The 288,358-nt window shown below is 37.1% G+C and overlaps 4 protein-coding genes and 2 long non-coding RNA genes across 10 annotated transcripts; 3 read left to right on the top strand and 3 right to left on the bottom strand.

Moving 5' to 3' along the window:
* Positions 1 to 25,525: 25,525 nt before the first annotated feature.
* Positions 25,526 to 118,731, bottom strand: KCTD8 (potassium channel tetramerization domain containing 8). The gene is made up of 2 exons (XM_021555583.3): positions 117,873 to 118,731; positions 25,526 to 26,842 (listed from the first exon to the last, which is right to left on the bottom strand). Exons 1-2 carry the CDS (start codon positions 118,714 to 118,716, stop codon positions 26,382 to 26,384), a joined length of 1,305 nt encoding a protein of 434 aa, XP_021411258.1. The 5' UTR covers positions 118,717 to 118,731; the 3' UTR covers positions 25,526 to 26,381.
* Positions 117,894 to 136,164, top strand: LOC110484937 (uncharacterized). The gene is made up of 2 exons (XR_002467851.2): positions 117,894 to 118,008; positions 134,134 to 136,164. It is a non-coding gene; the product is annotated as an uncharacterized LOC110484937 (long non-coding RNA).
* On the bottom strand, positions 120,614 to 173,336 carry YIPF7 (Yip1 domain family member 7). Of its 3 annotated transcripts, none has more exons than XR_013339882.1 (10): positions 173,247 to 173,336; positions 171,936 to 172,052; positions 171,163 to 171,329; positions 168,671 to 168,816; positions 164,032 to 164,213; positions 136,406 to 136,515; positions 134,173 to 134,265; positions 132,180 to 132,276; positions 130,516 to 130,631; positions 120,614 to 122,672 (listed from the first exon to the last, which is right to left on the bottom strand). XR_013339882.1 is itself a non-coding variant. In XM_021555711.3 (6 exons), exons 2-6 carry the CDS (start codon positions 172,049 to 172,051, stop codon positions 159,885 to 159,887), a joined length of 774 nt encoding a protein of 257 aa, XP_021411386.2. In that variant the 5' UTR covers position 172,052; positions 173,247 to 173,336; the 3' UTR covers positions 154,543 to 159,884. The 3 variants fall into 3 exon arrangements, 1 of the variants encoding a protein (XP_021411386.2); XR_013339881.1 differs by having other exon boundaries at positions 127,873 to 130,631; XM_021555711.3 differs by lacking the exons at positions 120,614 to 122,672; positions 130,516 to 130,631; positions 132,180 to 132,276; positions 134,173 to 134,265; positions 136,406 to 136,515 and adding an exon at positions 154,543 to 160,047.
* Positions 172,439 to 188,464, top strand: LOC110484886 (uncharacterized). 2 transcript variants are annotated; one of them, XR_002467846.3, is made up of 5 exons: positions 172,439 to 172,544; positions 180,381 to 180,494; positions 180,634 to 180,959; positions 187,516 to 187,624; positions 188,351 to 188,464. It is a non-coding gene; the product is annotated as an uncharacterized LOC110484886 (long non-coding RNA). The 2 variants fall into 2 exon arrangements; XR_013339883.1 differs by lacking the exon at positions 188,351 to 188,464 and having other exon boundaries at positions 187,516 to 187,765.
* Positions 188,465 to 191,997: 3,533 nt separating this feature from the next.
* Positions 191,998 to 209,713, top strand: GUF1 (GTP binding elongation factor GUF1). Of its 2 annotated transcripts, XM_077782828.1 has the most exons (17): positions 191,998 to 192,177; positions 193,571 to 193,682; positions 194,602 to 194,750; positions 194,946 to 195,026; positions 195,356 to 195,433; positions 196,262 to 196,345; positions 196,774 to 196,838; positions 198,596 to 198,799; positions 200,258 to 200,397; positions 201,568 to 201,691; positions 202,048 to 202,180; positions 202,536 to 202,679; positions 203,523 to 203,656; positions 205,532 to 205,633; positions 207,638 to 207,757; positions 208,635 to 208,671; positions 209,359 to 209,713. In XM_077782828.1, the coding sequence occupies exons 1-17, from the start codon at positions 192,046 to 192,048 to the stop codon at positions 209,494 to 209,496; spliced, it is 1,977 nt and encodes a 658-aa protein (XP_077638954.1). In that variant the 5' UTR covers positions 191,998 to 192,045; the 3' UTR covers positions 209,497 to 209,713. The 2 variants fall into 2 exon arrangements, with proteins under 2 accessions (XP_077638954.1, XP_077638955.1); XM_077782829.1 differs by lacking the exons at positions 191,998 to 192,177; positions 193,571 to 193,682; positions 194,602 to 194,750; ... (3 more) ...; positions 196,774 to 196,838; positions 198,596 to 198,799 and adding an exon at positions 198,810 to 199,290.
* Positions 209,714 to 212,716: 3,003 nt separating this feature from the next.
* GNPDA2 (glucosamine-6-phosphate deaminase 2) lies at positions 212,717 to 220,321 on the bottom strand. Its single transcript, XM_021556058.3, has 7 exons — positions 220,130 to 220,321; positions 218,647 to 218,810; positions 218,252 to 218,353; positions 217,616 to 217,798; positions 217,119 to 217,303; positions 216,851 to 217,025; positions 212,717 to 213,703 (listed from the first exon to the last, which is right to left on the bottom strand). The coding sequence occupies exons 2-7, from the start codon at positions 218,768 to 218,770 to the stop codon at positions 213,645 to 213,647; spliced, it is 828 nt and encodes a 275-aa protein (XP_021411733.1). The 5' UTR covers positions 218,771 to 218,810; positions 220,130 to 220,321; the 3' UTR covers positions 212,717 to 213,644.
* Between the last annotated feature and the right edge of the window lie 68,037 nt (positions 220,322 to 288,358).

Genomic DNA, 288,358 nt, shown 5'->3' on the forward strand with positions numbered 1-288,358 from the left:
ACACATTATCCACTTAAAACATTCAGTAGAAAATATTTTTTTAGAAATAGTCTGGGTTCCAATGGTAACTTTTATCATTGCTCTCTTCCTTCTTATGTAAAATAACTGCAGTATTTGAAAAACTCATATTCCTGGTCTATTTTTTGGATAGATAATTTGCAGCTCCTCACCTCTCTGGATTTTTCTCCTGGTCTTCCCAAAAGTTTTACCCTCTTACTGACCCAATTTGGTATTTTCATTTAGTGAGTACAATTTGTTTTTCTCAACTTGCAAATCTGCAAGCATAATTACTTCTTTGCAAAAATCTCCTCATTTTCCCATGAAAGCGCAAATGAAAGCACAGCTAGCTAGGCAGCTGGTGACCTGTGGCCACTGTGCAGGTCACACTGGGCCTCACTGCTTTCTCCTGGCTGCCTATCTCACTTTCACTTTGTCCTGTATCTCCTCCGTCATGGTGCTGTGCAATCAAGTCCTGGCCCCTACCCCCATCACTGCTGCACCACGGACTAAAGTGGCAGCAGCATAAGACCAAAAGGAAGAAGATCCTAAGATCCTACAGGAATGGACTGAGGCAGCCACAGAGCATGGCTTGGTGGTTTCACTGCTCCTGGCAGCCACGAGAGAGTGAGGAAAGCTTGCTGCTAGAAGCTAGAGAGCCTCTGATGGCTCTCCAAACATCCTCTCAGTTGGATTGTTCCTTCTGCCACTGTTCCTTGGCAGAATAGTGTGTGTGGCAGAAAAAAACAATTGGATCATAGTCCACAGCTACTCTGAGGCATGATGGCAATAATACCAGCAATAAAAAATAAGAAACAGCAATAACTTTGCATCATCTGACAACACAAATGCATACTTAAAGCAAAAATAAATAAATAATTGTTGTGAAGAGACCCTTACAGGCCCTTCTATACTACTATATTCTGCTTCATTTAGTGTAAAGTACAAAACCCAGCCTGACAGCCCTGACAGCAGAACTGTCAGAAGATTTAATGGAATCGTATGATTTTCTTTTTTCTGATCAAACTGAGAACTGATTTGTTTTGGCAAAATTGTAACGAGGTTTTGAATGTTGACAGAAGAAGGGCATGTTGGGGAGAAGCACACAGGTCATGAAAACTGTCTAATCTAATAAATACTATAATTCTTAATGGGTTTTATCTTGGTGATTTTTATTTTTTCCTTACACTGTTGTTTCTCGGCAGTTTCCTACTCTCAGTTTATGTTTTCTATATGAATACATTAATTGCATCTTAGCTTTCAGAGATCTGAGGGTTGGTGCTGGTAGCAGAACTCGCTGCTCCTATTTATACCAAGTGTTTGATCAATAATGTATTTGTTGCAGATGCACAGCCCCCAGTAGGATGTTGCAAACATGCAGATGGAATGCTTTTCTCCTACACACGATCCACAGCAGCTCAGCTCTGCAGTGCCCAGCACTATTCCACTCAGAGGCCAATTAAAACCTCGCTGCTTAATTTCAAGTCCATTATAACCCTGCCAAAGGTTAAGTTATTGCACTTACTGACATTTAAGTTGTAAATAAACAAAGCCTGAAGAGAAGAAAGGAAGTGGGATGCTATTTTTATTGCATGAAAGGAATCATTTTGCTGGAGTTATAAAGAAAATTCTGTTGGTTTCTTCAGAGCTTCTGAAGAAAATTCTCCTTGGCTGTAGCTGAATATAACAAAAGTGTGTTGGAAAAAGTATTTTAAAGGCTGAAGTGAAAGACCTTAATTTCATTTTACTTACCCTGCCTCATCAAGACTTAATTCTCTGAAGGAAAAATGTAGGTGAACTGATCCTGGTGGATGTGAAAGCAAACTGAACAGAATGAACTTCTGTCCATATTACCTTATCAAGTTCACTGGGCACAAATGAGAATAATTTCCAGAGTAATGCGACATAATATAGAATGCAGGCATATTTAGACTTGATGTTATAAGAGAAAATGAAAATTACTACATTGTGTTCAACAAATTCAACAATAATGATCATCTCTCATCTTTAAATGTCTCAGCTTATAAGAATGACTTAACTAGAGCTGCATACATATGAATAAGAATTTTTTCTCTTTCATTAAAAAAAAAAGAAAGAAAAATGCCTTTTCCTACCCTAACTAATAAAATTTTTCAAGGAATAACTTGGCTTTATCATTACTTTGAGTTCTTAAAACAGTATTAAGTCTTTCTGTAGATAATAATATGCAACTTCTTGAGCTGTATGCAAGAACTGCTTTATAAAATTCTATGGTACAGGTTGCAAAAAAAGATGTGCCCATCTCTTCCAGATTTAATATCTAATAATATTACTTTTTATGACATTACATTAATAAACTGCAGAGTCAACACACAATGTCAAGATAAATAATATGAAAATAAAAGAGACATGATTTTAATTATTTCAGAATTTAGGCAGGAAACAACATACTAAAGTGAACTTTTGATGTTATATTTAATTTCTTAAGTGTTGTTTCCATTCAGTATTTTTTTAAAATGTTTATTATTATACACTATCTTATATTATTTTCATTTTCAGCTATTTCTTCAGAACTTCACATAATCTGTATTACTGACAGATGGTAACTGAATGGCCAATGACTATTCTGGTTGCTGAGAATTATTCAGAAAATAATTGCTTTCCAATGATTTTCAGATATTTTAAAGATGGTTCTTGATTGTTAGCTATGTCTTATGAATTCAGAAAATTAGCTAGCCAAGGCTATTTGCCCTTCTCAAGAAAGTCAATATATTAAGAGGCATTATTATATTCCCTTTAGCATGTCTCCTTTAGAACCTTGAGTCACTCAATTTCTCTTCCTAAAAACCCAAATTATGCAATAAGGTAAATAGAGTTCTTTCTATTTTATGCAAGCAAAATTTTAAAACTAACATCAGTCTATAGACAGAAGAGATAAATTAAAATTTAATGCTTGCCTGTTAATCATAAGTGTATCATGCTAAACTTTTTTCCTGTAAGGCTGGTTTCATACATCTTCCTATACAAATATGTAAAGCTTTCCTTTGTTGTTTAGTCTTGCTGTTTTCCTTAAAGGTCATTTTATATGCCTGAGTTTAACAGTAGAAATGATAACTACATAGTGTTTTATAACTCTGCAACATTTTAGTTTATAAAGTGAAAAAACCTGACAATCCAACAATTCATCTGGCTCTTCTTGCCTTTTGAGCACATCACTGATGCATGTAGTATTGTCTGTGGGATAACACCAAGTGATTGATGACACTTTTTTCCTACCTAAATGCTGTGTTATAAATGTTTAGAATAAAATTGGGTCTACTAATGGAGTTTACTGGAGTATGAACATCATTGGGGGGTGTACTAACACAGTTTTTCAGTGGTCCAGTCTTGATCCTATGGAAGTAATTTGAAAACATACATTAATTTTCAGAGGCAAGTTTTGGCCACAAGAAATTCAGAAAGTCATGCAACATAAAGATAAATAGTTCAGAATCCAGTATCTTTTATGAAAACTTTTTCAAGTTGTCACTGTCAACATCATTGGAGCCGGCCACGATTACATTGATATATAAAAACAGATATGGCCTGCCAAGATTAGATTAATACTAAGATGTAAAACACTCAGATGGAGCACGATCTGATTCAGAAATTCTCATTCATCAAAATGAACATTCTAATTTCTGCAGAATTACTTAGATAGACTAATGGACACAAAACTCAATCCAAACCAGTCAGAATCTATCTACAAGGGTTTTTTTTTCTGCATCATTGATTTAATTGTAGTGGAAGATCACATTATGGTTTTATGCATCCATATGTACATGTGACATGTCTCTGAGAAGCTGGATGTTCATTACTTTGACCTTAAATAAAATAGAAATTATGCCTCCTTTTCTTTTAGGAACTTGGTCCTCTGTAGCATTGGGCACATTATAGAAATGTCAAGGGCTTTGAATTGCCATTAAAGCCAGAAGTTTGAAAGGTTGAGTCATATAGACATTTATTTTATAGCAATTAATAACCTGAGAAATTAAGTCACTCTACATCTTAATTAGAAGGCACATCTTCAATTTAATTACTTTTCTTAAACCTATCTTAAATTCAATTACTTTCCTTTGCAGCTTGCTTAACAAAGGTGCAGATTCTGTATAAGATTTACCACGGATTCAATTTCTTGTTTGTTTATGTGAACTTGCTGAGAAGAAAGATGAACACTAAGTGATCTATTTTTACTGTCTAGTTGAGATGCGGAATTGTCACTGATACTTGGAAGACTCATTACAGTGAATATACCCCAGTGCTTTTAGGGAAGTATTGAAGCTACCCTTATCTTCTGTGTATTTTGGATGGCTAGCCTGTTTTAGTTTATCCCTTCACACCTTTTGTAATAATTTCTGTTTTATTGCATGTTCAATTAAAATTATAGACTAAAAAAAAACCAAAGAAAACCAAAATAAACCAAAAAAGCTCCAAAACTGGATGGAAGAGACTTGCTATAAATACAAATTTCAAAGTAAGTAATGAACTGAAATAGATGTCTCAACATTTGAAAAAAAGATTTAAAAAAGCAACCAAACCCCTATTACTGAAGCACCCCTTCCCCCATGGTTGTCTAATGAATTTACAAAATCAATTTACCTTTCTATGCCTTGCATAGATTTGTTTCCTTTTTCTACTAACTCAATGCTGCACATCTAACACTCTTAGTTTAGTACACTTTCATTCATACCTTATATCACCTACCTAACTGTGCCTCTATCTCCTGGGCAGATTACATAAACTAGTTTGCACACAGACATTTTGAGTACGATACTGCATCACCTGTGCAAGTGGTCCACCAGAATATATGGTCATAGTCCTCATTATTCCAATTTGAATTTATTAGAAATTAGACACTGAATCAATCTTTCCCAGATTTTAGACAGAAAAAGATCTGTGCACAGACCTCAGTTCTGCTGTCAAAAAATTCCAGCCCCTCTAGTGCATGTGAATTTTGCCCCAGATTCTGTATGCCTCTTTCCCGCCCTCCTTGCTTGCCTACATAAATTCCTTCATCCACTTACTGCTGATAATGTCTTCCAATGGTTAAATCTCTTCTTCACATAGAATCATAAAATGGTTTGGCCTGGAAGGACTTTAAATATCCAACCAACCTGTGGTAAGCAGGGACACCTTTCACTAGACCAGGTAGCTCAGAGCTCCTTCCAGCCTGGCCTTGAACATTTCCAGGAATGGGGCATCCACAACTTCTGTGGGCAACCTGTTCTGTGCCTTACTGCACTCACAGTAAAGAATTTTTTCCTAACACCTAATCAAAATCCATTGTCTTTCATGAACCCATGCCACCCTGTCCTGTCACTACCTGCTCTTGTAAATAGTTCCTGTCCATCTTTCTTGTAGACAAGGCTACATCAGAGTCATCCTGGATGCTTCTCTTCTCTAGGCAGAACCATCCCAATTCTCTCAACCTTTCCTGACAGGAGAGGAACTTCATCTAATCATCTTGGTAGCCCTTCTCTGGACTTGCTTCACAGCTTGGGTCTTTCCACACAGCATGATCTTTCTAGGTTTTTTTATGGTCACAGCATGCTCGTTTTCTTTACAGGCAACTTCTTCATCCCTCTCCTCATTCCATATGCTAGTGATTTGGTATTAGGCCCTCAGAGACTCTTGTCTATTGGAACAAAACTTCTAGAGACCTCTCATAATCTCATAAACCTGAGAGGACCTTGGCTACCTCATGACCTAAGTTTCTTAGATGCCTCTCCCTTCCTGTTATCTCAAGTCTTCAGGGCTGGGGAGAAAAATTGCAACCTTCCCACTTGATGGAAGGCAAAGACATGCATAAAAATCCTGAATGCAAAAGAGGGCTTATAAATTTTTTTTTTTTTTTTTTTTTTTTTTTTGCATTTTCAAAAGGGAGCCAAGGTACTTAGGCCAGGGATTCCCACAGCTGCCAAGACTCAGTTGTGGGAGGAGCTGTGAGGATGAGGATGCTCTGTTTCCTGCACTATTTCCTGAGGTACCTATTTCTAACCACTTTCCAGCACAGGGCATCAGACTGGATGGGTTTAGTTGTGATCCTGTTCATCTATTCATACATACATACATACATCTTAATTTAAGATGCTCAAGATGCCAGAATATATTAAAATGAAGTTATAATAACATATTTCTAAAAGAATAGTCAGCACTGAGGATATTTATTGTCATAAATACCTATCCTGAAGGAAAAGTGAACAATTAAGAGCAATGATTTTTTTGATAACAACATTTCCTCAGTACTTAATATAAGCTTTTCCATCTCAGTGAACTGTACATTAAAAAGCTTAGATTATTGTATCAGAAATATACAATAATGGTCACTAAAGTTAACATATGTGTGTTCAACATATACATGTGTGTGTGTGTATTTTGGCACATTTTAACTAAAAATATTAAGCCATGTACTGTGGATAGTAAGGATTTACAAAGTATACTAAAAATACTCTTTAAAGGATGTCTCTAAACTTTTTGATAATATTAGGAATTCTGCAAATACTCTGAGACATGTTTGTCCCATGAATCTTCCTAGAGCTGCTGGACTTTTGTTTCCTCTGATCTGTTGTGTGGAAAACTGATAAAATAAATCTTCTCTCACAGCCCTCCAAAGACAGTTCATTCCTTGACATTTTAATGGCTCTGGTTCACACCAGATTACTGTTGTTACAATGTCAGAGCCATTCCAAAAATAAGGGCATTCCCAGTAGCCATGTATCTCATTACTCACAAATGTTAGGCTGCTGTTTTTTAAATAAATATGTTGTAGCAATAGTGATCAGGGAGTGTTCTTTTGTTTGTTCACCTCCTCAGTCCCAGATTGCTAGATTTGTTCCAGCTAGTAACAGAAATGAGGAAAAAAGTCCCCATATTCACAAAAATATATGTTTCACCATTCAAAACTCTATGTAGTGGTGAGTCTTGCCCAGGAGGAAATTTTCAAAATTTAGAAACTCTTGGTATAATGAATATTTACTAAAGAATACAGAATTAAAAATTGTATTTAATGACCTGGATGTGACACCAATCATAAGAAAAAAAAAACAAACCTATACAGATAAGACTAGCAAAAGTGTTTATATATATTTTTTTTTAATGCCAAGGTGTAACTGAAAATTGCTAGCTTTGCACTGACTCATGTTAAATTTTCAATAACTTTCTTCCAATATAGCCACTTTGATAGATAATGTAATAGGTGAGTTCTGTGGCATGTTCTTAACAGGCTTCTGGAACAGAAATTTAAGCTTACATTTTTATAACATTTTGGGTTTATTATTTTTCAATTTATTTTATTTTGTTATTTTTTATTTACCTTATACTTTTCTACACCAAGAAGTGTTCAAATGAACTGATTGCATAAGAAAGACAAGTTTTTTCCACAAACCACAATCTCTATTTTCTTCCAATATTATTGTGGCATTTCTCAGTTTCTTTCCTCTTCCTTGGATAAGAGTTAGGTGCTTAGTAGATAGACCAAAGAATTAAAATCAGCAAAATATGCAAATGATACTTCACAAAAGGTATTTCACAAATAATTCTTTTTATGCTAAGACAAAATGTCCATATTAGAAAAATTATACTTGAAAAAAACTTATATTCTAGAATTCAATGGCTGTTCAAACTGAGAGCTCTCTACAGGAAAATTAAAGAATAATAATAAAATAATACAATAGTGTATTATAGACAAGATAATCTAGAATAAGATCAGCCTTTAAGCAAAGAAGTTGCATCTTGTTTTACATACTTTAATTTTATTGTCTTCATGCTATTTTTCTTTACCTTAGCATTACCTAAAATATGCTATTTTGAATTATTTTCTTTGCCTTTAAACTTGAATAGGTGAAGTTTTTCTTCCATTGACAGATCATGAAACTGAAATATTTTGCTGTTGGGTTATGATCACTGTGGCATTTTTGTCACATGTCTGTGCTGAAACCATTATAGGTTGGCTTCATAAAACCAGGAATATAGGCAGTTTCTAGTTTTGGCTCAAAACCATGCAAGTTTACATCAGAAAAAGTTCAAAGCATTGAGAATGACACATCTAATGTGTTTATTTCTTTTTCCTCTTTTCTTTTCTTTTTGTAATGCTATCTTAAGTCTCAGATTAAGAAAAGAGAGGTTTTTACCTGCAGTACTTCTTAAGATGAATTTTCGTATTTTCCAAATGCACTGTAGCTCCAGATAAGTAAGTATTTTATTGTTTTATTGTAGTCTTATGTAAAATGGCTCCCTAGGAAAAAAAAAAAAACAACTAAAAAAAAAATAGGAAGAACACATGGGGTTTTCAAGCCTTGCAGAAATACTTGAGTTTTAATTGTTCAGGAATGCAATCTAAGCAACTTCCTGACATCCCAGGCAAAAGGTTTATGGAAGGTTGGGGAAGGAATTCTTGTGGCAAAACACACAACACCCAGGTCGGTAATTTTTTTTCTACAGAATTCCTCCTTGTTTCAGCTGCATTGTTTAGTCAGTAGATTTTATTTCACTGCATCTTAAAATCATTATACTTTTTACTTTCAGTTTAATTAATTTCCAATATTAAAAAAAAAAAAAACAAACAAACCACTTCATAGCTTTTGCCAGTATTTAGCACCAAAAAAATTTGCTGTTTTGAATTTAAATGTATTTGAGTATCTGATGTAGGAGATAGCTGATGACAGATCAGATAGATGTTTATCATGTGCAGTAGGATGCTTGAAGTCAAATTTTTCTTATATCATGGCAGGTGAACAATCTTAGATAAAATTCACTAGAGCCACCTGAGGTGATATGTATCTATTCTTGTGCATCTCTCAGAAACAGCAGCTTACAATAGGATGCTTCTTATGAAATAACATTGGTCCTAGGACAGGAAAAGAAGGCTTGGGCAGAAGAGAAAGTGTTTCAAAGACTTGAGAACAAAGAGACCTGCGTTCTTGAAGGTGCCCAGTTTCAGTAACTGACTTTTCAAATCTGTAGAGCTATCAGGGCCCTGTTTGCAGTCTTAGCTGTGAAGACCCAGCTAATTTTCCAGCTAATTATAGCTACCAACACCAAGCAGATCCACTGATTCCTAATCATTGGAATCTAATCATTAGATTATTTTGATTCATTTTGATTTCAGAGTATTCTGAGTCCTACAGAAAAGTGAGAGCTCAAATGCTGTCATATCAAATCAAGATGCCAGTTTCTATCAGCTTTAGTGCAAAGGGATGTAATAGAGAAACTCAGCTTTGTGTTACAAGTTTTCAAAGAAGATAGGTCATTCCCATCTAAAGGTATTGTTGTTTCACCAGTACTTTTTATCTAAGTTGTCAAAGTCTTATTTGAAGGCAAAGATCTGATATAAAATATACTAAGGTTACTGTGCTTGTCCCCACTAATTTCAACCAGCTGCAAAAAAAAATTAACTTAGAAAGTATTTGGCTAAATTTGTAATCTGAAAGGGACACTTCATTAATCTTGGGATCTCTGAGTTACATGATATCTTAAGGTCAGATTTCATTCCTAAAGGTCTTAGTTTGAAATTGTATTCCACAGCTTTTTTTTGGTAAATTGTCTTTACAAAGAGTTTTTATGTCTCCTGTTCATTTGTTCTATTAGAAGTGACATAGAGTTTGCCTAGGCTCATTACTGAAGCTTCTGCTGTCTTAATAACCTTTCTCACAGTTCTTCCTCAGTCTTTTCCTTAAAGGACAGAAAACAAATTTGCAAAGACAATGCCTCATTAATCAGATTGATTCTATGTTATTAATGACGGTTAACCACAAAGCAAGAAAAGAGAAATATATTCCCTCAACCATTTTGCTTCCTTCCAGAGACCTTTTGAAAGCTATTTCTAACATAATTGTGCTCAAGCTCATAACAAATATAATCTAATTCTAATTTAATATCATTTTAGATCAAAATTCCTACAAGATAATAGCATGATTTTACTACAGTAAATGGCTTGTGTTTCTGCTACATTCATGTTCCATTTATTTTCTTCTGATTTTAATATGGCACAAGCTAGCTGATTGTTCATTGAAACACAAAATGCTATTCCAGTCAGTGTTCACTTGCCCTATGTATAAAAAAATTAAAACCTTTTAAATACTTTGTGAAAATGGCATCTTCCTTTCCTCACCACTTCCTGAATGCAATAACAAAAAATCTTTACTTCATAGCCATGTTTTATATCACATTATTAGAAACCTGCCAAAGAAATTAGGACATTGAATTCTGATAATGTTAAAGCTGGCAAGTAAGAGCATCACCAAATTAAGATATTATTGCTAAAGAAGGGGAGCACAATAACTTCCACGCAAATATATTAAATATCTGTCTGTCTGCTAGAGTCCCCATGGTAATTGAAACTCAAGAAGACTCACTCTTAAAGTACTTGATAACTTCAGTGTGTCAGGATGCACTCATAGGAAACACTTAAACCTCCTTTAAGAAATGAAGAACACAATTTGCATTAGTAGGCTCTTTATACTCCTTCATTCATATGTCCACAGTCTGACTTTTAGTCAGAGATTAGAGCTTTATCTTATGGGTATTATTGGGAATGGCCCCAAATCCTTATCAGCACTTTTTGGTAGCATACTGTTCAATCTTTCCTCATATAGGAATAAGCAAGAAAAAGCAGAGAACTTCTGCCCGCAGATTACTGGAAAAAATACTAGAAAATATTAATGGAAAAAAATATTACCTAATACTACGAAGTATGCAAGGTTTTAATATGATGGATGGCAAAGTAGTGGATTTTTAATGCGAGAGAAGAAGTTTTCTGAAAAGTAAAATAAAAAAATGCTATAGAGCTTTGCATCAACAAATATGAAAAATCATGCATGGATTTAAAAAAGAAGTCTGCCTCTTCATTTAAAATCATAGGGGAGAAAGCTGATAGGACGTATGATGTGGGTGTAAAAGCGTTATTGACTGTGAGATGCAGATCACAGAGGGAGAGGGCTAAAAGACAAAATAAATGGAAGTTTTCATCTGATAGATTAGCTAATTGCCTATATTCTATATATGAATAAATAAATAGTGTGAAAAGAAATGTTAGTCTGAATTGCATATCCATGTTAGAGCGATATGTTATCTTTCGGTTTTAAAATATGGCTTACCCTTCAGGATATATGTTTAGGATTATTTAATCAAACTTTAGTTAAAGCATGATGGCAACTGCAATTGGAGAAAAAAAGGAACAGAGAATTATAATTAAAACACTTTAAAAAAAAAAGGCAAAGTTCCAAGTAAATAATGATAACCTTAGAGGAGCTGGTTGGGAAATGGAGTGTGTGTGGTGTTTATTTAGCAGAGCATAACTGTTGTGAGGACTGGACAGGAGGGAACTCCAATATTTTGTTGTCGGACAGAGAAGACACTGCAGGCAAGAGAAACTGAATTTAATTGCATACAGGTAACTGAGATCACACTGATCAATGCCATGTTTCAGGAGAGTGGTAAACAGCTCCATAAAGGATGATACCTGCATATCACCTCTAAAGGGTAAGTCCTACATTTTTCCATGTATTCACATCCCAGTGTAAACTAAAGAGAAGTCAATGTGAAAGTAGAGACCACAAGTGGCATCAACAAAGGTTTATAGAGAAAATTATATATATTTGTGTTAAAACAATCCCCAAGATATATCCTTTCTGGGCAGCATGAAAGAAAACATCTGTTGCAGAGAGCACAAAAGCTCTGCACTCAGATGGTGTTCAATCTTTTATGTGCAATTTGGTCTTTTATGCATATTATGGGACATTTTTAGTGGTACCTCACATAAACTGTGTCTCCCTTGTGGAATCTCACATTGGGGTAGGTTATTGGAAGCCAACAGCCATTACAGTGGTAATTTCAGCTGGGACAGAGTAATGGTACAACATTATGAACCAATAACGGGATGCTAATGTTTATAGTATGTTCTTGCAGTGCATAACAATGTAGGGGAAGTACAAGTTTAGAATCAATCCTTAATTAGGCAGATGACTTTCTGTTTCTGACAAACACTGCAACTTGCCCAGAACTTCAGCACAGACTCACAGTGTTGCAGCATTTCTGCCCTAGGATGCCCAGGTCCCTACCAGTATTGCAGGATCTGTTTGCTTTAGCTTCTACCACCTGAGCCTCTAAGCCACCTGAGCCTCTAAGCAGCTTTTCCAATCCCTTAGATTTTCATACAGTTTTATTCCTGTAGTGCCAGTGATCTTATGCCATTTGGCAGCACTTACTGCTGTGGTGAACACATGGCATAATTTCAGCAGAGTGAGAATGACAATGAAAAATAAAAATGCTTGCATTTGGGGAGCAGTCAGCTTACTTTCGATCAGTATGAGGAAAGAGACATTTATGATGTTTCAGCCACTAATGAAAATTATTTCATCATATCCTCTAAATTTTCAGATATCCTTTAAAGTTTAACACAGAAAAGGCTGAGAACCTTCTCAGAATACTTAATGACAGGACACCTTGTGTTTGTGCAGGGGAGGGGGAGGTTTGGTGGGGGGCAGTGTTTAAATCAACCTCGTGCATTATATCAAGCGTCAATGTCAACCACAAGGATGCCATGAATGCAGCTCTTTTTACCTCCTGTAAAGCCTGAATATTGGGCTTTAGACATATGTGGGTGAGGAAATGATAAAATAAACAAACATATGGAATGATTAAGCCTGCCACAGTACTTACAGACTGGCCCAAATTCCCTTCTGCTGCCCTGTGGCTTCCATCAGCATTTATAGCAGTAAATGGGGAATGAAGATGGGCTCCTCAAAGCTGAGCTTAAGTACTTTTTTTCTTTTTTAATTTTATTTCTGTTAGTGGTTCTGTTTTAAGAAGTTATTTTTGATTTGGAAATTTTTTATTATAAGTACCTTGCTTAAGACTTCTGTATGTGCTCTCAGGTTCAGCTATACCAGCTTCACAGTCCATTAAACTAAATGTCCCTGCTTTTAGAGATATGGTGTTAGGTTAGGAAACACTAAAAAACTATCTAGAAAACATATTAAAATCTGAAGATCAGAAATGCTCTACATATGGGGCATGTTCATCAGTCCATGTCTTCAAGCACCTGTGGCAGCTGACTGACTGCGTGCCAGGCCAGCATGCACAGCACAAAGGAAATAGAAGTGAGGCAGAAAAACAGAGCAGCCAAAAGAAAGCTGCCCATTTGGCATTTCCTGATTATAAGCTGATAGTGGGAACTCCTTCATTTACAATGTTATTTGAAGCTCCTCTACTGAAGCTCCTGGGTCCTCCTATAAATGAATGGAAACACATTTAAAATGGTAATCTTCATTGGCTAGGAGTTATTAAATAAATTATTTGTATTTTCTATAGATAGGCATATTCTTTCAGAACACACATCAATTATCAAGCCTTCCAATTTGTTATTTGCTGCCTGCTCACAGGTCAGGTCAACAAATACAATTCTTTAATGTACAATCATGATTTTAGGTCATTTAATTTAGGGCAATTAGGAAGCTGCCAGAAATTTCAGCACATTCCAGGTCAATTCATTAAGTTTTATAATTCTTCTGAAGTTTAAGTTAACACTTTTCTGCTGAATTACAACTCTAATTAATTATCTTCTATGCTACTCATCAAAAGGACTCCTCTTCTCCGATCTTAACCTGCTAATAAATGTCAGTGTTTATGAAGAGAAAGGTGACAGATTCTCATTTGCATGAGGGCTCTTCACAAGGAATGACAGTAAAAGAGGCCAAATAGGAGTGTAAGATGCTTTGTCTCCAGTTTTAAAAACCTCTCTCTATTGATAGAATGGCCAGCTGTTCTGACAGTGTCCAAATGTTCAAAGATATAAGATTTTATGAGTAGAAAAGCAAACAGGCAGTGAATGACAAATGCTGGTTGTAGGATTTAGAACTCATTACATGTACATATACTATATTTTGTTTGATAAACAGTTCAGTTATTACAATAGGAATGTTTTTTGTCAATAACCCTGGGCATGCCTATGGCTCTCCCTGTTGATAAGATTTTTTAAGGCCTGTATTTTTTCTTCTTCCTGCTCCCCTGCTCTTAAAAGTCAGCCTCAGCAGTTACATAAATTGAAGGGGAAAGGGGAAGAGAAATGGTTTTGGTTTTTTTTGTTTCTCTGACGAACAGGTATTTCCAGAAGCATGCTGACATTTTATCATCCTCTGGACTATTGTATCCTGGAAGAAGGGCTATACTTTGTGGGTGATTGCTTCCAATACACAGTTTGAGCTTCATTGCTGTCCTGTATTAGTTGAAGCACATAACCTATTTGTCCCAAACAAAATTATTATGGGCTGTTTCAAATGCAAGGAAATAGAAATGAGCAGTAAGCAGAACTGTCCAAGGCAGATATTTACACAGCTTCTGTTCCTCGACCTGAAAAATATAGAAAACTTACAGGAAAGAGATTACTTTTTATCAACCACAACTGTAATTACAGAGACATTGTTGTTGCTCCTGCATTTTTGTGAATATTACTTTATATTTTTTACTGCTTTAGTATTCCAATCTTATTTCTCTTCCTAAGAACATATCTAGTTGAACATCTACTATATGCAAATCCACTGTTAGGAACCATGGTGGCTTCCTGGGAAAGAGCAGTGGGAATGGGCAGCAAGGACTTGTCCCCCATCCCAGCAGAACAACTAAGGCACAGGGACAGCCCCAGCCCCATCCAGTGTGCACCTTCCTGGGGATGGGGATGGACAGAGGCCAGAGCATCAGTCCACAGAGGGGGATCTATAAAGAGGCAGACTGGCAGCTTTGCTTACAATCCGCACATCTTAAACGCCTATCAAACTCTAACTCACCTGCTGCCCAAACCTTCATATATTTATCCATCCATCATCACCTACCTACCCAAATGCTGCAACCTGAGTACACACCAAACAGTCAGACCCCAGGTCTTGTAGATAGGAACCATACCCAGTTCATCCAGAAGAACATCTGAACAGCCACATCTGTCACATCCTGGAACTGCTTTGCTGCTCTGGATTTCCCTGAAAACCTACATTTTTTTATTTTTCTTTTTAATGAGGTGAATGACACAGCTATTATTCTGCTGGGGGTGGCTCAGTTATTGATGCTAGAGCTAAGCAGCCCTTTTCCATCATGAATCTGTGTCCAATTGCAATGCAGTTGGTCAAAAGGTAGTGGGTGAAGAAACTACTATGAGCCTCTTGGAAAGGAGGGGAAAGACAAGGTCTGTGCTGGAAAGCAGTAATTAGTGCTGTGAAAGGGTGCATTAATAAGAGAGAAAGTTTTCTGGACCAGACAAGCCTGGCAGAACTCAGAAATGCCTCTCTTCCTTTCCCTGCTATTCAACTTTATTTCCTTAGAAGGCATATTTCTATCCTCCACATCTTGTAAGGGAAGAAATCACTGTTTCCCATTCCACCCTCATCATTGCCTTACTGAGCAGCCATTGCTTTTTTTCATGGCCTTGACTCCAGTCTAAGCTCCTTTTTGCAGCCCCTCACAAATGACACAGAGGTGATCCTGGTCTCCCTACAGTGAATATGATGATCCCCACCTGAGACTAGGAAAATCACGATCTCTGAGCACACTGTGCCTGCTTCTGCTCCCTGCAGGATCCTCCTCAGCCTGTCTCACACAGGCATTGTGGCAGGAGGGAAGAGCCCAGACCCAGCTGCTGCAGGGGCTGTAAGCTCTCTCATCCTGTAGCTCTGTTCCTGTAAGTTCAGGAAAAGCAGAGATCAGTTTATTGCCATCATCACCTGGCCTCTGCTTGGCAAGGGGCTGCACATCTGCAGGCTCCTGTGTCTGCTTGGATGTTGTTTAAGGCTCCTCCTCTGAGGCAGCATTGTAACTTGGGGTTCATTGCATGGTTGACATAAGTTGCTGTATGATCTTCTGCTGTCCTCGCCACACTTCCCACTAGCTCTGTCTTATTTTTATTCAAGGAGAGACAAAGTTGGCTTCCAGCCCAGATTTGCAGCTGGTGTCTCTAGAAGAAAGCTTACAGAGGGGAAAAAACCACAAACCAGTAAACAAATAACCCAAATTCCATGCTGAATCTGCAGACTATGCAGTTGGATTCATTTAGCCTTATAGGACACAAGAGGTAAAGAGAGAGACTGAGAGGAGGTAAAGGCTATAAGTGCTTTCTCCTATGATGGGAAGAGCAGCAGTAGTTGCTCTCTCTCCTCCAGTGGTGTCCAATAAAATGAGGATCCCAGGTGGGAGCTATGATTTTAGCAATGCTGTGCAGTACAGGAGATACAGCCTGTCAAAGGAGAAAGAAAATTGGAATTTGCTGTGATGGCTTAGAGAAAATATGCTCTGCCACTGACACAAAATATCCCTACTGCCAGAAATGGTTCTCTCTTTCAAAAAACTTCCAAAAAAAATTAGCTCATTTTCCCACGTGACTTGCATACAGAACAGCACAGCACAGAAGGTACAGGCAGGGTTATTCTCCAAAGAGGAGAATGCACCTTTTCTACCATGCAGCACTGCACTAGGGTAAAATAAATGGACTTGCAATGTTAAATGTTGAAACAAAGGAAGTGATGGGTCAGCAAATTGTTTCAGACAAGTGCCTTCTACAGGGTCTGGGCAGCATCTTTTCAGGTTTTCCTTAGAGAAACTTTAGGTGTAACATCTGTTACAAAGAGCAGAAAATTGCACCTCCAGATACTTACCCCAGTACTTCTGCCTGATGAATGGATTTGGAGATTTCAGCTGTGTGGCACTAAGATGGAGAGACTTTGCCTTGAAGCTCTGGGAATGTCTGGGTCTCCATTCTTACAGGTAGATGAGCTTTTATGTTCCTTTTTAGAATTGTTTAACAAGTAATTCTGAGGAACACGGTGCTCTTCCATCTACCCTTCTTCCATGAGGAAAGGTTCCCTGGCTACCAGCTGCGTCAGAATATTGCTCTGCACTGCTGACACTTGAACAGATGGCAAACTTAAGGTTTCAGTTTTAAGGCATTAATCTTGCAATTGTTTAGCCATGGAAAAGAACCCAATTGATATGAACAGACCTCTGACAAAATACAGGATCTTACTCAAACATTAGGCTGCAGGGCCAAGGCCTGTGAGGAAACACCCTTGGCCATTCAGGAGCTTTCCTGCCTAGTGGCACAAGATAAAACTTCTCAGCTACCACACACCAACAGAATCTTCTGCAGGGGAATTGGTTATACATGAGAACTATTTTTTTTTCTATTTTGCATGCTCATTATATGATTTCTAAGTTAGTTGATCACACAGTTGATGAACAAACAATAGAGCAAAGTAATTTGATAAATCATACAAATATGGAGGTGTCAAAAAGGAAGATGGGTAATCAGGGAGATTTGGTGCAGAAAAAGCATGCTCCAGGCATGTCTTTATTTCATTCACAGGGGGTTTCATTGTCATTAAAACAAAAGAATATGAAGAGATTGTGACATACTGTAATAAAATTTAAACAGAAGTATTCTAAGGAATACCAGTAGGAATTACAATCTCTTTGCATTTATGTTACATTCATTGCAATGGTCCCAGTTCTTGTTTTGCCATTTTCAATTGTCTTGGGACATGAGACAAGTCTTTATGCTTAACTGTACAGCATTAAACATGCAGCTCATGCAAAATAAATATAAAAGTAAATCATTATAGGCATTATTAAGTAAATTAGAACACACCTTCTGCATAGTCATTCTTATTGAATATCTGTGGATGACTGAGGAGCCTGAAGAAAATGACACATCTTCAGACCTGTGAGAAAGCATCAACTGGATAATCCTGGAAGCATAGGACAGCTTAAGATCTTGGTATCTTACCAGCTGAAAAGAATCCTTTGATCATTTAATGGTTACAGTAAATACAAGATATAATTCCGGACACGGGCCCTGCATAATATTGCAGTTTTCCTGAAATTTTCTGCCATCAAGATCATGATGGGATATAGCACACATACAAAAAAATATATTTGTGGGAGTAATATGATCCATGAATTTACAGCTATGCTTCCTAAGGTGGGGCATTGATGCAGTTCTGGAGATGAGGCCCTTGGTGGCTGCTACGCATTCAGGCAGGACCTCAGCTCCTGAGCACCAGCTGGGAGCAGCTCATTGATCCGGGAGCCTCAGTTCCCGGAACGGCCATCAGCAGATCGTCAAGGTAATCATGTGGGGATGATGAATTTAAAGCACATAAACATCACATTGATCCCCAGGTACTTGAAGATGGGAGGAAACCACTCAAATCACTTTCAAAGCCATGGAGAAGTTTTGTTTTTTAAATTCTATTCTTGACTTAATTTTCCTCTCTTTCCTCCATGACAGTTTTACTCTGTGTGAAGACATTCAGAGGGGCACAGAAGACTTTGGGAAACTTTTGTAGCTTTTTAGAAACACTGATGTACAGCTAATTTATTGAAAGCTTGTATGTGTAAGGGTTCTTCTTGCTTCTGTAGCTGACACAGCAGCATCATTACTTGCCACCTGCTGAGATGCCTATCACAGATTGGCTCAGACAATTGCTGTTTAACACTGTCTGGGATTAGGATGGGTTCACAACGAGTATTATAACAGAGCTCTTGTCAGACAAACTTGATTCATTACTCCTTTCAAATGCACTAAAGAATTAGTGGAAGAAAGGAATGGGACAGCATAATAATTTCTGATTTCAATGTCAAGAAAGCTTACTTGTAAAATTAATTCAAATTGATTTGGAGTAGAAGTAGAAAGCTGTGGTAAAGATGATAATCAGTCTTATTGAGATGAGGGGAAGGGCATAAGGATCACTGCAGAGATAACATGAGTTTTTCAGAAATAAAAGAAAAAAAAGAGTTACATGCTCAAGTCTCAGTAAATGCCACAGGGAATTCAAGATCTCTTTGTGCCTTTGAAGATCTCTTTCATATATTTTGCTTGCCACGTTCTCAAAGTTAAAGTACATTAAATGTTCATGAAATTTCATTTTAAAAAAGACTCAAAAGTAATTAGAAACATAGAGAAAAGTAAAATATGACTGAACATTTGAATAAAGCAGCTGGTTAGAAATGATTGAGAATCTGGGCTGCATACTTCCAGGAAAAGGTGATTGGGGGGGGGGGGGGTGAGAAATGAAAGAAAAAGGTGACATAATTTGCAATATAAAAGCAATTAATAATTCTCTATATGGAAACACTTCACCACATTGCAGGAAAGGAATAATCTTTTTTTCCTACCTCCGTCCTTCCATTAATGACCAAAACTAGAATATGTGCATCCTCTTTCTTTCCCAAAATACTATTGAACAGTTGAAAGAAGCTCAAGAAGAGTCATGAGACATATTTGAAAAAAATAGTCCTTAAATTGCCACGGAAGCTTCAGGTAACTGTTCACATAAATTTAGTGACTTCAGTGACAAAAATAGAAGTCAAGCCTACCTTTCCATCAGAGAGCAAGAAGGTGCTCTTTAATTTTTCCACAAGGACATTCAGGACTGGCATCATAAAACCTGTGAAAGAGCAACTTTTTTCCTGAAAACTGGACTTAGTTCTGCAAGATGGTGAAAGCAAGCTTGGCCTTGGCAAAGGATGCACAAGGGCCCCTCATCCCTCCCGTACAGAAGCATCATGTGACATGTCCTGAAGGGGCTGGGGCTTTTAATCCTTTGGGATGCCTCCAAATCCACAGTGGCATGGAGGACTACTCTTACCCCTATTTTCTTTAAGTTCATTTCTCAACTGTGTGGCAGCTGTTCAATCACTCAGCAGTCACCTAAACTGCTCGTGTCAGAAGCTTACTAATGTAATTTAAATCAGGAGTACGTATAAATCAGAACAATTCAGGGCCACACTGTCAGTGGCTATTTTGTGCTGCATTGAATCAAATGCTACCTTCAACAGAAAAATGACACCATATGAAACACACAATTCACCTAAATAGGAAGAGAAACAGGGAATAAAGCTTTTAAGGGTCATTGATTGATAGTTTTCAGAATTCCTTCTAGGACAAACTAGCAATCCAGTAGGGATGAAAAATATTCTATCAGGTGTTGCCTGCTCTCAAAACTTTACATTTACTATGTACAGTATATATTTATGAAGAAAACAATCTTTCAGCAATATATCAGGAGGAATCTAGGTTTGGAGCACATTATCAATTGGTTGGTGTTAAAATAATGAATTACATGCATGCTAAGCAGATAAGAGATAAGCGATAGTATTTCAGAATTAAATGTTGCTTTGGAATCTGGAAAGATTATTTATTGCATATTTATAATTTCCATTCTTTTTATGTAAATTTAATTTACTTCTTGTTACTGGTGCTCATCTATTCTGGGGTGACTGCTTGCTAAAAATTACACTGCACTGTAATTGAAACACCTAACATGCTCACTGCTAGGACTTCAACTAATATGTCTATGAAGGATTATATGAACTAAGGTCTTAGAACAAATTTCATCAAGCTATTTCTATATTTCCCTTTTATGTATGTAAAAGAATATAAAGTAACATACATGGTAAGGAAACAGAAATTTTAATAGGCAATGCAACATAGAGACATGAATATTCCCACTATATCCATCTGGTCAATTATTGTTTTTCATAATTCATTTTCCTTATTATCTGAGGTGAAGAGACGGCCCAGTAAGAACAGCAAGAGTCCCTAGGGGAGGAGAAAATTCTCAAATACTTTTTTTGTTATATTCATCACTAACTGTATTGAGTCCATTTGTGCTTTTCCCCAATGTGCCTTACACAACCTAATGCCTGCAGCTGAGGTTTGCCAGAGTGCCAGGCTCCAAACAGATGGGAACACAGTCGGTGCTGTTTCTCTTCTGGGCATCATTTGTACTCTCTCTTCTCAGCACCCCACTTCATGCTGTCACAAGTCCAATTTCAAAGAAGGAAGAGTTTGCTAAAGCAGAAGAGATTGCCATCTTCTGCTATGGTTTTACACATAAGAATACTGGGATTTGGTCCTACTGAATGGCTGTTTTTGGTGTGAACAGTAATGATCCACCAGAATAAAACAAGAATGCCACTTCAGATAGTGATGCAAGGTGTTCTGGTATGAGGGCAAGTACCTGCTACAGCAGCCTGCAACAAGCTATATATCCCCATGAATGGGTGTATGGTGTGAGGAAAAGCTCTCACAGCTTTTACCTGCACCCACCTTGTGCAGCCCAGCACCACCATCTCTGAACTGGGATGTCCAATTTAGCTGCAGTACCAACACACAGCAGGTGTAGGTGGCCAAAGAACACTAACAGCAGCAGTGGCTCATTAATCAGTGAAAAATGGCTTTGTGGCTTGTTTCAATGGAGGACTGGTCTTTGCTAAAGGAACATGCCACATGAAGTCTGAAGCAGAGAACAAGCTGCAGGGCAATGTGACTTTGCCTTCCAGCTGGTGCTTTATGGCATCTTATTGCTAGCAGTGCTGAAGCAATTCGAACCAGTAACACAGCCAGTGTGTCCAGCTTCCTCCACCAGTTTCCAGTGTAGTCTAGTCTCTTCTGAATTTGAATACGTGTCTTCAGGCAAGGAACAGATAAGCTCTTAAATAAAAGTGACTGTGAAGTCCATGGTAGCAATGAAAAAGAGAGGGGCAGAGTGGAAAATATCAAGCAGGCTGAAAACCTCTTCTAGATAACAGATCCTGGAAAATGAGAAACTACTTGCTGGCCTCTAATATATAAGCTGAAGTAATGTGTGAATGCTATTTCTATGATGAGCCACATGAGTGGTGCAATCCTGCAGAAACCTGAAGATTTATTGTTATTTTCTGAGCATCCCAAAGAGCCTGGTTCAGGACATGAGTCACTTGTAAAAGGAACTCAGCATTGCCCTCTTGTTACTAATTTGGGTTTTCCACCTCCAGTAGGAAGTATATTTTTAAATATCATTACTTGAACAAAGAAAACATTAGCAAGTCAAACTATATTGCGTAAGAACTATTTTTTTTACAGGAGGCCATAAAATTATGCATTTTATGCACTTTATCATATTGTATTAATTCAAAGGCGATCAAAATTAATTCTAAAATTCTATTTTAGAATTAATTTCAATTATTCTAATACTTAAGCATTTTTGTTAATGCAATAATCCTTCAGTAATAGACTAGTCAAGCATGTCATTCTGAGCTTTGTTCACACATTTTCAAGGGTAATCATCACTGTATGGCAAAACAATCTCTAGTCCCCATCATTCAGTTAGAACAATGAAAACTGGTGTATGTAACATCTATGATGAGGGCTTAAAACTCACTTATCTAGTGAATAAATATAAGCAATAATAACATTACTTTACCATCAGATTCTAATTCATTACTCCCATGAAATATTAGCTTAACTGGGAGATCATGTATAAAGGAAGATTTTCTTTTTATCAGTTTCAAATCTTTAATCTAGACTATACCTTTCCATATTTCTGAACATGTCAAATATAAAGAATTAAACTCATTGGAAAAACATAATGGGATATATATTCCATGTTGACTTCTCAGTAAGACCATAATGTAAGGAATCGTGTTGTTTTAGAAAGAAGATCTGCAGAAGCAAGAACGCTATTGCTTGCCTTCCAGAAACATGCTTGCTTAATTTACATGTCAAATTACTTCTTTGAATTTTTTCTTATTTAAATGTAAAAATAAAATTTATCAAAGTAACTATCACTTAAACCTACCATAAATTGTTCACTAAAATCTAGCTAGTCTTTAATTACACTGAATGAAATTCATACCCATCTTTGAAAAGAATGGAAAAGAGGACCCTAGGAACTACTGACCTGTCAGCCTCACCTGTGTATCTGGGAAGATCATGGAACAAATCCTCTTAAAAGTTGTGTTAAGGCAGACAGCCAGCACAGCTTTACCAAGGGAAAGTCCTGCCTGAACAATCCAGTGGTCTTCTATGATGGAGTGACTGCATCAGTGGACAGGGAAGAACTACAGATCTTTCTGTACTGATGTAGGGCCTTTGACACAGTCCCCACAACATCCTCCCCTCTGACTTGGAGAGACACAGATATGATAATAAGAAAATACAAGATTATAAGAAATATGCAGACAAACATTTAGTAGGGCCTGTTGTGAAAGGAAAAGGGTTAATGGTTTTAAACTAAGAAGATAGATTTAGACTAGTTATGAGTAAGATATTTTTTATGATGAGAGTGGTGAGACTCCAGAAGAGGTTTCGCAGCAACCTGATTTAGTTGAAGATGTCATTGCAGGAGGGTTGGACTAGATGACCTTTGAAAGGTCCCTTCCAACCCAAACTATGATTATAATTGAGTATTGACCAATATCAGTATTTGGATTTGTTCCGAGTCTTTTTTTTTTTTTTTTCCCAGAAAATTATTATCTTCATAAGCTTCAAATGGAGTGGATATTTAGTGTATTGACTGCCTCTGTTAAAACCTAATAAAAGATACAGATTCCCATGGTAGACTATTCCAGTGTGTAATAAAGTGAATAGCTGAAAAGAAGAGAATAAGAAGACTAAAATAAAAGAATGAAGAAAATCTTCTTTCTAAAATGAAAGAAGAAAAAGTAGCTATCATGGGAAAATAAGAAGAATGTAAGACACTGCAAAACAATCAACCCTCCAAGTGCTTCTAATTTACAATTCTCTTTTAACACCTGGGAGCTTCCAACCAATCCTAGCCATCTCAACACCTACAAGATCCCCTGTTCCACTGAACGTCTCAGTCTGTGTTCTCCCTAGTTGAAAACTGTACAATAATGACTATATAGATAGGGTTGGAGCTCTAACTGGGTGAAGTGGATGAAAAGTGTGACAGGAATTAGAGAATACAACTGTGGGATTCTCATGACCTGTGGTTCTTCCCCTCTCTCTGACCACAACACATTGGAATTTTTCACTCTGAATGAAGGACAGTGTACACTGTCTAATTCCAAATCCAAATCACTTTGTCTTAAGATACCCCTGTGGTTACCAAGTAGCAGTAATGTCATTCATCTGTCACATCACTCACATGTCTCATGAACACATGGAAAGTGATTTAAGATTATCAAAAATCTCACAGTACTCATATTAAAAATACATATCAACCTAGTACTCTGTTCTCCTCAAGAATGAATCAATATATTTTGAGAAATTTTAGGCATTATAATAAAAGAACAAAACAGCTCCTAAAAATATTTATATACTGACAAAACCAATAGACAGATCAAAAAATCACCTAAGCATTCCTCAGGCAGTTACTTCCTGGAATACTGAGAATAACTGGTAAGGCAAAACAAACGTCCAAATTCATCAAGGTTTACTAGGAATGCTCAAGATGGTGTCTGCATCTAAAATGTATAATCCCAGATGGAAACAAAGTTCTCAGTATTAGTCTAACTTTGGAGTAAATAAAACTAGATCTGTAGTTTTTCAGGAAAACCCTAGTTTTCCTTCACTGGAGGATAAGTGATGATAAAACAGTTGGAAGTTTCATCAGCTAAAGAATAGGAAGCCAAAGATTAGAAAATATAGAAAGTAAATGCTTCTTATCTAAGAAGCATTAAACTTTCAAAAGAAAGAATGAGTCTTTTGGACCAGAAAGAAGCAAGAAAGGAACATAAAGGCAAATCTGAGATGCCAAATGGTCTCATACTGGTCTGCATCAGTTCAGACTAGACTTATCCCAGGTATGGTCCTTCAAGTTATTGAAATGTAGTCAAATATGTTGAAGCTAACTAATTATCTGAATAGGAGAAAAACTAGTTCTAGACAGGTTAAGAAAAGAATTGGTGAATGAAGTTGCTTCTAAAGAACTCTTAGAAGATTTTTAAAGTGGCCTTTTAGAGGACTAAAAAGTAATACAGGTGTCAGAATTAACCCTGGAAATTATAACACAAGAAGTCCACTTTAGCTAAAACCATATAAAAACCATAAACCATTTTAGCTAAACCATTTAAAATTACCATAAGGTGTAAAATATCTCTTCTGACACAACTATGCAGTTAGTGCCATAGAACTATAGTTAGTGCTATGTATGGAGGCTAACCCTTCTAAACGTTAATGGGATGTGTACATTTGTGTGCTCACAGTAATAATTTGAAATCTGTAAGAACTCAGCAGCTCTTCTGCGAATTTCAGCAGTCCTTACCAATTTCAGCTGTGGCAGTCTGAACCACAGTTGTCTTCTTGGTGTTCCTGTAATGAGAAAGGAATTTCTTTTCCCATATCTGAGATAACAGGTTTGCCATACAGACCTGACTATTCACAGAAACCTTTCATTTGTAAATGTAGAACACTCTTCTGTGGTATTTTAAATTTTCTATTTCTAAGCTGATTTTTGTGAACTTGTCAAATTGGAACCGCTTTCCGCTCTGCTAGTAAAAGCACTCAATTTTTTAGTTCATCCTCTGCTGCTTCTTAGCATAACTCTCTTTCTCTAAGAGCCTGTATGGCAGTTCCAATTAAACTGCACTACCCTAAATATTTTCTCCCCACTCTTGAAATATGTTTTTGTTTTGTTTTGTTTTGTTTTTTTATTTCCAGCAGAGTATTTAAGAAAATATTGAACAAAAAGTAAAAACTTGCTTGATTCTATTTAAAAAGGAGAGGCAATAACGACAGCCAAGAAAATCTACTAGATGGTTCTTTTAATAAATACATTAAAGTCTCTTTTATTTTTCTCCATTTTTAGCAACTAACATAACAAAAACTTTCAGACCATCAAACCAGTTTTCACAATCTGCCATAAATTTGCATTTCACAGAAATAATCCTGACAAGCACTAATAGATGAACGTTGTTGGTGCAATAATAAAACAATATAAGGCATATTTACACCATCTTTACATACAGAACACTGTACACACAAAAAAATCACAGATCCAGAACAAAGTAAATTCAATCCCTTAGACATTTTACGTTTATAGGCTTGGTATCAAACAAGTAATTCTCCAAGCAACAGACAACCTCTTGTTCTCGTGTGATTTATTTGTAATATTGTGCTCATGCAAAATAGGTATTTGATTTATTGCATTAACATTAAGAGATTGTTGGGAATTAGTTCCAAAACCAGTTCAATTGAATTTTAAACCCTGTTTGTCTTCATCCTTAGCAAGTCTGAGTCATTTTTAATGGTGACATAAAATGAGGTGTTAACTGATGATTGAGATTTTTATTGGTTACGTTCCAAAATAATAATGAAGCTCAACTCACTGTGGTTCGAAAACCATCTTTCTTGACCATGCAATTTTTTTCTTTGTTATTATGAAGTGGTTTAGATGAGACACCTTTTGCATTTTTAAAGTTTCTATCTTTTTATATATATATTTTGAAAGAAAAACATGTACTATCCAACACTGACTGTTCACAGAAAGAAATAAGCAGCAGGAATAGCTCTGGTGGCAGAGTCGGCCAGGAGGAGGACATCAGTAAGAGGCAATGTAACAAACATCAAATGCCTCAGAGATATGTCAGGAAAGAGTTGATTACTATAACCCATATTTCTGTAAGAGTTCAGACTGCCAGGGACGTTTGCGCTCTGGAAAGTAATCTGGAATGTGGATTTTTTTAAAATCTTGAATACATTTTCTCATTTCTTCCTCAACACTCAGCTTCTCACACACCTTCTTTTTGGAAAGATTTGTTTCTCTGGACTTGCTGATGAGCGTCTGAAAGAGTTCACTGTTCCTGCGTTTGTCTGGCGCTGGCATCCACTGCACCGGGGCCTTCTTAGATGGACGATCCAACGTCAGCGTGTTTGGCTGGTGGGCTGTGGATGGCTGAGTGCTGCTGGCATTTTCTTGAGGGGTGCTCGCTTCTGAGTGGCTGTCACAGCTTGAGGTGGACAACTCGTTACAGGAAGTCCCACTTTCACTGCCCTTGTCCAAAACTTTGTCGTGCTTCCTTTCTTCATGGTCTTGTTTGGGGGAAACAGTTCGCTGGGGAGGCCCTAATATAAAGCAGGAGAAAAAAAGCGTTAAGCAAGCACTGCTTTACACATAAAACTGATCAGATACATATAGAAAAACACAATTTAGAGTCTCAGCTGGCAAAAGTTGGTCTCATTTCCTTGTAGACAACAAAACCATACCTGACTAGTACACAAATTGAAGGTCAGGTCCTCAAAATTTTCAATCCTAAAAATGTTTACAGCAAGAATAACTTCACTGCCTGCCTCAGAATCCAAGTAATGAAGGATGCACGATACTCACAAACTTGCTGCACTGGAAATCCTTGCACACAAGTTTAAATGAACTAGTTTCCTATTACACTGCAAGAAGTTTGTGATAAATTAGATTTGGTTGCATAAGAGAAATACTACTGTACAATTTGCAAGCTCTTAACTTGAATAAAAATATTCCAAGGACTTCAGTTTTAATTTTTTTTTGGAAGCTCTTAATTCACCTTCTCTCAACAGTCTACTGATACTGTGCTTTGCAAATGTCAAGTCTGCAGAAGCCCTAGACAGAAAAAGGAGTATTAAACCTAAGATAACAGAGAGATCGCTCACTGCTGACAGAGTCTTTAGGGTTTTGGGTTTTTTATCCTATAATGATTTCACTACACTTCTTACTGTCAGTTGTTACCCAGACTTGGTACAGAATTCAGCTGTACACTTTCTGCTGCACAGGCTGGCAGGGAAAAGGAGGTTATGAAATTATGGGTAAAGAGGCACTCTGCCATGGCAGGGGGAGTGGCCCACCAGCCTCTTGGCAGGCACTGCTCAGCAATTCACATGCCTGAAAATCAGATCTAGGCTCTTATTCCCTCCATATATCATTTTTGCTTTGAAGTCTTATGCAGAATATGAATGTGAAAATTAAGTGGCAGCCACTAAATCTGTACAAGCATTTCCAGTTTTGAAGACTTATTTCAAAATTCCAGCTGTGAAGTGAAATGATGGTATGCTGACATCATACAAACATCACAATCTTAATTTAGGACACTATCTAAAGATGACAGAAATATCTATGGAGTTTAAGGAATGTTGGACTGAACCAAAGAGAAAAATTTCAAAGATGTTTAAGGACTTAATGAAAACATAGAGTGGGTATTTAGTGGCAGTTGTGTGTTTGCTACAAATCCTAAAAGTGTCCAAACAGGTTGGGTATCTAAATATCTTATGAAAACTAGATTATCCCTACAGTTTATCCAGACACCACCAGCATCAGTTAACTGCCATTGTCACATTGCCAAACTCACAGTATGACAATTCTACCTTGGGTCACTGGGGCAGAGTTGCAAGATTTTTGATTCACTTAGCATTTTGTTGTTCAGAATAACAAATTTGAAATACAGTTACAATTACAAAAAGTGCAGAAGCAATATGAACACCCCAGTGGTCTTTTTGACAATGCAGTTTTGTGACTCAAAAGAACCTAAGAAGATTGCAGTATTTTATGTGAGATGGGGAAAACAAAACCAAGCCATACACAAAGGAAAAGAAAGATTAGTCTAACAATAGTAGCATTCAACAACCTGCTTTTCTTTTCATCCCAGGATGCTGTGTCCCATTTCTGTAATCCATCTACAGAAACCCATGAACAATCAAGAGCCAAAGAGAGCCAAAGAGAGACAACAATACTACAGGGCTTGTACTTACATTATGCAGAGTGAAAAACAGAAGTAATTTTCTACTTCATTATATTCAACCCAAATATTTAACACATGGCTGCAGCGATTTCCCTCCTCTTTCTCTTTCAGAAGTTTGATCACCTTCTTAAATAGATTTACATGCCTTCCTTCTATTGTTGTATCTAGCATTTCATTTCATACCTCAAACGATTATATGAATATGCTAAATTGAGAGTCAGCTGGCATTATGGAACTACTCTGGCTTTGCAGCATGCAATTATAAAAGAGTCATTAATCAGACAGTGATTTCAGTATTGTTACTCTGATTTTCAGTAACATGATTAACATCAATATCTAATCTAGTTTACAATCTTGGCTTCTTCAAATATAACAACACACTCTGCGACTAAGAAATTAAAGCTTTTTGTTTGCAGTATTCAGTAGTCCTTAAATCTCTTTCCTGCCCATTTCTTTTGCTGCAACTTCATCTATCAAGATGTTATTTCTTGTTGGTTGCTCTCTACTTAGTTCTTTGGTACTCCTTGCTTCTCATGAACTCAAACTCACAACGTACTAAGGATCTATTTCAGAAAAGCACATTGAAATATACCTTCAAGAATATAAAAAGATTCATTTCCTGCTATAAGATTATTCAGGAGCATGACAATGGACAGGTTTTTAAATGTTTTTTTGGATCACAGCCCTGAGTTTCAATATCTTACAGCACTGAGCTCCATATGCTCCACTGAATCGCCGAAATTCACAATGACTTGAATCAAAACACAAGTTTCTCCCACACCTCTCCTTTTAAAAATTAACAAATCCTCCCTCACAAAGAATTCTTTATATGCCTATGCACTGCTTCCTTAGTAGTGTGTTATTAACAGAAGTAACAGTTCTGCTAGAGGGGAGGTTTTCCTCACAGTATTTTCTGCCAGCTAAAATCCAATGGAATTTTAAAATATATACAGAAGGATCTACAAAAGAATTGTTGAATTTTCAACATCAGGGACTATTGGATAAATTTAGCTACCTTTCTAATTCAAAAAACATATTGTCATTGCCCTTTCTGCTGCCATACTTTTCACTGTACCTCCTCAGCTATTCCAGGATAACACCAAAGACATTCAAGTAGTTCAGTCTACCTGAAACTACTGATTTTCCCAGAGTGCAGAATAGTTATTAAAAACTCAGAGAAGGTATATTTGCTCCACGGTGCACACAGGATCATTTAGGCTGGAAAAGCCCTTTAAGATCACCAAGTCTAACTCCTAACCTGACACTGCCAAGTCCACATGTAAGACTAAAAAGTCCACATGTAAGACTAAAAAAAAAATCACTAACTTGCAACCTGTCTCTCCTGCTCCTGCTTGTTCTAGGACCTCCACCAGCTGCTGGTTCCCCAACATGGAGAGGCTGAAGTGAGTTGAGTCACTACATCTCAGTCCTCTCGAACCCATTCTCCTCTGCAAAGTTCTCCAAACAGCTCCCAGGTAGCACTTCTCCTCCAGGCAGTTCCAGTCAACATTTTTCCTTTAATGCTCTTATATGGTTGCATCTCTCATAGAAAGTTAGAAAGTGAGCTAGCCCTTTACCTGGGCTTACTCATCACCTCTACTATGGTGATGTCATGGTTTAACCCCAGCCAGCAACCAAGTACCACACAGCCACTTGGTCACTCCCCCACGAGCAGGATCCAGGAAAGAATCAGAAAGGTAAAAGCCAGTAAACTCATGGGTTGAGATACAGACAGTTCCACAGGGAAAGGAAAAGCCGTGCACACGGGTGAAGCAAAACAGGCATTAATTCCCTGCTTCCCATTGGCAAGCAGATGTTCAGCCACCTCCAGGAAAGCAGGGCTCCATCACACGTAATGGTGACTTGGGAAGACAAATACCATCATTTCCAATGCCCTCCCGCTTCCTTTCTTCCCCCCACTTTATACAGTGAGCATGATGCCACATGGTCTGGGACATCCCTTTGGTCAGTTTGGGTCACCTGTCCTGGCTGTGTCTCCTCCCAGCCTCCCACACACCCCCAGGCCCCTCACCAGTGTGGCAATGGGAAAACCAGGAAAGGCCTTGGCTCTGTGTAAGCCCTGCTCAGCAGTAACAAACCCATTTCTGTGTCGTCAACCCTGTGTTCAGCACAAATCCGGAACACAGTTCAAGCCACTGAGAGGAAAATTAACTGCCCCAGCCTAAACCAGAACAGGTAGCTACTAGACTCCAAAGTCTAATAAACTTGAAAGAATATCTCAAAGACATGTTCTATATAGAAACTTATAATAAACTTAATTCTCTGAAGTGAAAACCTGCTTCTATCAGTTATGACAACTGAAACAGAAACCAGAAGAAATTCTCTCAGACTTCCTGGTCAAACAGTAACTGAGAAACAGAGCTCCAGTCAGAGAAAGAACAGGCCAAAAATCACAGCAAATCATCCAGTGGCCAAAAATTCTTGGTTGAAAATTGTAACCATGTATTGACATAAATTGCTGCAGATGTTCATAAAGTGCAGTCTGAATAACTCCTCAAAGATTTTTTTTTATCTCTATCTCCTTCATCAGAGAAAAATACCACATTGGAAACATTAAAAGTATAAAATAATGATATTCTGCTTATCTATATTTCATTTTTTGCATATACTTATTTTCTTAAATATTTGTATAACAGTCTTAAAATAAATCATATTCAAGCACTGGCTCCAGGCCTGATGAAGGAAGATCTGGTTAGCACATCCTGGGCAATGCATCCAGGCAAGAATTCCTGCTGGGGTAAACTGCATAAAGAAGCAACTTATCATAGGCATATCACATCTGCATATCAAAGAACAACCCAAGTAATGGGACAGGTGGTACCTCTGACCGTCAATAACCACTGAACCCCCATGCCAAATACGTCTCTGGATACCTGGAGCTTGGACAATAAGATAAGCCACCCTGGTGGGAACTTGAGATAAGATAAAGGTGGTCCAGGTGTTACCTCAGACTGAGGGGCAGGATAACAAGGCTTGGGGAGAAGGATGCATCACTAACAATGGACAAAGAGAATGCAGAATTTGCAGGCCATAGGGCAAGCCAACTCAGCAATTATGTTGAAGTCATCTCCAACAGGGTAAAAGTTCTGGCAGGGAGAAGATTGTGACTGCCAACTCATGGCCCACCAATCCAAAAGAAGAGAAAGACTGAGTATGGGACAAATTAGCATTAGAAGTGAGGAAATAATTTAACCAATAAAATAAGAGACCTGTGCAGACAGTAAAAAGTTTTTAAGCATCTTGCGACCCTCACCACCAAGAAGTCCAGGGTGAAGAAGGATGATGCTGGATTTATGGCTGCCAACTACCTTCTGCTTGATCTCTCTCTCTATCCCCCTCACCCCCTTTTCTATTTATTTCTATTCCCTACCTCGCATTTAAATAAAATCTGTACTATTGACTTTGGTACATGGACTCATGTGCATGTTGATTCGGGCAGATCTTAACATGCTCAGAAAGTCAGCTACATCCTGGGCTGCATTCAAAGCAGCATGGGCTGCTTTGGGGAATTGTGTCCCTCTGCTCTGCTGAGACCCACCTGGAGTGCTATGCCCAGCTCCGGGGCCCCCAGCACAGGAAAAGCTTGGACCTACGGGAGCAAGCTCAGAGGAGGTCTCAAGGATGATCAGAGGGATGAAGCACCTCTGCTAGGAAGTCAGGCTGGGAGAGTTAGGGTTGTTCAGCAAAAAGAATTGAAGGTTCTGGAGAGATCTTTTGCAGCCTTCCAGTCCTACAGGGTCTACAAGATAAATGAGGAGACGCTTTTTAGTAGGGCCTGTTGCAATTTGACAAGGAATAATGATTTTAAACTAAAGAGGGTAAATTTAGACTAGAAATAACAAAGGAAGTTTTTACAGTGAGGGTGATGAGGCACTGGAATAGGCTGCCCAGAGAGATGATGGATGCCTCATCCCTGGAAACATTTAAGGTCAGGCTGGATGGGACTCTGAGCAATTCAATGTAGCTGAAGATGTCCAAACTTCATTGCAGGTGGGGTTGGACTAGATGGCCTTTAAAGGTCCCTTTCAACCCAAATAATTGTTTAGGATTCTACTTTCTTCAGTCAAATACCTGGCTTCCTGTATGCACAGTGTCAGATGCATTAATTAATTTCCTCACTCATCTACTTTATTCCTACAGTGTCTGAAAGATTTTTTTTTTGTTTGTTTATAATTCAGTTTATTTTTACTGCAAAATGTAAAAAGTTGTGAACATATGCATAGACTGCTGCAGTCAGCTATTTTAGTAACTACTGTGCTGAAATGAATAATGGAAAATCATAGTCTGGAGTACAATGGTTATGACTGGATGCAAGATACATAGATGAGTTGAAGCTGATATAAAAGTGGTCATTTGGGAAAAAAAACATAACCAACACTCTATATGTATTCAATATGCACCACCTCGATCAAGAAGGATGAAATCTGCTGGAAACATCCTTTACTGTTGTTTCAGAAAATATGCAAAAAAGAAGTGAGCTGATTTAAGTCTTATGAATTCCCTTGCTAGCATCATAAAATAAAGCTTTTTTGTTGATTTAAGTAAAAACCTAAACCAATTTTAAAAAATCAAACTAACAAACCCAAAATCTTGAGTCTTTCTGTGATATAATTTTAGTAAGAAAAATTTCTTGAGGGTATTTTATCTTCATACTTTCCTGTTTCTTCAAATGTACTTAAAGACTCAAACTCAGCCCTACTTGATACAGTCTATTGAATTAATGAAATAATCCAGTTAATTAAAAATTTTGAAATTATATAGACATAAACAAAACTAACTCCTGCATAAGCAATAAATGTTTTGTAAATACTTTATATTTATTGAGAAATTCAACAAACATCTTTAAGAATATTTTTTCTTTCAAGAATATCTTCAAAAAATTTCAGCAAAATTGTTATCAAAATTATGATGTAAAGTACTAAAATAGGAAATAAACTTTACTTTTCTCGTAGATTTTAAGAAAATGAAAATAGGAGGGCAACGGTTTTTAACTGACATTGTATGGGATGGTTCAGGTACATAATAGCAATGAGAACAGAAGCTATTTTTATTTTTACCAGCAGAAGAAATTATATCTAATTCAACAATATTATTTGTAGTTTGATTCATAATCTTTGCATTATGTGACTTGTACATGACTTTGCTCAAAATGCAATATATTCTACATTGTTTCACATCATTAAAAGTCCTTATTTTTAGAAGCTACACAGAACCTTTAGTCTGGAACACAGATATATTAAACCCCTGAATTAATTTCTCTTCCACCTCCTCTCTCAAAATTATGTTTTACACAGAGGGAATGTAAGATGAAACCTATTGTGTTTTATGATTTAATCTTTAGAATCTAAATAAAATTAACTGTAATTAATATACAATTACAGAAAAGAATCCTCATCTAATCTCACACTGATGACTTACTCATCTAATATATCTGGGTTTTTTATTACCTTTCACCAAGACTGGAAGTATTACAGTACACTGAAAGCTTTGAGAGAAGTCACCTGTGAAATCTGATGACAGATTATGGCTACTGTGGGAACATTTTCATTACCATAAGTTTGAGTACTTAATATCACACTTCAATGGTAAATTATTACCTTTTATGTCTAATTTCACTTTATTTATAAAAAAGATTACTTTTAAGAGCTCTGAAAGGATAGCTCTAAACCCCTGACATTTTCAGTGGCATATTAATAGTATTTCCAGTTTTAGAAGAAAAACCTGTTCTTAAGAGCTCAGCTCAACACATGAATTCACTTCAAGACCTGCACAGGACTCAGCTGGCCTCTTACCACTAGACCTGCAGGTTCAAACTGCACATTTATGGCCAGCAAATTTACAAGGTGCTTCCTGACTACTGCACTCTGTCCTATATATCAAAAATCAAAGCTCAATCCACTCCTTGGACCTAGTAGTAAGAGTTTATGTAGGTTTAACTCTATACAGTTTGTCAAGAAAACTTCATTACTAAATTTAGTTATCACAATTTACATTTCACTTAGTCCTGGGGGATGAGGGTTGAGGGGAGAAGGAAGGCCATGTCCCATTGAGTGTCTATTTTAAGGCTAATATGCAGGCCTACACATGAACTAAGGTGTGTGCCGTCCTTGGCTGTCCCTCTGACCATGGATGAACTTCATCCATTATGAGCATATTAAGAAAATAATACTAATAACTGAATATATAGTGTGAAAAATATCTAAGTGCTCTTGACAAGCTCTGCTCTAGACAGCTTGCACTTATGGGAAAAAATTGAAGAGCTCAGCATAGAAATATTCATGGAATAAAATTCTGTGTAGGAGTCCTTATGCTGTGTGACATCAAATTGCTTCAAGTAAAAAAGCATTCAGTTTCCAAATTGGGTTTCATCTGGTACAAAATTCCAAACCACTTCTTGAATTACAGGCTTGATCCAAAGAATGCTAAGTATAAAATAGTGAAGCATTTTTGAGAAAGGAGGATTGAAATTCAGCCTTTCCTATTTTCTTCCTCCTTTGAGATGAGTGAACTCATTGCTACAGATCACCAAATGATCACACTTTCATGTTTTTTGACCCAACTGGGTCTTGGCAATAGTCAATGCAAAGTAGAATAGCTTCAAAAAGCCTGAAAATCATGTCCCTTTCATTTTCAATTACTTCAGAGTAAAATATTCATTTGGAAGAAGTAAGTTAACTTCCCTCAGGCATAAGGGATATTAGTATCTGTAAGGCTTTGACTTATTACTCTGCTAAGTTCTTGGGTAAAAGGCCAGCACTGTTGACACACCAACTTCAGTACTTTGAGCAGAACCTGAAATTTATGTGATTTAGAAAAGACAAGCATGTTGGCCTTCAAACAAGACTGCCACAGAGAGGCTTGTGAATCTCAGCAGGGCTTCTCTGTAAGGAAGAATAGTGCTTAGGTTACTCATACTTTATCAAAACAGTTTTCTAAACATGCCCTATATTCTGGCAAAAGATCAAATCCCTATCTACAGGGCATGTAAATTGGTTTGGTTCACTGATAAGATGATTCTGAGCTGTGAGTCCAAAACTGCAAACATTTTAAAGAAAGTTTTAGACATAACTGTTGATCCCATTTAAATCAAAGACAACATACTCTGTGGCCTTAAGTTAAACAAAATTATTAAAAAAAAAAAAGCCTGTTCATTCTAGTGTGAATGAAAAAAAGACCTTATTAGGAAAACTATTTAAAGGAGAAAATAAGGTGAAAAAGTACTGTCTCTTCTTAAAGAAAAAAAAAAAGAATTATTTGTATAACTTTTCTGTACCTTACTTAGCATATTTTATTGGCCTCCCTAGACAATTCATCTTTAGATGAAATGAGGCAAAATTACTGCAGATAGAACTTTAGTCCAAATGTTTGAGCAAAAGCATATTAATATTATGTCCTAAAGAAAAATTCACCACAGACTTAATTATCAATTCTGATAGAATATAGAACCCATAATAATAAACTAAAGAATTTATGAGCAAATTAAAAAGGAATCATAATGATTATAAGAGATGGAGGCAAAATATACTCCTTTGTTACTTGGAACTACTTTACTACATTCAGAATTTAATAGGACATGCAAATTATCCCATAATATTTCCTGTCATCTATAAGCCCATGATGCATCTCACATGCTTTGACTTCAGCACAAAATTTCGGTGTGAACTGCACACCAAAGTCTTCCTGGTAATGTTTTGTTTAAGAATGTTAGGAGTGTTTATTTTCTATTTCATGGATATTTCAATAGGAAGAATATGTCTGTGATTGCACTCTTGATGAAGCTTCTTATTTAAATCTCCTTACCTGCCATGGAAAGATAAAAAGACACTGTGTAGTGACAGCATCTGTACTGGGCATAGCTCCCACAGGGGAAATTACCCTTTAATAGTGTTAAGCTTGATGGTGTGTGAATGGTTATGTGGTACTTGAAGTGAATGAACCAATTCATCTTTCAGATTAGGGCCACATGCCTGTAAGTGATAAGTGCTTTGTCTCAAAAGGAAAAAAAAAACCAAAAAAAAACCACAACAAACAACATAAAAATATTTTACTGTCACATTTACTACCACCTGATGTTTTACTAACTTCTAGAAAGGGTGCAGTAGAATGACTGAAATAAATCAATGAGGAAAATTTCTTTGCTTCTTTCCAGTCAAGCTGTATTTTAAATATTATCATTATTCATGACATAGAAAGACTAATTAATATATAGAGAGGGAACTATTTTTGTTGTATGGAATGACAGAATAATGAATAATAAAGCCTCTGTGCCCAGCTTGAATTCATTAGATATTTCACCTGAATCTTGTTTTGAACAAATAAGCAACCCACATTCTTCCATTTGTTACTTTTCCAGCTTGGTTTTGTGCTAGGCCAAACAGTACTTAAATAGGAGAGAGACAGGGAAATTCTGACATAGGCAATTTGTTGCATTCCAGTAAAACCAATGAAGAGACCACAGTTTTTTATTAAATACATTAATCTGAAAATTCTTAAATCATTCTGCAAAGTGTCTTTTCTAGGCAGATAAGCTAAAGATAACATGAAAGACCACTGGTTTCCATATCCAACTGCAAACAGAGTCCAACATTGAAGATGGTATTTTTATTTGGGAAGTTAGAGATGGCTATGACATTAACGCATTGCTGGACATACAAGAAGAAAATGAAAAGTTTGGAATAGGAAAGTTTGGAATAGATATGACAAGCTGAATCTATAGCAAAAGATCCAAAGTCAGGAAACCACCAATACTGTCAATATCTACCCACCAAGTATTATGCATGACAGATGTAGCCATTTCTGGATTATATCACTAGGTCAATATTTTTCAGCCAAAGATGTCAAACCTCCTGTTTACCCTTGAAGAAAGAACTGTTTAGCAAACAGATTGCACAATCTTCTACAAAATCCTAGCAGCAAAATTAAAAAGTCTATCCCAGCTAAATGAATATTCTAAAGTCACCTGCCAATTTCCTAGCAGGCAACACAGACTTCCAGAGTCAACCAGATGGTTCACAATTTCTATGTTACGTTCTGGGTAAATCATCACACTCTTCACTGGTGGTCATGTGCTATATCACTCTCCATTAACAGCAGAGTAATAGCAATAAAATACAAATATTATACTAGCAGCAGTATGACTGAGTGATTTGGCTATTTTAGAATGAAAGTAATTTGATGTAAAAGTATTTGATATGTAGAATAGTTGATTTTTTTTCTTTCTCCATATAAAAATATTTTTCTCTTGCCCAAAATCTGAAAAGAGAGGTACTAAATAATTTTGATGCTTGAAGGAGAATGTCAGAAATTAATGCATTGGTATAGATGACAAATGAGTACAGCTGTTATAAAAAAGTATGCTTCTTTCATAGCTTTACTTGTTACAGTGAATAGTCCCAATTTCTTTATTTCAGTAATATCTTGGTAACATCTGGCAGATGTGCTTGTCTTTCATTTACAAACAAGTCGGTTAATGTTCAACTCTGATCTTGTATTTTTTTGACTCATTATTTTTGACTGGTTTTCAGTTAAGAACTAAAATATTTTGTTCTGACCATGAGCAATGCTTATTAGTTACCTTTTATATGCAGTACTTTCCCTAAAAGAAATAGCTATCTGATATTAAATGCCACCAAACTATAAATTTGGCCTTTGAAAGTCAGTGAGACTTGTCTAGTGATATTCTCAATACACCACAAAAAGGAGTTAGGGGAATGATCAAAGGCAGGATATTTGATCGTGTTGCTCTTTCCTTAACTAGTGCTGGGAGAAAGTTTAATTTGTTAATGCTGATCACTGGAAGAGTTCCATGACACAGACCCATCTTCCAGCTTCTACTTTAGCCCTTGTAGCTAAAAACAGAGGTACCTTCTTTTTCTTTCAACTCCTAGGATACTGGACAGTACCAGAGAATCTCAGTGTCAAGAATGTTCAGTGTTTTTCAGCTGGTCTTTCTTAACCATTTTCTTCACCTCAGATGCAGGCTTGAATTACCGAAAAAAAAAAAATAATAAAAAAAAAATTAAAAGCTGACAGCATACTTGCAAAAGCTCTAAAATGGCAAAAGTGACAAAAAGACACTCACTCCACAGTACAGAAACACATCCCAAATGCATCTCCCTCCCATGACTCACAGGACAAACTATAAATGACTGCTTAACCTGTAGGTTTAGGTTCTCAGTTCTATTTCCTATTCTATTTGGTATCCTCAGATAACATTCAGAGAAAGTAGCTATTGACCTGGGGAGGCATACTGACTTCTATATCCCTGTTTATCCCTGATATAGGCCCCCATTCCCTGGGGGTCCTTCTGAGGTTGTCCACTATTATCATTCCCCTTCCTCACCTTCTCCTTTCTTCTAAGAATGTATTTATCTGTTGGTCAATCAGGCATTTCAGTGTGTAGTCAACCACATTACTGGCTGCTGCATTCTGCTTTGTAAATATTAATATTGGTTGGGCATCTGCTCAAGTGTGAAATAGTCTTTTAGCCACCAGGTCTGTGTTTGGCAAAGCCTTTATCAGACTTCTAAGCAATGTGAAGCTGAATCTCTTTCCACTCAGATAAGCAACACTCTTCTTTGAGCCACTCACATTTCTTTTTTCCTAAATGCATTTTAAATTCTCAGCTGTCAGATGTGGCACCCTATGTGGCCATATAAATGTTTGTGCCAAAACAACAGGCAGTGGAGGGAAGATGGGAAAGCATACTGATGGGAAAGGACTGCACCTCTCAGTGATGGCTTATGGCAATTTGAAACATGCATGAAGCAGTTACTTGCCTTCTTCAGACATACACATACATGTTAAATATATTGACTTTATTATGCCCCCAACAAATACAGTTTACTCTCAATAAAAGTATACATGGAATGCAAAAAATGCCATCTCAAAAAAGGTCTACCAGCCAGAAACATATTTCAGTGGAACTTCAGGGATTGATCACATCCAAAATCACTGCTTCTCTTAGAAGTTACAGCATAAGTTAAAGCAGAGGAAGAGTGACAAATACAAAGTTTCAGTAATATTTGCTTTGACAGTTTCTTTGAAGGAAAGTTTATTCATAACTTATTGGTACAAACTCTCCTCTTTGGGGATTGTCAATGGCCTCAGATACTTTGTTCTAATGGTATGAGTAAGAGAAAAAAAAAAAACAATAAAAAAGATAAGATCAATCATCTTGTTTATGGCTTGTTTCCCCATTCAATTTCAGATACTACACTAGTATCACAGTACTAGTAGTACTGTTTTTCTGAGTATCATCTCACACAACTTTTCTGTGTCAATTACTCCATCAGTTGCTTTAAAAAATAGGAAATCTTAATTTCTTCCTTCCAGCTCTCTCAATTTTCTTTTTTGTCTTCCCTTCTGGCATGCAAAATAAATTAATGTGATTTCCGAAGATGTGTATAAGACATGGCAGTAGGAAGTTGTCAAAATACCATGCACTGGCTTTGGCCTTAGAAAAAGTCATATGTTAAAGAAATATTTCAGACATCAGCCACCTCAGAGGCTGATACAGAATGGTAACAGGCAATAAGCTAGTGCAAAGCAATGGAAATGCAGACTCAGTAACATTTGGTTACCAAGAACTAGCAGTGAATATATAAACTGTGCAAAAATCCACAGTGAATTACTCTATGGGTTGAAGCATTAAGCCCAAAGCAATTCAGAATATACTCAAGATCATATTTGTATAGTTTATTCCCTTTCTTGCTGGTCCCTGCGATAATAGAAAGTTCTCAACCTGCAAGAATTCTGTGAAAATACCAGAAATGTTTGCTGAAAGCTTTCCTTAAGTAACAGTGCTGGTCATCAGTGAGGTCCTTCTCACTTCAGTGTATGCAGTATGAAGCATATTTGAGATTTACATTTCAGCTATAGCAGTGCCATTCACCTATTTTATCATTCAGGTTCAGTACATGAAATGCAAAGTAACACAAAATTTTATGTGTAGGGCATTTCATCCTAAACCATGTAAACACATGCCAGTGATAACAACTCATTTTTTTTAGATCCAAATTCCTAGATCACCCTAATGGAATAATTCAAAGCATTCATTCAAAGCTACATAGAATATGAATATACATGCAGAAAGCAACAAAAATTATTTATATGGTATATATTATATATTTAAGTAAAAAAAAATTACTCAATATGTAAGGGATAATGAATTCACTTTGCACAGAACACCTCATTTTTCCTCTGCAAAAAGCAAAATAGTTTGTAAATCATTTGTATGTTGTTAAAGTATTATATATGCATATGAACAAAGTATTATGACTATATAACATAAGCCCACAAACAGATAAAATACCCTAGAGGCTGAATTCATTAAATGAATTTTTCTTGGGAAACAGTGAAACCACACAGCCAACCCAACTGAAATCTGTTTGTGATGACAGTTGAGGTGCTACTTCTTTTTTGTCATCATCCCGAGGTGACAAAAAAGACCAGCGATGTGCCTTAGGACTGGCAGGGGAGAACAATTGTAACTTCAGTGAATCAGATTTCCAAGTGCAATCTGTACAGTGGTAAATCAGGGAAAGGCATATCTGAGCCCTGCTCATTTTTAGTGTTCCTCAGAAAGGAATCCAAGATCAAAATACTCCCCTCTTGCTATATTCACTGGCCTCAGTCTTCCTGTAGTGTAATATTTTGCTTCCTACGTTTTTGTTTTTCTTCTATTTTGATTCCCTTGTAAGCTAAAATAATTTAACCAAGCTTTACCAATGATAGGGTATCTTTCCTATTCAGCTGTACATTGAGCTTTCAAATTCAAGGCAGTTACCCTGAACAAATTGGTTTTCTTGCCTGAAAATGCAATTTTCTTTTGCTTTTCAATGTCAATATTGAAGTCAGGATTCTTCTGTCTCACTTCCCGAGTTTCTCCACCTGTAAAATGTAAGTCATCCCTTGTGTAAAAAGCTTCAAGACTTGCTGCTGGAAATACTAAATGACAACTGGATACTAATAATTTATTAGATTGAATTGTGCTGGTTTCTTTCAAAATAAATTCCAAACTTATTTTAGAGTTATAGATTAAAGTACAGCTGGACCAAGAGAAATTAAATCCAAACAATAAACAAGGTAAAAGTTTTACCTCATGTGACTGTAGATGTCCCCTTTATATTTTTACTACTATTTCTGGTCTGCTAATGTGTGTAGATGTCACAGTATTACTGTGGATCGTCAAATTTAAGAGAGCAAAGGAAATCAAAATCCTTAGTAGAAAAGATGAATGAAAGCCCAGGGATTACAAGTTTGGTTCTCCAGGATGTTTCTGATTGACTGTCCGATTTTCACTCTATACTCAAAAGTTTATTAAATTCTCCTTTCCTTTTTTTTTTTTTAATTTAGACTTAAAAGGAGTAAACAAATGTTGATAAAAGGAAGAAAAATATGCTGATATAGAGTCCTACATTCTTCTCACAAGATACTATAACTTGCACATTTCAGATCTAGCTTTTGTGCCATGCTTAGTGTGCACAAAGGGCAGAGCCTTAGAGCTGCGTGTATTCCAGGCAAGGTCACAGATGGGAGATTGGCACTGGCAGGGATTTTTAGTGATGGAAGAAAATCTTTGATATATCCTTTTATTTCCCCACACCCACGCTTCAGGGATCCACAAGTGGGAATGGTGCCTGCACTATGGTGCTATTCCATTGCACTAGCTGGTTTTGCTAATTATACTAACATGAATTAAGAGGTACAATCTTGGCTATAAGTTCTGCTTTTTAGTGAAAGACTTTAAACTGGATTTTATGAACCAGTCACGAAGTACTTTCTGACACAAACACCACCAACTGTTTCTTGTATTAGAACAAAGACCATTCTTCACAGAACACTTAATATATTTTTGATTGTACTTTTCAACCTACTGTGAATGATATAGTTTACATTTTACACTCCTCAGTAGAAGTTCATAATAAGAAAACAGAAAACACAGGGTTTTTTTTTTTATTATCTAATCACAGTCGAGATACTGCATTTTTAAAAATATATTAGGGTCTAGAGGACAACTGTTTCTTCTCTTGCTCAGGATAGGTTTTGACTTTTGTCTTTTGTTTTAAAGATATGTTTTTTCATTCCAGCAAGTGAAATGCTTGTGTTTTTTATAAAGAATGTAAAATAAATGGGGAAATCCATGTAAATTAAAAGAAAAAAAATAGAAGTTAATTAATAACTTTCAACACTTTTGGAAAACATCTCTTTTTCTACTTAGACTACCTTTCTTTTTCTAAGAAAGAAATTCGTTTAAATCTATGTATATAAAATACTTTAACTTTTGATGAAAGATATTTTCACTGAAAAAATATTACAGCTTTGTCAGAATCTGTGGTATTGATGATTCCGAGATTGTAAAGTCTCTGTCTTTCTGCCCCATTGCCAAAGAAGAAATCATAATTCGTCTGTGCTGTTTTCAAGGTTGTTTATTCTGTTTATCTCTCACATGTTCTGCTGCCCTGCCCAGCTCTGTCCTGCAGGGCAGCGTGTGGGGCTCTGCCCTCAGTGGGATGTTACAAACATTAAATACCAGAAACTCCCTGTGCTGTATTTACAATAATGTGCCAATATCTGTCACCTACGTTGAACAGTGTATCCCCAGCCTGAACCAACAGAAAAATGCCAACACTACAGTGAGACATGGAGGGCATGCAGAAGGAGAAAAAGGACAAGACACACCCAATTTCCTCAATCTTGTCCCCTTTGAACCCCTGATCTAGAATCCTAAAATTTTACTTTTGCACCCATGCCACACTTATTATTCATATCAAACACTCAGAGCTTGTAATTGATCCTGTAAGACTGAAAACTCTTTTCCATGGACAGACAGTGTCTCTCGGGGCTCTGTACAGGGTGGTTCCTGACCTCCTGCCAGGGTCCCAGGCCTTCCAGGGCAGCCAGAGGGAAGCTCTGGATTCCCACACAGCTTTTTTTTTTGTGAACACAACTAGTACTTTACATATATTTTTCACATCTTACATTACTTTACAGTAGTCTGTAACAATAATTCCACAGATCCCTTTTACAATATTTGTCTGAATCTCTTTCAATGTCTTTATATGAAAGAATAGAAGGCAGAAAGGGCCAAAAAATTGCAGTGATTTTAATGTGTATGATAAGGTTGGTAGAATAAGGGTATCTCTCAATTATGCAGTATCTATGGTTAATACAGATGCAGTACTAGAAGTATAGGTACAGAAATGCATTTCTACTAATGGCAAAATATTATATAATATATCCATACTTATTTCCTCAGCAGTAGAGGCAGCCAATATTTCAAAATCATCACCTTCTTTGCTTCCTACTGCTATTGTTGCACTCAATAATGAGATTTTCAGTTCTGCTATTCATACGGTCACCTTTCTTATAGCATGGCTTGGATTCTGAACACAGTTACACTGCTGTGAATCCAGCTTCATGCCAGCAGTGTTGATAAAGGTGCTCTGATCTCCACCATGCTCACACATAATAAGACAAGTCAGGTTCTGTTGTCTTTTTTATTCCTCTACATTAACCTGAATATGTGCAAGACAGACATGCTCCTATATTCTTCACTGTTAAAGCTGGACCTGGAGGTTCTCAGCTCCTTTTTAGCATCTGCTAAAACCGCTTGGTTTCTAAAAACTTGGAAATATTTTCATGGTCATCATAAAAAAAAACTTTGTTAGGATTATATTCTGTACTGGAACTATTGTGTTGCCCTTACAGTTTATTTTTATATAATTTTTTATATATTTTGCAGTTTATTTAGATATGTTTTCAAAACATAGTTTTTAGAAAAGGACTCATCATTTTTAGATGATGAAATATTTTCTGCTTTGTGGAACAACCTCAGTAGGCAGTCCAGGCACAGACATATAGACAGCTAAAAGCCTGGAAACAGGGAAACTCTTCTAGAGATTGCAAGTGTTTCCAGAGTGAAGTGATAGCTGAGTTGAGTTTCTTAGGATGACATGCTGTACTTAGCTATCTAAGTTCAACCATAAACGCCTAAATCTTCTCTTTTTGATGTGGATTTCAGTTTTACCTTAGCTGGAATGCAGCTTAGAGATATTTGCCACTCTCCTGTCATGTAAGCAATGAAAAATTTCAAGGTTTATCCTCCTCATGTTTCTTCGATAAAGACTTTACTAAGCACATCAAACATTTCAGTTTAATGATAAAGTACAAGCAAAAGCTTACAGCTGGGAAGTGAATGGTTGGAAATGGTATATGGAGTAGCTGAGACAAAGCTAACAAAAATAGCACTGGATGAAATCCACAAAAAATCCTTCTTTAACCAGTACATAAATGTCCACAAGATTGTGCCATGCTCCTTTTCTGCCGTGCCTGCCACTGCAGGTTCCTAATGTCACTGGGGGTGCCTGTCCAACCCTGCTTTGATGAACATCCATGTAGGAGAATGGCAAAGAGGTCCACTGCAGTGCTGGCCACGAGGGTGGTGGGGGCAGACATCCTGCTTGTGTTTGACACATGGCTCAATGTGTCAGGACAGTGTCACCCACGGCAAGAGCCCTCAGGGAAGGGATGGGAAGTGACACTCTCTAAGGAGAAGCATCCATGCTGACCTTCAAGACATGCCCACTCCCTTCTGCTCAGGGACACAAGCTAGACAATCATGTCAGTTTTTGTTTTGACTTGAGTGCTTTTACTGAAATAAATGAAACTCTTGCTTGTATCAAGGGACACGCAGAGAATGGGCTCAATTTATAGAGAAACAAGTATTGTCTGATGTGCATAACTTCAAATGAAAGAAACAGTGATAGTCACTGAATGGCAGTCTGCAGCATTAAACTTGCCCCCTGTGTGAGCAGCATGTCTTTTCAGGATTAACAATTTATGAAGTTAATGCACATGTAAGTATGCAGCTGTCCTTTTCTATTTTTAATAACCAAAAAGAAAATGTCACCAAGTAAAGGAGAAAAAAGCTGTTTCTCAGTTTGAACAGTACAGAAAACAGTGGCAGAGTTATTCTCTGTGCTGTAAAATGGTACTAACCAATTTTGTCACGGAGCTTAAAAATACCAGATAGACCAAAAAAAATTAAACTCTCTTCATATTGCTTTTATGTTATTGAAGTTATTTTATTGAAGTGCTCTTTTAAATAACATAACTTAGATTGTAAAATGATTCCTACTCCATCTGTAGCTTTGCATTAAAAAAAGCATTAAACAAAACTATTTGAGATACTTCACTATTTAATTGCATTTTATTTCTGTTTTATATAAGACTTAATACAAATAATGCCTTACTTTTCTGGGCATTTATGTATTTAGAATCCATAAGTGCTTCGCAAAACTACATACACGGAGGAAAAACTTTCAATGTTTAAATGCAGTAGTCCTCTGAGGAGTAAATGTGTATTTTTCTACTTGCCATCAGTTTCTTGGACTTTGTTAATGGATGTGCTAAAAATACTTTGATAGGAATGGAATCTGCAGCTGCATGAAAAGATGAATTTTGAGCAATAAATATTTTGCTAGGATATCAGTACAATTTCTCACTCATTTGAAAAGCATTGTGAAATTTGTGCAGTAATGATCTGCAAATAGCCAGACCAGAAGGGGACTTATACAGGAATACAAAGGTGGCCACAGACTTGACTACATGGGAGGTGAAGATGAAAATTGAATTGCTGAACTAGAGAAAAGTGGGGTTTTTTTGTTCAAAATCATATTTGTGATGAGTGAGTCTCATTTAATATCTGTAGTAATGACCTTTGCAAAGAAGCATGCTGCAGAAATGTGGTGACACAAAGTTGTAAGATATTACAAAGAAAAAATCATGCTGAAAATGAGGTGATGCATCTTGGAAATTATAAATGAGAATTTCTTCTTTAAGCATCTCAGTGGAAAGAAAAGGAGAGCAAAGAATTGGTTGTGCTAATTGATCATAGTTCCCCTGAACAAAGTAATACAGTCATTAAAGAAGAAGTTGTATGCAGTTCCAGAACATAACAAGTGAGGAATACCCAGAAGGAAAAACTGTATCACTCTGCAAGATACAGGTAAGATCTGACCCACAATACTGTGTTTAATTATGGCTTCTCACACTTATAAAAGACCATTCAAATTAAAGAAAGTGTTTCTAGCTTTTTTTCCTCTTTTTTTTTAATACTTTTTTTTTAATGCCCAAAGGAAGAAAAAGCAATGCAAACAGAAATGACAGTGTTTGCACAAAAATAAGTTGATTTTAGCCAATTGTGAATTCAGAAGCTTTCTAACAAGCCAGAACAACAAGGTTTTGCAATTTGATAAGTTTGTACACATGTGGTTGCTTGAGATAGTACAAATTCTTTAAATTGGGAATTGCCTTCCAACCACATCTATGATGAGATCCCCAAATTAGCTACAGCTTTGGGCTGGATCTGCATAGATAATTTTCTTATAGGTACTTCTCAAAATCTTTTGATAAATTAAGGCGAAAGAGAAGAACAAAATCAAAACCAGGTTTTCCTTGTATTGCTTGTGCTTCCTGGGAGTTGCACACTTAGCAGCCTTGCAGCTCACGTCCACCAATACACCCAGTGAGGGCACCAGGCAGAAGCAATCTTTCCTCCCTTTGCCCAGCCTACATTGCCTACAGTGCAATGCACCAACTTACAGGAAAATGAGTGCAACCTGCTTTCTGTCATGACTCACAATGAAGCTGGTCAGTTATACAAAACCCAGAATTTTATAAATCCTACATTCTGCCCAGCAGATGCAATGACAATACAGACAGTGTGCCATTCTGACCAGATAGGGCTGCAAAATATTTTGGTTGCAAATGAGAACAAAAATCCAAACCAAAAAAATATTGCACAAACTTTATACTGGTAGGAGACAGATGAGACTGTGTTAGATCTGCTAGATTCAAACAGCTTTTATCATCTATTTAAAACTATATATGCTGCTCTTGATCCTTTGGAAACTGTCTTAACAACTTTGTTTATGTGTAATGATAGCAGGTCCACCTTTTGGTGAAACCCTGTCATTATAATTGGAGAGTATGTACCCAACATGCTGTTGATTTCATAAAACTTCATCACTTCCTTGGCTGTCAGTCTCAGCAATTGCAATGTTATGTTCCTTCCTCCCACACTGTAATTTCTTTAGCACAGGGCAGGCAGTGGAGCATGATGTTTATGCTGCTACCTCCACTGCTGTTGCTACTTCATCGAATGCATCTGTGATAAAAGTTGCTCAACCATTATGAGAATAATAATGTATTATGAAGCAGCCTACTTATTATGCTAGAATTATTCAGTAAAGGTATTTTTAATGAATATTTAATTTCCATCATCACTACAATTTGCATAAAGCTGCCTATAAGTCTCAAACAAAAACAAATAATTGTAATCCAGAGTCATTAGTGCTACAGTTATGAAGTCAATTCATACACATATGAAAACCTTTATTGTTTCAGAAAGATAAGTCTTTTGGGGTTATGTTAATAATCTGTTTCCTGAGCTTATCTGCATTAAGGATCAGTTACTGTGTTTAGAAGAAATAGTATATTGTGTTTACTTTTGTGACATGTAACATATTTTTCTCCTTTGAAGATCTCAGCAGCAACTGAATAGAATATTCACTGTCACCAGACCCTACATATCTGCCCACTGAAGAAGAACCTTTAAGGTTTCTTCCATATTCCTCTTGAAAAACATACATTTGTATTTATACACTTGTGCTATGATTCCAGGAGGGCAATTTAAGACTTAAAATCCCTCTGGAAACCAAAGTAATATACCTTTTTGGTAATATATTTATAAGGCATACACCAACACAAGTGGTATCAACAGGAGCAGAATTCAAGGGACACAGATAAGCAGCAAGGGCAGACACTGTCTGATAGATCTTGCTAAAGGGAGACAAATGATCTAAAGTTTAAACTCTCTGCTGTTCTCTTTGTACCTCTGGAAGAGGTTATTGCTCTCTGAAACTGTAAAGAAAATGATGAGTTGGCACCTCTGGTGCTTCAATTCACAGCCTGACAACCAATCTATTAATAAAACAACATTTCAGTGTTGCATTAATAGATATCACTTTTGTTTGGTTCTAACATTGTAGATCATTGTAGCTCTTTTATCACTGAAATACCATATATTTCTAATGTAAACAACAGTGCAGCCCTTAGAAGCTGTTTTGCTCAATAATCCTGTAGTTCATAGATAATATTCTTGGTGAACAGGTTTCCTGATATGTAGTAAATACTCATAACAGAATATATTTAATATGAAGAATATATTCTCAATTATTTCATCATTAACACTTACTGAAAATTAAGAGAAAATGTACATAGGTATCACACCTAATTAATTAGCATCACAGTGTGTGTAGAAAACATGACATAAATACAAAATATCATATACTATGGAAAGCTATTGCGCAGAAACTCTATTATGACTTCTATTGGGACACTAGATACAGTATACGAGACAGTGCCCACGTAAAGTAGTTTTCATTGATTTCACTCATATCAGTGCTGTTATAACTGTTGAAAATATCCATTTGGACTTGTTTTTAGTTTTAAAAATTTTATGCAGCCCAGTCCCACATTCTTTACTCTGCACAGAGTCAATTTTCTTCAGCCTACAACCTAAATTAGTGAAATCTTTGAATTGTAGCATAAGGCTGAACTGTGCAAAGAAAACCTCTACAGAAAAATGCATATAAATAAATACATGAAAACTCATGGAAAACTCTACTGGTCAAGGATTGGGCAGATGCTGTACCTTTTGGAACACTGAACAATGATATACAGTGCCAGCAAGTGCTTTTTCAGACAGTGTTTGGGCACAGCTTTAAAGAGTATGGGTCAGGGTCTGTTTTCACAAGGTCAGCTGCACATGGCCACAGTGGTTTTGGGTGAAGAGATCTTTCGTGTATAAATGGAGACCTTTTGTTTCAGAAACAGCTTGGGTTTTTTTAAGTTGGTAAAAAGAACACAGTACAGATGGCTAAAATTGACTTAGCACTCACTTCTGCTTAGCTTTCTTCTATTCCTTTGCTGAGAAACCCAAGCAATAGTTCATGAGGGATCAAAACCGTTCAATCTAACTAGTGTTGGACAAGCACTTCTGACTCCATCTGCTTTGCTGCTGTTTTTCACTAATGACCAGCTGCAGAGACAGAGACACAGAGCTAACAGGCATTACATAACCCTACGGTAGCTCTGACACCGAGTTAAGCTTTCCACAAGAGCCCCCCATCCCCTCGGGGCTGCAGTGTGCTGCAGAGTCACTCCTCTGAAGTCTAAAGATACTTACTAGTTCAAGACACTGGGGACAAGAAGTGAGGGGACAGTCATTTCTCCAGCAATATCTCCAATGCAACATATGTGCATTACAGTTGAAATCATTAGGAGTTTCTTGTTGCAAAATGGTTTGGAACAAAGAAAGCAATTCTAGCTTGAAAGCAGATTTGCATCTAGGAGCTTAATTTATCAAACTGTGAGATGTATTTTGGAAGAAGAGAGAATACAAATGAAGAAAAAGAGACGCAAATTTAAGATGATTATGCCTTCCAATTACATACATCTTTATGCCCTGTTCTTATCTTCTGACATGTAGAACTTCTGCTTTCCAAATAAGACACCTCAATACCTTAATTGAAAACAAATATGTTGAAAAAAAAGAGGAAGAAGCATTTCCTAATCCTGTAAAGTGATATAAAGCCAGCTAAGAGCACAATAAGAAAAGGAATATGGACTAATTGGTGATAAAATATCAATATTCCAGTAGATGTATACCCGCAGTCCATTAGATTTAATTAGGCTTTCTCAGCAAGCAATAAATAATGTAAAAGATGAATTGAGAAAGAAGTCAACTGACTGCTGAGAAACACTCATAAGTTGGCTAATCTTTAGAGTAAATTAAGAACTATCCCAGACACGTTAAACAGAGAATTTGAAAAAAAAAGAGCAATGTCTAATATTAGTACAGGATTAAGAGATTACAAAGGCATTGTTGATCTACTCAGGTTTTAATTATGATATCACTTATTGATATCATCAAAAAGTATTAAGAAGTACTCCAATGAAAGAAAGCACTAGACCCCATTCTGAAATCTGGTAACAGTTTTGTGCAACACGTGGACACTGCAGCTTCACCCTGTGTTCAGCAGAGCTCCATGGAGCTGCCCCTCTACACTCCATCAAGTGGATTAAAACCTGCAGTTGACAGGGTTTGCATGGAAAATGAAATGCAAATGAACTGGTCACATTTGCAGGATCAGGCCAGAAGAACAGCAAGTGCAACACATGCTGGCTGAGCACACAAAACCAAAGAGAAAAAGGGAAGATGACAATGAGAAAATATAAACTGTAGTTCCTGCAGCACTGAAGAGTGAAAATACAACATAATCTGTCGGAATAAAAACTATCCTTTTTTTGCTGACATCAATGATGGGATTTTATTTTTTCCATGGCTCTTTTCAGTTCTTTGTTAAAAAGATGTCTGAAAAAGCATGAGACATTTTAAAAAACTTTAAAAGCATCTGAAATACAGAGTACATGAAGCAGAAGAAGGGGAGTGTTTGGGTTAATTTTTGGTGGAGGCCAAGGCAAAATAAAAATAAGGTGACACAAGGAAACATATTTTCAGATTTACTCAGAAAGTAACAACTAAGTTTTAAAATTGTTTTGTTTTAGTTTTGGAACCTAATCACAATAGTTGTCAATTCTACTTACTTAAAATTGATCAGATGAAACTTGGATAGAAGTGGCACAAACTGCCATTTCCCACAGGATAGACCTTCTCTTGTCATGTGTAAAAGCAACAAATGGTCTTTTATTCAAAAGTGATGCTATGACAGTTTGCATTATGCCTTGAGACAGGCATTTAGTTTGCATATTTCAAATAGAATGGGACTCATGAGAGCAGAAGGTTGAAGACCAAGTTTCTATGATTTTTGGCCTTCAGGAAAAAATTCTTTATTTTTTTAAACTTCTGCTTCTAATCTGCCCTTGTAAGATTTTATAGTGGAAAGGAAGAGAGAGGAAAAGTTCTCTAAATATCTGTAAATTTAACCATTATTTTGTGTCTGCCATTTTAAACTGTATATTAATGCTCTATGAAATTAGCTCAGTGCTAGGTAGGTAGGTAGCCAGATTTATTTTCTTAACTTAGGTACAAAGTCCTTGCTTGTTCCATGCTGCTCTTCAGTTTGAGACCATCCAAGTTACTGACAGCTAACACATTACATCAAGGATTATCCATGGCATATTTATAGAGCTGCACCTGAGCACCAGGGCAGTACTAACACACATCCACTGCATCACTTCTGCCATCAGACAAGCTTCATCAGCACTTGCTGGAGATGTGCTCCACTGCCTTGTGTAGCTTGTCCTGTGGGAGGTGTACAGTGTCCAAGATCCACTATGCCTTCAGCACCTCATTCTTCTTAATTTTATTTTTTTTATTAATTTGGAGATGTCCTTTTTATTTTTAATTTTTAGAAATGGTAGCATATCCATGCAAACTCTGCATGTTTGCTGTGTTTAAATGCACTGTTACTGTGACAACATCTAATGAGTCCACACAGCAAGGGGAAATTTGTTCAATGATTTCTTTGGTATTGTGCAGGTTTTGGAAGACTAGAGCCTTTCTCTGGCATTTTATGACAAATGACAGCTTCCAAACATCTATTTTCCAATATATTTCCTGGTAAAAAATGGCAGGGTTTCCATTACTAGATAAATATTTGAGAAATGTTTAAATCTCCATGTAAATTTATTTGTTGGAATTTTTTTATTATTACCTTTTAGAAGATAATTTAGATGTTAGATCATAGCCTTCTGGGAGTACTGAAGCACTTACTGTACAAATTCTTTAGTGAAAGGACTCTCAAAATAATTTAGTTAGTATCTGCAACCCAGACATGCAGCCACATCCTTAGACTCGTGTAAAATGTATATAGAGATAGGATATTTTTGGTAACAACTTGAAGAGTTGTTTGATTAGCTAACTCCAGTTCAGAAGAGTTGACCTTGCTGTGACAGAGTGCTTGATATTTGCTCAGTTTAAAATTATGTATAGTTCCCTAGCTTTGCTGATCTGTTTTTGTGTTTTATTAAACCTATTAATACTGTCACATTTTGTAAAATAAATAATTTGCTTTATAAATTTTGAGAAAAGGACATCAAACTCTCACCCAAATTGGTCTTTCCTGCAAAAACCTTGCTCTGAAATTTTCTTGATGAACCTACAGAACAAGAATGAAGTATAATTTGATTCTTGCAAACGATCCTGTACATTAATTTAAAAATTAATCATTTCAAATCATATGTCCAGTGGAAATTGGTTATTTAAGGGAATATTTGGCATTTAATTTATGTTTCAAGCTGTTTTTGTAGAGGAAAAAAATGAAAACAAACAGCACCAGACTTGATCAATACAGAATAAAATAACCCAGCTGAGGAAGCACTTTGGTGATGGTTACCCAAAACTGCTCATACCCATCTGTTGATGCATACATGGAATCTTGTAATAATCACAGAAAGATAAAGTTTATTTGGTGTTTTCTGACACTGAGTCTGTATTTGGACAATAAACAGCATCTACTTCCCACATCACCTGTGTTAGTACCTTTAAAGCATTTGCTGGTAATGGAAGAAAAGCTGTTTATGCTACAGAAAGCTGCACACTGAATGAAAAGTGTGCCTGTTTGACCCAGAGCTGTTTGGCTAAACCTTAGATTTTACCTTCATAATCCCTGGCAAGGCTAAAGTAAACATACAGGATTGCTGAGGTTATAAGGGATCACTGGGGATCAGCCAATCCAAACTCCCACTGAAACCAAGATCAGCTACAGCAGGTTGCCTGGGACCATGCCCAGACAAGTTCTGAGTATCTCCCAGGATTGAGCCCCCACAACCTCTCAAGGCAACTTATTTCAGTATTCCATTACCACAATAACAGAGGGTTTTGTATATTTAAACATAATTCCTTTTATTCCCAATTGTGTTCATTGCCCATATCCTGTCACTGGGCACAACTTGGAAGGACCTCGTTCCATCTTCTTTACTTTTTCTCAAAGATATTTACTCACATTGATCAGTCCCCTCCTGAGTTTGGTTGTTTTTTTTTTTTTTTTTTAATTTTCCAGACTAAACAGTCCCAGCTCTCTCGGAGTCTTCCTATGTGACACATGCTTTAAGCCTTTAATAATTTTTGTGTCTCCAGTATGTTTGTATCTTTCTAGTCTCACAGAAATATGTGGATGAGCAGTGCTCAGTATGTATCCTGGGCATTCATGCATGGCAGAAGCCTGCTACTTTTTTTTTCAAAAGAACACCTTTGAATCTCTTAATATTACAAGGAGACAATAGGTGGTTGAGGACTGTGAAACAATACTTAACGAAGAAGGAAGTGTGAAGATGCAGATATTAATAGATTTTATTCTAATTCCTGCTCTTTCATTAGTTTTGATTTAATTTATTTCAAACTAAATGACTGTAAGCATATTGTACTTCTTTTACGCATGTTGTCAAACTTCAATATCACTGTGGCAAGAAATTTTAGATTCTCTGAACTAAGCAGTAAAGGTACAGTGGGGACACTAATTTTCTTACGTAGAATGGGAATCATCTAAAGGTATCTTACAAACAACTTCCCAAAATTGATATTAACTTGGTTTTATATTTTCTCCATCAAGAGTTTTGCACAGGATCCTTGTAGAGAGAACCATGTGAAAACCCAGAAATTACACAAGGAAGAGCTGTAGAAGCTGCCCAGGTAACACCTGAATCTCACAATCACAACTGATGCTTCCCAATCGCTTTCTGGGTTAGAATGTGACTTACTGAAATTCTTTCCAGTACGAGCTTTGCTGTGAGAGGAGGGTGGGTGTCCCTGTGTCTAGCCTGGTCCTCTGACTCACACAGTGAGGATTACTGCCTTGCTACAGCCTTGCAGTGAAACCCAGCAGCATGCAGCGGCTTCCAGTCAGCACCAGGAGCACACACACACAGGCAGGCAGCAGGAGCACACACACACAGGCAGGCAGCAGGAGCACACACACACACAGGCAGGCAGCAGGAGCACACACACACACACACAGGCAGGCAGCAGGAGCACACACACACACAGGCAGGCAGCAGGAGCACACACACACACAGGCAGGCAGCAGGAGCACAAACACACAGGCAGGCAGCAGGAGCACACACACACACAGGCAGGCAGCAGGAGCACACACACACACAGGCAGGCAGCAGGAGCACAAACACACAGGCAGGCAGCAGGAGCACACACACACAGGGGCAGGCAGCAGGAGCACACACACACAGGCAGGCAGCAGGAGCACACACACACAGGGGCAGGCAGCAGGAGCACACACACACACAGGGGCAGGCAGGAGGAGCACACACACACACAGGGGCAGGCAGCAGGAGCACACACACACAGGCAGGCAGCAGGAGCACACACACACACAGGGGCAGGCAGCAGGAGCACACACACACAGGCAGGCAGCAGGAGCACACACACACACAGGCAGGCAGCAGGAGCACAAACACACAGGCAGGCAGCAGGAGCACACACACACACAGGCAGGCAGCAGGAGCACACACACAGGCAGGCAGCAGGAGCACACACACACAGGCAGGCAGCAGGAGCACACACACACACAGGCAGGCAGCAGGAGCACACACACACACAGGCAGGCAGCAGGAGCACAAACACACAGGCAGGCAGCAGGAGCACACACACACACAGGCAGGCAGCAGGAGCACACACACACACAGGCAGGCAGCAGGAGCACAAACACACAGGCAGGCAGCAGGAGCACACACACACAGGGGCAGGCAGCAGGAGCACACACACACAGGCAGGCAGCAGGAGCACACACACACACACACAGGCAGGCAGCAGGAGCACACACACACAGGCAGGCAGCAGGAGCACACACACACACAGGCAGGCAGCAGGAGCACACACACACAGGCAGGCAGCAGGAGCACACACACACACAGGGGCAGGCAGCAGGAGCACACACACACAGGCAGGCAGCAGGAGCACACACACACACACAGGCAGGCAGCAGGAGCACAAACACACAGGCAGGCAGCAGGAGCACACACACACACAGGCAGGCAGCAGGAGCACACACACAGGCAGGCAGCAGGAGCACACACACACACAGGTAGGCAGGAGGAGCACACACACACACAGGGGCAGGCAGCAGGAGCACACACACACACAGGCAGGCAGCAGGAGCACTCACACACAGGCAGGCAGGAGGAGCACACACACACAGGTAGGCAGGAGGAGCACACACACACAGCCTTTGCATTTCCAGCACAGAAGATGCACCCAGAGCTGGCGTTAGTGTAAGAGCTTGGACAGGGCAGAGTAATGAGAGCTCCACTGTCTCCTTTCTCATGGATATTCACAACACAGTTGGCCACCAAAACAGCAGCTTCTTACCATTTTTTGGGCTGCTGGAAAAAGTCATCAAACTTTACAATTAATGTATGTTACTTTTGGGGAGACCAGGATGAAGCAGGTTATTTTAGTCTCCATTTCCAGTATACATGGGAAAGGGTAGAAGATATAGGAGTGTTGTAATAGTTTATTGCATTTTTGTACCTCAAGAACGTTACAACTTCATACATAGGGTCAGAGTTACTGTGTCTGCTTCAAAGATTTCTGTGCTTCTGTTAGTATACTCCCCTTCATCTGTGCTTTCCTTATACTTTCCTTCAGATAAAGAAATGAAATGCATTGATACTTCTAGTAACTTATAAAAAGGAAAAACTTATTTCAAAGTGTCATTTCTATCAAAATATTAAACCATTTGTAACAGTCATGCCCGATAAATACAAAGATGATGAAGATTATGTATTTTCCTGCCCCTACCCCTGTATTTAATCAGAAATTTGTTGTTCAGAAAAGAATTCAAAGTATCTCTGATTTAAGTATCTTTTTTTGCTATCTATCATATCATGTGTCACTGCATCATGGCCTATATGGCATAACTACTGTACTGTGAAGAAAAGTGATTTATTTACTAACAGAGGAACATGGGCAATAAACATCTACTTAGAAAATGGAAAATAAGTGACTCTGAATTCAGTGCCTATTGGAAATATTTTGAATCTTACACATAGTGGTTCATTTCTTTTATTCATTGACTGTTTTCCAGATAATGTAAGTATGCTCTAATAAAGCTAAATTTAACACCTGTAAGTGTTTAGAAGGAAAGTGCTTTTCCTTTGGGATGCACATTCATTCATTTTTTCTACCTGACTAGTATCAGCATCCAGACGAATTCCATGATGAGAAATTGATACTAACCATGTGTGGCATAAAGTTGGTGATTTGTGACTGAATACTGATTTGAGTTTCCCAGATATGAGACATCAATTTCCCAATAGTGGTCCTTCTATAAGAAGCTACAGAATTTAGCTGTAGGTTAGTACTTTCTGAAGCTCAGAAAGTTTTAAAGCTTAAAGACTTTATTGGTTTTTTTTTAATTGTAGGCCACAGGAAACTTGAAGGAGTTTTTTTAGGCTGGGTGACACAAATCAGGCTGTGGACCATGACTTCAAAGTTCTATATACAAGCTTATAAGTACTTAAAGATCAGAGTTGCCTGTCTTAAAACACTGCCAAGGCCACAAGAGGAACTTGTCATAAGATAAGCCCTGACAGCAGGAACTTGAGATAAGCACAGATAGGAGAAATTTTCAACAGGAAAGCATCAATTCCAGGTCTAGTGGATGTAAGGTCTGCTTAGCATATCCTGGTTAATGCATCGAGGCATAAAGTTCCCACTGTGGCAAAGAGTGGAAAGAAAGCAACAGTCTTTGCTTAAAAAACTGCTCAGTTGAAGAAGAAAGAAATCTGTTCCTCACAGCACAAACCAAGAAAAAATAATATTTAATAACAGCAACAACTGAATGTCCTCAAAGGGGCTGATAAACTGTCTGAGAATAGAAACTGATAGAATGAATCCTAGTGAGCTTAAATTACTGAATTTTACAATGAATACTATCTATGAAAAAAAAAATCCTGTGTCCAGTAATAATAATTGATTCTCCTCCTCAGGAATTTTAGTTACTATGGTTATATTCTGGATGCTGAAAACAGCAAAATAATAAAACTTAATTGGACTGAAAGGCAAAAAAAGTCCTTTATTATAACAGCTGAACTTAGTAACGTGAAAAGCACTAGCATATTCTAAAGGCATATTCTGGAAATACGTATTTCACTTCTATATAAAACAAAGCAATTAAAAATTATTTTTAAATTATCTCACTTATATACACGTATCTATTTCATTCCTGCCACTACATTGTGCCAGTACTCAACTTTAACAATCATATGTTTTCTATTTCCATTTAGATGCAGAAGTATTTTCAGCCTATTTGATGCGACTGTGTGAAATGCAACCTTTTCCTCACCTGAAAACTCTGTCATCCCAACAGAAAAGCTTTATCACCCTTTCAAGAAAAAGAAATATTCTTGTCCATATGATTGTCCTTGATAGCACTTAGTCACAATAGGATTTATTAATGAAGAGTCAGAGAACATCAGTCACCTTCTAGACCATAGCAGTGATGGGGAAATTAAGCTCAATAAGCACAAGATTTGAAGTCACCAAAATGCTTAATTCCATTTCTCCCCGCTATTCTAAGGGACTTCACTTCAAGCAAGAAAGCTGTCAGGAAATAAGAACATGAATGGGGAAGCAAGTACTGAATCTCTTCCTGAAGGGTGGCTACAAGTGAAAGTAAAATGTACTTTGCCTTCTTCAAAATCAGGTTATTAATGCAGTACCTAAAACAGAGTTTGAATTTTCTGCACATAGCTTGAAATTCTAAATTCCCTGTTCTTTGAGTCCTATGAGCTCCAGTCATAGAACAGTCTCTCCAGAACAGGAGAACACGTTTCTTCACCTATATTTGCAAATATACATCCATGTGAACAAAAAACTAACCAAGCAAAAATAACCCCACCTTTTCTACCTGATGTAACCTAATAGCAAACATGACCTACAGACTGAGCTGTCAGGCTGACTCCAGCAACTCAGCCTAACATACAGGTGATGCTCAACACTGCCAGATGTGTTTTGTGTTTTATTAAACCTAGTTTGTGTTTTATTAAACCTTTATTATTTATGGGGAAGCCATCATTAGAGATCAATATCAAAGTCAGTGGTGACTGCACTGATGTGTAGAAGCACAGTTTAGCTTAGTTAACTTAGTTAACCAAGATCCTCTTCCACAAGACATTTAATTACATGTAGAGCTGAGCCCAGTCTCACAACAAAGTGTTCTTTGAACAATGCTGTGACCCTCACAGCTACAAACCCTGTCTTGCAGCCAGGGCAAGCAACAACAAAGACTGCAAAAGAAATAAATCCTACTCCTGGGAGAAGGTACTGAAGGTGTTAAGTTTGCTAGAGCAATGAAGAGAGATAAAAGTCTTGTAGCATCATCCCAACATCTTCAATTTGAGAGGCAGGGAAAAAAATTAATTTATCCTGAATTTCCTCTTGCTCTTCTTTCTGGCGGGGAAGAGAAAACTGTTGACTTCAGAGTGCTGATAAATGAAGGAGTAGTTAGGTTGAAGTTTCTGAAATTACAATTTCTGAAGTAAACTCCAACTTGTATTGCAGACAGATGCAAAACAGCTGTCAGAGAGATTTACCTCTCAAGAAGCAGTGTTTGGTAGAATGGTAGATCAAGTTTTATGTTCTTATCAAAACACATGAATTCAAAACTGATTTACACTTTAGGATGAAAATTTATAGACAAAGAATGTTTAAATTATCACAAGTAAATAAAAAACATAAAAGATGAATAATTCACTTTCATTAATGCTTTAGGCTGTCTTTCTCTTGAGAATTCATTCAGGAAGAATAGCTATTTATCCACTCCAACCCAGTAGTACTGAAATTGGTTCTTACTATTCAAGCAGTAAGGAAGCATCTTAGCAGATCAGGCAGTACAATCAACTGTCTTTTGAAAAAAAAAAAATAAAATCATTAGTTTCAGTTTGAATGGGCAGGTTTTAAACAGCAAATGACAAATTTTTTTTAATTTTTTTTTTTTAAATAAGGAAATTGTTATGTATAATTTATAGCCAAAATGATCAAGTATTTGGTAGACAGCTCTGAAACAGTGTTTCCAGGGTCTCTCTCTCAACTTCATTTTCCTGATACCCACTGCACCTCAACCCCAAGCACAGAACAGTCTTTCATGTCACCAATACATTTACTCTTCCAAGTCAGGCTCTTCATGAATGCCTGCTGCTGCTACCTCCCATTAAGAAATACAGTCAATACATATTCAAATTATATTAAAAAATCTAATTCTAAGCCAATATTCACATAATCAAGAAGTTATGTCATTTTACCAGCTCAAGAAATGTATTTTACTTATTTCTATAAACTATTATTATTATTATTATTATCTTTAAATAAGGCATAGAAAAAGTAATTAAGCAGCAAAAATAATTCAGAGAGTCTCACCATTTTTTTATAGTTAAAGGCCCTGATGGCTATAGGTACTGTAATCACAGAGTCCAATTAATAAAACTCTTTTTATCTCTTACCAAATAATATTATGGCAATTTTTTAGCAACTTCATTCTAAGGAGGAAGATTAACAGAGTGCATGATTTTGTTGGAACTGGTGGGTCTGTGAATTCTTTCTAAAAATAATTTTTATTGCAAGTGGAATGAGAAATATTTCACATCCTCTGCTGTAGCATGAGAGAAAAAACATTTTAAAGGCAAAACATATACAGCCAAGGAAATAATTTCCTGAAGAGAAAGAACAAAAAATTAAACAAAAGTCTCAAACCATTAAAATAAAACAGGCATTAAGTGCAACTAAGACAGGATTATATTCGTAATTCTTGAATGGATGATTCTGGAGTTCATTGCCTGTAAAGAAGGCAAAAAAAAACCCCCAACTATTGGTATCTGCAGGCCTCCAGCAAAGCCAAAGTACTATGAATTTGTTAATATAGAAATACACCATTAGATATTGAATTTCAATACACTATGTGACTTGCCAGTTTTCTCATGTGAAGCCTCCCTGTAAGAGATCAAGAACCACAAATGACAGACTGGGAATTTGCTACTGATGCACAGTTGTTCACACACACACACACACACACACACACACACACACACACACACACACACACACACAGAGCCTGTGTCACCTGTGTTTGGAGACAAAACCAGGCAGGAAACTGTGGCATGAGAGGAGCACATGGCAAGGAGAAAAGAGGTACCTCTCTTCCCAGTTAAAGAGCTTTGCTGAAAGAGAGTGCATTCCTTTAAAACCAGGCTCAGCACATGTTGCAATGCCCAACTCTGAGTGATGTTTGGATCAGAGCTTGCTCAAAACTTGGGCTGGCTTCACCTGCATCAGCCTGAAATGCACCACCCCTGGCTCAGAGGGGAAATGACTCTGGTACAGAGAGCACCTGCACAGGGGTGTGCAGACAGAGGCTCTTTAATGCATCTTGCAGGGGCCTCAAGCTTCTCAAGTACCCAAGTCACCACCAGCTGCCTTTGAACAGCTTCTGAAAATCAGCACCTCTACCTGTACAGCTTTCAACACCAAAATACACAGTGTTAAAGATTTTTCTGTCAGAACAGTTTAGTATTTCTTCACAGAAGATTAAGAAGTCCCAACTGAACAGCCGAAAAAACTACAAATGGAGACCAAGATGTTAACCCTAAAATCTTCATATGCTTTATTTCACTAAAGTCTTAGTATTTTTATTTTATAAGAAGATTTATGTGCACCCCTGAAAAAATAGTATCATTTTCAGAAAAATTCTATCTTTATCTATTGGAACCAGAAGACAAATAAATTTTAAAATCCTAATTACAGAAAGAGAGATACCAGTCTAGATGTCAAGTCAAACCCAAAAAAGCAATGGGGGCAGATGGCTTGAAATAAGAATTCTTTCATGCAATGAAAAATCACTTTAATCCTTAAAATGGAAAACCCCCCAGGGTTTCTAGAAATTTTTGGTCTAAAGAGCTATATTTTTAATGTGTTAACTACTTCTGAAGTTTTTCTTTATACAGTGTTCAGTGTAGGTTGTAATGCACTTCCAAATAACTGTATGCTAAAGTGAAAGAATACTTAAAACATTTTCTCTGCAATAAGAGGTTTAACACTACTTCATTGTATTAAAAAAGCTCAATCACTGATAGCCTTTGTTAAAACTGTATTTCCGTTTTGGTAAAATCTCCTATATAACTTCTTTTTAACCTCTTCCATGTGGTGACATCATATTAAAAATGCAAAATATTTCATGAAGACAAGGCAAGATGCATTCTTGAAAATTCAGGATTCTCCCTAAGAAATGTACACAGTGGATGGAGGCAAAACATAAAAGAGGACCCCTATTTTCTTTGTCCAGCTTGGAACAAGCTTGGGAGAGGTAACTGATCCTTAATACAATGGAATAGAACTGTGCAATATATTCTTCAAAAAGCTATACATGATTTGAAAACCATGGCCTAAAGGTTTTCAAGCTTTTCAATCCATACCATATGGCTCTGGATTCCAAAAAAACTTCCAAGGAAGTTTTAGGTGAATTCAGGTTCTTATCAGGGTCTGAAGTTTATGACAGCAAAATCCTCATTAATAACCCCCAATTTACAAGTCCTGTTATAATAACTAAATCAAGTGAATAGTAATTAAAACTGTTTGCCTAGCTAGGAAGTGTTATCTTAAGTGCTTGCATCCCTTGAAACAAATGGCTGTGGTGTGCTAAATATGAATCAAATAGGTACATGACTGTTTCAGATAATGAGTGGGTTTAAATGCTTAAAAAACCCCCACTGATCCTATGACCTCAGGTATGTGTCTTTTCAGGACTGAACCCAGCATGTCTAGAAAAGCTGATTCACCTCCAACCACCATCAGCTGGCAGGATTAGGTGAAAATGAATGCCTGGCAGAGATGTTTAATTTATTTTATATTCTTTCTTTAAACATATATACATAAACAAATCACCACAACTCTTTAGAAAATAGGAGGTTTCAATACTGGACTCAGAAACTGACTTCTTTGACCTTATTTTGTAAGGAACAATCCAGACAGTGTAACCTTGCTGTTGGCAGCATTAGAGATGAAGCTGATCATAATTCCAGTTAAAGTCTTGCTTGCACTTTGATCACATGAAACAAGGTCAAACTTATTTTACCTGAAGGTGTACCCTGTAAAACTCAGAAAAGTGCTACAAAGAAGCAATAGAATCATTCATAATTTAAATGACAGCATGTTTTATACAAAGGACTGTCAAGGAATATGATAAGACTATGAAGTAAATTGAATAGAATTCAAGGAATCAGTTGCAGGTGGTAGAGCTAAATGAGAAGGATTAAAATCATAGTTAAAAGAAAGGGCACTGGAAATGAAAGTAGGTAGAGACATATAAAATCACTTTACTGACTGCCTAGCATATTTCTAGTATTTTGCAAATAAAAATAATTGCCTATTAGAAGAAAATAGTTATTAACACATAATAAAAAAGAGAATAAAGAGAAACTTGAAGAACAAAAACACTCAATAAAGAAGATGGGACAGCCTGCAAACATACTTCAATTATAAGTTGAGGTGCTTTCAGTGATTGAAGTTTTCTTATTAATGAAAACATTTAGAGCTTCTTACACAGATCGCATCATCTTGTGTAAGTGTCAGCAAAAAGATGCTGTGTAAAGATGTCATGCAAGTTAAAATGGAGTAGCTAAAATTCTGATTTGCCCACTAATTTCTTCAGGATTTTTTGTGCAATACTGAGGAATATCGTCTCAGGTGTTTTATTTGACTTTTTAATGGTAAATAAACCAAATTCTTTTTCCTGTCTCCAATGCATGCACATACACACAGCAGTCTTATAAAACTTTAAAACAGCAGAAAAAATAATGTAATGTTGTCCAATTGCTTATCTAAATAAAAACTTTATGCTCTAATTACCAGCAAGCTTCACAAGAGATGAAACTAAAGTAGGGAAAATGAGAAGAGCCACTGAAATGAAGCTATGAAACATCCCAGGTTTTTATCAGCATCCACATCCTTGAAAGGTTCTTATTGCCTGGCAGTATCTCATTAAGGTGAATGGGTCACTTCACAAGTCTTTGGAGACTTTCTGAAAGGGCATAGAGACATGAAAGGGAGAAATAATAGCATTTACTTTCTGCATCATTTAATAGATATTTACTGGCATGGCAATCAGGTGCTTTACATTTTAAAAAATGAAACAGAGAACCACTCAAGTTTTCTGAAATTTTTCACTTTTCTTGCAGAAGCTTTCACACTTGAAAAACACACACATTTTCTTTTTTTTTAATTTTTTCTTTTTTTTTTTTTTTTTTCTGTTTCTTCTAATTAACTAGCTTAAAGTTTCGAATTCTTGGCAGTTAAAAGCTTCTATTCATATTGGTACCTCTCAATATAGCTTCATGACAGGTAAGTGCTAACATCCCTTCAGTGTGTATAGGTTTCTTTGAAAGCCTGTTAATGCAGCCTTCTTCCTTTTTAGTACAGGTGTACCTAATGTACCTCTCCAGCTGCTCTGAAAGTTGTTAGTTTGTCTTCAGAGTTCACACTGACTGAAATAAAAGTAACCCTTAAAGCAGCAGGATAAGCCTGCTATTAGACTAGCTTAACAGAAATTTCAGCCTCCTGATCAAAGAAATGGGAGTAGATAGAAAGACATGGTGGTAACTAAAGATCTGGTATATATCTAATTAGGCCATTATGATTTCCCAGGGAGCTGAGTAAAGGCTTAGACAATTTCATGTCAATCTCCTGTTCAAAATTTGCTGAGATGGTACCCTTCACCACATGGTGGGGGCTGAGATGGTACCCTTCACCACATGGTGGGGATCTAGCCAAGTTCTTTCCTCCTTGAACCAAACTGCCTCTTGATAAGGTAAAAATTTCCTTGGTGCCCAAGAGAAGTGAAGCTTTCCTCATTAAAAAAAAAAAAAAAAAAAAAAAAAAAAAAGACATTAGACAAAACAGTCACTACTGCATCTGCTCCTCATCCTGCATGGATTCTTACTCTGCCTTCCTTCAAGGAATTATAACAGTCAGTCACAGTGGTATGCCTTCACTGCTAGTTAGTGGAGATAAAGGATTTTTGTAACACCTGCCATTTTGTCCAAGACCTATAAATGAGAAGAGATTGGTTAACCCCACAGCTGGTTGTTGGGTCCCATCCATGTGATGGAACAAAACCCTTCCCGACAGAGACAGACCATCTACTAACACGATGTAATCTCGTAGCAACACGTTGGGCGATGCAGGCTCAACACTGGGGGAAACTTTCACACAGCACACGCCACTCAGAGAAGCCGTGGAACCCTTTCCTTTGACGTTTCCAGGACTGAGCTAAGCAAAGCTGGCTGACCTGTGAGGTGGAGACTGTCCTGCTTCAGGCGGCAGGTTGGACTCGATGAGCTTGGGAGGTTCCTGCCGACCAATGCTCGCAGCATCCAGGGAGTGCTGTACACTGGCACAGCTGCCTGGCCACGCTGGACGCCTTGGGGCAACAAAAGGAACTGAATCTGTAGAAGTGCCAGATGGTACAGAGGTATTTGAACCTGCTCATCTGGGATTATGAATTTATCTCTAACTAGGTCCTTTAAGCATATCCTGATATTCTTCAAAGAGTCAAAATGATCTATTAACCTTGTCAGCTTTAAGGAATCTATAGCTTCCTTAGTGGCTTTGAGAACATGGGATCTATATTCGTTTCTCACATCATTAAAATCATTACCAATGCCAAAGTGTGTTACAATGCTAAAAAGTACCAGAGATGGTTCATTATCCTGAACTGGAATTTCTCATATCCATATTTTAACAATTATTTGACATAGCACAGCAGCCAAAGCCTCAGCTGATAACACAACCATTTCATGGCATATTTATCACTATATTAAATTTTCATAAAGGCAATTATTTAAACAGCTATACAAATAATAAGTTATTTGAAAAGGCTAGCTGAAATTTATCTATATTACTGGACATAAAAGCTTTTCAGCATTTTCAGACTTGCTCTGGAGGATCAAGTCTTCAACACCATAAGACTTTGTGACATACATCGCAAAAAAATAAAGGAAAATGCAGAAAACTTATTCTATATTTTACAATTATTTTATTAAGCATTTAAAAGATTCAGATTTTTCTTAAAGCATTTTCAGTTAATTGTTAGTATTTTTAAAATAATCTGAAATATGTTGTGAAGTTAGACACTTCATAAAATTTCATTTCATCAAGAAAAATAATCCGCAAGATCACTTCTCTTATGCTAGTATTTTTTTTTTCACTAATTTATATTTTTGTTTGGAAATTTACAGTTACTTTTTTTTCTTAAAATAAAGGGAATTTCAACAATATTGTTTAGTTTATTCTTTTGAGTAAATAATTTTTAAACTGAGCTTCAGTGAAAAGCTGTTCATGCCTACAATTTTCCAACTAAATTTATTGAAAATATCACTTCTGGTTATGAAAAAATGTTCCAAGGCCTACATTCCAACAATTTTATAAATACAAATTCACCTTACACAGACATAAATTCAAAAAAAGTATTTTAAGAAATACTTTTAAATTATGTTTTACATAGAACTTTTTTATCAAATGGGATTTTTTTCTCATCTCCCAAATCTGATACAATATTTCTAATACCCAAATATCATTTTTCTATTAAAATACAGATTACATGAAGATTTCTCATCAAACCTGTTCATTTTTTAATCACCACTTCCAATGCATCAGTCTTTTCTGTTAAAGAACCGAAATAAAAAATAAAAATATGCACATTAAACCAGTTGGGTTTAAGGCACCTTTGCCTGATTAACTGTCAGACTAGAGAAATTACCATGTCTTAAGCAACTGAAAAAGCCTTCAATTTTAAGGACACAAAGCCATTATCTATGGGCACTAATTCTGTAATTAAAAAAGTGACAATAACATTGTAGAGCCAAGGACACTGTTTACTAAAAGGGTGGTTTTAGTAACTCTCAGATAAAGGAAGCAAAGTTGGCATTATCTTTTCTTCCTGTCTTTCAAAAATTTTAGTGAAAAGAACAGCTCATATGGAGCCATTTAACTTTTATTTTCCTATGTTGATGTCAGCTTTGCAGTTATACTTGGCATAACAGCTTTGATTAAACATTTTATATAATTGTAAGCTTCCTGAGGGGACTCAGAATGGAACTATCAGGTGCTTGGGTTACATTCCAGATGGCAAGAGATTTGCTCAGCTTCACACTCCTCTTCCCACTGATGATACTAAACCACAGTGGAATTCATTTGCAAGTAATTCCAGGAACCATCAGGCTGAATTTCAAAGAATTTTAAAAAATCAGCAACTCTGCTCTTAAAACAAAGCAGATGATTTGCAGTGTCTGTTTTATAAACAATTCCAAGGCTTTCCCTTGAGTAATTTTTAAACCTGTGTCTGCAAGGGTTAGATTCTGAAAGTGCTGCTGTTGCACTAAGGTTACACATGATCTGAAATGGCTTTCCAGAGTTAATGCTTTCCCACTCCTGATCTGATGTGTAGCTAAATGGACACTAGAGTCAAGAACTCTAGAAACAGACACGTTTGGTAAGGACATGTTGAGAAGTCAGCCTACAATCAGATTCATTTGGGCTACCATCACAAATGGCCACTACCTAGACAAACTTCATTTGCCATAGCAAGTTAGTTTCTGCAAGCAGTTAGGAGGGGTCCAATCTCACCTGCAGAAATAGCAATACCAAGGCACACCTTCAGGATGTTCAGGAACAAACCTGAGGACACTGCTGCCCTATATTCTAGAAAGCATCAGAAGTGGAGGGTTTGGGGGACAATCACAATGACCATTCTCAGAAATCCATAATATGCCTGGGCCTGATGTTTCCCATTTTCCTGTTTCCAGTGAGCTGTCAGTTCATACTTGTTTCTCACCTGCAGATAGAATGTTTTAAAGAGTGCTTATACATGCATAATGATCAAGCTGGACTGGTTTCAGGTTTTTCTCTCCCATTAAAGTGGACATCTAGAATGGACTTGAGCACAGTGGAAGTATTTCCAACCAAAGCTTCATCCCAGAAATTCTCTCTGGCTGCTGAATACTTGTATGGTCACTATTCTGAGTTCAGACCCAAGACTAAAGCAAGACTGCTTCTTGTCATGCACAAAACTGAATCAAATACCTGTCATATCAAATACCTTAACTAAATACCTGTCACAATAACTAAATACTGAACTGGACTTTGTTTCATTTTAGCATCCTAGAAGACTTTATCTGCTGGGTTTTAGCTCAACATCCAGCAGCAGACTGGCTTTCCACTTCCCATTCTCAGTAGCACATAGCTGTGACAGCCTGAGGATACCTGAGGAAGAACAAGCAGCCATAGGAAAATGAGTACTGGTTCTGTTTTTCATCAAAAGACAATAACAATAACGATGTGATTGTCCTGCTAGAATACACTGCAAGAGTGGTTACAGACACAAAGTCAGAGGAGAGGAGTTTGAAAAGCTACTTTTCTTCTAACCTGGAACCAAGTTTTATTCTGTAATGCAGAATGAGAACTGAACAACTACAAGGAGTTACTGGCTAAAAATAAAGACACATCAGAGAGTATGTTCAGATTCACTCAAAGTTAGTGCAACAAACAGCAGAAGTGGTAACTGCAGCGAAATTAATGCCTGATTTGTTGATCCCAGTTACTTTTACTCACTCTGTATTATCCACTTTTTAGCTGCTAACAAAGAAAGGTAGAAGAGCAAATACACATATAACTTGATTCTCGTCAAAAGCTACAGAGGAAATGGAACACCTTGGAATGGGCTTCCCTGTTATGCAGTAAATCAGTTTTCAAATGAAGATTCATCAAAATGCTGTCAGAATTCATCATCCTCTAAAAAACAATCAAGGAATTTAATTTGAAAAATTAACATCAATAATCTAATTTTTGACTGTCTTAGGAATGTAAGGTATGATTAAGTAACTCTTGGATGTCAGGTTATTTCAGGACACAGTTATTTCAAACCCTACTTCATTCTGAATAAGCAGGATATAGAAACATTGCACTGGAGCATCTTAACATAATAACAATATGAACATGAACAAATTAATTCTGTCAAATTACCTCTGCTTTCTTATCAATATAGTTTGCAGATATTCCTTTGACTGATGGGATGTAAAAGTTAAAGCAGTATTTCACTATAAGGGATTCTTTGAATCAAAGAATTAAAAGTGATGTGAAAGAGAATAATGGTCAGATATATCTGACCTTAAAAGATAAGAATGAACTGCAACTCTTTAAAGCTTCTGAAATTTCAAAAATAGATTTAAAAGGAAGGTCATAAAGGATTTAGTCAATTTGCTTATGCGTAACACTTTAATGAAAAGTAAATCTTCTGTTTTATCACATGAGTAAAATGTCATGCCTGAACTCTATTACAGATCCAGCAACATAAATGAGAATTAAAAAGAACATTCTTTTATTTCATATATATAGGAAAACTATTAAAATATGTAAACAGGAATATATAGGTTTAAACATTTTTTTATGAAAATAATGCTTAGGAAATAACATTGTAATAGCAGGAAAAGTCATATAAAGTTCAATTAAAAATTAATATATATCCTAAAAAAACCCTTCACTTACATTTTAAGTTTGAACTCTGTTTTGAAATTACCATGACAGGCATTTAGAAGTATTTGTTTACAGTACTGGTATTTTTGATGTAGTTATATTTAAACCTTAGTTCTGCAATTTTGATCAATCAGTTTGTTGGAGGGGTTTTTAAAATATTAAAATACCAGTTCTGAGTTTGAATAGAGTGAAACCTTCAGGACATAAGCATCAATTATAAACCACTGTTCTGACTGTCCTATTGATTTAAAAATAAAAGTGGAAAAAACATTAAAGCCATAGCATAGTCTTATGGGACAGGAAGCAACCCAACAGCAGACCTACAAAAATTACTATTTTATGCCACTTCAGAGACTAGAGCTTGTATAAGTTCAGAATCCATTCAAGGAATAACTACTTGAATTAAAATAAGAAAGGATTATATTTCTGTAGCTCTTACAGAAATCTTTGTACAAGAGAAGAGTCAAAAATGGATTGTACAACATTAGTCAGGAAGGAAATCTTCAGAAACACAATCCCACATCACCTCTGCAAGGGATGATTTTGCTTACAGTTCACTTGATTGAAATCTACTCATTTCCTTTTCTGTCCTCTACTTAGAAAATTCTTTATAAGATAAGTACTTTCAAAAGAATCTCTGGAATCATTCTCTTTCCAAAAATAAAACTGCCAATAAATATCTCATACCTGCTAGAAATTGATGTGCAATTATGTAACATCCTAAATTTTGGAAAGTTGCATTTCAATGTCATGATACCTAAGATTACTTGGATGTTCATGGACTTCTAGTCTTTCAGTCATATAATAGAAAAAAGTAGCTATTATTACTCTGTTTTTGCAAAATATTATTCTCAATTCCTAATAGGGTAGAAGTACTCATAATGTAGGGACAAAAAACTAACTTTAAGCTATAGTAATTCTTCACATAAAGCTATTTTTGGAACCTGTTAGCTACATAGCTATTTATAGTCACATTTTGTCCCTGCTAATACTTGTCACAAAAGTATTCTCGGAAAGCTCACCTCAGAGCAGTCTTCACAATTTTTATTAATTTATGCTTCTTCAGTCCTTCTAAAACACTGTAAAATAACAAAGTTTCTCTATTCTTCTTGAATGGATTAACAAATAGGTATTTGGAGAGGTTTGAGTGCATGTGGAATGCCAGGAAGTTAGGATGACAGGATAAAATTATGTGCAGCTATAGTGATGTTACCATACTGATGTCTACTTAAGAAATAGCTTTGTCATGCTGTTTACAGTACTTATTTAAACAATAAATACCTGAAACCCCAACAATTTTTAAAATCTTGGCCATCTATTGTGTGTTTTCTACATTTTTAATTCAACAAGGTCTCCTCTGTTGAGTTGTACAACCTTCTCTCTACTCCTGAAGCAGAAAACATAACCATTATCTATGGAGAGAAAACATGGAAAGTTCCATCAAGAAATCATTTATCATGTGAATAATTATATACATAGGTAAAAAAGACTCCTTCTTTTTTAAGAACTGTGAACAATCTGAGGCCAAGGCTGCCTGACTGACATACTAGTTGTTACAAGTAACCAGAAAATGTGTGGGGAAAGATGCACTGATGATGACAGAATTTGAATGCTTCTAGATTTTTCTTTTATTTTAATGCAGACTTGTAGTGCCTGTTGCTTTTAGATGTTTCAGGAGACGCACGTGAATATTTCAAATAAAACTGTGGCAGCTTAGAAATTTGCATTACATATATGTTTCAAAAAGCAGTTATGGGTCAGATGGTGCCCAGCTGCATAGAGCTGCAGAAGGGAATAAATCCTCCTAGCTCCTCTTGTGCACCCCTCTGGGAAGAACAGGAGCTCCGACTGAATAACACATCTGTTCTTTCTGCATTTTTGCCCCGAGAGAAGTTTCTGGACTGCTTGAAACATACTTGGGAAGGCAGAAGGAAGTGAATTTTCTGGTCTCTTTTAGCACATGTTCCTTAAGGTGCATATTATCTGCACACTGTGCCTTTCTGAGGTCACTGAAAGGACATGGATTTTTCCAAAGGAATATAAAGGAAGAAGAGAACTAAACTAGCATGCTTGGTTTGTTAAAATACTGTTCCTTGTAACAGTCAAGTGTAAATACACCTGACCTTCCACTTTAGCTTGTTCCTCTGTAAAGGAATCAGAAAGAAAAGTAAATTTCCAGGTACACTAAAACAGGGAAATTTGGAAAATAAAGAAAGAGGCAATTTCTTGGTTTCTGACTAAATGAAATAAGGGGGAACTCATAACTTCTAAATATTAGCATAGTACTTACCCTCAAGGCAAATGAGACAGCTCAGATCAACAAAAAACCCTCCCATGGCAACCAGTAAAAACAGGTTTGGCATTTTTAGGACAGAGGTTCTGGGACTGCCTACACAAAAGATTCATCAAAAATTTACTGAAGCTGGTAATAGAGCAGCTTTTTTCCTCATATGGGACTGGAGTGAAAAACCACAAATATTCAAATCTATCTAAGAGTAACAACATAGGCTTGTTTCTGAATGGACTCTTGCATCTGTATCATCTTCATATGTCAACAATAATTTGATTATATGAATTTAATTACATGAATTTTTACAATGAATAGAAAGACTTAAAAAACAAGGAGAAAATACAGCAAAGTGTAATACAGCCAGGAAAGGAAGAGCAAGGCACTTTGGGATTCTATTTTAGGGCAATGTTTTAATTAATTAATCTCACAATCACGTAGCATCTGTCAGCTATAGTAAAACATTAAGGAAGAATGAATGAAAATTGTACTAGAGAGAAAAAAATAATGCATAATAAGCTGATTACAAAATTATCTCCTGTAGATCATCTGAAGAATAGTAAGTTGAATTGAACAAGGAACAAACTAAATGTGTTCATACAGCCTGTGCTGGGAATTAACAGAGCCACATCTGGCCGAGACAAGGGGAAAATGCTACCTCGTGCTTTTATTCTCATGGGCAGAGCAGATTGACGCTTTGGGTGGCTGAAACCACAGAGCTAAATATTCATTAGAAAAGACATACATTGCAAATGCAGGTAAGCCTCTTTTGACACAATGAACCATTTGCAGGTGTATGTTTCCCAAACGTGTCCATTTTTTTCATGATTCAGACAATTTAGCTGGCTATACTTTTATTGGAAAAAAATAAAGAACAGACTGCCCAGACTATTTTTGCATATATAAATCAATAAAATGAAATAAAGGATCAGAAAACAGAGAATACTTTTCAAGAGGTACCTACCAAAATACATCCTAAAATTAAGGTTTAAGATGTGCATATTCCCCTGTATAAACCTCCCCTGTATAGTGATTTTGATATGACTTTTAAGCAACAAACATTCTAAAAAATATTCTCAAGTCCCAAGAATTTTCACATGCAAATAGAAATCTTCTGTGTAATCATATATAATGAATATTTTGACAAAAAAATCACAACAGTAAAAATTTAATTTATGGACGTGTTTTAAATTTTATTTTTATGGCTAACCACATAACTATTCCCTGTGCATCCCAGAGGTCTCTACAAATTACCTTTTAATTACTCCTCATTTATTAAGAATTACAAAGAAGGTTAATGTTGCCCTTTCATATTCTGTGCCCTTCTTCTTCAAGAATAGACAGTGATTTTAGTGATTTAGCTGGGTCCATGGTCATATTGTTGTGTCTGTATTCACAGCGCAGTGCCAGAAAGATTCCCACAGCCAGTTATATCACAGGTTGATTCTATACCACTCAAAATATATACCACCATTGTCAACCGAAGAAGATAATGAACTGAAAAGCTCCAATGCATTCTTAAAGGAGCATTCTAGTAAAAGACCTCTGAATCTCAGTAACTGCTATATGGCTATGACCAGGAAAACTACTTCCATGGACTAAATCCATGGTGACATGGTGGTGAATGAGACTGCCCAACTGGCTTCCCTTTTCCTTTCTGTCTGCTAAGAACAGCTGCTTTATTTTTGTATTTCTATTCTCTTTATTCTCTAGTACATTGGAGATCAAAACATGGGGGAAAACGTTTCCTTAACAATACCAAATCAATTATTAAAACGGAAGTTGTTTTATTTGTCTTGGCCTCAAATACAAAGCAGATGAATTTCTCTTAATTGCACCTGAGGAATTAGAACTGTGCTGTTAATGTGCAATTCTGCTTTTAACATACGTTATCTAATGATATTTAAATGAAATATTTGGTGTGCACTTTGTCCCTAAAAGTCAGGCTTAATTTTTATTTTCCAAGATAAAGAAATACTAATTTTACATTCTATTAAAAGCAATCATTGTAGCAGACAGTTTCCAGTTGAATACTTCCCTCTCTCCCTAGGTGTTTACATGTCCCTTGGTGTATGTCTCCTTTCTTTTAGCAGCTCAACATTTCTCCAATCTATGGTATATGCCACAGCAAATTATCAAATACTGTGACTTGGAGCTATGAAGGTAAAAAAGTAAAAGATAAGGAGGTTCTCATCTGTATTTATATTTCTTTTTATTGCATTCTTTCTGTATTTCCTCTTTCCCATCTCACAAAATCATAATAAACTCATCATCCACCCAGGGTCCACAGATGCTGGGAAGCAGATACAAGCAAACCAAGGAGTCTCAGGAGAGGCTATCCCCAGACACACCATCAGTGTGTCTGTCCAACAGACACTGCTCTGTAAAAAAATGCTGTACAAAATGCTTCAGAGCCACTTCTGCCATAGGAGAACTCGATATTCAAAAAGCTTCCCATGAGCTCTCATGCAGAATTCACTGCCACGTGGAACAAAATAGAAAGGAGTCTGACTTAAAAATTACACATGTAAGCAACTTTTGACTGTGTACAATATTCTCCCACCCAATCAAACTTTCTCTACAAATCTTTTTTCCATATAGATGAAACATCTTCCATTCCTAGCATGATTTGTTTTGAACACCTTATTATATATGATTAAAAGTTTAACGATGTTTTGATACAAAAGAGCTTTTGCATAATTACAAGAGAATGACATGAAGTTAATACTAAATATAGAATTTTGTCTCTCATTCTATACATGAAACTTAGTTAAGCTTTTACAGAGCATCTGCAAAGGCTTCCATGAATTCTCCCAGTGTTTGCTTTGGTGTGAATGGGATTCATCCCTCTAAATTATGATAGCTGCCAGCAACTTTGAATTATTCACAGCTAATGAGGTAGAGGAAAGCTCTCAAGCACTCCTGAGGTTAGAAGGACAGATGTGGTGTTAAACTGGTATTCTGTCAGCTGTGAAGGCATGATGCCTATACAGCCACTAAAACAGCCTTAAACTGCTGATATTCCACTACAGCAGTGAAAAGTAATGGCTCTGAAGCCCAGAGTTTAGGCCATAATGTTCTGAGAATCCTGTAAACAGTGAAGTGGATATAGTTCCTGCTACAAAGCCAACACTCTGCTACTCTAATAAACTAAAAGGTTATTATATGCAATCTTTTAAAAAATGGCCACTTTCTGGCCTCAGTTATACTGCTACCAAGCACCTATAACGTCCCTGTAATTAATTTATCAGTAGTTTGGGGGTTTTTTACAAGGTTCCAGAGTAGGTATGAAATACATATTTTAAAGTGTGTCATATAGCAAGCAAATATGATCAATTTCCCATTAATTCCCATTAATTTCAAACATAACTTTTTGGTTCTCTATCAAAATTGGTTTAGAAAGCATAATCCTTCATATATTTTGACTGACCTATCCACTTTCATATTAGTCAGTTCAATCTTCTGGATTTCAGGATGCTGATATCTAGACATCCATAGCAGAAAAGGAAGTGCTCATTGCTAGACATGAGTTCATGATAGACATGAGTGTTCTGGTAACAAACACCTCATGTGTCACATCACCTACTGGTGACAGTGTCCAGTCATAGCTCTGGGCTGCAGATTTAGTGATCCCAATTCAAGTACAAGCTTTGTATTGGAACACAAGACCATGAAAATACTATGGTAATTATCTGTTCCCTGTGTCCAATCTTCAGTGTCTTAGTCATCTACTGTCTCCCAGCATCTGAGCATCCTTGCAGGACTTTTCCCACCTTTCCCCTTCTTTCCTTCCCAGGAATGAGTATTTTCTACAATAGTTCTTCTCCCCTGAAATTGTGAAATTGTACAGTAAAGGATAAGTGTTCTGAACAGAAGACATTGAAAATGCACTACAACTTTAAAAAGAAAGGTGAATTCACTATGTGAAGAAAGATAAAATGATCATGGGCAATATTGAGAAGGAAACTGCAAAATCAGCTTTTTCTTGGTTCATCATTGTCTCCACATCCATGTGGAAACACCTGCTGAAATAAATAGCCATAAAAGTACGTGCACACAGGATTGTTTGCAGTTTCTTGTAAAAAAACATTTGCAGTGCATTCTAAAAAAAAGTGATGACCACGGAATGAAGTACATGATTTTACAGGTGACTCTTTTTTTACAGTAATAGAGATTTAATTTTTTGATTTAATTTTTACCTGTATTGCAACTTGCAGTAAGATTGAGAATTTAGCTAACCATGTAGGACACCTTAACTATCTAAAATGGCCATAACAATCACTCTTTTCCAATTAGGGTTGTTACAAGTTCTTTGCAATATTTCCATACATCTTGAAATTACAATTATGCATTAAAGACAGATTGTTAAAAAGAGCTTACATTTTCCTATACATGAAACATTAGATTGAAACAGATTTTTTGTTCTATTCGTAGATGCAAAGTTTAGTATCAATCAGCAGGCTGAAAACTTATACATTAAGAAGAAATTGAAAAAAAAAAATTAATAGTAATGCCTATTAAATCATATCCTAAGGACAGCAATCTTACTGCAGAGTTCCTCAACACAAGCCAAACATTTCATTAATAAAAATGACAAATCTCATGTCCCATTAAATCTTACTATTATTTACACTGTTTTGTAATAAAGCCATTTCCTTTTGCTAGAGTTTTTCTAAAGAAGGGAATGATGGTTCTTTATGATACATTAGATACATGCACTGTATTTTTGTCATCCATTATGTTAGTATTTTATTCTGAAGTAAGTCCCAAAGGCCTGCTATCAGGGGACAGCAGATGGAACTTTATTCTTTTTAGTGGCTGCAAAAATTTCCAAAATAATATATGTCTTGTTCATGTATTCATCACTCAGCTCTCATGTATGCTAACTAGTTTTCAAGTTAGAAACATACCTACACAGAAATGGAATTGAATATACATTCTATTTCTAGTAAAGATTTACTCTTCTGAGAGGTTCAAGGGAAGCTCTGAGACCATTCCTTCAGCACTGCTGAACACTGCCTGTGAGGATGTGAACTCAGTGTCTATGAAGATGCTCTAGACTTTGAAGCTAAAATAGACCTATATAATTAGTCAGAAGAAGAAAAAAAGAGCAATGAATAACCTAATATTAATTGCCAGCAAATGAAACCAGCTTTTTCTTTTAATGCCTTAGTCTCTTACATGTTCACCATAAAAAGCTGAATTTGTGGTACTTGCAGGCAACTGAAGGTCAAAGAAACTAATTAAGAGAAGAAGAACCAAATGGATGCATTTTGACTCAGGCAAGGACAGTGAAACAGTAAATGCTTTGATGGGAACCTCAGCTGGATTAAGAGGATATACATTATGACATGTCACTACAAAGCACTGAATATGGCATTAAGGTTGCCAAAAGAAGGAGACTGGGTTCCATTCACCTTGGAAAAATGGGAGGATCAGCATTGTGTGTCAGAGATTTTGGTTTATTTTCACATTTGTCTCTAGAATGAAATGAGCTGATTCTGTGACATTATCAGAACATTCAAATAAATTTTAATTAATTTGGAAAAGTCCTGCTTTGACTTCAGAACCTGCTTGTTTTTTCTACATTTTTCACTCATCACAGGAGTTTGTGACAACTTGAGCTCCTCTGTGCTCTTTAATAGGATTATGTGTAATGGCCTTGATTTTGAGCAGAGTTTCTGGAATGTGAGAACTTTTCTTAACAACATTCTCTTCTCTCTATATATCCACTTCTGTTTCCATGTGCATGTACACCTTCCTGAAACCCTTGAACCTCAGAAGCCATATGAATATGGTTGCTTTTCAAGTAACTTTCAGTTTAGTAAGCATTAAAAAATTTCACAGCAAGAGTTTACTGTTTCAGCTTGGGGCAGGCTGCTTGAACTTTCCAACACTGACCTCCTGGATAAATACTAAACTACAAGTAGGTTCTCTATCCCCTTAGTGAGGAAAGCCAAAAGCAAAAAGAGAAGGAAGAGACATAAAAAAATAAAGATGCCTGCAGCTAAATTTTACCTCTTAATGCTTTCAAGCAACCTAGCATAATTTCACCAAGGTTTTCAGTGGGTGACAGGTAGCTGGTATCACTCACAGCTCATTACACTGCCAAAAAAGCAGGGGGAAAGCTGAAAGCCACAAAACTGTAGCACTACGAAAGGTTAATAACATGACAATTTTCAGAAAAAATAACCCCAGCTCTAAATTTTTACTATCTTTGTTGCAACTTAAGACAGAGTTTGCCAATTCTACAGATTGAGAGACATCACTGAACACACACCTCCTCATCTGTTCTAGTAAACTTGAAGAATTTCTCATTAAAGGTGCATCTACTCCCTAGTAACTACTGTTTTTCCAAGGTGGTTTGCTCATTGTGGATTATGAAAACATTATGGAATATTTCAGCTTTCCATACAGTGTCCAGAAATGATTTAGCTATTCTAATATATTTTAACAGATGGACTTAGTCAATAGCTGAACTTTCAGGTTCTATCCCCTTTATGAAACAGAAGGGGACATAAGCTCACAAAGGTGAACAGTACTTAATGGCTAGTCTAGGGAGACAAAGAATTTTTATACAAATAATACTAATTCCAAGCATTAAAATTCAGAAGATAAGACCACAATCATAACATTAGCTTTAAAGCCTTGAAAAGAAGAAGGGAAAAGGATTCGTTTCGTCAATCATTTCTTTCTGACTTATAAAAGCCAGTAACCACTTTAAAAATACAATAAAAATAGTAATAATAACAACAACAACCAAAGCTTCAGTTCTGAATTATAAAGTGAACCCAGGAGTTCACCTTATATCAAGGAAAAAAGTCATAGAATTTAGAGCAGGTAAAATGTTACTTGAATTTTTTAAGAAGATATATTCATGTATGTTATAACATACTAACTGTATGTGGCTTTTAAAGACATCATCTCATAAATAGATATCAAAATACTTTTTGACAATAATCGGAATCAGTACAGCTACTTCACAGATGGAAAAACTGGGACAGATGGAAAAACTGGGACACAAAGGACCCTAAATTACCAGACAAAGGGAGCAGCCAGCAAAACCCTTGCACTGACCTTACAGCTCAAAAATCCAACAGAAGTATTCCTTACCCAACAATATCCCAAAAGAGGCATTTCTACATTTACACATTTCACTTGTAGACAATAAAATGTCCAAGATGAACAAAATGCAGTGTTGTGCAATTTTTTCATCCATTTTTTTCCAAAAATCCTATTTTAATGCTTGGCATAACCGTTGGATAAGAGCCATTTCCTGTGAGCTTCAGATCTGCTCTAAATATCAATACCTGTTCATTTTGTCTTTCTGAATATGTAAAGCTTTCCAGTAGTGAAAAAATAACAAATAAATACAAATTGCTTTGACTGTCTGTCTGACACCCAAAAAATTAAGTAAATGCAAAATGTAAAAAGAGAAAAGAAGAAAAGTTGATTTCAAGGTAATATCAATGTCTTTTCCTAAGTGTGGAGAAAAATCAAGGGCTGGCATATGATTAAATATAGTTTACCAAGTACAACAGTTTTGTCATTCTTTAGTGCAAATATTTGGCTATCAGCACCTAAATTTTATGAGTTAAAACTGGGAAGACTTATGTTCAAAGTTAAATGCACTCCAATGCTTAAAGTTTATTGTGCGCATAAATCTTCAGGATCACATCTGAGTCATCCATTTAATCCTTGTGATATAAAACAGTGTGTCACCATATAAAGTAATCTACCACTCATTATTTTTGGAATAGGAACTTTGTCTGGAAAGATCACTCTGACTACATGGGATAACAAGGTATCACCTCCAAAACTGCACAAGAACACTTCACATGGGAAAAGCTGGACATGAAAATAATCAGATTTTCAGAATTACAGCTCATGTTTACAAATATCAGAGACTTCAAAATACAGTATCATTTGGCTGATTATTCACAGATTACAACTCTTGCCTCGTTTTGACCTGTCACATATGACAAGCTATTATATTCGGAAAATGAAAAAAAATTTGAAACAAAGCATGACCCTATAAAATAAAGCATAAAAATCAACTTATATTTGCAAATGCTCTGAACTGGAAAAAGGCTGTATTCATAAACAGCTTCCGTTCATTATGGAGCATGTTTCTAATTTCCTACTGCTGACTCACAGCAATTAAGCCAGAAAACAGTCAAGATAGAAAGACAGGCAATTCACTATTGGCAGATTAGCTTATTCACAGTGTGAATTTGGCTCTCAGGACAAGAAATAAGGTGTCACAAAATCCTAGAAAAGCAAAGTTTCAGTGAATTTTAATTTAAAAATTGCAGAGAATGGAAAGAGGTATATGCAATAATTAGACTGACAACATTATGGTTTTAGTTACAGCAGGCATAGCAAAACCAGGCAGCTGAAAACAGAAGGAATATAAAGTGCTGAATATTATTTTAGTGATGGAATAATCTGTCACCTACATCAAAGAAAACATTTGAGTAAAAAATGCATTGCTCTGACAATATTAAGTACCACATGGAAACAAAGACATAAATAAACCAAATGTAAAGTTACAGTGGTCCAAAGAACAAAGGAATCAAAGTCATAAATGAGGCTTCTGCATGCAATCTCATGAGCTAAGTATTCAGAGACAACAAATTTTCAATAGCAGGGCAAACGTGCATGCACAGAGGCTTGGTTAATACTCTACTATAGCAATATCAGGCATATTTCAAGCATGTAAACTTCATTCATGAGTTTTTATTTCTTTTATTCATTTAACCAGCTGTGAAACTAACTGTGCTCAGTACCAAATGAGAGCTCAGAGAAGTTTCTGATAGTCAGTTGCAGCCACCCATACCAGTGTTTGCATGATGCCACTTCACACCTGGCTGTAGCATAACAGAGAACACCCAGATCCCAAAGTAACTGCTGGTAACCAGAGAGCTGGGACAAAACAATGGTACCATCTTCATCACACTCTCAAAAGGACAATCATGGCAAGAATAAATAGTGGAAAGAGCTACTTCAACTTTTTCAGCTATCTGTCCAAAAGTAACTTGTTAACTTCCTTACCTATATCTGCAACGGGAGGAGGAGAGTGGATGATTTTTAAGGTTCATTCCAACCACTCAACATTCTGTGATTCTGCATTTTAGTATCTTCTCATCTGAGTCCAGTTGCTGAGGTAGGCACTTGTCGTAGGAAAATGTCTTTTAAACTGTAAGAGGGGATACCTTGCTTAATTTGCTTCATATAGCTAATTCTTCAAAAGTCACTTTGTTTTCTACTTCCAGAGCTGGCTTTTTCAAAATAGGCTTAGTTTTCAATGAAGGGCATTTCACAAAGGAGAAAATGCCCTGTATGTTACTGCTATTTCAGCAGTACAGTGTATTTGAAGTTTTAAGATCAACATGTTGAAGAACATTAGGGTTAGATTATATTACAATGGTCCTTGCAAGAGCTGCTGCTGCATTCATCAAAGCATAAAGTGCAAACTACTGGTCTGGGCAAGCCCTCCAGCACAGATGGGCTACCCCAGAAGGCAGGGATTTTCAGCTAGCTGAAACATTATAAAATTATTTTCCACTTTGCTCCTGAACATTTAGAACCAAACACTTAAAAATCATTCTTTGATTGGTAGTTAAGTGAAGAAAGAAATACTCGTTGCTAGTGGAAACACAGGACAGGAGCAAACACTGTGCCTAGTTTTCTAAGTAGGTGTCTGAAAAAAATACATAAAATTTACATAACTACATATATATGACTACAGTTTAAAAATATTTTTACAATCAAATGCAGAGAGTATTATACATTTTTTTCTTATGCAGATTATGTTAATGCCCTTCACCATTTAAAACTTGAAGTACATACATACATAAACAAAAACTTGAAGTTTTTGTTTAGAACTTGGCAACTATTTCTCATTCTCAAGGTCAGATGCTTATCTGCAACCACAAGACTTCAATCAGCACCATTTCTCTTTAAGAATAAATGTCTCAGACATTATCAGGGTTATCATTTAATAAGATGGAAAAAAATCTGAGGATAAGAAATTCCATCTGTTCTTCATTCTATAAAACACTTGTATCTTTAGCCTTTGAGCATTATTTTTTCTCTTCTACTTTTCATGTTGTCATTGACCAATAAACAAACTTATTCTAAGTTTATAAACACGTACATTTAACACTTCTTTTCATAGTCATAAGCCTTATAGTATTTCATTTTTAGTGGAATTTATAATATATTCTATTTACCTGAGTATTCTCCAATGAAAGAATTTCAGTATCAAGGGTTCTCAGAACTCCAGGCAGGAAATTACAGAGACAACTGAAGACTGAGATCCTAATGTTCACAAAAATAAATTGTTATTTATCCTTATTTCTTCTAGAAGAGGGGTGTACAGAGTCACAACTAAGGGTCAGAAATATCCTATCAGTCTAAACATGTCAAGCATTTGTAAATTTAATAATGGTTAACAAAAAAAAAAAAGCCTACCAGCTCAAAATCATGAACGTAAACCTAACTCAAATATCAATATCTGAATTTTGAAACTGGGAAAGTGTTCTATGTGAAGTATTCATGAAGGAGAGAAAAAAAATCGTGCAGATAAATTATGAATTATTTTCTCAGTTCTTTTTCAGGACACCAAGTGACGTTCTTTGGTGTCTCCAAGTTTCCTCTGCTTTAAACATAAAACATTACCATATTTTAAAATTTAATGATCAAGTCATAAAGATATTACAAAGGATCTGTGAATAATAGTTACTTCAAAAGTATTTTAGATAGGTAAAGTTTAATGTTGACTTTAAAATGAATAGTTTTATCATTTGCCAATGAAATTGTCTACCTTTTCCTGGTTAAGTTTCTTTTGGGCAAGATATTAAATTCTGGGGAAAATACATAGTTTGCAAAATTATTTCCCAAAGTATATCCAGATATCTATTTTCAGGCCTCATGCTTTGGTGTACCAGCATCTATATTTCAAATATTAACAGCCAGATATTTTTGCACAAGGATATACAAGCAGAAGAAATACCATTATAGGATCATCAGAATTCATAAACCTTTATGAGCATTTATTTAGCATTGGTCTTACCTATTCTTCATTACTCTCTCTTTTGTAGCATTAGCTTTAAGGCCATGTCCATTGTAGCCAGCAGATCTTAATTTTGATACTTTCAAACTCTGTTTCTTATAAATCGTTAAACAGCTCATTTTGTATTGCAACATTATAATTAGCTTCATATCACCTCTTAAAAACATTTTAGACCTATTAAAAATAGCATTTTTATTCAGATGAAGTTTTAATTTTAAGAGCAAGAACTTATCCCCAGCTGAAATCAAAGTAACACTAAAGTAGGTCATGCCACTATCTTAAAATATAGATTGAGCTGGTTTGGGCTGGGGTAGAGCTAATTTTCTTATCAGTGTCTGGTGTGGACCTGTGTTCCGGATTTGTGCTGAACACAGGGTTGACGACATAGAAATGGGTTTGTTACTGCTGAGCAGGGCTTACACAGAGCCAAGGCCTTTCCTGGTTTTCACATTGCCACACTGGTGAGGGGCCTGGGGGTGTGTGGGAGGCTGGGAGGAGACACAGCCAGGATAAGTGACCCAAACCGACCAAAGGGATGTCCCAGACCATGTGGCATCATGCTCACTGTATAAAGTGGGGGGAAGGAGGAGGAAGGGAGAATGTTTGAAGTGACAGCATTTGTCTTCCCCAGTCATCCTTATGTGTGAGGATGCCCTTCTCTCCTGGAGATGGCTTGAAATTACAAGTGAAAAAGGTCCTATGTGAAATGTGATCTAAATGCAACAATGTCATAGCTCCAGAGACATCAATTTTCACCTGTAAATCTTTATTTCAATTATTTAAAATGGTATCTGTAGACCTAAAAAATAAATTACTGGGGTGTAGTTGAAAAATTGCTTCTGGACAAATAGTTTAGATATTAATAATATATTATGACTTTTGTTTAGATTTTGTATATTGTGTTATGCATTATTATTTCTTAATTATGTTTTTTCACCAGCAAGTAATTAATTTTCCTCATATTTTTTACTTGAAAGACTTCAAGAACCTTAAGGCATTCTGTGAAAGCTTTGAACTTTAGATTTCCTTTGTACTTTCCATTTCTTTCCCTATTCTGCTGGTTCATACTTAAATTCTAAGAAACATTGCAAAAAAGGTTACAAGTGAAAAAGAGAGCTGTAGCAGTACTGAAACAATACAGCATTTGAGTAAATAGAATGAAAAGTAAATCTTTAGAAACATAGTTTATGAAGGCAACAGAAACTCTTGCTGAAACAATTTAGTAAATTGGTTTTTAGTCACACTGTTATCACTAGAACTTGCATCTCAAATCTGAAACTACTATAGAATTGAATAGCTTTGGTATTCAAGTTTTCTAAACCATGAGTTAAATTAATTTTGAGTCATCTGAGCCCTGATTTTTATTAAATTTTATTTATTATAGACCTCTTGGAAACAGAAACCTTTAGTTATTTCCAACTAGGACTGTCATTTCATATATAAACAAGTAAAATCAACCAAATACTGTGAGTTTAGTCTTCTAAAAGGAAAAGGCCACTGAGTATTTCAGAGCATTTCCAAACAGTCCTAAGCACATGATTCCCAGGTGGAATAATCAGCTTTCTGTAGCAACAATTCAACAAAGCATGTGTAGTATCTTCCTAAAGTATTGTTATTTAGGAACAGGGTGCAGTTTTGAAACACCAATGGCAAGACTTGACATCTGCCTAATTTATTTTAAGGATCACTGTTTGTGATACACTTAAGGTGACATTGTATACTACCTTAGTTGTATTTTGTATCTTGTTTCCTTCTGTAGTGTTACTTTTCATGCACAGCAGGTGCCCAGCTATAGCAATATACTGGTTAGCTAGCATCTAAAAAAAAAATCGTGTCATTAATATCAGTATTAAATTGTTTTTATTAATTTATAAAAAATACTATAAAGTTTCAAGAATTACAAAAGGCAATTGGTAACCAGCAAATTTATCTATTGCAAACAATCTCTCTCCTCAGTGCCAGAAATGCCATAAGTGCAAGGAAATGACATATGGTCATAAAACCAGACAGGCTGATAGCTGGCAACCGGGTAAGTGAACAGTAAAAAGAACGAAGTATAACAACCTAAGTCAGCACTTGCCAGGACAGGCTGTTGGTTTGGTTTCTAAAGAAAGAAAGCTTAAGAAAAATCTCAGTATTGACAAATGCAAAGAAAGCGGTAATATCCATAGTGGTCATGTTGGACTGGTTGATTTTCTCTCTGAAAAAGACACCAGATTCCTACACAATCATGGACATGAAAGCAGAAGGCAAAAAATGTTATGTATGCATAAAAGGTCACTTAAATTATAAGGGGTATAAATATCCAAGTAAGATGTCATTACTGCATATGCAAAATACTGTTTCTGGCCCATGAAGAAATTCTATCACACACAGCTCCTCCCTGTGAAAGTGGTTTTGTTCATACTACTAACCACCAGAAATCACACTTGTTTGCTGCTGGCTCCCCCAGTAAGACATGTCCCACTCCACAAATACAGCTGTGGTGCTCTGGCAGGAAGGATGCAATCCTGCAGAAGAATCAGCAGGGATGTGCTAGCTCAAGAAGGAAGCAGGAGTCCTAAGGACATGCAGCAAGCACTCATAGCATGAAGAGCTGCTCCAGTCACAGAAAAAGAGCGCTTGGAAATTGGATCAGCGTACATGAGATGCATTGAGCAACTCAATATAAGTGCTTCTGCATTTCAAATTTGACTGAGAATTCTCTGAATTTAAGAATAATTTTGAAACAAGAGATTCTTCCCAAAACAAAACATGCTGTTCTTTCAACCGGTCATGTTTACCATTATAGGCACTTATTGCACCTAATGTATGGAAGAACAAGATATAAAATGAAATCACAGCCAATTTTCTGTCTAGACATTTCATTCTATATCCTCTGTCATTGGCTATTTCAGTTCCACAAATTCAGGAAACTGATAAGGATATTGCTGGTTCCACTGCTGAGCTCTGATCAACATTGGCCATTCCTTCAACCACATGTTGTGAGTCTGCATTTCCTCTGTGCAGTACTTCAATCACCATCCTTGTGATGTGCCACTGCAAAATGCTGCTGGACTGTGCCATTCCTGCAGCAAATCTGGATATTTATTTCCCTCCTTGGCCAATCCACCACATAACCACTACCAGAACATGTTCTTCCTGAATATTAAGAGAAAAAAAACTGTTGTAAAAATTATTCAGAAGAAAAAATCATGTCACTATATTCTTGAAGAGATGGTTGTTGAGTAACATTAGCCATGTTCCATTATATCCCAAAAATTCTGTGTTTCAAAGCGTATCCAGGAGGAAGTGTTAAATGAGTGAATCACTTGACTGATTACTCTGTGTGAGATGTGAGATGCTATCCAAGAAGCTGTTGTCTCAAATTTGTATTGATGCCTCTGTGTTTTTCAAAAAAGAACACCCAGACTATGGCAGATTCTTACTTGAAATTAGTCAAGATCACAAACAACTACTGCAGCAGCTTCTGCTCTTTGTCTGGTGTGACTAATGAGTTACCAGGTCCTGTCAAATCCAGCAACAAACCATCATTTCTAACGAATTTGAGGACTTTGCTAGAAATCTCACTCATTTAAGCTAACACCATCAAACAATCAGGCTGAATAAATGATGTAGACAGTTAAAAGTGCCTTACAAAGAACTGCCAAGGGAGACCAGCCAACAAGACTTGTCAGATCCCTCATCTGCAGCAGGTTACAACCACAGCTCAGCAAAGACAACCTCTGAGCAGCAGTTCTACAACACAGACTGCACCTATGTGTCTGTTGAATGTGTGGGATTTTATTCCACCACCAAACAGCCCCCACTGACAGCCCAAACCTCCTTACCTTTGTCACTCAAGAAAGACACAGTGCTGCTATGATTGCAGTACAGGGGGACTTGCAGTGTGCCAGAAAACTTGCCCAGCTGAGGGAGGTAGATATATTGCAGCTATGTGTTACATGTGCATGTTGTAGAGATGGGTATTTCCTATAAGAAGAAGGAATGTGTATGTACAAGAGAGATTATAATTTTGATGAATAGAACAAAGTTTACACAGCTTGTAGGGAGATAATACTAACAGAGAAGAAAAAGTAAAATCTAGATTTTTAAAGACTGTCCCAGAAACCTCATAGACAGACCAGGCAGCAGAGGCAGGAAATGGGAAGTTATACATACCTGGTATGTATATTTTTTCATGCTGTGAGTAATTGTACAATTGCTGATCATCTCAGTGGTGGTGTAGAGCATGGAATTACCCTGTATTTGAGCCTCATTGCATGTGGGTCAATCATCAAGCTTCTCTAGTAAAACAGCTCTGTGGATCTGCTGCAGAGACACTCTGTCATCAATGGACAAGGTCCTGGCTAAGAGGGACAGGTGAGAGATGGGAAGGTTTTATTCCCATTACTGCAGGAAACCTGTCGGCATGTGCACTGCAAGTTTCAAAGAATCTGGGAGTGCAAGGGAAGAACTTTAGGAAACTTAATTTCTTCACATAATTTGGTTTAGAGGAATTAAATACTGTCCAGATTATTTGTGTCCTTCTGTACGTGTGTTGTGTGTCGGTATACTCGGAGCTAGGACGGAAAGAATGTTGTCTCTTCCTAGTCCTACATGTGTTTCTCTCAGTACGAGGGGCCTCTGATAAACATGCACTGGTGACAGATACAGTTTTCACCCTACTTTTAGAGCCAGGAGGGATGAGCAGAGTTGAATGCATCACTCTTTACCAGCTGTTGGCAGGCAGAGGATTATTGCACGCTCAAGCAGACAGAAACAAAAAATAATCGCAAATCAAGTCATCTATGCAGAACCCTGTAACAGGCTTGAGAAGTTGCAACTAAAGGTGAAGATATGAGTACAGAGAGCAAGTGCAAGAAATAAGGAACAAAAGTTGTTGTTTGAAAAGCTTGCTATTGATGGTAGCCTTTGATAAAATTTATTTCTTCATTAATTTTATCTGGCCTGCTTCTAAAAACTGGGAAAATGGTTCAGGGTCCTTAGAGCTCTTATTCCAACCCTGCCTTGTCCCTCCTATTTCTGTCCTGTTTCTCCTATTCCTATCAGCTTGGCCATGTTCTGTACGCTTCTTCAAGGTGTGGAGCTCACCAGTCTGCTAGGGCAGTGTCCAGAAGGTGAAGATGATCAATAAGAACACAGTCCAACCCCCCACATACCTGTTGAGACAGAGTGCTGCACCTTTGCTTTCTATGTGTTTTGTGCAAACTTTACAGGCTTGTAGCTGCTTTTGCATTTCGGTGCTCCTAAAGGATGAGGTATTACTCAATATGGATGCTTAGGTCTCTCAAGTACATCTTGTGTTCCATAAAATTAACCTGTCTGGTCTTGTCTGAAGCAGCTGCATAAGGATCAAATGTAGCACTTGGATTGTGTGGATTTTAATTGCATCTCAGACATCTAATTTCCCATCTTACAACATAGAGACATATACAGGCAATAAGAAGTTGCAAATACTCATGCTGGATGGGTACTAATGAGGATAGTGCTTGGAAATTGACCTTAATGGGAGGGAAGGGCAGAGGAAGGTGCATAACATTACCAACAAGGCATGAGAATGGAAAGGCTGAAGCTAGAAGAGCAGTTACAAATGCTGACAGACTGTAAAGAGGGATGGAAGAGAAACGGCAGACTAAACAAATGGGCATAGATGAAATGCAACTGGTTGTGTCTGGGAAGGATGATGATTCAACAGCTCAGTGCTACTCAGCGAGAGACAGAGAGACAATCTTTGTGAACACAAAGCTAAAGTGAACTTATTATTTATACTAAAGCTGCTTGAAACAAGTGTGAAAATAGGTCACAACTGCAACAGCCTAAAGTACCATGGGAAAAATGAGCAGAGCATGTTCTGCTGTGAAGCAAAGAGTCAGAAGCCTGAAATCTGAGTAGTTGGATGAGTGAGAATTACCAGGGAAGTGCTCTTAGAACTGAAGTATCTGTATCTTCACTCAATTCTCCTTTTTATATATAGTAATTTGCTAAAGATCATGATGGAAGCATCTAGGAAATCGAAGACAGATCATTATAATGACAGAAACTTTACTTGTGATTGTCTACTGTTAATGAGAAATCCTGAAAACTGAAGATTTAAATATGAAACACCTACTTGTCTTTATTGCCATATATTCTATGAACAAATTCAACCTATGGTGCTATTAGCAACATCAAAGCTTTTGAAATTTTTCTGGAAGAATTACATTTTTCATTTGGCTCAAAGACACAGAGGAAGACTTTTCAAAGCCTTTGGGAATATATCACAAGAACAGTTACATATATTAATAAGAAAATGCCCTGGCCTTGTAACAAAAAGACCAGCTTGCACATTATAGCCAAGTCCAGAGGGACATATGCAGGTGGGTTAAAGTACAGGTGAACTAATAAGCAAAAATACTGATACCAGCTCATTTCCATTTCAACAGGAGCTTGATATTACATATTAATGAAAAAGTTGGAAATCTTTCAAAGAAAAATGTGCTTGGTATTTTAAAAGTACCTACCGTTTTAGCATATTGTGTGGAACTAAAGGCCAGAGGAAAAGATTACTTTTCAAAATGCTCGCTCTTCTTTTTTTTTTTTTTTCTTACTTCTCCCCAGCAGAAATAGTGGAAATGTAGATTTTAACCTTTCAGATACGTACTTCACATGATTTCACTGATTGTAATATTACACTTTCATATTTCTTTGTGAGGCAGTTGATGATACTGATGAAACAAACGGCATCGTATGATTACAGACATCACGCCTTTGATTGACCAAGAATTCAATTATAGACATTTCACAGAAAGAGTATGAAAGATTGCAAAGCTTTAACCTGGTAGGTGAAGTCATGCTGTGCAGTGTTTTGCCACATTTCCCATCGTGAAAGTAATCAAAAAAATGTAAAGCTTTTCACATGGACTTGGTTAGATCTTAGATGCTGAACTGTAACTCAAACATAAATGGCTATGCTAAGCATTTGAAATGCTGGCCTTAGAAAATAGATAGTTAAAAACCTATGTATTATTAGTAAAATATATCATTTCATTTAATAGCAATGTAAGTACTTCTCATAAGTAGATTTCCATCAGATTACTCCCAAATGACTCTGTCTATTATAGTCTATAAATAAAACTCCAACTCACAAGACACAAACTGGATTTTGTTCTTGAGAATCAATTGGCCCAACAGTGCCAATGATGCCTTCTGCTAGCATTAAATATAGTTCACAGCCAAAAATTACATATGTGAACATATGTGTACAATTGGCACTCCAAAATGCACCACATGTTACAGTGAAGCATTGAAAACAACTGATGTGGAAATATCACAAAATGGGACTTGTGAAAAAGAGGTGAATAAAGCCCCACAAAATTTAAATCTTGCACTACTTCCTATTTATTGCAGAGTGCATCTACTCCATGCAAAATTATGGACAGTCATGATTTTTGTGCAGAAGAACTACATTGCAGGAATCCTTTAAAGTCACCATTTACCAAAAGCCCAAGGCAAACAAAACGTCTAAGTAAATAGTAGTGGGAATGTCTTTTTGACTCTAGAAGAGATAATGAATCCTATCTCTAAAACACAACGTAAGCCTAATTTTAAAGTCACATGTAAGCTATAACTTTGAAATTAGCATTTTTTATTTCATTCCTAGTTCTAATATAGTTTCCTAGAAATTGGTACATAAAAAATGTCAAGAGAAAACAACTGGCAACCATCAGGTCTTCCTTATACTCTCAGACTCTAAAGGGGTTGGATAGCCTGGGCAAATCAAACTCAAGTATGATGCGAGACAAATGTAAAACTTGGTCATAAGAACACACTGCAATGGTGCAGTGGGAGAAGGGCAGTGCTGCTGATGAGTGTGGAATGGGGAAATCCCCCAGCCAGCACCAGGCAAACAGTCAAGAACATACTGTGCACTCAGCCTGGGCATGCCTGCCCTCCTCCTGGAATCAAACCAGCCCATGCAGAGCCAGCTCCAGTGTCTCTGCATCAACGGCACACTGAACCCTGACTCTGAAAGATTTATCCTTGAATAATCAAGAGCTGACTGCATCTGGATGAGCTCAGCCCATTTATTAAACACGTAACCTCCAACAGTGGCTACAAGCAAAGGGAAGCTTTTCCTTGCCATATGCTGTTTACTGAATGAGCGCTCGAAATCTCCAGAGCCTTAGCTGCTTGTTCACTAAGATAACACTTCTCATAATGACTTTCCCCAATTTGCACTGAAAAGACTAAAAGTATTTTTCTTCTTCCTTTTTTTTCTATTTCAAGCACCTACGTTTATTCATGTAATTCCTCACCTGTGATTTGATTCTGCAAAGCACTACAATCTCCAGTTTCTCATATGCATAGTGTAGCACTTAAAAATGCTTTGCAGATTTGTATTTTATTCTCTGATTGCATTACTCTTTATTTAAAGGAAATGGTAATCTCACACATTCTGGAGATGATATGAGCACTAAATCATGTATTGAAAGAGCATTAAAATCTCAACTGTGATGGACTAAACAAGTCTGAAAATAATATTACTAATACTCACCAAGAGAAATAAGACTAATTGCTGGTGTTTACCTTCTCATACGATTGCACTTTTATTGTCCCTGATGACAGACATGGCTGTCAGCCTATCTGTTTAGCTTCAACCATAGGATCTAGAAATATTTTTACTACAAACTTTGGGAACCACTATGAACGACATGATATGACTGAAGACTGCTGCAGAAAGACTAAATGGTCTTTTCATGTTTTTATTTACTCCTGGGAAATGTAGAATTCTGACAGACTACAACCCAGTGTGCCCATTTCACTCTTACACATGCTAAATTTATAATTTCCCCTTCAAATTATTAGTGTTTAAAAAAATAATATAATCAGTAACATTCTTTAACCCACCAAAAAAAGCATATTTTGCTTTTAAAACATTCAAATGTTCAAGAATTACAAGAATTCTATGAAGCTAATTTTCTTGAATCACTAAAATAAAGTTCAGTAACAACAATATCCAAATCCAAGGCAACAGGCTACTATGTAAAAAATTAAAAGTATATTCGAATCCAGGACAATTTAGAGCTAAATATATAATATAAAATCATTTTAACCCCAATGTATGTAGTCGTATGTCTACCCTAGTTAAAAACCATAATTAGACCAATCATTTTCTACAAAGAAATATACTGCTGTTATCTCAGTGGGAGATAACCCTGGCCTTTAACTTTAAATAACCCTGCAAGTTACCTTCCTGATAAACAATGCAATATTAATACCACAGCTGGGAGCAGTTTTCTGAACACTCACAGCAGGTATCAAATTTGTTGCTTAATTTTTGTCAGAATTGTAGCATCCCTTTCTAATGGATATCTTTAGTATCAGGTAAGAGGAAAATGTAGAGCTCGAGATATAATTAAAGCAATTTCACATTAAACTAAGGGACAAAATTATCTACAGAGCAGCAAATATTAAATCATGAAAAGCGTGAAAGTAACAAATTATTCAACCCACATTTTAATGGTATGATTAAAGATTCTTAGTTATTAGTAATAGAAAAATAAGTGTATAAAAATTGAAAAAAATCAAATACCCGGGGAACACCCTTGTGTCTGTGTTCAGCTTATACTGAGATCCCAAGTCAAACTGCAAGATTTATTATGGTGTCATAGATAAATTTTAGAAGGGCCTGCTGTGATAGGACAAGGGTCAAATTAGGGTTTTTTTACCATAAGGGTGGTGAAACACTGAAACAGGTTGCCCAGAGAGGTAGTGGATGCCCAGTCCCATGAAACATTCCAGGTCAGGATGGACAGGCTTTGAGCACACTAATTTGGTTGAAGATATCCCTGCTCATTGCATGTGGGTTGGAGTAGATGTCTTTTAAAAGATCCTCTCCAACCCAAATTATTCTATGATTCCATTAAAAAAGAGATAGCTATTAAAAAAAAAAAAGGCATCAGTAACAATATTAAGCACTTTCTAGATTCTTAGAACACAAGAAACACTGTTTTGACCAGAAAAAGGCAAAAGTCTGACAGCTATTTCCTCCACTTTGAACACTACTATCCCAACTGTGATGGACTAAACAAGTCTGAAAATAATATTACTAATACTCACCAAGAGACGCACCAAGTATGCACCAAGGTGAGAGGCTGTCTTTTTGACCAAAAGCACATTATTTGGTAACAGACTAAAAATCAAATGTAACACAGATGCATAGTAGACCGCTGTGCTCAGTGCTGGAGATTATTCCAGATTGCATAACCAAGGAATTATCTTGGGAAAAAAAAAAAAAACAAAAACCAAAAAAACTGTATTTATTGTAAGAATTTCCGTAACTAACATAATTGTCAATTAGGAAGTTGTGATAAATGAAAGTGAGTGTTCTGCTGTTCTTTGTTTTCAGCTTAATCTTACCCACAGCTCATTCTGGCATTCCTCATGGCTTCTCTTACCTTCTGTTAACACTTGAGATACAAGGTCAGGGGTTTGGTCTAATGAAAAAAAAGATCAAACTAAAAAAATATGTTTCCCAAGGAAAAACAAAACTGCACTGATGATCTGAAAAATATTTGTTTTCTGTTTGATGTTTATGACAATCACATTGTAAGGAATTTTCTTTTACAGTCTTTAGCTGTTTGAAGGTCTTTTTGTTTTGCCTTTTTTTTTTTTTTTTTTTTTTTTAAGTGTCTTTTCCATTGTTTCTATAGTAGCTCTGGAAATTTCAAAAAGCAAGGAGATTTTATAGCTACAGAGTGCTCAGCAGTTTATGCACCAAAACAGTCAAAAAGAAACTTCTGAAATCCCATAGTCAGCAACTCTTATCTACATTTCCTTTTAATTCTACATAAAATAAAGTGAGATTAATGAGAATGTCAGCTGTCGCACCTGTCAGCATTAAATGCTGATGGAATAAACACAACACTGAAAGTAGAGACTGTGTATTATAACATATTGATGTTTTGCTGCACAACCAAAAAATGCCAGTCAGTGATTTTCTTTTGCCTTTAACAGAATCCTTCTTCCCAAATTTCTTTTGTAATCTTTGTGTTAAGATATATATATATGTTTACATGCACACACATACACACACACACATATATATATGATGTCCAAAGGTTATTCTTAATTGTATTCCCCAGCACTAGATCTATATTTTTTTAACAAATATAGGTTTACATTTTTATAAAAATAATGCAAAAAATCCCCAGTGAAGACTGGCTGTCAAAACAAATGCACAGTATAACAAACAACAGTGAATCTAAAGTAATATGAAAAAGTATCTGGACTACCCCACTCAAGTAGCCACTAAAACCACATGTTAAAAAATAGTTTATAGAAAGAGAAGTACTAGGTCCTGCACCTGAGGCCACACCTTGAATCCTGTGTCCAGTTCGGACCCCTCACTACAAGAGGACATTGAGGAGCTGTAGTGTGTCCAGAGAAGGTAACAGAGCTGGAGCACAAGGCTTGTGAGAACCAGCTGAGGAAGCTGGTTTTTCTGTCCTGGAGAAAAGGAGGCTTTTTTATGACTCTCTACAACTACCTGAAAGGAGGCGGTAGCCAGGACTGATCCAAGAGCATCAGTCTCTTCTCCCAAGCAGCCAGCAATAGCATGGCCTCAGGTTGAGCCAGGGGAGGTTAAGGTTAGACATCAAGAGAAATTTCTTCACAAAAAAGATTGTTAAGGATTGTAATCGACTGCCCAGGGATGTGGTGGAGTCACCATCCCTGCAGGTGCTCGAGAAATAATTGGACGTGCACTTAGTGCCATGGTGTAGTTGACAAAGTGCTGGTCAGTCAAAGGTTGGATTAAATGATCTTGAAGGTCTTTTACAACTTATATGATGCTGTTATTCTGAGAATTTTATATTTTAAAAAAACCAAAAACAAACAAACCACCAAAAAAAAAAAAACCCAAAAAAAAACCTGAAGAAAACAAAACGAAAAAGAGCAGCTTCACATTTGCCTGGGCACACTGTCCTGTATCTCTAGGTTGTGAGGGTTGCAGCATGGTTGCAACATGGTGGGAAACAGACACAGCAGCTTATAGACAAGAAAAAAACATCCAGAAACATAAGAGATCAAGAAAAACCTTCCCAGCAATAGAGGGTTCAGACAAGTTAATAAGCTAGGACCAAAAGATCATCAGAGAATCAAGGTAGTGTGAAATGTAATGGAGTGAAATGTAATACTACTACCAAGTGAACTGATTGCTGCACTAATGACAAGAGATTTGTCATCTGAAGAAAACAAGGCATGTGAAAAACATTACTATCTTAATTGGATAAAATAATGTCCACATGACTTGGCTATGTGAAAATAATGAATGTTATCCTAAAATGTGTAAAAGCCACAGCAACTATAAAAACTCATTAAATGTAATCTTTATCATTCCCTCTTCAGAAAATGAACAGTTAAACAGAATCAAATATCTACTAGAGATCAGAGGAATCAAATAATAGCACATGAAAAAATCATAACTTGTGCATCCTAGTAAACCAAAACACTTGAAATATCTGATTGTTCTTTTAGTGGAAGAAGACCTATGTGAACTGTGGCAGTAGCAGCACTTAAAAAGAATAAATTGTTTAAAGCGAAGACTGGATATTTTAAAGTGTTTTCTAACCAACAAAAGTAGTGACAGTGAACAAAGTGATAGTTCCTAAATTCATGCAGATGTACATTTAAATTGATAGAGGATGATGTACATTTACTTACTAATGCAAAAGATTAGCTCTTTAGAATTTGGAGCATCGCTCCCCCACTTGCATCCTACTTTCCTACAAGCCAATTAGTAAAGCTGGAAGTTACACAGAGAGAGCAGTAAAAGAAAAGGCTATAGGTCTCTCAATGGGTTACTAGAGGAAATCTGTTATTTTATCTTTACCCTTGGTCTTGAGATACAGAATGTATTCCTAAATGAGGATTGAGGGAGGAAATAATCCACCTCACGCAATTCTGCATGATAATTGATTTCCTTCCTATAAAAGGAGATGCAGGGTTATGTATAAAATTAAGATTCATTACTAACCTACAGAAAGGAAGACCTGTGATACGAGGAATATCTGTCACTCCACTCCCACACAGCCACACTAGAAAGACCTAAGAATCTCTAATCTTTGCAGACCACATTATGATATGATCAATTATATTTTATCTTACAGAAATAAAATTATTATTGTACCTCATTAATTTAAATACTCTTCAAAGCAAAAAATGAAGCAGAATGAGACTGATTTGTGCCAGACCTCAGTTCAAGTTAATGCTTCATATTCCTGCTCAGCAGAACTACTTAAGCAACCATGAATGTGTGGGTTTGTGGCTCACTGCTATATTTGCAGGAATTGTACCAGCCCCAGAGTTATTACTTTAGAGGGATTGTACTTACAGAGAACAGAATAAAGAATATCCTTACATCACCAGCTGGGCAACAAATATTAGCAGTTTTGAAACACAAAGATATACAACACCAACAGTTAAGGAAAATAAATAGGTTTTCAAACTGTCCATACTAGGCTATGTTTTTCATAAGAGAACTGTAACAACATGAAGCTAAAGTATTGCAGCTTCCTTCACTAGGCTCCTCCATTAAATAAATACAGTAGATGAATAAAACTTCTGTGACAACACAAAGCTAAACTGCCTTCATCTACATGTCACACTGACTGCTGTCTGTATTGCCATGACAAGTTGGAACCCAGTAAAATGTGAAGCAAAATTCATTATGCCAGACTGATCTATTCATACCAGACTGATCTATTCAGATAATAGAAGCACGTAATAAAATCAAACTTCTGCAAATATTTCATACATGTTACTATAATAGTATGTATAATACTGTAATAGGCAGGTGGGTTTTTTTTTCCTTTTTCTTTTCACACATTTTCATTTACTAGAAAATCAAACAATGTCATAAAATCACTTAATCATTTTGGTTGGAAAAGACCTTTAAGACTATGAAGTTAACCTGACACTGCCAAATCCACCACTGAGCCAAGTCTTTTAGGAGGATTTAAAATCTTTTGTAAGCTGAGAGGAGGTGTGAGGTAGCATTCATTATTTATATTCCTAAAAACCATCACACTCAGAAACAAGTTCCACCCTCCAGTCAGGGAAAGGAGAATTACACACTCAGAGTGCAAATTCAACAACCCTTGCCTAAGGAATTTTGGCAAATGCTTCAAATAAAAATTAACATCATCCCAACTTAAATGATTTTAAAAATGCAAATGAAAGGAGGAAAAATACATTATATGTGGTTTAAGAATGGAGGAAAATCTATAATGGGATTTGGGAAGAACATGCAAGAACTGAGGTTTCGTCTCTTCATTGCATCAAACAAATCTTCTCTAGCTTTTTTGAAATATTTTTTAATTGGTCTCTCTGATACAGTTAACAAATAGTGACTGGTACTAAAACATATAGATTAAAGCTAATGGAAGAGAATGTTTTAGGGTGGATGTTTCATTTTACAAGATTTAATTCCACTGATACTTTAAATGTCAAAGAGGAAAGTGAGTGTACTAAGACCCAAAATGATAAATATCAGGTACATCCATCAAAGTCCAACAGGAATGTATTTGTGACTCCACTGTGTTCTGGGTTTTGTATTAGCAGATGATCAATTAAGTCATTCTTAGCCATTCAGAAATTAAAAATGCTTTCTCTCACTTTGCCCTTCTCATTCCCAGCCTTCTCTGTCTGCCTTGACTTTTTGTCTCTACCAAGCATCTCGCACCCTCTCCTCAGACACCAGCCTGATTTGCCCATGCCTGCCCCAGCACCACCACCACTGTAACCAAATGTCAGAAATAGAGATGTGGGGAGCAGCACAACCAATGCCAGCATGCAGCATCCCAAACTGTAACAAGCTTCCAAAGGAAGGAAAAGAATAATTTTGATAGTGGTAAACAAGTTCCACAGGACCAGCCATTTTGAATATTTAAATTAAAGTGCCAGATCTGTTTTTGCCTTCTGTCTGTATACACTGCTGTGATCATTTCAGATAAATATCCTGTGTCTTTTGTTGTTGACTTCTTAAGAAATAGCATGATTGAATATGATGTTCCCTTCCCCCTCAGACAACTCCTCTTGAATTTTAATGCTTCATGATTCTCTTGTAGAGAACAGTATTTTCCATAAACACTCACTTCAATATAAAATTTCACAAAGCTAAAATGACAATGAGGCAATGCTAAAATTGCATACCTAAACTGGAAAATCAAATCCACAGGATACAATACAAGTAATAGAAATAGCCAATAGATGTTTAATTTTTGGGATAGCTTTTAAAGTTCTTTTAAATGAATAACTTTCAAGTTGAGTAAAATTGGCTTCTTAGAAACTTTTTTAAAGATAAGAAAATTCACTCCATAATGATGTAGTAATATTAACACAGATATTATTACAATCTAGTTTTGTAAGTTATTGCCTCTAACAGTGGGAAGGACATCCACCTCATACCTTTGCTCCAATCATTAGACAGCACACTAACATAAATTCTGGTGACTTTCTGAAATGAGGCAGAAAGTTTAAAAACTTCAAAAAACCAAAAAAATGGATAAAAATATAGAAATATAGACTCCAACATCTTATTAGCTGTTATTTAATAATTTGCCTAATTTTTGTAAGTGTGTCTGTCTTAAGAAATAAAAATGCATAGAGCTTTATTACTTGTGCACTGCAAGGCCAGCCACAATTTACCACATACACCAACTTTTGAATAGTATGCCCTGTCAATCCTCTGGTCTCCACATTAAAAAAGTGGCATAACTGCTCTGCATCTGAAAGAAATAGGCATTTGCTAAAATTTAAAAAAGATCCCTATACAGATTTCAATAGTAGCCACAGCCTGCATTGGAAACTGGAGGGCCAAACACTTGCCTTGGCTTAGCTAGTGCAGGCATCTGTCTGTAAAGCAGGAAAACATTCACTGGAGAGCTGGCTTGGTGGGAACTTGGACATCCCAAGGTATTCTGCTGCCCATAATCTCACTTTTAAATTTTTTAGAGAAGTGGCTTCACCTGATGAGAAAGTGTCCTTACGCATCAGTGAGGGACTTGCATGAGCTGCTGACCAAGTCTACTGACTGTGAATAACCCAGGGCACCTGAAATGACAGCGTGAAAAATGCTAATCTGGCTGTTGTTGTACATCCCCCAGCAGAACGCAGTCACTGAGCTCTGCAGAATATAGAAGCTTCTCACCTCTCCAGTTGAGTATGAAGCTTCTCTCTAGCAAACAACTCTTTTTCTAGATGGACTGAGGATTTGTATCTACAGCAGCAAAAAAAAGTAGTAAATAATTCTGAGTATGCTGCAGAATTTTACTCATAAATGCAGTAAATTAAGACAGCATAAACAGTGAAATTATGTAATTCAGCCCCTATTAAAAAAAATGAACTGAAAGAAAAAAAAGGAAGCATAGCATTTTATAAAGAAAATACTACTCTCTTGTTTCTATTGTGCCACCCAAAGAACTTGCATTTATTTAGACCAGCATGTGACCATAGGAAGTAACAGTTAAGAAATGCCAACAAGAGAACCAGCTGTTTTCCATATGTGTGGCGTGATGGAAATGAGAAAACAAAGAAAATTAAAAAAACAATCAAAGCTGATGTCTTCTAAAGGTTTTAATTTTGCTACCAATGAAATAAAATGCAATAGAGTGGACTAAATGCAGAAACACCAGAAACACCAAAATGCACACAAAATTGAGAAAATAAATGTAAAGGAAAAACAGTATCGCAGTGGAAAGCATAATGAATTAATTTATAAGCCCCTGAAGAGAAGTATGACCAACATGACCCAGCAATGCACATTCACAGCCCAGAAGACCAACCTCATCCTGTATATCATGACCATCCCTCCTCCTGGAATTTCTATCTATTGAACACAGCTGGAATCATGAGTGGTAGTTACTATTTGTTCTTTTCTGTACCTTTTCTGTCTTTTCCCAATTACCTCTTCTCAGAATTTTGAGTAACATTTTGAGAATTTTAAAGTCAGATAGGCTTGGAGTTTGCTAAGCTGAATGGGCTAATCTAATGTTCTGTGGAATGCTTTAAGTTGATTAAACACTGCTCAAAAGCTTTTGCCAAAGTTTTCTGATTTTCTAAGTTGGCAGTAAAGGCTTTGGTTTTTTTTTGTTTTGACCTCTTGAAAATATCTTGTTGGTGTTTCTCCTGTGCATCCAACTCAGAATATGTAAAGAAAAGTAAGCCCTTTTAAGTGTCTCATCAAGTGAGGTTTTAGTTGCCTTATTGCCAGTTGGAACAAGTCCAGGACCAAGCTGATCAAAAGGCTGGAGCACTTCTCCTAGAAGGACAGGCTGAGAAAGTTTGGGTTGTTCAGCCTGGAGAGTAGAAGGCTCCAGGGGAACTTTATAGCACCTTCTAGAAATTCAAAGGGACCTGCAGGAAAGCTGAAGAGGGACTTTCTACAAGAACATGTAATGAGAGGACTAGGGGGAATGGCTTTAAATTAAAAGAGGGTAGGTTTAGATAAGAATGAGATATTGAGGGGAATCTTTTCACTGTGTGGATGGTGAGGCATTGGAACAGGTTGCCCAGAGAAGCTGTGGATGCCCCACACCTGAAAGTGTTCAAGATCAGATTGGATGGAACTTTGAGCAACCTGGTCTAGTGAAAAGTGTCCTTGCTCATTAAGGTCACTTCCAGTGCAAATCCTTCTGTAATGGCAAGAGAAGAAAAGAAGCTGTACATATCCAAATAAAGGAAAGGAGGTAAAAATCAGGAAGACAGCTAGAGTACTTAATGAGCATACTGCAAGAGTATCTGACAAGAAAAGCCATTCACAACTGAATTTATAATTAAGATGTTTCCCTGAAGTCCAGTGAGTCAGAAGGATAACTTCTAGGCAATGACTGGAGTACTTCACGTGCAATCTACAAAACTTGACCAAGAGGATGGCATAAAAGCTGCAATGAGAAATGCTAACATTAATTTGGCAAGAGTGGCAGCTCTCTTGTTCCTGTACATTTTTAGAATCAGAAGGAGGCCAACAAAATAGTGGGAAGGGGAAGCAGCAGTGCAAACCAATAAGCCGCGCTAGCTAAAGAGAACACCTTGAATGTTTTCTTCGTGAAGAAATTATGATTATCAGAACAGGACAGAGTTGACATTCTGTTTGGGTTTTTTTCAGGAACACAGCCAGAGTAAACCCAAGAAAACAATCCAGAAGAGCACAATGATGTTTTAGGAAATACAAGTTTTAATCAGAAGTGTTTGCATTTAACAAACAAGGATAATCCTTATGCTTACAAAACCCAATTTTTAAAGACAAATCTCCTGCTTTCAATTAAATCACGAATATGAGTAAAGATAAATCATTTGGGTGGTTTGAAGTATCCTGGCATTCATTTGTTCTACAGATTCAATCAGAATGAGCAAGATAAAAATCTTCTATTAGAGTGAACTTCTCTCAGCTTGCATGAACAAAAAAAAAATAAAAGGGCTCTTCTCTTTTGCAAAGTGTTGGACATGGCTAATTAAAAAAAAAAAGAGAAAATGGCAACAGAATGGCTACAGGTATCCAGTGGGCCTCCCTACCTCTGAATAATCTCTATAAACCAGTCTTAAGAAGTGAGTACTTTGGAAGAGTGAAACTCCTTGTACCAACGGAAAATCCCAGTTTTACCTTCCACCACAATATGAAAGAGAACCAAACATGACAGAACACAAAAACAATCAACAAGTAACATCCCCAAGTTCAAATTTCCACATAAGACTGTCCATATAAATAATTTTTTCTCAAACGTTGTGTCATTCTTTCTACTGATGTGAAGAAGCCTAATTGGAAGGCAAGTTTCTATTTTCTGAAATTCTCTGAGGGAAAATATTTATATTCAAATTCAGAAAGAAAAAAATCCCTCTTGCAAAATGAATAGGTACATTCCTTGACAATCTAACCTTGCAGTTAAAAAATTCATCTGGGAGGTGGGGAAGTCTATATTCAATCATTTGCTCTCTCTCATTTAAAGAACTGGCAAATTTTACCTCCCACATAGCTGCCCCAAGACTAAGGCTCATTTTCCTGCACCAAAATCCGACTTAGAACCATTTGTTGCTTCCTCTAACTAGCAAGGAATCATCTAAGCATTACTATCAAATATAATTTGAATTGCATGTTTATAGTAAGCCATCTGCATCTTTTGCTCTGGCAGAGTTATGTAATAAGTTATAGACAGGACTATCACTTTCTGTGACATGCAAAAAATGACAGCAAATAGCAGCATATTTTGAAAAAATATTCAGTTTCTGTGAATGCTGCAGTAGAAGACAGATAAACATCTATTTGGCTTGCCTTCCTTCCGGCAGTATTAATGAAATTTCCGCTATGGCAGATCCAGTAAAAAAGTAAGAGAAAATTTGTTTTCCTGTATTTCAGTTTTGCTTTATCCAGCTCATTCAGGAGGGATGTAGCAAAAAAAATAACTGAATAAATAAGACAGAAGATACATGCAGTGAGGTCCCAGGAGACACCAAGTTAAAGTAAATTTTCTTTAAGAAAATGTATTCATGGCAGTATGCTTCCCAGCCTCAGGCAAGAGCCTTCCAAATTCTTAAAGGTTTAACTCCAATGAAAAAGGTGAAGGCATTGCATCCAATTTTCCTTTGTGAAGTATAAATTGGAAAAAAACTTGAAACCATCTTATTTTTGAATAAACCATACAATGAGAATAATCTTAATACATTTTACAAAGAGAAAATATCTCTGACAACTCTTGCCTTTCTATTTTTTTTTTGTTTTTTTTTTTTCATGTGCTTTTATACCTTCTTCCTTTCATCTATTCCTCATACAGTCAATCAATCCTATGTCAGGTGTCTTCTTTTTTTTCCTACTCTTTTATTGCATTTAATTTCTCCTGATAATGATATATCTATTTCTTTTGTCTTCACTGAAGAATCTCTTGGTATTTATTGTTTTTAAAGCTTCTGTCCCCTCTTTTCAGAGCATTAACTGGAGGTTTTCTTTCAAGAAGGTTGAAAATACGAATAATAGAGACAGATTCTTGCTTTAATAACCCTCTGTTTTCAAGGACCTCATCCATAAATTTTGAACATTGTTTACTAATTTAAAATTTAACTCCAACTACTAACTTCCAGCTTTTAGCCTTCACCTATTACTGCCACATTTACTCCTCCAGAGCCCATTTGTTTCTAATCATGGTGTCCCTCAATCCTCATTCCAATAACATTTTAGTTAAAATACTTCAAGTCATCAAACTTCCAGTCTTTCGACTAACACACAGTCCAGGATTGCATCCCAGTTCATAGGCGGAATTATAAGCTCCAGCAATTTTCCAGCACTAAAACAGCATATCTAGGTGCACCCCAGCACCTCTCAGCTCTCCACCACCACCCCTCCAGCACTTGGTTTTCTTGGAAAGAGAAAGAAGCTGTGTTTTCTCTCACTGATTTCTCAGTATAGACAACATATGGCTCAAAACTGTGAGGCAATCTGCTCAGAGTCTAGCTGCACTCTCAGCTCTAACTCAATACAGCTTTTCACTTGAAGTTCCTATGAATGCAATTCCTTGGGGATAGCATTGAAAGACAGCCCCAGTTCATCTCACATCCAGCCAATGCAAGCCTGGTTCGATCAGCTTGAATAGACTTCCATTTTTGTAAAGAAAAAGGAAAAGAAAATTTGCATTTTTCTTTGCCCATCCATATGTGGCTCATCAAAACCCAGTCTCCCACCTGCAATTCTTTAAGCTGTGTATGTAGAAGGAAACATGAAACAGAAGGATTTCTTCCCCCCTGGATAAATTAAATCAATTCCCCTGTCATGCACTAGTGCTAAGGCACTGCCATCTAGTGTGGAAAATCAATATAACAAAGGAATAGGAAAAATAGAAAAGAAAAAATATAAAGAACATTTACAAAAAGGCAGATGAAATTCTACTGACTTCCATCAATTTTGAATACCTATTCATGATATTCATAACATTCCTTATTCCACTTTATGGTAAAGCACAGAAGCCACCCCTTTTAAGGAAAATCTCTGACCTGAGCAATGGATTCCATTAGATGGTACTGCATCATGTCAGACAAACTTAGCAGAACCCTTAGTCCTAGCAGCCTCATTTGGTGTAACTTTTTGAAACTAAAATTCTACAGTATTTAATGGTAGGAATCTCTTGGTAGAAAAGAGCTTTTCCACATATTTTACTGCAGATTTACAGTTTCAAGACTCAATTCTCTAAATCATGTTATATGGAAAGCATTGCAACATAGCAATCTGCAAGAACAGAAAATCAGAAATTTTTGTATTTTGCCACTTCGTGTACTAGCTGAAGATTTTCTTGTCTTCCAAACATTTCTTTCCATGCAGCCCCAGTTTCCTTTGTTTTATGTCCTGTGAAATTACCTACAATTGTTCAGTGAACATGCAAAGGATTTGACCTGTTTTGCTTGGACCATCTTTGTACAGGTGAAGTTAAGTACACATGACATGATCCAATGGAGCATATATAGGATAAATTTACAAAAGTTACAGATCCTTCAGAAAGACCAGTGATTACAAACACCTTTATATTATTTAGTATTTATACAACTTGTTCTAATCTCTATATTACTGCCATTATGATCCAGAATTTTAACCTCTTGATTAAAGCTATTGCCGACTTCTTTTCAGAACTGTAGCAAAAGAGTTTTATTTATTGCTGGTACAGATATTCTGTATCATCCTCTTTACAGGATGAACAAAACTCTCTTCAGAATATAAGCTACATCAATGACTGAAAGTTCACACAACACAAGCCAACACGGTTTTGAATACCGTGTCACTTAATTTTTGATTTATATTTCATGTGACCATAGAGGGACAGACTAGTTGACAGCATCAAGACATCCAGCTGTTGTCTAAGTGGATGCAGGTGAGCTCATAACAAGGGTATCTGTACCAATCTGCCCAGTCCCTCCATTGCAATAAACAGTTATTGAAATACACTATACCTTAACAACATATGCCTCGCCTAGAAGAATAACTTTTGAGAAGAAAACATATTACTAGGCATAACTGACACCATTTCATTGATACTGAGTGTTTTGACAACCTACAACTGACACAAGAACTTAATTAAGTTCTTTTTATTATGCCCCTTCTCTATGATCCTGTATCTATATTTAACTATTAGGTATCAGTCAAAGCAAACAATATTTCTGTTCTGTTGTCATAAGGGAATTCTTAACAGCACAAAGAACCTTCAGCTACATCACTTCAGCAATCTTTTCAGTAATGTGGAAAAAGCAAGAGGAATATCCAACATTTTTTTTTTATAATCCTAGTTACTAGTGCCTCATGTTCTATTCTTACATTAAAATTTCAAGAAGGAAAAAACTTAAACTGTTGAAATATCCTAATAATTAACTACCTTGTATTTAAGCTATGCATCCATTCTGCAGTGTGTTGTTAACAAGTAATTCCATATTGTTCATATTTCCTTTATTATTATTTTTTAATAGTAAAAAAGGCTACCAAAATAATTCTCTTCAGCATTTTTGCAGTTGCTACACAAATTGATTCAAGCTATGCTGGGGGAAAAATACAGAAGCTGAAAATCAGCAGCAAAAAAATATGTCATAATAAAGGAACTCAACACTGATTAAAACCATCAAAATGGAGACAAACCCAAAGAAATCCACGGCAGTCTGTCACCTTTATGAGAGATAACACCAGAATCTCTCTAAAGAATGACAATAAAAATGATAAAAGTTTTAAACAGTGGTGATTTTCTAAATTTGTGATAGTTTTTTCAAGCAACATGTGATCAACAACAGTGCTATCCAATAAGTCGTTTGATTACTTTTTCAGATACTTTCTTAACTGTGGCATATTTAAAAGTCTATGGCTTTGAATTTGGGCCAGAAAGTCCTATAAGAAATTTTATCTTGAAACAATTGTTTCCATTCTGATAAAACACAATGATGTAAGTAAAAAGACAACATAAAGATAAAGCTTTGAAGTGTTTGACACTGAAAATAACCAGACTGTGTAGCTTTCTAGCATCTACTTCACTTACCTGCAGCAGTTCGGTTCCCCTTTTCTGAGAAGTGCTTTCAAATAGTCAATTCAATGTAAATCACATCAGGGAAGAGAACCAGAAGATAAGTGAGGAGCAGTCCAACCTCCTGCTCAAAAGCACGGTCAGTTATGAGGTTGGATCAGGTTAGCAGGGCTTGATCCAGACAAGTCCTGAAAGCCTCAAAGGACAGACAACACACACATCTCTGCACAGACCATTCCAACACTTCCTTGATGGAGATGTTTTGCCTTTAAGTCTAACATTTAAGTCTATTAGAAATCTTGAAGGCTAAATTTTATGTGCCTACCATATGTAACGTTTAGTACCCTTAATTTCCTGATCCACAGTCTAAAACCATATACCTTTTTGAACTGAAATTATGGCAACATGCTCTGGACCAGCAATAATTGTCTAGTAATTTGCAATAGTCTTGACACGTGACTGCTTGATAATAAATAGCCTTTACTAGCATTGTTTCACTGTTACAAACTGACCCAATTGAGCAAATTAATGAATGAGAATTAACCACTGCTAGAAAGCAAGGTGAATTTCAATTAAATATCAATTTCTGGATTGCTAAACCTACTCTATAACCACAGGATAAGGAAGGAAAGAAGTAAGTGCGGTTTATTGCCAGTCATGGAGGTGATAAGAAAAGCTAAATTTTCCAAACCAGCAGTCTAAATTCAAATTTTTCTATCCCTGCTGCTTGCCTGGTACTCAAAGTGCACATGGAAGCTTTCACTGAACTTGACTGGATTTTCTGAAAATACAGTCAAGATTGAAAGCATTGATTTGGAGGTCAGTTTTATTCTCATATTAGTCTCAAATGTGATTCATTACATGGTTCATTAAAAAGGCTAACTATTTTTGCTAGTAATCTCATTATGATGACAGAGGATAATCCTGATTTCAAAATCATATATTAAAATAATTTTAAAAAACAAAGGATGCCTTCTCAATGTTCAGAATATTTTTTCTGTGTTCAGAAAATACAGCTAAGCAACCACTCCAGGTTCCTTTGTACCTTCATGCATCACGTGTGACAATAAAAAAAGTCTTGCATACATCATTAATATTAATTATAAATGAAAAAATTTGCCATAGACTAAAAAGCAAATTTTTTTTCTTTTTTTTTTCATTTTTTTTTATTTCAGGTTACTTATTGCTTATAGCAACAGCTTTTGTCCCTCCATACTTTGCAGACAAATAAGGAATATTTAGATTAACTATATTAAGTTTGAGGTTACTGTTGAATTTAAGCTGCTTCAGCAGCATGGTTGCAGGAACACAAACAATGTGCCATAATACTGCATAAATATTAGATGCAACTCTGGTCTTACTGGTGTCTTTGACCAAGAACCCTTTGGTTTTCATGCATAAAAATAACCCAAGGAGTTATTTCTCATTATTTTGTGCCATAACAAGTTTTTAAATTGTGGAATGCCCCACCCTGCCTCAGTGCTCTGGCACTGAAGCACATCTGTGACTATGGTACCTGGCCAGAGGTCATTGGAGGACGCAGCTCTGATTTGCTGATATTCACAAAGGGCAGACATAGGAAATAATATAAATAATATATAAATGTGTATATATATATATATATATATATATATATATATATATATATATATACCCATGGGACACCCCCAGGGCTGTACTATCCCTGCCAGACCCTCTGGGCTTCCCCAGCCTGCCCAGGACCCATTCCAGCTGTCCCCCCTCGGGATGGCAGAGCCCAAGGCAGCAGCAGCACAGACACTCTCTAGTTCCCCATGGCCTTACACCCACCTTGACAAGTCCACCAAAAGCACCAAAAGTCCACGTATGAGCCCCACATATGCTTTTGGCAAGGTGACCAATGTTCAACCTTGCTCCTAAGTCCATGTCAGACCCCTCAAACCGGAAAAGAAAAACAATCTTCTGAAGACATGGACTTGCACAGGCCATGGAGATTTTATTCATGGCATCCCTAGAAATGGGATTTAGGAAGGAAGCACTGCCAGGAGACAGTAGCTGGGGAACTGATTAGACAGAAAGCATTTAACCTAATCTCCTCTGCCACAAGCACATTCTGCTTCCTGTAATTAGATGTGATCACAGATGCAATTATCTAGTGGAATAATTTCACCAATTCAGGCACCAAACTACTTCAGCTACAGGTGGAAAAAATAAATACTGAAAGTACAGGAATAAAAATGTGAGTGTTTTTATGACTGGAGGCTGAACTACCAGACAGCTAAAAGTCATACGATGATATAAACTTAGCAGATTATGAGGTAAAACTTCAAAAATTGCAATATCTTCAACTATCTAAATAACAAACAGTTCTGAAAAGTTTGTTCCTTCTATCGTAAAGAATGACAGGGTTATTTTGAAGCCAAAGGATGTCATTATCTGCTACTCCATATGTTTTAGGGGGAACAAAACCACACAGACTGTCTCTCTCTCTCTAAGATTTAGAGAGGTTATATTCACTTCTTATATCCCCAGAAACAAACTGATAGTGTGAAGATGAGAAATTTATATTTGCAAGCTATGACATTAAGATAAGTAAACACACACAGCTTTCTGAGAGATTGGTAACAGAAAATTGAAATCTATGGGTCCTGGGAAAGTAAAAATTCTAAGCAGCATTGCTAATTACAGTGGTCTTAACTCCATTCCTTAAAGAGTTTTATTTTACTCTTTAAATATGATAAGGTTTAATTACACATACAGACTCTGAAAATTCCTTCTCCAAAGAAGGGGTACATCAATGGTAAATCAAGCAGAAAGGCAGGGGTGAGATTTGATGCCAAAATTTTGAAATTAAAAGGGGACAGAAACAACCTTGCTTGAACAACAGTCCCATTCTGTCTTGCATCATAAATAGCTAAATTGTTTTGTTCTTTCTTTTTTTTTCCCCCTGAAGTCTATGTAGCTTCAGCAATATTGATCAGCATATGTATAAAGCTCTATAATGATATTTTTAGAAGGACAGAATGAGTGATATTTATATTACCGAACACTGGAAAGAGGCAAAAATAGATGGAAAGGCAAGAGTAGCCATGCCTCTGCTTTGTTTCAAAACTGCTCAAAAGCCACAGTAGGCATTAACAACAGAAATAGTAACAGCTGTCTGAAAAGAACAATACTGGTGAGTGACTGCCTATAAAAGGGTGACTGTGAGAAGAAAGGGAAAGAAAATATGTTTACTAAGAAAGTGTTGTTTAGTTTTAATCTTTCTCTACTGTATTATCTACACATTACACTAATTAAATTGTTGGCACTCAATTTTACTGATTTATTTTATCTGCCTTCCAGCCCTTCTGTAGTTGATTTTCATATTATTTTGTATTCATGGGTTTCAATGAGAATGAAAAAGCTTGGATTAAGAACCAGAGTGTTAGAGAGTACTTCTGTATACACATACTGGACATTTGTCATTACTCTCATAGTTTTGCAGGTATGGTGGTTTCAATGACGATTTGAGTAACAAAAGAGCGGGAATCTCATTTAATTAAACTGTTAGTAAGAGGTTATGAAATTAACCCTCTTGCAGAGAAACTATTTATATAATCATGAATATATGCAATACTGGGCTTTTTTGCTCCTATCATTATATCCCAGATCCCTGTGACATACATAAAATATTCACTAATACAAAGCTTTTGGAATGATAGTACACTTCCAATAATTTCTGTGGAATACACAGACAGAGTTGCAATCCTTGAAAGAACCTCTGAACATGTACATTCAATAACATATAGAAGAATTTCACTACTAACTTAAGTTGCAGGAGAGTGTTTACAACAGAATGTGACATGAGTACCTGAGCACTAGTACTTCTCTGTCTGGGAATATTTGTTAATAGTACTAAAGGATAAAACCCAACGGGCATGAAAGAGGAAAGATACAAATGCATCTGAAGCTTCTTGTTGTTCACTTATTAGAAAAATAAAATATATTGACTTAGTTTCTGAATATCTTTCTGCTAATGCAAAGAGAACACCTCTATAATAATTAAATACAACTGAACATATGCTAAGTGAAGACTTGGAATTTTTACTTTCATTTATAAAAGTCAATGATGATGTTGATTTTTCCCCTCAGTTTCCCAGCCCACACCATCTACCCCTGAAGAGGAGTGCAGAATACCCATTTCAGTGCACTAGCTGCCATGAGCAGTTGCACTTGTAACTGAATTGTTGTCTCTGGGTTGAGTTATTCACAGTGGTTTTTTTTAGAAAATGTTGTACCATTCCCTTCAAAAGAAAGTACTATTATTTTTTATCCTATAAGCTACTCTAGTTTTCTTCTTTTGCTAAGTGCATGTCATTGGGACAGAAAACAGGCCAGGTACAGGTACTGGAGCAGCACAAAGCCAACCCAGAGGCGGTGGCAGTCCCCAGAGGCAGCAGCCCCTGTCTCTGCACCTCTTGCTCAGAGCCCCTGCCACAGGGTTCAGGAACAATGAGAAAGGGCACAATTACATTCTGACCCAGCTGCTCTCAGATGCAAGCTACTGATGAAGGAATCACTGCACCAGCTGTAACTCAGAGCAGTCCTCACAGTGCTTAATCCAGGCAGACCCCACAGCACAAGGAGTGGGCAAACACCCTGTTCCATAGCCCTGAAGGAATAGCTCCTCTTTTGAGCAACCCTGGGAAAGACAAGATACAAAGAATTTCACAAAGAAATAGTATTTGCATAAAAGTTTTAAAAGCATTGCATTCATCTGGTTGCTAGAATCATTAAGCTCATTAACACTACTGTGATTTTTACTGGTCAAGTCCCAAAAATATTTTGAGCTGTGATGATATGAATGGAGTTGCAACTTGCAGCAAGATGCATCCTTTAGTTTGTCTTCTGAAGCTACACTGTCAAAATGCAACAAATATAAGTTTAGCTACCACAATCTGATAAAATGCAACAAAAATGGAATAGCATCAGTTTCTAATTTGTAAAAATTACAAATCATCACTGCTTAACTCCTGACAGGATTTTTTATTAAAACAGTTACAAAACCAAATAATGTAGTTTGAATTTCACCTTTATGTGAGGGACTAGCACAAGGCTATTTGTTGCTTCAGCCCCAGTGCAGTTGCAATTTTGAATGGGAATGGAACTTGATTCTGAGTTTCACACACTGTGGTTCCTTATATATATGATTAGTTCCAGTTAGATCAAAGAAAAAAAAGCAAAAAGTAATTAACTCTTAATATTCTTCAATTTTTATGAGGTAAAAGCTAAATGTGCAATTACTGGCTTAAAAATAAAAAGTATTACAATACATTGAAATGAAAGTACTTAATTTCTGTTGAGAATTATATTTTACACATAGAACTTTTTTCTCCTAATGTTTATTCATATGTATAGATTTTAAGTAGAGTATAAATTACTTCTGATAAAGAATATGCAGTTTGATCAAGCTGGGGTGAACAATCTCTCCAGCAAATCCATCATGAAGCATTTGATTTGCTAAAGCAAAATGGAATTTGCCTAGTAATTTTTTTAAGGATTTTCCACTGGACTTCCAGTGGCTCAGTTTATAAAAGAGCTATGATTTGAGTGGCATTAGTACTCCACATGCTTTAGGAAATTAAGGTCTTGTAAGGAGAAGTGAAACAAAATCATCCTTGGATATAAAAATTACATCCATTTATTAGGTTAGGATCTTAGCTGGTATAGTGCCTTGAACTTGTTTCAATCATAGTCAAATAACTACCAACCAAATAAGCAGTCTCTAGTGTGAAAAAGCCAAGTAAACACAACCATGGCCAGCTTAACTCTGTAACAGACTTCTTACAGTAAAGTACTCCAAAACTGAAGAAAGAAAATCTGAAGAAAAATCTGGGAGCAAATGCAGAGCAGGGCTGCACCACTCGCCTCTCCTGCAGTGTGACACCCAGGACCTGCTGAGACAATGCAGGACAATGCTGAGCTGGCTGCAAGCTCCAGTGAGCAGCACACCAGCCTCGAGCTGCTCAGGACCCCAGCAGGGTGAGATGGCTGCACACCACCCTGTGCACTTTCCTTCTTGACACATCTGGGTATCCTGAGCTCATCCTTCAGCTGCTAACACACCAGAACATGAGCAATTCTTCTGGCCTCATTGTCCAGGCTGTGATGGTATTCAGCTGGACCAGGAAGAGGACCTTTCCTGATACTCCTCCCTTCTCACACCCAAAGGATCTTACTTTTGACCTCTGAGAGAGCTGTCTGAGCAGTTTTTAATTTCTGGATACCTGTGTGTGGAACTATGGCAAGAAAGGGGCTAATGTGACAATCAATGAACAACCTCGTGGTGCAAATCTCAGTGAATTTTTGTTTGCCACAAAAATTCTCATCACAGTGTAACAAATGTGGTATTTGCAGCAAAGGAGAAGACCAGACATAGTGAAATACCAGCCATATCATACTGAGAAAGCAAACATTGCAAAACACATTTTATTAGCAGTAATGTTTTAATTTTAAGTCATCTGCCTGGAACAATATTAAAAGAAAGCTTTTGTATGCATAACTTCTGTGCTTGAACAGCAGATAACTAGAATTTCATGTTGACACTAAAGAAAAAGTAAAATATGATTTGCTCATCTTACTGTGAAAAAAATAAACATTTTCCTGCAACTACTGTCATAAATCCTTGAAAATCTATGAAATGATCTGACACCAAAAGTGGTTCTCCTGCAAAATATTACAGATCCAGCAAAGTCAGCTTTTTTAACACTGTCACTTTTCCCCACAAGTAATCCACAAGAAATACCAGTCTGGAATAATATCAAAACCAGTGTGTTTCCATTTCCTGACATCAGAAATAACAGCTGCTTCCATCAATTCTTGCTTATTCTTTATCTAGCATTGATCCTGGTATATAATATCCAGGATAGTTGATTTTCTTAGTTAATCTCTTATTCTATTTTTAAAATACTGCACAACATTTTCAACACTCAGCTCTAAATATTAAAAAGGCTCCACAATACTTAAAATATGATTTTTCTGTAGTAAGGCCAGAAACTGGAGACAATTGATAAAATGCGATCACAAATCATTGTATTGAGTTATGCATATTTTGAAGGAAGTGTAAAAAAAATCAAGAGGTTCCTGGCACAGTTTTTCACTGCAGCAGTGTCTTTATATCAGTTGGAGAGGAATGCAGGTTATTTTCATTTTTTACAAAGTCAAATCTGTTCAAAGTTCTTTTTAATCTCATATTTTAAAACAATTCTGAGATGAAGTCTATTGGTTAAAATTATGACTAACATTAGAATGCCAGTTGCAGTAGACTAGATTATCACATGTTATATCAAGTGGCAGCATAAGAGTAATATTCTTATATTAATAATTATGACTGCACATTTTGATTCATCCCTTTGCATTCAGGAACATATATTTTGGAACAACGGGCAAGATAAGAAGCAGTCTATTATTTATTTAATTTTAAACTGTATTAAGAGTTGAGCTGAAATCATAAGACAGAACATCTTAAAATTCCACGCCAGTTTTCCGAAGTCGAAGGACTGCCTACAAAATCTCTCTTTAAAGGGCTTTGCTCAATAGTCCTGTCAGAAACAACATTCTAGGTCTTGAAACTCCTAGAAATCTCAAAGCTTTTCTACACTGTTCTTGTGATACTGATTTAATCCTTCACATCATCCTGCTACACCAGAAATTTGTACTCTAATCTTTGCTGCTCTGGTTCAGGTTCAAAGTAAATTGTCCATATTTATCTCCGTGTGTCACAGAGATGTAACTTCCTTGGTCTCCTTTTTCTCCTCAATGTCTTACATATATTTATTCCAGAGTAAAACAAATAGCACAAATACACTCCACATATTAAAACCTCCACCAAAGATGCAGCGATGGATGGAGAAGAGCTTGACAGGGTCACAGTAACCCCTTGCAGGATGGCCCTCACACCACTCTGCCCTTGAAAGAGCAGTTTAGGGCTATCTGCCAACCCACCAACCCCTCCCTACCCCAGTGGGATGCTGAACTGGATTTGGCACTTACAACTAACACTCAATGTGTTTTAAATGCAATGACACCACCAATGTTGGTTAGGTTTCACTGTTGTTGGGTGGGCTTTTTTGGGGGGTGGGTTGCTGTTATCACTTTAAGTTTGTTTTTAGTTTTTTTTTTTCAAAATACCATATTGCCTCATAAAAATTAATTTCTTCCAACTGCTTATTTCCCATCTGATTACAAAATTATTATCTTGTTTACGACAATTTCCACAGCATCCAATGTAATGTCAAAGTGCTGTGACTTCAAGTGGAAAATAAGCACCATAAATCCATGCTAATGTCACCTGTTATAAAACAAAAACAAGAGAAAAGGAAAACAGAAACTGTCATATGTGGAACAGGAGTGTCAACATAGAAGACATGTCAAAAATTTCAGGATTACTGTATTCTTCTTATAATAACGATGTCAGTTCAGCATAGTAAGTTTTCAGCTGAGCACAATACTCTCAACACCCTAAGTCACATTGCATAGCAGATGTTAAAAGTAAAATCCATTAGGACTAATTAGATTCTACAGAAGAAAAAAACTAGTAATAGCGTGCAGAGGCAATCTTGTATTACACAACTGTACTAAGTGATACCATGAACCAAAAAAAAAAAAAAAAAAAAATCCCCCAAAAACATTAGACATATACATTTCACCCTTTTCTCATAAAGATGTAAGCTAACAGAAGACATGTTACAGTGCTTGCAGCCACAGGAAGAAGCAAGGTCTTCTGTATCCAGTTAAAAGCCATAACCTACTGTATATCAACAGGTAATTAATTAATCTGTCATCTTCTATGGCAGTGTGAAACTAGGCAACAGAAGAGTTTGAGCATCCTTCCCAAACTGCATATGCATTTCATGTTACATTAACCTGACACAAGTAATCCTTAAATGTACTAAGGTGAGACTGTTAATAGCACGGAGCCAAAAAAACCCAGTTTGTGGTACTCTCTGATAGAGCCTTTTCACTACCATGCAGAAGTCTACTCCTTTAACTGGCCACTAAGAGACAGAAACAGGATTTGTAATGGACATCTGGAACAGATTTATGAGCACTCTTCAGAATTGAGCCACCAATGCAAGGTACAGGCTAAATTCTGGCCATGTACTAACTGTGTAGACAAATTAATCTGTCACTGCATACATGATAGCTCAAACACCACTAGGGGCAAAGAACTTAATTTTTTTATTAGGATTTATACATACTAAGAAGGAAATCCGGTTTTGTATTTGTCATGACACATTGCCAAAGGCTGAAGCATTATTTCCTGGTAAGCAGTGTCAAATCACCTCTGGTTCCTCAATCAGAATTAGTCTGCATCTATCCTTAGATATAAAGTAGTTCATAAATTAGTTAAATGTATATTCAATATCGCAGGTGAATTTCATCTTCCAGAATGTTTAAGTAATTTCCATTTTTTTAGAAAAGTGATAGATGATAATTTCAACTCAGAAAACCTACCAAAGTTTGAAAGAGCCTAGAAACAGACCTGAAATATGTTTCACAAACCACAGATTAAACCTTTGTCTTTTTTTTTGTAGCTCTTGGGTAGAAACTCACTCAGCTACTTATGGCCTCAGAAAACAGACAGAATTAATATATCCTCATGTATGTTTCCAATCACTTTACTATCTACCATTACTAGCAAACAGAATTATCCACAGTCCTCAGGAGAAATGGTTTAAAAATAAGTTTACGTGACTGGTATGGACTTACAGACCAAGAAATAATACAGTTGCTGTTGGTTGCAGATGCTCATGCTGTGAATAACAAATGCAAATGCAGGTACAGCTTTCTCCAGTGGGATATAAAACTGGGTTTCTTCTTTGCTAGCACCAAGTTATATCTCAGGAACTGTCCAAAACTGGAATAGGCTCCCTAAAGTCTTTTGTATTGATATTTTTTGCCTGTAAAACACAGCCCAGGGTTGGACCCGAGAGCTCTTGAAATCAGCAACTTAAACTTCCCATCTAAAATTGCTTCCTCTTTAGGAGTCATGGGGACATTTAGCAAGGAATGAATTGAAAAGCAACTGCTCTTCTTCTTGTGCATTAAGGTCTGCTCATGAGCAAGGAAGGAACACGGCTCTGGCTAAGGCTGTTGGAGAGCTTAGAGCCAGTAGCCCTGATCCCTCTTGGTGCAGAGCACAAGGATTCCAAGGTTTGCTCTCCCTTGGATGGATTCTTGTGCAGCTGTTAGGCAAGGCAGCAGCACACACAATCCATCCAGAGCATATTATAATTATTATTATAATAATGTGTTGTTTTATCAACAGTTGTCATCAATTGGACACCTAGTCAGACTGAAAAAAAAGACAAAAAAAAACCTAAAGCATTTACTTCAGGCACTGTTTCACATGTTTCTCTTCTCATTTTGGTGATTTTTCTTAAGTGTTGTTTCCATCTTGCTATACTTCAGAGAAATGTATCTGATCATAAAACAATGCATAAAGTCATTATACAAAAAAGATTCTAAATGAACAACAAGCAACCAACATCTTTTCAGCCTATTTTTATCTTAGGCAATTTTTTTGCATTCAGAAGTAAAACAAAACAAAACTCACACCTGCAAAATTAAGCAAAACCATAAATTTTCAGTTAACTGTATCAATTTAAGTAATTAACTATTTTACTCTTCACATCAGAAGCTTGAAATAAAAACCAAAACAAAAATCATGACATACAACATCCAGATCATCCCTGGCATTATTCCAAATAAATCAGTGGTATTACACTGGGGATTAATTTGGAACACTGATGTGAATTAGAGGACTGTTCTATACAGCAACCTCATCATAACATACATACAAAAAATAGCCAAAACATTATGAGCATCACAAATGTACACAAAAAAATATGCACCTACAAACCTATCTATAAGCAAACAGTATATACTATTTCAAGGAACTTTTATTATTTAGAAAATAACTACGTCAAATTTTATGAGAAAGAAGGTTTAATAATCATGTAAAATACTTGATAGAATTCCACGCAGGAGAATGTGAAGCTCCTCTAGAGCTCAGTTTTCATATATTCCATTGAAATATGACCAGTGGTAAGTTATGCAATTAATCTTCAAAAACTGTTTGAATCCAGTTTCAAAGATTGATCTGAGTACTCAAGTCTGCTCAGCCAATGGAAGTTACCACTTATACAATATAGAGCAATATAAACTAATGAATTTCTTCTCCTCCCAGTAGAGGACCATTCACATATCCCTCCTCTATGTAATACCGTGCTTAAGTCCAGTTTTGCAGGGCAAACAAGTTGCTTCTGTTCAGCTGCCTAACCAGTGAAGTTAGTCAGAGGCTGCATCACCACAGAGGCAGGCAGATGCTCTGCCAATTCATCTCTGCTTTGCTCAGGGAGCGTGAGACCACACAGAGGCAGGAGAATAAAGAAGTGAATGCAGAACACATCTCTCTTCTGCCCACTCGCCCGACTCTCAAACACATCTGTAGTGTTTAAGGCGCCTCTGCCTTTCGAAGACATATCTCTGCCAGGGGATGGTGTTCTCGATCCAGCTGCAGTTTCATGACCCGAACCCGCTGCTCAGCCAGTGCCCTACATAACACTATATACTTTGCCAGATTGAAACTCATTCGTCATCGCTCGGTTTTCCTATTTGCGAATGACCCGAAACCTCTAAGGCTACCCACAGCCAACCAGAGAAGTTGCTTAGGAGCTGTGTAATGGCTATGGAGTGGTTAATTTCTCTTTTCCAATTTTCGTCCCCCTTGGAGCCAGACTCTTTCTTGCTCCTTGGGAAGTTGGATGTGCCCTCGCTGCCCCTTCCCTCACGGGGACCGTGCCTAAGCGCAGTGCGCTCACTTGAAGGAAACGCAGCGATAAAATATTAAAACCCTTCCTTGCTCGGGGATCTCTGCGTCGCCTCGCTGGCGGGGAGCACCGCAACGCTCCGCGCCGGAGCCGCGCCCGCACCGCGCACCGCGCCCGCCCGCACGGGCAGGGACATCCCCCGAGGTCGCAGCCCCCCGACCCGTAACCAGTGACCCTTCCCCCGGGACACGCGACACGTGGGGGCTGCCTCTCGGCACCGAAAAGCGGGATCAGCCCAGGCTGCCCCACGGAGTGTGCGTGGGGAAATGCTCCCACGCCGCGCTCCGGACGGGGCATTTAAGCGGTCCTGTCCCGCCCCCACAGCGCACAAAATGAAATTTGAACTACGGCGGTGACAGAGCGGAGTGAGGGGAAACGGGGCAGCCCCCATTTCTCCCCAGCTACATGTTGCTTTGGGACAGCAAGGGCTCTGGGGGTGCAGCTGTACTTTAGGTGCACCCGCCGGGGTCGAGGGCAAGGGGGACGACACCGGGGCGCGGGCAGCACTTACTGAAGAAGATGTACTCCGTGTAGCTGCTCCAGATCTTGTCGTCCCTGTACTGGTTGATGAAGGCGGCGGTGCCGGTGGAGTTGCAAGCCACCATGTGGAAGCCCGCCTCGGAGAGCCGGTCGAAGGCTTGTTCCAGGTAGGTGAATTTGAGGTAGAAGCGGGAGGTGTACTTCTCGGGGGGCCGGTCGGGGTCACGGCTCTCGTTGAGGGTCTCTCCGAAGACCTCCTTGGCCAGGGCGATCCTACCGCACACCATGATGCGGGCGACGCGGCGGAACTTGGCGTCCGCCTGGTTGTCCCGCACCGTGGTGTAGGAGCCGCGGTAGCCCACGGTGAGGAAGCCCGAGCGCTTGTCCAGCGCCGCCCGCTGAAGCCGGTCGCTGCTGCCCTGCGAGTTGCTATCCTCCAGGTCGCTCTGGCAGCCCTCGTCGTTGAGCGAGCTCTGCTTGGTGACCTTGGGCGACAGCAGCTTCACCAGGTCGCCCAGCTGGAAGTACTCGGCCTCCCGCAGGAGCCGTTCCTTCTCGGGGAAGTGCTCGGGCAGCGCCAGCTGCTTGTCCCGCAGGTAATCCAGCACGTACCTGAAGAGGAAGCCGTCGCGGTCGATGAAGAAGCGCGCCCGGCTGTCCCTGGGCAGCTGGCGGGCCGCCGCCGGGCCGCCCCGGCACGGGGAGAACATGGTGGCCAGCGTGCTGTCCGGGACGCTGAGCAGCGTGGAGTGCCTCGTCACGTACACCTGGCCCCCCACGTTCAGCTCCACCACCTCGGGGAACGGCGAGCCCGACGGCCCCGACACCATGTCGCTGATGGGCAGGATGCTGCCGCCCGCCTCCTTCAAAGCCATGGCTGCGAGCGGGCGGCCGCGAAGGAGGGTCTCCCTCCTAAAAAAGCCGGCCTCCCTCCACCCCTCCTTCCCTCCCCTCCCCTCCACCCACACCTCCCTTCCTCCTCCTCCTCCTCCTCCTCCTCCTCCTCCTCCTTCTTCTTCTCCTCCTTCCCCCGCCGCCCGGCGCGCCCGGAAGCGCCTGGACGGAGCCGCTGCTCCGCCGCCCTGCGGCGCGGCAGCGGGCGGCAGGACCCCGGCCCGGGCGCCCCTCTCTGCCCCGGCGGTGGACAGCCCGGGCCGGGCTCTGGGCCGGGCTCTGGGCCGGGCTCTGGGCTGGGCTCTGGGCTGGCCCGGCCCGGCCCGAGCGCCCCCCGGCGCTGCCCGCTCGGCCCGGCGGGGCGCGGGGCCGCAGCCGCGCTGGCCTCGGGGCCGGGCGGCCGCCGGAGCCGCTGACACTTCGCCCGGCGCTGCCGCGCTGCCAGGCTCGGCCAGGGAACAGCCAAGCCCATGCCGGGCTCCTCCCCTCGCTTCGGCTGGCTGGCTTCGGTTTGAAATTAATTTTTTTCCCCCGCTTGGAAATCTCCCAGCCTCCCCCAAATGCCTCTGTCTCTCTTACACTGTCGCTCCGGTCGACACTTGCAGTGCTAGAATGATGGTCGTCCTTCCAAGAGTAGCATCCAGCAGGATGCATATGACAGCATTTTTGCCCATTTGCCTCTATCAGCGTGCCTTTAATATTAGCAAAGAGGGCATTTAAAAGCGGGTACAAAAGAAACCGGCGTTCTGCTGTGCTCGTGGCACAAATCTAATGGGTCCTGATGGGACACGAATGCTGTTTTTGATGTTGTGAGGATTCACTATGGCAAGGCACACTGGGATCTTGATTTTCAGAGAATCTAAGCATGCTCTCTAGATTGACGATGGAATTGGGGTGATTCAGAGAAAAAAAAAAATCAGCTGCCTTTAGAATCCAGATGACAGGCAGTGATTTGGAACACATTAAATTCTTGGCTATGAAACACCACTATTTGTACTATATTTAAGCAGTATAGAGTTTTTAATTTTTATCTGTTTCTAGTGAGAGCCACAGCTCACCTGCATCCAGTTTTCTGATTCATGTATTTCCAGGCTGTGCTGCTGGAATATATTAGAGCCCAGATTTGTGCTCATGCATTGGCTGAGAGATGTACAATTGTGTTTGCTAGTAAAAAACAAGGCCTAAACCCGACTGTGTTTCTCTGACTACCAGTGCCAGGTCTAAGTGTGATTGTTAAGATGGGTGTTTGATACATGGGAATATTTAAGCTTTTTTTTTTTTTTTTTTTTTTTTGGTAGTCCTTTAAATGGTGAGGGTTCAACCATTAATTGTGCCACATAGGCAAGAACCCAACTTGTTCATTTAAACAAGTGTGACTTCAGGTCTGGGGGTAAAAATCATCAGCAGGTAGACAGCTGCAGTCTATTATTTCCCCACTAGTGTGCTGTGATCAAGATGACAAGTCATCCAAAGCTTGGTCAGGATCTTCAAACTGCTAGTAAAGACTTCTCCACTTTAAAGCAGTAACATACACATCTACAGCACTTCATCTGACCTGTCTTAGATATCTCTTTCAGGGTGGAAGGAGTCTGTCCATGGTGATACTTTGCTCACTTCATTTGCAATAGACTAACCCTAAATCTGTGTTTACACAGAGCTCTAGCTTTTACATGGCCTAAACTGAGAAAAGACTCCTAGAAAGCTAGATGTGTTGTGTTTCAGACATAAGAATTTTGTGGAAGTTAAGGAGCATGCAAACAAATGTGCAGAAAAGATTTCAGGAAAGATTTCTGTAGTGCCCCTTCTTAACCACTTAACCACTTACTGAAACCAAGTAATAGCTTTGAAAAAAGAAATAACTGTAAGAAACAAGTAAAATTTTGTCCCTTTCCTTGTTTATTTTGTTTGAAATGGTCTTAAAGGCCAGAAGAAACATTCAAACTTCTGGGCAAGAAAGAACGGCATCATTGTTTCTTGACAATTTTGCTGTATGTTTCTGTAGATTTAATTCCTTGGGATATGAGTCAGTTTTCATTGTCTTGTTCATTTTTGCAGGTGATATTGTTTCTCTTGAGGATTCAGATGAAATGTTTTTGCTGATTTCTAAGAGGACAGATTTCCTGTCCACTGTCTTCTGCGTAATATAGAATAATAGTTTGCCCATGTCAAAGACAACCCATGCCAGAATATTGCATGGCTGTGACACTGCAGCACCACACCTATGAGCAGCACTGCACTGTTCCTATGGTCAGAGTGGTGCCATTAGCAAGAGGATAATTGCATTTGGTTTTCCCCTCCAGAAGCCTGCAGCCACAGCAGAACTGTATCTTAAACATTCTCTCTGGTAACTTGTGTTTGCAAGGATGTGTAATCTAAGAGTACTAAAAAGTAGATAGTTCAACAAGGTAAAGTGAAATCACTTGCCATATAGAATTTATCAGTTTGTCAATTTGCATAGAAGTCATGCATAAAGCAAATATTAATGTATTACTTATGGAACTAAAAAGTTTCTTTTTATCAGTGAAATAAGGGACAATCTGTGCTACATTCTTCCTAGGCTCAACAGCCACTGTGACACTTGAAAAATCCATACACCAAATGTTACAGTACTAAGCTTTTGTATGCTGCCTGTTATTTGGTCAGCTCATGGTTCCCTCTGTGAATAAGCATATGCTAGGCCCATCAATGCTTTCATCTGAGGTGATGAAAATTGCCCATATAAACTCCAAAGGTAATTTGTCATGAGAATGGACAGAGAGAACTTGTTTGCACTCTGTGGAGTAGGAGCCATCTTCTTACAGGTTTACATTATATACTGCAGCAGCATCCTGCAGTGCTATTTGAGTGAAGTCTAAGGGCAGTACAATGGAGAAAAGTACATAAGTGCATAAGTAAATATCCTTAAGATTCAGACATGTAGTGGTTTCTGATGCTTAAAGCAAAGAAGAAAAATGCAGCTGAAAATCTGTCATGATCTGTTTCTTTCTCTGTCAGGAGTGTTTTGAGATTGGGCTGAAGAATTTATGTTAGTTGGAGATTCCCTTAGGTAGGCACACTGGTGCAAGCAGCAGGCAGCAGCAACAACAATCCTTTTGGAAGTAGCCTGGAGGGGCACAGTCAGGATAAATTCCTCAGATAAAAATCTTCTTTTTACTGTAGTTCTTCCTGCCCTGGAGTCAGTTGGTGTGCTGATTTGACCAGTCTACATGATAAATCTCAACTAACCTGAGAATCATGCTGAGAGAGGGCAAAAAAAACCAAAAAGGGTCAGGAAGATCATCTGGACCACATCGTGTCCAGATGATGAACTGATCAACCAGGTCATTCTAATGAAACATTCATGTAGCTAAAAGTATGCATTTACTGCTGCTTAGACAGTTCTAAAATGGAAATTAGGATGTCAGGAATTAATAGATTTACTTGGTTTACTGCTCAGCCAGGTTTTGAACTGATTTACCCAGGCAGAGGTACCTTTTTTACATATAAAAAATGCTACACTAATCTCTTGTGAAACAGTATTTGATAAAATAGTTAAATGAAACTGTTTCTGAGAAGGAAAGAGGTGAAAGTGATAATTTTCTTCATGAGAGACTTGTTTTAAAGACACTCTTGAGTATGATTTAAAAAAGGAAAAATTATTCACTAATACAATGTGATTGGATAACATGAAATAAAGGATACATAACCAGTTTTCAAATTAAATTGTAAAAAAAAAATATTTTTCTCTATGAAAATCAGCAACCAAGTAAAGGAAAATGTCTAGTAAAAGAACAAATACTCCATTAGAGATAGAAATATTAAAAGTTCTTTAGTCCTGGCAAGGGAATAAATTTAGTGAACTTCTCTAGTAAGGAGAAAATTCTTCTGGTGGGCTCCTGGTGAAGTCAAAGGAACTTGATCCTTTGTCGTGTGTTGCAGGATCAGGAAGGAAGAGTTCCTGCAAAAGAAGTTCCAGATTATTAATATGAGCAGGTCTGCAGTAATTACAGAAATCACCTAATAAGCATTTAAGGTCATTATGTTGTCTTTAAAACAGTCATCAATACAAAGTTGATATTAAAATTGTAGACAAGAATGTGACAAACTGACAGCAGAATAATATTTCCAACACTGTTGTACTCTGGCCCCAGTAAGCCTACGAGTCTTGGGCACTTTCCCAATTCCTTCTTTCCTTTTGGTTGTCATTTCTGTCATTTTTACAGATATTAATATTTTCCTGTTAAGGTCTTACTTGTTTTTCTGTTAGCAACAAAACATCATTCCAAAGTACTGATTTTTCTAAAGACTTTGAGCTTGTCTGTTTTCCATCCACCTACCAGTCAACACTTCAATACATATGTTCTCTTTGTTCCTTACTAGCTCATTCAGTACATTTTCCTTCCAGTCCTAAGATTCATCATTTTAAAACCTTAGATGTATTTATATGTAACATTTCATTATTCTGAAATTATTTGAATTCTGTCCTACAAGAATTAAGAAATGTTGTATTTATATAGTTAATTATCAGAGTTAAAGAGAAGCACTCACACATTTAGATGTGCTGTGGGAATTTGTACATTCAGGACCTAAACAGCATTGTATACATTTGGGTTAGGACTATAGATTATTCAGTATCAGTACTGGGACTTAAATCAGAATAAATTAGCCTGCAGGCCTGATTCTGGGAATCTGGGAACATTCTTTACAGTCCATAGTTATTCATAGCTTTAATTTAAGTTGCATTTGAAACATAGCAAGAAATTACTAAGGTTTTAAAAATTATGCATTCTCAGGGAAAAAAAAAAAAAAAAGGCCTGGTGAGAAGTTTTGTAAGCCAGGTTAATCAAGAAAGAATTTAGCAACTTTTGCTTCCCAAAGACTGGAGGTTTTACTCACTAATAGTTAATTTACCTGTTTTCTGACAGTATTTACAGAGGTTACCACTGTGAAGTCAGCTCTGTCATACTGTGTCTGAAGTGAGTTGTTTGAATTATTCATGACAACAGCTGCATTAGCTTTACCTGACAAGTTCTGCAGGTCGAGAGTCACTTTTCACTTATGAAAGTTAAAATGATGCCTGCGCCTTCATACTCTAGCAGTTTGGAGCATTTCCTACTAACTAACTAGTATTGCCTGCTAGCAATACCAAAGCAAAACTAAAAGAAAGAACAACTCCAGGAATTATAAACCTTTGTTAGAATATTTCAACTGTATTTATTTGCCCAGACATATATGAGAATAATTTGATATTTTATATTATTGGATTTATCCCATGAAAAGTGCACGATTTCTTTTTCATCATTAAGATTAGCATTCAGAATTAGCATTCCAAAAATATTTAGTTCATAGTTCCTTTTCAGAGCTGAAATGTGTCTTCTATGTAAATTTACACTAGCCTAAATCTGACTAAATTCTAACTTCAATGTGTCAAACTCTGAATTTAACATATTCTGCCTATAAACACCCCCATAGCAAGAATCTGTTCACTTGCTGTTAATTAGGCCTAATAGCCTGAACAGTTATGCAAGTGTATTCCAAGTATGACAATGACATTTTTCTCACTTTTCTCAGTGTAGGCTGTATTTAGCATTTTAATGTACTATTTTTTCCTTCTTCATTCATTTATCTTTTTGAAAAAACATCTTTTAAATGTTGATCAGTGTGAAGTCATTTCCACAGAAGTACTGCTTATTGATGTTCTGCTCAGCTGCTCATTTCTTTCTTATTCTCAAGCAGCAATTTACCAGAGCCTGAAGAAATGAACTGCTTGACAGAACATATATATATAAGGGAATATGATACCATATATATATGTATATGTATATGTATATGTATATGTATATGTATATGTATATATGGTATCATGTGGCTTCCTTATAGTGAAGTTAGGCTGTATTTCATTAATACTTCCTCAATATTAAGACATTTAATATGGTCACTTGCTATAACAACAGTTTTTATGCAGAAAAACTGTTGTCATCAGAATGGGGAATCTCCTATTCTCTCTATTCTGCCACTTCTTTATGAACATAAATTGAATGAAATACAGAAATCTCAGGTAGTGAGGACATAGGTGTAGTGGTACACACTTGTGCTGGAGCAGCTACAGTCTGAGTCTAACTGTTTTGTGAATAAAGATTCTGATTTTCCTGTGTTTTGATAGAGTCTACACAATCACAGCTCCTTTTGGTTTCAGCTTGTTTGCAGTGCTCAGGAGTTCTGACAAGTAGGCACTTAGTGTCTGAGTGGGTATGTATCTACAGTCTAGCATGCAGAAATGAATGCAGAGTGTTTATTTCAGGAACTCCCTACAGTAGTGCAAATTATGGCTTCTCTAAATTCAGTACAAATTTTTCCTGTTTTCTCTAGGTTATCTAATTTTGGAATAGATGATTGTAACAATTTTTCCTTCTTCATTAAAGGGGAAAATGTCAAAGAAAATATAATACATGCTTTTCTAGTTTAATATTTTGCTTGAGTTTCTAAATGCACAAAACCAAGAAAAGTCATTATTCTGGTAATATCCTAATTTGCCATGTTGTACATCACTGTTTCTGTTAGTCAGGTGAAAAAGGAAGAAGACATGTCTGTCAAGGCTCTGATTCTGCAAAACACTTAAGGCCAGATTTATAACAGAATAATCAAAAACCTTTCCCCATTCACAAAATTTAATGTGACTGAGGTGCCTAAACAGGAGCTACTATTTTGGCTCTGGCCATTAAACATTTTTGCAGTGTCTGAAGAGCCCTATTGCTTATGATGGGAGTACTGATTAATGTAAAAAATATGCACATGCAATGCAGGATCAGAGATTAAATTAAGTCTTTGCTTCTGTGTTTGTTACACTGCTGTTTTGTTAGTATAAAATAGTATTTCTATAAAGCTTAAAACAATAATTCATAATGTTTTAGAGCTTCCTGTCTACTCATGTCATTCAAAAGAGACAAAACAGCATAATGAAATATGATTATTTGTTTGTAATTTCCATGTATTTTTATTCTTTGTGTACTTGTTATTTTCTTCGTTCCATTCAGGAACCAAATCAGAATACAAAGATAGAATTTCTTTGTCATGCGGGGGGCTGCATTCACAAAAGAAAGCTGCAGAAGGTGTTATAATGATAAATTAATGATAGCTTTAAAAGAAAAGAGTATGGAAGTGACAAATCTCCAAAGAATAGCACAGTAAATTCACACATGAGAATGCAAAAGTCAGTAGTATTAATAACAATGTGCATTTATTTTACAGCCAAATTGTTATCACCATCAAAATAGTGTTCGACTGTAAGGAAAAAATAATAAAGTAAAATTCATAGAGGCGTGTGCCTCCCACACTTTGGAAGACAATAAAAAAAGTCAGGAAAATAGACAAAAAATAGACACATAACGCAGTTAAAGACATTTTGGTTCAAATGCTCTACTGCATTATTTTCTCTTAATGTAATGCTGATAGTTTGAAACTGGTCTGTGTTGTAATTGGCAGACTTTTTTAAGGTTATAACTATATCTTAAAAGGAAGGAAGTCAAAACTACAGAAGCTTGTCATACTTGGTTGGACAAAATGAAAGCTGAGAGACTCGAGTACAATTACTGTACATGACTATGGTATGAGCTCTGAAATCCTGAATGGCCAGGCTGGCCCAAGGCCAAATAAGTTGAAACTGATCCTAGATACGTATATGCTGGAGACTGAAGGAGGTCACTTTCAGAAGAGAGGGTTTCTGACCCTCATACTTTATTGCTAGAGTCAAAAGGACAAAAAAAAAAATAATTATTTGGTATTTCTCTGAATTAAAGCACCTTATGTGGATACAGAACTACAATGGTCCTGGCACAGCCAAATTTCTGGTCACAGGCACCAGTTCTCCTGGCAGCTGCTGCAAAGGAATAGGCACTGGGGAGTTTGCCAGAGAGTGTCAGGGATAACACAAGTACTGGAAGGACCAGCCTGGGGTGATGCTGTCCTGGATGTACAAGGATGCTGTCCTGGATGAACAAAGAGGAACTGTCAGGGCTGGAACAGTGACTGAGACCCCTAGTTGTATTGATGGGGCTCTAGTCTCACTTTTACCACTGATGTAAGTCCTAGACACTTTTCTTGTTGCCCTTGATGCTCTGGTCACATTTAATTCTGTCGGGGCATTACCTTTCCTACCCTCATTGCTGGCTGGTGGGACAGCCTGTGTGTATTCCTCCAAGGCTACATGTCCTTGCTTCCACCCTTTGCCTGTGTAGCAGCCTTGGCCCAGGTGCCTGTAGCAGACTCTCACTATGAAGTCTCCTGTCCCCGCCCTGTTATTTCATCCTGGATCCTCATATCCAACCCATAAGCTTTTGCTTGCCTCCTCTTCCACTCCCAGATGGAGCTCCATGCGCTCCAGCTGGTTCTTGACAGTGTGACACCCTCTCTTGCCTTGCAAGATCATGGAGCAGAGCCTCCTGGAAACTGTGCTAAGGCACTTGGAAAATAATGAGGGGATTGGTCACAGCCAACAAGGCTCCAGCAAGGGCAAATGGCTCCTGACAAATGTGATGGCTTCCTACATCAGGGGGACAGTGTTGGTGGATAAGCAAGGGACAACTGGCATCATCTGCCTGGACTTGTGCAAAGCATTTGACACTGTCCTGCACAATGTTGCTGTCTCCAAACTGGAGATATGTGCATTTGATGGAGGGACCATTTGACTGATTAGGAATTGGTTGGGTGGTCGTGCTCAGGGAGTTGCGGTAAAAGGCTCAAAGTCCAAATGGAAGCCAATGATGTGTGCTGTTCCTCAGGAGTCAGTACTGGGACTAGCACAGCTCAACATCTTTGTTGGTTACTTGGACAGAGGGATTGAGTGCACCCTCAGCTGCTGACAGCACCAAGCTGAGCATGCAGTCGACATGCTGGAGGGAAGGGACCTTGACAGACTTATGAGGAAATAGATGATCTTTAAGGTCTCTTCAAGCCCAAAGCATGCCGTGGGATCCAAATTCCCCATCTCTCGTGAGACTCTCTCAATAGCTGTTAACCCCTTCTCATTTAATGTATCAAACAGGGAGGAAAGACTTCTAGAAGTTACCTGAGTGCATCAGTAACTCGATTTCTTAGTTATTGTAATGTTAGAAGATCACTTTATAGTAAGCTGACCCTATTCAAGCAAACTGCAGTCTTACCTTAATGTGGCCTGTAACAAATACATACATAGAGAGGATGAAAACAAAAAGAGAAAAGTTAGCAAGGGTTTGGGTGGGTTTCTTGTGGTGGAAATGTGCTATATGAGAGATTAATGGGGAATTGATAGACATTAATATACAATAATGTAAGCTCAGTAATAAAAGGATGTTAAAATGAATATATAAAAATGGAAATATGTTTAACCAAGTACATGGGAGGGTGAAAGAGCTAGTCATATGAGGAGAAGTAGGCTATTAAGGGCACAACTTAAATCTGACTTTAAGATTACATTATCTGGGCTATTAAAAATAACAGTCAAAGATTAGATAAAATCAGCAGAAATGTGAAATAAAAAGTTTGTGAAATGGGAAACCTTTGCCTTACTTATGAGCAGCAGCCATCAGGAATGAGAGCACTTAATTCCTTTTCACTTTGGGGTAAAGGAGAAGGTAAAAAAATGTTGTAATACCAACTTAAATGAGCCAGAAAATTCAATGTGAAGAGGAAAAGTTTGGGTTTTTCTTCCAGCTGGTCCAATCCATGCTATGAGAAAAGGCATAGAGGAGTCAAAACATTCCCTTATTGCATTCTCTCCCATGGCTGCTTTTCACATGGTCATTGACTTGCTTGTTACTTGAGTGAAAAACAATCGTGACCTGGTCATTCCTAAAGCTGCAGTGTCGTTCAATGTTGAATCTGAATTGGTCTCAGAGAATAAACTGGTTATACTAATATGCTGTATTTTACCTTCTCCAAAACAAGAGCTCAAGTGTGAAATGACTGAGTAAATTAAAAGGCATATGGAAAGGTCAAGAGAGCTGTAGGAGTAATGAGAGATTTTCTTAACCTAGTCATAGATTTGAGACACTCAAGTGGAAGAAATGAAACTGGTAGTATATATATGGCAATAAAACACTGCTACTATTTTCCTACATCATAAGATTCAAAGTACTTTAAACACAAATGCTGCTGAGAATTACAAATCCCACAAATATGAGGAAAGAAAGCATGGAAGATGTCAAGCATAAAGATGAAATGAAAAGAAAAAATTGAGGTGAAACAGATGAGTCCTATTAAGCATCAAACCAATGTGTTTCAGGAACTAATACTTAAAATCCAATGGCTTGAGGTACTAGGGAATACAAAGATATTTCAATTATTGAACATACTAAAGGTACTTAGTGCGTCAAGCAGGTAATAAATATAATATAAATACCACCACTAATAAAGCATTAGCACAGAATTAAGAACACAGCCAACTAATTTTAGATTTGACTAAAAAATGTTGCCTTAACATTGGTTCCAGTTTTATAAAGCGCATTTCATATAATAAATAATGAAATATAGGGTTTGCTCATTTTTCCACCTGCTGGAAATAAGGATTTGAAGGATCATATTCCTGAAGTCTTATTTTTAAAAAAAAACCCCTAATTTAGTTATTATTTGTGTATGTTGCAAATGCATCTTAGACCTGTCATTGACAGCCTGTTTTCTCTCAGCTCCTGGGGTCAACACAGCAAAATTACTGCTATGAGGTTGAAGTTTATTAAATATTAGGACATAACCTCTTGCAGGTGATGCTGGTCAAAAAAGGTTGAAATAACCACTTTAGCTGAATATAAGATCCATCTTCCTTCCAACAGTCACCTGTTGTAATTTCAGAGTTTTTTATAATGAAAAATTATCAAGTAAGGCCCTCAGTTCTGTTGCAGTAACTGAACTGGGGATGGAGGCAGAAAAGAAAATTCAGTACAATTTTGTGGATTATTTTTCCAGACTATGACCTACATGAATAATGACCTACATGAATACTTACATGTTTTTCTTGGTTTAATTTTTATCAGCCTGGCTGATGACAGGTTTTGCTGGCATGCACAAGAGCACATCACCATCCCAAAGTGAAATACCTTATTTCTAAGATAGAAAAAGATAATTTTTCTAAAGCATGATATGGTAAAGGAGCACATTCTAATTAGTTAGCCCAGAGAGTGTGCATTGCATGTAAATCAAAAAAGAATTTGGCCTATGGAGCCATGTTTATCTCTGGGAGAAAAAACACATCTTCATCAATAATGTCAAACAAGCAGTGAGTGGGACCAAATTTTGCATGTGTGGAGGGTGTGTTCTCAGCCAGTTTACTCATCTTTTAGTCACTATGTTGTAACATATTATTCAGTTTCTACAACATAGGCAATCAGAGAGGCTGTTTTTTTATGAGGTAAAGAGGCTGGCTGCCATCCAAGAATTTTTACTGCATTAAAAGAAAATTTGATGACAGTGCTAAATTCATATTATGTATATTGAGGGCATCCTACCTAGGAACACAAAACACTACATCTAAACAATTATACCCAAAGGATCAACACCTTTAAACCCTTTTACTTAGAAAGAGGTAGAAACAAAGCACTTTTTTTTTTCCTTGAAAGCTTTTCAGTTTAGTTTTCTTATGGTTATGTTTAGTGTTACCTAAGTAATGATAATGGGCTCAGAACATACAACTTAATGGACACTAGCCAGAGCTGACTCTTGAGGAGAGGTAATAAATTATGTGTTGGACCAGATGTATTCGTAGTAGAGCAGTACACCAATGTATTTTCATACTGATGAGTAGTAAAACTTCCTAAACAATTGATTGAGAATACCTGATCACTGGGAGGTGTATTTGTAGGAAGAAAGTGATTGCTTTCAGTAGCATGGAAGTCACCTTGAAGAAAGCATCTTTGTATTCCACTGATCTAGATGACTTAATGTATAGAAACTGAAAAGGAGAATGCAGCAAATTAGAACAAGAGAACAGAAATTTAAATCTTAGAAACTTAAAAAGCAAAGAAGTCAAGTAAAAACCTAGCTTCCCAGAAATCAGCTGCAAAATTCTCATTTACCCTGATGGGATTTTGCCTGAGAAATCTAGAGTTTATCTCAACTAATTTAAAGATTTTAAATTTAAATAATAAATTTTAAAAAATTAAATAATAGATAAATAATTTAAAAGAAAATAAATCTAAGTAGACAAATTCAATGTTATTTTAATGCAGGACAATAATCTAAAATCTGTAACCTGATATGAAATTACTTGCTTTCCCATACTTGGCCTTTTCTAGACCATTGCTGGCTTGAGGGGATTTGTTGCACTTGGACGAAATACGTGAGACAAAAAAACTAAATGATTAATGCAAAAAAAACCAGTGAAAGTCCTAGAAGGTGCAGAGGGTAAGATTGCCTGTTAAAGAATTAAACAGAAAGGAGAGTGGAAAGGACTCATTTTTTTGTACATGTAAAAATATCACCCGAAACAAAAACCTCCAGTTCTACAAAAACATACTCCAGAGACTTTTGGAAAAACTAGTTTTAAATGTAGTTTTTTTCATAACTTTTTTTTTAATAGAGGTTCATATCTGATCTATACCTATTAATGATTAAATTTTCATATTAAGAAGCAGTACTAGGCCTGTGTAGTCCTTAAATCTCACTTAAGCCTTCCAAATTAGGTGTGAGACAATAAAATGCTGTGCATTCTGTGAATAATGCCATAGAGCACATTTTCTGGTTTTTATAATGAGATTGAAATACAAGCAATTATTTTCCTCAAATGAGCAGTGAAATTATTTCACCATGGGTCAACCATGTCCCATTCTTTTGTTATCACCTATATGCTTTAGACAGATATTGAATTTCATATTCAGTTGATATACTGCATACACTTTGTATACAGATACTTGTCTGAGTAAGGTTACAGATATATTCAAATGGCAAGTCATGATTCATATTTTTAAATTTTGTCTGATAATGTGAAATAGCCTTATTAGAGATATATCATTATGGTACATTATGTCAACCAAATCTTTATTAGGCAACAATGGGACTGCCTTTACTGTTTATCTTCAGTGATGTCCAGAAACAGAGACTGAAGCCAAGCATGATCATGCTGAGAATGGAAATTTGAGAAGTTGTCCTCATTTATAATAAACATGCCCAGCTGGGTGCACAGCTGCTAACTAAGGAGCCAAAGCACTAGCTTCCTTCTGCCTTGGAGGGTCTAATTACAAAACCCAACTGGACTGGCTTTGAAAACTACAAACATAGGGTCAGGCTTAATTTAAGCATAGTCTGGAACACAGTCAAGGTAAGACATCTAAAACATCATCATGTGGGGATATTTTATACAGCTCCAAAGGGCTATTAAGTGAAGATAAAGTACTGTACTTCCTGGGGTACTTAACTTCAAAGTCCTAACTGACCCAGTTTGCCTGATCTCCTTATACAATACTATTTGGAAAAAGAAAACAAAAATAAAAAAGAAGCATACCATGCCAATCCACAGGTTCTTCTTCAAAATGGAAGTCCAACACATAAAATTGCCCTTTTCAGTCCAACTTATTTAGCACATCTCATTAAATGAAGATCTAGAAAATCAGATAGAAAAATACAACGTATAAATCCATCTTCCTTATTCTTGTATAATCCAAAGTTACAGTGAACTAGGAAGTAAAACTGTCTCCACCATATGTAGATATTATTGTAATTTCACCACAGTTTTCTACATTTTGGAATATTTTAGGATAGTACAGGAAAAGGATTTCATAAAAATTAAAAACTAAATTTAATTAGTGTCTAGTGAGTTACCAACAATAATGGACCAGCCATTCTAATGGGAGAACCCCAACTATTAAGTCAGCACAAGGTTTCCTTTGTTTTGTGTGCATCATAATATTTTGACATGGGGCTTAATATCTGTCAGTAAATCTGTATCTTCAGTAAAATGATTAAATCACTTCATTTTACATTTCCTCTTTCTGATAATTTCTTAATTTTTTCACTTTTCCTAGTTTAGAATACTGTTTATCATAAACACTTAAAAATTAAAAGCTCAACTATTGTACATATGTTGTACTGTACAAAAGAGTGGGAAAATCAATTAAAATCCAAATCTGTCACTTGAAGATAATAATATGAACTTAATATATTTTGTCCAAAGAGCAGGCCCTGCATGCATTCTTAAAATATTGGTAAATATCAATTTATCAGTCAAGTTCAACTGTAAAATTCATCAATCAAGTTATGAATGAATGGTGTTAGATGGTAACACAACAGGAGGATGTGTCTGCATTTCCTCTGATACCTGCCTTAACTGTTCTCCCATTCTGCAACTTTATCTGCTGTCATTCCTTGCTTTACCCCCTTACTGTCTTCTCTTCCTTAAGTTTCAGGGACCTCCCACTTTTCTATGGAGTGTCAGGACATATTCTTTAGAAGCAGCAGGTGAAAATTCTTTGTCCTGCTTCTTTGCTTAATAAATTGAAGCAGGTTGTAAGAAGGGCAAATCCTTCCTCTATCTCCCCACTTCCTTTTGCACCTGCATGGAAAGGACAGTTGTCTCAGAAGAAGAAAATAAGTTTCTCTTTTCATAGTACTGGCTGATAACTTCATGACATATGAAGTCAGAAAAGCTAAAAGCCTTCTCAGATACCTTTTAATGCTCTTTGGGATTACTTTAGCTGGTATTTTACCAAACAGTGATGCATGCAAAGTTTCAAGGAAGGAGAGGGGAGTTCTACTTTCTTTGTGCCTTAGAGCACTGTGATCACTTCTGAGTTCTTTGAATTCAACAGTCAGATGGTTCACCAGTACAAGACAGAAATCTCTTAGGAATTAATGAAGTGCGATTGCCCACGCTGTCAAACTTTCATGTGACTTGCAACATGCTTTTCATGCATTCTGCTCTTGGGCAGCTGCAGAATATCACATTCAGACAAACTAAGGAAATGTTTGCATGCTAGAGTTCTGTTTAAATGAGATTCATATACCCTCAATTACTTCCAAAGGATAACTTGATCCACATGGATTTTTGGTATGGGGGATTTATAGTCACCATGGCTTTGAAAAATGGACAGCACTAAGTATCTTTAAAGTGCTTATGTTGTTTTCCTTCATGTTGTATTGTAAGGTCATGGCAGACAACAACAAAAGTTCAAGCATCTGTCTTTCAGACGATTTAAACCCTTTGCTATAACTGTTAACTTTTTAACTTAATTGTTATAACTTTGCTATCACTTTTAGCCTCTCCAATCACAATTTTGTTTTCATTCCAAATCAGAGTTAAAGTCCAGGTACTTGTTTTAACTTGCGCAGCTATCATTGAAGGATTTTTTTTTTTCTCGCAGTGTTCTTCCCACTGTGTTTTTCCTTTGTTACAGTTACTAAGAAAATAATTATCTTAAACAGTTTAACTTCATTTCTGCCCCATCATCCTTTTCTTGCAGATGCTCCCTGCACATTCTGGAATGCATTTCTGTAGGTACCTCCACTGCTCAATATGGGACTCCTGGAGGCTGAACATGGCTGAAGAAAATGTGGGGAAGCACCGCCAGACTCGAGTAGCTCTGATGAACATCCTGGAAGTGAATGGGAAACAGTTAAATGGAATAGAACATTATTTACCCTTCTTAGATTTCTGCCATCATATTACATTACAACGGGGTTCAGGACTCAGGAGCAGATGCTGACCTGTGAACATGCAAGGCACAGATTTTATATGCATTTGCAAGTGTGGTGCATAGGATCAGAGAATAAAAGCAAGTTTAATCTTTCTTAATAATTAATCAGCTGCAAATCTGTTTTTTATGTGTGTGTAAAGATTCTATTATCTACTCTTTAGGCATCAGCTTCCTATTGATAGTAATGAGAATGATGTGAACTTAGTTGTGATGACATTAATTTAGTTATTAAAAAACATTGTTCCAAGTCATGTAACAGTAGTTTTCTAGGACGTACATGTACCCTTTTTCATCAATAGATATGCTTGTGGTTTGCAGGAACATTTGCTAATTACAATATAGTATTTATTTAAATACAACATGGACAATTTTGTTTTCCTTAGTATTTTCATAATGTTGAACAGCTTAATTCTGTGATACACCTGTACCTCATTGAAATGTTCTCATATTGAAAATTTCCTTCTACAGGAAAAAGAACTACAGATGCAAAGTGGTTGTTTTCAGTGACTCATCTATTGCTACTGGTTTCTAAAACTGTCCATTTGTTATTATCACAGTTGTAATTCCTTAACCACATCTTGTATCTGTGTTGTCCTAAAAGTTCTGCTAATTTAGAATCTTCATTTCTTCTGTAGATGTATAACTCTGTAAATTGTGCAGCAGGTTCACATAAATTTCTACCTGTTGTTACCAGCACAGTAATACTATAGGGGAAAAAAAAAAAATCAGGATTTTACCAAATCCTAACCATTCAAATGTTTCTTGCTTATTTAATGCAGCAAATAACATCCTCACAAAATCCATTTTGTACGTGCTGCCAGACTATATTTCTCTGGTTCTTGAAGGAAAGTCCACCTTTTTCGTTGCCTCTTTCATACAGGCACATACATGTATGGGAATCTTTTATCTTGTTCTTAACCAGAAGAAAAATCAGGCAAAAAAAAAGCAAGGCAGTGATTAAAAGGTGACGTTATAGGTAATGGTTCTTTGTGATTCTAAGAAAGGTTGTTACAGCAGCCAAAAGAAACATGCCTGTATATCACAGAGCAGTGCCACATCTAGCAAAAGAAGCTTGATGCTTCCAGCTTCCTGGTAAAAATCCCTTTTAAATCACAATAAAAGACTAAATCCCTAGCATAATACTTTCTGAAAAGAAAAATACAGCCTGCCAGTATCCTGCCTTAGCTGGAAGGTAAGGAAGATTTCATTCACTGTTTATCAGTGTTTATACCATGCCCTTTCTGTACAGATGGAAATGTAGTGAAGCAGAAGCTATTTGGGAAATAGAAGCAGGCTGGCAAAGACTTACAGCAAGATATGAAAATAAAAGGCTCAGTATGATTTGTTAGAAATGGCAATGCAAACTAGCTCCATATCTGGAATGAAGGCTTCACTTTTTCAAGTCCTCTTAGCTTGTGGGCTGTTTGTGGGTTTTTTTCCACAGCTTCTAGTCTTGAATACTTATTAATAAATGTTCTTAAACAAATGGCTGGCTTATATTTAAATTAAATAGGAATGGAAAGCTGACCAAGGAGGAAAAAGTCTCAGGTGTCAAATTACTGTGTCTGAAGGTTTGTGGAACTTTTTTTAAAGACTGTTTAATGTGCCAGTGTCAGTACTAGGTTCAAGCATGTATTCTTCTGGCTCCTGTAGTAATAAATGAGCTTGATGTCTCCTGATGGATTGGATTTTTTTTTTTCTATTAAATATAGGATATCTCTGCAATCTTTCAGAAGTGTATGTTTTGAAATATTGGAAACAATAATTGAAATAATTAAATGCTCATCCTCAAACATACATAGATACTTTTTCTTGAAGGCTAAACAAATCATGGATCCATAAAACAGGGACAAGGGCAAGAAGAAAACTCTCAGACTCCTCTACATAGGTCTGCAGTCTTGAAGTCAGTGCTTAGAAAAGGCAGCTAAGCTTGACAGGAAAGCAAGAAATGAAAGAAAATATATAGACATGCTCCAATCCCCAGGGTATTAACTTCTCTGCACTTCCTCCACCATACCTGTACTGCCAGAAGGCTTACCCTTGTGCACTGCACTCTAGTGCTGATCCAGGACTCAAACTGCTTCTTTTCCAGAGGAAAGCCTTCTTATGAGAGGCTGCCTTTGCCCCTGGCACAGAAACTCTTCTCATCTGCATAGATAAAGTGAAGGGTTAAACTGAAGTAGTTAAAGCAGTCATCTTATTTAATTTAAAACAAGATGAAAAGCAAAATGAACAGAGAGTGAAGCATGTGGTTTAGAATAGAATATCTCTGGAGTCCCTTAAGCTCTTCACAACTAAAACATCATGACAGGTTTTAGTATTTTGGAATCTCTCCCTTTCTCTTACTACTTCCAGAAAACCCTTGATGTTCAATATCAGGGAAAGTTGGTAGGTAGGCTAGTCTGTGCCATGCCAGGATTATGCTCACTGGTATTATGCCAGTTTTCTAGCCACCTCCAGAGCAGCAGCTTGTTTTTTCTCTTAGTCAAAGATAGTCTTTTACTGGCAAGAATATTATGAAAAAAGTACTGCAGTATTTTCTGTGGAGACCAGCCAAAAAAAATTATTGGTGAGAAAAAATAGGGAAAATAATTGGTTTTCAATTCTAAAATAGCATTATGTTGACATATAGTTACCAGAATACAAAAAGATAAGAAAATTTAGTCAATTTAATCCTGCTTTTTTTTCTTTTTCTCAGTTCCTTGGTATTTTATTGCCCTGTACCAAGGGCAAGAAATTAAATTAAATTTAATTACCAATTAAATTTTTTGACAGACTTTTTTTTTACTCCTTGAATAATTTATTTTTTTACTTTTTAGCCAGGTGTCTTAAGCATTATTTTTCTACTGGGGTATCCTCTCATTTCTACTTTTTTGCTGTGATGAATCAACCTTCACTATGCATCAGTGCAGTGTTTTATTCATAATATATTGGCCACAGTCTCTGGCTATCTACTAAGATCATCAGTTTTAATACATTTCTTTTAAATGATTTCTTCTTCCTGAGCAAACAGATGAAAAATAATAATACAGAATCAAAAGACATAAACAATTGCAATTTGTATTTCAAATGAAATGAGAATTGCTAGTAAAACACTTACTTTTGCATATTTGAAACTAAAACAGTTTTCATTAACCTGGGAATAAGAGGACAGCCATGGATGAGCAATAATTCTGAATCAAACCTTTTCTATAAAAGAATTAATTATTGCAAGAGAGTATAACTATAATCCAACTTTGTCAATATATAAAAAGATGTTATTCAGAACAGTAAATATGTAGACCTTTGCCAAGAAGTTCAAAATTAAATTTCCAAATCTTATTATCTTACCTATCTTTATGTAATCTGTGCTTTGTAAAAGATATTTCTATGTATAAGCCTGCACAAAAGTGACAAATTTTGGTCATTCTTTTTCTCTCTGAAAACTTTGAACATGCTACAATCTATTCAGAAGTGTATTTGTACATCTGTACTGTTCTTCACAGTATATGCGGAAAGTAAGATTTTGTATCTTAAAGGCTAAAATAGAATCCAGAGAATTACCACTGTCCCAGAGTCATATAGTGACTTGGAATTTATCAGGTGAAAATTTCCAGGACATCAATTACTATTGCTTGCAAATATGGATGAACACATCACATCAATTCTTTTAGAGTCCTCTCATAGATAAATCTTCCATTTCCTTTTCACAGCAACAAGACTGGCATCTTATCTGGTGGCATGCAATGAGTTATTTAATGTGAAAGCAATTACTACTGTACTTCTCTCTCATTTTCATCAGAAAAGCACATTGTTTGTAGAAGAAATTCTTACTTTAAGCCAGTAAGTTCATGCCCTCACCTTTAATATTGTAAATTTTCAGGTTTGCTTTAGCTAAGGCCAGGTTTTTAATACCATATTCCAGTCCTTCTCTAAACTGAATATATTCAAATCTGATGTCCTTGCATTTTGTAGCAAAAAGTGTGGAAGTACTATCAGTTGCAATACAATCAGTATTTCTAATACAGATGAGATCTACAAATGGGGAATTTTTATTGCTGCTTGCTTAATTGCTGCAAGGTTTTTATTCTTTTCAAAACAGTGGAAATGGAATTCAACAACAGAAAGCACTCACATATCAGGCTGATAGTTCTTTTCAAGTCTTCTTTCAAAAATTTTCCCTGTATTTATCAAAATTGGCAAAAGTTCAAGATGGGTCATCCAAATAACTTTCTCACTACAGATGGTTTGCTGAAAGTTCTCCTTTTTTCCTACATAACCCTTCTTTGTGGGAAAGCCAAATCTGCCATAGTACTGAGGACCATGCTGTCTCAGATTTTGGTGAGGAATGGCACAAAGATATAGAAATTGTGAGAAGACTTCCAAGAAGCACTGAGTTACAGGTGAAAAAATACAGCTACTCTTTGAAATATATAAAGTAATTCAAATAATATCATAAACTCTCAAAACTTGTTAGCCTTCTTTGACCATCTGAAAAATAAATCCTGCTAAATCTCACATATGCCTGCAACCACATGCAGAGACTATAACAAAGTATAACACTGATTTTTCAAAAAAAAAATTCCCCTGGGTTATTTTGCTTCTAGTATTATCTTTCTCCTAGCACTTCTTTAGATTAGCATCTCTGGGGTAATTTCTTTAGTGGTAACAACAGGGAGAGTGCTGTCTCAAGCTGGAAACAGTGGCCATTTAAATAACACACTGCTTACAGCTGCTAAGCACAAACCCAGTAAGATAACACAGTGGTTAATTTCCCCATAGCTATTACAACCTGCCTGCATTTATGTTCCATTCTAAATGCTGAATAGAGTCCTCAGGACAAAGCTGAAATGTTCAGTCTGTTGCTTAGATACTACTTTCACAGGCTTCATATGAAAAATCTGTGTATACAGGCAAATAAACAGATAAGTTAATAGGGTGAACCTGCAATGGACAAACATTAATCACTCCTTTTTTACTATCTTTTGTACTATATTTATGTATGGAAGAAACAGGTGTGGAACACAATGCAAATGAAAATACTATGCTTTGCTGGGATGCCTCCTCCATGCATAGAAAATTGGAGCCACCCTACCCAAATGTAACAACTTACATGATTCTTCATTCATTTGGGTCACTTGACTTATCTTTGTGTATTCTTGCTGTACAGGATACAGAAATGAATATCCTGTTTGTTTACTTATGCAAGAGTCACTTATAACTTGTGACATTGCAACAACAGATCAAAATCAAGATCATATCCTAAAGTTAGAAAATCACCTTTGTCACATACACTATGGGCTTTATTCCATAACTGGGAGGAGTTAAATTTGAAATGGTTGAAATATTCTATTCAGAATGCCCAAATTATATCTAGTGAAAACTGCTTTACTAAAAATAGATGCTGTTCTGCATAAACATTAGAATTGTTCCTGCTATGCCATTTCCTCAGCAGAAGAAAAGAAAAAAGAAAAAAAAAAGCAATTTTGTAGGTGCTGTGCTCTGCTAATATTAAAAAATTATTTTTTTATTTTTTTTATTACCAATAATTTATGACTTGGAGCAACATGCTCAACAAACTGGGTGTTATGTAAAAGCTGGCAGTTACAACATCACAATAGAACAGTGATACGTATTATGCAGTTAAGGTGATACATACTCCTCCTGTGAAACACACCACAAGTTATAAAGCATTTTGGAGCAAATCCATTCTGCTCTTCTCACCAAATTGAAATTGCTACACAAATTACTGTTTTTGCCTTTTGTTTTTTTTTTTTTTTGTTAATCTCCTACAAGATAAGTGTGTATTTTCATAGGCTTTGCATTAAGGAACAATTGTGAAAGCAACAGAGCAGAATTCAATACCTGGATTCAATGCCCAGTACCTCTTTGCTGGAGGGATGAATAGATAGCAAAATAATTCTGAATTAGAAAACAGTTATATTTTGTAAACAAATTTTTACTCCTTGAACTAGATTTAATTGGTTATTTAGTTCCGTCTTAAGCATTATTTTTATATCAGTTTGTCATTTAGTTCATATAATTACTGCAAAGATTAAAAAAAAGTCAAGATATTTAGAATGACAAATCAATCTAGCTATCTGCATTAAATGCACTTTCCAACAATTTCTACTACCAAAGAATATAAACAGCTGCTAAGTACCACTTCTGTTACAACTTCAAGATGAATAATTATATATACATACATATATAAATACATACATACATACATACATATACATATACATATACATATACATATATATATATATGTATATATATATATATATATATATTATATATATATATATATATATATTTATATATATATATTTATATATATATCCTATTTTTTATATTTCTGAACCTGAATTTTTTATCTGGCAGGGACATAGAAACTACTGACAAAATTAGTGGTCTTTAAAATTCTTCTGTAAAGAGTTATTGTAACAATAATTGCATTCCTGACATTATATTCTGTCTACAAAATTATTCTACAGTATATTATAATTTTCCAGGCATGGGTTTTGGTGAGAGAGACTGAATTTTAATGATTGGTTTCTATGTTTGCTTTTATGAAATGAGCCATGCTCAAATATTGTCATTATAAATATGCTTATTAAAAAAATAAGAATTTAATCTTCTCAGTGAGATTCATGTCTCAGGAGAGGCGATCAGTTGTTTGGGTTCATTTTTCCTTAAAACTATATTATTAGATATTGTATTTTTTTTAAAGACTATGCTTGATTTTTTTTCTCAACTTTTCCCTGAAATATGTTCCAAAACTTTTTTTTGCCTATTGAAATCAGTGGTTATTTAACAGCTATTTTCCACTAAAAACAAAGAAAATAAATTGTATACATCAAGAAAACAAAGAGACACAAGCATTTAACCAAATATTTTGACAATTTAAAATCAAACTAATCAAAGTCATATTATGAATTTTCTGCTGTGAATCAGGTAACATTCTTTAGTTCCTTCCACCTGCATGGCACATTAGTTACCTTCCTTTTTGTGTCCCAGCAGTCCTTTACATTGTGCAAAGGGATGCACAGTGAAAAGGGGATGAGGGAATGTTTTTACAGAAAACCAGTTCAGCTATTTGATACCTATAGGCTTTCCAGAATAGAGAGGAGTCATTTATGTACCTAAATTCCTCGGTAAGGGGAACACAGAAATGGGAGGGAAGAATTTATTCAGCCTTCAGGCCAGATGACCCTGATGTGCCATCAAGATCCCTGATGTGTTGGGTCGGGTACTCCCAGGGCAATTGGCAGCTCCCTCCTGGCCAGTCCCGGCAGAAATCAGGATATTCAAATGCAGGGAATTTGTGTTATCCTGGCGGGGAGTCAGAAATCCTGGAGGGCACCTGGGACAGCATGAGGGCTGGGAGGGCTGCCATACCCACAGTGCAGCCATAGCCTGAGATTCCTACTTGAGTCTCCCTTCTTCTGAACTTCACTTTTCAGCCAAGGGCTGGATCCTGTTAAACTATAAAAGCATATATTTCATGATAAAAGGTGATGAGAAGTAAAATCATCCTTACAGAAGTTAATTTGATATTTACAGTACCCCAGTGAGAGGGAGCAAGCTCATTGCAGCACGCCCTCCCACTGCAGACAGACCCAGCATGGAGAAGAGGCCTCTGCAGAGGAGTGACTTTATGCCTCTTGATATACTGTTTTAGTGATGGTGTAGGGCTACATCTTTTAGTGTTTGAAAGAATTATATAATATATAAGACTGTGGTTTCCTTTACTGTTAATTCAAGCAGTTTGATGCCTCAGGTCTAGATGGTTCTTTTCTGGTTTTAATATAAGTGATACAATATATAATACTGGAACTATCATAAATACAGGTACATCAATTCATAACTTATAATCAGTAAAACTCTGCTTTTAATCATAAAAGTACCTGTCCTTCAAGAGCTTAATGAAATTGTCATGTAGACACGAGAGGCTCTATAGATTATTATTTTATTTTAATTACGTGAATTTCATTCACATGTTCATTTACTTACTCATTTATGATTTTATTCTTATGATTCTTGCACTAATCATGAATAATGTAGTCACAGAAAGATGCAGTTCAGCAAGTGTCAACATTTAAGCATGTGAATTGTCACTTTGAAGTCACATATCTTACTGGTCAATCCACAATGTAGTACAAGTGATCTCAGAAGAGCTTCACCAGTGGTAGAGTTTGCTTGAAATGACTGGGTAGATCTTTCAGTCAGCCTTTCTGTGGCAGGACAATAAAAAACTGGCATGACATGTTTGATATAATTTCTTCTGGAAAATAATAAAAACTATTTGAAAATTAATTTCTTTCTCCTGTCACAAACAATCTGTTCAGAAGCTCTATGTCCTTGAAGACAAGAATCTTAAGAATTCACCATATGGCCTGAATTAGATGGATTCATGTGGAATAATTTAAACCATTTACATTACTCATCTGCTACAGAAAAATACACACATATGTATGACACATATATATATATTATATATATATATATATATATATATCAGTGGAGCTAGGCATCAGGACTGTCTTCTGAAGGGCATTCCAGCATTCAGGCAAGATGTCTCAGGGTGACTGTCTCAATGCTTAAATGAATGCAAGCATACAGTGGTGAAGGGCCACAGTCAGCAGCAGTAATTTCCCAAGATGAAGGAGTTCAACGAGGACAGAGATAGCTGCTAATATTTTTCTATGGTTATGTTTTATTTATTTGTTAAAAGAAAAACAACAACTACAACAACAACAACCCAAAACAAAAAGCAAACAAGGAAACAATAAACTCATTATTTGTAACCAAATAAAGCCTTAGTTAGTTGGGTTTTTTTTTAAGTCCCCAAACTGATCTAAGAGCTTTTTTGTCAATCTGGGGAAATCTGGAGTAGATTTAGAAGCAAAGACAATGAACTTTTGAATATTGTCTTCTGTTATATATGATTTAGTACTCTGCCTCCATATGGAAAATCAACTTAATGTTGATTTCAGTATATCATTCCAACTTGTGTATAAGTTCTTCTTGTCTCTCTTAGAAGCTTCCTGATAATGTGTGCACTGACATTCCATGTCTATGAGCTGGTATGGAGTCAATATTCCTGGTGTGCTGACCAAGAATGAAAGATAAGAATTCTGTTCATGCAATAGGGATTAATCTTCTACTGCAGTAAGGAATGCATCTAAATTGTACAAGATTCATCGTGCAGACCAGCCTAACCCTCGTAAGAGTATGCACACAGGCAGGCAGCCCTGCCATGCAGCTACACTCACAAAACAACACCACAAGGGATTATGAGTCCTACAAAAAACAAAAGGGGGGTAATACATATGTAGACATCTAATTCTGATAAGGCCACATTAACAAGATAGCAACACAAGAAGGAGTAGGAAAGAGGACTATGATAACAGGAGTGGGTCACTAACTTGAATGAATTACCAGTGCAAATATCAGAAGTGCTGAGGAGTTATAAAACTAGGGACAACAGGAAAGAGTTAATATAAAAAGCCTGTTTATTTGGGAGTGGATGAGAGTGGTAAAGGGAAAAAAATGAGAAGTTGAAAAGGGTGAAAAAGGGAATGTAAGCAGAAGTGTGTCATTTAATTAGCAGTTTATCAGTATCTGTTGGGTAGTCTTCTGTTGATCTCACTTGGAGAAGGCAATTAAATCTGTTATTATTCTGATAACATGGGTATGACTTTTTTTTTGTGGTGAGTAGGGGTACTTGAGGAGTTTTCTCCAAAATTGGTGAAGGGATATGTGAAGGGGGTGGACCAATCCTAGTAGCTGTGGTACTGAACATTTAGCAGAATCCATATTTAGGGTTAGGCATTGAAGGTCACAAGAAATAGACTTACAAAGGCTAGCAAGGCAAATTATGCATTTCTAAATGCTGAGAAACACTCAGTACCTTATGCTAAATTAAATTCAGTATTCAGTATGTCTGTTAGCTGCCAAAACTGCTTATCACTTACCTAGAAGTAGTGAAGGCACATATTTTCTCAATCCTGTAATAGTTATATGGGATGGGTGAGACTCAGATTCAGTTCTGTTCCTTACCTGAATTAGACTCACATCTTCCCCAGCATAGTAAGAAATTATATCACATGGATGTTTCCTGATCTCTTTTGGGATATTTTCTGCAAAGTACTTCTAAATTTACTAGATCAAATTTGATGTTTACCAGCCTTCTATTTATCCTTAGAGGCTTAGATAGCCTCACCAGGGTTATAAGGAAATTTTGAGTTTTTAAGATTGGAATCTGTGGGAACTCAAAATGTCTCTCAGACATTTTTAGAGGTTCCAGGCCTTGGTCAGAAGCATTCTAGACCCTGGCAGACAGCTGAAAAACAACTGTGATTTTGAGTTTGAGCCATGGAATGAATTACCAACTTTGGAGGTGGAACAAGCAGTCACAAAAGGTTAGATAGTATAGTATAAGTAGTTACGAAGTAGAGGGGAAATTTTTTTAGTATTGTACAGGGGGGTTTTAGCACATGTACAGGGGGGGTTTCGCTTTGTACATGGGGGTCAGAAGTTCTAAGATGGAGGAAAGTGGGCTGATCCCATCCTTCTTCCTTCTTCTTCCTTACCTCCATGTTCTTGGTGATGTTGGCACTCACAGATTGGTTTAGAGTAGAAAAACACTTGGCAACGTAGGTAGTAGGTATTGGGGAATAATTGTAAACATGTTATACGTAATATATCTTATAAAAGATAGCAGCAACCCTGGGCGGAGAGAGAGACGAAGAAGACAGCAGATAGAGAGGATGTCAGGGGGTGTGTGTGCCTCTACCCAGGCCGCTGATCAAATAGCTGCAGTCCAAGAACATAATCTGTTAGATAACTAGCAATAAACTGCCTTGAGACCGAATAGCTAAAGCCTGCGGAGTTTTTCTTTGGAAGCACGGGTTGGAGGAGGAATTTCACCACCACATGTGGCCCCAAAACAAGGCTGGGGTTCTCACAGGAATCTGAAAGCATCAATGTTAAACGTCAAGCACATGTGTGGGTTTTTTTATGTGTTGTAATGCTAAAGACTCCAGATAGTTTGTCTTGAGTACAGATAAGGTTGGGTTCATAATTTTTTGGAATCTGCAGGAATTTTGCAGTAATCTCATACTTTGCTGATTACAGCTGAATGTCTTACAATCGTTTTCTGAAACAGAAGACAATATACAACACAGAATTTTCTGTACAATACAGAAGCTCAGCATATGCTGTTTAGAGTTTTACATTACTTTCAATATCATAAGGCTTCCGTGACTGTTACATGCTTTAGAAGCACTGAGAATTTCTACACATTTATAGTTTTAAGTGGTCTATGATTGTCCTACTGTGAAATTACAGAAACAGCATAACTTGTATCAAGTTCCATTTTAAATTTTCCCCCTTCCAATTGTAAAAGCAACCAAATAACAATTTATTTATTGTCTACCAAATTAAACATTTGTAGAATTACTATAATGTTCCCAGTGGCTTCCATGTTGCTGTATACAAGCTGATAAAACTGAAATCTTCTCATAATGTCCTGCTGGGACAGAGGCTTGGGATTTGTGTTGATCTGAACATTTTCTATACAATTTCTCTTTTGGTTTTTATTCTACTAACAATCTTTTATGCTGCTTGACCACTTCACATTATAAAAATAGACAATCTAATTTTAAGTGCTCACTAAAATGTGGTAATTGTAGACTCATTAAAATTAGACTTCTTCAAATATTTCAGTGTACTCTACAGGCCTTAAACTCTTGTATCTAATCTCAGATATTTACTTTACTCAAGTTATTGGCAGTTTTTACAGTAAAACAAAAATCACAGCAACATTTTGAGAATTATCCTGATGTTAGAAAACAGAAGATGTATTCACAGACCTACAGTATATGTGTCAGGAAGAGAAGTTGGGACTGCATAGTCTCATAAAGACAAGGTTAAGGAGAGAAGCCTAATAATAGCTTACAGATTTCTGAAGAACAGATAAAATGCAGAGACAATCTCTTCTCAGCTGTGGCAAATGGCAAAAGAGGCAATGGCCAGGTGGGGCATTGGAAGAGACTTTGCAAAGAGCTTGGTGCAACACTGGAACACCGGTGGATGATGTGGACTTTCTGGGAAGTTTTCAAGATCTGGCTTAACAAACCGATGGCTGACACAGCTCAGTTCTGGGGATAGTAATGCTTTGATGGGGCAGCTGCACAACATGACACTCTGATGTTCCTCCCAAACAATATTTCTCCAACCCTGTGATATAATTCTGTCATTCTCCCTTCTTAATTTAGTGGAAGTGCATGTGGAAAAGTTTTGTGGATTTTTTTTTTCCTAAAAATGGATGATTATAGTAATTGCTAAAATAGTTTCACTGATCTTCATTGTTTTTTCTATAGAAAATAAACCCATACATGAAGAGCAACTAGGCCTCACTTGTACAGTAAAGCTTCAATCCATTCCTTCCTTTTTCCTGTGAAAAACATGGTGATGATGGAAAGTCAGAGACTGTAAATTACCTATATAGAGCCTTAGGTTCTAAAGGGGATATAGACTGCAACTCTTAAAGTCTTGGACATTTATGACAGATGTTTTATTCCCTACCCAAAACCTCTCTTGCTTCTTATCCTTCCATTATTCAAGGAGAATGACTGAATTATTAGCCAATGATTATAATTCCTTTATTACCTAAACCTGAAATCTTTATGCCTCCTATTTAAGAGTGCAGGGAGACAATACCAGTAAAGGAGAATTCAATGAAATCCTTTCATGCACATTCATACTCAATACAATCTACTGCAGCAGACAGAACACTGCCATGAGAATGTATTCTCCTTCCTTTCTTGCATCCACTTCCTTCAGCCATATAATTTAATATTTGGTTTTTGTCATAGAAGAGCTACCTGCAACAATGCAGCCAGGGGTATCCTAGCACTTAATGGCCAGGCTCTGAGCCCACACTGATGGGAGCAGTGTATGTTTGCTGCTGTCTGTATTGTAAGAAGGTGCATTATTGTAAGAATATGATGCATTATTTTTAAGATTCATGGGAAGAATGAAATAAATCCTATGGGAGGAAATGAAATTCGGCATTTACCAATATAGCAAAAATTATCAGATTAAATAATTAATTTTTCATTGGACCAATTTATGTAGTTTGTGCATCAAACCTTGCTTGGGAAACAAGCTTGATTTTACAGGCATGATTTATAGGATCAGTAAATAGATATTGTCTATCATGCTTGTCAATCCTTGCATTGCATTGATAGTTTACAAAAATAGCTTCAAAAGTAAGTAGGATATACTTCAGGATTCCCTTAAGAATATGTATGGACTTGCTATGTAGTAGACATCTCCAAGAGACCTTTCAGAGCTTTAGCAAGGAAAAGCTTTTGGATCGTCGAGTTTTTCAGTGTATAGGTCTGCTGTGCTAAATATGCATCTCATGAAGAAAAAGTCAAGTACTGAATAATGAATTCTGCCCAAGCCTCAAGCTTTGTTGGACTTTTCCATATAAATTTCTGATGAATTGGTAAAGCCCCACTAAAGAAATAGATTAGAAACTGACTGATCCCCTCACAATAGTGACCTCAATTTTGTAGATGCTAAGAATCACAAACTAATCAAACAGTCTCCTTCTTTTCATTAGAGACAAGCATTTTATTTTACTTCTGATTGGTATTTATTTTTTCCCAAGAACCTTTTTAGATTCTATCAACAAGGCCATTTTCCCTGAGGTATATTGTGATTTCTCAGCTTCTGTAGCAAAAAAAAAAAAAAAAAATTAAAAAAAAAAAGAAAAAAAATAGAGGAGGCTATGGCAAAAGTTAATTTATTTACAAGTACCTGCTTCTACTGATTAATGTTTGTCTGAACCAGAAGGAATCTGCTTTTGGATTTTGTCATTAAAAATGTTAAAGCAATTCTGCTAATACAAACTTTTCTTTCTCAGGCATGTCACAGCTATTTTACAGTCCACAGAAAGTAGCAAACTGTCTATTTTTCTGTTCTTAAACCTAACCCCTGCTGTTGACCAGCAGTATGATGTTGGCCAGATATTTCAGGTCTTGATATTCCTACAATCTACCCATTGATATTTGCTAATGATCTTATTCCAAGTTTATTGTAGTGCAATTCAGAGTAAAAGCCTATCTTTTTTTTTGCAGTAGTTTCCCACTCTGTTCACTACAATGGTCTTTATTATCATCCTTAGACTTTCAGGGAGGAGTAATTCCCCTTTCTGCAAGAACTTGTGTACTCTAATACTGTACATTCTGCATCATCTTGGAGGACAGCCTACTCAATCAATGTTCTCCATTACTCTAATATGTAAAAAAAAAAAAAATAATTTCCTTTGCATTCATCAGCATCTGATGTTTTCAACTTTAGCATGCCCTCTTCCCCATTCACTTGCCAGAAATAATGCCAAGGGGAAGCCAATTTCAGTTTAGATGTAGATGTAGAAATTCAACATTGAGAGAAAGCTGTGAGGAAGCCTATAGCAGAGTCAAAAGGAAAAACATAGAAACATATAAAATCCTAAAGGAAACACAAGGAGTTGGTGGAAAGCAGCTGGAGACTGGGAAAGAATGTTCTGCAGAAACTTGTTGTGTGTCTCCTTGACATACCCCAGCAGCTCAGAGAAGCCCTTAGATAATCTCTTACATCTTTTATACAATGAAGGATTGCTTTATACTTTGAAAACAGATATATTTTGATCACAGCATCTCTTTGTGCATGCCTAATTGTGCTGAACAGTGTAACAGAGTTTCAAAAGCATCCTGAATCATCATCAGTATAAAAATCCTAAGGACTGGTCCCAGCCCGTCTGCCAACCAGACTGATGAGCAAGTGAGAGAAAAAAGGAGAGACAGATTTCCCTTTGTTTCTTGTGCATTTTTCCAAAAGTTTTAATACTATCGGGATATGTGCTAGTATCTATTGTACTCTATTGGGAGTACAGTTTATGAACAGATGAAATGCTATCCACCATCACTACCAAGAACTTACATATTCTCAGTTTTCATCGAGAACAATAAAAGCTCTATCCTAATGCCAGTGAATCTAGGGAAAGGGTTTCTATTGACTTGGATAGGGGACGGAGCAGTATTCAAACAAGGTAGAAAATTATTTTCTGTTTTCTGTTTATCAGAAATTAATCTGAAGAACAGCTGACTTTTAAAGAAAATAATGAAAATAGTTTATTCAGCCTAATTGCTCTGATGATATAGAAATATTCCAGCCCAGGATCTGACTAATTAGTATGAAAGAAATATTTTGGACTGACTGACAATCTTCTTTCCTTTTCCTTGCTATTTACTTTCAGTTCACATTCCTTAATAATGGAATGTAACTTCAGAAAATGTCCACTGCAGGAGAAAAAGGATAAGTAAAATGATACAAACACCTCTGAGATTGAGGAATTGACTGAGTTCTCTATGTTTGTATTCAAAAGTATAAAGATTAGTGCAATTTCCTCTTTTCCATTCTTCTAACACTTAGCTATACTATGTTCTTTCAGTGATCCAAGTTAACTGAAATTTGAGTAATAGCAGCTTAAGTCAGCTTTGTAATCCTAAAATTGAAAACAGCCCACTCTTGTAATTTGATTATTTCTGGACATCTTATTTGCTTGTGCCTATGCCTGCACCAAATTTGCATTCCATCAGTTATTTGTTTTTAAATGTCATGCAGTTATGCACATCCTGAACATACTAAGGTAAAACAGCAAAACAATTTCTACTTCCTCAAAAGTTTTATGACTCTTGAGATCTAATTCTCTGTCAAACTTCCAGGATTAAGGTTGTATTGCTATTCATTCAGATAGAATAGAAATTTGTATTTCTATTTTGAAGAACTATGCAGACTTGTAAAAAAAAAAAAAGTTATCTGGGACAAAAACTTTACACCAGATCTGTCAAAAAAAAAAAAAAAAAAAAAAAAAGAAGCACTTGTGCATCTATTTGCTAAAATTGAGTATGCCCTATCAAGGACAAAGAAGTTACCATAAATAGTCAGTAATAAACTGAGTATCAAGAGCATATGATGGATTGTAAAGAGTTACTGCTGACATGCACATTGACTTGTCACACTGGACTGCAGAATATATAGTACTTGGTGGAGTTTACTGCAAAAATATTTCTGTAACGCATTGGACTGATTACACAGTAACAGATTGACCAACAGACTTAAAGATATTTGATTGTTTAATACATCACAGGCTATTTATAAAATAAAGCCTTTTCCTGAGTTAGCTCACAACTAATGAACTAATATCTTGTTGAGGTCAAAGAAGCAATTTACTGAGCTCCATCTAATGGGGAACAATCTGCTTAATTTAGTTCTCCAGCCAGCCCGATTCTGCATAGCTGTCATCCATTGCTGTGGACAGTGACTGTGAGTTGAAAAGTCAGAAAACATGAAGAACATACTGATTTTTTTACAAGAAACTAGGATCCATCAGATATTGAGGATAACGAATGTCTGGGTCATGCAGAGTCACTCAGTAGCCCAGACTCAGAGTCTAGATTTCAGCAGTATTGATTTTTGGTAGAGTCCTTTTTCTAACAGTTGTTGGGGGACAGAGGGACTAAATCTTCCTGAAATTAATTCTACCTGACAGTACACTGGCCAAGGTACACAGGTATGAGTGTTGGGTGTACATCTGGCTCACATACCTCAACTGCTCTGAGCTGCCTCACATAGGATGCATCCTTCATGTCAATAAATAGTCTAAATATCTCCCAGTTCTGCTGTAGTTTATGTCTCATATTTTAAAGAGACTCCTGAGACTTCTAAGCAAGGAATGGGAGTTGTCACATTTGTTCATATCCATCTTGGTCTTATAACAGCTGTGTTTTCTACTCCTCTGGTTGCTCCCTGGAGGTTTTAATGAGGATCATCAAAGGAAGACACATACTCTGTCTGAGCTCATTTTTTTGCCCTCCCCACTAGTGAGATGTGCTCACTGGGAAGATGTGGGGTGTTCTACAGTGACAGGGAAAAGGCAGAGGGGAAGAATATGGCAAGCAGGAGAGTATCTTGCTGGCTGGGGGCTGACCATGTAGCTCCACCAGATTTTGTCATATTCCATCTTTTGTCATTAGGGCCACCCCATCCACTGTGTTTAAAGATTGGGGAATGTGCATATGGGGACCATGTGTCTGAGTGAAAAGAAAACTTGCTAATTTGGGAAAGGAGATTTCACCTGGCTATTTTTATGAGAATTCACTTTAGGCTCCATCATCTGAGTGCCTGATTTTTGTAAGAAATTTTTTAAGAAACTAAACTCTTCTCACAGCATGTTTATGAAATGTGAAGGTATCATTATCCTTGCTGAGAAGCCTCTGGGCCAGATGCTGAGAGATGCCTGTACCTAAAGGAAATCAGCAGGATATGTCACTAAGCATCTTTAGGATTCAAAGTCCAAATGCCTGTCCAGGTTGGGAAATCCAGCAAAGTGCCTGAGTTGAACCCATGTAGACTAAGTCTCAACCCAGTGTATTAGCACAATTCATTTTTTTTAACAGAAAAAACTTATTCCCTTAACTCCTTGAACTTCTTGAAAAATTTTGGTAAACATATGTAAACAGTTTATGTAACAACTGATGCTGTAGTTTCACATTCCCCAATTCATTCAAATCTGGATGTGACATTGTGTATATAGGGATTTGTAGGCACAAAGGATATTATTACTGTTGCCATGTATTGTATTTGCATTGTGATTTTCCTTAAATGTGCAACATTGTTTTGTTAAGCAATCAGAATGCAAATACCACTGGCACAGCTAGAATACATTCAAGTGCCCAAGTACACAAAGAATGCAAACTGTGCAGTAAAGCACACAAAGCCCAACAAGCTCATTAGTACCATACTGCAATGATTACAGAGCAAAGTGCCTTCTGAGGTGCAGTAGTCAGGCTGTACAGAGGGAAGGCTTTGCAGAGTTTTCATGCAATGATATTTTTAATGCAATTGTATGCTGCCACAGTAGTCATATTTCATCAGCATAAGCTGCTCTGGGAAATAGGCACTATTCTCTGTTTGTACCTTGCCTAGGTATCATTCATGATTAGCCATTAGGCACTGCATAATAGTCTTGAGGATGAGGATAATTATTATAAGGATAACAAATTATGATCGGCCAAACTACCTCTTCGGCCCCATCTACCTCTGTATCCATTTTCTGATAAAAGTCAGGAGTATATTTTTTAAGCAAAAAAGCATGAGAAAACAGGAGTGAATAGAGTGACTCCTTTCCTGGTATGGCCTTTGAGATTCCAGCAATCATCAGTAAGGATGTGAAAACTGGAACTAGGCTTCATGAGGATCCTCTAGTGGTTTGATTTGCTTCGTGGTCTCTGTTGTAACTTAATGACTCAAAACCAGATAACCAACTGTCTGTTATCAGCATACCCACCTTCAACACCCCTGCCAGTACATTCAAATATATGCATATATACACACACACACACACATATATACACTGTCCTGTATATGCCACCTGCCACTAAAATATGGTGCAAGTCTTCAGTATAGCGATTTGAAAGGTCTAGGGAGAGAAAGGTTAAAGTTTAAAAGGAAAGTCACCATGTGACCATCATGGTGTCAGAAACCATGTCAACCCTTCTTTGAGACAGAGGATGGACTAAATGTCCTCTTGGTACTCTTTCCTGCACTGGTTTTTTTCATGAATCTATGATTATTCAGATGCTATAGCAGACAGAAAGTTCAGTTTTAATTAGTCTGAAATAGGAAAATTGTCTTTAATTCTGCTTGAAAATGCAACACACATAATGTTTCATCTGGTGGAACCAGATGAAGGCCTGTAAAATTTGTGGTCATGCAAGGACCATAGCTCTTCAATAAGCCCTAGCCATAGCCTAGGAACTGAACAGCCATACATACATCTTCTGGCCATGAGCAGCACAGAGAGAGGCATGATTTATCTTAGCAAAAACATCTCTACATTATTCACTGAACAAAGGTTGTGGGTCTGGTGGACATTTCGGTGGGGCTTCTTTCTGCAATTTAGGGTATTCTTAGCAACTGACCTTAGCAACTGATCTGAGCTTCCTCCTTTGCAGCAGGACCCAAGCAATAAATCAGACTGGTGTTCTGGAAAGAGAGAATTTAAGTATATAGGCAGGGATGGTGGTGAAGCAAACTGCAAAGTGCTCCATTAAACATATCACCTCAATGTCTGCCCTCAGAAATTCACGTCTCCAGGGTGATCTTCTCTTTTGAGAAGTGGTCCTTTTTATAACACAGGAAGCATTAGGTATGCTCATATCTCAGTCAAAGAGTTTCCTACGCAGTGCCAACAGTTATTCAGCAGTACTCATTATGCAGGTGAGCTACATCACAGTGCTGCTACTCTGCAACACTCTGCAGATCTCTATGCACCATGTGCACAATGTCTGAAATATAAGCAAATTTATGCTGCACTCATCCTTTTTGTGGTTATTAGTGTCACTTAGTATCATCTTCCTCCAGCAAATTGACTCACCAAGCAAAATGCACAAGTGCACTTTAAAGCGGATCACATTATCACGCCTACTTCTTCTGGAGAGCCAAGTGTCATTACTACTTTTCACCAGGAATAACTGCCTAAACTGTTTCGCATTCTGCAGTGCATCAACAGTGCTCTTTCTCCACTCAGTCTGCAGTTCAGAAGAGTGATGGAACAGTAATGCATGTCTATCTCATTGTTCCACATCTAGTGCTCACTTCATACCTCTTTAAAAGTTAGGGTATTTGTTTCTGGAGTCTTTTCATCAAGATATGCAGCTGTATATCACCTCTAAGGCCCTGATCATATTTCAGGTATCAACAAGGTATTTGTATTAAAATTACTGTGTTTACTCAAGAAGCATATTAGAAGTTTCTCTCTCAACACTACTGATTAGATAACATATCCCAACTGCACAGTTAATTCCACAGTCAGGTGTAGACAATAAGGACTAAAGATGTGCTGCTAGGATTTTACTTCCAAAATTTACTTTCAAATTATTCATTAGCACTCTTTCTTCCTCTGTGTGCATTTTCTAGAAGGTAGATGGAGTATCAAAGAAATACAAGGGTGCAGACTGTTAAATGGTAAGATTATGACTAAAATCATGAACTTGGAACCAGAAATCAGGAAATAACATTTATGAAAGAAGCATTTTGGCTAAGAAACGGAGTGAGAAGAGGTGCTAAGGGTCAGAATTTAGAACAACCAGCAATTTATTAAGCTGAAGAGCAAAGCCAAAGCCCAGTAAAACTCCATATTATACATTAAGAGCTGAGATGAGAAGCTGCCAGTGCTTGAGCTACGGCCACTCAATGTTCAGAGATTAAGATTAAATAAACTAGAAAATAACCAAAGGAATAAAGTTGTATTCAGGAATTACATTCTGCAACCACACATTGAGAGAGCTTCTTATACTTTATTGCTACAGCTGTGTCTACCAAGAATTTTATGTGGGTCACCAGCCTTCTGGTACACTGTCTGTGGTAGCCTGGTGGCTTTTTGCACTTTGCTCAGGAGTCCCTGTCAAGAGGCTGTCAGGAAAACCATCTAAGTAGACACTTGAGCTCAGATCTCTGACTTTTGATGGGACTGACCGAACTTTGTGCTTTTAAAAATCCACCCCTTGTTCTCTACAAAGTGATGGCTTCCCATATGGTCTATTATATTTACAACTATGAGTGTTCATTGTTTTGTGACCTCTTCTCACTCATTATCACTTCACTAAATTTCATGGCAAAAGAAGGGTAATGATTCTTTTTTTCTGCAATTTTAACTAAAATGCTGCCAGAGCACAGGGTATGTGTTGGCCGAGGTTTTATTATGCAACTATACGCAGATCACTGTGAATTGCATCGTCCATCTAGTTCAGTGATGCAGCACCAAGGTCACTGGGCAGATTTAAGCTAATGATGCAACCATAAGTCTAATAAATGTGCTTGGTAACCACAGCAAACATATTGTCATTGTTGCAGATGTTCTTCTTTCAAAAGCACTTGGCAAAAAACTAAAACACAGCCCTTGTGTTTGCTTTGACCTCTCCTAAGAATGCACCATTGGGAACATTGAGGAGATGAGATTGTTTAAGAAGAAAGTCATGCTATTGCTCATAGGACTCTTGCAGCTTGCTTAGAATAAACAGGTAAGAGGCTAACTGAACATGAATCAGTGAAATTTTGATAGAGAGTAGATTTTGGAAAGAAACATATCCATGAGTGATACCAACATAGGTAGAGATGAATTTCTTATTACAATGATCTAGGCAGGTCGACATTATTATGCAGTTGACTTTTGTAGCCATCATGCTCCAGTGACCCATTATGTGCTGATCCAGTAGCCTTTTCTTATCTTTCAGGAAATACATTAACCATGTATCGTGTCACCATAAGCTTTGTCATTATGTGCACTGGTTCCCCACAGGGCTTATCAAATGCTGCAATTGCTGTTTCTTTGGAAGGATATACATCATCTCCCAGGCTTGGTTCAACAGACAGTTGATATTATGCTCTGAAAAGTGGCAATCTACTGTTCAGAACTTGTTGCAGCTCCAGTGTCTTGCACCCTATCATATATGTATCTCTATTTTTACATATGTATATGGATATTTATTCTGATGTACATCATATATTCTTATCTGCCAGGCATGAAGAAGCGCACAATGGTCTGACCACTAAATATGCTCTTTACAATAAGGGTGAAAAAAGAAATTTAAAACAGGCACAATTTCTTCAATTCTTACTTCATTTATACCAATTATTGGTAGGAATAAAGATAAGTAATTCAGCCTTACTGTAAAATTCACTTAAGATCTTTCAGTGAACAGAAAATGCCAATATATGAAAATGGCTGTTTAGCAAGGCACTGAAATAAAGTGGTGGCAAGAGAGGTCTAAATCAAGACAGAGCTCTCTTTTCTCATTTCAAATGACATAGACAACACAGTCATGAAATGAGATCACAGTTTTGTATATAAGCCCTCTGTGGCTTCTGAGCTAAAAAAACTGGAAAAATATTACCCTTTGCTAATGGAGCTTTTTCACCAAGAACCACAGCATGTGCCCAATTCAATGTGTCAGCAACTTTCTGCCCTCAGTTCAGCTTACCAACAGCTAAACCATTCAAGGTCATATTATAACCTATTAGAGATGGCATGTGACAAGATGATTTTTGATAAAGGGTGGAATTTTGGTACTACAGAAATGGCCAGGGAGAGGAGGTTTCCAGATGCAACCTGACATTTTGTCAGCAGCTGCTAGTCAGATAACAAAACATTTTATTGCCCTTGCATAGTCAGCCACATGCTATAGTTTCCTCTCACTCAGAATATGGTCACTTTCATACCCCCCTGCATTTAGCTGCAATAGAACAGCAAAATGTTTACATTACAGCAGAATGCTGCATGCTTTTATCTGAGGGTGACCTTGAGTATGCCTGGAACACAAGAAGTGCAGTGGGAGGCAGTCAAACACTTTTTCTCCTACATCTCTGCCATACTGCCTGTGTCCCACATGACCTTTGTAAATGCCCATTTTTGTGTGTGAATGCACATTAAGAACATTTCATGTGCATGCTATGAAGAACAAGAAACCAAAGACAGATTATAAAACTTCACTCTCCAAAACCATAATTATTTTTCCCTTTATGTTCTGAAGCTTATTTGTAAGTTGCATGAATTTTTTTAACTCTTTGGGTTGGGAAGCCTGAATTAAAAATTAGTACATGATCCATTACCGTTTTAGAATTCTCTCTTTTTCAAGTTGAAAGCTACAGTTTGCCAACCTTGTATTTAAACTTTCATGGGAAGATATGAGTGAGTTAAATATGAGTGCCCAAGAAAGAGAAAATACAAGAAAGCTAGATGGTGTTGGGAAAGCCTGTCCAGAGAGTCAGAACAAGAGCTTATTACCAAATATTCATGTTTTAAACGTATCTTAGATCAAAATAACACTTTTTTTGGATGAACTAACAGTCTGTGCTAGTGACCATAATATTTTTAGGAAATACACACAAGAATAACATGGTCAAATCATCAGCATGGATATGCTGACCTTCAGAAAGGAGAGCTGGGTAATAATGAGGAATCTTGTTTCAAAGAAGTAGAAGGACATCTAAGACAATTAAACCCTCAGTCAGCACAGAGACTCCTGAAGGACACCATGCTGGGAGCACAGCACCAGCACGTATCACTTTCTGTAAATCCCTTGGGAAAAAGGTAAAAGAAAATTGGCACAGAAAAACAGTAAAGCAAGGGAAATTACTGGAATTAAGATTTTAGCATTCAAAATTATGAAGATGTGTCTCAGTGAAGAAAAGGAAGAAGTTACAAATTCTAAGAAAACAAACATAAAATTATAATTAAACTACCATTTGCTTTGTAAATGTTGTGGCAAAATTTCAAGGTGTTCATTTTCCCTATAGTAATTTGACTTGTCTATGGCCTCAAAAGACAAATTGATGGCTCAATTCACTGCTTCCCCTGCCATTCATATCATGCAGATCAGTATGAGAATAAACATAAAGTGCTGCAGAATAGAGCCATTTTATACTTGTTTTAGACAGTAAGAATGATAATAGGAAGTGTAGGACAAAAATGGATCTAAATGTTTCTAAATTACCTTTTCTGAACTCTCCAACTAGTGCAGCCATATGAATCTGTCCCCTTTCAGACATGAGAATGCCATTAATGCATGGTAAATCAAAGTGCCTGATTTTTATATCCATACCCTGCAGTCACTTGACATGTTTATCTGTGCCTTATTACTGTCAAATTTACTCCCTGATACAGCAGGGCCAAATTTTTCATGTTTACAATTGCTGATCTTCCAAATTCACACGATTCCCACTTAGATGGAACTAAATCCTGCCTAGTTTAGTTATAGTCACAATTTGCTCCAGGGTCATGCCTCCAATTTGACCTCTCTGTTCCTGTTTTCATAGTCTTGCAATAAAGAAATGGATAAATGCAGTGATTTCTCCATAAATTAGTTGTGATTTTAAAGGAATTAGCTAAGTATACATTACATTTTGTTTATTTCTTGTGACCTCTAGTCTGAACTAGTTCTGCTGGAATTCAGTAAAATGAATTCCAGAATGGCTTGCATAGAGTTATTAAAAAAAAAAAACCAAATATGACAGCAATGAGAAATATTTTTACCAAGGGCTCTTGCAACTCAGAGAGTCATTAGCTTGAGGACAAACTGATCACCTAATTTACCTCTGGCCTGAAAAGGATTAGGAATACAATTACTTTTTTGTATTCTTGAACAAGTTTGCCATACTAAGCTTCTGCCTAAGTGCCTGCAGCATCAGGAACCTCAGTCCCAGAATCACTGGCCCACTGTCTAGGAAGAAAATATTTTGTAAACAATTCAACAAAGAGTTCAAAACAATCAATAGAGGATAATCAGGATCATAAGAATATGCATCAAGAAGAAAGGCACCATAAGACACTGAAGAAATAATCTGCTACCATTTATTTCCCTCTCATTTTCATTTATTTAATCTATTTACTTTTCCTAGCTTTTTCTACACCTACCTTCATTTTACCTTCTACTTCATACTTAGATTTTTTTTATGTTGTGTCTGCACTCATCTGCATTCCTCTTGATGGCTAGTATTTCTAATACTATATTTAAAAATATAATCTTGTGCCTTCTGTACTTTATTGCCATTATATAAATGTTTGGTTCCCCTAAAACTAAAAAAAGCAAATAGATTTTTGAGGGGCAGATAAAATTATGGAGATTTGTATTTTGCCTGTTCAAATACAGTTATTTCAGGAGACATTTTTAGGGGTTGCCTTCACTTTGTTTGGTGCTTTCCTGCAGTTACAGCAGGCAGTGGTTTAGTGAAAATTTTAAAATAGAAAGTTACTGGGCATTAAAAATAGTACAGTGGGGTTTTTGACACTAGCACCTCTTAAAAATAAAAAATAAAAAAAAAGACAAAATTCCTAAGTTTCATCTGTTGTATCAGCTTGTTCCTGGCCAATTCTTCAATGCCACAAAACAGGGTCACTCTGTTGTTTTCTGTCTTTTGTTGCAAAAAAAAAAAAAAATCCCAAACCCAAACATATAAATTCTAGATATTAATTAGTAATTATAAAGGATGGCAATCTGTTTTTTAAAACAAATAAATATGCATTTTTGCTTGATTTACTGTGTCCATTAAATATTTACATAATTTCATTCTAGCTACTCTCAAGCATATGTATTATATTATAAATACTCAGAACAGGATTTTTATTTTAATTATAATTTATTTCTCTTTTTTTGCACTTTTACTACCTTCTCAATACAATTTCTTTTTTCTTTAAGCTGTAAGACTGTCAAAACACCATTATTTTAAGGCCATCTACCTGTTAGCTTGATTTTTTTATTTCATTATCAGCCATTAGGAAAAAAACAGTAAGTTATAGGACCTAATTTTGTTAGTGGAACTTAATACAACTCTAGGCAATCTGAAAATAAGTAAACAAACCCTCGCACCTCCAACAACCACAAACAGACTGTGAGAAAACTACCAGAAAATACATCTTAGAAAACTGTTAGAAGTGCAAAAAGTCCATAAAGTAAAGCACATGGGTATGCAATCAGGAGCTGCTGTCCTTCCATAGCCAATGCAGACGTAAAAATTTTGGAGGCTGACAAACTGCACCATCCAATAATAAACAGAGCTAACACAGTTCCTGGGGTCCCCCTAGGAGGAAAAAAAACAAAAACAAAAACACAAAAGAAACATGATAGAGTCCACATATTACTAAATGAAGTGAAGCATCAAATCTTACTAAACTCAAGTTCATGTCTAGCAGTATGTCATTGACAGGTAACACCCAATGGAAGAACTAAGAACTGACTGACACAGCAAAAGTCAAGCATTAAAGCAAATTAAAACTATAGCCACAAACAGAAAAGTAGTATGTTCAGCATGGATAAAAGCCTCATCAGAAGTACTGCTAATCTGTACATTTACAAATAAATCTTCTAGGCCTCCAGCAGATGCAGCTGCTAAAGTTTAATATTACACTTAGCCAAGTTTCTATTTCAGCCAAAATCATCTTACAGAAATTGTTAGGTTCTAAAATGACACTACAGACCTGCTCTTCTAACAGAAAGCCTGATCTGGAGGACATGCATTTTTGTAACACAGATAACAGATTTTAAGGGTTCCTTAGACACTCAGGAGAGACTCTGAAAGACTCACACCAGCTGGATGGGCAGAAAGGTCGCCCAGGAAAAAGCTTGACTGGCCTTTTAAAAAAGGGTGCACAGTGAACACAGAGTAAGGAGTGGGAAAAGAACCACCAAGGAAAAATATTTTGCTTACCTTGGCATCCTTCTCTGCACACTGTAACTTTCTACTCTACCTCTTGGTGACAGCTGAGCCCATTTGAAGTTACACTGTGCCCCCTTTCAGGAGCAGGGAGGCCTGGAGAACTGGTGACTATGGGACTATGGTTAAAAGCCCACTGAAATACTCCTGCAGATTACAAAGGGCTCACTATTAAACCCTGTGGGAACAAAAGCCTGCCAATAAATAATGTTTCACATATGCTTTATTTGCACTCTATTTGCAGCCTGCTTCTGTAAAATGCATGAGATCATGTGCATAATACACTGCTGATGCACATAATGAGATAGATACTTTATACACTTTTGCTGTGTCAATCTCAAGGACTTTGAAAAAGAATATATCTCTGCCACTTCCTAAAGGCCTTCCTGGCACCCCTCTCTTCCAAAGCATCAGCATAACAGAAGCACAAGGGAAAAACAGGGTGTGTATACATACTCAGGTGGGTCATTTTATCAGAAATTATCTCCACTAATATAATTATTAGTGATGAATAAAGCTGTCCTTATGTAATTGACTTAGTTTACTTAATGCATTCACATCACATAAAATAGTTGACTTCTTAGCAATGCAGCCACCAGGCCAATAAGGTACTTGGTGTTGCCAGCTCTTGGGACTTTGAAGGAAGAAGGAAAGAACCGATTTCACGGTGACTCAGCACCTCATTGCAACTTCAACAAGTTAAAAATAAAACATTAAAGACCATGTGATTTAATATCCTCCATTTAGCTGTTTTTTAAACCAATATAGTGGCATTTAGGGAAATTCCACTGGGCTTTGCAAAGTAAGTACTCTCCTCTAAGGTGATGCTAAGTTGCTCACCTAAACAGTAAGCCAGAAACTCAGAGCTGGTACCCTTGCTGGCAGAGGGATGGGATGCAATAGGAACATCCTGTGCAATGACAATTTTCAGCTAACATAATGACACTTTGTCACAATGTGGCACAATTTAGAGCTGTAGCTGCTCTAAATTGTGGCTGCACTGAAGTCCAATGGTCTCTCATGGTTTGTTCCAGGACTAGCAGAGAGCAGGATGGAAAGATGGCATAAAAATCATGTAAGAATCAAGAGGTACCTCTGTGTACTTATAAATTCAGTCCTCAATCTAACAATGTATTACTGTTAAAAAGAATGGTTTGGCAGAGAGCTTTCTGTCTCACATGTCCATGAGGGTCAAATCCTCTAGATAGGAGAAGGACAAAAAGCATAAGTCATGCTTACACTGACCAAGAGGACTGGGGATGTACTGGTGTGAGATTGAGATGGAGGGACACATATAAGTGGACCCTTTCCACATCTCTTTTTCTCAGATCCTGCAGATGCTGTCACCAAATGGATCCTTTGCATCAGCTGGGTGTAAGAATTTCTTTCTTCATGCTTACATTCATTTCCTTCACTCTTTAGTTTGGGGATTTGATATTAAAGAATTGTTGCTATCTGCAGGAAAAAGTCTACTGAGGTTTCTCCCAGAAAGATGGCCTAATAAACTTGTGCTCATACATGGAAACAGCATAGATGGGCACAAACAAATCTAGTTCCATGGAAATTTGAGTAAGAGAACTAGTGTTCTTGGTACTATTCAGTACCCCAAATGTTCCATATTTTGCTTTATTTATATAGAAGGAAATAGCTAATCATGAAAATTAAAAATTATTCGGTTACTATGTATCTTTGCCATATATGAATGCATTATCTTATGTATACTTGTGGTGAAAAAAAATTCAGATTATTTCTTTGAACTTTGAAATAGAAGTAATGTTTTTTATAAATATTTTTAAAACCATAAATGTATTGTTCTTTCTTTTACCATTTAAAGTATTTTTAAAAATTAAAAATAATGAAATGTATGTTGAATTTTAAAGTTGCCACTTAATTTTAATAGCCTGTTTGCAATAATTGACCTTAGTACTGGATGTGTTCAAACAGTTTCATATACCAAATGAGAAAAGACTGCAGAACCCTGTCAATAGGTACTTAATGTTAGTGATTCATTTTAGAAATACCAGTGCAATTTTGTCAAGGCTATCACATTTTAGTGTTTATAGATTTTCAAAAGATGTGCTTTCTGTAAATTCACAGCATTTTACAAACATGTAGTGCCTGCCTGGGGATTCCATGTACAGAAAACAGTACCCTGCACAGTTGTAACAGCTGGTTTGGAATTCACCCCATCTGTCTTATGATTATGTATCTGCACATTTTATTAGGCTGGATTATTAAACAGGTTAATCAAGAAAATATGGGAAGTGTAGGAGAACAGAGAATAAACAGCTTCTTTAGTGTCATCATCCATCTTACCAAAGACAGCTCAGAAACACTTTAATAGATTGAATATGGTCAGATTAAGCCATCAGAGCTCCACAGAAACATGCAACAAGAATTTTGCCAAAATTTAATTCCACCATATAAATTCCTTAATAAATATATATACACACATGTAAAATGATACTTTTCTGAAGAAAACAAACAGGGGCACTTTCTCATTCATCAGCTGCTAGGTTCCGTATGTTACAGATTGGAAAGTTAAAAATATGAGAGAACAAAAAAGACTAAGAAGGGAAACCATAATTAATAACATGCTAATGATAGGCAAAAGCACTGCTCAAGGCCTTCAGGCAAGATCTGGAACTTGCTTGAACTTTGCTGAGTGTGAACAGGGAGATAAACATTATGCTTCAAAGGGCTTACTGAACAAGGAGGAATGAGAGGCTTGCCAAGAAGTTTCCTATTCGGAGAATATGACTGAACAACCCCCCACATGTGCACAGATACATACACCACTACACATTTGGTTTTTCAAATTCACTTATTTTCAGGTCTGCAATTGCACCATAACTATACCTCATAATATAGAAGTCTACTGTATCTTAAACACTTGTCTGAATTCTCCACATCATTACAGGCAACTTGGCTATTTCATTCTGTCCCAAAGAAGTCAGTAGGAAAAGAAACATAAAGATGGGAGGCCTGATGCTATGGAGAAAAAAGAAGCAAGAGAACCACCAAAATTCAGCAATTGCTTTTAAAATTGATGCCTGAATTTGGCCACTGTTCCCTCTACAAAACAAAAATCACAACTGAGGCATCTGCAAAAATCAGAAGCCCTCTCAGTCCAAATGCAAAGCAGTGTAATCAAAGACTCATATCAAAATTAACATTTACCAGCCCTCTCAAACACAGTCCAGTTTTGTCTTTTTCCACCTATGTGTACAACCAAAATGGTGTTACAGTTTCAGAAGCCAAAATTTACTACGCGACCAAAGTTTTGCACAACACCAGCCACCTGACTTACTGTCCTTCACAGGACTCCTACTGCCATAGGCTGGTACTTACTGGAGTGAGAAGACAACTGCAGAGGAGGACAGGATGACCATGGGCAGCAGGCAGTAGCCCAGGACACTCGCGACGCAGCCGTGCGAGACTCCTGAGACGCTCATCAGGTTCAGCAGCGCGTGCATGGCAAGGCACCCGATGGCACTCATCCCATACACGTAGCCAAAATGAACTTTTCCTGCCTAGAAAAAAATATGAGGAAGCATAAGGTGACAGAAGTGAGCAGTGAGCACTAAGTGCTAGCAGAAGACAGATTTAGGTCGAAGTTTGTTGCTTGCTGTTGTTGACAATCCCTCTCTGCTTCACCTGCATCAGTTCAGTTGCGAACCACAGATGATACTTCTGGTGATTTTTGCCTAAAAATGATTCCAAGGTGCAATTGACAAAACGTGTTTGTCGCTAACTTAAAGTTACAAGGCTGATCCTCAGTCTTACTTTCACTGGGCTCTGAACACAACTGGAATTGGTTGGGAGACTTAGGAGAGTTTAACTGGCAAAAAAAGATGAAATTATGGAAAACACATTTTAGACATTAAAAATCAGTTTAGGCTCAGGAAACATCTTTTCAATAAGTGTATATGGGGCTGTGAAAAAGTGTCCTAAGTAATATGATGATCCAGGTTACCTGATATGCTTCACATTTTAATATAAACAATGAGCTATAAGCAGGTCTGCAAAAAATTGGGAAAAGTTTTCTTAAAATATGGTGGTTTTCAGGGCAAATGTGATTGTCTTTTCCCTTGACTACCATGAAAAAGATACATTTATGTGCTTAGACCAATACAACATGTTCATTTCAACATAAAACTCAGCAGTAACTGTCAGCTTATGTTCTTTTTTTGTTCTAACAAATGAAAAAAATACCAGATTTTTTTTCCTTCTAGGTTTTATTCTTTGTTTGAATTTATTGCCTATGAAAGGTACTAGCCTAGCAACGAGGAGCTTGATGTTTTCTGATTTTTACACAAAGATAGTAAAACAGGCAACTGTGGCCACAGCACCACTAGCTCCATCTCCTGCCATAATTTTGAAGGATCCCTCCAGGCATAAGGGCATTGCTCACTCCCCAGAATAAACAGCCACAAAAGAATGTTAAATATGTTTTTCTCTCTCTTCGAGCTTCTTACAAATTAAATGCTGAAAGTTGGCTGTGCAATACTGTCATTTTCACATCTATACATCAGAAAAACATTCATGAATCAGAACTCTGTTTTTTTCTTGGAACTTTGTATCCTAATGACAGAATGAAGCTGTGAAAGAGAAAGTTCAGACCTGGAACTTAACCATTAACTCATAACAATGGAGTAAACTTCTCAAATGCATCTCACTATGCATCACCTTCCTGACATGTAGTAAGGTATATGTACATACATAAAACACAAGTGTGTTTGTTCATACACACACATACACACAATCTACATGTTGCACAGACTATATATATATATATATAAAATATGATAAACCACATAAGACACAAAACAGATGGTCTCAGTTTCCTAATAATGCATGCTGTGGCTTGTGGTTGGATTCTGTTGTGATGGATTAGGTGGAAACATTGTTGAAGCTTTTATTATATTTTTTTTTTATTATGTTTAGTGCTACTTGCTAGTTTATCTCCCATGATGGCTAAGGAGGATTGAGAAAACATCTGACTTTATTTATCCATACATTTTAATGAAATCTGGAGGAAATCAACTTTGAGGACCCTTCCTTGCCCTCTCTTCCTGTATCCATGCGTGTGGAAATTGGTCACTGGATGCCAGCAGTATTGGAGCTGGACAGACATAAAGCAATGGTATGGAGAAGGCCTAGTGATGACACAGTTTCAAAGTCCTGATGCTGCAGGTTGGTGCAGCTCACCAACTCTTGTTGGGAGCAGTGCATGAACATGAAAGGCAATCTGAGTTAATATTACCTGACTTTACACCAGCACCATTATCCTGTCTGCACACTGACCTGGCTCACTGCTGAGCTCTCCTCTGCTGCCAGTCCTCAAGGTTGAGTCAGGTACAGCCAGGTTGCCTATATCCTTCCAGCATCCTGACCTTTTCCCCATTACTGTCTTCTACCATAAAGAATAATCTATTCCTGAAATCACAGCATAAGAAATCTTCCTACTTAGGTACAGACTTTTTTTGCTGGCATTTGCATACTAGTGGTATAAAATAATCAGGAAAAATTGCTTGTACAATGATAGCTATAGATAGTGTGGGAGAGGAAAACTAGCTCAGATCATCAACTAGAATTTCAGTCATTCAGGATATATATATATACACAATATATCATATTGTGAATACATTCACAATATATCACATATATATATTCACAATATATCATATATATATTTTCACAATGGTTTGGGACAACCTTTGCTATACACCAACTACATACATTTCTGATTTAAAGCAGATCCATCAACTACAAGTTATATTTTAGACTGTTTGTTTCAGTGTCTATAACTGTTCTACACAGCACTATTTATTTATTAGCTTAGTTTAAGATTTAAAAATTCCTGAGCCAGAGATGAAATGAGCACTAGCACCAGCAGCAAGCTGAGATCTCCAGTTGGTGAAATGCTGGATTTGTGGGGCAAGGATACGAGAGAAGAAAAATATAAGGCAGCTGAACACGTTGGTTCCAATTTTATTCTTATTTAACATATGTAAATATACTGACTCACATACATGGGGATACTCCCAGTCCACAGTGATGTAAGCAAAACTAGAATCAGGCTTGATTAGTCTGACAGGCTTTGATGAATGAGCTAAATTTGTCCTGCGGAAGGAGCAAGGTTAGCAGAAAGTCAGACTTTGTGTTCTTGCTTGCATCTGCTTGAAGTGGGTACTACTACCTTTGCCTGAAGTGGATGGGGAAGGCTGATTCCATACAAATGACAGTGTAAAATGCAAAGCAGCTGAGACTTGGACTTCTGCTAAATTTTGGGCTTCCATTTTTTCTCTATCTGCAATGGAGCTGCCCTGTTTTACACTAACCTGAGGAAGAATAAATCTGCTGCCTGGATAGCAGCCCTTTCCTCTTTTTCTCTGAAAGGACTACTACCCTTTGAAGAATATCTTTGAATAATTTTCCATAGTTAAAAAGCTGAAACTAAAGAAAATGTATGCATTATTTTTAGAAACAAGCTCTCAACCAAATCATGTTCCTAGTGCTATCAGAAGATACTTTTTAAGTACAGAAGGATATCATAGTTTTCACAGCTGAAGAGACATCTTAGTATTCGAATATATCTGAGATATAATGGTAGCCTGAATTTCTAAGATAAACCCAAAGGCTTGCTGCTGGGAAGTTATGGAACAAAACATTGGATTGTGTCACAGGTGTTCTGCTGCCCTAAAACTGGAGCATTGAAAGTACTTGGTTTTCTAATGACACTTAAGATGCATAATAGCTCAGTAAAAATATTATAATTAATGTAATTAATTTCAATAATAACAGTTTCATATTCATTAAAACTGTTGGCTATTCAGAGAGAAAAGTCAACAGGAAACATTTTTTCCATTCTTTCTTTTAGCTTTCCTTTCATTTTCTTGATTATAATTAATTCAACTTTCTCTTTTTAGTACCCCCATGCATTTATTTCTCCAGGTGTAAAACACCCTGTCTTCTCTAGCTTTCCACCTTCTTTTCCTTTTATTCCCTTTCCTCCTGCCCCTTCCACCCTTTTAAAAGATTTTCATTTTTATAGGAACATAAATAATAATACTACTTGCCATTTATATAGCAGTTTGCACATTCAAGGTACTGCACTGACATTACAAATTGAGTAAGAACTTTCAAGAATCTCCTGATTCAGCACTATTTATCACAGAGGAAATGGAGAATTAGAGCCCCTTTCCTCTCACCTCAGTTGCAGGGCAGTAAAGCCCTTCCCAGAATGGTCCCACCTTACTGCTGTCTGATGAATTGCTGTTGGCAGTCAGAGCTGTACTTCAGCAACACTGGAGAGCCCGTGTTGCCAGGATATATATAGATGAATTTGGAGTTCTGTACAACCCTGTTAAACTTTCCTCCTGTAGGAAAGCTATATTCATAAAGAAGAAGGGGGTCAAATACAGGCTACTATATTTTGTTAAGCAGAAAAACCAGAACAAAGAATACAAAATAAGAAAGTACTAGCAAAATTTATAGGAAGGTATTGCAAATTTAAGGGGGTGGGTGGAAAAAGACTGTTTCCATTTCTTTTTTCTCTAATTATTCTAGTTGTATAAAGATTTTTTTTTAGTCTGTCTCTACACTCTCTAAAATAACATTGAAAGAAGATAATTCCAAAAAAGTAGCAAGGGCTGGCCTGCCCTTTTTATTCCCTCCTTTAAAACTTGTTCAGAGCCTCTCACAAATCTGTCCTTTTTTACGTATTAAATCCCACCCCAAAAATGGTGTGGTCTCTCTTTCCACTGGAAGTAATACATCACTTTACCCGTGTCACTTTTACATTACATTTAAATTTTAAGCAGTTTCTTTCAAAGTAGGAAGAATTTTTAACACATAATCCCAGAACAACTGGCAGGAAATTACTCTTTTTATGCTGGTACTTCATCTTCTGCAGCTTCACACTCATTATCACCTAGGCATGAGCTTGTTAGAAAATAAATCCCTGAAGATTTCTACAACATCCTACCATCAGCAATGTTGCTCCAAGGGCCAAACAGAAAACCATAGGTCCAGTGAGGTCTGTCTCATTCATAATGCTGCCATCTGCAGGCTTCATTGGGTTTAGAACGGTTAATGTTTTCTGCCATATATGCTCAAAATTGATCCCAAGTTCTGCAACAAGAAATTTCAGGATTTTGTTAATTGCTCACAAGAAAACAACACTTTTACAAAAATCCATTAGATAGCTCAAAACTACATACAAACGCTTCAGTGAAAATAATATTGTAGGATGACATATTCTATAGTAGAAACATAATGTCCCTGCTATATACTCAGTATATTTGAGAATCAGCTTTCATTCTAAATTGGAATATTAATCTATTAAACAGAATGTTAGTCAGTGAAGCAAAAAATGGCCTCAGCATTTTTGAGTTAATATTTGTTTTTCCTGTATTTAAAACCCACATATCTAATGCCACACTAACATAGATGTTGAAAAAGACATTAGTTAACAATAACTGCAGAATTTAAGATACTCTGCAACACTGAGGACAGAGATATATGCTCTAATTCTGGAAAATTTGACAAGAAATGTGTCTTAAGCCTGAACAGCCAAAAGCACTTAAAAATGACATTTGTTCCTTCAAGGCAAGTTTATACTACTTTATACAGTTCTTTATAAGCTTGGGGTTTTTTTGTTTGGTTGTTTTTTGGGTTTTTTTGGGGTTTGGGTTTGTTTGTTTGGTTGGTTGTTGTTGTTGTTGTTTTTTGGGGTGGGGATATTTGCATTTGAAAAGTAATTAGTGGGACCCCTTGAAAAATAACAGAATTCTGTCCCATTAAAGGTCATGGGAATCCTGCCATTAACTTGTATCTTCTGGAGAAACATTTCAGCTTGCACAAGTAATCATCTTCCCTGAGATTCTCCAGTAAGGGCAAAGTCAGCTTCAGATTTGCTGCCAGAATGGCTGAGACTGCCAATGTGTTAGATCTATTGGGAAAGCCAAGCCTTTACCTCGTTCCACCTCTCCATCATCTTGAGCTCAGTCAAAATATTGTATATATGAAGCTATTCTGCATTAAAATGTGTGGTTTTGCTCAGATTTATATGGTACACAGATAGGAATATCTTTGAAGTCTTGCAAATCACAAGCAGTTGTATTACAACATCCTTCTCCCAGGGTGAGCCACACAGGGAGGTAAATGGTTGGAGGTCTTAGAGGTAGAGATCTGGCAGTTACCTACATGAAATAGAATAATCTTGCTAGCTTTAAGGCAGTAGTCCCTTTTGAGTAGTAAAAACTCCAGCTGCCTTCCAGTATGCCAAACTAACAGACTGAATATGCTTGTTTTCTATTATGCTGAAACAATTACAGACAAATTATCCATTTTTTAAAAATATAGCACAAGTATTTTGCTAGTAACAAAATCAGCCACTAGTATTAGAATGGTTACTCATCATGAAGAACGACATTGCTCATATAGTTAAATGATCAACTAATTGAAACTGAAAGCAGATTTCTCAATTCCTTTCCCATTGAAACAAATGACTTAGCATCTGCAAACTACTAAATCTATTACTAGATATGCAAAAGAAAGATGATTACCCATCTTCATTAGTTATAGATTTTCTAATATGTACAGAGGATAAACACAAGCGTGGAAACAATTTTGGAAACGTGAATGCAAAACTATTGTTCTGCTGCTATCTAGTGGTGGTACCATATATCTGCTCTAGTCCACAGGCTGGATGGATCCATGGCGAATTTGAAGGAGAAAAAGCAGGTTTGACTGCCAGGAGCTTTGGCTGAAGCTCTCACGGCGAGGCTTGCCAGCTCTGCTGCAGTTTCTCTAGAGAGTTCCATTAGCTGGCAGAGAAAAGTTAGAGGCAGCCCCAGGAATCCTGCATGTTGTCTGTGGGATTAATTTTGTTATAGATACATATTACAATATTGGCTTTGTGCAAATATTAAAATGGATTTTATATGTGTATTGTTAAAGTAACTTTGTTATAAAGTTTTTATTTCTGTTGTTAATTAAACTTAGACATAGTAATGAAATAGCTGATATAAGTATACTTGTGTTAAAATACCTGCTTGGATGAGATAACACCCAATGAACATATGAAGAAAACACCTGCTACAGACAGGCCAACTATCAGCAATCACCATGTGAAGACAGTGTGAACAGAGACAAAACTAAAGAAAATTATAAAAAAAAAGACTAAAAGCACAACCAAAGAATCACATGCTCTAAAAAGGCAAATCCAAACAGGAGATAAGAGAAACAATTCTTAGAACATGTAAACTAGGTTGCATAAGAGTCTGTGAATATACAACAGGCCGATGTAAGGAAAAAGGTATTTTCAGGGTCTCCCTGAAGATAAGTGTGCTCTTGGCTGAGTGCCCAGATGCAGCCGGCCGTAATAACCTTTGCTCTATGGTCCTTGTTTCCTATTGTCCTTTATTAAACATTTTCATTTTCACAAGAGAGTGAACATGTTTTTCACAGTTTTACCTTCTAGCAGAGGGGGTTCCTCATCAAATCCGTCAACATAACCAAGCTGAGAAGGAGTGTCAGGACTGTATGCTGGCTGCAAAATCTGACCCGAGTAGCTCTGAGAGGACGGAAGCATGTCTGATGGGACAAAAGCTGTGCCTGCATGCTGCTTTTCTGCCTGGCTGCTGGGACAAGAAACAAAGCACAACCAAACCCATAACTACAGTGAGAAACATCTTGGAGCTACTCACCACGTTCCACCTACTTTTCACCTATTTTCAGTTTGGGGAACCTGGAATTTTTCTGGGCATGATCCTTGCTGTGGGTAACAAGAGCTGAGCTGCCGACTGTGCCTTTGCAGCCCCCTCTGCAAGCGGGCAGAGCTCCTTGCCAGCCTGCTGAACCCTGCAGCCCACCACAGCCACTGCCACACACTTCTGGCTTTTCTGCCCAGCAGCCTGGTGACACTCCTCAGATACATCCATATCAAAGAGTCACACATTTAGATTTTTCCCCTTGAATCTCAGAATTTCCTGCAATACGCACCCTAAATTTCACATTAATAACATGAAGCTCAGTAACTCCTGTCAGGTAAACAACCTATAACACCTAGGCTAATAAGAGTAGCACAAAATCAAATCCTTTAAAAAGAAAAATTCACTTATAAGCATTCTCACTTTCTGAAAGTATAGATGATGTTTTGAACTTCTTTCCTGCTCCTGCAAGCCCCAAAGCCAGCCCCAGAACCACCATCTGTTGAGGAGGGAAGCTGAAGCAACACCCACACTTACTTTCTGCTTTCACAGAGGTTTTTGCCTGAGCCATAGCTGTTGCAACCTTCTTCCTGGTCCTCTATGGTATAATTAGACTGGTAAAAGTCGACGTGAAACTGCTCAAAACTTGACATTCTGATTGGAAAAATGATTGCAAATATCAATAAATAGCCTTTACAACAAGCCAAAACCTACATTTTAAACTGCCCTAAACTTAAACTAGCAAACTGTAAAGCCCTAAACTCAAGAGAATTTTTTTGTAGAAGCTCATGATAATTTGGAAGTGACAAAAATGTTTTTTAAAACATTTCAATACTTCATTTTCCTACTTTCAATAAAAAAAATCTTGTCCATATCGCAATGTTTAAAAACTAAGGTTTTAGGAAGCACTTTGGATTTCAAAAACAATTAATAGCTATTTATGTTTTGCAATACTATATATGATTTTCACAAAACAATAGGAAAAAAAAACGAGATTTGTTTACAAAATCTGTGATTTCTGTTCAACGACACAGCTGACACATCAGTGGTAACAGAGAAACATTCTCCCTGGCCAGCAACATGACTGGTAAAAGACAGCACACTGAATGAATTGGATTGATGAGTGGATGATTCCTTGGTGAAAAGGTATGCTAAAATATATCTTTCCTTCCTACTGCATGTGTTTCACCGTTTGGCTAGCACTTATGTAGTTAAACTCTTAAACCCACCAAGAAGTTACATAACCTGACTGATAACCGTAGCCATATCCAACTTAGATTTTCATGTGAGATATTAATCTCTCCTAATATTTCCCTTTGTTTTTTTCACTTTTGTCCTCATTTCCAACATTCCAAATGCCATTGGCAAAATATGCTTTGGACCTTGCAGTTATTCTTAGAGTTATCTCAATATTTATCAAGCACACTCTGCTTATGGGAAAGATTTTTGCAAATCTCTGTAAGATAAAAGTGATAAAGATTACTATTTCATCAGGGACCTTAAAATGCTGCGTGTTAGAATTTCTGGTTTTTTTTTCCCATTATCATTCTAATCTTTGGGGATCTATTTCCTTATTTTACCTAGAGTTCAAAGCAGAAATTGCTGTTATATTATTTTCCTAACTGCTTATCAATTGTGCAGGTTTTCCAAATAATTTTTATATTTCAAACAGCCATCTTTAGTTGCCAATTCTACCTCAATAGTTCAATTCCAGTAAGTATTTAATGTCCTTTGCTGTCACTATACAGAATGAAATAATTTCTTAACCAGTTATAGTTAAGTCTGTATAACAGAGTTCAGAAAAGATAAAATTACTTCCCAAAAGAATTTGGAGTTAAAGTTACTTACATTTTAAAGTATTTGGTGAAAACTCCAGTCTGTTGAATTTATATGTTGGAGAAGACCTAAAATATCCGCTTGCTTCAACAGGGATGAGCTTAGTGCTATTTATAAGATTCTAAATTTGATATTTGAACAGATGCACATGAAGGAAAAAAAACCTCACAACCTGTCAATATCAGGGCCAGCATTTAACAAGAGCTAACAACAATGGGCAGAGCAGGGTAGGAACCTTCAAGGAAAAATGAACAAAATGAACAAATACTGTTCCTTATATTTCAACTCAAGAATCTAGATTCCCTCTTAAGTAAATATTTATGATCTTGGTGGAGCCCTCATTAGCAGAGCTGCTGGCCATTAAAAAGTGTAATAGTACCTACTAAAGTAGTGGGGTGAATACACTTATGTGAGGGTGTTTCCAGCAGCCAGAGACCAAGAATGGCTGTGGGATGCTCCCAGGCAACCCCACGGCAGAAGGCAGGAGGGAGGCTGAAAGCCCTGCTGGGCCAGGTCCCTCTGCTGGTCCTGTGTCATTGTCCTGTGCCAGGCACATCCCCCTGTCCATTGCTCCTTGTTCTCCAGGCACATCCCCCTGTCCATTGCTCCTTGTTCTCCAGGCACATCCCCCTGTCCATTGCTCCTTGTTCTCCAGGCTCATCCCCCTGTCCATTGCTCCCTGTTCTCCAGGCACATCCCCCTGTCCATTGCTCCTTGTTCTCCAGGCACATCCCCCTGTCCATTGCTCCTTGTTCTCCAGGCACATCCCCCTGTCCATTGCTCCCTGTTCTCCAGGCACATCCCCCTGCCCCATTGCTCCCTGTTCTCCAGGCACATCCCCCTGTCCATTGCTCCCTGTTCTCCAGGCACATCCCCCTGCCCCATTGCTCCCTGTTCTCCAGGCACATCCCCCTGCCCCATTGCTCTCTGTTCTCCAGGCTCATCCCCCTGTCCATTGCTCCTTGTTCTCCAGGCACATCCCCCTGTCCATTGCTCCTTGTTCTCCAGGCACATGCCCGTGCCCCATTGCTCCTCCAGGAGCTCTATCTGTTTGCAAAGCTGTCTCTTGAAGTGCAGTACCCACCATTCCAGGATCAGTGCAAGGAACCTCTGTTCCATAGTCCTGGCTTGTAGGAAACAGCAGCACAGGATGGATTTTAAAATAGATTTCAAACTTCAAGGGTGACTTTTCAATTTACACCTGCTTTTGTTTGACATACTTGACTAGCCACAACAAAGGCTGCTTTTTTCATTTCTTTATTTATTGGATAGTTTCCCAATAAGTGCTTGGGCTGTTAAATTTAAGGAACTAAATTATATGTATTATCAGGAAATAAATCTATGTCTCAGCTGCATATTCAGTTTTGTGATGTTGAAGGACAAATATTTCCACTTCATTAGCAGAAAAATGATGAACTGTTAGCACAACTTACATGTTATGGAAGAGTTATAAGAGAGTTGTATTTTAAAATAACTTATAATGAAAATTACCAAGTTTTTTCTCAGTAACTATGTCCAAGAAATAGATCAGAAATAAAGACTGGTGAGAAGAAGAGAAATGTAATATTTGATTACAAAAATTAAGGGTAATCTAACTACAGTATTTATCACAGCTATTGTTAACTCTTCCTCATGTTCTGCTACTTCTAGAGTAACAGTTCATGCTGCTATGTCCACCAAGGTAAAGATTCATTTTCAACTCTTAGCAAACTGCTAACCTCTATAATGTCTAATCACCTCAGTATAGATAATATAGCTTCATCTTGTTTATACTGAATCAGAGGGGGCAATGAGATAGGACTAACTTCTGCCCCCAGGAAGATAATTCAAAAATATTTTTTTAGGAACAGAAAAATCTTGATTTTTTGGTTTGCCTGTTTATTTAAACTATAGAAGTGATTTGGTTACTTCGGCTAGTTTCTGTTAGAAATAGAAATGTATCTATACAAAAATTGGGAATAATTATCAGACAAAAAAATTCAGAGAAGGAATTTAAATAGAAAAAATATAACAAAGAGTAGTTGAATGTGGTCAAATAATACTTAATAGCTATTTAATAGCCACAGTTAGACAAGAAACCTGTAAATTATAAAAAAAGAAAAAAAAAAGGAACTTAAAATTGAGCCATATCTATTTATCTCCTTATATAAAATTATTATATAACTTATATATAATACATAAATTATACACATATATTACATTAATATCCCTGCGGATATACACATATAAATGGACACACAAAATACAAAAATAGAAAATAATATTAGTTGGAAATGAGAAATAGATGATCAAAAAATAAAAATAAGGCAAGTGTAAGTAGTTGATAGGAAAGTGACAGATAGAAATAAGGACTGCCCATGCACATTAAAAGCAGACAAAATCATATTGCTACTGCCATGCTCCTATCAGATGTAAAAATTAATGTATCAATAAAACAAAAATATGCAATTTTTAGAAATGCTGAAATCACCATTTTGGGAAAGTTTGGGAAGATCAAAAATAAGTCAACATGCTATCTTGTAAAAGGCTAAATAAGATGCCTTAAGTAATTACCGGCCTGTTTCCATGAGATTGATCCCAGCAAATTATGGGGTCAAATAATAACTAAGTGTTGACAAATTCAATAAATGTGGGCTTTGGAAACTAGTTCATTTCAAAGTAATTTATTTCCTAACAAGATTTGTAGTTGGGAAAGGTAACCACTGATGACCCATATTTATACAAGGTACTGTGGTTCAATAGGTCTGTAACCATCACTGCTTAGTGTGACACCCATCCTGCTGATTAAATAAGTGCTATCTGATGGTCTCAAATGTAATTGGGAAAGAGGGAAGGATTTGCATTGATGCCTTACAGGACAGAAGCTTTGCAAAGATCACCTAGCAGACACTCAGATATGTCACAGGTACCTCATGTTCAGTCCATCACTAAGAGACCACACCAGACAAGGCTGTCACAGATGCATAAACATAAAGGAAAAATAAATTATTGCACTTAAAGGCTTTAGAAGAGAGTTTGAACATAACTTTACTTTCTTTGGTAGGTACAGAGGATGCTAATCTACAGGGAAGATAGTTTGGATGAGGTCTAATCCTTAAAGATGAAAATGAGAATTTCAGCTGGGGAAAGCAAGAAAGATGAAGAAAATTAATGCAAAATGTGAGAACTTCTAGAATAAATTAAAAAATATTCCTCATTTACCTAAGTTTCTTCTATCTTTCCTGAAAAGGAAACTAGATGTAGCAAAAAGTGAAATGTCATCAGTTTTCATAAGTTTGCATTTTCATTTTCAAGTTTTTTTTTTTTTAATGAAATGGGATGATACTTCAACTTCTTTAAACTTGTAGGTGAGCACTTAAAAAAAAAAAAAAAACTATAATTAAATGAGATTAAATGGGAAAAGGTAGAAAATGCTATAGAACTCTGGCTTTAGACTCAGCTATGTAACCCCACATTTATTACTCAAAGCAAACTGATGAGTATGGCAAATCCATTATAACAATTAGTCAATTATTTTATAGTTTTTTGAAATGTAAAAATTGATATTATTAAGGATTAATTCAGCAAGCCTTAAGCTTAATTACTTACATTTACAGGCCCCATTAATAATTTTGTAAGTGGACATTATTAAAATGTGCTCCTAAAGAAGCGAGGAAAATTTAATTGCAAAGAAATATACCATTTACTATGAAATAGGTTTTTTTTTTACCAAATTAATTACTTGCATTATATAAGGTGGCTGCTTAGGGAATTTTATGTCTCAGGCATATCTATTGCAAGAGATGAATTCTTTCCTGTAACTGGTCTTTAGAGGGTAGATAAGTTGCAAATTAAAAAAAAAAAGTGAAATCCAAAGCTATTAGCATTTTCTTTTTCATGTTCAACAAGTTTGCTAGACTTGAACAAACAAGTGAGAAGTTACAGGTTCCTGCATGAGTAATTGTACCTATCAATACCCATTACAAAAAGTCATTATAAGGAAAAGCCAGTAAAACAGAGGGCATCATTATATCACTGAATGTATCTGTGATTCACTGACAAGTTGAATATTGTGAGCAGTTCTAGCTGTGTGCTGTCAGAGAGTGTTTGCGGGGAGGGTGACATGCTGAGAGAGGAGCAGGGGAGCTGTGTGTGGAACAGGCTCCATGTAAGAACAACCAGGTCAGGTCCTCGGGCTGGAGAAGCAATGATTAATTGGGGTTTATGAAACTGTGTGACAGGGACTGCTGGGTAGGGAAAAGCCTCTTTCTTCTGTAAGAGAAACAAAATTCACAAATTCAAAACTAGGAAAAAATAAAGGTTCATGGGTGACAGACTGGTGGAAATCTATGTCAAAGGAACTTATGCATGTTATATACTTATATGGATCTGGAACAAATCCATGAACGTTAAAACAATTAAGAATTACTGAATGCATAGAAACATTATGCAGCTCAAGAAGCCAATAAACAAGAATTAGAAGACTGGAAAAACATTCATGGGAAGAATTCATGAATCAATTGGTATTCAATCATTGTCATTATTAAACAGGGAGTTTCTCTTTTTAACTTACATGACCATTCAAATCCTTTATGTTTATGAAGGAGGAAAGCAACAAAAAAGATTACAGATTCAAGTCTAAGAACAGAGAAGAAACTCACTACATAAAACCATACCATCCTTAATTCTACATGGACTGAATTTGCTGACTTCCAAGAATTATCAAAGCACTGCTTTGCATGCCTTCTGTGATACCTTTCCTTCCACTCAGCTTTTACTTCTGATTGGAGTCCTTGTTCTCCCACCTCTCCCAGTGAGTTAGCTGATTTCCAGTTTCAGATTCATAATATATATCTTTTCCATCCAGACTTTTATTCTATCAGAAGCACCAAGAAACCAAAATCAAAATGGAGTTTAGTCAAACTTTTTACTTGTTTATTTAAACAATCACAATAAAGATATTTAACATTTCAGAAATGTGTTGCATATCTGCTTTTCATAGGCCTCTTAAAGTAACAAAACTGCAATACTGCATCCTGCATAGGCATAGTCATTATTCCAAAATTTAACTAGGAACAGGAGATATGGCAATATTCAAGAAAAAAAAGTTTCTTCTCTGTGGAGGTCACAAAACTCCTAAGGGCAACTGTAATTATTTCTTTAGAATGAGCAGATACAGACTGTGTAAGCTATAAAGGTTTCAAAAGTGCAGTTACAGCAGTTTGCGTCAATAATCTATGGATCACAAATTGCCCAAAGGGAATGTTAACTCCATAAAGTGAGTTCTACTTTTTTGAAAAAACATATAAATGAATTTGGCATCCTTAAAGGGCTTCTCAGGCAAAATTTCAGCTTCCTGTCTGTGCCCAGAGTAATTATGTACATGGCAATACAGCCAGGCTTGGAACCAGATGAAGAGCAGAAAAAAAATGTTGGCGGTCTGTAAAATTTACAGTAGACCTGTTGATATATTTGCTGCTTTGTATGATTCTGCCTATGAAGTGGTCTCATAGGACACAAATATTAATCTAAGAGAAACCCATAGATTAAAAGCCTTTGTTGCCTGTTCCTGTTTTGCTCTGACAGAAGGGGAGGAAAGGGGAGAGGAAATAAGTCCAAATCTTGGAAATAAACCTAAATCACCAGAGAAACATTTACTATTAATTAAACTGGGCATCCTGATCAATTTCTATTTGGCTAAATATATTTTGACCTTGCCCAGACATCAGACAGATGCCACACATATTCCACAGGCTACTAATAGGAAGGAAAGGGCTGGAGGCACAGGGTCTCTCCCCTGCAGAGGCCAAATCTGTCCTTGCAGGCAGGATCTTCCTGGGCCCAGCCTAATTTGAATAGGAAAAAGATAAGTGAGCCACATTTGTTTAGAAGCAAATTCCACACACTCTTGGAATGCTGGAGGCCAAAGTGGAGCAGCAGAGATCTGTGAGCCCAGGATTCAACCCAGCCAAGGTCATCCAGGGTGCAGGCTTGCTATGACACAGAGTGTACACTCAGTTGTAATCCAAGCAAGGGATTAGTGCCACAGTCCACACTGTGATTAAAGACTTTACATAAAGACCTTGCTGCTTATAAATTTGCAATGTCTTAAGTATCTGAGATGAAACTTCCCATATGTTTTATTTTCAAGGTGAACTAAATTCATTGATAAAAATGCTCACTGTTTTCTGAAAATAATTTTAGAAATAACTAAAAAAATTGTTATAAAATTAAAAGTATTTGATTAAGAATTAAAATGAATGAGCAGTATAATTCAAATTATATTTGTACGTAGGATCTCACTCCTAATGTTTTCAGACTTCATTTCCTTAGCCTGGGTTTTGTGTGTTGTTACTCTATATCACAGTAGCCATTGTAAGGTACAGATACAGAAACAAGAAGAAATTTTCTGGCTAAAAGCCAGCAGCAGATATTCCACCAACATGGAGCCAAGGTAATTTTTTTCCTCTCAATCTAGAAAAGACTGTCAGTGGAATAAATAAAAGAAAGTAAATACTACAACTACAGGTGTAGAGAATCAAAATTCAAAATTATTAATTGTTTAAAAAAATGCTTATTAAAATGATCGCTCTCTACTGTTATCTTTATTTTAACATGAAGATAAAGAAAGAGAAAATAATTTTAAAACAACTAAGAAAGGAAAAATTTAAAAGTTGGTAAGATTTATTAAAGTGCTTGCTGTATTCCAGTTTACTCCTTTTAAAACTCCTTCCTGAAAGATAAAAAGATTTACACATAATATTATATTATTAAGCAATTCTTATTAATTGATACAGAATGAAGAAATACCCAGAAATATATAATGTGATTTTCAAACAGAGACATTAATTTATTGAGCTGGACAAATAATAGAATATAGATATTTCTAGCTCACAGGAAACTTATATAGACCAAAAAGCTAAGTTCATGGTCCAGGAGGTGTTTATCCTTCTATTGTCTTTGAAAATAAAAAGCAGGAATACAAACATCATTCACAGGATACTGTGTTTTGAAAATCAAATCCTCAAAGCTGTCCTTTAGGAATACCTTTAATACATATGTCCAATATGAACAATCCTTTCTCTTTTGCTCAAAAATATTTTCTTTACTTGCAACCCTTTTTAGGCAATAATCATCAAAAAGCTTTTAATTGTCTCTTCTCTACAGCTGGATGGCTCTAGCTTTCTAACACAGTCAACTTAATGAGAGAGAAAAGCAATTAAAATTGGGATTAATGACCTTGGCCTGATCTATGTCTGGAGGGAACTGAATCACAGCAAGGTATGTGGATTGTGTTCCTCCAGACATGGTTCGCATGGCTAAATGAATTCTGTTGTCATCCTCAGGACTGTCCCAGTCATTGGGACCTCATTTTTAAACAGTAAAGTGCTAAATTATCTTTTCTGTTTCCAAAATTAAGCTCTAAAGAAGAGATGGCAAGCCAGTGGAATTAAAGAGGATGTAATGAATGCCAAGAAAAATGATGAAAAGGATGGAGGCTGGAATTCTTCACACTGGAAAAAAAGAAAGGAGATACATGATTGAGGGCAAGAGGAATGCCCTGGAAGCCTTGGCCAAGTCTGTCTGCTATTTACTGAAGTAGCACCTCCTCTTCAGCTGCTGAAGGAAAAACACTGTTCTGGGCAAAGCATTCATCTCACCAAGAAAGGCATTCCTTTTGTTACTGTTTTCAGCTACGGTTTTAAGTTATCCTGAAGTATATATTTAATCAATGGAAAGATGGAGGTGAGTCAGGTCTGATGAGTTTTGTAAGGTTTTTTTCTATTATAAATATGTGGAAATTAAAGTGAGGCCATTTTTTATGGATAATTAAATTAGCCATATTAAGCTGTATATACTGTCTTTGATTTTTTTCAACTTTAAGAAAGGCTGGTGTTCCAATCAATCTCCATCCTCCTGCTACCCCTGTACAATGTACAATGTATTGCAAAGTATGCACTGGGCTGCTAGAGGTGATCAATTCTTCTTTGAGAGAAAAACCTAGCAGCTCCCACCCAGTTCATTAAAGTGGTGAGAAGTATGATATGGCTGTGAGGGCTGCTGGGATGGTGGGAGGTTGATGAGGAAATATGGCTTTTGCCCTAGGCAAGCCTAGCAGATATGGGCTCTGCATGGGCAATTACACTGCTAAGTACACAGGCCATGCAGTCACAGGCTGGCTAGCTTTCCTTTTTTCTATTAAACTAGACAATTTTAACATTTTGTTTATGTGTTTTGTCTATTTTGTAAATGTTTTTATCATTTTGGAAAATTTATTTTCTAAATATCTTAGTTTTATTGTTCCTGCACTTAGGAGCTCCTACATTTAGTCAGAACATTCTTGATGCTGGCTGCACCAAACCAAACACTAGTTTTAAGAAAATGTTATTTCTTTGCTAGGCTGTTATGGGGAAGTACTGAATCCCTGAGACACCCATGCTGAGGGAAGCAGAATGACTGCATTCCCACAAATATTCCCAGTTAAAGCAATTGTTTTATAACTACTAAATACAAAAAAAGGGTAAACTTTAGGTATAAGATGGGCAGGAGAATGGAATGGAATGGATCCAGCCATAGAAGAGGAAAGACCTGAGTGGGGGAGGAAAAACAGGGACATGTAGCATGACACACTTCATGTGGCACACAGGACATTTGGTTACAGCACAAAGTCAGAGAATGCATAAAATGAGGACAGATATCAGACATCTGCCTTGGAAGGAAGCCAAATGGACAAGATACTGCAGCAGACAGCACCTGACTTATTTACAGCAACAACAAAGGAAATACCTATTTCCTTGAAGAGCTTAGAAGCAGGATTTGCTCAGACTTCAAAGAAATCTGGCCAAAAGGCCAAGGTCTCAAAGAAAATGAAAAGATGCCAAATGCTCAACAGGCTGGAGTCATTCAGAAATTGTCTTTTGAAGGTGGAGCTGTACCAGGGCCACTTCACAGGATTGCTGTCAATATAAACTCTAAATACACAAACTCATGGAAAAAGGGGGAATAAGTTCATCTTTTTTTTTTTTTTTTTAATTTTATTTTTTTATTTATGGGCATTCTAAATTAAATTGTTAGTACTAATGTTTTTCTGTATATCAAAGTGAGTGATGACTAGGTTTTCCTCTTCTTGCTGTTAGGTCTGTCCTTATCTAAGGAGAATGTCTGTCTTCCATGACATCTCAAGGACAAATAATAATGCAAATGAGCTATTTTCTCCATGGACTCTCACCCTTCATAACCTTATTCTTTTAGTGCTATGGGAAAGGCACTTTAGGAATAGGTAAAATGGATTGATCAACACATCACTGAGCAGACCTCTGGCATTCTGAAAATGTGTCTCCAGGTCTTGTATATAATAGACAAGGCATACAGCATACTACAGTTTAGCAGCAATCTTTATTCTCACTGAAGCAGAGGTAATTAAAATCACCACATGTACAGAGGCACTTGCAATCTTATATCAAAGGCAAACTTGGGACAAACATAACCCACACCCCTCCCAGCACCAAATTATTATGAAATTAGACAAAAATGTGGAAATAATTATCACTTTGATGCTGCAGGTGCTATACTGCTCAAAACATTTATAACTACTAGGTACTCATTCTTATGTACGGCTGGTAGGTGAAGGATATTGCTGCTTCACTGACTTATCCTCTCTGTCTGACTGAAGCTGTATTTTTTAACAAGTATTTTATTTGTCTTTTCATACATACAACATTTTTTTGATTGCTTAATTTTTTTTTTTGCTGCTTTCTAATTATTATTGAATCACTTGATTTCTAGGCATCTATTGTGATGATACAGATGTAAAATAGGTTTAATACAAAGAACAGAATTTTGTTCAGGTTAACACACACTGACTTAAGTTTGTTGACAATCCCCATGAAAAAGCAGAATCAGAGCAACTAATCTGGGAAAATTCTGGTCCATTGTAAGTAGTCTAAAGTAAGTAGTCTAAAAAAGTAATACATTTCCTCCACCTTGATAGATGATAAGTAAAATATGTGAACTATGAAAAAGATAAAGATAATTTTTTTAATGCTTCTGAGACCCATTCTTAAAAATGTTGTTGTTATTTTTAAAAGTTTAAGCAGCATATTTACTAAATTGTTAAAAAACCACTTGTGATAGACCAAGACACATTTTTATGTTCTACAAACCAGGTATGCATGCACTGAAAATCAATCTTTTATAGTTACAAGCCAATCTTTTGCCTTTCCTAGCTCTGTTTACTCATACGTAATCGCAGAATCTCTCTTGCAGTATTCCTATTAAATATTAACTCATAAATAATGGCTGTATTGTAGAAAAACGACAACATTAACTAAAACAGAACATACTAAACAAAGGGAAAGAGCAGAAATTATTCAATACTAAATAAGCTACAAAACTTTAGTCAGTATCATATAGAAGGAAGGAAATAAAAGATAAATATAATATTCAATTAATTCTTCTGTCATTTACTGAGTCGAGACCTCCTAAACCATAACAATCTCACAATTACTGATGTGCCTGCTAGGATTTTTAGCTAGTTTTCTTTCACTATACCTGCAGGTTATGTAACTCAGGGCCTTACAAATATTAATGGCTTTTAAAAACAAATCAAGGTGTAAAGACAATGTTTACATGAGGCATTTTAAGATGCTCTTTAAGAAGTACTTTTCTGACCTTCATCTACTTACACTAACAGAAGACAGAACTACAAATTTAATCAAACTGTATCTTCTTCACCACAAATCAATTATTAGTGGCCCACATGGCAAATCTGGGTTCATCAATTCTGCCCATACAACTTATGTTTTGCAGGAGGAAAAAGGAAACGGCTTTTGGGGAAACAAAAAGTATTTTCATATCTTTTTGGAAAGGATGGGGAAATGAGCAAATGTAGAGTAGCATTTTACAACTGGGATTCCTTGGAGAATGACTAAGGCTTGGCTGCCTTGACAACTCAAAAATTTGATTTGTTTTTGAAATAATAAGGCAACTGTTAACATTTTGAAACAAAGCAATTTGTAGGGTGCTATGCCTTTAGCTACTCTTAAAAACCAAAAGGACAAAAGTATGGGCCTAGGTGACAGAGCTCCAGCTGCAGTCCAGAACACTGGCAATAGCAGTGCCCAAAGAGTCTCAGGGCACTCAGCAAAGACAGAAGCCACACTGGTTCAACAAACCATTAATCTTAGAAGGGAAGAAAAGGTATAAGAAAAAAATAAACAAGAAATAAAATAAATAAATTAAATCCATTCCTCAGGAGAAAAAAAACTCCAATCATATTTATGCATTAGGTGATTCGCCTTTTAGAAGAAAAATAATATTTATATTATTAATAGAGAACACTTATTTTTTGTCAAAATCCTATCCAGCAACCCTTATATATGTATGTCACATGATAAGGAGGGTTAAATTTGTTATTCTAATAGCAATACTAGAAAACATTGTGTGGCCCAATTTTAAAATATCTGTATCCAGATAATTTGCATACAAAACTTTTAATGCTGCCTGACAAGCTCTGTGAACCATTAACATGGCTTTCCAGGAACTCCTGAAATGCTATCAGTTCAAGAACAGTGGCAGAGAGGAAATGTGTTTAAGTTTGTAAAGAGAGCAATTATAGACCTGTCAGCCAGATGCCAATCATATGCAAAATAATGGAACGGATACTACAGGACTATAATCAAGAATTAAAGAAGGATAACATAATTAATGTCAGTCAACTTGGATTTGTGAAAAATATACTTAATCAAGATAATTTTATTTCTAGTTTAAATAAAGATTATAAGTTAAGTTGACGGTGGTGGTAAAGTAGATTTCTATTTGGTATGTAACTTTAATAACATGTTAATTTTTATTATAAAATTGCAACAAAACTTTTTAACTGAACATCAAATGGATTGGTGCACTTACTAGTTCTCAAAGGTTTGGTTTGAGGAAATGATCATCATGTACTTGTGCGTCTAGCAGAAATCTAGGAGAGCTTTTTGTTGTTATAAACATTTGAACAATTCTGTTTATTATTTCTAGGAAAGTAATTTCTAATACAATTTAACACAAAGACTGGGGATTATTTAGATAATGAGAAACACTCATAAATCACTGATAAAGCAATCTGAATTGTACTGTAGGGTGGGCATTATCATTTTTGATGGGGCCAAATGTAGTTACCCATCTAGGTACAAAGAAAGAGGTTTCTTCTCCTATGGCAGCAGCATCTGCTTCAGATATTTTCTGACAACACAATTATCCTTTAACACATAAATAGTTCAATAATGGAGAAAGGAAAGCTATGCTACTAGCCTTTTCTCATTAAAAGATCATTAATAGAGAACAATGCAAATTTGAGAGGAAAATTGATTAGCCGGCAAATAAAGGAAAACAATAAAAGAAATGCAATTCCTTCAATCAAAACCTTAGAGAACTTAGCCTGGCTTACAAAGACCTTAAGCGGGGGCTACTAATCAGGTAAGAAATTATAGAAAAGAGAATCTTTCCAGATGGTCTTTTCAGTCCTGGCAACAGGATGCTGAGTAATTCAGAATAGATACAATTCCGCTTTTTTAAAGATCTAAAACTAGGCAGCTGTGAGGGTAACCATCCAATGTAAAGTATCCTGCATCACTAACAGTCTTCTAAATGAAGATCTTTCATTTTTATTGGTACTTGTATTATAGTGGAAAGAAGAATTAAATCCAGAAAGTACTAGAAACTCAAGTGCAGGTGAAACATGAAAGACTTTTTTTTCCCTTCTGTTTAGATACAGATGCTTTTTTGAATATTTTGAAAAGCCTAGAATGAACTTTGGATATGTTCAATTTACTTCATTAACTTTATACTTTTTCTGTTAAGAATGCTTTAATATGTTCCTTATGAAGTATTCTCTAAGATTTAGAACATTCTCAATAAAACAAACTAGATAACATAAGGGTGAAAATACATTTTAAAATGCTACATTTTTATGAAAAAGCTACTTCACTAGAAATAAAAAAAACATTTTTCTCAAATTGTAGTTTGTTAAAGTAATGAAATCATAGAATAGTTTGGTTTGGAAGGGACCTTTAAAAGTCATCTACTCCAACCCTCGTACAATGAGCAGTGACATCGTCAACCAGATCTGTTTGTTTGTTGGACCTAAGTTGAATGTTTCCTAGGATGAGGCATCTACCATCTCTCTGGCTAACCTGCTCCAGTGTTTCACCACCCTCATAGTTAAAAACTTCTAATCTACATTAGCCCTCTTTGAATTTAACATCCTTACCCTGACAAAAAGAAGTTTGTCTTTGATCTTTAAGACCTGTCAGAGACTGAAATATTACAGTTTATGACTTAAACATTTTCATGAACGACTTTTGCTTATTATAGCAGAACTGTGTTACAAAAGCTGCAGAGATGACCACCAGACCCTGAATGGGGTTCTGAGAGGCCCTACATTGTTCCCTAATGAAGATAAAATAAAGTAATAATCCCCCAGGATAGGGACATTCTCAAAGCACAAGCTTAGCTCCTTCAAGGGAGGAGATGACAGCCCCAGGGCTATCAACTGCCAGGCTCGAACAGACCCTCACACCAAAGGGTGGAGAGGAGAGAAGCTTTGGGTGTGTGTTGGGAAGCCTCTGGTGAGAGGCAGTGCCTGCCCATCCTCTGATGTGCAGACCAGCCCAACTGTGGGGCTTTTCTCCCGAGCAAAAGCTTATCCGCAGCAGAAGGGAGTGATACGGCCCATCACAGAGTCCCCAAAGGGGTCCCCAGACCCTGCAGCAGAGCACCAAAGATGATGCAACAGACCCTGTGTGTTGCAAGTTGTGGACAGTGTTGCAAGGGTGTTCACACCTGGCCCAAAGTGCATATTGATCCATGGAATCCTTCATTGTGTGGCAGTGTGGCATGGTGTGGTGTGGCCACGGTGGGGGACCCTCACCACCAAGAAGACCAGATGGAGAGGAGCAACAAGACGATGTTGGGACCCCCAGATGGGTGATATGCTTCCACCTAATCCCCGTCCCCCCATCCCCCACACACATCTCTATTTCTATTTCTTTTTTTTTTCTGTTTTCTTTCTCTTTGCCTCTTTTACTATTAAATAAAATGCATAAATTTTTTGGTACCAACATCTAACCTCATTTGGTTTTCATCTCATTTTTGGATATATTTTGAACCTCCTAAGTTCCTTCTGGTTTATACACAGAGATTTAACTTGTATCCTAACAACAGACTGTTCAAGTACTAAAAGGCTACACTGAGGTCTCCCTGGAGCCTTCTTTTCTCCAGGCTGAATACCTCCAGCTCACTCAGTCTTTTCTCACAGGAAAGATGCTCCAGCCCTCTGATCATCTTCATGGCGTTTCTCTGGACCTCTCTCAAACAGGTCTGTGTCCTCCCTGTGCTGGGGCCCAGAGCTGGCTGCAGCACCTCAGGTGGGCTCTCAGCAGAGCAGAGCAGAGGGACAGAATCTCCTCCCTCCCCTGCTGCCCACGGGGCTCTGGGTGCAGCCCAGGACACGTTTGGCTCTCTGGGCTGTGAGTGCCATGGCTGGGTCATGTCCAGCCTCTCACCCACAGCACCACCAAGTCCTTCTCGGCAGGGCTGCTCTCAAATTGTTCATCCCCAATCTCACATCAACAGGAATGAACCTGCTGGAAGCCTTTCAAGAAAATCTTAAAATAGGCCATTTTCCATTGGACTGGTAAACGCATCAAAGCTCTGTATACCAAGAATATAATATAGGGAATAAGAAGTGGGACAAACTTCCTTAATCACTACTTATTAAAAATATGCTCAAATTACGAGGCTAAGAAAGTAAAGAGAATATAATTCTAACATTGTATCTTTCTGGTAAGCAAAATACAGAAGATACTTGTCTTAAATGACAGAAGTTTCCAACATAAAGAAAAATAGCAATTTTTCTGTTATGTATTTCACAATATCCTCTTTTTCCTCTGTAAGCTATGGCCTAGAAACATGCAGTTTGTCATTATTTATAGAAATAAGAAAAAATGTATTATTTTCTTTTTATTAGACAGACATCAATAATCTCAGATGCTTTCTTTCACAGACTAAAATATGGTTTTCCTCAGTTTCTGCTGTGACTTCTGAAGATTAGACAGGAAGATACTAACTTCCTTTTCTGCTTTATTTTTAAGGCAAGAAGTATATATGTGTCTGCTACTTTTGTCAGCTTGGCTACAACAGAAATATTTGGCCAACAGCATCACGAAGTGCCAAGAAATAAAAGATTAAACTGCATTTTCAAGCACAATTGGAGAAGAACTTGGTATATTGCAGCAATCTGACCAGTCAGAGTCAACAAACAGCTTCAAAGTGGAAAGTTGTCCTAAGAGGCAAAATATTAACTCCAGTCACTGCTGCCCCTTTGCCCATCACTACTTTGGTTAAGAAGGGTGTAGAGCAGATACAACACCGAGCATGAATATTGCACAGGACACTTTTTGATGGAAAAAAAAAAAAAAAAAAAAAAAAAAAAGGAAGAAAAGAAAGGGATAAAAGACAGGAAGGAAGGAAGATTTGCTAGATTTTGTCCTTCCAAGAAAAAGGACCTATCAGAATCAAATACCCATGAGGAAAAGTGGGCGACTACTCCAGTTAAAAAACTGTCAGACCAGGCTAGTTAATTAGGGTGTCTGTTCAGGCACCTCACTCTGTCACGTAGACATTTATTTAGAAGATGAACGTTAGTGACTGTCCTGTGATGTATTTAGTTTGAGACTTCAGGCCTTTTTCAGGGTAAGGTAAACTTTGTCCTTCTAATTCAGGTCATTACTGTACAATATAAAATCTTTGAGATTGGCTCAGGAGAATGCATTTTACAGATGGTGAAATTTCTGCCAACGTTTTCTTTTAGGTAGTAATTCCCTTTTAGCATCTGCTGTCAGCAGTTCTTCCAGTGACAAGAAAGGCTTTTGTCACAGCGATTTCATTTGCACAGTAAGTACTTGTGGAAAATAGAAATCTGTTCTGTTACAGAAATCCTCACCAATGAAATAAATAAATATCATCTTTTTTTTTTTTTTACTTACAGCTATTGACCAACCTCCAACAGATGGCAAATAGAATACAAGCTTATCTTACAAACCAGGACATTATGTTCTCTTTCTGCATTTCCACACTCTCAAAGTGCTACCAAAGAATGCTTCCAAATGAGGTGCACTAATGATTGAGCAGCAAGTGGTGCAGTCTCTGCTGTGTTTCACAGATCCCACTGATTACGGATTTGTTTGGCCTTCTGCATTCATACATACACTATGAAATCCTAGTTGCATTTTATCAGCTCATACTTCAGTACCAAGGAAATTCTTCTTTACCTTTTATATTACTCATTGTATTAGGGTGTGTTATTTTACCCTGTGTAGCTGTCACAGACGTTTAGCAGATGACTCTGATCCTTGACTGGGTTAAATGCCTAATTTTGCAATCTTTTCACTTTATAGGAAAACACAATTCCTGTTAAAACTCAGGTTATGAAACCATGTCAATTAGGGAGCATATTTGTTTCTATTGAACACAACTGCCAGGAAATAATACATAACACTAACTGGTTTGAATTTATGGCAATTACATTATATCTTCAGCTTAAATGGTTATTGATAGGACATTCAACACCTGCAGTCAAGTGTAGCTGAAACAAGATGCTTGGGAATCAGACATGCTTGTATTTTGTTTTCACCTTTTCAGTCAGGAATCTGTAAGTATCTAAATTCACTGCTTATATGGTTGGCTTCAGTACTAGTAAAGGCAGCTAGTGATGGGTACATTTAATTTATCCTCATTACAACAAATGCCTTTTGATGTTCAGGAAATGTGTGCATGCATCCATCATACTTTGACATGTAAGTGATCACTTGAAAATTAATATTTCTTGCTCTGGCTTGCTATCACATAAATACTTTAATATTTATTATTCTGATGAAGTATACATCATTCTATAATATTTCCAGTGAATGTGTTCCATTGCATATGGAGCTCAAATTGATCAAAAGTCTTAATATTTTATTAATATATTTATTTGAGCTGAAAAGTGGAAATAAAGAAAAATGACTAATTTTTCTGTGCTTTATCATAGCTTATGATGGACCTCCAATCTGAAATTCTAGTTAATATATTTTGTTCATATGAATAGGAATCATACTTGAAATGCAGTTCTATTCCAGTTTTTCTTCATCTATCTCAATCATACTTGAAATGCAGTTCTATTCCAGTTTTTCTTCATCTATCTCAGAACTCTAAAATACCTGCAAATAGCTTTACCTTAAGGGCTGCTGTCTCACAAGCATGGATCAGTATTCACTCCGCAGATGATCACTTAATGACAATAGGACAAGAACAAGTTCCAGGATGAAGATGCAATACATGACCTCATTCAGTTACTCCAGCACAGCTCCTTGAATCCAGCCAGCTGAGTGTGCATGTGGTGCAAACACAAGCCTTTGTTCTCTAAGGTGTAGATATGGAGTGCAAGTGCAATCTATTTGGTTTGAATTATGCTTTTCAGTTATTTTTGAGACTATGTGATTTCCCACTTTTGCACGTCCCTACATGTCCTGGTAGTGTGAGCATGTGGTTTAGCTATCCCTGCTGCTGTTCTTCTGGAATTGCTGAAACCTGCCATCAATATGAATGCTCCATGCTGAAGAGAGTGCTCTCTCTTTAACACAGGATGTAAAGCACATTAGTTTAATTCCTGATAACAGAGCACTTAGATTTTTTGATATTCATGTATCTTAGGACAGTGAAGAAAATTATCCCTTTAGGAATGACAGTATTGCCATGTATTGGTGTTCTCTGCTATTGCACACAGGCAAGCCAATACCTATAGTGCATCAAACTTAATCTGCGTGTAGCAGGGAGAATGCTTTCCTCCAAATACAGCTCCTACACCTCATACACCTGCTCTGGATCACGGCTTTGGATTCTTAGTTCCTGTTGCATTCATTCACCATTCAGGGACATACTTCTCCTTCTCTATACATTTTCATGAATTTGCCAAAGGACTGTCTTTGTCCATTACTGCCCAAATTCTATGGGATCAGCCCAGCAGTGAACTACATTAGCAAATTCACTACTGCACAATCCTAAGTCATTTTACATAGAACTCCTGTCTGCACTACTTATCACTTTTATGCAGCCTTTTGAGACCAAATCCTTCTAACTTAAAAAGGACTACGAGCTTTATACTTATATCCTGTAATGAAACCTTCTTTAAATTATTTTGCCCTCAAAATTTACTGTCTTGCTTTATTTGGCACATCTCTAGTGTGTGAATCTGATTAAATATTGGCAGTTTTCTTAGCTAAGTGGTCTGCTGGCATTTTTGAAATATTTTACATAGCTACAGCTGAAATCTTAATTAGACTGACCAAAAGAGAAAGGAAGAGCCAATATATGTAAAGAGAACAGTGACCCTTGCCTGCATGTTTTCCCAGGCCTGTGAAACCTTAATGCAAAAATTTCAAGGAAAAAAAAAGAGGAATACGCGGTCACCTATAAACGCCAAACTAGGAAAGATACAAGCTAGAAAAAATATCTGGAAGACCCTCAAAGACGGTGATGAACAGCAACACCCGGAAAACGCATCTAAGAATACAACATTCTTCCGCTTCCAGAATGTAACAAGGCGCAGCTCTGACGGCCACAAAGGCAGATGCGAGCAGAGCAGCCGGCACCCCACACAAGGCACCGCCGGTAGCGCCAGCAGAGCCGCAGCCCGCCCCGCCCGCGCTCCCGCCGCCTCACGGCGCGGCCGCCGCCTCGCGGCGCTTCCGGGGCGCCGCGCCCGCCCCGCCCGGGCTGCGCGGAGCTGGGCTGAGCTGCTGCCAGCGCCATGGCCCTCGCTGGCAGGGCGGCCCTGCGCTGGGGGACACGGCTGCCGAGCCCCTGCCGCGCCGCCGCCCCGCTCTGCTGTCCGCCCTGGCTGCCCGCGGCGGGCGGGCGGCCCTACAGCAGCCGCGGGCAGGTGAGTCCCGGGCAGCCCCTGCCCCTGCCCCTGCCCCTGTCCCTGCCCTGCCCCTGTCCCTGCCCCTGCCCCTGCCCCTGTCCCTGCCGTGTCCCTGCCCCTGCCCCTGCCCCTGTCCCTGCCCTGCCCCTGCCCCTTCCCCTGCCCCTGCCCCTGCCCCTGTCCCTGCCGTGTCCCTGCCCCTGCCCCTGCCCCTGTCCCTGCCCTGTCCCTGCCCCTGCCCCTGTCCCTGCCGTGTCCCTGCCCCTGCCCCTGCCCCTGTCCCTGCCGTGTCCCTGCCCCTGCCCCTGCCCCTGTCCCTGCCCTGTCCCTGCCCCTGCCCCTGTCCCTGCCGTGTCCCTGCCCCTGCCCCTGCCCCTGTCCCTGCCGTGTCCCTGCCCCTGCCCCTGCCCCTGTCCCTGCCGTGTCCCTGCCCCTGCCCCTGCCCCTGTCCCTGTCCCTGCCCTGCCCCTGTCCCTGCCCTGCCCGAGGGGCTCCCGCCGCTGCCCCGGGCTCGCCGCACCGCCGGCAGCCGGTGTAGGGCTTGACGAGTTCTAGGCACAGGTTAGCAGAGCTTGGAGAGAAGGGTGTACTGTTAGTAGTGGGCACAAAGAATGCAGAATTCGCGGGCCAAAGGGTAAAAAGGGAGTTCTGGCAGGGGACAATCACGGCCACAGACCCAAGAAACCCACCGACTCAAGAGAAAGAGACCATGCTGTCTTAACTGGCATAAAAAAGTGAAGGAGTCATTTAACAAATAGGATACAAATTAAAAGATAACTATGTTAACTTTTAGGCAGTGGATATTAATGCCTTTGCTAAAATGTATAAATAGTATAAAGTTTGGTAGTTGATTGCTGCCTTTGTGGATTTTCCATCAAGTGCCCCTTTCTGCATAGAACTGTAAAGAAATGCTTTGACTTTTGTATGTGGATTGGCTTCTTGCACACTATAGCAATCCTTTTTCACTGTCTGCTTGCTCCTTATGATAAGGTCACTACTCGCTGAGTTTCTGGGTAATGGCTCTGTATTCATATCATGCTTGTGAAGAATGATGTCCTTAATGGCCCTCTGAATCCAGGTTTCTTAATCCTTAAGTTTAGTAGTTTCACAAATGTGAAACTGTAAAACAAAGTTTTCCACCTCTCTTACAGAGGAACATAGTACCTTTTACACACTTTCCAGCGTAGTTCATGATTGTTTAGTGGTAAAAGAATACATGTGTCTGTATGACTAAAGTGAAGTACTGACATTTGAAACAATGACGACCATTCAGGCTTTTGTATCTCTGTTCAACTTGTGCTTCTTTTAGAGAAAAAATATTAAAATAGTTAATTTGGTTTTTTAAGGGCCAGGTGATATGCTATCTAGAGACTGTAACCTTGATTTATGAAAAGGAATTACTGTTTTTCAGGAAAAATTAGATATGGCAGCGTATCCTGTGGAAAGCATTAGGAACTTCAGTATTATAGCTCATGTAGATCATGGCAAAAGTACACTAGCAGACAGATTGCTGGAAATTACAGGTAAGCATTCTCATTTTATACTACCTTTTCCTGACATGGAAGGTGGCATCTGAAGTTTCTGTATGGTTGATTATTACTAAAATTTTTAATATTTTTGCTGTTCTAGTGTTGCTTGTGCTTTTAAGCTCTCAGTTGTGTAGTGTTACAGATATATGGACTTTGTGGTTGAGATCTGCCTTCATGTAAAGAAGTTGTAATTCATTTAAAGAAGTACATATTTTGGAAAGGGACTGAAAAGGAGTTTCAAGATGTTCCTTGTTTCAACATCTTCCTTGTTCAAGGTGTCAGTCATTCTAACTAGTCACCCATTGGAACAGTACATGTTAAGTTAATGATGTTTACTGCTGGTGGTTTAGGTGGACAGAAGGGGTGAGACTGTCATGACCTGGGAATTCTGGACTCTTATTTAAGGTTGAATGAAACAAAACCAGGGAGAGAAACTTCTGATCAAAGTTATTTTTTATTATTACCGCCCATGTATCACTATGAGCATTTCTGCCTGATGCTGGTGATAGAATGGGATTTTGAATTCAGGTCTGTCACTGTATGCTAATTGTTGTCTGGCACTCGAGATTGATTTTAGAGCTGTGGGCCACTCTTCTTCAGTGATAGGAGGGGAAGTTTCCTTAAGTATCAAAATTGTTTACAATTCAAGGGTATTTTTGCTTCTTCTTAATTTAGTAGATGATGTTTTTTATCCTGCTTATTCAGGATAGTATTTTATGTAACTTTATTGTGTAAACTTCATTTGACAAATGTAAAGAGTTGATTCACTGTTTTGTTTTTGGTTGAAATCTTTGTTTAGCTTAATTGTATGGGAAAGCTTCATTTGCTCTTGGTTAACTTTTTGTTAATGGCATTTTCAAGATTTATGTAGCAAATTAGGTAATAAAGCTTTCTTTTTTTTTCTTATTTTTAGGAACAATTTCTAAAACTGACCGTAATAAACAAGTGCTGGATAAACTTCAAGTGGAACGTGAAAGAGGAATTACAGTTAAAGCCCAATCTGCATCTCTCTTTTACAATCATGAAGGATTAAACTACCTCTTAAATCTTATTGACACACCAGTAAGTTACATATGAACAGTGTTGAAATCACACAAATCTAAATGTCTTTATAGTTAAAATTAGGAGATTTCTGGCTTCCTGTGTTTATTCAATTGCTCTTTTATAAGAATGTGAACTTATACACAAATGGAAACAACGTAGTACAGACTTCTTTGCAAAAATACCTGAAATTGTAAACATTTGTTTTCTCCATAGGGCCACGTAGATTTCAGCTATGAAGTATCACGGTCACTATCTGCCTGTCAAGGTGTCATACTTGTAGTGGATGCAAATGAGGTGTAGTATTTAATTCTTCTTTTCTATTTAGCATTTCAGGATTTCCTTATGCTAGAGGGAAACTACATTGTGGGTTTTTTTTAGTTTTTCTGGCAGTTTTTTTGCCCCTCGCCTATCTCCATGAAAGTATTACCTTGCAGAAAAAGAATAATGTGACTTTAAAGCAGTTGCTTAAAATCAATCATCTTTTATTTATCCATCTCCTAAATGAAAGAGTAGACAGAATAGCAAAGTAATCTTAAATTGTATAGTATGCCTAAAGATATTCTCCAGAACCACACCAAAACTGAGGAGATTTCTGTGTTAAACTTTACAATGTTATTTTCTAGGGTATTCAGGCTCAGACAGTGGCAAACTTCTATCTCGCCTTTGAAGCACAGCTTTCAATAATTCCTGTCATAAACAAGGTAATAAAGTTTTTAGTGTTTTCTGTTAAATACTTGGGTTTAAATGTGTATAGTGCTGATCAGAAATGTAACCTTAAAGAGAAGTACACAACAAAGAAAGTTATTTATTATAATATTTATAGGGTTTAGATATAACATTACTAGAATGTAATATGAATTTTTTATATTTGCTGTCTGTGTAAAATTTTACAATAACTGCTGTGAAATTTTTAATTTCATGAAATATATTTAGGTATTTAAAAAATGTAGCACTTAAGGATGTGCTTAGTGGTGGAGCTTGCAGTGCTGTGTTTATGGTTGGAATTGGTGATATTAAAAGTTCATTAATATTGAGGAAACAACATATTTAAATATTTATCAATATTTAAAATATCAATATTTAAAAAGCGGAGTCTTAATTTTAAATGAAATTCTAAGCATTACTTTCTATGCAATTTTGAGAGTAATAGTATTGGAATCACGAGATTAATTACTGCTCAGCTTATGTTAATTGTTTTTTGTAGATTTATATTGTACTTAATATGTGATCATATAAACAGTGTAGGTAGCACTTCATGATTTCAAATTACTTTGTAAACTAAAGATTTTTACTAACTCTTGGACAAAGGTGTTTTCCCCAGTGAAACAAGCCAGAACTAGAAGGGTTACACATGGGATCCTTCCCCAAATCAATAAAGGAAACTTTATAAAATTAATATTTATATTTTCCTAAAGATGCACAATATTTACTCATAAATACATAAAGATTCTGTGTTGTACTTTTGAAAGCTACAGTACTGGATGATGTGGGAGGTGTGATTGCTTGTATAGCAGTTTGTTGTTTTGCAGATTGACTTGAAAAACGCAGACCCTGAAAGAGTTGAAAAACAAATTGAGAAGCTGTTTGATATCCCTACAGATGAATGTATAAGGGTAAGATCTTTAAGTTTTATAACATGGCTGATAATATACCTTTGTAACTAATGAGTGACATGTGCATATTGTAAATTAAGAGAGTGCTATTGTTTGCCTGTTCTTGTCTGACATAAGAATTTCTTTAAATTTTGTCTCCTATAAGAGTGGAGAAAATAACCATTAGTTAAAAATTCTAGTAGTTTTTCAGGAATGGAATCCGGGATTTAAAATTATTTCTCACTGTCAATCCATAAATGGTTTTTGTTTCTATCATAAATATAATAGCCATTCACAAAAGAAAAAACAGTATTTCTTAGTAAGAGCATTCTAGAGTCTCCTTTTGAGTGCTTTAATGAGTGCCACTCAAACTGTCTAAGTAAACACGACAGTATTTAATTAATAAGTGCAAGATGTGTCTTATAAAGTTGTTGTTGGATTTGTTTTAGATTTCTGCTAAACAAGGAACAAATGTTGAAAAAGTTCTTCAAAAGGTCATTGAGAAGATCCCACCGTAAGTCTGTATTTAGTTATGTACCTAATTAACCTTACAAAGTAATTAGAAAATCATGAGTTGCATTTATATGGTATTGGCAGTAGTTTTACATTTAATAGGCATCTAATTTAAAGAAAATACTCTCTAGAGATGTCAGGAGAAACAGAAGAAGAATAGTGACTCGTGCTTAAACAGGAGAGGTGAATTGGTCACCAGCGAGGCTGAAAAGCAGAGGGACATTTTCTTTACCTGTGCAGTGTTGGGCTTTAGGACTGGGGAGCAAAAATGCAGGTTGATGTACACCCACTGTCAGCAAAGGAATTGGTATGTGAACTATTACAGGAGCCTGACCCCTGTGCATCCGCTGGCCCTGATAGTATCCACCTGAGGATTGTAGGAGAGCTGGCTGTGTCCATGCAAAGCTTCTCTTCGTAATCTTTGAGAAGCTGTGGAGATCAGGGGACATCTTGTAAGACTGGAGGAATGCTAATATCCAATTTACAAGAAGATCTTAAAGGAGGTTCCAGGAATTTATAGGCCCATCAGTCTTACTGCAGTCCCTGGAAATGGTGTGGAACAATTCCTCCTGGGGGCTATGACAAGTCAGATGAAGTAAGTGATTGGGAAAAGTGAGCAGGGATTTGCCAAGGGTGTATTGTGCTTGACAAGCGTGATCACCTTTTACAGCAGAGTAACCTGCTGTGCAGTGTGAGTGACACTGGCAACCTGGGTTTCTCTTTACCTGGATCTTTAAGGTTTTTGATAAGGTTTATCAAAGACTCCTGGGGAAACCATTGTGTTACAGTCTGGAGTGGTCCGTGTCATGGGAACTGTCTGACAGGCTCCACCCAGAGGGAGTGTAAATAGCTCCTTTTCAGCCTGGCCACAGGTAGGGTCTGCCAGGGTTCCACATTGGGTTCAATGCTGTTTATTATCATGAGAAGTGGTCTGGAAGTTGGGATGTGTACCCTAGTGAAGTTTGCCAGTGATACTAAACTGAGAGGGGAAATAGACACTTCAGAAAGGGGGAGCAACTTTGCTGTAAGAGTGGGCTAACAAGAATCTTATGAAATTCAACAGAGGCAAAGGTTTTGCATCTGGGAATACATAATTCAGGAGCACAGCACAGGCTAGAATCTACCTAGCTGGGGAGCAGCTCTGTGGAAATGGACCCAGATGCCTTTGTGGACAATGAAGTCCATGTGAATGAGCAGTGTGCTGCTGCAGCAAGAAAGATAGCAGCATGCTGGGTTGCCTCAACAAGGATATCAACAGCAGAGCTGTTATCATTATCCCAGTCTGCTCAGTGGTGCTCAGTACATACCTGGAATACTGTGTTTGGCTTTGGTCTCTTTTTGTGCAGAAAATGTAGACAGGCTGAAGAGGGGCCACAGAAGTGCCACAGAGATGATCAAAAGACTGGGCAGCCTGCCCTTTAAGGAGAGGCTGAGAAAAATGGACTTGTTTAGCCTTGAGAAAAGAAGGCTTGTCATGTTCTGGTATTTAAACAGTAGCTACAAAGAGCTGTTGGAATAATCTTTCCAGGAAAGTGGTGGATTCCCCACCATTGGACACTCTCTAGTTCGTCTGGGGAGGGTTCTGGGCCATCTTATTAAGCCTGTGTTTTTTGCCAAGAAAAGTTGGATTAGGTGATACTGGAAATCCCTTCCAGCCTGGTATGATTCTATGAAAGTGTTCAGGGTGGGCATGCTTGCTCATTCAATATTGAATGAAAACACACTGCATAATATATTGTTTTATTTTTTTGGTGACAGACCCCAGTGTAATACTGCTGAGCCATTGAAAGCCTTAGTATTTGACTCTACCTTTGACCACTACCGAGGTGTCATAGCTAACATTGCGCTCTTTGGTGGGGAGATTGCAAAAGGACAGAAAATTGTGTCTGCACACACTAAGAAAAGATATGAAGTTAATGAAGTTGGAATTCTGACTCCAAATGAACAGCCAACATATAAACTGTAAGTAAAAACTTTTTGCAGTGGAACAAATTATCTATTGGGGTAAGCTACAGAGTCCTGCATTTTCGTAATGTTTTTTGCTTTGAGAGGTAAAAACTGGGAGATGACTAGGTTTTTGTTCTTGTTCTTTGGTGGTGGGTTTTTTTAATAATTACTGTTTGCAATTTAATATTCTGTGTCATCTTTTATTTTGGGCATGCTGAGGCAGAAGGTTTTAGGGAGTACTTTTTGGGCATTGATGTGGAAGGAGTCCATTATTTTCTGTACTACATGGAACATACGGACAGCTAGGTGCTTAAAGGCTAGTGTTCTATATTCTTACTCAGCTGTCCAATTTATTTCTAGGAACTGCCTTGTTTGAGAGTGGAAGGGAATGGGGCTTCATCTTAGGTATTGCTGCAGCATATTTTGAGGGTGGAAAACTTAAAATCCATGAATGCAACAGCTTCCAGAAACTGGCTTCTCAATGGCAGCAGTGGGAAGAAAATCAGGTACTTAGAATTAGAGGAGAAGTTTTACCAGTATGCAACCAAATACATGATGATAACTTCATTTGGGGCATTCTCAGGTTACATTACTGTGTCTGGTGGGTTGAACCCAGCCAGCCCCCTGCTCACTCTCCAACCCTAGCAGGATGAGAACTGAGGAAGCACTTGTAGATTGAGATAGAGACAGTATAATAAATGAAGGAGAAAAAAAAAAAAAAAAAAAAAAAGTGATGCAAAAACAGTTCATTATTCACCACTTTCCACAAGCAGACTGATGTCCTGCTAATCTACAAATAGAAGTCTTGGGAAGACTACACTTCTTTTTTATTGCTAAGCATGATGATCTGTGGAATGGAATGCCCTTTTTGCCAGTTTGAGTCTCTTGCACACCCCCAGTCTGTTTGCTTGCCGGGGCACAGTGAGAAACCCAGAGGGTCTGTTCAGCAATACCTAAACATTGATGTGTTATCCGCACATGTTTTAGTCACAATTCCTAAGGTACTTCATAGAAGGCTGCTTTGAAGAAAGTTACTCCATCCCAGCCAAAACCAGTACACTGTGTTTTACTCAATATTTACCATGTATTCCCCTCCTGTTAGCATAATGTGCTAATGAAAAGTGTTTGTCTAGTTTCACCCTACTGTGTTATGAAACTTGCTGTGCTGGCAGCCAGGAACTGTTCTAGTTTTTTTGTCTTAGGAGCTTCTCAAGGGTCTAGCTCCAGCTTTTAAACTGGGAGCAACACAATATTAAAAATCCAGGATCATAGATGTGCTATTCAGAAAAAGAACCAGTTGGAGACTGTTGACAACTCAGAGGTGAAACAACTTAAATCTCACTTCTGGACATTGGATATGGACTTTTAAGGGGTGATTTATTTGAATTTCTGGCTGGGTTAAATCAAGTAGGAAAATAATAGAAATACTGCTAATGCCAACAATCATGTCCATATAATAACAATTTTATTTAGCTATGCAGGACAGGTGGGGTACCTGATTGCTGGAATGAAAGAAGTAACGGAAGCCCAAATAGGAGACACATTGTTTCTGTATAAACAGCCAGTGGAGCCTTTGCCTGGCTTTAAGTCAGCGAAGCCAATGGTTTTTGCAGGTGAGGAGTAAATCAATATAAAGTGGAGTTACTTTTTTCCATTGACAAGAGTAAGAGCTGTTAGAGCTTTTAAAAGAAGACATGTATATTTAGAGTTGGGAGGATTAGAATTTTAGCCAAGGTAATCTACATTTATGTAGATTTGTGTGTTTTCCCTGTGATGTAACAAGATTAGTAATAAATGCTGACTGATTTTACATGAATACAACACAAACATGATTATTGTTTCTAATGTCAGTAAACTCTTAATAGCTAGAAAAGAAGGGTTGAAATTAAAAAGAAAGAGAGGGAATTATTTGTCTTGATAATCTGGTTTCTGTAATTATTGTGTTGGTTTTTCTTCTTTTAAAATTTAGCAGCTGTTTTGTTTTTGTTAAACATGGTAATGCTAGAGCTAATATGCAGAATGATCCTGCAAAATATTTGACTTTTTGAGCTTGAATAGTTCTGTTGAGCTGTTGCCACTAGCTTCAGTAACTACTACAAATGCTACAGAAGGTGGCTTTATAAAAAATTCTGTAAATAATTTAATAATATAAATAATTTTCTAGACCTGTTGAGAAGCAGTGTGTAAAACTTACTTGAACTCTCTCATGGAGACTAGGCAGTCTCCCAGTGACTGTTGAAAAGTCGAATTGTGTAAATGTTTTTGTGTGCATGTGTGCTGCTTCTTGATGTAGATGACCCACAAGGATGTGAAAAGTGATACAGTAGAATCTATTTCAGGCAGTAGTTATACAAACAGCTGTTTTTATTAATTTAGAAAGAAGAGAGAAATATTTGCACCTTTGAAATGATGCTTTTTATTTTTCACACACTCTTAGCTTTGAGGGAACACTTCAGTGAAGTCTATACATTTACACTGCAAAACTGTGATTCTACTCAACTGTGAATCTTCCACAAATGTGAAGGATTAGATGAGTACAGTGATTCTACCATTATGGTTTAGATGTTAATTCTGAGGTAATCTAAAACATTTTTATGTTTTGACTAATTTTTTTTTTGAGGAATAAAGAATCCTCCTGTTTTTCACATTTAAAAACTGATGGAGCAGGAAGGAACTATTCCTGATTTTATTACTCTGTTAACTGTAAGTGGCATATTTGAAAGCCAAGTACACAGTAGCTAAAGCTCTCTGTCACATCATTTCTGTTTAATCTATTTTGACAGGAATGTATCCAATAGATCAAACAGAATATAATAATCTCAAAAGTGCTTTGGAAAGGCTGACATTGAATGACTCCAGTGTAACTGTTCATCGTGACAGTAGCCTTGCCTTAGGAGCTGGATGGAGGTGCGGTTTTTGTGCTGCTTTCATTTTTGAAACCATTCATATGTTAATGCATGTTTAAGTAAACTGAAGGTAGAATTAAATTTAATTCAAAATTAGAAGCTGTAATTCAAATTAATGATAAAGATCAAAAGCATTTGATTTTTTTACATTTTCTGTTTGCACAGATAATGAAAATTTTTGTGATTAATATTTTTTGTTCTCCAAGACTTAATTCAACTGTAGGATTATTTGGTCCCTTGAAGGTTGTTTGCTCTGCTTGATACTAGCACTGTAAACATGCTGGAGGGTGAAAAAGACCACTGTGAAATTCTAGGGGATACAGAAATACTTTTGACAACAGGGTATTTATTTTCCAGATTGGGCTTCCTTGGTCTTCTACATATGGAAGTCTTTAATCAGCGTTTGGAACAAGAGTATAACATATCTGTTATTTTGACTGCACCTACAGTTCCATATAAAGCTGTTCTTTCCTCAGCAAAGTTGATAAAGGTATGCTAAATTCATGAAAAAATTATGTATATATAACACCTAGAGTCTCTTTTTATAACATCTAGAGTCTCTTTTTAAATGTAGGCTAGTACTGTATTTTATAGTATGCATTAGAAACACGAGTATATTACTTAGTTTTTAATTTTCTTAAGGATGTTAACTGCTCTTTCCCATTTCATTTCAAGCCCTCTCTTTATGTCTTATACTTTTCCTTTAAACTGGGAGTATAGGACACATATATTGCTGTATTCTTTTAAGCATTTTTAGCATTTGTTCAATGCTATATTTGTCTCCTTTGCTGTTCATTTTACTTATTTCTAAAATTACAGTATCTGGTTTATTTGTTTGTTTTCAGGAGTATGGAAAAGAGCAAATTACTATTATCAGCCCTGCTCAGTTTCCTGATAAACTTTCAGTATCAGAATATTTGGAGCCAACTGTTCTTGGTACTATTGTAACACCTCATGAATATATTGGGAAAATAATTACCTTATGTCAGGTTGGTGTATAATTTTATTTTATCTTTTGCATTTTTAAGCTCTTCACCTCATACTTAGTATGACAATAGATATTACTACTTAAATAGTATCTTTGAAGTAATTATTGAATATTTTTGATAGATAAAATAATTTTTAACATTTTATTTGTAAAATTCTGAACTACAGAATCCATAAATTGAAAAGTAATTGATGAATTTCAATGACAACAAAGTGCTTGGTCTGTACTAGACTACTTCATAGCTAGTTCTGTTCTCCTGAATGAATGGAGTCTGCAGCAGGGGAATAAGATGAATTGTTTTTTTTAGAAGTATATTCATGGGAATGCAACTTCTGCCAACACTTCTACGTGCCCATGTACTTTTTTCAGTCACTGAAAGTAAATTTAGGATAGCGATGGCCAAATTTGCCTAACTGTATTTGGAGTACTTCTAATTGAAAATGGTTTAACTGCCATGCATATTGTGTTTATATTATTTCTTCACAATACTTTCTTGGCTTTTAACATTCCAAAATACATAATACAAAGTCATACAGTGAAGAATAAAATGTATTAGAATTTCTAAAACAAATTTAAGAACACCCTCCTGGGAGGAAAGAAGATGAGCCTGCAAGTCTTACTGTGGCAGCAGTAAGCAGAAGCAGAAATTCAAATTAGTTGTAACCACTTCATTTTTTAACAGTGCTGCAAATTGTCCTGGGACTTCAGCAAACTACCAATAAGAAAGTTACTCTGGGGCTTAAGTACAGGAATCCTCTTGTGTTGCTTGATTGCAGTTCATTTTAATTTGCTTTGTATTTTTTTTTAATTTCAAGGAAAACTGAAACAAGTTTTATTTGTCTAGGATCGTAGGGCAGTCCAGAAAGATATGTTGTACATTGATGAAAACAGGGTTATGCTAAAATACCTCTTTCCACTGAATGAAATTGTGGTGGATTTTTATGATGCTCTTAAGTCTCTGTCTTCTGGCTATGCAAGGTAATTATCTCCCCTGTTCCCCCTTCTCCTCCTCCTACCCTGGACCCCGAAGTGGGGTGGTGTGGTAAAACAAGGCCTGAGAAACAGCAGTGGAAGGGCACAAGTAAATAACATTCCTTTATGGTGATGCTGCAAATCAAGTCACTCTTCACCTTGAATGGATTAGATTCACTGTGAAAATGGATGGAAGTAAGTCTGAAAAACATGGAAAGTGCATCACTACTTAATAATCATTGTCTTTGGCAGTGTGTGTATTTTTCAAGGGCACCCTCTGGAGTGGCACTGGCTCATTTATATGAGTAAGACCTAAATGGTCTGTCCTTGTCTGATGTGACACTGTATAATTTTTTTCAATGGAATCACTGAAACTGTACTATTTACTGTATGACTTGGCTTTTGCTGGAAAAAGGAAAATAACCACATTGATTGTTTAAAGCTAGTAAAAACAAATGAATTTAAAACAAGCAGTACTTACATACATGCTTTATGATGTGAAAAAAGAAAATAATGTGTATTTTGAGACAAAATGTTGTGTTGTGGATGGCTGCTATGAATTCAGAGTCTAGTACAGTGCTCAGATGTTTGTGAAGAGCCTTTGTGGGTTTAATGGCAGGGAAAATGTTGCACGGCAATGAGCTTGTGCCCCAGGAGGCTCAATAGCTCTCACAAACCTGGTATGTAATGGGATATGTTACAAAATAGGAACTGGTATACCTAATTACATGAATTATTTTATAAACATAAAAATGAATTTTATTGAATGACTAAATTTACTTTGAGTTTATATTTTCTTTAATTTTGTCTTATAAATGTAAGTAAGACATGTCTTGCCCAGGTTTATATATATATGCAGCAAAAGCATAAACAAAAGTGGAGAGGAAAGGTAGAAGAAACAGAGGTATGGAAATTTTAAATTTCCTCTCTGGATCTAGCTCCCCACTACATAAAACCTGACCTGTTTATCAATAACCTATCTCATTAGCAAAATTATGCTGGATTTCCTTTGATTCAGGGATGATTGCCAACGATGTTGCATTATCTTATTTATTTATTAGTTTTTATTTCCTAATTGACTCCTTAATACAGCTTGTATATGTAGTGCTCTCGGTAATCATATTTCTGTTACATGGATCCATTCATACACCTGTGGTTATTAAGCCAAGTAAGATAGAAGTACTTTGAAATCATCTTGAAGGATTTTTCCCCCCTTTTCTGGTATTTCAGATTTGACCCCATTGCAGTGATATTGATGATCCTCCACAATTACACTTACATGCAAGATCCATCTGTCTATCAGTTTATCTATCTGTATCTCTGTCTATCTATCTATCTATCTATCTATCTATCTATTGCATACATCACCTCTGCATCTCTTCCATTTTACGAATTTCTGCAAACTAAAACAAGGACAGCAAGGCCCACACCTACCAAAGAAATCTGGTTTGGAAACTAAGTGAAAAACTTAGTTGCCAGAGACAGTGATAATATAGGCGTCACATAAAAAGTGTGTCAAATCAGAGGATGAAAAGAAGATAGTCCTGGATTGGTGTTTGATTCCTGTGACATTGAGTGTTCAAAAGCTGTGTTGAAGGGTTCTTTAAGACTGCATTAAGCATGTAGATTTCTAACTGCTCATTAGATTGGAAATACATCCTTGAAGTCAAGATGACATCTTTCTGCATTGGAGGGGACATTACATGCAGTACATTTCTAGTGTGAAGATATACTGAGAGACTTCTAAAAACTGTACTTCCATTATATTAAAAAGTTCAAGTGTTTTATTAAGAAATGTCTATAAAATCTATGGAACAAAGAATGCAAAATATAATTTATACAAGATCATGACTAATTTTTGAACTACTTTTATTTTTTTAGTTTTGATTATGAAGATGCAGGTTACCAATCAGCAGACCTAATCAAAATGGATATTCTTCTAAATGGAAATCCAGTTGAAGAACTGGCAACTATCATACACAAGTAGGTTTACTGGATCCCTTATTCAAAATTAATAACAATGAACATGTTGTCTGTTAATAGGACTTGATGATCTTAAGGTAATTTCTGACTTAAATGATTATATGATTCTAAATGACTCTAGGTGTATGTGTTGCTCTTAGTATGACAAATCTGTTTGAAGATTTGCATTGAAGATTTTTTCATATGACCACCTTCATTACTACTGAAAAAGAGAATAATCTTGTAGTATGAAAATCAGGAAATAATTAATAGTAACTTTTTTACTTCCCTTTCTCCACTTAAGTACTGGATATCTTATTTTTGTGGAAAATGTAGGGCAGAGAGAAAGAAATGCAAAATGCCAATCCTCTGAAGGGCTAGAAAAAATAAAGTGCAGACCAATCTAGGAGATGCCAGAGAAATAATTTATGAATGCTTAATACTGACAAAAAATTATTTTGTTCTCCCAGTAATTCCTGTTCCATAGAAGTTTGTTGCTACCTTGTTTCCAGAGAGAGTACCAGGAGAATCAAAATATTTACTGGATGCAATTGCCTCAGATTTTTTTTGCTAAAATGATTGCATTTCTATGAATATTTCAGGCATTAGAGGTGAGATAAATGCCTGTTCTGTTTCCAGTCTGTCCCCTATCTTATCACAAAGTTTTTACAAGGCTCCCTTCTGTAACTTCAGCATCCCTTTCCAATAATGCCTACTTTTCTGAGTTGTTTGGTTTTCCTTCTTAAAATACTTGTAGTTGCTAAATATTTGTATATTTTCATATTTTTTTACATACCTGCAATCTTAAAATCCTTAGAATTCTGTAACTCCAGAAGGCTGACATAGGAAAATAAACTCCTTGCCTTGTTCAGAAGGATCATGAAGGGGACTGTCTTCCATACAATTGCTTGTTAATGCATTTCTCATAAGCATGCAGTGTTTAGTAATCCACCTGAAAAGATGCAAAATGGGGTAGGCCACCTTGCACAAGTTAGTTGTTGCTGTAACATATATTTTTTGATCAATTTGGCCCGTACCTTCTTGTACCCTGAACTGTTTCACTCACTAAAACTGATAACCTTTCTTTTGGTTTTAGATTTCAGTTGTTTTTTCAGTTTTTTAACTCATAGTTGCAGTAATTTTGCTCTTCCTGTAAGTATTCTCAGTTTCCCACTCTAAAAACGGCATCTGTAAGAATTATGCTGAATTACATTTATATAGAGAGAAAGCATTACAGAGATTACTCTAAGCTTGGTAATAACATAGTCATCATTTGTGCTTACTGTACATGTAAATATATTTACCTCTTAAAACTCTAATGCTCAATGAACATGACTTAAGAACTTCATGTTTAAACTGTTTGTTCTATAAAGGTAGCAAGGAGTCACATTGCCACTACCTGAAAACATGTATGTGTATGTTGGTAAAGATGTCTGCTAAAAATGGGTATTTTTATAGAGCTAGACCCATTTCTTTATAATGGCTTATGAAAGTATCTCTTAGTAGCTTCTTCAGACCTTTTATTGTTTTCTCTTTCCAAAACCGAAAGCATATGCAGATGATGAATATAGTTAGATAATTTTTATATAGTTAGATAAGCTTTTGAGCTGCAAGTTGACAAGAGTATGTTAATTTTTTTTTTCTTGTGATGTAAAACCAGACATTGAAAGCATTCTGTAGTATGTATATTTTGACCACTTGGGCCTACAATCAATGAAAATTCCCCTTGACCTAGTCTGAAATTTCACTTGAAGCTGTGGCAGTATTCCAAATGTCTTCATTTGTGTAGGATAATCAGGGTGTTTTTTGTAAATACTTTATATGATGTTATATACTGAGGTTAATACAGTCTTATCACCTGTTAGCATGAAACACATGACATACAGAAACCACTTTTTAGATGTAAAATTTGAGCTGATCAGCTTATCTTCTGAGTTAAGATGAGGAAAACCTCTACTAAAATCCTTCAATAAAACAATTTGATTTATCGATAAATTTTTAGTGTTGCTGACCTTTTTTTTTCAGTGATAAAGCCTATGCTGCTGGTAAACTCCTGTGTGAACGTTTAAAAGAAACTATTCCTAGACAGTTGTTTGAAATAGCCATCCAGGCTGCAATTGGCAAGAAAATCATTGCAAGAGAAACGTAAGTGAAGTCTTTCTATTCCCCTTGGTTTTTTTTTCCTGTCCATATTTTAAGATACATAAAATACAGACTTGTGAAGTCTTACCTAGTTTTATACGTTACAGGACTTTGATTTTGCTATAAAGTTGTATTTTTCTTGATATATGCTACTTGAATAAAAAAAAATTTGAGCAGTAACTATTGAATAAACATTTAAATTTATACAAAGAAACTGTATTTTTATTTTAGATTGCTTGGGGTCAGAATTGCACTTAGCGGATAAAGTGTAACTTCTACTATATGTGTCCACTTCCTCTGGCAGTGGAAAAAGTTTCGTACTACTGAAAAAAATTAGCTAGTTGTGGAATAGAGTCAGCAAAAAAATAGCTGATTTGTGCTATTCCAAAGGAAATATATAGCAGCTGAATACAAAAACATCTTCCTAGCACATGCTTCTTTAAAGTAAACCATTTCCTTGATGTTGTGCTTCTCATCACATTTTTCTGTTGCTGTTTAAATAGGATTTAAATAGCAGTAAAAAAAATTAAAGGTCAGAATTCAGGCAGAGGTGATGTAAGAATTTGTTTATACATGTATATACACATGGATGTAACACTTCCTGTGAGTCATAGCAGAAATTCCAGATAAAAAGCCAAGATTGTGATTTCTTTATATGTACATATTATATGCCCTAAGTGGTGTTTCTAGAATCGAAGACTGTGAATTACATCTTCTGTTTAAAGCTTCATCTTTTGTATACAAGACTTGAAAATGTTATGATGCTAAAGCCTCTTACAAAACTACTACAAAAACAAGTAACATTTTAACAACTCAAGTACTTAGCTTCACATGCTGGTGTTCTAATATATTCAGGTGTATGTGTTATTTTATTTTGCAGGCTGAAACCTTACAGAAAAAATGTTGTGGCAAAATGTGTAAGTTATTTTTTTCTCTTTTCTTCATGTTTCTGACATTTGTAAACCTTAGAGTCCTGCTAAGATGATATGCCCCTCTCTTCCTAGAAACCCAGCAAAAACATAAGTCTGCTTGTGCTCCTAAGTGTCTGTGGAATTCTAACATACTTTTAAGCTTTTATTTTAAAATCCAAATCTCGTAACCTCTTGCTGCAGCTTGAAGAGTGGATCAGATAAAGTAATGGCTTTTTCAGTCACATACTTTGAATGTCTGTTTCATCTCCTCATCATTTTCTAATAGTTGAAATAATTAAAAAAACTATTTCCTAATAGTTGTAGGCACACAGTAAATATGTGTGTTTGTGTGTGTACACACAGGCATATAGGTAATTTCTTGTTTCCTAAATTGGTTTCTAGGCAACAGAAGTAAATATAAATGTGCTTCTTTTGAGACTTGATTGTGATTAGACTTCTACTTAGGTTTGCAGTAATACAATACAATATAGTTGTCCAAATTAATGTGCTTATTTGCTTCCTTATTCTTTCTAACTAGTGGCCTTTAGGCCAAACTATTGAGAGTATAAAGTAATCTTTTTGTCAAAATATAACCAGCCTTTCTGACTATTTTAAACCCATGAGTTTTGTGTGGCTGGAATATATTGTAGCTGCAATTGTAGTTCAGGCTTAGTAATTTCTTTTTCCCCACAGTATGGTGGCGACATTACAAGAAGAATGAAGCTTTTAAGAAAGCAAGCAGAAGGCAAGAGATTAATGAGAAAAATCGGCAATGTTGAGGTTCCAAGAGATGCCTTTATACGTGTTCTAAAGAGAGAAACTGACAAATAGAGATCAGTGACATCTGATCTTCCAGATCATGTCAGCTTTTTGCAGACAGTAGCAAAGTGAGCTAATAAGGGATTTATCACCGTGAGAGGCAACATACTTGAATGTAAATAGCATGAATTTAATATACATGGCAAGATGAATTGATTTAAAAATGTACATATATTTGTAGATTATTATGAAATTAAAGTTATTTGACTGCATCTAAAAGTTCACATGATATATTTTTTTCACTTTATTCCACTGTTTTCATACTTTTAACACTTTTAACATAATTTTGGGGGTTCTTGTATTGCAAGTCTCTATATATAGAAAGGAACAATAAGGCAAAAAGGTTATAAAAATAATTTAAAGCTATTTTTGTCCAATATAGACAAACAATGTTGTATCGGTGGTTTTTTTTTTTTTTTTTTCTTTTAAAGTTTGAACTGTTGACACAAAAGGATCAAGCTGTTTCCTGTTTCACTTTCTCTAAAGTTGCTGTTGTCAGGAAATCGTGATTCTGGGAAACCAAATCAGATGAGAAAATCGAAACTTTAAAATTTACCATGCTGTTTATTTTAAAGCAGTTGACGTGTGTAAGTTTACCATTAATTCAGCCTAGCTGTGCTCATCTCCAGGGCAATGGTAAGTTTTCATATATGAAAACACAGGATCTCTAATTGTTCCACTAGTAAGACCAATTCAAGCCTTAAAAAAAATATTTAACATGAAGGTTTGGTTATAGCATATCTTGGTGTAGCTGGTGAAGTTTTATTTATATTGTTTACATACTAGTTTGTCAGTGCATCCCCAGTGAAATGCTGCAGTGTACCATGCATTACATGACATGTTACTTTTGGAAGTATACACAAAGCAATTATAAACATAAGTTAATGACCCTACTATGTACTCTATTTACAGCTGTTTACAAACCTCTAAAAGCTTTTGAGCTGCATTTTTGAGCTTCAGGGACTAGTTTTGCTCTTCACAGATCTTAATTTATTGTTATTAAATATTTATTAGAGAACAAATTGCTAGTCATATCTACTGAAGTACTCAATCACCAGGAAAGTTGACCCTTAAATTTAGGCTTGTACCTACACTTTAATCATAAGATAGTTTTATTCCAGCCTGCATACAATGAGGAATTGGGAAAATTTTTGGAGGGATGGAATTGAACAGAACACATTCCCTTTCAACCTGTGTTAGTTTCAGAGTACAGAAAAAGGGGACAGGGAATTCTGATACTTTAATGGTTTGTTGGGGTTTTTTTCTGTTCGGTTGTGTATTTTTTTTTTATTTGAGGCTGTTTCAGGTTCACTGAAAAAACAAAGATCTGGATGTGAACAAGGCACCTGTACCTTTAATAAAGGCACCTAAGCTGCTGCTACTAATCCTGAAGAAAGGAAGGATGCTGTGGATAAAGGCTCTCTAACACATTTATTATTCTCCCCTGTAAAAGCTAGCATTTAAGGAACTACAGCTGCAGGGATACATGCTAGGAGCAAAGGAGCTAAAACGAGGTCCTCCCCACTCCTTGAACTAGACCCACCAGCACTGGTTCTGCACTGAGGAATAACGCAGAAGCTAAAGGTGAGCTAGATGTTATCCAAACAGTAAATCATATTCTTGGTGAGTGACAGACACATCAAGTGTACATTATCTAATTAAATGAATTACATAGATGGATAGATCTGCCTTGAGAATCTGTTTTAGCTTTATTGTAGTTACCTGAGGCAGAAAAAAATTACAAACTGTAGTCTTAATTCTGAGAGAACTTGTACATGTATCAATTTTGAGAACAAGAACTTAAAATGAACCTTAAAGTACATGAAGTATTAGTTTTTGAAACAAAGTACCTGATTCTATCGAGTTACTTTTTTGTTTCCCCCTTTCCTTTGGAAATGGATTAAAATGAGAATAAAATGGTAACCTTGATGTGCTAGGCTAATTTAGAATTTACTTTTAAGACCTCCTGAACTTGAAAATATTTGCTTTGCCATTACTGCAGAGTAACAGGTAAAATTTTATGCAACTTAAAGGGTTGACTTACTCATAGTAGTTGACAAGTTTGGAAGGTACTCTCCTGAAGCAATGATATTTCAGAAAATGATTGGAAGTATCTTAAGAAATGAAATAATGGAAACACTATGGTAGTACTTAAAAAAATAACATAATATAGCACTCAAAATTTAAAAAAAAAGTAGTGTAACAAGAGAAACAAGCTGGAGAACCACACAAAACTGCATTAAGAGACAGTGACAGTAACAGTCCCAGACCCACTCAAGGACAGACAGGTTCTGCTGTACCAGTATTTAAACTGGCCTGTGTTTCACAGAAGGTCAGGGAGTTAAAAAGGGAGAAAGATATTAATTCTGTGATCTCACAAATCTTGAGAACACAAAGGGCTTTAGTGAGTAAGGGTGCCAAGCAAGGTACATGACTGAAAGGTGTGCTGGAATAAAGAACAAGAATACTGTTTTAAAAGAATTCTCCATTTTGCCCCGTGAAGTATGATCATCATCAAGATGAAACCTGATTCAATTCCTTTAATACTAACCTAAATTCATTACTACATTTAGTTTCATGCTATTTGTAATACAATTGCATATAAACCTGCTTAGCTGTAAAGGCTAATGGTAAACATAACACTGCATTTTGAGTCATACATTACCTGTAACAGCATTCTTCTGAAAGGCAGTCTTTTCAACTTTTTTCCCTACAGTGTTGCATTTTGCTTCAAAAATACACATGCATAAACTGAGCCTTAAAGCTGAAAGCCTGTTTTAAATGTGTGGATGTTCACTGTACTGTTGAGAATTGAAACTAGGCCTGGCTTCCTACACTGCTACAGACAGATTCTTCCATACTTTTGTAATTTCACAGAATCAGAGAACAGTCCAGATTTGAAAGTATCCTGCAAAAGCATTTATGAGAAAGGTGAGCCTAGATGAGTTTAGGAAAGTCATCTAGATGAAAGGTGAGCCTGCCACATCCCTGGGGAGATAAAGTGATTTTGTAATAAGGACTTCATTCCTGTCATTTAGGTGAAAAGTTAAATTGTTGAAGTTCTGCTTAGCTGTACTTTCTTGCAGTGAGTATTTTCAACAGGGGCTTTCCCAAAAAAAGTCTTCATCAGTAAACTCTTATCTTTCTCTTTTGGTGCCTAATCATTCCCTGAAACTCTGAAGTATTTGCTCATGACAATTTATATTACAAATGAAACAATTTTGAAACTAAGAGATTTATATTTAGGTTTTACTTATATTCAAAGTAGGAGAGAACATTCCTTGTAACAATGTTTATAATGATACAATGAAAATGTGATTAACAGTTAGCTTTAAATTATCATTTGTAGACATTATAGTCCTGTAAATTAAGCCCTTTGCAGGCATTTAATTGTAACATCAGGAAGGAACACTGAGATTTTTTCCTTATGTATAAAGCTTGATTACCAAAAATATAAAAATCCTAAAGTAATTTGAAGTACATGAGAGGAGAAAGTGCTATTGTAGAAGTTTAATATTTTTATCCATGGAGCAAGTTGTAACTTTGAAGAATTTGGTGCATTTTTAGGCACTGTTTTTGTATCTTCATTTGCCCGAAATATACAGCAGGACTTGAGATGCCCAAAAACTGTTTAAGACAAATTTAAGGCAACCAAGTTCAAAAGCTCAGTGTACGTAAGATATATGTAAACAGAACATTTCATAGTAGAAATTGTACAGCTATTACAAGTCCATAGTATTAGCAAAGGCCAAAACCATTCTGCCTAGAGACACAAATGCAAAATGTAATTACACTAACCAAGCCAAAAATTAAGAATTCTGGGAAATGAAGTGTCATCTCTAACATGAGGCAGATGCAATACATTGTTGTGCTAGAGTAAGTGCTCTGCTTTTCCCCTCTCTACATAACGTGCAGTCGCTCCCAAGTTTGTTCTTTGCCATTCAGTGATGTCAGCCAACAGCAGAGCTCCAAATGTTAAAGCAAAATGCACAACACAGCAAACAGATGGAATGTGAATGTACAGATATTGGACCTTTTTAAAAATACAGTACCTAGGATTTCCCATTTTAAACAGTTTTCAGCATATTGCATAGCAGTGAACTCATCTGCTACCTAAAACTGTTGCTGCTGACCCACATGGAGTTCCTCTTCATCTTCTTTCAGTTTTCTTTCATACTGTACAGTGGGTCCACAAGCTTATTGTGCACATGCATTAAACCTTGGGGGGAAAGCAACAATGCCAGCTTTACATTAGTTATACTTTGTTAACATGTTCTTCTATCCACATTTTTATTTGGAATTTGCTTCAAAGTATACATTTTAAATAGTTCATTGAAGAGAGCAACAATGGCTATTTAAAGTAGTTCAGAGACAGCAGATATATTCCTGTATCACTTGCATACTAATGACATACTCAGTATCAGCTGAGCAAGGACCAGACAGTTCCTTGGTAACAGACCCAAAAAACACATCTGGAATATTTCCAAATGAACTGAGTATATCTTCTGTGTATGGAAAACTGTGTAACAGCAATGTAATTCCCTCACACCACAATTTGCCATAAAAATCAGATATACAAACAATGAGACTTTGACAGCTTGAGTTATTTTGCAATGATCTAGCACTGTGGTGATACTGTCTTTGTAATTATCATATACTTGTGGTCCTAGACAGGCAAAGTCAAATTAAATTATCCAGACTTTTAGTGCAGACTCCACTTCAGCAGTTCAACTGTTTTCTGTTGTAGCTGAGGTTTTTCTTTCTTTCTATATGAGTCCTCCATAGCTATGATTAGGGGGGCTATTTTTTTTTCCTCCTCAACTACTTTAATTCTGACAAATGCAGAAGTGCAGTTAATAAAAAAGATGCTTCCTTCTTAACTTTGCTATAACTTAGTAAATATGTTACCTACATCTAGGTATGTAAGACACTGGATCACTGGCAGGTTTTTAACCTCATTTCACCTTGAGGACTAATAACAGTAATGATCAATGTTCACAATCTGCAAAGTAAAAGTCCATTCTAGTATTGAACTAAAGATTTAACTTCTAAAATTATAATATGCACTAAACACTCAACGTAATTTTCTTAAAAACCATGAAAGAAATCTCACAGTACTGTGTATTTTTTATCTATGGCAAAGAATATTCAAATACCTTTGCTACATGATGCAGCTGGTGGCAACCTTGGTATCACTGCAGCAACATAAAATTTGAGTTAACTATACAATCTAAGGTCATTTCTGTAGGTGACCATGAAAAAAGGCATCTTATGCAGCATCTATTACTAATCACTATGTGATTATTTAATAAAAAATACAGATGTTAGATCAAGCGTAATTTTTTTTTAACAGTGACAAAAACTTAAATATACCTTTGACATAAGTAATTTGTCCAGAAAGAGTAACAGCTGCATACACTATGCAAACTAGAAACGTGTTTTGAGCTTTAAAACATTTAACTTCATACAAATATTTTCCTCTTCTAAAAAGGGGAAATGAAATAATTACCCACTTCCTAGATGCATGAAAAATGGTTACAAAGTATAGCTTCTGTCATACTAAATGAAGAATATTTAAATCCTGTTAGCAAAAGTGTTACAGGAAAAACAGTGAGAAACAGAAGATTTTTTTAAAGGAATGCACCAGACTTGCTAGATGCCAAAACAATTACTTCAAAGGAAAGTCCCACTGGATATTCAAGTATGCTTTGAATAAACAGATTTCTGCACACACGTTTAAGAGAAGCATGTGTAAGTACGGAAAAAAACTATCCTGAACTAACTTATCTGCAGATAAATCAGTAAATTCAAAATTAATTTTCTGTTTCATTCTTCAAGAAAGTTGCAAGTAAGACCATAGGCACACTTGATAATTCTAGCCTATTACAGGTTATTATAGAAAGTTAGAAAAAATTGAATAGTTTAATCTATTTACCAGCCAGTGTGGTACTTGATTATAAAACAAAAAAAACAGTTTCATATTGAAAGTTTTAAGTGGTGAAAAATCTTCATAAATCACCACCATAAATAGCAATATTAAGAACTACCTATCTTCCCTAAGATGTCTAACCTGAAGATAAAGATTCAGATATAATTTGAATTTGACCCACACTGACTTCTCTTCCTTCTTACAAGGGGAAAAAAATCTCACTGATTTGAGAGTAGGTAAAATTAACTAAGTTTAAAGTAAACCATCTTTTTAAAAGTTCTATTGCTATGTATTACAGGGTAAATACAGTGACACAATAGCATACATTCATAAATTGTAGCCCTTGATATTTTTTTAAAGCAATGTTCAGTGTCATTTATATTTAATGATTCTAAATTAGGTTTGTGTTTCCCAAGCAAAGCCTCTGCTTATGTAAAATACAGGATAATGTTTAAAACATATCTAGGCAGTTAGAGAAGTTTATCTTTGAAAACAACAGTAAATGCTATCTAGCAGTGTGATACAAGAAAAGACTAACCCTCCCTCCCACCCCACAAATACATAGGAGAGAACAGCATACTGAAAAATTCAAAAGTAGCAAGCTGGCCACAAGAGGTATCAGGAGAAATATCACAGAAATGTCTGAATTGCAATCCAATACATATATGAGCACTGGTGATATAATGCTCTATAAAAGAATTTAATAAATGACAATCTTGATCTCTTGATACTTCAGCTACTACAGGTACTCATGCTAGTGAGAACAGCTGAGTCACACAATTGCATGTGCTGTGCTAGTAGAGTCAGGAGAAAACTACTTTTCTCAGCTTCTGCTGTCTCAGTGAAACAGAATTCAGTCTAGGAAGTCTCCATTACTGTGAAATATCCTGACTTTAAGTTTGCCCCAATATACCTACTTCAAATATGAAAAACACACACAGTAAAAGGGTGCGATGTGTTCAAAAACAGTACAGATTGTTATGCTAATTGCACATGAAAAACGTTCTCAGGTGGCTTCAAAGTCTGTATCACAGTTTACTAGACATCACATTGCAGCACATAGCAAAAGCAGCATAGAAATGTATCGGGATTAATAAATGTATTAAGATTTTTTAAAACTAATCTTTCCACTATACTTACGACCTGTATTCTTGAACGCCAGACTGCTGTTTAAACTTAAAGATTACTAACTAAACTATTGTTTCAAACTGAAAGCAAAGGAAATACTCTTCCCAAGTAGATTTGTCTGGAATGTAGGTAGCACAAGTTATGCCTCCTGGCAATTTTCCAAACACAAGAAATAAGTTAATATTTATATTTTGAATATATAACATTATAATTAGTGACTGCAAAGTGTTGGAAGGCTCAGATTTAAATCAATATAATTTCAAAGCTGTCGGTTTTGTGTAAACATGTGACCTCTGATTCAGTGCTCACCTTTAAAGTACTTCACAGTTTTAACTCTTAGTTCTAAAGTAGCATCTTCATCACACACAAAGATAGTGCGAGGGTGTTGTTGGAAAGCAGAAACTGTCCACATATGATTGACTCCTTCTTCAATTGCTTTGTACAATGCAAAAGCTTTATGTGCACCTGTTATAAGGATCATCACCTGCAAAACAAACATCTCTTTACTTTCAATCCCAGCATCAATACCAATTTAGCTTGAAAACACACATGCAACTAGAACTAAATGAGTTCTTACTTCTCTAGCATCCATCACTGTACCCACACCAACTGTTAGCGCCATAGTTGGTACTTTAGATAAGTCTCCATCAAAGTATTTAGCATTTGCCAAAATGGTGTCCATTGCTAAAGTCTTTAATCTTGTTCTTGAAGACAAACTTGATCCGGGTTCATTGAATGCAATGTGGCCATCTGGACCAATGCCTTTTCAAAGTTAAAAAAAATAGATCATTCCAGACCTGAGAGTCAACACATATCCTCAGACATTGTAAATGAATAAAAAAGGGCTCAACCTTTCCTTTTGATTTCCCATTTTCAACAAAAACTTACTTAAGTCATTAGAAACTTGGACACCAACCATTCTGTTTTTGGAATTTATACTGATTCTTTGTTAGACACAGAACTTCCTTACACAATAATTGAAAAATCTGGGTTTTAGTCAAGTCATAAAAATAGTGATTCAGGAATTGGTGTATGTGCTTGAATTGTAACTGACCATAGAGCATTTCCTCATACCTCCAACAAATAGATCAATCCCCCCTGCTTCTTCAATTTTCTTTTCAAATGCATCACATTCCGCTTGTAAGTCTGGTGCATTCCCATCAAGGATATGAGCATTATTCGGATCTATGTCAATATGCTTAAAAAAGTTATTCCACATATAGGAGTGATAGCTCTCTGGATGATTTCTGGGAAGCCCTGAAATGATTTATAGTGAAATTACTATATGACAAGATTTAACCAAACAGCCTTAATTCTAGTCTGTATGTAACAGATGTAGGACATGCAAGGCAAACCTGAGTCAAAGCAAAATTTGGAACTACATCGAGAAGAAAGGTTTCCTGTTGGCACGTACAAAGTAACTGGGTTACATTCCCTCCACATACATCTTATCCCAGAGTGTAAAGTCTTCAATAGGAATGCAGTCCCAGTATTACATGACAACATTATTTCTACAGAAGTACTGTGAAGCACTGTATTTAGCCCGGTGTTTGTTTCTGCATTTTTGTAGATAAAGGAATAGAGAGCAATGCTGGGATACCAGTCCAACATATTAGACTAACCTGGTACTTTGACAAAGTATTTAATAGTTTTTGTAAGGAAAAAAAATAATAACAGTACAGTATGTTCTCAAGTAATAGCACATCTTACCTACATACTCATCCATGTTGAAAGTCTTTACGTATTTGAAAGAGAGATCTCCATTTTTATGATATTCTATCAGTTTTTTGTAGCATCCCAAAGGTGTACTCCCTGTTAAACAAAATTTTTCTACTGTTCAGTGTATCTGCACATTTTCAGTGTATTTAAATGTTTTCACAGTCAAATTTTGCTACAGTGCTTTTCAACATACAAGCAATCTGCTAATTCTCATTTAGTATTTATCAGTTTCTCAAACTATCACAACTTTTCACAGAAATTAAATCCATATATAAAAAAAATAATATTACCAAAAATACTTATGTTCTTTTAAATACTGTATCTGCTACCAGTGATGCAAACATTGTTCTAGGCTTAGTTATTTACAAAGACTGAATAAAACTTGCCTGTTGGTAGACCAAGGGTGAAGTATCTTCCTTGACTTGGCTTGAACTGGATAATACGATTACAGATGTACTTGGCTGCCCATTCACTAGCCTGATCATAATCTTCAAGAATTACTAGCCTCATTATGGCAGTGAAGAACTTGTATGATAAAACAAACTTAAACCTGGAGAGAATGTTGTAGTTTTAAAAATAAGCACCACATAAGTAGTTGTAAAACTCTTAGATTATGGAGGACATAAAAAATCATCTTCTATACCAATGACTTGCATTAGCATACCACACTCCTGCAGTCCTAGTTCAGACTGGACAATCAAGATAAAAGCTACAGAATCCAAATGATAGATTGCAATCAAAATATTTATTAAAATTCACAGATTAATTTAAAGCAATTAATAGGAAAAAGCTAAAAGAAGATGAGAGCAAGCCATTTTGAACTTCAATATTTTTGTTGTCACCATGAGAAAAGAGGAAATACTTAAATACCAAGATTAATTCCTGTTTCTTGGGACCAGCTGAATGCCTACAACTTCAAAAACAAGACCCAGAGTAATCCCATGTTCCTCTAATCAAAATACCTAATTGGGATTAATTTTTCACTCCCATTCTAGCTCCTTAACAATGCTTCAGTAAGTTTATTAATCTGCAAAAAGAAAAAAAAATAGCATTAGAGATTTTTGAAATGCTTACAATTCACAGGAAAAAAATACAGAAATTCAAAAGGCTTTGAGTGCAATTGTATCAACTTTTAAGATGAATATCCAGGAAACAAACTTGGCTGCTAGAAGTATACAAGCATCTCCTGCATTTAAGTGAAACTTATTTTCCATGAATTTCTGCTTAACAGAGTCCAGAGGCTCTTTACCCAGTTTGGGATGTGTTACTCTTCTTTTCCCACGTCTGGGTGTGCTCGGCATTAGCCAGAACACAACACAGTTGCCAGAAGCCTAGGGCCAACGGTGTGACAGACCACACTACTTTTAGCTGACCCAAAAGTAGTGGCTGTTTCAAAACAAATATGAATTAAAGCACTTAACAGGATACCATGTTTGTCCCACTGAAGGACGAAAGTGATCATCACATTGTGTTGCCTGTGCCGCTCCATCTCCCTGGACAGCTGAGCCATGACAAGTCAAACTCACCTTTGCCGAGGAAACACTAAACGCACATACCCAGAAGAGCTAACACACATCCCCGAGAAGGCAAAACAGGCCAGCAAGAACAGACTTTAGGCCGGTTTTATAAAATCCCAGCAACTTTAGGCTGGGAACACGAGGATGCTCTCAAGAGCGGAGATCTACGGAGAGCAGCAGAATCGGTGCTAATTTTCTGCAAAGGACACCTTTTTTTTGGTTTTGTTTGGCGATGGTGGGGAGGGAGGGGTGCTAAACCTGTACTGGCAGAGGAACAGACCTGCAGCCGGAGCGGCGCCGGCACACGGCCCCGGCCCCCGCCGCCTCCCCTTCCCGGCCCGGCCCCGCTCACCCGGGACAGCCCGCGGCGGTCACGAGCGGCACCAGGACGAGGACGAGACGAGCGGAGGAGCTGGAGGAGGAGGAGGAGGAGGAGGAGGAGAGGACGGGAACGCCGCAGCTCCCGCCCCGCCGCCTCCAGCGGAACCCGCGCGCGACCCGGAAGCGCCGGCGAGGACGGGAAACGGGCGCCTTTTCCTTTTCCTTTTCCCGTGCTCCTTCCCGGCCCGTGCCCCCGGCAGCTGGGCAGCGCTCGGCCGACCCAGCCGAGGGGCAGCCCGGGGGGCTCCAGCCCGGAGCGCGGCTGTGCTCGAGTGCTCCTCTGCAGCCCCTCTGCTGCGGAGCGCATTGAGATCTTCATGGAAAAGGGTTCCCTATAGCCTAAATGTTTGCATGATGCAGCTGCAAAAGCCGTGCGTAGTTACTGGAGAAAAGGAATGAGGAGAAGCATCAACGTGTGTGTGAATCCCAGGCCGACCGTAAGCCGGCAGTGCCCGTGTGCTGGGGGTGTCGGGAGCGGCGCGGCCGCAGGGCGAAGGGTGACCGGCCCCTCCGCTCGGCCCTGTGAGGCCGCGGCTGCGCTGCCCTGGCCAGCTCCGGGCTCCTCGGGACAAGGAAGGCAAGGAGCTACTGGAGAGGGTCCGCTGGAGGCCACGGGGATGGTGAGAGGTCCTGAGCATCTCTCTTGAGGAGAGACTGCAGGAGCCGGGCCTGCTTAGTGTGCAGAGGAGAAAACGGGGAGGGGATCTCATCAGTGCATGTCAATACCTCAAAGGCGGGTGTCAGAGGATGGGGACAGACCCTTTCTGATGGTGCCCAGCGACAGGACGAGGAGTAATGGCCATCAACTAAAACAAGAAGTTCCACCTTGACATGAAGAACTTTACCTTGAGAGTGGCAGAGCACTGGAACAGGCTACCCAGGGAGGTCATGGGGTTTGCCCGTCTCTGGAGATGAAAAACCCACCTGGACACATTCCTGTGTCACCTGCTCCAGGTGTCCCTTGCCTCAGCAGGGGGGGTGGGACTCAATGATCTCCAAAGGTCCTTTCCAACCCTAACAATTCTGTGATTCTCTTTTTGCTTTAAAAGCAGTCAAGTAATTCCACAGCCTTAACTAAGCTATAATTAAACAGGTGTGGGGTGATAGATCTTGATGTGTGGAAAGGGCTAGTAGTCCAAAAGGGTGATGCTTCAGACTGGAGTGGGGAAACTGGAGTAGGAGGATGAGCAAGCCACATAATTCTGATTTTATGTGTATGCACATACTTGTAGGCTTCACTGAGGCCTTACCATAATGGAAGACAATGATAAATCTTTTTACTGGGCAGGAGCATAATTGTCTGAGGAAAAACATGATTGAAGGGTAAAACAAGGGAAGCTAGTAAAGGAGAGTGTGTATTTAAGAAAAAATAAATGTAGGGTCATACATGAGCATAATGTTACATTTTTTTTTCAGCAAGACTGAGTTTAGCTCAGTTTGTTAGAGCATGATGCTAGTAATGCCAAGGTTTTAATGTGGGCTTGATCCCCATATAGGTCATTCATTAGACCCATCCTTGCAAATCCTTTCCAACTTATCTGTGATTCCATGAGCCTGTCTAGCAAGGTTTAGATAGATTGAGAAATACTTTGCCAAGGGCATGAAAGGTGTGTTTGCAAGCTTGTGAGGGAAAATACATCTTTCTGAGGTCTCTGGGGATTATCAGGCAACCAATAAAAATACGTTTTGTTTCAAAACTGGCCTTTCGTTTGAATTTAACTTTCTAATATAAATAGTTTTAATTCATACATGTTCTTCTGATAAAGTCTGTATTTCAGAAATTTTACCAGGTCCTAAAGAATAATGTTTTATACTATTTCTTGAGTCATGCTCTGAGCCTCTTCTGCTCTCAGTGTTTTGGAGTATACTTGCAGTGGAAGGGATTTTTAGATTCTATGTAACAATCTAAGTTTGCCTCTAAATTTCAATTCTGTTTTTTTTCCTACTTCTGTGTACTGCATGTAACACCTCCCTGGTAAACTACTTCTGCATACAGCAGACTAGTTAACCCATTTATTTGGTACTACTACACATCTAGGTACCTACAGGCCTGAAATCACACTCTTCCCCCAAAAGCTCTGTTGGTTTCCACAACTTGAAAATTCTCTTTTTTTTTTTTTCATCACAAGAGAAGAACTCTTAAAATTCAGGTAATAGTCTCCCCCTTGTTGCATATTCTCCAGGGGGTCTGAGACTATATGATGTACTGTTCCACACTCAGTGGAACTTGTCCTTTTTCCTACTGCCCCTAAATTTGGAACAGCAGCTTGTCTGTTGCCTTTTAGCAAACTTCACAATGCTATCAACTGTTTCTATTAGATAAACAAATTCCCTGTATTTTGTAAACATACTCAATTCTTACTCTCATTGTATGCAAATACCTATGGGATGATTTTCCAAGTCATTCTTCAGATTTTCCTTTCTAATTAGTGGCAGATAAAGAATGCTCTATATGCACTGAACACTGTAGCTAATGATTACTAATTAAGATGCTGCTAAAAAAAAATCATAGTTCTTTATTACATTTTACTGAGTAGCATAACTAGAGATTTTAAAGTCTCACAGTTATTTTTTATGTGTTGCTTTTGGAAACACTGTTTCTGTGATTTTTTTTTTCTTTTATTTTCTAAATGGCCCCTTCTTTTAAGTATTAATTTATTTGCTGTATTCATGGTTATCAGATTTGTATACATCTGCTATGATCAGATTGCTTTTTTTAAGTTTGTGTTTAAGTAACTGAATTTAAACTGGATGTACTTCAATAATACCCAAACTACATTGAGTTTTACCTGAGGAGGACCACTTCAATTTCAGGTGAATCCAGACTTTTAAGAAGCTAGCTCTCTTCCTTCAGATTCCCTCTGATCTACTTGGAAGAACAAAGGATCCTGCACAAAGCTGGGACCTGCGAAGGAAAATTACTCATATGGATGTTGACATGTAGGAAAGACTCTGAGAACAAAACAAAAATGTTGCAATGAAAATACTTGCCAAGGCATTAAAGGCAGAGATTGAGAAACAAGTAATTGCTGAAAAGACTTAAAAAAAGATACTCTTATTACCTTGCTGAATTAAACCCTTCTGTTGTGCCTGGCTGAGGTGGATAATTTTCCCATAGCATCTCTCACAGTGCTGTGCTTTGCATTGGTAGCTAGGAGGGTGTCGGTAACACTCCAGTGTTTTGGCTGCTGCTGAGTAGCCCTCCACAGCATCAAGGCTGTCTCTCCAACATTCCCCCTAGCCAGGTGAGGTGAGCAAGAGCTTGGGAGGGGACACAGCCAGGACAGTGACCCACTGACCAGAGGATATTCTGTAGTGTAAGATACCTGCTCAGATACAACATTGAAGAGAAGGCTGGAGAAGGAAGGGTGTGGGGTGGAGAGAGCCAGGTATTTGTTATTAATGATGTTTGTCTTCCAAAGCAGCTGGTACACACACTGAAGCCCTGCTTCCTGGGAAATAGCTGGACATCACCTGCTGATGGGAAGTAGAGGATACATCTTGTGTTCTTGTGTCTTCAGTTGCTTCCATGCACAACCTTTTTTTAATCAAACTGCCTTTATCTTGATCCATGAGGATTTTGTCCATTTTATTTTCTCTTATTTATCTGTCCTGCTGAGAAGGGGAGTGATAGAGGAGCTTGGTCAGCACCTGGTGTCCAGCCAGGGCCAACCCACCACAATTCTGCTGTGTAATACCTGTGCAATCAAGCATAAAGATACAAAATAGCAGCTGAGGCCTTTTAGGTGGTAACTGTGTGGGGAAAAGGGAAAAACTGCAGTGAAGTTTTTTTTTTTTTTCTAATTTTCAGAACTCTGAAAGAATGTGAAGACAGTGGTTGTTACCCCTGGTAGTTCATTTAATGCCACAGGGTCAATAGTCTGCCGTTTTCCTGCCATTAAAGCAGACTGAATTTCTGCTAACTTCATTTCTCTTCTGGACATAAGCCTGAGGGGACCAAATCCACTTGGCAGCTTTGCTTATTTCTCACAAAGACTGAAGATAGTTTCACATGTGCATTACATCCCTGTACTTGTCACAGCTTTCTTTAAAACTTCACTGGTTAGATCTCACCATGTTTCTATCAGCTGGGGGGGTACATGGCATATGATGTCTTTTGGGTTGTGTTTTATGCAGTCAGCCCAGGAGTACCATTTTCCAGTGCAAGAGAAAACATAAGATTCTGTGATGCCAGGACTGTGTCAGCAGATTCACAAATGAAGCACCTAGCTAATATTTAGCACCATCCTAATTTTCATAGGCAAGGCTTTGAGTGAATTTGTGAAACTCTATGCAGTAACAGATACATACCCTATGCTTTTGTTTTCTGTTTTTGTTCTTGCAATGTGTTGGTGCTTCCTACATGGATTCTGGTGGAGTCTGTACCAAAACAGTCACTCAGTTCCAGCTGGTTCTGAATGTAAGAGTTGGTTACTACAGAATAAACAGTGCAGGTGATGAGAAGAGTATTTATTGTGCTGTCATCCTGTTACCTTTTTGCTGGTGAGCTCTTCAGTTCTTCTGAGAGTAAGGGTTCAGTGTGGGAGTTTGCTACTTCATTTTGCCATGCAGAGAGATCTGATGCTGATCATTTTCCTGTGTTCCTGAAGTAGCAGGCTATTTCTCTGCAAGTGTCTCTGCCAAAACAAGCAGGCAGAGGTGCCTGCTACATTTCCTCCACATCAGATCTTTCCCTTTTACCGATGTGTCAGCTGCACCACAAGTATGGGTGCACTTATGGATGGTTGGCTGTGCCCCTGCAGTGTGGAACATTCTTGATGTATGCAGGGGTTGTGAGAGAAATTTCTGATAGTGCTCTCAGCTGCTGTTAAAGCCTGTTCCTTTCAGACTATGCTGTTTAGACTGGGCACAAAAATATACAGGATGTGTTTAATACTCCATGCTGTTCCAGATGTGCAGATGGGAAATAGGTTCCTTGTTTTTCCAGCCAGGCCATTCAGCTGAGTATTTAGGCTTGTTTCTGGGTATATGTTATTTGTGAGTATCAAGAAATGTTTTTGAGTCATTAGTGCTCATGAAAATATTCTCATTTGACTGTGTTTGTGCAAAACTAACCTGGGATTTAAAGTTTCATGCTAAGTATTCGCAGATACTGGGAGCTAACCAGAGAAGTCAGTAAGTGTCAATAAGCGCTTGAAAAGAAAATAATGTTGCATTCCATTCAAGATTGTTGCTTTTTTGGTGCAATAGACTTTGCCTTTTGCAATTTTTTTAATAAAAGCTTGGCGAGATCAGTTATAAAACATAATCAAGAAATGTATTTTGGACCTATTATCACTGTATTGAATAAACGTTTCAAATATCAGCTTCGGGTTTGTTTTTTCAGCCTGTTTTACTCCCCGGGCGCCGCTGTTTGGGCAGGGCGGCTGCTGCGGCGATGGCGCGGCGCGGCCGCCAGGTGGCAGCAGCGGCCCGCGCCGGAGGTGCCGGAACTCCCGGTGCTCCTCGCTCCGGGCAACGCCCGCCCGCCCTCCGGCCCGCCCGCCGGCCTTCCGACGGCTGCCGGCGAACACACCTTCAGACTCCTTGCAAACATAAATAGATTTGTGTCTATAGCTATGTAAAAGACTCCAGTAAAGTGGCGTTCATATATTGGTTTTATACAGCTGATTTTTTCACGCACATAGGAATTTATTTTTGGGAACTCTGCTGGTGTTCTCTGCTGTGGGGGCCATGCTCTGTCTAGGCTGAGGCATGGCTCAGCAGATCAGAAACAGGTTTACATCTAGCTTGGAGAATGTACAGCGAACTGCTGATGGGTGTTTATCTGCACTCACCTGGTGTTTTCCGTGCTACCATTTTGAGTAGAGACTTTTTCAATCTACACACACTTGTCTGCAGCAGCCCACTATCAAGTAGATCTTAGAAAATGGTTATCGCACTGTGCAGCCGCTGAAGTGTGGGTCCTGCCTGGGTCACTTTTCCAAAGGGGAAGATAATGCTTCTTGCCCAACCTGGGAATGTTACAAAATAACTCCCATTTATAAACACTTTTTCTCTCTTAATGCGTTACTGACTGCTTTTTTTTTTTTTTTTTGATGTGATTTTTGTGTTTATATGAGGACTTGAAGATCTTCTATAGTAGTGCAGGTGTGTTGCTGTTCCCACCTATTCTACCACTATCTAGAACCAGTCAAAACTTCCCTCAAACTTTGGCACTGGAAAGCACTCATCATTCTCATCAGCTTTCTAGTGTAATTTTGAACTAAGAGAGATAAATTGTAACAAAGTTAAAGAGTCCCTTTAGAAATGTATTTATATGTCTTAAAACTACCTTAACTTTGGCAGTTATGTGATAAAATGTGGGATGAGATTCTGGTGAAAAAACCTCCAGAAAGTATATTTTATTATACCAAACTAATGGTTTGGCACATTTATATATATGTGTGTGTGTGTGTGTGTGTGTGAGTGTATAACACTTTGTTATTTTATTTGACTTGTCAGATCTCTGTTGCCACCTCTCAGGCCAAGAGGATGGTGATCAGCATCAGAGGAGGTGAAAGACCTGATGCCAGATTTATCCCTGGCTCGCTAACATTTTATCCTGTATTTCTTTAAGAAGGTCTGTGTAGAGTCAGGCTTTCCAAATACATATTCCTTTTTTATGATCTAAAAATACACAAAATGCAACCCATTTACTTCAAAACCTATAAAATCTATTCCTACTCTACAGGTGGAATAATACTGGCACAGAATTTTTAAAAATGTACATGTCTTAATTCACCTCAAGGTTATTGCAGTTTGTGAAAGGAAATACATTTTGGTTGACATTACCTTACCTTTGGTTTTAACTGTTGTTTATAGCAGACACTCGAGCAAGCTTGAAACTGTGCTAGGATCTGACTTAGGCAGGCAGAGCAGGCAGAAAGTATCCAGCACTCCAGCATCTCCTGCATCTCCCAGGGGCATATGGGGACAAATCCCATAGAGAAGGGGTACTCTGAGAGAGTACAGGGTATACTCTGGGAGCTGGGATAACCACTGGGTTTGTAAAATATTTGAAGAATTTGTAGACCCAGGCCTGACTTTTGATGCAATGTAAGCTGTGGTAAAACTCACTGCTATGTCAATCCTGCTCTCACCTTAGGGGTTTTTACCTTGGAAGGACAGAGGCCTCTACTTGTGCCCATAAAATTAAATAGAAAACAAGGTAAGGCAGGCTCAGGACATGTCTTAACATGTGGCAGACAGGCCTGTACTGATTATTTGCATAAGCATATTTGGCATTTTCAAGATGTTTTCCTCTTTTCACCTCTGCAGAGCAGAGAGGTGAATTATAAATGGTGCACATTTGTGAGTGATGGTAGCAAAAACTTTTTTTTTTAAATTTCAATAAATTAAAAAGAAGTCTTCCAGTACAATTAATCTCTAAATTTTATTAGCCTTATTCCTAGAATGAATGTCCTCCTGCAATAGAAATAAGCTTTTGTTTCTAATTGCTTGTTGTCACCTCTCCACCTCTCTACTTTTCATACCTCTGATAAGGTTAAAAAGCTATAGCAGGAAATAAAAAAGCATTTTAATGTTTGTGATTCCATGAGGCAGATGAAAGTAGGGCTTGCTCTGAATGTGAATGACAGTTGCAAACTGTGATTTTTAGGTGGTGGTCTGATTTGTGGCTGGACCTGTTGGAACTTGCACATGGCACCTCAGGCTGCTTGCACTCTGAAATCAATCTCATGCCTGTGTTGTTACAACTGACATCTGTTTCAATAACCTGCAGCCAATGTTCCCCATGAGTTCCTGTAATTGCTGCTGGCAACTGACACAGCTAGATTATGTCTAGGAGTAGGTGCTCCTGCTGATTTCAATTTAGGCAAGGCATGAATCCACAAACAAGAAGCCACAAACGGCTGGAAGGAGTCAGCTCATAACTGATTCACTGATGTGTGGTAGGGGTGTACTGAGAACAAGTCATGTGGATGGTTTTTTGCATACAGATGGCCACTTGCTTAAAGAACACCTTCTCTGTTCATTCTGGAGGTATGTCAAATGCTCTTTGACTAAGAATAAGGGACAGTTGCCTCCATCCTTTTAGCTGCTTCTAATTCAAAAACTATGCTAAATTCCTCTTCCCATCATAGAACCTACTGGTCTAGATGGATCTATGCTTTGATCCATTCCAGCTGTAGTTGTATTCTTATGAAACCTTTAACTATAAAATTAAAATATAATTATAAATATTATGGTTTTAATATAGAATTAACATGATTATATAAAGTTAAAATTTAATTAGGAAATTAAAATTTGGTTGTCTTAGAGTTTATCTGCAGATGAGGAACATTCTTGACACAGAAGAAGCCAGCTGAAAAGAACATACTGTTGATTAATGTCATGGAAAAGCAGTGGAAGCTGGAAAGACAAAGAAAATCTGAGAGAACCTAAGAGAAAAGTGAAGATAGGCTTTTGGAAGAGAACCACTAGAAAGATACAGAGAAGGTAATAAAGAGGAAAAGTATGGTTTTACTGCCTCCAAAACACAGAACTCATTCTGCATGAGTTGGGTTTCATTTCTGTGCACAGTGGTCCAAAACAATTTTGTGTCACTGTTTAAGTTGCTCTTTGCATGTTTTCAGATGTGCACATGCATTTAATTTGCAAAGCCTTTTACCTGTACAAGTTTAACTGTGCTTCTTGAACTGGCCCATCTCATTTAAATTACTTTCCCCGAAAAAGCTCCTCTTATTCCAGTTCACCCTTCTGTTTGCCCATCAAAGCCCAAAATCCTGTGATTTCCTTTCCTTCCCCAATTCCCAGCTTAAATGCCTCATACCTCCACCTCTTTCCAAATTCATAGAGCAGATGGTCTACCTGGTTTTTAGGGCAGTGGGAGTATACTACAGCAAGAGGCAATGGGTTGGCAAGAGACACTCCAAATCTGAAACTCTTCACTTGAGTCGCAGCTGCTGACACCCTGGTAAAGCAGTGGATTTGGGGCAAGCAACACCTAAACAGTTACATATTTCACTGCATAGTTCTGAGGTTGTTCTGAAAGGCTCTGCCTTTCCTGCATATCTCCTAGGTTGGGAGATGCCAAGCTTTTGGCTTGGAAATTCCTCTGGTGATCCTCCAGTGCATAAGATCACAAAGATATGTTATGCTGTGTTATTTAAGCATGCAAGTTTATTTGGACAGTAATTGTGAAGTTAAATTCTGATTCAGGGGAAGGATTGTCAAACCATTTGTTATTTATATTGCCTACTCTACATTTTGAGTTAATCCGTATTGTTTATTTGGAAATAAACAGGAAAAAAAGCCCCAGACAACAAAATGTTACTGGTTTTTACCTTTTTTTTTTTCTTCCTTTCAGCCAAATTATTGTTATTTGGGAAAAATTTGCAATTTTTTTTGTAGTGAAAAGAAAAATTGCTTGTGCATCTTATTTTTCTGATTTCTTAATTCTTGCACTTGATGACCTGAAATACGTTCCATGAAAGACCATTTTACTCACAGAATCATAGGATCAGTAAGGTTAGAAAAGACCTCTAAGATCACAAACTCCAACCATTAACTTGACACTGTCAAGTGCACCACCAAACCATGTATCTAAGCACCACATCAATGCGTTTTTTTAATACTTTCAGGGGTGATAATTTCACCACTTTCCTGGGAAGCCTGTTTCAATGCTTGGAAATCATTTCAATGAAGTAAATTTTCCTGATATCTAATATGAACATGCCCTTGCTAAACTTGAGCCTGTATTCTCATCTTATCACTTTTTACTTTGGAGTAACCTCCTTTTAGGTAGTTGTAGAAGGTGATAAGGTCCCCTCTCAGCCTCCTTTTCTCCAGGCTCAACAGCCTCCACTCCCTCAGTAACTCCTTGCAAAACTTATGTTCCAGGATGTTCACCAGCTCCACTGCCCTTCTCTGGATGTGCTTCAGCACTCAATGTCCTCTCGTAGAGAGGGGCACAGAACTGAACACAGGCTTCGAGATGTGACCTCACCCAGTGTCAGGGGGCCACCGCTGCCCTCGTCCTGCTGGCCACACTATTTCTGATACAGGCCAGGTGCCATTTGCCTTCTTGGCCACTTGAGCACAGCAAACTCGTGTTAAGCCACTTGTCAACCAGCATCTCCAGGTCCTTTTCTGTTGAGCAGCTTAACAGCCACTCTTCCCCAAGTCAGAAGTGGTGGCGGGGCTTGTGACCCAAATGCACTGAGCCCTGGGGAGCATCTCTCATGATTGGCTGCCAATCCAATCTCCATTCACCACCAGCGCTGGCCCAGCCATCTAGACAGTTTTTGCCTGGTGAACAGGGCACCCATTGAAGCCATGAGCAGGTTCTCCAGGAGAATGCTGTGGGAAATGGTGTCAGAAGGTTTACTAAAGCCCACATAGATAGCATCTACAGCCTTTCCTCCTTGCACTCTGCATGCCAGGGGATCAGGTTGGTCAAGGAGATCCTGCCTTTCATAAACTCATGCTGGCTGGACCTGATCCACTGGTTGTCCTGTATGTGCCGTGTGATCTCCTGTAGCCTCTTACAGCAGTCAGCTGCTGTGTCCTGACACTTGCACGGAAAGAACTTTTTGAAAACTTCTCAAAATCTGTCTTTCTTTCTCTCTTCTTATCTGTCTAACTCTTCAGCTAGTAAGGTACAATACCATGTAATACTTATCAAATCAAAGACATTTGATTGACCATCTGAAGGTGCATTGTGTTTTTTGCTGAACTGAAACACTTCCATCATTTCTTCAGGAGTTTGAAGGCTTCAGGAAGCACATGTATTTGCATAGAGGAGGAAAACATTCTTTGGCATCAGATGTACAATCTACTACACTGTCAAGAACTAGGATTAAAGGGTTTGCCGTACCATCTGTCAGACTGTCATTTTCAATAAATGCTATGTCACTGTGATATTACTATGGCAAAGACACTGCCATAGTAATATCACAGTGACATAGTATCTGTGCATTATCACAATAAAAGTAGAATGTACGCATCAACCTAGGAGGATATTTCTGAAGTAAAAAGAAAAGGTAAAATGTGGCAATAAAAAAAGAGTGGGGGGGTTTTGTTTGTTTTTGTTTTTTCACAGCTGTTGGAGAGAAAAACAGCCAGAACTTGAGAATTTCTGTGGAAGAGAAATACTGGAAACCAATGAGGAAAAAAACTTTCTTCTTGACCCAGTTACATATCATACACAATATATCACAGTCATTTGAGACTATCACATATAACATAATTGATCCAAGCCTTGACCTTTTTTCTGTACTGTTTTTATCTGTACTCCTAGCTTGGAAGGCTACAGCCCAGTGAAAACAGTAACTTAATCACACACAACTGTTCCTGCTGCTTTGCAGGTAGGAAGGCAAAAGCATTCCAGACACTCTGTTGCTGGAGGGTTATTTCCCATGGGAACTAACTCAGACTCCTTGAAGGTATGGGCAAGTTCATGTTGTTGTTTTTGGCTGTTGGAGATGCAGCAGAAATTCTAAGATCTTTAATTGATAAAGTAATTTTTTTTCATTGGAAAATGTCAAGAAGGAAATTACAGAGGCTGCTGTGGATAGTTCTCAAACTGTCCAGTGATCTGTGCAAGGCAGTTCAGGATTTTCACCTGCTGTGCCCACATTTCTCTGTCTCCCAGTAATACACATGGTCTGGGATAACTTTTCAAAAATATCCTATGAGCTGGGTAAAATTATAGCACCTTTATCAGAAATAATCCTTTGTTGTTGGTCTCAAAGGTAGTAAGGTGGGCTTTTCTGTATGTTAATGCTGGTCAAGAGTCCCTCAGAAATACAAAATGCAGACAGATGTCTGCCCAGCAAACTAGGAACTTAGGAGATGTGCCTTCTGAATGCTGACTTTCTGCTTCCAGCCTGAAAATGTGCACCAAGACATTGGAAAGCTGTGCTTGAGAACCAAGGCAAGAATTCCAGAGATTTGCATGTTGTTCTTGTGAATATAGGGGGTTAGGTTCTCCTAAAATGCCTTTTCTACCTACACATTTTTGTGCAATCTCAGTGCATGAAAGCTGCACATTTCTCTTTTAGAGGTTTTTTTTTAGTCCACTGTTTTCTTCTGCCAGTACTAACTTATATAACTTGCAGCATGATAAGGATCACTTCACAGACAACAGCAACCCATGCATGAAATCAAGATCTTTTGATCATGTTTAAAGGAAGAGCTTGTTTTTCTTCTTTTGCAATTGTATTGGGCTGTCCTTTCTCTTCTGGTGTCATTGAAGTTAGGCAGTCATAAGTACAGTTGCATAATATATGAGATGAAACACTTGTATAGTCACTAATAAAATGACTAAATTGTTGACAGTTCTGCTGCTGTCTCTGCCAATTACCTCATTTCCATTCTAGGAACAAATTTGGACCACTTTGGGCTAAATGAGACATTCTGGAAAACATGGTGATAGGTTTTTGTGCCAGAAGAACACAGCAGTCTGTAAAACAGTGCAGGTGCTACAGTGAGCAGCAAGAGGAAAGGTGCTTGCTGGTACCTCCAGAAGCAAAACATGGACCAAGGTTTCCCACTTATGTTTTGGATCAGGAGGAAAAAATTCAGTGTCTGATATTTTATTATAAAATATAGATTAACCAATTCTTTGTGTTTAGTTTTATTTTCAGGGAATAGTTCAGGGCATGAATAAGCCATATGTCTATAGGGAATCAGCAAGTCATTAAAAAGCACTGGTCTTTAAAAGAGAGCATTTAGTCCATTACTCAGCTTCAGCTGTAGCTGTATCTTTCCAGGTTGTTTCTTGTCTAAGCTGTTTTTTAAAACTTTCTCTGGTGGTTATTTTATAGTCTCCTCCAGTGCTCAATTATCCTTGCTATTGTAATGTCTGTTCTGATGTCTAACCTAAATTTCCGGCTTGTGTAATTTGGTACAATTACATTTGCTTTTTACACAGAGGTCATAGCATCAAGGATTCCTTTTGTCATTGCAGATGCCTTTCTTCTTTCTGAAGACCACTCTGATGTTTCTTCTCAGTTCTCCCATCCCTAAACAAAACAGCACACAGTCGTTCAGTCTTGATAGATCTTTTTTCTCCTTGCTTCTGTGTAAGACAAGAAAACAGCCTGCCTTTCCCATTTTTCTAGCTAACTGCATGTTCAGAATATTAATCATTCATTTCACCTTTTCTGTTCAATAATCATTTGGTATAATTTTGTGAGTGGTCTGAAACCCATCTAACAAAGACAGGATAGAGGCAGAAAGTGCTCAAAAGCCGTAGTAAAAGAAAGTAGAACATACAAGCTTTGGATGTGGGGTTTAGTTTAATATCTGAGAAGGAGTTGTGTGTGAAATGAAAAGTGCATGGGATATCTCAGAGGGAGGTAACTACAGCCTCAGCACTCAGGCCTCTTCCCCATCTCTCTCCTGTCTTCTGTGAGAGCCATTCTGGTTCTTGCAACATTTCTGCAAGAGAGTTATGATTAAACTACAGAAATTCACAGTCACAAAATTACTTGCAAATCTCTTATAAAGAGTAGGAGAAATATAGGGCTTTTGACCTCATGATGAAAACCACAATAGTTTTTTTTTTTCCTCACCATCTGTTGAAGAGTTAATAAGTCTACATCAGAAAGACAAAAAAGCTGGAGGGGAGGGAGGAAGGGAAAGAAGATTTAGTGCCACTTCCTGATGCAAAGAATTTTCTGTGCATGCCAAATAGATAGGAAAGTTGTTTTTCCAATCTTTGTAACAGCAAGTGCAAGTGTGTTTAAGTTTTATCCTCCAAAGTATTCAATTTCTCTAATTTTGGTGAAAGCACAGAATAGAAGGAAATTATTCAAGATAGCTACAAAGCTAGGGAAAGTAATGGGTGAAACTCAGATAAGATGAAATCACTCTTTTTGCACCATCAAAAAAGGAAGCAGAACCCATTTCCAGGTCTTTCCACTTCACTAGCAGTGAAGATGAATATGATCATGATTGAGTGCTGAGAAGATGGAACTTGTTTTATTTCTACACAGATATAGCAAAGAGTGCCTTTTCATCAACTGTGTTGTTCTGAAGGGCAGAGAGCTGAGGTTTCTGACGGAAGCCTTTGTCATTTAGTTAAGTCCTTTGCTAACAAAACTGTATTGAACTGATTTTAATATCTATCTAGAAATAAGGAAATTATTGTATTTCTATTATATAGAGAGAAATGAATCTTTCTTGAAAACTTAAAATGTGAATTACCTGTACATATTGGAGAATTGGTCAGGGATTTGTTCTAAAATACAAAATTGGTAGACCACTGACTACTACTACTACTACAAAAAAAAACAAGCAATATGTGCGTGTTTTTTCTACAAATCTACCAACCACTTTCTCTCAGCTTGCATATCTAAATAAACAAGTTGAGAGAATTAAGTCTTCTGTGCCCTATAAATGATGAATGCAAGTTGCACTGGATGAAACTTACGTTCCTTCTGATGTATATACTTCAGAATGATGTATAGTGGAGTCTGCTCTGTTTAAAAGCAATCCAAAAATCCAATATTTAAAGTAACAGTAGTGTACTAAACAGCTGGCAGTGTGTCACAGAGGGTGCATTAGACAGTGGAATGACCTTTGTTCAGTTACCTGAGAATTGTGTTGATCTGGGGACTTTATGTTCTCCTTACACATTTTTCAGCAATGAAGTGTGTGCCTGCAGCTGCTCTGGGTGCAGCCCATGTGTTTCCACGTTACGAGCAATGCAGAGCAGTCATCTGTGTGCCTTGCTCAGAGGCAGTCAGCCTCTGACTCATGTCTCTCCAGCCAGAGCTTGTTTTCCTTTCTGGTGTGTTCTGTGGTCTGTTCAGTCTCTTGAGCATTAGGAAAACTCACCTTTGCTGTCTTCCTCACTTTGACCTTTCTGTGTAGATATTTAATTGCTCCCATGTGTTCACAACAGTGCAGTGATTAGAGAGTAATCCTCAAGGCTCAGAACTCTGTTTTTGAAACACTGGCAAGAGTTTTTAATCAAGTGTCATGAATAATATTATGGCTTTATGCAAACTTATGTCTTGGAGCGAGGACTCCATATGGTTTGAATATATGGCCATACAGTTTGCTTAATCTCATAGGAACAGGAAAATCTGGGCCAGAACTTCCAGTCTGTGCAATGCTTAGGGCAGGAGGTGGGGAGCACCAGCTCCAGAACTCAGAATGAGGGGGCAATACATGCTGTCATCAGGACAGTCTGCTTCATGGCAGCACCTGCCTACCACTTCCATTCTGGATGATGATGCTGTATTTTGGCCAGTGGCAGACTTTACAACAATTTGACAGTGTCTCTCCATCATGATGCTGAAAGGTGCAGCATAGACTTCTCAAGCTATCAGCAGCAGGGAGCTACCTGAAGGTCACTGAGATGCCAGTGAACTGGGACTTTTGACAAGGGGGTGTAGTGATACAACCAGGTGTAATGGCTTTAAAAATGAAAGAGAGTAGGTTTAAATTAGATATTAGGAAAAAATCTTTACTGTGAGATTCTGGAACTTACTGAGATGCTGGAACAGGTTGCCCAGAGAAGTTGTGAATGCTCCATTCCTGAAAATGTTCAAGGCCAGGGTGCATGGGTCCCTGAGCAGCCCGGTCTAGTGAAAGGTGTCATTGCTCATGTCAGGGGGGCTGGAATGAGACCTCTGAGGTCTCTTCTAACCCAAACCATTCTATGATTTGGTTTTTGTTCATAAGTTCAATGAGCTACTACCTGATCATGACAAAGGATGAGACATTTTACTAATCTTTTTAAGTCAAAACCATTAAACACATAACTGGACAACATTAAAGCCTGAAATAGAAGTCAGCAATCTTTATCAAGACACTATTTTTATTACCTTTCTACCAGGAAAACCCGCTGTATTCTGAAAGAAAGGAAGAAAACAAAGTTAACTTGAAAGCTTCTGAGGTCAGTTGAAGATTCAGCACTGGTGTGTCATCACCTCTAGCTACAGGGCTCATACTGATGTGTTCAACAGAGATATCCTCAGGAATGGCTGCCCTGTGATGGTGATTCAGTGCCAACACTGGATCTGGCTGGAGGGAAATCCATTCTGAGTGTAACATTGCTGTGTGAAAGCATAATTACTTGGCTGCTAAAGTCAACAAAGTGGTGTGTGGGAAGAATTCAAAGCATGGTGTATCACTGCAGATACCAAGGTAATCTGGGGTAAACCAGCAAGACTGACCTTCCTTGAGTCCTACTCTGTGGATATTTCTGATTCCTAGGGGCTTAGTAATTTTCACTTTTCAGCATTTTAAATGCTAATTTTTGGTTTTGAAAGCTTAAATAGGCAAGCAGTGACAGTGTATGCCAGGAACTTTACTCCTAGTCTCAAATGAAATCCAGTTGTGACCTTACAATAGGAGCTGAAGCACTGCACTACATCAACTTGTAGTTCAATATGCACCTATCCTACCGTTATGCTAATGAAGGTCCTGGCATGGAGCAAAAACATATTACAAAGCACTACAGAAGCATTAATTTTTAGAAATATTCAAGATTAAGATATCCCATCAGGGAGAGAGACAAACTGAAGGATGGAATAATATTTTGTGTGGATAACAGTTTGTAAAAAGCAGGAAAGAAAGCAAAGAAACAAATGTGACTAAGAAAGTAGGGAACAACTTTGACAGTCTGGTTCCAATGAAGCACCTACATAGCAACAGCAATTTAGAGGGATTGAAAGAGTAGCAAAATAAGACCTCAGAAAATTTTTGAGAAAAAGAATGAAATGAGCAAGTAAGGAGATAAAACTGAAGATTTTTTTACTTACAGGGACTGCGTACAATTGAGAAGCTAAGAAAAATATTGTATAGCTGCTGTTATGCCTTCCCATTCTGTCTATCAGCTATGCCAATCCTAAATTATATTATTTATTATATAAAAAAAACCTAAATTAATTAAGTCAGCATTAAGAAGCACTGTACACTCATACTCTCTTCCCAGAGTTATTCAAGTTATGTCTTAACTTCAGACCTTAATAATGTCCTCTTCTCTGCCGGAGACATCATGCCATAGACCCAATTCCATATTAGTTAGTTTGGGGCTTCAGTACAAAGTGATCCATGCAGTTACTGGGATTCTTCTTCTCTGACTTCATGGACTTTCTGGCACTTGAATTAAGTGTATTTCTAAGCCAGACACCTGAGTTCAGCTCACAGGCACTTCTACACTGTTTCACCTCATACTGAAGAAGAAGGCTGCATAGAAATATTTTGTATTATGAAGGACCTTTAGAGATCAACTTGCCATTTTTTGTGGTCTTTTAGGGTTATTTCTGTGTAAAGCGCACACTTCTACAGCACAGGGTGAGCAGTGTTGTGCTGCATCCCAAACTGGGCTCTCTGACATCTTTTGGTAGCCAAAAGAGGTCAGGTAATCTGGGCTCACCTGAAAATAATGGCCATTAACCAGTAACGTCATGAATTAAGATGTCTGGGAACTTTTAGTCACAGTAACGTCATGAATGAAGATGTCTGGGAACTATTAGTCACAGGTTAGGCACAACATACATGTTCTGGGTGAAAGAGAGGATTGTGAAATACGATCAGAACAAATCTCCATTTCTAGGTACAAGTCCTAAAAGGGTAGCAGTAATGTGAGGGAAAGGAGTTCAGACCAGCTCCAGCTGCCTAAGTTAGGCAGCTGTATCCTTGTCACTTGGAGTCTGCAGAGGGTCAATTCCATACCAATATATACTAATAACATTTTATTTTAGCAGGAAATAAGAGCATTTTAGTGGTTCATGGGAATGTTCAGGTGCATACACAGCTGACTTAACAGAAGACATTTTCAGACATCTGGGAGATGTCATTCTGCTATAAGAATATGTACATTTAAATCTCAAAACAGAAATTGTTCAATTTGCTCTTTTTCATTTTTTGCAGCTCTCAGCCACAGCAATCTCACACATCTTTGCATGTAGAGGTGGATAATACTACAGTTAAAAAGTAGTGATTTCTTTAGTAACAGCTTCCTTACTTGCTTCACTTAATGCCATCTGTAAGCTGTGCTACTAATTCCCCTTAGAGAACCTATTTGCATGCCCAACTGCTTTTTGAAATGTAATTTATAGGGATCAGTGAGTGACTGACACACAGCTACAAAGATAATAAACCTCTATGAATATAAATTACTGTTTTATTCATGATTTTTGTCTCAGGCACTGTTTCATTCTGTATTACAGAAGCATTAAAGAAACTGCAGATCCATGTTATAACCCTTTTGGTGACCAACCTAGTTTAAGAAGTTCCAAAGCCTTTTTCATCATCACTTGTGAGAGGGAATCTGTTCCCTCAATTAGGCTGATTCAACCCTTTGATTGTACACAGATTGCTAAATGATCAATCTAGAAAGTTAAAAAAAAAAAAAAAAAAAGCATAAGCATTAAAAGCATTACTCATTCCTGGCTCACCCAACAGGTATTATTTTGCTCTTTCAATAAGTTTCATTAACAGTACTGCCAGAGAATCACTCCCATAAAAATGACAAATCTTCTGCATAAGTCAGGAATGGGTGATGGGGATGAAAGGTCTTACACTGTGTCTAGTGCTAAGAAAACAATAACATGGAGCTTGAGTTTTAGTGTGGAAATTGTCCTTAAAAGGCAAGACTTTAGGTATATGTTTGTTAGGTCTGCTTCAGGAAGCAGCCCTGGGACTCCACAGATTTGCATTACATCAGTAAAAACAACAGCCCTTGAATACTTGAAAGAACTAATCCCAAGATATGTGGGCACAGATGTGAGTCCAGGGCTGCCTGGGAGCTCAGAGCAGCTGCAGCAGTGTGCTCCCAGTGCTATCTTCCCCTCTCTGCTGCTGAGCACTGAGGAAAGCAGGGCTGACATGGAGCTTCCCTGCCTGCTCTCCTGGGGCCAGCTTGGACACTGCTGGGCCACCTCCCACCCACCTGCCTGCAGCGGGCAGCACAGGGAACTTGGCAGTGGTGCAGCTGAGGGGCAGCAGCTGCTTGCATGGAGGGTGGCCACACAACACAGAATGTGATTTGTGCACAGGTCCAGTCTCCTCAGCTGCCAGGCTCAGATAAGCTTGAAGTCCTTCTTCAAGTAGGACTTCTAAAGAAGTAGAGTCATAAATGACAGAGAAAAATGGAGCACTATAAATGTATGGAGTAACAGTGTTCACAAATTCAGAGTTGAGAAATGAGATTAGTTGTTTTCAGAATTTCTGCCTAGAAGTTCTACTTAAGGTCACATATCAGAATAAAATGACTATATAACATGGAGAGGCAAACCCATTAAATTTGAAGCAGTTTCCTTCAAATTTGGAATTGTACAAGGAGGAAGGTGTGGCACACAGTGCAAAAAATGTGCAAAGAAAAATTTCTGCCTTATCATAAGACCAGCAAAATTGTTATTGCCTGGTACTTTACACAATGATGCAACCTTATTTTAGAAATTCAAACCACAATAGTGCTTTGGCATCTAGAAGAGACTTTTTTTATCAATCAAATGATCCACATGAACTGTATAATCCTAAATTTGTTCATCCTCTTCATTTTAGGCCTAAAATTGCATTAAGCTGTGGCTGTCCTGAGTAGCTAAACTCTCAGGTCCTACTGAAATTCTTATGGAATTTGCATGTGAGGCTATGTGGCACAAATGCCCACAAACATCTTATTTAGGGATTATGATCAGAAAATTGCTCATGAAATTGATACATGTTTCTTTAGTTTTAACAGCAGCCAAAGAGTGATTGTGGAGATCCATTTTTCAGGCCTGCTACAGTACCTTCTGCAGTACCCACTCAGTCTTTTAGGAGACAGAAAACCTCAATTCACCATGACTGTAATAAATGAGGCCCAAATCACACTCCCAAGGTTACTTCTCTGGGTTTCCCTCCCTGGTTATGTTGGATGAATACATTCAATATAAATAGAAATGTAAAGTCTACCATATGCTACTTGAGTGAAATTCTAAAAGTGGTACTGTCCCACTAGTATTTTGAGTATCACACATGTCTAGCCCTGTTTTCTCTGTCACAAATATTATGTGACACCTGAGGCTTTTTTTTACTCACAGTATTGCAGGCTAGCATTTTTTTTTAGTTCTCTAGGCTTCTAGAAAAACTGTCACTACTCAAGAATTCCTTTACCAGATGAAGTAAAAAGGGGATGACTTCTCTTCTTCCTCTGAAACCTTAAATTTGTTTACATAGTTTTCTTCTGATATCATCAGCATTAAATATGTGAGGTGTGGCAGCAAAAATATATATATTTTTTAATGGTTTGTTAGAAAACAATAAGCTGCTGAATTCTGACCAATGCACAGTAGGGGAACATCTACGTTTTTATGTCAGCAGAATCGGCAGATTCCAATTTGTGCTGTCCCCATTAAAAGCTTGAGTGAATCTTGAGACTGCACTCTGCTCTTGCAGAGTCACAGAACGGGTCAGGCTGGGAGGCTCCACAGTGGGTCATCAGGTCCAGCCTCCTTGCTCAAGCAGGGTCACCCCAGAGCACATGGACAGGATTGTGTCCAGACAGTTCCTGAATATCTCTGGTGAGGGAGACTCCACAGCCCCTCTGGGCAGTCTGTTCCAGTGTGTGGTCACCTGCACAGTAAAGAAGTTCTTCTTTATACTCAGGTGGAACTTTTTGTGCATCAGTTTCTGTCCATTGCCTCAGTACTTGGCAGCACTGAGAAGAGCCTGGATCCATCCTCTGACATCCTCTTTTCAGATATTTGTGCATATTGGTGAGGTCCTCTCTGTGTTTTCCAGGCTGCAGGCCCAGGTCCCTCAGCCTGTCTGTAAGAGATGCTGGAGCTACCATAGACACCTTCAAAATGGAGCTGCACTTGTATCTGAACTTCAGTTTGGAAAATGAGATAGTTCACATCCCTCTAGTTCTTTGCAATTCAAGATTGAAAAAAGGTGACATACAAAGGGAGAGTGGAACATCTAATTTATTAATCAATGTAATCCTAAGTATTGAGATATTACCAAAGTAAACTTTCAAGGCCTGGTAATGTATGTATTGATAAAGTTAGGATTGAATTGTTCTAGAATATATTTATAGATGTATAAGTGTGCAAAACAATGACTTGTTTCTAATTGTGTCACCTTTATATTTTGATACAAGTACTGATTTTGTGGATGGCTTTAATCTTGGTTTTAGTTATTTTTTAATCAATAGAATATATCTTTTAAAACTGAGCAGGTATGTTGTTATGCCAGTTGGCAGGGAAAAAAATCAGATCACTTAAAAAAATCATGCCAAATCTGTGAAGGAAGAGTCATCTAAGAAGTCATAAAACATAAGTTGTCTCATGAGTGAGCATGAAGAAGAACTTTTGAGAACCTGGAAGTGATTTGAATAATGGGAATTCAACTTGCACCACAAAGACCAGCAAGTTCCAGGAAGGAATGGACCCCTGCTGACCTGCACTGTGTCACTTTTAAAATTCCTTGGAGTCAAGCATTGATTTATGCTGTTGGTTTTGAGCATAGAGTAATGCTCTTTCATCTTAGTTTTGGAATGAACTTGACTAAGCAATCTGTTGGTGTACCTGCAGTTAGCCCTGGACATCTGGCAAGTGCTTGCTCTAATGACTTGCATGGGCTTTCTCTAGCACTGGTAAGCATGTGAATGATTAGCTTATTATAGATCACCACAGAGAAATTGTTTAGAAATTCAAATCCCTTAAAAATGCACTTTTTTAAAAGCAAAACTGGTTTGTTTTTTTCTTAGTTTCATACAAGATCTACACTCTTACATAGATTGGTTGTATATGAACAATCCAGAATATCAATTCAGTTGTTTAGAGCAAGAATTCAGATGCTGTCTAGAAGAAGACAATATGTCTTTCCTTGACCCTTCAGTGCCAATATTTTTATTGTCATTCATAGTCCAGCAATGTGTGCTTTTAATTTAACTGGTACATCTACTACAGCCTGTGAAATATGAAATTACTATGCCCATTAGAGGCATTGAAAAATGAAGCATTTCATTTGGGAACCATAAAGTTTCAATGCCACTGATTTGCTTCCTGGATTTTCAGCTTAACAGATTTGATTTATCGATACAGAACTATGATTTTTTTATTATTTTATATGTGATGACTTGAATAAATGATGTGAGATGACATGGTTCACCTACTAATGGCAACAGTTAAGCAAAGCTGATGCTGTCTCACATGCAGTACTTGGAACAGATGCACACGGTGTCTGTTTCTGACTGTTGGCTAGACAAAATGAGATAGTAGTTGCTTGGCAGCACTTAGAAATTGTTTGACAGATAATGGATTGTAAGAACTTGGTCTCTGTAGAGCAAGAGGGCTTGGAGATTATTGCTACTATCAAATTACTGCAGGTTTAAAAAAAGCTTGCTACAGCAAATCATTTAGCCTTTCCACACAACAAAAAAAAAAGGGATGGTTGAAGAAGTGGAAGGATATTAACTTGCACTAAATCTGATCCTATTAAGATGTATTTAGATTGCTAAATTCTCAAGATTTTTGTAAAGGACAAACCATTCCAAAAGATTTCATACTCTTCCTGTGTTTGGGAGTATTATATTTTAGATTATGTAGGTTCTACTGCTTTTTCTTAAATCACAGATAAACATAATGGACAACTTGGTGCCCAACATTCTTTGCTGTGTTCTATTGGAGTATATAATTTGAGAATTGCTTGAGTGACCATATTAAGTTTTTAAAAAACAAAGAAAAACCCTAGACCCTGAAGATCCTGTTTTTATCTGAATAATCACTTTGTTTCAGTTAAATTAAAAGTTGTAGCTTTCTGGGGTTGAAAGGGGCAATTTGTCCCAGATTATTAGTGTTAGAAGACCCATACAGAAATTTCAATGGGATCACATACAGATGTGATGTACAGATGTAGTTCTCTGTCTTTATTTCATCTGGTGTTAGGTTTATGTGTGTGCCTGGCAAACCTGGGTTTTTAATCTAGTCTACCAGTATAGGAGAACCAACAATCAGGAAAAAGGGGGGATGTCACCAGGGTGTGTCACCAGACAGTTAGTAAGGCAGGCTGTGACCCTGTGACCCCTGCTGGGATTCCAGTCCTGACCAGCTCTCTCAAGGTCAGGAGGGAACATCGCCCTTTCCAGTCTTATTAGCATATCTTGTATGCTAAAAAACCAACAGAAAACAGAAATACTTTGTCATTAAGGCTGGTTTTGTGCTGCACAAATATTTTTCAACTAGCATTGCAGCTGAGCTTGTGAATCTGAATGCCTCAGCCTTGAAGGATGACTGCTGGAAGACTGAAAATGTGTGAGCTCAGGGTCATCCTAACCTGATTTTACTGCACATGGGTGTGCCCTTAATTGTGCTGTCAAGGGCAGAGCATTCACAAGCCTCTCTCACAGCCACATCCAACAGGGAAACTTATTATCTCTCCTGAGTATTTGACTGAATGGGGGTAATGTGGATAAAGTAGCTCTGCCGTTGAAAAACTAGCCTACAGTCGCTCTTCAAAGATTATTTGGACATTCAGAGCCCTGCTACTGATAAGTTAGTATCACCTTTCTGTGTCATAATTGTCTTCTTGCAAACAGGTTAAAAAAAATAAAAAAAACCAACTGCCTACAGTGATGACATTGCTAATTCATTTCTACAGAAAATGTTAGAGAAATCAGAGCTTCATCACCTCAGCCAGTAGCACATAAAGCTGTACACAAAGACACAATTCAGATTATGAAAGAGACAGGTCAGTGTCTGGAACAGAGAATGAGCTTGCTTGTTTAAGAATTTATACCTCAAGTCCTTGAGCCCTTTTCTGCAACCAAGGACAGCTCACAGTGCTGACACATTTCTTTCAGTACTAGAGAATTAACTGCACAATCATACTTATTCTCAGAAATGGAAAATCCTCTGGAGGAACCAAATGGGCGCTTGAACAAATATGTATTATTTCTGGAAAGAAACACCATCTTCAGTCTGTAGAACACCTTTCATCTTAGTGTTGCCAGCAACAAACAGAAGAAACAAATCTTCTGAAAATGCTCATCTGAAAATGCTGATGCTTCTGAGAAGATAATCTAGACAGACATTCTCTTCCTAAATATATGGCAAGAGATTGCAGCATATGGAAATGTATCATCAGACTACTACCTCAGATGCCAACCTCCTTTTTTCCTCCTTCATAAGGCATCAGTTCCAAATAACTAGCAGAATTTGCCTGGAAACTGAAGTGTGAAACCACCTGGATGAACCCCCTCATTGATCACTGACACATGATCAGTCTTCTTACAATGAGAACAAAAGGATTTATACCATTTCTGCAAAACTTGGATGATGCATGTAGCTCTTTGCTAGACTGATCACTGTCTTTTGAAGTATAGGCTATCCATCATCTTCTCTCCATGTGCCCAGACAGCCATCTGTCAGGGAGGCTGATGTCAGCAAATTCAAAAAGGGTCTGTTATGTAGCATAGCTTCAAGGGTGGCATTAGTCAGAAACTGGGCAAAAGATTTTGGTCATCTGATTCTGCAGTTGTGCCCTAAACACTCATACTGATAAGAAGAGGTCAAGTATATCCTATACACACTTGCACTATCCTTTACACTTTACCACTGTATTTTTCACTGCTCCATTAAAAACTCATGAAGAGAAATTTTACAAGACCTTGTATACTGTGATTTCATAAGGCTTCAAAATAATGATTTGACTAAAGAGAGTAAAATACTCTAAAGTAAAACCCATATATTCTTTTATTTCTAATTTCATGGCATTACAAATCCCTTTGCTGTGCTTGTAGTGACACTTATGTTTTACTGTTTTTCTGTCCTCTGCACAAAGATACCCAGGCATTCCTCATGCACTCAGATGGTGCTGTTGCTAATGCAGCTGAGCAGAAACCCTTCTCAGCCACAGTGTTCCCTGTGCAGCTGCAGAAGATGCAAAAGAAGATCTAGATGTAAAGGAAAAAGTGATGTTTCCACTGATTTTATTTTCTTTTATTGTTTACCCAAGTTTTCAGTAAATTACTGAAAAATGCTCTCCAGGTTTGGATGTTTCTACTGCACCCACATATAAGGTAAAAGTAATATTTCACATGACAACTATAAAGACATGTTGTTTATCTGCACTTAGAAACTGGAAGGTTCAGATCAGCCTGTTATGCTGTCTAAAAATTTATTTTGTAGACATAGATATGAGTTCCCTGACCTCCTCCTGAAACATACTAACCCCATCCCAGTACCTGGAAGGTGACTTTGGATATAGATATTAGCAGGGAAATTCATTGGAGAGCACTACACACTTTAAGAGGCAAACAACAAGAAAAGGAAACTCAACAAAGCTCAGTTAACCTCATGTAACAATTAGAAATTTTTGTCCTCAGTCAAAAAAAAAAATGCAAGCCTAACACTGAACTCACTCTCAATCAATGTGTCATCTTCTCCACAGCTGTGCTTGCACACAATAAATAGATGCCTTATCCTCATTTTGGGACTGAGGAAAAGCCCTGACCTCAGACCCAGGCAGCAGCAGGGCTTGGCAGAGTTGGGAAGCTGTGAACCAACATTGGGCACTGCTGCAGCCGGTCAAGCAGCAGAGCCATGGCAGGGATTGCAGCGTTCCGTGTGGCGGCAGACTGCTTCTGTCCTCCTGTGCCAGCTCTGGAGTGAGCAATAAATGCTGGGAAAGAGGAGAGGGAATGGATAGTAAGGGTGGTCTTGCTGATCTGTTGGCTGAAGCAACTGCCCACTTAGCAGAACCAATTCCTGCTCATTTTTTGAGGCCAGTCTGTGCTCAGGTAACAGAGTGGACAGCCAGCAGAAGCCATTTATATTACTCTGAAGAAATGACTTTTCAATGAGGTAACAATGAGATGATTGATATTTAAATAGAGAGTATCTGGATAATTTCCTCCAAGCTCTCTCAGACTGAGAGAGAAATTAATAACAAGGCAGATATTAAGTCAAATATGTTACAGCCAGTTGACATCTGTTTTGACAGACATGTTCTAAAGTTGCTCTTCTAATAAATGTTGAAATGTCAAGACAAGTTTGGGAATAATTACAATTTTAAGCAGAAAACACATTTCCTATGCTAGAGGCAATTGAGTTAAAGTAAAATTTAATTAAAGGCATGTGAGTAAGGAGATAGTAGAAAGATGAAACATCCAGGTTGGAATAAACATTCTAACATCTGTGGGCAAGGGAGTCTAGATAACTATCTAGCATCTAGTCCAGTTGAAAATCCCTGTTGATGGAGACTCTACTACCTCCCTGGGGAAGTTGTTCTGGTGAATAGTTGTTCTAACTGTAAAAAATCTGTTTATTATATCAGAATGAAACTTCTCCTGAGGTTGGGTGTAGATATATGAGCAACAAGAAGAAAGGCTGAATATAGCTGTTTGTCCATAGCAGCAGAATATGGTCATTAATCCTTAGTTTGGGGGTTGGGATTTTTTAAGTTAACTTAGGGTCTACTGAGTTCTTTCCAGTGACACAGCAAGTTATTTGTACCACAAAAGCCATTTGTGCATTTCTCTACACACCTCCATGAACTTTTACATATTGGTAATCTGCTGGTATATTATCGAATTGCTTGTCTTTGTTGGGTCTCTCTGAAGTTTACTCCGTATCTCTGCTGACTGGTTTGTATCGCCTCTCTGCTTGGTCCCTCTTCCCAGGGTGTGAACAAAAAAGTCATTCAGGCTTAGGAGGAAAAACTTGCTCTTTGCTGGCTCATGCTGGTGCTGTTTATTTAGCAGTTGTCTGCCTTGTGTTTTCAGATTAATTCCCTTATCATTCAGTCTGTTCCTTTTGTCAGTACTGAAGTCAAACTAAGCAATAATGTTCTAGGCTTTGCCCATCTTTATTACAGAGTGATACCATATTTGCCCTCTTGGTTGTTTTGCTTCTAATTAATTTTTGATAAGTATGTGCTAAACATACCTTTGCTTGTCTGACACTTCCAAAAAACCTAGCAGAGGTGTGACCTTGCTGCCTTGTGATACAGCATCTTGAGCAGAGGAAAGGTACAGAGGTGTAAACCTTCCCTTTCAGGGGATGCTGGCTCCCCAGCACATCAGCCAACATCCTTGGATACAATCCTTGCTCCATTTATTTTACAGAGACATAAAATCCTTTCACCTCTGAGCATAATGGCCACATCCAAACTGAAATCTGGATGCTGGCAAGGCACCCGAGTCCTTTGCCATGTGCCACACTCCTGAAATGCACATTTTCTATATTTTGTTTTGCTTAAAACGTAGTGTCCCAAGTAGGCCCCAGAGGGCACCTAGAGGCTCAGTTTGGATTTTGTGTTGTATGTGTTCCATCCTGCAGTTATATATTGCCAGCAGTCTGTTACTTGTATTCATAATGGCAAAGATGTGGAAGAAACTAGCAAAGCACTTTAGAGTAATCAAATTCACTACCAGCTGGCAAAATGATGGAAGGAAAATCCATCTTAAATTTTAGCCTCTAATATTTACTTATGTGTATTAGCAGTCTTCTGAAAGTATATCCTCAAAAGCATAAAACTCAACACCAGATAAAAAACACAGTTACCATTAGCAACAAATAAAACAGATGACATGTCTTGAAAACTTCAAGCTCATTAAAAAATCTTCACAAGCTACTTAGCATCTATATTTCACTCCCTAATAATTTGTGCATTGAACAAATTTTGTGCTTTACAGTGGTGGTTGTATTTTATCTCAGAATTGAGCTGTCAGATTAATTCTCCTCTTAATTCCAAACTGACAACATTTTCCTTATTTCTAATTGCCACCATGAAAAAATAACTATTTTTGTTTTCTCACTTTTGTTTTATATTTATAGCTTCACTTTCCTCCCCTGAAATTTTCTTTCTCATTCATTTTTTCCACTTATTTTTGTCTCAGTATTGTTCCCATTCAGTGTCACATTGCTTCGTCATTCCAGGCACTTTTTGTCAAAAGATAGTGATTTGTCCCAGTAGAAAACTGCATTAAGCTGAAGAGTCTGTGCTGCTTTATGATAACTCAGATAAGTATCTGGAAGAATTAATAATTGTATCCAACCCAGAGTACTGTTTATCTGTTTTCCTCAGGCTCAGTTAAACTGTCTGGGATAAAGATATTGCACATAGATTAGAAATAGGGATGTGTTTTGTAAGTCTCCATTGAACTTCATCTTTTGATACCTGGGAAAAAAAAATTTGATCGGTTGCATTTTGTTTTATGGGATATTCACATATTTGTGAAATAAAATTATTTCCTCACAGATGTGACTCATGGTAACAGCAAGAACCAAGTTTACTGGATTTGAGTTTTTACCATCTCTGGAGTGAGCATGATTACCGCTCACTGTCTTTCTGGTCCAGAGGAAGAAGATAAGTAGTCATTTGAACTAACACTGTTCCTTGAGAGCCAGAAAATAGTATTTAGAGAAGAACCACAGACTGACTTGTAGAAAAGAAGAAATAACCCTCTTATTTTCTTAGTAGCACTGGAATTAACATTGCAGAGGGATATTAATACAGTATTGAGAACCATACTGTATAAAACCTCATAATTTTTTGATCAGAGCTTATGGATTTTCTAATAGCCTATTTAAGTCATAAAGTACTAGTGACTGATTGGCACAACCCATCCATGTTTACCTAGAGACTTTTCTACCCAGTCAACAGAAGAGGAATAGAGAACTTGAGTAGTATCAAGAGAGATGGTTGCCTTCACAGAAGGCATATAATGAACTGACTATCTTTGAAATAGGTACCTATTAGATAAGGGTATTTTGTTTGGAATGCATGTCTTTTAAACTCATTAGACTTCAAAAGAGAATATGTAAAGCAAGAGAAGCAAAAATGAGGCACAGGGAGCTGGACTGCTGCGTCGTCTTACTGGTTGCTTTAGATTGTAAGTACTTCAGGTGATTATCCATTGTTGCTTTTCTGAAGACCACCTATACAACACTACTACCAACATTTAATATCTTCACAAGAATACTGTATTTCAGAAGTTGTGTCTTCTGCACTAAGCCAAGATGTTTCATCTTGGTGTGAAAGTCAGTGGATTTGATACTGAGGTCAAGAAGCAAATGTCACCTGAAAAGGGCCCATCCACTCTTCCTATCAAAAGCATTTACCTGGTTTGATTTATTGCTTACAATGTTCCAGGTCTTGAAATTAAGGCTAGATATTATAAATTGATTGCTATATGCACTACATTTCAACTCTATGGTATCAAAATTACAATTTTTATTTTGGCTGTTCTCCAAGTCTTTCAAATATGCCTTCCATTTCCTTTGCCTCCTACCAGTTACATAGGCCATCTGTTTTCCCAGTGAAAGTTAAAAAGCCAATATATGAAAAGCACAAGCTCCTTTTAAAATAACTTTCCTGCTGTTTTGTATTCATGTAATTTCATAATGATCAGACTCTGTTTCTTGTTGCTCTTCCTAAGTGCAGGCGAGATTTGTTAGCTGTCGAGGGTGTTGTTGTTAAGTAAATGTTGTTTGAGGTTTTCCCTTCAAGTGCAGCTCTCTGAGAAGACATCAGTTGGAACAATCTGGTGCTCTTTCATGAAGGTTTTCTCTCTGGTTTGAAAGTGACATATGTGTAGGATGAAAATTACATATTTCTTCAAGACTAGATACTATTTTTGGCTATTGTGATCTGTACATTCTGTTCATGTTCCATAAAAGATGAATGTAAAAGTCTTTCCTTTCTTTTTTGAAGTTCTTGGAGAAAGTCTGCACTATTCACTCTGATATTACAGAAAGAAATTCTGTCCCAGAAATATATTAAAAAGTAACATGGAACAGATTCTGTTGTGCAAGAGAAATAATAGATATATCCCAGCTGGGTTCTCGTACTCTCTTAATTTCCATTTACTTTCATCTGATCAATTCTTTGCAGCTCTGTCTGGTAGCTGATACAGTACATCAGGGAAATTACAGCTGATTTCTAAAACCTATTTCACAGAAAGCATTGAATGAAACTAAAGACTCAGCACAGAAGTGACAGAAAGAGATAGCTTTCCTGCTCCCTCATCTATAAAGGCTGTGCTGAAAATCACTATAAATTCTTCCTTCCTTAATTACTGAAATGTTAGGGATATTGCTTAAATAACCACATTGAAAGCAGGGGATTAGAAAATAATTTTTCTCAAGTTTTTGATATAACCAGCAAACCTTAAAAATTCATAAAAAATAGATGAAATACCTTCTAAGGCCCTTGTATCAGATCTTGTGTCCAAAGGTACAATTATTCTTAAAAGATGTTGATGGTAATTTCACTTTCATATACATATAGAAAGGTACATTATAAGGAGTTAGTTTATCTATAGAAAGATGTATGGTGATAATCTCTATGCCAGCTGTGAGAAATTAAGGAAATTAATCTGAAAAATACATTCTCATTCTATCTCTGACTTCTGAAGTGTAAGTTAAGCACTCCCCTAGGTTTAGTATTTTTAAAGACAAGAATAAGAACCTCATTTCAGTAAAATCGATGACACTGCTTATGAAGGAGATGTAAGATTCAGATAATCAGAGTAAAAGATTCTTCTTCTTAGTTTTTCCTACATTTCATACTTTCCCCAGTAAAGCAAACCAAGAATTTGGAATAAGGTTTCTCCAGTGCTAGTTAATCAGTTTCAGAATGGCAGTCATACAGACTTTTTTATTGTTGCTATACATTATAGTGGTAGGTATCCTAAATAGTATGATTTGACTTATTATAGGATACAGACAACATGTGAATTATTAACTTTTAATGCCAGAAAAAATGTTAATAATACTGTCCATTCCATAAAGAGATTTTTCTCTCTTGTTTCCAGCTTAGAGCACTATTCATGCAACAGGGAAAAAATATTCAAGATTGAATTAAATTAACAAAACTATGGATAAACTTAACAAAAAAAAAATTTATTTTCATGGAGAGCTACAAGACCTACATCAAACCTCAGGGAACAACAGGCTGTGATACTGCTTCTCAATACCATCTGGTCTTTGGTTTGAAATGGTTTATGGGACTCGTTCATGTTTTCTTGTTGATAACTTCAGCAGTATATGTTCAGGCAACAAAGGAAAGTCTAAGCAAATACATACTACCACAAAAATTTACTTTCCTGAGAAAATTATAAAATATGTTGAATTTAGAAGCCTATATCAAAAAATATTATTCACTTCAATACATAAACATGGAAAAGAAGTATCTTAATGGAAAGAACTATGATCCACTTAATAAATTTTGTTGCTTTCCCCATTATTTCTATAAGCTGGATCAATGCCAACCTTGCCCACCTCCTTTACAAAGAATTAAATTCTGCTTTAGTCCCTCACTTCCATCACCCACTTCATGGTTTCTCCATTTCTGCATCTTTCTGATCATGTCTTTTCTTCTTGAATCCATTTGGGTTTTTTACTAAAAAGAATGCCCAGGGGGCAAAAAAGGAAAGCATTGAGAAAATGGAACAAATTAAATAATATGCCAAATAAAATACCAACACATGTTCTAATATATATGTAACCATTATTATATAATCTAAATATAATCGTAATAGCTACCTAAATCATGCAGCCATTTATGAGAGATACAACATGGTTAATAGGAAACTATCAGTTTCCATCAATATGCAGTGTCCAATTCCATAAAACTTTAAGTTTAAAACCCTTCTGTATTGAGTAAGAACTTGGTAGAAGTTCTAAGACTGTAGAATCATACCCTGGTAAAACACAATTGCAAAATGCCTAGAAAATATGAAGTAATTTTGTAAGCATAACTGTTTTGCAAGAATTAGTAATCTCCTGGAATATATTGATGGAATTTCATTATATTGATAGAAATCTATCCTTCAGTGAAAATCACAGTTTCAAATCCTGCTTGTCTTCAGTGGTAGAGATTATTTAATGAGTTCCTGGTTCACATCAGTATGAACTTTCTACCAATAACTGGTAATTTTTAATCATGCTATTTTTTTTTCCCTAAACTTTAAATCCTTTGTAATTATTCAGAGCATAAAATCTGAGGAGTGCACATATTTTCATAACAGTTTTTTTATACAGTGACAGATGATACTCATATTTCCAAAGCATCAAATGTAACAGCTTGGTTCTATTTAATCATCTGGCTTTTTTTGTTTCATTTCACATTGAGTTGTAATTACACATTAGAAAAAAATCTAAAAATCTGACCTAATTTCCCAGTAAAAACAAATTATTTACTGAAGAAACACAAAACTTAATATTTGACAGGTACAAAAATGCATTAATTGTATGAAATATCATTATTGTTGTTCAGCAACTGCCCTAGTCTACATCATCAGTTTACAAGGAGCTGTCTTAGCAGCTTAGAAAGTGAGCAGCACCATGAATTTTTGCCTTGCCCAATATTTGGAAAAAAATTTCCATTGCTATCTGCTGGTCCTTTCTGGATGCCTGCATTAATATTTCTTCTTTCCTTGTTACAATAGCAAGAACTTCTATGAGGTAGGAAGAAATAAATAAGAAAATATGAAATACGTTTCTCAATGTGAGAAGATTCTAGAGTAAGTAGTTACTGAAATACAACTGAAACATCTTCAAATGCCTGATACCAACCTTATGCAATTCAAGAATGCAGAAATAAATGTGTTTAAGTAACCATCCAACATACAGTTGTAAAAATAAAAAAGGCATTCAGTCTAATTCTGATTTCAGTCTGAATTTAGCATGGCTGAACTCCTTAAATTTCTCAGCACTCTTCAATTTAACAGGAAACACCTGTAGCAAGGCTCTTCACCATGTTGCAGACTAATTCAAATAGAAATCACATAATACATTTAGTACTCAGAACACCTGCTACCTTAAACATATTCCTTTGAGACACTTTTACACTAAGCTTTCCTACATCTTCAAAAGACTGTGAATAAAGCTCCTTCAAGAGCTTTAGTATCCCCCAAGATAAAAGTGGAAAATGCATAAATTGTTCTTTGTGAAAATCGGATGACAAATTTCACAACTTGCCACCTAAATCAGCTCTGTTTGGATGTGGAACTCAGTTGTACATCCTGCACAAAGAACACATACATTTTTTACAGATTTTGTTAGGTGATGTTGGACAAAACCAGAGTGCCTGGTCTTAAAAATAATAAATCCTAATTTTTATGCAATTCTTTTAAGAGCTATGATGTTCAAAATGGTCCCAAATTCAGCAAAGTATTTACATTCCTAAGTTGTGCCCTGTGAACAAAGACAATGACTAGTGATGGATATTTCAGTGGTGTCTTCCATGCTTTTTTGTTCTCTCAGTGATAATAGGATAACTTTGTGTAGGAGATCCAGCAGGGCAGCTGTCTCATTAGTTATCCACTTTGGTGGACTCAAGTGACTAGGAAATAATTTTGCAAATGAATTGCACCTCTTAGCACCATTAAGATTTTTGACAGAACAAAACATTGATGGCCCCCTTCAGAAATTCAGAAAATGTTGAACTGGAGAAAAATTATAGAAGAGACAGTCCCTAGAATCAAAGAATAGCATGGAGCTAGGCAAGGGGTGGAAGAATTAGGATCTAATGCCAGTAGCTGTAATAAATGCAAACTTAGATATAGAGGAAATGGGACTTTCAAGCTTTCTCTCCAGAGGACATGGCTGGAACAACAGTTCCTGGATGTGAACTGCCTAGGTAGGAACAAGTTCTGTGCTCAATCACCCATAGGCATTCCAGCACTTCCCAGGGGACAGTTGTGCAGTCAGCAACCCTTGCACCTGGCCTGCAACTCAGCCTTCATATAAACAAATGTTGCTTCACAATCCTACCTTTTAAAAGCAAAAAGAAGTATTCTATTCATCGTTTTTATAAACAGCAATTAATGCAGAGCATTGCTGCTTCTCTTTTGGGGGGGAAAACTCCAACCACCCAAGCACAAAATATCCCACATGAACATAATGTTTCAAATTATTGGCTAGCATACTGAATGCACAAGGGTAAAATGCAGTCCACAAGATGAGAGATAGAGTGTTGAACTCATTTTGCATCCTACCCTTTTTGTGCTTGTAGTCAGACTGCAGTATGCATAAAACTTCTTAGTTAGGTGCATGTATTGAAATCAAATAACAATAAGAGAATGTGTATAAACAGTTAAGACTTTTAATTAATGAAAATAAAGTTTGGGAACTGGAGAAGAATTCATTTCTCAGGTGGCTTAGCACCTATTCTTTATATTCTCTAATTAAATTTTTAGGGTATATCCAATGCTTCTTGCTTCTTTGGCTTTTCATTTTGCCATTAATAAATAATTTAAGCAGGATACGACATGTCAGCTTTACTGATCCTCTCAGATGTTTTGTGCATCTGAAAATATTTGGGTTTCTGTTAGGACTATATCCCAGGAAAAAAAGCCCATGATTTATTTCTGTGTAGTTGCATACATTATATGCTGCACTAATCACAGAGCATTGCTATTTAAGTGATAGCCATATATCTTTATTCTCCAAACATGGACTAGTTATTTGAAAAATAACACTGCAGATTTATGTGATTCTACATAGCAAGGAAGGGCTTTTGTCTATTCTGGCTCTTTGCTTACCCGTTGGGGCTCCCACTCCTACTGCCAGAATCCCCACTCTTCCAGCAGTTACTCATTTCAGCTGCTCACTGCCTTCTGTCTTCTCTCATCCTTTCCAAAGCATGGGACTTCTTTTCTGAACATTGTTTTTTGGAAATTTTTAATGAATATCCATAGTTCATATATTTTTTTCATAGTGTCTGTTGCTTCTGTTTTTTCTCAGAAGATAAAGACTGCACTTTAAAGTGTAAATTCCCTATTTCAGTCTGTTCGTTGCAGTGAGTCAGAGCCCAAGAACTGGATAGACGACAGAGACACAGATATATGTTCCATATGACAAGTCAAAAGGATCAGCTTAGAGTTTTAAGAATTTATAGACAAAAATATTTTTAGACCCTGGCATAAAACTATACACTTTAAAAAAATATATATTTTTGGCATGGAAATATTAAAATCAGATAGACAAATACACCATCAAGATTGATTGTAAATGTTAGAAAGTGCTCCATGAATAATTCTTTCTGGATGTTTCTGGAGGCTTTAATTTCTTTTTTAGTCATGTTTCTGGAGTCATGTAAATAATGCTGTGTTAATTAACAGAAGAATGAAAAAAAAAAAAAAAAGGCTAAGCATAACCACTGTCTTCTTCTGTTAAGAGAAAAACATGCTGTGTGATACAGCACAGCTTTGAAGCACTGAACCAAGTCAATCAATATCTTCATTAGGAAAAACAAGTAAGCCAGTAAAAATCAGTATTTCACCATCTTCCTTAGCTTCCCCTGCTCCTTAAAGCTCTGTAGGACAAAACTGCTTGTCTAGAGTTGTAGCAGAGCACTGAGATTTCTAATCTGTTTCTAGAATACATTTATTTGTTTCTAGAATATTTCTTCTTAGTATTTTGTGGAAATTTATTTTCCCCTGTTCACCAGACCTGAGGATCTGAGGAACTAGTGAATTCAGAATCAAGGCGTGAGAGTAGCGCTTCAAAGTGGTGTGAATTATGCTGCTTTTTCACTGCTTTAGCTATTTAAATTTTCAGCAAAGTGCCATCTGTTACTTGAAGTCATATGGAGCCTACTACAAGGGAAAATTCAGAAGCTTTGCATCCACTGTGTCAGAGTAGCTGTCTTTGGAATCATAAAACTGCAACAATAAAAGTTTGAGTTTTAATATTTTTCATTCTAGGATTGAACCTTTTTTAAATGTGAGGTGATTTCAGATTTCCTGGCTTTTTTTTGTTTGAAAATTTGTCTTACTCATTCTGCTTCTAACACCTACTAATCTATGTTGAACTGTTAAAAGAAATATATTTCCTTTGTTAAAGAAGCACATGGAAGTCTTCTCTTTAATAGGATAATGAGAGGTAAAATACATGACATTGGCCACTACTCTTGAAGATACTGAATAAGAGTGAAAAACTTCACATTATCATGATTAATTTATATCATAACAGAAATATTATTGGAATATTATTGCTTCAACTCCAATAATGCCATAGATTCACTATTGCTTATATCACATACGTGGAATCAGGAATCTGAGAGTATTTATTATTTGTTTGGTGGCAGTCCTGTAATGGTTGTGGTTTGGTGAATGCTGCCTCGCTAGTTTGCAAGTCAAACTGCTGTCATAAATCACTTCTATTAGTTTTTATTTCACATAGCCAAATGGATTTTGCTCCTCTCCTGCCATCAGTGTTATTCCTATAGACAATTATTTGTGGCTTTAGAAAAACTGAAATTCTAGAGCTTTTAATGCACTCTTCACAAGCTGATGTTCCTGGTAATTTAAATATTAAAAACATTATTTATAAAGCAAATATATGCTATTCCATCCACAGGGAGAACATGGTATAATTAATTTTTACTCTTTTTTTGCTGTGACAAACTAAACTTGATTGCTCAGTATAAATTCTAATTACTGGGGAAAGATGACAGATTCAAGATGGAGAAGAGAAGGAAGAAGCCAAAAGCAAACGGCTATTCCCAGGATAAAGAAGCCATAAAAATTCTAATAAGCCCTGTTCTAAAAGGATATTATTGTTTCTTTTTTCAGCTTTATTTAAACACAAACATCTGATGCAATGGTCCATCTGCACAGACTAAAAGCTCTGTGTCCAAAATGTGCATTGCTTCAGAACCCAAGAGAATAAAAAGCTCTGCTCAGTTACTCAGATCTCAGAATATAACACTGGACTGAAAATTAACAAAAGTTTGTATAAATCTAAAGGTAGGTAGAAAACTTGCTTTGTACAGAAACTGTTCTGATCCAGCTAGAAAGAGAGAACTGATTTTCTTTATGATCCCAGTCTGGTGGATGTTCCAATGCGGGTAATTAAACCTAACATGAGATTCCAGGAGTTCTCAGAAGGAAAGAATTGTCTGACTTACCTAGTTATTTGACCAAGAGGTTGGGCTGTATTTTGGAAGGAGAGAATGAAATCTCTGCAAGTTCTTGATGTATCATCACAGCACTTCTTAAAAATTGTAAGGGAAACAGGAAAAAGGAATGCATAGGGCAAGAAAGAAAAACAAAACCATAAATAACCCAAACTCAAAGAAAATCAGGACAGGACAACTCTCAAGTGAATACAGGACTGAGTTGAAAGAGCACTTCTAACTCTTGCCTCAAGGAATGTTCCTTTAACTTTGGTTGCAGAGCTAAAAAGGCAGCAAGGTATTCTCACTGTTTGTCACAGTGGCAAGCTCACAGCAGAAGCAGAACCAACAGGCTGAGTCTATTTGTTTATTATACAGGTCAATATGACATGCATTTATCAACAAAAACCTTTAAAATAAGTGAAAAATAACTTACTGCACAAATTATTATTTTGAGAGATCGCTTAATGAAAAATAGTTTTCCACATTTGTATAGGAAGAGAGGGAAAATTTAACATCCTCTTTGAAGACATATTTTCCTTGAAGTGCTAATAGGGGGTTTGTTTTTTTAAATACATTTAACAGAATAAATAAAACTGGTGCATGAGAATTGCGAGATGTGAGTAGGGGTACACGTGTGTTACTTGGTTGTTAGGTAAGTCACTTAAGTGGACTTTATGTATTCCTGGAAAGGGACAGAGACATTTAGCTGAAGTGAACCAAGCATGCACCATGCATCATATAGGCATGATATACTTCAAAGAATAATTATCATGGGTATATGTATGGATAGATTATAGATAACCTGCTTATAAGCAGTCCTGCCTTGTGTTTGTGGTGGGCAGGCATGACAGATTTCACTACTTAAAGCAGAAGTATGTAAATATTTGAAGAATTTGATCTTAGTCTAAGTCAAAGAAAAAATTATAATGGAATTGTCACTTTTTTAAAATAGTAAGCCTATGATAATGAAAAACAGTTTCTGCAATACAATTGATCTGTAATGTTACATTGAGGAAAAGCAAATTTCCCTTCAAGTTAACATCTATAGAATTGATTAAAATAAATTAAATTTTAATGTTTTAGGGCATAATTCCTTCACAGAAACACACAAACAAAACAACTAGCAACCATACCATAGTGAATGCTTCCAAAAATTAAATTCCCTATTTGATTAAGTTTGGCATGTCTCTTTTAAATAAAGTATTTATTTTTATTTCTTACTATCTTCTTTCACCTCCATATTTTTTACTACACATATCTATAGATACATATGTGTATTAGCTATTTATTCTGCTATTTATGTTCCCACAACTTCCACCATTGGGGTTGCTCTCTGGTAACTGCATGTCATTTGAAACTGGGCAAGACATTGAAGCAGAAGGGCTTTGACAACATTAGGTTTTTATTATTTTGCATGTGTCTCTTTCTTTTTACTTCCAAAATATCAGCCAGTGACATTTTTCATTTGTTGATTTAAATGATGAGTTGTCAGAGTAGGAAAAAGATGTATGGAGCTTACAGTTGGCAATGGCACAGTTGAGAGCCCCTGGGTAAGAATCAAGAGACAAGCAGATAATGTGGATGTCACTGTGGGAGTCTGCTGTTGGCCTCCTAGCCAGGATGGTGACCCCGAGGAATTATTCTTTGAGGAAATAAGGGAGGCTTCCAAGTCAAATGCCCTTGTCTTATGGGGGAGCTCAGCTTGCCAGAAATTAACTGGGACCATCACACAGCTGGTAGAGCCCAGGCCACAAGATTCCTAAAAACCTTGGATGACAACTTCACGTCAAGGGAGCTGACTTGGAAAGACGCCCTCCTTGGTCTGCTGCTTGTCAAGAGAGGATCTTGTGAGTGAGGTAACGCCTGGCGGCCATCTAGACCACAGTCATCATGAAGTGATTCAGTTTAAAATCATTGGCAGGAGAAGAAAAACCTCAACTCTGGAAATAAGGAGAGCACACTTCAGGGAGCTCAGGCAATTAGGGAGTAAGGTCCCCTGAGAAAAGATGTTTGCAGGTACTGGGGTCTATCAGTGCTAGTCACTTTATAAACATCTCTTCCTGAGGGCACAGCAGCAGCCAGTTCCTAAAGGTTGGAAATCAAGTAGGCACAGCAGAAGGTTGGCTTGGATGAACAGGGATTTTCTCTTAAAAATAATTCTAAAGAGGGACGTCTATACCCAGGAAGAATACAGAGAATCTGCTTGCCACTGTAGGGAGAAAATCTGTGTGGCCAAAGCCCAGCTGGAGCTGAAGCTGATCAGAAATATATGGGACCATAGAAAGTTTTTTTTTAACTCTATTAATGGCAAAAGGCAGTGTAAAAATAACATAGGTCCGTGAGAGGATGAGAATGGTCACCTCACAAACCGGGTCAAGGCAGAGGTGTTTAACATATTCTTTGCCTGTTTTCAACACAGATGACAGACCAAGGCGGTCTCAGTGTCCTGGGCTGGAGTACCATGACTACAAGAACAAATAGCTCCAAGTCAACTCTGAAACTGCTACCCAACTGGATCCCTACAAATCTATGAGGCCTGATGGGATCACAAAACCTCTTTTGGTAAGTTTTGAGTGGTTTTGGGAATCCAGAGAGGTCCTAGATGACTGGAAGCTGGTGACTGTTGTCCTGATTTTGAAGGAGGGTGAGAAGGAGGACCCTGAAAGCACAGGAAAAGGGCAGGGCAACCATGTTCCTGATCAACAGAACATTTAGGTCTCAAGTCTAGTCTCCTGCTTACCTACTGACACATGAAAAATATCATAGAGGAACCGTAAAAGCAAGAGGAAGTGACAATCCTCTTTTGTTAAAGAAAACAGCACTGTGAGGTGAAGCATAAGTGACTATTTAGCCATATTGACTACAAGGAGACAAAGATACACAAGAGAACTCCAGCAATGCTCTCTGGAAAATGATGAAGCCCCATTCAAAATTCTGTTTCTGCAGCTTTTCAATTTCTTCTGAGTTTGCCTGTTAGGACAGCATTTTGTGTACTTCCCCCTCCAGGTTGTTCTGTGCAGACCCTGAATTTCTGGTGTTTACTGGCACATCATCCTCGAGCTATAAAAATTAATATGAAGTGCTCAGAAGGGTCGATTCTCAGAACAGTTTGGGATTATCAATACCAGCTGAACCACAGGACTGGGCTGTGAAAAGAGGTTGTGTATGTTGCAGGGGAGAATGTATTAACAGACCAAAACCGACAACAGTGTTTGGATGGTTCCAAAGCTATCAGGTTTGGAAGCACATAAGGCCTATATTTTGTATTTAACATAGCAAATTGACCTTGCATGGTCCTCTGCAGGAATTTAAAACCCTCATTTAAATAAACTGAACAATAAGGTATATATTATCTAGTTAAAAGAAAACCAATAAAACAGCATGGGGACTGATACCCCTCTACAGATGTTTGCCTCTCTGGAGAGCTGTCAACCTTGCTTCTGAAGGAATTACTAAACATGATGAATTCTGGGTGAATTCTTTTCCAATGAAAACACCTGGTTCCATATTCACTTTAGAAACTCCCAAGGCAAAGTATGTTCCAACCAGTCCATCCAATGGAACTTGGCATTATGTCACATCACATTCTGATTAAATATATCCTTTCTGCATTGTTTTACTCATTCCTGTTTAACCAATCATTACTGGGAGAGCTTAGAAACAGTGGAGAAACTTTAAAACCTTATTTTAAAGTCAAACTGTTGCATGCAGCCTATTTAGATTTTATATAGGGATTCTGAAAGCAGAAGAATTGGAGTTTTATTGCAGGAAAAAGTGTCTATCCTGTTTAGACTGCAGACCTGTAAGGGAGCTATCACCATGCTTTGAGAGTTCCCTAACTTCATGACATTTTTTTCAGTGCATGTCTATAATTTTGTCGTGCATCTACATATTCAGGTCCTGTTTATTCCATTCTGATCCTATTTTGGAGGATGAAATGTCCTCTGTATCACCCTATCTGCCCTATGACTGAATGTAATACAGTTAGAGCGAGATGATCTTCAGATACCTCATTTCCATTTACTAAACTCATCTTACAAGGGAGACCACAAACCATTTTGGGCTTCCTGTATTCCAGCTGAATGCATCTTTGTCACTAAGTATGTTTAAGTAGTGGTTTTACTGCAATAGCCCCAAAGTACAAGGAATAAAAAATAGCACTGTGAGGTACTTAGTTAGATATTGAGACAATGGTGATCAATATGAGACAGCTGCCTGCTGCACTTATTCCAGCTGAGCAGACCCTTTTTGTTTGAGGTTCCAGAGAAATTGCAGATTGCTCAGCCAGTGACTGATGTTCCTGAAGAAGGGAATTATTTACTAGTGGATATATGACACTGATATTTTTAGTCTCTTGCTATTAATTGTGGAGAAAAGAAGAGTGCATTTCCTTCCTTAGTGACATTCCTTAAAATAAATTTAGAAAAAGGACTTCTCTTCAACAGCAGCTGACTAATAACAAAGATTATATTTTATGCCAAACAGGAGGATATAGAGCAGACACATCTGTCAGGCCTGTTCCTTCCTTCCCAGTAAGGGTGCTAATAGGGAGACTTTTTTGTGAGTGCTCCTATAGCCTTTGCAAAATACATTGTAAGAGAGAAATATTTGCAAGGCTTATCTTGCTTGAAAATGCTTTTCAATGTCTGTATGAAGAGTAACTTTGAATTATTTGATGAAGTAGTGGTGATCTAGCCTTCAAGTGCAGACTTATCCCCAGCAGAGTTGAGTATTGTTGTAGACCATTGTCCCTCAAAATGGAATCTCAAATTGCCACATGGCTATTCAGGAAGCTGCCTTTCTATTGCTGCTTCCAGGCAATGGAGAGAATTCTTTCCTATGTCATACTCTAAAGAACTGAAGTGCAGTATAGAATTATATAATAGTGAGGATTGGAAAGGACCTTAAAGATCACCCAGCTCTAACCCCACCCTGCCATAGGCAGAGACACCATTCAGTGGACCAGGTTGCTCAGAGCCCCATCCAACCTGGTTTTGGATAAATCCAGGAATGGGCATCCACCACTTTTTCAGGCAGCCTGTTCCAGTGCCTCACCAATTAAAAGAGCTGCCAGCCCTCCTGGATGCTGTCCTTCATGAAGACAAGGGCAAGGTTTTGCTCAGATGGCCAGTCAGAGGAAGTCCTGCTGATAAAAGGAAGTGGGATAGCTTGTCTTGGTACAGGCATAAGGCAATCATGAAACTCCTCAGCATTATGAAGACTGAAGTGCAACTGGAAGAATTCAGGAGAACTAGAAGATAAATGGACTGAAATGCTCAGAGAAGAAAATGTCCCTTAGGGCCAGACAGCAGCCGAGCGTGGAAGGTTGCAAAATCTATGCAAGACTAATTTTAAACTCCCAGCTGCAGTTTCATTTTGTGTCTGGTCCTTAGAGCCTCATTTTTTCTTGCCTTTTAAAGGATGTAGATCAAATCAGTAGAAGTTAAAGAAGCTGAATTTTACTCTAGGCTGTTACCTTTTATGTTTTTCAGAATTATTTGGACTTTTAAACAATATTTTTGTAAAGTGTTGGTATCAGTTACATCTGTACTGAGATAGATCCCCGTGCTTATATTCTAGATTTATATTAAAACTTTTATGTATTAGCTCAAAAATATTTATGAATTATCCTTTGGCCTACTTAGTATCTTTTTACTAACTGTACAGTTCCCTGCAGATTTAATAATATACTTTCACCTAAACTGAATACATATGAGCAAAAAATTATATTAGCATGTTAATGCATCAGTAATTGAATATTAACTCCATCTCTCTGTCTCTCTTCACTATCTAATGGGAGTGATTTTTTTTTTTGTATGTGTATAATTGAATTACTTCTTTGTTACTTAAGTTGCATTTTTCATTCTAAGTAGGTTTTGTGATTGTTATACCTTTTGGAATTTATTGTTAACAGAAAAAATCAGCACATTCAACAGGATGAGCAGTGACAGAAAAAAGAAAGACTAATAACAGGGTAACTACACTTTGCTTCTGTCATTATCTGCAAAACCTGAAAAACAGTATTTCCCTACTTTTCAGTTGTGTATCCAAACAATGTAAGGATTAGGAGACACTCAGATGTTATGGTGCTCATCAGTAAAGAGAACTGTACAAATAAAATATGTGATGTCACAAAACCAAATAACTTATTGGAGAAAATGATTGCATACATCAATTACCTATATGTTAAATGATACATTTTTAGCGCACACAATTTTTGAAGGCAACAATGCAAATTAAAACCAAATCAAGGAGGATTAAAACAAATCAAGTTGGTCCAAGTTTACATGGAATTTTTTATTTTATTTTTTCACACTGCTGATTGCTTTTGAGATATATATATATATGTATGTATGTATTTTAATGAACAGTTAACTCATTTTGTATCTTAAGAGTGCTTCCTCTGTGTAAAAGTGACAACCTCCTAGGAAGAAATTATCTGTGGCACTGTTACATAAATTCAGCTAACCTGCTGAGACATTTTATTCTCGTAAGACACCAGAAAACTCCATTTTTGCTATTATCTTTGACAATTATTCTTTGAGTAATCTAAATCACTCATTCGTGACAAATTTGCATAGCCAGCAGGATCCTAAATCAGGATTCACAACATTGTATGGTAAATTATTACATAATTTAAGTGTTAAAAATAGAATCAAGTTCTAGTAACTGAAATGTTTAAAATAACAAGTAGCTCACCAGAAGAAAATATATTCCTCCTAGATTTAACATTTATGTTTCTGCACTAACAAGATTACAAAAGTATTTTTTATCCTGTGTGATCCATAAGAACTGACATATTTTTATATATTGCAGAAATTAACCTTAGCTAGTGGTGTGCAAAGAAAAAGTTTTCTTACCACTTAGTCTGACAATTTTTTTCCACATCAGCCTTCACAGCTGCTCCAAGTTCTTCAGTTTTTCAGATGATGTGTCTGAACATGGCAATTCAGCCTAATCCAAATATGTATCAGTCATGCAAGCAGATTGTTCTTTATTGAGGTTCACTCGAAAGAACTGTGACCAGGTGGTCATCAAGACTGAATGTTATTTTTTACAGAACATTACTGAGAAAACTCTGGAGAAACATCAAGCTAAATCTTCGTTTCCCTAAATGATATTAGGATGGTTGCTCTTACACAGCACAAGATGGAAAATTCCTTGATAGACAAATGGTCCCTCAGCAAATTGAACATGAAAAATAACTGGCAAGGAAAGAATTGGCAAAAGTAGAAAGTAGAGAACAGATTAACACTTAGCACGGGGAAGAAGAAAAAGGAGGACCTATATACAGCTAGCAGCAAAATTAAATGGTAAAGAAATAACCCAAATTTATACCCAAGACTGTGTGGGCATGTTTACTGTTTCCTACCAGAGCAGGATTCTTGTGCATCCATCTGTTAAAATGCTGGATAATCATGAAAGCAACTTTCCTGCTGTGTTCTATTATTAATCTGAATTCAGATTAATCACGCTCATCTAAGAGATCGTCTCCTATCAACCTTTGCATCTCATGCAAGCTTGTAGTGACTTGTGTCTTGTGCAGTGCTCCAGATTAGTTTTGTTTTCCATCACTCATGGACTGTCTTCTCATCAGTGAATCACAATGAAACCAAGCCAGAGGCATGGTTGGAGATGTGAATAGTGCAAAACTACATACACTCACTACGTTGTAGGCTGCGTTTTTCATCCTCTGCTGACACCATCATAAATGGTGGATAATGGTGTGATGAAGCCACTTGAGCTTTGGCCCCGGTTTCCTGACTCAAAGGTATCACAGGTCTCTTTGCTTCTGTCTTTACCTATGCAGGAATCATCCAGTTTTCTCCTTCTCTTATAGCCATAAAATACTTACCTGTTTCTCCAGCACTTTGTCTCCTTTTTCTCTTTTTTTTTTTTTGCTTATTTTTTTCAAGCCAGGTCTGTGAAGATAAAAGCTGCCCTTGAATGAACTTTTAATTTATTATTGAAAGGAGCACCAAGGAGCACCAGCCGTTTTTCTCAATGAGAATAATTTTGTTCCAATTAAAACCCTTCAATCCGTGTGTGGAAGTGCTTTTCTGTCCTTCAGGAAGAACACTTTTTACCTGTTTCACCATTGACCATTAGTGTCTTTGAAACATATATTTGCACACATATGCAAGAAAGCAAGCAAACTTTACTTAGAAAAACTGCAGAGTGTTTACTTATTGTCAGTATCACTTGCCTGAAAGCATGCTGCTTCACCCAAAGATTGACTGTTTTGTTAACCTTTTCCTAAGATTCCTGACTTTTCAGGTTCTATGCAGATCATTCATCTAAAGATGTTTATTACCAGACTTTTGAATGAAAAAGCCACCAGATGGCGGCAGAAGATAAATAGTAGGAATGGTCCAGTCATTTTGGAAGTGATAGTCTTTGAGTACTATTGTGGTACTAAAGAGTTAGCTCCATTTTCTGTTTCTTTCATAATAGTCTTGTGTTCTTGATTTATGATTACAAGTTATTGCAAGCTTATTCTAACAATTCTTTTCCTAATATGGGTAGAAATAATTTTTTTCCTCTCTCTACCTTGAAACATCAATGTAGATTTATGTCTTTATTTTAAATCACCTTATGCCAGTGTTTGATATTGTCAGGGAGAGACAAAACAGAGAGCTGAAGATATGCCAATGCATGCCAAAAATGAGACAAGATTTTCATGGTTTCAACTGAAGTTTTTAAAACTTTTGATTCTTAAATTATAGAAGGCCATGTTTATCTCATCTTTTCCCTTCAGTTTTTGGTTTTTTCCCCCACTTATTCAAGTCTTCAGTGTAAGATATGCATTTGGTGTGTCCTTTATTTAAGGACTGGTGCTTCAAACCCTTTCTGTGTGAAGTAGCTTCCTTGGAGAGCAGCAGAGACAGGGGGCTTCAGACAGGGGAGAACCTCTGTGTGGGGCCCTCTCCTGTGAGCTGCTCTCTGCACATTCTCAGACAGCTGCACTCCCTGGCCAAAACCCGTGTGAATACTGACACCAAGCCCATAATTATCCTCAAGTCCTTCTTTCAAGGAACCATCTGCCAGTGGCATTTTACAAAGCTTTGCAGCACAGATACTTGGAAAAACAGCTTGTGTGTTTGGAGACTTTGTGGAGTCACAAGGTGCTTCTGTCTGCTCCCTCCATGCAGACTCGGGTATGTTCTGTGGCTCCCCACTGCAAGCTCCAGCTGCTTTGTCTGCATTTCACCCCCAAAAGGGATGATGTGCTTACTGCTAAGTTAAAATGCATTAAATATGCCACTAGTATTTTTCCATGTTGGCAGTTACAGTAGTTGCCATGGGAATGTCAAATCATGTAAATGGGTGAAGAGGCAGCTCACAAAACAGAATAGATTAGAGATGTGGCCCACAGTATTAAAAACATGTACAAACTGTCTTCTGTATATAACCACACCATCTTCTGTCCCTAACAGGCTTCAGGAAAATAAATTTATACTTCTCTAGACCTGTTTTATAAACGAGCATCTTAAATAAATAAAGCATTTAACTGTTATGAGTGATCTCAGTTCTTTAATAAAGGATGGAGTTATGCTAATTGAACAGCAAAGTTGTTTGTCAGGGCTGACAGATATCTGCATACTTCATTTATTTCATTAATTCATTTTCTGCAGCATATAATTACAATCCTTTGCACAAGTGACAGAATCACAGATAGCATTTCAGTGCTGAGCTATATATCTATTTTGTTATGATCAGTGAAGTATAGCAGTTATATCATTTTTATCAGGAGCATGCTGAGAATAACCAAAGGAGAATTCTAATGACTATGGACTTGTAAATCTTCAATTTATTCATAAAGCAGCTTATGGACTGACATGAATTTATTTTAAATTAATATTTTTTCCTTTTGCTAGTTCTCAGGAATTAAAATTCAGAGAAAGACTGGCACTAGGAAATATTAGAAGTATTAAACTCAATAATTCTTTGGCTGTAAGGGAGGTAGAACATCTTTGTAAAGAATGTAATTATGGATAAGGTATAACTGATATTTTTTCTTATACCACAGAAAAAATTAAGTTAAATTCCACCCATGTTGACTAAGACTTTTAGTTTCAGTTTGGTTTTTCTCATATCTAAAATGTTGCTTATTTCATTTGAGATTGTTCTCTTACATATGAATAATCTAAATTAGAGCAGCTGAGTAGATGTCTACCTCGCCCTAATCACAGAATGTTCTTTCTCACATTCTGTAAACAAGCTCTGTTTTGCAATATTCTGCAAAAGTTACTGTAAAATATGACTTTGTTCCAGATAGGATGGGATTAATTCCTTAACATAGAATCTGAACATCATCTCTAGGTATCTTTCTATTAAATCTTTGTGCAAATCCACAAGAGGAAGGAATTAAACAGTGGGCGAACTTGGTAAGAGGGGCATCCTTTGCCTTTATATTTTGATTTCAGTAAGAGATCACATGAGTTTAGCCAGAATTTTTGTGGTGTTTGTATGGTTAGATTCATTTAGATAAACTAAAGGTAAAATTCATAGCCTCAGGCATTAGACCTTTTAATAATAAGAATCAGGTATGTTGTCCTGGAGAACACAAAAGGCTTTTTTTTGCCAGATGATAAACATTTTCTAGAATTGCTCAACAGAACAACTCATTTCAGACAAAAAAAATCCATTGAGTTCTGAATTTAATTAGAATTGTTACCAATTTTTATTACTGTCTAGAAGTCTGTAGTCAAATTAAACTGATAGCTTCAGGTTAAAATATACTTTTAAATAAAGAGATGAGTTTTTTATGATAAAAATCATCCACTATGTCATGACTGCCCAATAATTTTCTAGATGTGAATCACTTATAAATGACAGAGAAAAAATGTGCCATATTTTCCATGCATCTAATATTATAATAACTGACTTAATTGGTATTTGGACAAGAATGCTGTGTCTAGTGCAGCCAGGTGAGTGTCTTTGAGCATGCATAGAAAACACCCTCTGTGTCAAGGTTTCGAATAATTTTATTTTAGAACCATGCTGGAATTTCCAATATTTTATATTTTTGGTGACTTCTCATGAAGAACATGAAACATCTTCTGAACTTATATCCAACATGAGCTGGCCTCTCCTGTGTCAGACTGTAAGACAGGAAAGATGTTTCTTGCTGTTTGTTCTCCCTAGAGTATCAATAAAATGATTTTCAGATTCTGCATTTGAAGAGTGAACTTTTTAATACAAAATGGCCAAATGCACAGCACTGCTGAATCTATTCTGCTCCTTTTTATGTTTTGGAGGTATTTTTGTACCAGATTTAAATTTGTGAGCAACTTTTAAACTTGAACTGAAACCAGAAAATTGGAGGTTATGACCACTGACTCTAAAGAGTTTTTGACCATGAGTAAATCAGTTAGTTTCTTTGTGGTTTAGTTTATTGAGCAATATAATGAATAAATAATACTAACACTACAATTTCATAATAGGTTATGAGCTCTAGACTATTGAAATTGCGTAGCATGTTATGAATGATTTTGAAGATTTACAATGATTTCAGAACTTTTTTGCACTTAATTATCCTTGAAAAATGTATTGAAATGGGGTAGATATTTTCTTATTCTGTAATGAAGTAAATAAAGAAATCTCAGTGTTTATTGTGAAACATTCAATTATTAATCATTAGGAAATGAAGAATTGTATAATATTAAAACTTGTGCCATTAGCCTTCTATAAGGACATTTTACTCTTAGTCTGAATAACTTACGAGAGGATGTTGTGGGTATTCTTTATCAGAAATCATCTAATGGTTTGCTTCTCTGCGTGGTAAACAGAGGTGAAACAAATTCTCAGCCTATCTTTCTGGGTTCTGCCTTAACATGACAAAGAGTACCTTTTGAGGAAACCTCAAACAGATGAAAAACTCATCAGAACCTCCTACTTGATTTTAAACTATACAATTAAAATTAGAAAATCATCCTTGCTAAATTATCAAATTAAAAAAAAAATTGAATACTTGGAGATGTCCTTGCAGACATAATTTTGTGTATTTTCTGTGTATTTTAATGTGTTGATTGTATAGAACAATGAAATATCTTGAGTTTACATAATTTCAAATGCTAAAAATAGCACATGGAAAAACCTTCCCAAGTGTTTTATCTTCATTTGTGTATATATTACATAGAAATATGTTATAAATGCTATCAATAGACATTTTGCACTATGCACAGATGTTCTTGTGGTTTTAATAGTTGTGTTACTAATTCCATTACACTTGGGTACCAATTCAATGAACTTTGTTTTAGAATAGGAGTTCTCAATTACACAGGCAAAATAACATTCATGCTTCACTGGAACTGAAAGGCTAGGGAAAATATAAAATGTTCACATGATCAACGTCAAAACTTATTTTACACAGGTAATTTAAACTGATTTTACTGCAATATATTAGACTATTTTCTGGTGACTAATATCAAAGGGAATAGATAACCATATGACAGGATATAGGACCACAGTCACTGCTTTTTTTCCTGATAGCAAGTGGCACAGGTGTCTTGAGGAGCACCAGTTGTTAATAAACACTGTCATTTTATTTTTGTTTTAATTACTAAAGTAATAAGAATCTTCTGAAATTTGCAGATAATGAGCAAGCTGCAGTGACCCTCTCTGGGTATATTCTGGGTGAGACTAAAAAGCAAAGTGCTTTTGAAATCTTAAGCATGTGTGCAGTTTCCTCTGTTGTGATATGATAATTCATAAAATTAGACATGTTCTTAAATTCTCTAGTGACTTGGCCCTGCATGTTGTGATCTCCTCTGGTGAACAGCTTAAGGCTACAGAAAATCATCAAAGAAATTACAAAATGAGCAGAGTTTCTATTACTTTGATCAGGGAATAATAGAGGAAACCAGAAGAAGATCTGTAACGTTTATTTGAAGTAGTGGGAGGACAACTGCACATTATGTGTATTACATATTTATCACTAATGTTTTTCTCAGCTATGTTTATTTGAATTCTCATTTTACGTGTGTTTTTGTTATTCACAGGAATTTCAGGAAAAAGATTTGTATGATGCAATATCACCCCAGATTTTACATGCCATTTATTCTTTGAAATTGTTACAATTTCAACCACACTTCTTAATTAAGCCTTTATGTGTTACTACAAATACTAGAAAACACATTTTCCATGTGTTTGAAGCCTTTAAAAATAGACAAATTCTTTGATTATATTAATGAAATTTGGTGAATATTTTGTTTTAAATCTTGATAACTTATTTAATAAGTAATTTTGGTTAGGAAAAGGGAGATGAATCAGGATGGAAGGGGACCCTTCAACACGACCCTTCATTTGCACAAACCTGTCAAACTGCTTCCTTCCTGCCCCCTTCATCTGATCTTTAGGGCTGATGCCAGCTGGAGCCTTTCTGTCCCCAGTGGCACAGGCCAGGGGAAGGGGCAGGAACACACAGCAGAGCAGCACATCTGATGGCAGCTTGCCCTCAGGTCAGATGAGGCTGCTTTGGAAGCAGCAGGGTCAGCTGTGAGCAGCGGTCTGAGGTGGCCTGAGGTGGCTGCCAAGCTTCCTCCTGTCTGCTTACTGCCCTCCTCCCTGGGAGTGGGACGGCAAGTGAAGAAAGATCAGGAGTGAGAGAACTCATGTGAAACCCCATTCCTTTGCTCCAGACTCCTCTCCTTGCCCATTGCTGTCACTACAGGTCACATTCTTTTCAGTGAGGCAACAAACCACATGGGAAGGGCTGTCAGAGCTGCCAAGAGACAGAAGTTCCTCTCTGCCACTCCTTCTTCATGCTTTTCAAAACTCTGTTCCAGTGTGGGGGCTCCATGGGCTGCAGAGAATATCCCCTGTGCCATGGATCTTCTCCCAGAGGTGCAGCTTGGCTGAGGGCTCAGCTGTGTGCCACAATGGAGCCAGCTGGAGCTGTCTGGGACCATCTGTGTCCAACACAGGGCAGCCCCTTGCCTCTCCCAGCCACATCTACAGCCCATGTTCTGCTGCTGCTGTCCTGAAACATGCCTCAGACATTGCAGGTACAAGCAGAGCAGCCAGGATTTCAACAGCTTTTAGTCTACAAAAAGTCTAAAATGCTTGCAGAAGTAAAACCTTGATTGGTTTGCTGACTCAAAGTATGGGGGATTAATCATGATATGCCCATCTCAGAACACATTTGAAGTTTGTTGTGCTGTGGATTATACATACTGTGTGGATAAGGTTTTCATGTTTTTTTAACTGTGGCTCATATCAGGAGGGTTTTTTCTCCCCTTTCTCCCTGTGTCTTCATCCTTCAGCGTGTCTAACTGGTAAGACTCACTGCCCATGCCCCTTGTCCTCACGACAGACTTCAGCTGTCATGAAGTAGTGAGGAATCAGAGGCATAGCTGCAGGAGGCAAAGGAATGGCTGATTTACAGCCATCACTGTTGCAGTCCTTTCAGGAAACTTGAATATTTCCCAAGACATTATATACATGGGAATTTTTGACATCAATAAGCATGCAGAATTTAGATACATTAATAACTGGCATGCTACCAGCTCTAAAATTACTTATTAGTTTGGTCTAATTGTTTTATAGCATGAATTCTGAGAATGTAATCTGATAAAAGTGGTGAATAAGATACCTGGGAAAGGTGGTGCCATTGTGCAAGTGCTTTTGATGACAGTGCATGCTCTGTAATTTTTGTCACTTATGAAAGTGAATTCTACAAGTGTAATATATACTAATGGAAAAAGCAGCTGAGAAATGTAGGTTTGTTAGAGTGCAATAGTGAGTTGCTTGCTCTAAGCTGATAGTGAGTTGTTCACTAAGTCTTGAGGCAGAGTTACTTAATCCATACAGTACCTATCCTGTCTGATTTTCATCTGTTAAAACATTGACCCACTAAACTTCTTGCCTGGGCAGGCATATCTGCTGAGACATCCCACAGGAGTTGCTGAGGGGCACCAAAATATTTTTTCATAAAGGAGTTTGGAAGATTTGACTTTGGGAATTAAACAACAGCTGTTCAGTACTACTGTAGTGGAAAGCTGCCTTGTCTTCGAAACATCAGAATGCAAATAATAAGCCAACATACAGATTAATAGATGTCACAGGCATGAGATGAGCAGCTAATTTCATGCTCTATGTATTAGCACAATTAGTTGTGATTTATTACAGCAATCAAGCCCAAAGCTCCTTCACTGTGCAGTAAAATAGTGTTCACTGTCTAAAAGAGAGCTTGCCTAAGGTGCTGATGTTAAATACCCACAGCAGCAGTAGGTGCTCCTTCATTGGCTGTGCAGCAGGGATTGGTTTTAAATTTGGCTTTGGCATGCATGTTTAAGACATTGTAAAACTCAGTAGTATGGTCTGAAAGTGATACAGATGTCTAAGAATATAAGAAAACCATAACTTCCAGGGTTTTATCTTTAATTTGTTTAGGCTAAGGAAATAGAAAGAAACAAATTGTGAACAGAAAAGCAAGGAGATACAAAAGTGAGAAACACAAAAGGGAAAAATAACTGAGACTTCCAAGGGGCGTGTCTGGGAAAGTAATTTTGGCTGCAAGTAACACAATGTCTATCTGTTTTCTCATTCTGAATTATAGGTTTATAACAATCAAAAAGGTACTAAAAAAGTAGTTATACTCTCCTTTTTCTGAACTGGTCTATATTTGGAGGTTCCTATCTGCTGATGTTTTGAAATCTTGGCTATTTTCTTCTGGTAAAGGTAACAGAGTTAGGACTTCTTAGTGAGCTGTCCATCTGTTAGTGATTTCTAATGTAGAATTATCTTGTGATCACTTGTGATCAGGTACAAACAAAATATATATTTGTTTCATATATTAACTTTTATGCTTTATTTTTGACACATTATTCTTCATTATTTGTGTCATACATTTACAGTTTTAGAGGAGGCAATTTTTGTTCTACTACTATAAAACCTGTTTTTTTGGAAGCTGTCCTTAAATCTCTTGGTTCTGAGTTCATGTCTGGCTATCAACAATGAACAGTCACTTTGGCAGTCCTAGATGATGCCTTGTCTGAATCACTCAGCCACCACCTACATAGGTGACCTAGTAGTCATGCTGACTAAATAGAGCACCAAGCTGTGGGTGTTATCAGCATGGCTCAGAGTAACTGTTGATGTCTGGGTGTAGTTCAGGGGGCCTGTTGTATTTTAATCTTAAATTATTCATACACTTGGTCTGTAGCAAGACTCAGAAATTTTTGCAGCTCACAAAGCAGAAACAGCTATCTCAAATTTACCAACATGTAGACTTGTGGCTTCTTTTCTTTCTAGATTTTTGGATGACTGTATTAAATTAGAACTAACCTGATTTAAGTTCCTCTCTTTAGGGGAGCACATGTTATTTGTTGTAAATTTTTAAAGGCAAAAATGCCAGAATCTTTTCACAAACTAAATGGCATTTTTCAGAAACCACTGTTTCTGAAAATTCAGCAGTATGATGGTAGGTCTGTTGTAGTCTTTAGTAAGAAATTTATACAAACGGATATCTTGTCTGATGGAATGCAAACAGAAAAGCTAAGAGTGATGGAGAAGCAGAAATGGCACATATATTGTAAGTTTTTCAGTAGAAAGAGTTTGCCTGCTTTGTTGTTTAAATATTCACTTGGTTTATATTAGGAAAATTATTTCTTGCTGCAGAGGACCCCAATCTTTGTGTCACAGAATGATGACTCTTGGCCTGCCTGTATTCATATGCTGATGTTCTTCAGGTTTTGATGAAATCCCCTGATACAAATACTGAGTGTAGGATGAACACAGCTCTGAAAATCATAAAATAGCAAAACTATTGACGGCAGGTCATAGCAGCCATTTGCCACCTTTCCAAGCATGACCATTTGCACATGTAGAGAACTGCTACATACATACATTTGCAATGTGTCCACTGCCAAGTGTCTACACTAAACATCACAATTACATCTTTCCAAACACTCTCTAGATCAGGAGCCAGAACCTGGAAGATTGGGTAGCAGCTGGTTCATATCATGCAAGGTGCCTTCAACTTCATTGCTCTAATGGTTGTAATGCCTAACTTGCCTGTAACAGACCACCCATTCAGAGTGTTGTCTCCCTCTGAAAGCAAGGAGAGTGTTTTCATCAAAATACAGCTCACTATAAATGCATTAATTCCTTCAGCAGCAGTTTGCATTGCAAAGTTGTTGAATGTGCATAAATTCTTGTGGCTGCTCAGGTGCCATACAGCATTTGTATTTAGCTCTTGATTTAGTTCTGCGTTGTTTTGTGAGCACTGCTTTTTTTCTTATTTCCCACTTGCACCAGCCACTGAAATAACTGTGAGAATAATTCATTGTGTCATGCATTTGGTGAGGTGTCCTTTTTCTATTTTCCCATTTGTCAATTTTTCTAAGCTGGCAATTTTTCTAAGCTTTGTGAAACTATTTGCCCATAACTCCTACAAATGACGCCTAGTTCAATATGTCTTTGTTACTTATGCTTTTTTTTTTTTTGGTGTGTTCCAAATTCATGCTGTTTTGATTTTCATATGTTTTATGCTAAGCCAGATGAGCACAACTAGCAGAATGAAGTTTTGCATGCAAATATGTTTCAGCTCAATTGATCTGGAAGCATTCCTGACAACAAGCTCATTTCCTAGGACAAGCATAGAGAAGAAGCACAATGAGAAAAAGTAGTTAAATTATTTTTCCAATAAATGTTTAGTATTACTAGAAAAATGTCTTTCAGATTAAAACTTCTAGTCCACCACTCCATCACTTCACTTTTGTGGTTTTCATTTTCTTTCCAGCACCATTCCAAGGCATTGTCTGTCTCTAAGCTCTTAACACTGAAATTAACCATGAATGTCAAGTGTGTACTGTACATGGCCCACCAACAAGCAGGAAATTCTCCTCAGGGGAATATTTTTTTCAAACAGCTCTTCTTTTTGGCAGTGCCCTTCAAACACTGCTGGAAGAGTTTAAATTCCAGGCTTTGCTTCTCTCAGCCCTGACCCTCACCCAAATCCTGAGCCTTCAGCAGAGCTATAACCTGAGAGTTGCCCATCCACATGAAAAAGTTCTCAAGGCAGACAAAATTTTGCACTTTTTCCCCAGCCCACTTCTATCCAATTCAATTTCTGCACCAGCTCTAGGCTTTGGCTCCATTCTAAATTTATCCCTAATTCCTGAATCCTACCACATGGCCTTGGCTAAGCGCTAATCAATAGTCTCAGCTTTGGCCCAGGTGACAAGGTTGTCAGGGAAGAAAACTCTCTCCTGCTCAACAACTTAATTTTGAAGTCCCTGTCTAGTGGAGCCCTAGGTCTTGTGTCTTTCTGAAATTTAGTCCTAAAACGAAGCACTCTCCTGAGAAAAGGTGTTACAACTCACAGCCCTTTGGCATCCACCTTCTAGCCCCACTTCAGCTGCAGGTCTAACTTTTCTGTCTCTGCTAAAGCTTGGTCAAATCTTACACTCATCCCTAACCCTAAGATTCAGCTCATTGTTTTTTCCAACACTTTCAGCGATTCCCACTTGAAAGATTTCCCTCAGTAGACATTTCCCAGCTTTCTCAAAGGCTCCTCCTGTTGATTTGTTTGTAGGGTGGTAGGTCCAGACATCCCCGCTCCAACAATCACCTACTAGAGAAATTGTATTGTCATCTCAGGTAACTCACTGCCCATTGAAGCACAGAGAATACATGCAATTTTTAATTAATATGGTCAAAACTTTGACAATTGCAGAAGTCTGGGAAGGACCAGGAGGGGCTGAAGGACTAGAAAAAACTTGAGCCTTCAAGAGGTTAAATCAACTTACTTTGGACATAAATTGTCTGATCAGTCATGTGGAAGGCCTACAAAGAGCAAAAATATTAGAAACTAAATTAAACTAAATTAAATAAGCTAAAGTTGAGAACACATTAACTTTCAACATAATATGTGCTTGCACTAACTTGACATGTATAGTAGTGACATAATGAATACACCAACATTTTATAAATATCTTCATTATATTGTTTGTTATTTTACACAAGTTTCATTTTCTTCCTAAGGATAATGAAAGCATAAATGAGAACTTGTTTAGTAGTTCAGTAAACTAGGCAACACTTGAAACAGAATTCCTGTGACTCCCAAATGCTCAGGGAAATATTTCAATTGTTGCTCTTTTTAGGCATATAAAGGATGTTTTTTACTAATGGAGCACTCCTTATTCAGAGAACTCTCCCCCATTTTTTTAGCCTAGAAATAAGCTGTGAAAAATTACTTTGGAAATGAGCAAGAGCTATTAATACTCAAGGGTAAGATGAAATTCCTTTTGCTGTGGCCATTTACTAGTTCAGTAGTATCTCCTACAAAAATATGGAATCCTACAGTGGCTGTCAGAAGCTTTTACATACTCTCATACAAGACAGGAATAAAACCAATTAAATTTCCTAAATGTGAATAACACTTCTCTAAGAATGATTAAGGTATATATTAATCTCTCCATTGTTGGGATCCATATTTTTGAATGCTAGATAGCTGTTTATAATAAATACATGTGAAAATAAAAGTAGCAGGAAAGAGGAGCAGGAAAAAAGCAATATGTAATCTTAATTAGCAATTTCATTTTACTACAGTAATTGCATACAGAAGATGTTTTGTCTCAGTAATAAATCCACTAACACTACATTAATGGAAACACTTTTAAAAAAATATTGGCTTCCTTTTTTTTTTTTTTACAGAACAGTTTATTATTATGTCTTACTGATACATGCAAAAATTATGAGTTATGAGGGATTCTCATTGTCTCTATCTCAAAATATTACTCACCATATTTTTTTGTCTTAAGTTACAATAAAGTCAGGTTAGAATTCCCTGTTCTAACTTTATTAGTTTGTGTCATTTAATATTTCTGGAAAGTAATGTAAGCACCAAGAAACCATTTATGGCATTTTGAGATCACATTAGAGATGTGAACTTACTTAAAGATAAGTTATGACATTGAAAATGAATGTGTTACTTAAATGCATATTTTCATTTATAAGATTCTTTTCATTAAAGTAGTTCTTTCAGTTGTACTGTTAGACTTCCTAAAGTTTCTTGTTCTTTTGGACTGCAAAGTTTTATTGATTTTTTAAATAATAATTTTCCAGTAACTTCAGGTATTAACATGACTGACTAATGCCAAGTGATTAGCTAGGTCATTGAATTTTAATCTTATGGCCTCTATTATTCTCATCAACCGTAGTAGAACTTCCAAAATACAAGGTTTGGAAACTATAGTGGATTTCTTGAAATGTTTCAAAGGCTGAAAGGAAAATAGTGTTTCTACTGGATCTTACATTGCCTTTGTATTAGTGACTGACAGTATTACATTGCTATTTTTGTATACTGGTACTACTCAGTCTTGCTAGCTTAGAATTTTCTTGCATGAACTGTAAGGATAAAATCTTTAATTTATATTCTAAAAGTCTCTTGATACCTGGCAGGCTCAGAGAACATTTTCTGGTATCTCTACAAAGCTGGTGCTGTTCATGTTCCATTTACTAGTGAGCATAATTCCATATATTCTGTATTCTAATTTTCACTGTCTCAACATATTTCTCATAGGGAATCGAGTAATATGTTTAAGAGATGAGTTATGTGAACAGTAAATAAGCATTTCTGGCAGTCATAATATGTATGAATATACTGTAATATTAATATTCTGCCCGAAATCTCTTAGAGTAGCCTAACCATAGCAGAATAATGCTTTCCCCACAAATTACTGAATTCCACAAATGGAAAAAAAGTCAGTGGGGGAAAAAATCCAACTGATTTTTCTGCAGACAAAGTAGTACCTTCTTAGCACATTCTTTAATAAAAAACACATTATTTTTAGTTAGAGCTGAGGCAGTTATTAGCAAATTCTGGTTACTGTCTAGAAAAGAATTATATTTTGCTTTAAAATGTCCAAAGGACTTCAGTGTTTGTAAAATTCATCAGAGGTGAAGAGGTCTTCTAGGACAACAGTTAAGAATCAATAGTCTGATATCAGATCAAGTTTATGAACTGTGGAAAATTCCCAAGGAAAATGCTGGCAATGAACAGAACAATAAGGATTTTGGAGAATATAAAGCTGTCCATATACTCAAATCACAACCACTTTGTTGTAATAAAATGACAACAATTAGGTTTTGCCTAAAGCCTGGTTGCCAGATTCTGGTGTGCATGTGTTTCAGTGCCTTTGTACTGCCAAAAATAGAGAAGCTCACAGAAAAAATAGATATGAAGCACAGGTAGATATCAGTGTTGGTTTTTAAATATTTTAAAATATTTTCAAATAAATTATTTTCAGTAATTGTTTTTCTTGATTTTCTTCAATTTAATCAGTGAACTAAAAAATACTTTCGTTAGACTAAGAATAGGTAGCTTTAAGCAGAAAGATAAGTCTGGTTTCACCTACAGAAATGCTACTTTACCTGGTACTTTAAAGATCCCTCAGATGTGTTTGGAAGTGGATAAAAATCATCCTTGATGAAGATGAAAATACCATCAATCTTTGCATTATAAATTTTTAGTTCACTTTATAAATTCTCAACAATCTCCCTCTTGAAAGCTGCCATTGCTTCCTTCTGGGGATTAACAGCTATTTAAATTTTCTTTCTTTCCAGCTTCCCACTAATATGCTAATAGTAAATCTGAACCATCTGCCACATAAACAGAGAAGTGGGAAAACCTTGACAGCATAGTCTCTCATTTAACCTATTTACATAAGTTATTATTCATAAAATTAAAAGTGTCCTTGAGATACTTAGAAATTTTGTGGTCGTTATATTTTTTCCCTATTCATTGCCTAGTTTCAATAAGGAGACAAAACTGCAGTAGTGTGTTTGCTTCTAATGGCAGAATGATATTAATCCTTTAAGTAAATTAAGTAAATAAGTTAGTTGCACAAATGCTGGGGAGAGTAATCTCTTAGGTTAGGGACCATATTTGTTTCTGGCCCATGAATGGTTATTTTATCTGGACCACTGTGTATGTTCTGTACAAATTACTGTCTATTTGACAGGCATCCATTAATGACTCTGGACTCATACAAGAGCTGTGCATCAATAAGAGAACAACTTTGATGTTACTTTTAAAGTAGCAAACAAAATTTAAAATGTAGGAAGACAAAATTAATGACAAATAGCATTTATTTTCCACCTTTAAATGTATTGCAATAAAAAAATAAACCAACAATTTCTGTATAGGTTCACTGTGCACTCATTATTTTTGTATAACATTAAGATTGTTCTGTTTTAGATTTGCTCTATGGACAGATATAGGAAGAATCTTTGCAAAATCATAACCTATGATTTGTAATAGTGCCATTAAAGTAGGCTAAAATATCTATCAAGTGAAAGAAAAATAATGAAAATTAATTTTTAAAATAAAAGGGAATTCCCATGGAAAATATAAGAGAAACAATGCAGTGTAAATTATTATTTTGTACCAACTAAAAATGTATGTCTGGCTGTCTACAGGGACCTCTTGTCAGCTTTATACTGACAGCTAAAATCACATTAGATTCCTAAAATACTGACTGAATTTTGTGCTGATAGACTCTTTTCAGCAAAAAGAGTGAAAAGGAGTGGGCTAGACTATTCTGAATAGAAGTAAGAATTAGTAGTCCTTATGAAGAAAGAAAAATGAAAGAATGCTGAACCACAATATTTTACAGCAATATTAGAAATTAGAGAAAGAAAATGTGCCAATTTGCATGAAAAGAATGACTTTCAAAAAATATTCTATTTCAAGCCAACCAATTTACCTAATGTTGTGTCTTAAAATTAAAATGAAGAAAGGTTACATACTAGGGAGTCTATAGCTTTAGCAGTCACATACTAGTGTTCTGATTAATTTCACATTTTATTGACACCTCTGCCATCTTCTCCAGTTTATCTACTTGTCTGTCTCTCAGAGTCTTTTCTTCTTGTACATCAGCTCTATAATGGACTGACAATTATATTTCAAGCCTTCTTTTGCTACTTAATTGTCTCACAAATGGATCCTTTACCGGATCAGATAAACTCAGGCAGGTGCTGCAAATCTGAGCTCTCCAATTTGTGATCAATAATTTTATAGAGCCTAGAACACAATGCAGAGAACTACCTTGGTTTCTTCAAGTTCACAGAATCCCAGAATGGGTCAGGTTGGAAGAGACCACAGTGGTCATCTGGTCCAACCTCCCTGCTCAAGTAGGATCATCCCAGAGCACGTGGCACAGGATTGTGTCCGTGTTCAGTGCTCGTTCAGCCGTGCAGTAAAGAAGCTCTTCCTCATATTCAGGTGGAAGTTCCTGTGCAGCAGTTTCTGCCCAGGCCTATTCCTTGTCTCCACTGACAAGGTGCAGCACTGGCTGCATCCTCTGACACTCTGCAGATACTTACAGACACTGATGAGGTCTGATTGCAATTTTCTCTTCTCCAGACTGAATAGGCCAGATCCCTCAGCCTTTCCTCATAAGAGAGATGCTCCAGTTCCTTAATCACCTTCATTGTCTTCTGCTGGATCTTCAACTTGTTTTGTTCTGACAAACACACCTACAGTGATCAGAAGATGTTTTCAAATACTTTAAAAATCGATGAAAATTCTATGTTTGATTCCCCTCTTGTGCTGATTCTATATTATACATACATATAATATATATCCTGTTTTATATATATATCCTGTTTATAGTGTTGGAAGTAAAGATTTCTTCACTCTGTTTCTCAACATTCTAGAACTTCTACTGTAGTAATTTTGCATGTATATAATTTTGTTAAACATGAAGGCATGCTTGCTGACAACTATAGATGAAAAAATGGGGAATCCTTATGACAAAAAAATGAAAATATTCAGTATTTGCAAGAAGGGTTGTTGCAATTATTTCCAACCCCCGCCTTTAATTTTTGTTTTTAATTGTTTTGTAAATTTTCCTTTAACTTTCCTTAACTTTTAACCACATAAGTTGCAGTATATGTGTCTTCCAACTGATGAACACAGAAACAACACAGTGTCCCACAGTTAATCACAGTTACTTGCCTATGAACTTACTTAATTACTCCATTAAAAATCACATAGGCTTTTTGGTCCTTCTCTGCCAAATATAAATTCAGTTTGTACAGGGACAGGGTCATGAAACATATTGCCCAACACAAAGTGCTAACCTTAGTGTTGGAGTTGAAATTCTAACAGGTTCATTCATTAATCTGCTGAAGCATGTTACCATGTTTGATTTCCTCCCTCCATCCACGCAGTACAAGAAGGAAACAACCTCCTAGACTGAGTGTGAGATTTAAATAAGACTCCACCACAGTCAGGCTGCCTTGCCTAATATTGAATACTTCCAGCTGAGGGCACTAGCTGCATAATTAGCTACCACACATTAGTCTTCCTGACAGAGACTGCTGTGTGTATTCCTACTATCCTGGTTATAAAATGGCCAAAGGACAAAAGACTATTGGAAAATAAAGGGAAAATTGTAGGAATAAGTAGAGCTGGCTTGTTCTAGGAGGCTGATTTAGTAATTTTCTGAACCAAATTGTCAAAGAAGAATATTATTCTGAAAATAAAAAGTAAGTTGCACTAGGTCTACCTGTTTTTTCTAGCAGCTCCTGTAGGTTACCTCAAGATTTTGTTGTTAAATTACTAAAACATGCCCCTTTTTTCCATAAACTGATGTTATCTGTGAGTTAATGATTTTCGTTATTTCATGCAGGTTCTTTAAAATTTATCTCTTTTTCTGGGGATTTTTAAATTATTTTTGACATAAAAATATAGCAGTAGTTAGTTTTCTGTTTTTCTTCTGCTATTGCCATAGTACAGCTTTGACTGGACTCTAGAGATATATCTTTAAAAGCAATGTCTTGTCATCCAGCTTTTCCTATTCATATGTTTGCACATTCACATCAATGGCACAGTAACTGCAAACCTTTGTAACAATCCTGTAATATTTTGGAAAGGTATTTGTCAACAGCATATTCCATGCTGCTCTCTTGTCAGATCAGTTGTTAAAGGCCATTGAAGAAGTGATTTTAGTTCAATTCTGGGCTGACAAGATTCAATTTCACAAAATAAGCAGCACCATTATATCTAATTTCAGCTTTCTGAGGAAGAGGAGGTCTGAACTCCTCCCCATTTAATCAGCAGGATCCTGAAAGGCAGGGTAATCTTAAGAAAAAAGGAAGTGTTTTCAGCACTACACTCATGTTTGAGTCAATAAAATGATGTTCTGGGACCTTTAGAAGAGAAGGTCATTGATTAAACACATAATAAAGTGTGCAGGTGGGTTTTTCATTCAAAGTGTCATTTAATTAAATTAAGAGGAAAATAGGTCAAGACAAACAACAGGAGGTTACTTTTGGTACAGCATATAAATAAGTTGTGGAGCTTCTTGAAGAAGGATGTATAAATTAAAAGTGACTATTAAAGTTCATAGAAGAAAATATATTAAAAATGTATGCACTTATACAATCTTTAGAATTCCCTTAATGTCTTGCTGGTAGAAACTATCAGAAACTTTCATAATGTCATTCTTGTCTTAGTCCCTAGGGAAATGGTATTTGACCTGCCTTGGAAGCACATATGTGATGACAGACCTTTGGTCTGACCTAAAAGAGCTGGTTTTCGGTCTTAAAATCTTAGAGGACCTGAAAAAATAGTTGGTTAAATAATGATATAACATTAATTCAACAATTTAGCTAAGTATAATTAAATAATTGGCAGTAAAATTTACTGCTATGGAGTTTCTTTCTAAAAATATAAACAAAAGTTAATAAAAAATTGGTAAACATCCTTATTCAGGAATTTAAAAATTAATCCAAGTATGTGTTTACTAGAATTAGTATCTCCAAGTCAAACTAAGTTGTCCTTCATCTGCAAATATCTTTTGTGGAGAGATTCACAATTCAGACACTGAGCAGAAATCTAGTTATTTGCTATTTATGTGGAATATATCTGTGAGAACTCATGCTCAATCTTTCACCCACTTGCTGAGAAACAGTTACTACTTAGTTACAATTAAGTGTACATATGAAAGAAGCATCACAATTAATTCAGTAAAACAAAGATAACCATTATTTCAGTTTGTTTTTTGTTTCTTTGTTTTTCCTTAGAATTATCCTAACCATTTCAGATATTTATTAAAAAATAATGATGGAATGACAGTTCTCTCTCAACAGAGAAGAGAAAAAGTGAACCTGGGAACTGCCAATTGTAATAAGCCACAGCACTGTACTTTTCCTCTGTTAAGGTGGAAAGATAATTTTTGGGAGTCCTAAACTGAACAGGTACCTTGGGCAGTAGCTAGAAGTTGGATGACATACGTTGAAGGCTATGTCTCATGTGGGTGTAGAAAAGGATTTTGTGAAACCCTGTTCCCTTGTGGATTTGTTAGAAAGCCTAAGGATGTGAAAGGAACCTGCCTTCCTTGCTCTGGCTTTGAATGCACCATGGCTATCCAGATCTGTGGAAGGCCACAGCAGGATGCACAGGAGCTTGGGCAGATATTGTCACCCAGGCAGTAATTATCAATTGCAAACAGGGACTCAATTTCAGTTACACATCAAAATGGCCATTTTCAGTTGAGAGAATTGAAGAGCTGTAGGACTTTAAAATAAGGTGGTGTTTGGAAATCAAACTCCAATATGAGGGTTTCAATTCAAAAGTCTATTCAATTTTTATGGTACACAGGCAGAGTCATAACCTGGAGTGGGTGTGAGACTCAGTGACAGTGGTTTATTATTTAATCCCTTCATTATTCCATAATTATGCATTATTACTAGTTATGCATTACTACACATACTTGAAATATGCAAACTGAAATGAATGTGTTGGAACTGCTCTGTCACACGTGTGGGTGTTCAACATGGTGTTACTTAAGGGTAGTTCATTCTGCACAGGGGTAAGTAAAACTCTTTCCAATTGAAAGGGGGTGTTTGCTTACTTCTGACTTGTGCTTTTGACTTTCATTGTCTTTCAGCAGCACAGTCAAGGCAGTTACCCATTAAATGTCAGATACAATAACTGAAAGTGTTCTTTTATACCTGCTGAGGAGAATTTTAGCTTTAATATGAGTATAGGCTGGGCCTAAACTCATCTATCTTTGTAGAGCATATGACATCTAAAAAGGAGTTAATTGTAATTTCCAACCCCTTCATTCAAAACAGCTTCTGATTTGCTTAATTCTTTAAGGTTTTTTTTGACTGCAGATTGTATGAACCTTTTGCTCCGATCTCTTTTTGTGTAGTGTTGCTTCCCCACTGATATAAACATTTTCCTCATGCCTGTCTGCCAGAGCCATCAAATATCCGTTGCAAATGAAACAATTGCCCAAGAACCAGTGAATTGTCAGACCTATGAATGCATGGTAGGAACCTGCTATGGCATCCAATGGGAATGCAATAAGGAAGCAAAATTACTCCTTCAGAGAGAGCTCTGCAGTTCCCAGAATAGAGCAAAAGCTCTATTAGCTGCTAACCAGTCAGACATCACAGTTTTAGACAGCAGACTCCATGAGAATTTTTCTGTAGGCTCAGCAGGTAATGCCTAAAACAAACATAAATTTTATGGAGATGTCAAGAGGTACATATGTATATATAGAATTAATCTTTTCCTTCTTGTTGGCCTGCTAAATTTTAAAAACAGCATCTGCAACTGGGAAGTAGTTTCCCAGTTTATGACACCACAAAATGTAAAACTTAAAACCAGAAACTATGTTCAAACAATATCACAAATATAGATGTATTCTATATTGACATAATTTCTGGAGGCAATGCAAAGTTCTAAAGCATTTCATATTTTCACCATCTTTTCTCAAGCAGCAGTCACTGCAATTGAATCTTGCTTGAGGCACTGACTTATCTGTGTCCCTCCTCAGACATTATCCATCAATAAAAATACTCTCTCCAGATCTGTTATGCTACCTTTCAGACATGACAATGTATTTACTGTGTCTTCTCCATCTCCATTGATTTCTAGTGAGGTCTTTTTGGCAGTTTTTTATGACAGGATCATAAAGAAAAGACCTAAATTTTCAGACACATTCAAGTGCCATACCTTTGGAATTGAGAGTTTGTGCTGAGGACATTAGGCCTGTGCACAAATAGTTCAGGAGTGTATCCTCTGCCCTCATACTTTTGTGAGGAAGCTGAAACAGCAGAGCCTAGTAATAACAAGACAGCAGAAAAACAGACAATTGGACTGATAAAGTAATTTACTTCTTGTGCTTTTTGTTGCTCATGGGTTATGGAAAAGTATTGTGAAAACAAAGCACTAGACTATATCCCAGATGTTTTATGTTCTTTCTGTATGTAACAAGTTAAATTCCTTTCTTTAAATAATACTCACATGAAGCACAGTAGTAAGTGTAGTTATCTTTAATTGTAGCTGCACACATGACAAAACTATGCCTAGCAAACAGAGGGAAAAACTGCAGTGCAGAAGTATTTTTTCCTTGGCTTAGGAGAAGGGCATCAAGACCATGTTATTAAAGCAGCTTCATATGCATTATTCTCAGAGCAGAGGGTAAATAGTAGAGAATGCAGAAGTTAGTACAGTTTTAGAGCAGGCCAAGAAGCACAGGTTGAGCCCAGGGACAGCATTCAGCAATTGCTCTGTGGTCTGAGCTCATTTTGCTGCTCGGGTTACTGAAGAGGTTACTGCAGTCCTCTCCTGCACGCCCCTTCGCCTGCCTGCCTTGTCAGGGTGGGACCTTACTGCTTGTGTCACTAAGGTCTGTCATGGATTTGAAAGGAAGATAAACACTTCTCACTACCTTCTTCTGTCAACAGCACTTGAGGATTTAATTCCCCAAGAGTCATATAAGCTCTGTCCTTGACAGTTCTTTACTCTTTATTAATACTGACAAATATTTCATGTTGCTCTGGCTATCACAGGCCTGGAGATCCCTATATCTACAATGAGTAAATACAGGACTTAATACTGACCTAAAGCAGCATCTTATCTTGTAGCTGGAAAAGTGTTTAATTGGAAACAAACATTAAATTTGCCATGCTGCTCCTTCTTCCAGAATGGTAGTTCAGGGTTTTGCATGTCACACCTATAGCCATGTGATGACCTGATCATAGAGTTTCTTGTGTTCAAAGGACTCATAAAATGCTGGAAATTAAACAGAAGCTATAATAAAATGTTTTTCATTAAATAGGAACTATGTAGAAAGTGGCTACATAAACGTTGGAATATATTCATGAAATAAACATAAATATTGAATAAAAACCATTAAATTACAGTCCAGTTTACATAATTTTATCCAGGTATTAAAAAAGAGCAGTAATATTCAGCTATGCAATCAATATTTTAAAAAGAAACTAAAAAGGAAAAGAAGTGGGGTTTCTTTTCAACTTCAATAATAAATACTTCAAACATAAATACCTCTCCAAACATCAGCTGCACGGTCCTTGCTAAAGTTCAAGAAATCTGAAGATTGGACAAAGTCATATATTGGTGTGTAAGAACACAAAAAGAATTATTCAGAATGACAATATGTAATGGACTAGAGAAACAATATTGATAAACCAAACTATTAAGGATCAGAATCATTAAAAAGTCATGGTGGACACTATGGAACTAAATAGGCCTTCCCACTGACAAAACTGCTCTCCTCTGGGTAATGGTTTGTGCTGGATGGTTTGCAAACTCTTTTTCCCTGGAGGATAATGAATCTGTCACAGTATTTGATATTTCTTTCCTTGTAGGCACAAACTAGGTATCTCTCTTCATACCTAGATCATGTCTTATAAAAAGAAATGTTTCTCTTTTTCTAGGAGCATTTTTCTCAAAACAATTTTGTCCTAATTCATAGAATAATTCCATAGAATTCTTAGGGTTGAAATAAGCCTTAAAGATCATGTAGTTCCAGCACCCTGGCCCTGGACAGGAGCACCTTTCACTAGACCAAAACTCCATCCAACCTGGTCTGGAAGGCCAGGGATGGGGCAACCTCAACTTCTCTGGGCAACATGTTCCATCACCTCACCCCCCTCACAGTAAAGAATTTCTTCCTAAGATCTAAGCTAAACCTGCCCTGCTTCAGTCCGAAACCATTACTCCTTGTGCTGACACTGTCTGCTCATATAAAATGTCCCTCTCCCTCATTTTATAAGCCCCCTTATGGTATTGGAAGGCCATAATGAAATTTGTCTGATCTTTATTTATAAGTCCCCTTAAAGTACTGAAGGGCTTCAAGAAGGACTCCTCAAAGTCTTCTTTTCTCCAGGCTGAACAACCCCAGCTCTCTCAGCCTCTCTTTGTAGGAGAGGTGCTCCTCTGATCAACTTCGTGGCCTCCTCAGCATCTGTGCTAATGGGTCAACATCTTTCTCGTGCTGAGCTGGATGAAGCACACTGGGTGGGGTCCCACCAAAGCAGATCAGAGAGGGAGAACCACCTCCTTCAACCTGCTGGTCATTCCACTTTTGATGCAGCCCAGGATGCCATTGGCCGTCTGTGAGCGCACGCTGATGGGTCATGCCCATATTTTCATCCTTCTCTGCAGGGCTGCTCTCAATGGTGTCTTAATCTAATCTGGGCTCATGTCTGGGATTGCTCTGACTCAGGAGCAGGATGTTTCACTTGTTCTTGTTAAACTTTGTGAGGTCCTTGTGAGCCTCTTCTCAAGGTTGTCCGAGTCCCTCTGAAAAACACTCTATCTTCCTGTTGTGTCACCTGCACTGCTCAGCTTTGTGTCATCTGCAGACTCACTGAGAGTGCACTTATGTCACTGTCTGTGTCATCAATGAAGATATTGAAGAGCACCAACCCCAAGACAGAGCTCATAATTCTGAACAACAAAAATATTTTCGGTATGTGACATCTAATTTAACACATGCTATATTAAAAGGAGATTAATTTTTTTTCTGGTACATTGTAGGACTCATGCATACCTTCTGTACTAATGTACGGGTTTAGTCTTCTCTGTTGCAGAATCTGAATGTATACCTTTGTAAATACTTTCTTCAATCTATGTTTTTCTGAAATAAAACCAGCTTTATTAGGGAGGAAACTTGATGCATTCAAATGTAAAATATCCACAAGGAATTATGCATTAATAACTACTATAAGGGACAGAAATATTTAAATAGTGTGAAATTTTCAACATCCTTCACTCAGACTATATTTCAGAGTTTAAAATAGAAACCTTTTTGGATCAAAATATTACATATCTGGAGGGCAGTTCAATGTCCCATGTGCAAAAGAATTGTTCGTAATTATAATATACGAGTCATGTTTGCAGCTAGAAAATTGTTTATGTTTCTTTGTATCTGGGTATTTTGTGAAGTAAACCTGTCCTTTCCTGAGGGTCTTGCAATAGGCTTAGTAGAGTTAAACTTAAAAAGAACACAGGGTTTTTTTAAAGAGCAAACTAAGCAGAGAATGTACATTAATAATAGCTTAATCATGTTAACACTTGTACACAGATCACAACATAACAAAA

This window comes from Lonchura striata, chromosome 4, assembly GCF_046129695.1.
Source record: "Lonchura striata isolate bLonStr1 chromosome 4, bLonStr1.mat, whole genome shotgun sequence".
NCBI lineage: Eukaryota > Metazoa > Chordata > Aves > Passeriformes > Estrildidae > Lonchura > Lonchura striata.

What these genes read in the sequence shown, in the direction of transcription:
- KCTD8 (XM_021555583.3), bottom strand. Translation starts at nt 118,716, where the DNA reads ATGGCTTTGAAGGAGGCGGGCGGCAGCATCCTGCCCATCAGCGACATG. An exon ending in CACGGAGTACATCTTCTTCA is followed by an intron (nt 26,843 to 117,872) that starts GTAAGTGCTGCC and finishes GCTTTATATTAG; the next exon opens with GGCCTCCCCAGCGAACTGTT.
- YIPF7 (XM_021555711.3), bottom strand. Translation starts at nt 172,051, where the DNA reads ATGTCAAGTTTTGAGCAGTTTCACGTCGACTTTTACCAGTCTAATTAT. An exon ending in AACCTCTGTGAAAGCAGAAA is followed by an intron (nt 171,330 to 171,935) that starts GTAAGTGTGGGT and finishes TTCTTGTCCCAG; the next exon opens with CAGCCAGGCAGAAAAGCAGC. An exon ending in GCAGTTGTCTTCTCACTCCA is followed by an intron (nt 160,048 to 164,031) that starts GTAAGTACCAGC and finishes TTTTCCTCCTAG; the next exon opens with GGGGACCCCAGGAACTGTGT.
- GUF1 (XM_077782828.1), top strand. Translation starts at nt 192,046, where the DNA reads ATGGCCCTCGCTGGCAGGGCGGCCCTGCGCTGGGGGACACGGCTGCCG. An exon ending in TAAATCTTATTGACACACCA is followed by an intron (nt 194,751 to 194,945) that starts GTAAGTTACATA and finishes TTTTCTCCATAG; the next exon opens with GGCCACGTAGATTTCAGCTA. An exon ending in GCCTTAGGAGCTGGATGGAG is followed by an intron (nt 201,692 to 202,047) that starts GTGCGGTTTTTG and finishes TTTATTTTCCAG; the next exon opens with ATTGGGCTTCCTTGGTCTTC.
- GNPDA2 (XM_021556058.3), bottom strand. Translation starts at nt 218,770, where the DNA reads ATGAGGCTAGTAATTCTTGAAGATTATGATCAGGCTAGTGAATGGGCA. An exon ending in CAACATGGATGAGTATGTAG is followed by an intron (nt 217,799 to 218,251) that starts GTAAGATGTGCT and finishes AAATCATTTCAG; the next exon opens with GGCTTCCCAGAAATCATCCA. An exon ending in AACTGTGAAGTACTTTAAAG is followed by an intron (nt 213,704 to 216,850) that starts GTGAGCACTGAA and finishes TTTCCCCCCAAG; the next exon opens with GTTTAATGCATGTGCACAAT.